At 47.9% G+C, this 288,358-nt stretch overlaps 2 protein-coding genes across 17 annotated transcripts; one reads left to right on the top strand and one right to left on the bottom strand.

Annotated features, from left to right (window-relative positions):
- Window positions 1-77,837: 77,837 nt before the first annotated feature.
- LOC139361333 (disco-interacting protein 2 homolog C-like) lies at window positions 77,838-283,181 on the bottom strand. Of its 10 annotated transcripts, XM_071089963.1 has the most exons (4): window positions 268,435-270,588; window positions 118,742-118,867; window positions 118,125-118,275; window positions 113,988-114,492 (listed from the first exon to the last, which is right to left on the bottom strand). In XM_071089963.1, exons 1-3 carry the CDS (start codon window positions 268,463-268,465, stop codon window positions 118,127-118,129), a joined length of 306 nt encoding a protein of 101 aa, XP_070946064.1. In that variant the 5' UTR covers window positions 268,466-270,588; the 3' UTR covers window positions 113,988-114,492; window positions 118,125-118,126. The 10 variants fall into 10 exon arrangements, 2 of the variants coding, with proteins under 2 accessions (XP_070946064.1, XP_070946063.1); XR_011618874.1 differs by lacking the exons at window positions 113,988-114,492; window positions 118,125-118,275; window positions 118,742-118,867; window positions 268,435-270,588 and adding exons at window positions 77,838-78,235; window positions 80,515-80,683; window positions 282,944-283,166; XR_011618878.1 differs by lacking the exons at window positions 113,988-114,492; window positions 118,125-118,275; window positions 118,742-118,867; window positions 268,435-270,588 and adding exons at window positions 77,838-78,235; window positions 80,515-80,683; window positions 205,527-205,688.
- LOC139361332 (disco-interacting protein 2 homolog C-like) lies at window positions 78,028-165,854 on the top strand. 7 transcript variants are annotated; one of them, XM_071089957.1, is made up of 5 exons: window positions 78,028-78,151; window positions 92,378-92,587; window positions 95,080-95,214; window positions 156,369-156,551; window positions 165,531-165,854. In XM_071089957.1, the coding sequence occupies exons 1-4, from the start codon at window positions 78,130-78,132 to the stop codon at window positions 156,548-156,550; spliced, it is 549 nt and encodes a 182-aa protein (XP_070946058.1). In that variant the 5' UTR covers window positions 78,028-78,129; the 3' UTR covers window position 156,551; window positions 165,531-165,854. The 7 variants fall into 7 exon arrangements, with proteins under 7 accessions (XP_070946058.1, XP_070946056.1, XP_070946057.1 ...); XM_071089955.1 differs by having other exon boundaries at window positions 164,822-165,854; XM_071089956.1 differs by lacking the exon at window positions 165,531-165,854 and adding an exon at window positions 158,924-160,246.
- Window positions 283,182-288,358: the final 5,177 nt, after the last annotated feature.

The following is a 288,358-nucleotide window of genomic DNA, read 5'->3' as shown; positions in this document are numbered from 1 at the left end:
GGATTAATGACCTTTATAGGGCTGTAGGTTTGGAGTATATATATATGTGTGTGTATATATACACATATTTAAACGAGGTGGACACGGTTATCACTGCATTTTTCTGACATGAAACTTGGAGAGCAGAGGGTTTAGGAAACTCCTGAAGCCACACTGTCAGCGGGACTCGGGCGGTCTGGCCTTAGACCCTGCACTGTTTGCCCCTCACCACGCTGTCAGCAGACCCGGGTGGTCTGGCCTTAGAACTCACGCTGGTCGCCCCTCCCTGCCACGTTGTGGGGTTTTTCCTGCTTCTGGGCAGCATTTGATAGCTTGTGAAACAAGACCAAGACTTACTATGAGTGGATTTGCCATTATCTGAGATCCAGAACGTTTCCTGGACCTGGCGTTGCCGATGTCACATAAGGAAAGGTAAAAACATTTTCATTGTGGTCACTGGGGCTCCTGAAATGGTATTTTTCCCAGTGAAAGTTTACTCATAAAAATCTTTTAACTCAATACTATGTGAACAGGAAGAAATGTGTTGGGCTCTAGTTAAATGTCTCAGAGCCACAGAAGTAAATGAGGGCACCTTCCGAGCACAGCCTCCCGGAAGAGGCCAAGGACGTTTGTCTGGAGGGTTTGCCATGAAGCAGGACTTGGGCAGGGCTGGTCTGCCTAGGGAGGCCTCTGCCATGATGTAGGTTAGTTGAAGTAGTTGACGGGTGGTGGCTTGAGGTCGGTGGTCCCCGAGGAAGCCCCTAGCAAGGCCGGTTTCCGTGGGATGGAAAACTGCCGTTCAGTGGCTGTAATCTTGGCTTCACGGGTCTGACATACAATCCTGCCCTCGGATACTTGGATCCCAGCCAGGTCAGATGGCCCTGAAAGGACATTCGGACTGTGATGGCTGCACCCATTCTCAGCATCTGTAGGGTCTCCTATGTATGTCTGTGTTTCCATTTTCTTTTAGCACAATTTCTCCCAGTGAAGTCGTGAGAAATAGAAGGAAAGGTGGAATGAAGATGTGATTGAGGAAAGTGTGGTGTGGTCTTCGACCTTATTTTGCCTTGGTTGGTGCTCAAGAACTCCACCTGACCTCAGAGCTGAGCGTTTCTGCCAGGAAGTCCTGCCTTTTATCCTACCTCGAGGCCTGTTGAGACACTCCAAGAAGCTTCGTTAACAAATTGCCTTTTCCTTTTACAGCAGTTGGATATATTTGCAGCAAAACAAAGGAATAACCCCCCAATATGGTGATGAAATGCATTTAAGTATAGATAGCATTCAGTCTTGAAGGGCCTGGGATTTTAATCATCTTTGGGTCATGTAACAAGTGGTGTTGGTGATTAAAATCTCCTGACAGCTTTGTTCTGCCACGTTCCTCAGTTTTGAATGATGATCTTCCTGGTGTTGTACCTTGGGAGGGGCGTTTGTGTCAGTAGAGAGCAGAGTGGTGGTTCCCAGAGGCTGCGAAAGGACAGAGGTGAGGCCCCTGAAGGACACTGGTCTTCCTGGTTTAGGGGTTTGGGGCTCAGCCACCTTCCTGTGTCCGTGTAAATTATACCCAGGATCATTTTCACTCGCCCCACTTTAGTTGAGTATTGGAGCTTCAGGATATGTGTGCCCACGTCACCTGGGCTGTGATCCTGGAGTTGGGTGAGACTGATTCCCGGGTTTATAGAATTACTCTGGGATTATTGAAAACAGAAGCACTTGAGGCATTCATAATGCTATTTCCTGAACGTAATTTATGTTCAGTTCTTCAGAAACATTTATCTGAGGAAGCATCTATCATTTTTGTTTTCTGCCACTCAGTGCTAGAAAGAATTGTGCAACACTCAAGTGAGTGGCATTATTCCTCTCCCTCCACCATGCAAGCAAGATTAAAGGTACCTCTGGCTCCCCTCAATCTTCTCATCTGCAGGGTGCCTGGCATGGCAGTGTGCTGCCTTCCGTCTTCTTTTTGGGGAGAATTAGTTGTGTTTGTGTGTACTGCTCAGCTCAGCCTCGTGCAGTTGTGTGGATGAGGAGCTTGGATGCTAGGTGACCCTCCCAGGCCTGCCTCCCACCTCCCTAGGCCTTGTTCTAAACTGACAGATAAACAGTGTGTTTTGGAAGAGGACAGCAGCAGGGCAGGAGAGAGTTTGTTCAGACTTTCTCCTTGCACTGACGTTTGAGCCTTCATCCAGCCTGGGCACTTTTACAGAACTGCGTTTGTGTGTTGCAAACCATTCCCTCCCAGTAACCGTGCTTTCAGAGGTTTGGAAATGTGACTTAACTCATCTTCAATTTAAAGCATACTATCAAATTTTAGTGTTGAAACTGATGTATTTTATGGCCTTTATTTGATTTCTCTTGATTTTTTTTCCCATATGAGACAGGGCATCTTAAGGGACACAGCCTGGTGTTGGCCCCCTTTCCTAAGGATGGAAGTGAATTCTGAAAGCCCTTTATGTAGGCAGCGAAGGCCTCTTTTATTTTGGCCTAGTCAGGTATATAATTCTTTTTCTCTTTGGTTTTTTTGAGACAGGCAAAAAAACCTTTTTGTTGCCCAGGCAGTGGTGTGAGCACAGCTTACTACAGCCTCAACCTCCCAGGCTCAAGTGATCTTCCTGCCTCAGTCTCCTGAGTAGCCAGGACCCACAGGCACATGTTCCATGTGTCCCCATGCCTGACTTAGTTTTGTATTTTTTGTAGAGATGGAGTTTTGCAATGTTGCCCAGGCTGGACTTGAACTCCTGGACTTAAGCAGTCCAGCTGTCTCAGCCACCCAAAGTACTGAGATCACAGGCATGAGCCACCGTGCCTGGCCAAGTGTGTTTCTAATTTCAAAATTAAGAGGACACCCATCCAGTTAATTACATCTCTATTGGAACATGCTGCTTATAGTGCATTAGGAAAAATCATCCAGAACTTGGAAAAGGAGCTGGACAGACACAGCCCTTCGAGGTTGTCCGATGAACCCCTGGGGTCTTTAACTATCTGGAGGGATGTACCATGTCAGACTCACTGTTGACCGGCTGAAGCCTAGGTTTCATGAGGTTATGTGTCAGCTTGTAGTACTTTCTCTGGCAGAGATGCGAGTGACTTCTGCTCAGTGACAGGCTCATCTCAGGGACTTCATGGCCTGAGGGACGGCAGCCTGTTTGAGCTGATCGAGCAATCTCGCACTACCCTTATTTTCTGAAACGCCTATGAGTGACTTCTCACACGGTCTTTGAAGCGGCTTCATGCCCGCGCTCCTTGGTAATGATCGAATGCTTTTTTTGACCCCTCATCCCTTTCTTTGGGGTGTTCCAGTCTCAGTTCTCATGATGTGTTCTGCTTCTGCAGGAATTTCTGAAGCTGCTGAGTGTAGAAAGCACTGAGGAGGCTGTGCTCCCACCCCTGTGAGCCTTCCAGGCATCATCCTCTCCCCTTGGTGAGGCAGCGTCCATGACACACCGAGGAGGCTGTGCTCCCGTCCCCCGTGAGCTTTCCAGGCATCCTCGTCTCCCCTCCAGAAGGACAGGAGGAACCTTTCAAACCCTTCTTAAACTTGTTTTCATGTCTTTGTTTTAACAGTTTTCTTTGCATCGTCTCCCTTATCCAGAAGTGAGGGTGAACGCTGAGTTATTCACGGGAGTCAAGAAACCACACGCAGCCCAAAGTGACGTTTGTTTCCCTGAAATGATTTGTGTGTGTTCACCTTAAAATGCAACTCAGTAAAACAGGTGTGTTTTGAGGAATGACTTTAAATTACCTAGGTAAAAATGTGACAGTTAAATTTCATCATCTGTGTGGGTGTCCACAACCCCCTTCTGTGATTGCGTGTGAGTTTGTGACTTGTGGTTATTTTTGAAGAAAGAAAATCTGTTGTTGAGGACTTCAGATGGTGTGCTGGGATTCTGTAGGGTGGACATCGGGGGCTTCAGTGTGTGGCTTCCTTGAAGAGGTTCAAATTAAGGCTGAGAGTCCCTACTCCAAAATGCTCCAAAACCTGAAACATTCTGAGCTTCCTCGTGACACTCGAAGGAAATGCTCTTTAGAGCACTTTGGATTTCAGGCTGGGGATGGTCAACTGGAAAGTGAAATATTGCAAGACCCTTCTGGCCCCAGGAGCTTGGATAAGGACATGGAGGGGGCCTGTGCCAGGTATCCCTGGAGTGCAAGGCAGCCTGGGCTCTCTGACTGGTTTTTTGTAGGAGCCACAGAAGGGAAAAGAGGGTCAAAGTGGCCACGCCTGGCTCCTGAGAAGGCTGGACCAGAAGGAGGTGGATGCGGAGGACAGCAGTTGAGTCCCCAGCGTCCGGGACTCCTGTCCCTGGTGGAGTTGAGAGCCTCCTCTAGTTGTGGCCTCTCCGCTGTCAGCAGCCACTGAGGCCTGAAGGGAGAGGGGGCTGAGGAGAGGAGGAAGGATAGGCCAGCTTCTGGAGAGGGCCAGCATCGGCCTGTGCTAGCCTCGTTTGTTACTGCTGCGTCCAGTGTGCACGGCCGTGCCTCGTGGTGTAGCGGTTCCCGGGATGCACAGCGCTCTTGTCTGCAGTAACGTCTTTGTCTCCGACCCTTGGAGGCAAGTTACCTTTTTCTCCAGTGAAAAGAGGTAGAAAATCTTACAGAAATACATTTGCTCTAATGTCTGTTTTCCAATAAGACATGGTCGCTTAGGCTAAATCTTTGTGAGGTCAAGACAGGAGGATCACTTGAGGCCAAGGGGTTGAAGACCAGCCTGGACATCATAGCAAGACCCCATCTGTATAACAGAAGTTAGCTGAGTGTGGTGGTGCGTGCCTGCGGTCCCTGGTACTCTGGAGGCTGAGGTGGGAAGATCACTTAAGGCTACAGTGAGCTGCTATTGCTCCACTGTACTCCAATCTTGGCGACAGAGCCAAGACCCTGTCTCAGAAAGAAAAGTTAAAAAAAATCCAGAAATGTCATTTTCTTTTAAAATCATCCCAAAAGAAAAATCGTTTTTTTCTAAGAATGTAAAGGGTAACTGATACGATTCTTTCCTTGCATTGTTTCTCCTTTTCGAATATTTACAGTAGTCCGTCCACATCGTCTCTCATCTCATTACAAAGCAGCAGGTGTCTTTGAGGTTAGTGGTGTTTCTCTGTGTCGCACCTTGGAGAACAGCCAGCATGAAACCTCTTACCACGATCGTGCACATCGTTTGTAGTCCCAATTAAAATCCTCTCCAGAGACGCCTGTGCTGCTTATTATAGCAGAACTTTGGTTGTGCTGAAATGTGCATTCAGCTAATGGTTTTAAGTTCATATCTGAGATGATGCTGTATAATTCCTGAAGCATATGGGATCAGTAATGATTGAAGATAATTCTGGCTGATGTCATTTGGAGGATATTTTTCACTTCAAGTTAAAACTTCCTTCGCGATAGTCATTTTGGGATTCATTTAACTATGTGCTTTATTTCATAGCTCAAATTTTCATTAGTCATTTCATACCATAGGATTTTGAAAGCAGATTTGGCAAAACCTTTCTAACAAAATGTTTGCTTATGATGTCCCAAGGAACAGCACTCAGAATTGCTGGTAACTGTGGTACATTTTAAGGCTGATGATAGAAGTCACTTGAATGGTAAGGGCTGCTTTGAGAGGCAGATGGGGTTTGAATCCCGACCCTCCTGATATGCAAGCCCTGACCGTGGCCTTCTCTCCTCTCCCCTGGGAGATGGGAAGGTGCCAGCATCTACCTCACAGGCCGTCCTGAGAACCTGGGACTAAGGGCTTGTGTTCCTCTTGCAGGTGGCACAGACGTGGGGGCTTGACGATACACACACTGCAGGCTGCCAGTGTCAGGGTAATCCAGTTTTAGTCATAAAGGTGGGATTTGCTTTGCTCCCCTGCAGACCAGGTGCGGTGCTGCTGTTGTAGCAGGTGTGTGGATCCTCTTGGGTGGTCCTCAGGTGGACAAGGAGTCACCGATTCGGATTCCCAGTGTTAGATGTGAGGGGACCATGGACCTCATGTGTTCAGAGGGGAGGAGTAAAAAGCTTCCCTTGTATTTCCAGAACTGTCTATCCCAGGAATGCCAAACCACTGGCTTTCACCTGACGCTGTCGTAGGTGACACTGTCTGGAAATGAGGACTCATGTTCCGCATACTTGAGCCAGTACCCGTCTCCCTCCAGGGCCGTGGCCCAGCCCTCCTCATTTCGCTGGGTTGCCAGCCTGGGGATCTGTAAGCCCAGAGACGTCTCCGGTCTCGGCCCCCGCTCCCCCTGGGGACAGGAGGTGGCTTCAGGAGGCTGGTGATGAATGCCTGAATGAAGCCGACTTGTGACTGCAGTTCTGTCTAAGGGCCTCCCCGGGTGTTAGATGTCAGTAAATGACACCTGTGTGTGGATCTCATGTGATGAGAGAAACAGTGGGGGAAACCAAAGCTTGTGGAGTCTACAGGTTCTGAACTTGGAGGTGTGTGCACCTGTGTACTTGGTGAGGGGTGTGACGTCCGGAATGAGTGTGCACGTGTGTCACGTTTGTGCATGTGTGGTTGAGTGTATTTAGCAGGTGTGGGTGGAGTGCGCATGTTCATGTGTGTCGTATGTATTTGAGGGTGTGTGTGGAGTGTGTACACGCATCATATTTGGTGAGTGTATTTGAGGGTGTGTATGGAGTACATACATGCGTTTGCGTGTATACTATTGGGTGAAGCGGTGGCATGTGTGGAGTAAGCATGCACACGTGTATGCTGTGTGTGGGGTTTCTAAGTGGTCCTCCCCTGAGCCTGCTCCTGGGCCCTGCTGTCCTGGCAGCTTCACAGTTTGGTGCGTCTTTGATTCCGGAAGATTCTGGAACCAAATTCTGAAGCTGTGATCACAAACTTGCAGCCCTGGAGGACGCTGGCCCGTGGAGCCGGCACGAGGGTCTCTCTGCTGGCCTCTCCCTGGGCTCTGTCCACAGAAGAGCATGTCCGATGATTGAGCTGTGCGGGTCTGTGGCTCCCCAGCCTCGAGTCAGCCCTCGGTTCTGTCCCACCTCTGTTTTTCTTGCTGAGGGGCTCCGGGAAGTGGTGCCTGGGATGGCGTTTTCACCCTGGGGTTGCTTGGCCAGCTGCCCAGGTGCTGGCTGCCTGAGACCTGCTGCCGTCCTGGGTGGACGGGGCTGTCGCGGGGACATCCCTGAGCACCCGCGGGAAGGCAGGTTTAGGAAGTGCCAGAGGTGAGTGGCTTCCTCTCACACTTGATTTTCTGGAAAGTTCTGGGTCTCCTGTTTTTCCCTAAGGGAAGTTAGAAACTGAGTTTCTCTTTAGGGGAACGTCTTTGCAGAGTCTGCTGTTTGAATGTTCCCCAGGTGTGGAATACTCAGGGCCATATGTGTTTGGGAACATCCGTGTCCTGAGCGAATTCAGTAAGGAATGGAGAGAGGCCTCCTATCAGCTTGGCCTCTGTTTCCAGCTTGTTGAGGGTTGACGGCTGCTGGTATCCCAGGGAGAGTTAAACACTGGGCGGTGTGGGATGGGAATGTTTGCTCTGACAAGGACAGTGGGAAAGCATCTAAACAAACGTCGCTGTTCTCCGGGCTCCTCGGGGTCGAGCTTGTTTTGTGGTGTTGAGGGAAAGCTACCCTTGTTCCTGTTCCTCACCATTTGAAAGGTGTCCAGGACACGTTCCTCTGGAGAGGTGATGTGCGTGAGTGGGGGTCAGGTCGCAGGCTCCGAGGTTATTTGGGACCTGTCAACTGATTTCCTGAACACACAAGTGCTTGGTAAAGATGTTCCTGATTAGCTAAAACATTTCAAGAGGACGTGATAGCTGGTGGTTGTTTAAAGACTATCACAATTTTCCTGTTACTTTTTAAATGCCTGTTGAATAAGGGAGGATTCACGTATTTTTATTTTCCTGTCTGCATACTTGATATTTTGTTTTTTGTTTTTCATGTGGGTGTGCAGTTAACAGGATTTAGAAGCAGTCTCAGCCCTGGGGAGACTTCAGGGCCGCCTCAGTCAGTGCTGAAGGGAGGCAGGGATTTGGGGGCTGCTACCTCCACAGGAAGGGACACCAAGGGCCAGAGGTCAGCAATCTCAGTGAGGTCACAAAGACGGGCACACCCAGCACCCTGGCCCATGTGCCTCTCCTTCACCTTTGTCTCTGCTCAAAGCTGCTCTCCTGGGTCATCACTGGTGATCTCTAGGTGCGTGCTTGCTTCTTGCAGAAGTGGTGTCTGGCTGTGGTCAGTGTGGGCCCTCAGGACTTCCCTGTTTTTGGCTCACATCAATATTGGGCAGTGGTGTATGTTTGCTTTGGAGTGGTAGATCCGGTGGATTTTTGGCTTTGCCAACTCATTTAATGCCTGTTCTCCTAGGTGCTGGGACCCTCTCCTAAGTCGCCTGTTCTCCTAGGTGCTGGAGCCCTATCATAAGCCGCATGTTCTCCTAGGTGTTGTGACCCTATCATTAGCTGTGTGTTCTGCTAGGCGCTGGGACCCTATCGTAAACTGCTTGTGAGAGATCTCGGAGGTGCTGCTTATGAGGATCCGCTGCCTGACCTGAGGTGGAACAGTTGCAATTCAAAACCACCCCCCAGAAAAATTGTCTTCCATGAAACCCATCCCTGGTGCCAAAAAGGCTGGGGGACAGCTGGCCTACCGCGGGCTAAGATGTCAGTAGATTTTTGGACTTGGGCCTCAGTTGAAGAGGATTAGATTTTGAAAGGTGGGGTTTGAAGGCTTCTAAAGGGCAGGTTTTCATCTCCAGTGGGGCCTGGCCAGAACTGGGTAGAACTGACCCAGAAGCTGACAACTAGTCAGGCTGGCTCACTGCCTGTGTCCTGTGTGTGCAGCCTTGCTGTTTATTCAATTGTCTGGTGGTGGTGTGGATTCCATCCACAGCCTCAGAGTAGTGGAAGCCATTACTTCAAGGCTGACCTTATTTAACTTTATCAAAAAGACATGAAAATCATTTAGTATAAATCTTCCAGATACCTGTATCCTTTCTTTTCCCAGAGGCTTTTAAGTATTGCAACTTAAAAATCTTCAAAAATAACTTGAAAGGAAAACCTCTAAATATATTTTTGATGAGCACCCTTGACACCTTTAATATGTGAAGTAAATTCCCTTGACTTTTGTATTCCTAGAAACTCGTTCATGTTTGCAGATGACTTTGTATTTTGTCAACAGTGGCCACTGGTTGGTGACCATCGACACCTGCCGTGTATCATTTAGAAAGTTGGATGTGGATGTATTCACTTTTCAGACACACAAACACATGGGCTGTTTTTGGTTTTGATTTTTTTGGTTTTTTTTCTCCCCCCAGCTGAATTCAAGAAAGGGAAACAAGCAGACAGAGTAAGTACCAGAAAGCGTCTAAGTGGCTGGGTGGGGGATCCTACTATGGTGTTGGATTGTGTTCTGCCAGACATCGCTCCTCGAAAAGCTGACCCTGAAACGGCTGGCATTGCCCTCACCCTGGGACATTCGTCTGTCTCACCAGAAAATGAAGAATCTGCCAGAGTACTGTGAGTCAAATTCAGTCAGAACTCGATTAACTAAGAGGCTTTGTCTCAAAGGCCAAAACATGAGGACACATTTTTAATTTTTAAGGAGTGCTTCATTGTGAGTCAGTTCTGATGTGTACTGCATTAGGAAACCTCTGAACTTCCACGGTCAGGCCCAGAACTCTGAGAGAAAGTGGTTGTGCCCTTCCCACTGTTTTTGTCACTAGCTGTATTGATTTCCTTAAAAACCCTTTTTATATGAGTTCTATTATAGTTTGAAAAAAATTCACTTAGGTAGAACTGGAAGCGTTTGCGCCGTGTTAATACTCATGACCCGTTCTGGGTCTCGGTGTATGTGTACTGTATAAATGTACATGTGTGTATGTGGTGTACACATACTACGTGTATTTCCACTGCATGTATTTACAGTGTATAGGTATGTACACTACATTTGTGTCGTACACACGTGCATGCTGTAGGCATGCATGTACATGTGTATATGTGTGTATCTACGGGGATGATTATATGCACACTAGTTGGACACCTATCTGTTCTACATGTGTACATACATGCATGTATTTAATGCCATATACATACCTGTGTACGTGCACCATGTGGGTATGTGCACATTATTTCTGCAGATGTATATATACATATGTGCACACAAGCATGCATGTACACTATGCACACTGAATAAACTTCTGGATATGTACACAATAATACGTATACATGCTGCATATGTACGTACACTATTGCATATGTGTATACGTTTTATACGTTAGTGTACTGATGTACATTGTATACATGTGCATATGTGTACACTGCACATGTGTATGCATGCTGTAGTGCACCTACGTACATTGGATAAGAATGTATGTTATATGCATGTGTATACATATAGCAAATAGCATACCTGTGTACATACGGATGTGCATGTGTATGCCATATACATGTACATACAGGTTATAGTATACCTGTGTACACTGTATGCATATAGACGTGTGTACATGCTCTGCATGTACATACATGTTAGCATACCTATGTACATTTGCTATATGGATGTGTGTATGCTCTATGCTTGTACACACGTAGTGAACTTGTTTGTACACTATATATATTTGGATGTGTGTACACTCTATGCATGTACCCTACATGGATCTGGATGTGTGTGCACTCTGTACGCACGTAGTGCACTTATGTACACTCCACGTATTCGGATGTGTGTACGCTCTATGCAGGTACACGTGTTACAGTGTGCCATATACGTACGTTATGTGGATGTAAATGTGTGTGTGCGCTCTATGGCACCAGGAATAGGGCTCCCGCAGGGATCCAAGAACGCACCATCTCGCTGGCACCGGAGAGTGTAGGATGAAAACAGTTGTTTGTTACAACCTAGTTGAAATTTGGCAGGTTACTCTACCCTTTGCAACGATCTAGGAACAGTCACTTCATTGATGTGTGTGTTCCTGAAATCATAAACAGCTCTGTGAGGTGTGTCTCATCCCCAGACGAGAGAGGGAACCGAAACAACAATGACTCGGTCACTTAAGTGAGGTAGAACTAACACAGCAGCTGTCTAGCTTTCTGTATTATAACTTTGTCAGCAGCTCAATGAGAAATCGGCACTCATCAGGAAATGTGTCCACTTTCTACTGTTCTTTATTGGTGGCGTATTAACTGCCTCGTGTTATTCCTCACGATGTAGCAAAATCCCTCCTAGAGTTGTGAATATAAACAGTTCATGACAAATGTAGTATCTTCTTTGTAACATTGAAAACGATATGTAAGTTCATCTTCAGATATTGTTTGGAAGGATGAGAAGGAAGGTGTTTAGGACAAAAGAATAGAGAGCTTTCAAGTAAACAGGGAAAAGAAGGACTTTGTGCAAAATATTTCCAAATTTGGAATTTGAGAATACTAAATCTCACATCTAAGATCATAGGTAGTTTTTTTTTTTGGGGGGGGGGTTAAAATTAGTACTTGGTTTTCCATGCCTTTGGGAATTTCAGTCCTGATGGAGGATTGCAAGAATAATCTGATTTTTCAGAACAGAAGGGCAGTCTGTCTCAAAGGTAAATTCCAGGTTGTACCATAGAGAAATAGAAATTGCTGTCAACTTTCTGTAAGGTTCTTCAGTTCTTTCCTCTTCTGTGGTTAAAAAACCATCTCTGGGTTTAGTCTCAGCCAAGTTCCTCTTATGAGGTTGCCTTACATTTCGCACAGCTGTTGAGAGTCTTCATCATTCGTAGTTAACTTGTTAAAAGCAAAACCTTGTACTAGTTAGATCTGGGCACCTTGAAGGCAGGGCTCTGTTTTATATTTTTAATAAGCAGCAGGGTGATGGCAGGGCTAGGGCCCTTCATCCCATCATGCATTCCTCTGAGCTTTCAGAGCTCTCACTGCATGCTGAGTGGTGTTGGCTGTTTAGGGTTTAAATAGGAAGACGAGGCTCTGCGACTTGGGACGCTCTTACTACCTTCATAGAGAGCTTGGTGACAGTTCAGCATGACAGTTTGTGCCCCTGCTGTGTATACTTTGTTACGGCCTCACAGAAAGGGTATTGATTTAAACGTGACTAATTTCTTCATGTTTATTTTTGCCTTTATTCCTAGTTACAGTCCTGATAATTTTTCTTCCTTTAAAATCTTGCTAATGGTTAGTGAATTAGTGATAAACTATATTTACGTGTTCTCTAAATCTAGCGATTTAATTGGAGGTCATTCTTCTTGCACCATGTGTCAGTGCTATGTCAGGATGGCTCAGTTTTACATTGTCAAAGGATTAACTAGAGCAGGATGCAGCCTTACTGGAAATTGCTCGTTTGTGAAATACAGGCACTTTATTTTTTGTTATACTCGAGGTGTGTTCAAATGTAAACATTTTGAGCCGTGTTAGAAGGATATACAAGATTGTAATGAAGAAAGCAGCAACTTGATCAAGTACTAGCTAATGAATTTTATGTTTTAAGTATATGGACTGTGGACCTTGGCAATCAGTTCTCATCTTGACCTTTTATTGTTTTATTAGAATCTTGCTCTGTCACCCAGACTGGAAGGGTAGAGCCCAGGAGTACAATCTCCATTCACTGCAACCTCTACGTCACAGGTTCAAGCGATTCTTATGCCTCAGCCTCCCTAGTAGCTGGGGTTACAGGGTGTGTGCCACCATGTCTGGATAAATTATTTTTAGTAGAGATGGGGTTTTGCCATGTTGGCCAAGCTGGTCTGCAACTCCTGACCTCAAGTGATCCACCCACCTCAGCTTCCCAAAGTGCTGGGATTACAGGTCTGAGCCACCATCGCTGGCCTGACCTTCTGTTCTAATATTGGTTATTCAGTCTCGATGATAGCACCTGGTTGTATTAACTTGGGGTAGAAAGCACAATTGCAATGAATCTGGTTGTGTATATACGTGCTGACTTAGCGTTCATGGCAGCACTGTGAGGTGGGCATTGTTCCTGAAGGAAGGCCGATGGGCAAGTCGGGGCTTAGATACGGGACTTGTGGGCAATCACTGCTGTCCCATGGCTGAGATCAGGCCTGTCTGTCGCCTGTACCCTGAACTCTGAACACACAAACGAGCAACTGTCAAGAGTCGGTGCTCGAGTGTGATGTGGCCTGTGGTGTTTGCCTCGCAGCGCTGCTTTGGCTCGGGGCAACAGGGCAACAGCTCCCTCCCTCGTTCGGCTGCCTGGGAGTCCCAGGAGAACCCACTGATACCGTTTATAAATGCCGGACATCGAGCGTTCTCCTTGGTACCAGCACATCTGGAATTGGACAGCTCGGTTAGATTCTCGGCCAGCAAACCTGTACAAGAGTGTGTGAACTCTGCGTTTGCTTCGCCCGGACAAAGGTGAATTCGTGGTCACTACTGGATGGCAACAGGTGTGGCCTCAGGAGCAGCACGGAGACAGGCACCCGGGTGCAGGAAGAGCATCTGCAAGAGGGGGTGGGGAAGGTGACAGACACAGGCGCGAGTTTAGCTGTTACCGTGGGTGGGGGGTGGTTGGGTAAGACCAGATTTTCTCATTGTTGCCCCTTTCTGAAAAAGACCCTGAATTGACTTCTCTGTGGCTCCTCGCGCCTCCTTGTCAGGTTGGAGGAGACTGCTCTCCTGGCTCAGGCCCTGCTTGCGGCATCACGGAAGCTGCTGTTGCTTGCCCTGCCCTCCCTGTGACGTCCTCTGTGCTGTTGTCCGGGAACAGTTCTGCCGAGCAAGCTTGGACTCTGCTCCCTTCTGCTCTTGGATTTCCTGTCTGGAAAGCTTGTGTTCTTTCCTGATTTTTGATGATGCTGAGCTATGTTTTTGCAAGGATCACGCGTGCCTATAGCAGGGAGAAGCCCCTTTGCAATTTTAACATCTTGACGCTCTCAAGCAGAGCTTGCTATCGAAGTTGACAGCCTCCTGTGTTTTTGTTTTGGCAGAAACTGAATTTCAGTCCTAGGACAGCTTCAGCACACTTGATCCTAGCTCTTCTCTCTCACTGCTCCCCTCGTGTGTGGCAGAAATCATATGCCCTGAAGTTTACCAGTCCCTTCATTTGAAAATCAGTTAGTGTATGTGATCCTCATGAGAATTTTACTTTTTATAAAAGCAATCGCAAAGACTGGGTTTTGCGAAACCAGTGTTTTATGTGTATATTAATTGCACTCACAATAAGCTTTGTCTTCTAAATATTTCATGTTTCAGATTAGCCCTGGAATCATGCCCTGGAGTAGTTTTGCTATTCCGCTTTTATTTTTGGCTAAGGTAAAGTTGAGAACATTGTGATATTAGATGTAGTGAGTCCTTTTAGTTTCTTCTATGTCTGTTTTCCTTTAAGCCAGAACCAGCAGACTGATACCAGTTTGTGAGCACCTGGCATCTCCCAGGCCTTTCCTGGGTCTTCCCTCCGCTGTCTTGTGGACAGGGCAGTCATTGGTGGAAGATGAACTTGAGAATCTGTGTGTGGAATTAAGTAAATGTCATAGCTCTCTTCTGTGACAAACTGAATGACATTAAGCCCAGTAAATTGTAACAGCAGACTTTGCACATACAAAGCATTGAACACCAGGAAGGTAACCAGGCTGCGATGCTTCTGGTCCTGCACAAGACCTCCGGTATCACAGCGCATTTAACATACTGGCAGCATTGAGTGTTTGAAAATGTTGTGTATGTACCATGTCCGTGATTTTCGAGGGCCTGGATAAACACCTCTGGTTATCGCAATCTTTATCAATGGGAGCTTAAGGTTAGTACTGGGGCAGACTGTGTTTTAAAGAATTAAGGTGTCTCGAGTATGTTTCAGTTTTCCCATGAAGAAGAAACATGTCAGCTGTTCTTTCCTAGACTGTGGCTATCACAGTGCCCCACCACGGTCGGTCACATGTTTACTTCCCCTCCATTTAACCGGGCTGGGCTTGGGCCAGAGTACTTCGGTTGTCAAATGTCATATGAGGCTGAGGAACTGTCTTCTGCTTCATCATTAGCTTATGGAAACACTGTTTTCCAAAGCATACTCTCCTTTATCATTTGTGTTTATATAAAATAATGGAATGGTTATTTTAACTGTGCAGTTTCCTATGTTTGGTTATTTAATTGCAGAAAGATAATGGTTTTATTTTGCTAAAATCTGTGCTAGGAATTGTGCAAAATCTTTGTGAAATGCCCAGTTTACTAGCTTAAGTTATAGATCTTTGTATAGAAAAGAAAAAGCCTATTGCTACAAGGAGCATTGTCTTTATCGATGCAAAAAGCTTGAAACTTATTGGCCGTGTAGTAGGTAAAAATGCATCAGAATGTGACGAAAATTGAGAAAAGCATTGAAGTTTTAAAATCTGCTCTGCAGTTTTCTTCAACTCCCTTGCAAGATACTTAATTTGAATAAAAGACAGAATAAAGTGTTCCCACTGAGGAAAGTGGCAGGAGGACTGTTTAGACTGTGTTCTGAATCTAAGCAGTCCTGCCACACTCGTCTGTGATGTGGTGGTGTCCATGGTGTCACTTTTACAGAACTTTAAGAATGCCTCTGTGAATAAAATACATTTTATTCTTAGTATTTCTGTTTTGAGTTTTGAGGTGTGTAAAACATGTTAATGGTTTCTTTCCCTTACAGAATTTGCTTGTTCTTTTTTTTTTTTTTTTTAAATGCCTACAAGACTCTGAAGCACATTAATCGCTTAAAAAGGAAAGAAAAAAAAAAGGGCCAGGCGTGATGGCTCACGCCTGTAATCCCAGCGCTTTGGGAGGCCGAGGCGGGCGGATTGCTTGAGGCTCGGAACTCGAGACCCAGGGAACCAGCCTGGGCAACCTGGTGAAATCCCATCTCTACGGAAAACACACAAATTAGCTGGGCATGATGGCTGCACACCTGTAGTCCCGGCTACTCCAGAGGCTGAAGAGAATCGCTTGAGCCTGGGAGGCGGACCTTGCAGTGAGTGGAGATCACGCCCCTGATGTCAAGCCTTGACAGAGTTGGGACCCTGTCTGAAAAACAGCAACGTTCATAACGTATGGGTGAACTGCCCGGCTGCTCTGTCTAGAGTAGAATAAATCTAATTATGTTTTTGCCTTTTATTAGCATTGAAATTTTCTTAATTATCCCTTTGTTTTCATTACATTGTAGCAATATATTGCCGCTTAGAGTCTGGAACAAGTAGGCTTCTCTGGATCAGGTTCTTACTGGATGGCTAAAACTTAGAATGATTTTTCCCTTCCTTGGATGTGACTTATAGAACTTTGCCTTTTGAGGTGATGTGCTGCATTTGATAGCGGACACAGGAATGCCCGAAGAATTCACTTACAGGGCTAAAATATACGTGCTTTGTAGTGTTTCCCTCCTAGAATGAAAACGGTACCTCTCATTTGTGGGTCGATGATGCTATTTGCTGAAAACTTTTAAAATTTTATTTATTTTATTTTATTTTTTTCAGACGGAGTCTTGCTCTGTCGCCGAGGCTGGAGTGCAGTGGTGTGATCTTAGCTCTCTGCAAACTCCGCCTCCTGGCTTCACGCCATTCTCCTGCCTCAGCCTCCCGAGTACGTGGGACTACAGGTGCCCGCCAGCACGCCTGGCTAATCTTTTGTATTTTTGGTAGAGACGGGGGTTTCATCGTGTTAGCCAGGATGGTCTCGATCGCCTGACCTTGTGATCTGCCTGCCTCCTTCTTCCAAAGTTCTGGGATTACAAGCATAAACCGCCGCCCCCGGCCAAATACATGTTTGTTTACTGCCTCAGTCCTCCGTTGGGTAGCCCTGTTCTTCGTCGAATATTCAGGGAGCGGGGGCATCTTGAGTCTTGAAAGGTGTGCTCTGCGAGATGGGAATCTTCCGGCTGCTTATTTAGGGAATCCTGCCGGCTGTCATTTACTGGAGAGCGCAGTTTCCTGGCTGCCCTGGTCTTTGAGGGGAGGGAGACTGAGGGGTCATTTTCCCACCTGGACCAATGTGTTTATTAAACCTGGTTTGTGTATCATTTGGATCTTTTTATGAAGGAAAAGCTACATCTGTGACTTTCAGATGAGTGGAAGTCATGTTAAAATATATATATATATATATATAAATATATATATATATATAAATATATATATATATATAAATATATATATATATATATATATTGGCTACTATGGAGAAGTTTTGTTCTTGTGACCTGTGAATACAGTCACAGGAGAGCAGAATGTTCACGGTGTGGGTGCTTACAGTGTACATGCAGAGTCACATTCTTCACTAGTATTACGTTAAAAAGTGACAAATAAGAGAAAAATATTTTGCTCATTACAACGTCGGTAAGAAGCTGGCAGCACTCTTGTTTTTGGAGGGGTGTGAAGGGAATATTGAGAAAGTGTCATCAACATTAGACTCGCCCACTCTGCAAATCCTGTGCCAGCTGGAGTGAGGATCCCGTGATGGAAAGATGCACCCCTGTTCCCGGAAGGAGTTGAATCTTTGTAGCGCTCAGGACGCATGGTTCATCTCTATATAAAGGCAGAGTGTGAAACGCCGTGGAGGCTGAGAGAAGCGATGTGGTTAGCAAGTATGAGTGAGACGTTTGGGGCTTGTTAGCACCTGGCGTGTGTGCAGCAAGCTTTGCTATCTGCACATGTGTGATCCTTAGAACACTGGCGTCTGGAGCCATGGGGGCTGTCGAGGGCCCCAGCTCCCGGCGGGCTGAGGAGTTCCCTGTTACCACCAGGATAACCGTGATTTTTGAAGGCTGTCACTCAATCCCAAGTCCTGGAAGGGGGCTCCTTTCAGAGAGGAAAACACCCCTAGAGCCTCAGGCAGAATTCAGTGATTTTTCTTATAATGTTGCTTAGATTTCGCAAACATGAAACCAAGAACATATTTCAGAATGCTTATGGTTCTTTTGTAACCATGGAAACAAAGTAAGTTGCAGTCGATGGACAGTTTGCGGAAGCTGAACTGCCTACATCGTGAGCACGGCGCTCTCCCTACCGCCCTGGGCCTTGCTCCGGTTTTCTGGGGAGGCTTTGCAGGGCCTCTTGGCTGGGATACCTCTCTCATGTCCAATGTTGCTACCCCTGGTCACAGCCATACTGCTGGGCACCTGCGACGTGAGGTCACTGAGTGGACACGGAGCCGCGGGGCAGCAGTTGGTCAGGAGGTGGCATCCACATGGTCCGAAACAGGTTTCTGTTCATTAAGAATGATCATTGCAATAAAAACAGAGTGAAAGAAAACTCTACTGACCTGAGAATGCGTCCGCTGAGTTGCATAGGGAAGTGCAGTGAGGAAGGTGAGGGCTGAAAGGAAATGAGGGAGGGAGAGGAAAGGAGAGAAGGGAAGCGAAAGGGGGAGGGCGGATGGGAGTGAAGAGGGAGATGGAGGAGGAAGAAGAGAGAGGGCGGTGGGCAGGAGCCTGGGAAATGTGTCCCAGAGCCGGTTCCTGACCGTCGTGGGTGCGTCAGAGCTGATCTTCCAGGAGAGGTGGCCTGGGAGGGCTGACCCTTAGGAAGTGAGGGCCAGGGGGAGCTGATTTTTTGGCCCTCAGCGGGGCTGTTGTTGACCTGAGATACAGTCGATAGTTTTCCTGAAGAGATCGTCTGCACAGCCACCGTTTGCTGCCAGGTTGGAGACAGAAGTGCTCCTCCCCATGGATTCTTTCTAGTTTGTGGATTTTTCCCAGTTTACCTGAGCAGCCTGTCAGTGGAAATGTCGGGGATTACTAACGTGTCTCCATTCTACAGAGCAGTCGACCAGCTTCCAATCCTGTAGTTGTTGGGGGCACCATTCCGGTCCTGTCAGTGCCGGCCCAGCGTGGAAGCCGCAGCCCGAGGCGCTGGGAAACCTGCGGGGCTCTCACTGCCAGGGTTCTGATGGGAATCGAGCGCTGGAAGAAAGTGTCCTTAGGGCAGAGCCTGGCGAGGAGGGGGTGCTGCTGTTGCAGCAGTACATGGAATTTCAAATGACAAATGAAACAAGCTTTTAATTATGACCAGAGCCCTATGCTCTGCGTTTCTTCAAATGGAAATGTTGTGCTGAAATGAAATTGCTGTTAATCGGTTGCCTCATGCAAGACGCAAGACGGAGGGCTGGGAGCAAAGTAGAACGTGGACTTATCTACAAAGCTTCCTCCTCTCAGACTATCATCAGCTGGATGGTGCTACACAGGAATATGTGAGAATTCGTGTGAGAAAGGTGATGGGTGCAGACCTGTGTGACCGGCAGGTGTGGGGGAGGTTTGAGAGAAGCTTTTGGCTGAAGTGATGTCAGATGCAGGAGCTGAAGTGTGATGTCTGTCTGGATGGAAGAGCACACACGCCTCTGGGCTGCGGGAAACAGATAAAGGAGGAGGTGGACAGACGTGAGTCGTGTCTTAGGAATGGTAGCAATTCAGGCAGACCCAGGATCAGGCTCCCACGGGGGAGGAGTGGATATCAGGACCCAGGGAGCGTGGGGCGGGGGTCATGCCCAGGCCTCTGCGGGTCTTGCTCTTGTGTCAGCAGGGCCCTGTGCTTGCCCTCCTTAAAACTTTCCTGATCCATAAAACGGGCACGACAAAATCCACCTTGTGACACTGAAGCTTAAATGAGATGATGTACATGGTGTCTTCCTTCCCTTCCTGACACATCCTAGACTCACAGCTATGGTAGCAGCGACAGACTGGATGGAATGCTGGAGCCCCCTTGCGCCTGGTGAAGCCACATGGATTTGTGCAGTGCTGGCGACTGTCTCTGAAAGCCTTTGGTCATGGCAGTGGCAGCCTGGAGTGGCTCCTGGCATACTTGAGTCTGTGGAGTGCAAGGTTGACTGGAGCTCCGGGGCCATTGATACTGTCCAGGGGTGAGCTGATGAGGCCCTAAAACATGGGGGGAAGGCCGAGAGGACTTGGCTGCCAGAAGCATTGTAGATTTCTGGCTTCGAGAACTTGCTGACTTATGGACATAGGAAGGTAAACCCAGATGGCTCCAAAATTGTAAGTCCAGAAGAAAGGTGGGAGGGTACAATTGCTGACTAGGTCATGGTTGCCCTGTCCCTTTGTTTCTGGCCATCGTTTCTCCTCCCTCCCCCTGCCTTTGTGGGCTGGAGGGCCTGAGCCTGCACAGCGGTCTATTTCATGATGACAATGGCCGATTATTACCCTGCAGTAAGAAGTCTCTCCATTTTATTTGGCAGCAGTAGTTAAATAAATTTAAGGAGTGATGGTGTAGTAGTATTTGTTTTGTTTGTGCTTTTTTTTTTTTTTTTTTTTTTTTTTTTTTTTAGTGTCATTTAACTGAATGTTATTTCCAATTTCACTGATCACTTTGAGAGGCCAAAACATGCTTTGATTTGTTATTTTGTGTTTGAGCTAGTTTATTGCCTCACAGGAATGCCAAGTATTCTGTTGTCACACATCATTAAGTATCTCAAATTGTGTTACTATAATACTTAGCTGAATTACCTCCCTTATTTTGGCTTTTAAAAATCTAAAATCTGTGTGAAACACAGGATGGTGCATCTCCATTGAGGGTTGTTGAGAAGTGTGACTTTTGCTGGCATGCTTGAGAATCAGTGACATTATTTTATAGAAACACTTTGTAACTGACAGCAAAGCTAGAAGCTCCTGTAAAGGGCAGAGTAGGCAACGTGTGATGCTTTGAGGGCCATAGAAGTCTCTGCATATATTTCTTTTGTGAAAACGTCAAAGTGTAAAAATCACTTCTGGTTCCCTGGCCAAGGCTCGGTCGGGGATCGTGGTTTGCAGACCCTTGACAGCAGCTTAGCTGAAAGCTGGTCTCCCATGCGGTGAGCAGGAGCCTACCTCATTGCTTCAGCCAGAAAGATGCTGCCCTCATGCTGAAATTTACTTCAAACAAACTTGAAAGCTCTGGCACCGCTGCTCATTTCCATACTGTTGCAGGCTATCTAAAATACGGAGGATGCCGTGGCGTTTTGATTTTGTTACTCCTCTTGAAGGGCTCTGAGATGGCTCATCGCGAGTTAGACATTTGCAGAAATGATCAAGCAGAGCTGCAGTCATCTTGCAGATCAAGTGACGTTTTTTCTGAAAGCTTGTTACAGGCTTAAATTTCTGATCCCGTTCCATCCACTGATCTTGTATGATTGGTTTTGTTTTGCACCCATTTGGGTCTGTGAAGCGTCTCCCCACCGTGGTAGAACTTTAGCTCTGATTTCATGCATGATTCGATATCCTTACTCCTCTTCTGTGAGGAGAAAGCGCTGTAGCTCCTGCGTGGTTTCCGGCCCCTCCCTGCACGCGGATGGATTGGGAGGTATTTGTGGTGTGTGAACTTGCTACCCCCAAAGGCTCCTTGTTGACTCCCCTGGACCAGACTCTTCCCTACTCCCATGGACTGCACTCCTCCCTCCTGGTTCATTCCCCGGACCACATTCCTCCCTCCTCCTCCCTGGCTCACTCCCCTGGACCACACACGTCCCTCCTGGTTCACTCCTTGGACCACACTCCTCCCTCCTGGTTCACTCCCTGGATCACACTCCTCCCTCCTGGTTCACTCCCTGGGTCGAACTCCTGCCTCCTGTTTCACTCGCTGGGCCGAACTCCACCCTCCTCCCTCCTGGTTCACTCTCCTGTGTCCCCACGCCTCTCTCCTGGTTCACTGCCCTGGGCCCCCACGCCTCCCTGTTGGTTCACTGTCCTGGGCCCCCATGCCTCCCTTCTTCTTCACTCCCCTGAGCCCCCACTCCTCCCTACTCCCCTGGGCCACTTTCCTCCCTCCTGGTTCACTCCCCTGGGTCCCCACTCCTCCCTCTTGGGGTCGTGTTAGTTTCTGCTGTGCTTGTGCCAGCACGATAAGGCTGAGTGGCAGCTCCAGGGCTATGGCTGCGCGCGCAGCTGTGGTGTTAGTGCAGAGAACTGTGGGGATGCAGCTGCCCTTGCTGTGATGCTTCGAGTGTCACAGTCGGTATGGGAAACTGGGTGGGATGTGGATGTCCCAGGAAGGGACAGGAGCCTCCCCTCAGCCTCTGTCAAACAGTTCTCAGCCAGGCATGGTGGCTCATGCCTGTAATCCCAGCCCTTTGGGAGGCCGGGGTGGGTGGATCACCTGAGGTCAGGAGTTGGAGACCAGCTTGACCAATGTGGTAATTTTTGACACGTTAAGGATTAAGGAAAATGACTCTCACTCGTTTGCCTTGCTTTTTAATTGATGATTGGTGTAGCCCAGTAGTCTGAACTTGTTAAGCAACCATTCTTACTGAAAGACTAATGTTTAAAAGTCTCTTCCTCTGGACACGTCTTTGGCTGCTGTAATCAAATGCAATGTAATCAAATGCAATGTAATCAGCACTGGTTAATGGCTTTCCTTGTTTGGCTAACAAATGCTCCTCAGAAACTTTGGTTTCTTGTTATTTTCATTTATAATTATGTTTTAAGCCTTCTAATTTTTCTAGCTTTCCTGCGAGTTGGGAATAACTGTGATGGGTGCTTAGTTTGGGATGTTGACGTATACTCTATGCCCAGCTACTATGCCATTGTGTGAACACTGATTTCTCACTTTCTCATGAAGACTGATTTCACCTAGTTTGGTAAATTCTATTAATTTTAAGGAAGGGAGTGGAATGCAACTGCTGTTAGGAGGCTTTTTTAAGGATCGGGGAAATGTTGCCATGATTATTACCGTTACAGAAGGAACATAAAAATACGTGCTGCCTTCAGTCATGATGAATATGTAAGTCCGCGTCTGGGACTGCAGAAAACGGCAGCCCCAAATCTTAAAATCGTGTGGATGTACCAAGCCCATCTGCAGGGCACTGTGGAGCAGCCTGCATTAGCCGAAGTTGGCCCACAAGCCCTGAGGGATGGTGTCTGAGTTATGATAAGGCTCTGACTTGGGATTTAACAGATCTCCTAATACTGTGATATTCTAAACAAAGACACGATAATGCCCAGGGAGCCCAGTGGGCACCTGTAGGCAGTGCAGGTGAGAAAAGGTTCCAAAGAAGCTTCCTGCAGCTCAGCTAGGAGGATTCTGTAAGGCAGTAGACACATCAATGTTCACATAGGAGTGTTGAGCTATATTCATTCCTTTTAAGCAGCCAGGCTTGTGTGTGTTTTTAGGGGCACTCACATAGCGCCCCTTCCACCCTCACTGCCGGTTGTGCCTGTTTGATGTTGCGGATTTCTGTGTTAAGTGTGTCCACTCTCCAAATGTATCTCTGTCTCTAGAATATTTTAGAGTAGATCATTTATTGTTTAAACGCTTGCTTTTAGTGAGGAAGAAATCTTTAAAACGGGCCATACAGACCCTGCTATAAATGTTGAACAATGGAATGTGTAATGTTTAACACGTCGTGTTTAAAGTAGAAGACAGTTTAATTTAGAAATCCTGTTGGAATGCCAACTTAAATTACCACCATCCGTATGCATATGGAAAAGAATGAGAGAGAATGTGTACAGAATTGGAATTTTGTCTATTTTGTCGAGATTCTGTAATGTATCAGGTACAAGCCTCACTTCATGATTTAAATGCATGAAGCTGAAATTACAAAACTTGACAAAAACATGCCTTTGAATAGTGAGCCTTTATCCTCCTTGAAATAGTGATTTATTCACTAAAATGTCCACCTGCAACTTTGTCAAACACATTTGTTGCATTAGTTCTCAAGTGAGCTCAGTTTTCCAGACAGGGAGATTATTATTGCTTAGTGTTTGTCCTGATGATGTTGGTGAACAGGGAAAATCCTATGATGTGGATCCTCTGTGTGTGTTACACAGCAGACGCGGCCTGCCCAACCCTCTGCCTGTAACTGGGAAGCTTGACTGTCGGGATCATTGTAGAGAACCTTGAGGAAAGCAAAACAAAAAGCCTCTGGAGTAGCCAAAGATGTAGCTGATTTCATGCAGTAAAACTTACACATTTTTCTTTAAAATGCATCCTTCGGAACCTCAGTTTGCTGATTATTTTAGAATTACTGTAGTCTGCTGACAGCAGTCGTGGGAACAGGTGCATGGCCCGGCTGGTGCAGGGGGTCTCAGAGCGGAGTCACACTGCTGACACCGAAGGAGGGGCTGGAGCCATCACGCTCGTGACTCGTGCAGATGGCCTTGGCTGACCTCCAGAAGAGAAAACGTCAGTATCCAAGGAGGAAAAAGTCTATTAATTTCATGAGTGTTTGCCTTCGCAGTGGCTACAACCCTGAGTTTGTGGCACCTGCTGTCTCTGGAATGAGGAGTCTTCCCTTCCTGGCAGACAAGCTCTAGATGGGCACAGGAGCTGTGGTTGCTGGATTGAAGAGGTTTCCTTCTTGGGGAGGTGGTCTTCGAGCCTGACATGAAGGAAGCTGTGACTGGCGGGAAAGGGCCTTGGAGACAGTGTATTTACCAGGAGGGTCAGTGACTGAGAACCATCCTGTTCCGAGTGTTGCCATTCTGGTTCTAGAGTAAACTTGGGGAGAAACAACAGCCAAAAGCCTCGAGGAATATTCTGTGATGTTGATCACGTTTGGTAGATTTGTTGCTGAGACTCTGAAATGAGAAGCCCGGGAGGTGCAGGTCTATCAGGCCGTGGGATGTGGGAGAGCTGCTGCTTCAGGGGTTGGAGTCCCCGTGCCAGAGGCTCAGTCCTGCAGAGACTTTTGCACAGTGGGCAACTGCTGCCTCTGGTTGATTGTGAGTCCCCCAGATGAATACCCATGAAAGGTACCATGTCAGTAAAGAGTCAAACTCTGTGAAGCATTTGGAGATTTATTCTGAGCCAAATGAGTTACCATGGCCCTTGATATTACCCTCAGGAGATCCTACGAACGTATTCCCGAGGTGGTCAGAGCCCAGCCTGGTTTTATAGCTTTTAGGGAGACATGAGACAATCGATCAAATAAATGTAAGATGTACATGGGTTTGGTCTGGAAAGGTGGGACAACTGGAAGCAGGGGTGTCCAGGTCATAGGTAGATTTGAAAATTTCCTGATTGACAGTTGGTTAAGAGAGTTGTCAGATAAGGGGTTGTGGAGACCAAGGCTGTGTCATGTGGAGGAAATCCTCCAGGTAGCTTCGGAGAGAATAGATTGTAAATGTTTCCCATCAGACTAAACGTCTAAGTTCTGTCTAATTCCAGAAGGGAGGTAGGGTGATGAGGCAAGTCCGACCCCCCAGCGATCATGGCCTGGACTAGTTTTTCAGATTAGCTTTGGAATGCCCTTGTCAAAAGCCGGTGCTGTTCAGATGGCCAAAGTGGCTTCGAATTCTAATGTTTTTACAACCAGAAGGTGATTGTGTTTTTTTCTGTGGATGACAGCCAGTGTGGTAATTAATATTTTGTTAGCAGATTAAGTTGGAAGTCAATGTGTTTTCATGTATGTTAATTATTAAATCATCAACAAACAGAGAAGGGCTTACTTTGAAACCAGCCTGAGACTCAAGAGACTCATCAAAGAAAACGATGGACTTGGGAGAACTGATTCACGTGTTTACTGCGCCAAGTTTCAGGCATTATGAGAAGTCTGTGCTGATACATTGTGACTTGAGAACTTAAATCTTGATGGACTCTTAAGAGTGAGGCTTTTTTCTTTTTCTTTTTCTTTTAAACGGTCAGCGTTTCTGTCTCCTGTGTTTTGTCTTCCAGCTGTGGAGCACTTTAGGTTTGTGTTCACGTGGCGTTGTTCCCTGAACCACCAGGTTTGTGGCTCCGCGGTCCTGCCCGCCTTGATCGCGTCTTCCCCGCCCCGTGGGTTTTATCCTGAGGACGGTTCTCCGCTGTGTGGAGTGGAGGATCAGTGGACAATGGCTTTACCGACTCATTTTCTATGTAGCTCCCAGTTTCTCAAAATCATAATTGTCTTGGATTCCCTGTGAACTGGGAGTCAGGCCTTGGGCACAGTGCTGGGTGGCCTTGGGTGCAGTACTGGGGAAGGAGGGAGAGATGAGAATAGGAAGGATGGGTTTGTCAGGGGAAGGACCCCTTTGCCGCATTCCTGTGTCTGTTTTAGGTTAAAGATGAATGGCCGGGTGGTGGATGTCTCCCCTGCTGTGGCTGGACCTCGCTGTGCTGAACCCTGAGCAGGGGCCCCAGCAGCTGCCTCCTGCCAGGCCGGGGCCACAGGGCTGGGCTGCTGCCTCTAGGGTGGGTTGCGAGGGCTCGTGCCAAGTTGCAAGGGTCTGCACCGCTCCTGTGTGACCTGAGGGACATGGGGGAAGCTGGTCTGTGCTCCTTACCTGGGAGAAGTTGAGCTCACCTGGGCCAGAGCCTCTGGGGAGGTATTAAGGCAGAGGCCTGGAATTCCTGCTTTCCCCAGACAGCAAGAAAGCTCAGTGTTGCACCTGCTCTGAGATGCCCTCAGCAGCCATATATAGTTGACTTGAACATGAGGGAAGGTGCCAATTAACCCGGCTCTGTGGAGAGCTTTGAGGAGTCCAGGCCCTGGGCCCCGGGCTTTTTAATATGTTCCTTCCTGAACAAAAAAGAACAAAAGATCCCTGTGGCTGATGCCGACTGCATGGGGTAGGACATGCCGAGCTTGCGTGGGGCTTGCCCCTGAGTTTTCCTGGTGCTCCTCCCAGCTCCCACGGACACCAGCCTCTCCAGGCCGAGGCTTGTCCTGTTTAGACCCTTGTTGGTGGGGTCTGTGGTCCTGGATCGAGGGCCCAAGCACTTCTTTCATGATTATAAATGATTCACCAGAGACGCACGGCTGCCCCCAAACATCTCACGAGCATGAGATACAGCCAGTGTCGCCGCCGCAAGCTCATAATTCTAGTGGAAAGAGGAAATTTTACTTTTAATGTGCTCGTGTGACTCAGATGCAAATATTTAATTCCCGTTCAACTTTCAAGACCTTGAGAACCTCTGAGATTCCTTGGAAAGCCGTTCCTTGGCCCCACGACTAACTCTCCTGTGGAAGGAGGCTGGGGTGGTCCGCGGCGTCTGGGGTCCTGCTGCGTTCTCCAGGATTCCTTAGGTTTCATCATTACTCCCAGCTCTTCAGCAGGTGGAGCTGATTGACTCTGACATTTCCATTATATTGTTCTTGTGTTGCCTCAGTTAACTTAGAATAATCAGTATTTACCAGAAATAATTGATGGCGAGATGGGAATTATTGGTGATTCCCTGACATAGGCAGCCTGTATAGATAAGCGTGTTACACGGTGTCTGATTTCTGAGATGTTGGTCCAAACCTTCTCAGCAACACACTTTGAAGGGTAGATTCCTGTGCAGGGGAAGCTGCTTTTCCCCGAGACGCGGTGGCGGCCCCTGCACTGGCATGGCAGGGTGGGCGTGTGACTGGGCAGGGCTGGACCTGCTCCTGTCCGCCCCTGTGCTGGGCGCGTACCTCCGCACCACATGTGTGTCGAGGGTGCCTGCCTTTGTTCCCCCAGCTCGAACTCATAGAATTGTATACCTTCCTGACACATTCCTGCATAAAGATGATTAGATCTGGGGGCTGAATCTCAATCTCACATGCATGTAGGTAAATTATTCACGTAAATGACTTGGGTCCTCCACGTTCAGGGTCAGGAGGCGCGGGGTGGGTTTGGAGACAACTGCCTGGCCTCAGGAAGTTTCTCTCAGAGCCTGTTTCTTTCTCTAGCAAAGTAAATGATGCCTACCTCACGGGGCTTGACACACGCTCAGTACTCAGATGCTGTCTGGTCTTTATTATAGTTAGTATTTGGGGAACAGCATGGCTGGTAAGAAAATGCGTTATCTTTACAATTTATAGAATGTCACACAAGGCAAGCGTGAAACCGGGACTCTACCCTAATCTGAAGGTGCTGGTGCTTAGTCTTCTGAAGCATTTTGTTGTAATTCTGGCGTGTGTCAGCCAAGTCATATGATGGCACCGCATGCGTGATGCCAGCTCAGTTACCTTGGAACGGGGAGCCTGAGGCTGCCAGGGAGCAACCCTCCTACCTCCAGCCTTCGGCGGTTTCTCTCTCTCCTTCCCTCTGTCCCTCCCTATCCCCCACTCCTCCTTTCCACTCCTGCTCCCCTCCCTACCCCCCTCACTTACTCTACAACAGAGGTCCAGACTTTGACAAATCCCAGCTGGGCCTATTTATCACTGGGCTGGGAAAGCAGAGGGAAAGGGGCCCAGTTACTACAAAAATAGAGAATTGAAATAGAATGTGAACTACTTTTGCGTATTTTTTATTTTAATCTGAATATGAAAGGCAAGTATCAGCATAAAAAGGGTGCTAACTGCGCCACACAGCTCCAAGTCTGCCTTGTCGGGGCTCCGTGGGTTCCCACGCCCTGGCCTTCTCTATGAGTGTCTGGACACGCCGTGGCTGCGAAAGGAGCATTCAGTTATGGTCCTTTGAATGTTGCAGAGTCATGTTTAATAAAAATCTTCACGTTTACCCACAGCCAAGTCTTGATTTAATAACAGGTACTGCAGGTCTCTGGGTGGGCCTGAGCCTCTGTTTTAGAAGCAGCCGCACCATCCGAGGGGCAGGTCCGTGTGGGCTGGCAGGCGGCCTGGTCCTTGGAGCACAGGGTGGACCTGACCCAGTCCTGGCAGTGGGGGGCCTTGCAGTTCTAGAATGTAGTGATGCAACCTGTGGCATAAATAAAAAGCCTCATGTGCCCCCATGAGAAGCTGGGGCTTCCCCTCAGTAGTGTGGTGTGCTGTGTTTGTGATCGTGCAGATGTAAAAGGGTGAGGGAGATGTCTAAAAACTAGGCTCCCAAAGACAGCCCTTCATGTCGGGTGCTTTCATGTGTGTATGTACACCTGTTTGACGAGTGTACACCTTCACGCGTGCACCTGTTTCACGCATGTACACCTGTTTGTGCATGTGCCTGTTTCACACTTGTGCCTGTTTCGCGTGTGTGTGTGCCTGGGCATTCCCCTTGTATTGCGTCATACGTTGTATTTTACAGATTGTTTTTTTTCAGTTTGTATCGTGAGCTTGTAACGACGTCGTGAAGAAAAGAGGGGATCCTGGCAGCCTTTGGCTCTGAGAAACGTGATGTCACGGGAACAGATGAGACAGCCCGGGTGAGGCCGGCAGAGGCCATCGTGGCCTGGGAGTCCGTGCACATCCACTGTCTGTCGCTGTGTGACAAGTGACCACAAAACTAGGGGCTTAAGGCAAAGTACACGTACGACTGTACAGCTTCTTCAGGTTGCAAATTCAGGGCAGCCTTGCTGAGCGGCTCTGGCCCAGTCCCCCGGGTCACCGTGAAGATGCTGTCCAGGGCTGCAGCCATCTGTAGGCTCAGCTGGGCTGGAGGTTCTGCTCCAGGATGCTGTGCTGACGTGTCTGCGGGCAGAGGCCTGGTCCTCCACACCTGGTCCCTCCCTGGGGCTGCCAAGTGCATTCCTGCCCAGGGCCGCTCCTTTCCCCAGAGACGTAGCAGTGCTGGTCTTATGCCCAGCGTCAAGGTGGCCGGGTCAGGAGCAAAGACTTGTTTCCCCTACTCGGCGACTACTCCTGCAGGGCTGGGAGACAGTGGAGGTCGCGCAGGAAGGTGTTCGCTGAAGACCGTGCTCTGTGACTTGACGGGTGTTCCTCCCAGGAGGGTGAAATGGAGACTGGACGCTGGGAGCGGCATCCTGCGTGACCCCACGTGTAGTGGGCTCACAGCAGAGCTAAGTCCTTCCTTTACAGATACTTTTCAGAGTTTGCCCGTCTTTAGATTCTCTGATTAACATGTCTGAGGAGGGTCCCAGGAGTCTGCCACCTGCCAGGCCAAGGAGGTTCCCTACATGTAGCTGGTACCCTGACACCCTGAGAAATGTGACTCGAGAGGATCACCTGAGTTTCCTAAATGAGTCACCTGCCTTCTCTTCCCTTTGCTTTTATGCCTCCCCCAGGGTGGGTCAGTCCTGTCAGCCGCAGCGATACCTGCATGCTGGGGTTCCAAGGAGATTGGGGGTGTGTCGGGTCCCCCAGGGAGATTCGGTGACTGAGGATGCTGTCATAGCAGCCAACATGTCCCTATCGTTTTCACTTTTAATGAAGTTCAGTTACTAGGTTTTCTGAGGCACAATGATGTCCTTGTGAAAAATTGGTGATCAGGGAAGCAAGCAAGTGTGGGAAAATGATCCTGCCCTTAAATCTAAAAAATGATGAAACAGCAAAGAGCCCTGAAGAGCCCATGAACCTCCTCATGGGGCAGTGAGGAGACACCTCAGTAATGGCTTAAAAAAAAAATGAGATCATACTGAAGAAAAAGTACACTAAATTTTGGGTCTCCTATGGGTAAAGAGATTGTGGTTTACATTTTGGAGGCATGCATTTATATACTTATTTTTCTTTGCTGGATTTAGAATTAGTTGAAATAATTGTGTTTTTTAAATTTAAAAAAATGGGGTATACGAAGTCTAATCCCTTTGTGACATTTCTGTACTGTGAGACTCCACATACAAAAGTGAAGCCCAGACTGTCTGTCTCTAATGAACCAGAGAGAGGTGGTCATCTCCTGCAGGCCGGTCTGGTCTCCAGGCATCTGGCCATCCTCCCAGTCTTGGGCACACCTGCATCACTGGTGCTTCCTGCCAGACTGTGACTCTGCCCAGGTTTCAGGAGCACCCGGAACAGTTTTCCTAGGGGCTCCTGCTTTGTCCTGGCTCCTGGAAGCACAGGCTTTTGATGAAGGACTCTCCCCACTGCTAGGTAAATTGGTGATTGCCCCACAGTCTGTGTTTCTTGCATGGGGCGCAGAGAGTCTGGGCGTGGTGTCGTGGCCCTGGAGCCAGCTCTAGGACTGCCCGGCGGCCTTGCCTCCGCCCCTCATCTGGGAACAGGGCGGTGGGGAGGAGAAGGGAAGCAGAGTCTTGCCCCTTCTGCGTCTCGAGAACACGGGAACACATCGTCCCATTGCCTCGCACCATTCACAGCCCAAGCTTGTGTGAAGTATTATTTTATAACCTCCCCTGACAATGATGTATTTTATATAAGCAGCACATAAAGTGGTAATTTAATACCCTATCGAGGAGGATTAAACAATAAGGAGCAGATATCACTGTAGAAAAGTTACTTTATCCGGGAAACATTTATCTACTGCAGGTGGATGCGAATCATGGCTTCCTCCTCGGTGGCTCCTGACGAGCCTATGAGATTCTGTCCTGTTCACCACTGTTAGTTATAAGCTACACCTTTCCTTCTATGACGTTAGTTACAAGCTCTACCTTTCCTTCTATGATGTTTATTTCTTGCCTGTTCACCACTGTTGCAGTTATAAGCTATACTTTTCCTTCTGCGATGTGTATTTCTTGCCTATTCACCACTGTTAGTTACAAGCTATACCTTTTCTTCTGTGCTGTATATTTCTTGAAGGCATGGACTAAATCCTAATTCCACAGTATTTGATGAACACGCTCAAGAGATACTTGTTTGAATGAATGGATTAATGGAAAATAGAAGTGGTGACTTCACTTTTAATTCATTATGTCAAACTTTGTTTACATGGAAAATTTTATGGTCCTTTGGATAAACAGGGCCTCTGTGCAGGGTTGTTAGAGATTGTGAGAGTGCCTCAAATGGCTCTGTGGCTCTAGGCCCACAAAGGTCTTCAGGGACTTGGTGGCGGCACCTGTGTTGAAAACTGAGTTCTGCAAATCCTTTCCAGTGACCTGCCAGCACACACAATCCTACTTCCCAATTGATTTCTGCACAGGGGCTTCTCCTGAATGCCCCAGGTGAACGTGGGTTTAGCCAGCACTGCTGGGCTTCCACAGCAAGCCAGGGTGTTGCAGGGATGAGAGAGAAGAGGGGTAGGACCAGGATCTTCCTGGGACCCAGTCCCCGTGTGGGGACGCTGCCTGGCCTGGCTCTTCTGTGGGAGGTCAGGGAAATGATGGCATGGAGGGACTGTTGGCATGAGCTGCTTGCTCAAACATAGATCCCAGTTCTGTGTGAGAGGCAAAATAGAAATTTATGTGGATATCATCAGTAACATAGCAAATATGGGCTTCTTCCCTAGGGTGGCTGACTCTCTTGCTCATCTGCTGAGCAAAGGCCAGGCCCGGCCTTCTGGGCCTCCACAGTGAGCTTTTCCCAAGCTCTGTCCACTCCGTGGAGATGGCCGCAGCCAGGGCAGACAATGGGGTGTTTGCCACTTTTTGTTTTCTTTTTCGAGACGGAGTCTTGCTCTGTTGCCCAGGCTGGAGTACAGTGGTGTGATCTCGGCTCAGTGCAAGCTCCGCCTCCCAGGTCACGCCATTCTCCTGCCTCACCCTCTCGAGTAGCTGGGACCACAGGTGTCTGCCACCACACCAGGCTAGGTTTTTGCGTTTTTAGTAGAGACGAGGCTTCACCGTTTTAGCCAGGATAGTCTCGATCTTCTGACCTTGTGATCCACCCGCCTCGGCCTGCCAAAGTGCTGGGATTACAGGCATGAGCCACCACACCCGGCCAGGTGTTTGTCGGTTTTTGAAAGCTTCATTTAAAGAATGAAATAGACTGAACAGAATTACTTCCTTTTGAATGTTTAATACTTAATCTACCAGAACACTTAAATACAGTTAATGTATTCAAATAATAAGAAAGAACTTTCCCTCCGTTTCCAAAGCAAAAGTATAAACAATCTTTTACTTGGCAGGGATTTCACTATGTTTCTAAAAAGCCAGCAAGCACTTTTCCTGAAATAGACCCGTCTCTTCCTCTGCATAGATCCTATGAACATTTTAGCTACATTTCTGCTATATCTTGATGTGTGATAGATTATAGAAAATTCCTTGCTACTGGAACTTCACGATGCTTTCCTTTGAAACATCAAATAGAAAGTATGGATAGTAAATCTCAGATTAGTTGCCATTCTTGGTCTTGGTAGAGCTGCCACCAACAGCCTCTGTCAATTACAACAGTGTCTCTCCCCAGCAACTAGGTTTAGATTGCAGACCAAGCCACGATCACCCAGGATTCAGTGCAACGTCTTCCAAAGCTGTAGCCACTGCTCCTGGAAAAGATTTGAGAAGCCCTCCCTTTGATGCCTGTGCATGGCTGTTCTCAGATCACAGCAGCTGCAGCAGCATCTCGGAGGATGCCGGCAGGGGTGTCCTGGGTACTGACTCCACGGCAGGGGCCTGCAGTATCTGAATGAAATGGCCGTGACACTGTGCACCCTAGAGGAGTCCACAGTCACGTTTCAAAGGTGCAGTGGCCCGAGGTGAACCCCAGAGCACTGAGGAGCCTGGAGTTGACCTGTCACAACTCCATTGAGAGAACTGACTGAATTCCGTACCTATGTGGGCAAAAGATGGCTATTTGCGCTTGGCTCCTTCCCAGGACAGGGCAAGGGAGGTTGTCTGTACAGCTAGTGGGAGCTTGACTCTGTTCACACTCGGGGCTGAGTCACTCTTCTTTCTGTGAGCCCAGGGAAGATAGACATGCCTAGCTTTCATGGAAGAGAGACCTGATGAGTCGAAGCTGAGCTTCAAGATGGTCGGTGTTGTGGTGTGCGTGGCGGGTTCCGAGTCGGTGTGTGCTGAGTGGGGACCCGGCTGCTGCTGTCGCTATTGGGCTCAGCAGACGCTGCGGGGGACGTGGCTCCTGTGGTACTTGGTTTTCTCCTCACAGAGGTGGGTTTCCCTGCGGTGAAGGTGTTGGTGCTGTGACAGGCAGCCTGGCAGGAGGAAAGGTGTCGTGGGGTTGTGCCCCGAGGCCCCCTTCCTCTTGAGGAGCATGAAGTGGGTTTGGGACCCAGCTTCCCGCTGCGCTCCCTTGCTAGGTTCTTGGCCTCGGGGGCCAGGAGAAGCTGAGTGCAGGGCTGAAACCTGGACCCCTTCCACAGCCTCCGCGGCACTTGTGGTGGTATGCGGGACATGGCCCTTGGAACTCCAAGCCCTACCCTGGCATGCCCGCCCGTTGGGGCGTCTCGGGCACCTGCTGTGTGCTAGGCTCCCTGGTGGGGTGGGCGGTAGCAAGGGCTGTGGGGTAGAGGGGACACGGTACGCAGATGATGATGAGAAGCATCAGGGAGGCAGTCAAAGCACAGCTGACACTTGCAAGGAGGGGACTGGCTGTGGGTGTTGGGGCTCAGGGAGCTGCCTCTACCCAGAGCCACAGTGGCCAGTGAGGGCAGAGCAGGGGACCGAGGCCCAGGGAAGTCGTGTGTATGGTTCGCATCAGGTGTGCGGGTCTGCCGGGCTGTGCGGCCCTTCTCAGTCCTGGCTGGGCCTGGGGTCCCAGAGGGAACGGAGGGTCTTTGCATCTCCCTCCTCTTGCTTCCCTGCTGCTTCCTGGTCAAGGGATGCTTCTTTATTGCAACTCTGGCAGTTATTGTGCATATTAAGAGGAGTTTCACAAAATCATAGGGGGAGAGGCGGACTAGGGATTCATTTTTTTTTCTCCCCCTGATTTTATACGGAGGCTTCTACTATCCCTTAGTGTGGAGGCAGAGTGCAGATGCTCTACAGTTCTCTGTCCAGGAAGAGAAGAGCTGCTGGGAAGCCACAGAGCTGATCATTGCAATAGCTCTGATATTTTAAAGTGGGAAAATGCTGATGTCTATAATAATCAGAGTAAAACTTCAGTAGCTTCAACATAAAGATTCTGAGATGATCTTAGAGCCGTTTCGTCCCTAGATCCTTCTACAGTGTGGAGTGTGACATCTCTACCAGCCGCTGGTCAGTGGCCGCCTGGGGGTAACTGAATGCTTGAAGTGTAAATGAGAACTTCTAATTTTATTTAATTTTAGTCAAATTTAAATAGCTCTATGGGCCGGGCACCGTGGCTCATGCCTGTGTTCCCAGCAGTTTGGGAGGTCGAGGAGGGTGGATCATGTGAAGTCAGGTGTTCAAGACCAGCCTGACCAACAAGGTGAAATCCCATCTGTACTTAAATATATAAAAAATTAGTTGGGCGTGGTGACAGGCGCCTGTAATCCCAGCTACTCGGGAGGCCGAGGCAGCTGAATCACTTGAACTCGAGAGGCAGAGGTTACAGCAAGCCGAGATCGAGCCACTGCACTCCAGCCTGGGTGACAGAGGGAGACTCTGTCTTAAGAAAAAAAAAGATTTTAAAAAACCCTACATGCCCCTAGTTGCTTCTATAGGAGACGGCATGGTTCCAGAAGGTAGACTTTGTGTTGAGGACTCTGCAGCGTCAGGCTGGAGACAGTCTCCCTTCCTAGCAGCGTGGGCCGCTGGGCTGCTCTTCTACCAGAAGGGATGGTGGCGTCTCTGGGAGGTATGTGTAGACTCAGATCTGTGTGGATTAGTGACTTGCGTTACTCACAGATACTTAATTTTATGGGTAAATGAATACCTGGACTGGCTGCAACTTCAGGGCGAGATTCGGGAGTAGGGAGTGAAAAGTGACGACGGAACCCTGGGCTTGTCCTGCCATCCCCAGGAACCGGTCGGGGCGCCTTCTCGCCTGAAGTCCCAGCACGTGGTCAGGGTACCCCTCCCCTCTGAACCCCCCCGGAAGTGATCGGGGCACCAATCCCCTCTGAAGCCCCAGTACCTGGTCGGGGCACCCCTCCCTTCTGAATCCCCCAGCACATGGTCGGGGAGCCCCTCCCTTCTGAATCCCCCAGTACCTGGTCGGGGCGCCCCTCCCTTCTAAAGCCCCCAGACCTTCCTGGACTGCGGTGCTGCTTCTCCAAATTCTGCCCTTGGCTGTTTTCTAGGAATCACCTGTACCCGAACAGGCTGCGTGTGTCACTTCTTGTCGGATCTGGGGTGACGGTGAAGCTCATTTATCCTGTCTTCCTCCTGATGTGCCATATCTCACCTGTTGTCTGTCTGAGTTTGTGTGAGTGCGTGTTGTGCGTTCTCAGGCTGTGCTTGGTGCTTAGGTGACAAGAACGTCTTAGAGCAAGGGACTGCCTGCTCCAAAGGACGCTGTGAATGAATCGAGACACGGTTTACTTGTGGGGTTTAAATTTCCTGGGTGTTGGAGGCAATTAGGGGGAAACAAGGTCTAAAAAAGCCCCTGGGAATGAGGAAGGCAATAATGAAAGAAACTACTCTATACACACTTAGCAGTTGGTTTAATTTGTAGGTGAATTTTGCATTTTGGGAACTACTAAAGCTATTGTTTGTAGGGATTCCTTGATGAGCTTCTTGTTTTCTGTCAAGTAGAAAGTAAAGTGGATCGGTTTTGCCTTTAATTCTGACTGACTAGAATCTACTTCCTTTTTCCCCCCATTCACGTTAGGGTGGGGATTGGACTAGAAGAGCTGTAGGATCTCTTTATTTCTGATCTTAAATGAATTTTTTCTTTAATTAGTTTTTTTGTTTGTTTTGTTTTGTTTTGTTTTGTTTTTGGTGAGCTATTACTTTTTCCTTCAATGCACTGTTCTTTGGTTTGGAAAACGGGCTCTATTTGTACCGTGCTTTAAATGTACACAATGGTTCTAAATTGCTACTTTTCGTTAAAGTTAGATACAACATCTTAATTGAAATGTCATCCATAATTGAGGCACAGTCTGAGGCCTGGAGACCCCTCTTGTCACTTCCTTCCAGCCGTGTCTCCTTCTCTGGCCACGTTGCCCCTGGCCACATCTCCTCCCCCCACCACGCCGTGTCATCCCCCCACCACGTCACCTCTGGTCACATCAACTCCCTCCCGGCCACATCACCTCTGGCCTCACTGCCTGCCTCCCTCTCTCCCTGGTAGCCTCTGTGACTCCTGCTGTCTACCCTCCCGTGGGTCTGTTCAAGGCTCCTTCCCCGTTTTCCACTCCTGAGTGGGTCTCAGGGCCTGGATGTTTCACAGGATGCAAGTTTCTTCCCTTCCAGCCGTGGGTCTCTGAGCGACAAGTCCAGAGAGGGCACTAAGCTCTCCTTACCCACCTCGAGGTCCCGAGCCCTGACCGCCGACCACCAGGGCTTTTCTGCAGGGTGTGGGGCAGACTCATGCGTGAATTGGACTAAAAAGGTGCTTCCAGGAATCCTTGTTTTAAGTGCACTGGAGCAGAGATGGGGAGAGGGGACCACCGGGTTTGCTCAGAATTGGGCCCTGCTCACAGCCAATGAGGCAACATAAGCACCTCCTAAACGAAGCATTCCACACACTGATTTTACACATGACGGTTGTGATGGCTGGAAAAGGCTTCACACAACGAGTGAGTTTGAGCTGCATTTGAAGGAAGAACAGGTCCCTGTAGGTGGAGATGAAAGATAAGGGTGACCCAAGCCATCAGCAGCAGCGGGGGTGGGGTGGCGCCGACTCCCCATGGATGGTGGGCATGGCTGAAATGCAGGAGAGGGCAGGGGTGCGAAGGAACGGCAGGGCGGCAGTAAAATTCCCCGGAAGAGAGGGGACGTGACTGAGATATTATCACATGTATACAACTGAGAGACGATCTGAGGATGATTTCTGGGAGCCTATGGGAAGAGCACGTGGTCATCATCAGTTCTCGGGATCTCTTTTTATGAAGTGAAAACAGTCATGCCTCTGCCTATCTTGTGAGCTGTTAAGATCAAATCGGATAATCTTCAGCGAGCCTTGTAAATGCTAAAGCTTATGACAGACTGTTCCAGCCCCCTTGTCTCTATCCTCCTTTCCTCCTCGGTAACGTGAACCCTGCTGGGTACCTCACTATCTGCCTGGCTTCCTCCTCCATAACGTGAGCCTTGAGTACTTGCTGGGTATCTCGCTGTCCACCTTCCTTCCTCAGTAACGTGAGCCCTGAGTATTTGCTGGGTACCTCGCTGCCTGCCGTACAGCTGGCTGTAGAATTGTCAAACGCACTTGGCTGGCACATAAACAAAAGTGCTCGCCAGGCCTTGGGAGGGCTTTCTGACATGTGGGTGCCTTCTGTTCCCTGTTAGGCTGGAGCTGCAGGAGCCCTCCTAGACCAGACAGAGGACCAAGGCTGTGGCCTCGGGGTGGGGACTGGGGGAGCTCCCTGGGTTTATTGTGTGGGTGAGAGCAAACTTCAGTCCCGCTGTGGCATTGGGATTCAGGGTTCCTTCTGGAATGTTCTGAGTGAGAAACAGGAAGTGTGCACAGGTGCGTCTTCTGCGGATTTTATGGTTATCTCTTGGGAGAGCACTGGTGCCTCTGAGCTATGAACCTGCGGAACCACTTCTTCCACTAACGGCCGCCTTTATATAAAGAATGACTTACAAAAGATGCCACTTCAGATGGAGGTATTTGCAGGTGTGGCCTGAAAAATGAACAAAATGACTTTCATCTCAAGGAAAGTACCTTACCTTATTCCCAATGATAGACATTTGAGCTTTCCAGTGAATATTAAAACATAAAAATCTTGTGTCTACCACTTTCTCATGTGATTAATGATGATATTGTTGCGGTTTTTGTTTTGTTTTGTTTTGTTTTTTTACCTATAACGAAATGTGGAAGCTGCTCATAACTCTGAATCAGTGTTATCTAACCAATGTGTGATTACAAAATCGTGTGCTGGTAAAAACCATTCAAGTGCAAGATGGACCAGTCGACTTAGAAGGAATTGGGACAGAAAGGTCCAACGACCAGAGCACAGACTGTGTTGCCGATAGCCTGTACGGAAGTGCCACTTGTTATATTTGGCAGCAGAGAATACCTAAAGTGATCTGAAAACACAGTGAAAATACTGCTTCCTAATTGTATATCAGCACGGGGTCGGACTTTCTTCATAAACTTCAGTCACGGTTCTGCAGCCCACTGAACGCAGATGCAGGCATGAAAATCCTGCTGTCTGAGGTGTAGAGATGTTAGGTGTTTTCACAGCAGCACAAACTGTTGCCACGCTGCTGCTTATTTTGGAAAATGGTTTCTTCTTTAAGACTGTGTTAAGATGTAATGACTTTATCCTTGTAAAAGAAACTAAATTATGTTCTTTTTTTTTTTTTTTTTTTTTTTGAGACGGAGTCTTGCTCTGCCACGCAGGCCGGAGTACGGTGGTGTGACCTCAGCTCACTTCAACCTCTGCCTCCTGAGTTCAAGCGATTCTCCCGCCTCAGCCTCCCTAGTAGCTGGTACTACAGGTGTTCGGCACCATGCCAGGCTAATTTTTGTATTTTAGTAGAGACGGGGTTTCACCATGTTGGCCAGGCCGGTCTCGAACTCCTGACCTCAAGTGATCCACCTGCCTCTGCCTCCCAAAGTGCTGGGATTACAGGCATGAGCAGCCACCACTCCCGGCCTGATGAGAAAGCTTTTTTGTGCTCTTTAATAAAGTGCATAAGGGTTCCTGAGACCAAAAAGTTTGAAAACCACTGGCTTAAACCGACAAAATTGTCCACGATTCTTCAGTGTATCTTCTAATCTGTTGATGGAGAAAGGACGGTAAGGGTTGCTTTACTTTTTGCCTTTCACAACTCAATGGTGCCGGGACAACTGGGGTATCCACATGGAAAAGGATGGGCTGGACCCTTCCTCACCGTACAAGAAAAGCTCAACATGGATCCAACGTAAGGAGCTGACTGTGAGACCCATTCTGTCAGTCTGCTGGGTACCATAACGGACACCACAGACCGTGCGACTTAGACAATAGCATCTTGTTTCCTTTTTCCTGGAGACTGGAAGCCTGGGATCAAGGTGCGGGCAGGGTTGGATTCTCTGGGGCCTCACCCCATGCTGTGTAGATGGCGTCTTCTCTGTGTCTTCACAGGTTTCTCTTATGTGCATGGAGCACTAAGGACTGTGTCTAAATTATCTTAAAAGAACACCAGTAATACTGGATCAGGGCCTACTCTTAAGATCTTATGGGACCTAAATTGCCAAGCTAAGGCCCTGTATCTAAATACAGTGACATTTTAAGTTTCTGGGGTTGTGACTTTAACATGGGAATCTTGGCGGGGGGTGGGGGGATGGGACAGTTCAGCCCATGACACCTTTAGGGGAGAATCCTCGAGAAACTGTTAGCTTGGATTAGGCAATGTTTCCTTGGCTGAGACGTCTAAAGCTATAACAAGCAACTGAAGGGGAAAAGATGGTATCAAAATTAAAAATGTTCATTTCAGAGGATACTATTAAAGTGAAAAGACAACCCACAGAACAGGATACATTATCAGGATAAGGACCTGATATCAAGAATATATTTTAAAACTCTTAATAAAAATCCAATTTAAAAATGGACAAAGGATTTGAATAGACATTCTCCAAAGAAAGACATGTAAATGCCTTAAAAAGCACAGGAGATGTTTAGCTGAATTCGTCATCTTAGAAATGGAAATCAAAACCACTGTGAGATACCACTTCACAACCACTGGGATGGGTAAAATCCCAGTATTGGACAGTGACTTGGTGGTGAATTTGGGAAAACTGAAATCTTGATATATTGCTAGTGGGAAGGGAAGTAAAATGGTACAGTTGATTTAGAAAAGTCTGGCAGTTCCTCAGAAAAGTTAAGCATGAAATCACCATACGACCCAGGAATTTCACTCCTAGGCATATGCCCAAGAAAATTGAAAACATTTTTACAAAAAAAAAATCTTATGCAAGAATCTTCATAGCAGCATTATTTGTAGTAGTAGAAACAGTCCAGGTGTCTGTCAAGAGGTCACTCACTGTGAGATTCCACTCACCTTGGACGTGAAAGATGTCAGCACCGAAGGTCATGCCAAAGGTCATGCACTGTACGATTCTCCTCACAGCAGATGTCCAGAATGGGCAAATCCAGAAAAACGGAAGTCGGCTGGCGATTGCCAGGTGCTGGCGCAAGGAAGGAGCAGGTGCTGACTCTTAATGGGTTCAAAGTTTCTTTGGCCCGTGGTGAAAAAGTCCCAGAATTACATACTAGTGGTTGATGTGCAGCTTTGAGAATGTGCTTAAAAAGACTGAATTGTATCCTTTAATATTGGGGCTTTTATGGTTTTTAAATTCCCTTCAATTTAAAAAGGAACTCAAGAACTTCTTTGGTGTTGATATTTAGATGGTGAAAGAGACAGTATCCAAAACAAGTTACTATGTAACTCATGTCGCCAGAGTTAAACTTCATTTTCTGAGGATCTTAAAGGAAGTGTGTGAGCCTAGGAGACACAACGATCCTACACTAGATGTTACACCCCATCTTACTGATTTCTATCTCACATAACCATATTCAGGGAAAACCGACATGTAAACGTGAGCTGAATGCTATGCAGAGGCACACTCCTCTTACCCGGATGATCTTTAGTGGTACAGTAAGAGATGAGGTCATAGCAACGTTAGTTTAGTTAAATTTCTATGGCAACAGAAATTTGGCACATCTGATGAGTTAGATCTCTCTGCACAGCTCCTAATGGGGTTGCCCATTTCTGTCTGGTGTCTGTGTATATTCTCGCTGTGGAAATAAGTGATAGCACCTGCACAAACACTTGCCCGGAAACGTGCACAAGGCTGGTGAAGACAGAGGACAGGCAACAGGGAAGCATGGCTCAGCCCTGGCAAAGAAGACCGTTATTCCGAACGCAGAAGATTCAGGAACACAATCGTTGGGAAGACTGGTGATGTCCGTGGATCTCACCGCTGTTGTGTTGTATCTGTGCAGCCAGTTATCGGAGCTGTCAGAACCGCACGTGTTGGTATTGGTGTCATCACTCAACGCTTCTGACTTTTCCTGGTGCTGAGGATGACTGCATGTGGTGGAAGCAAAGTACTGACCTAACACAGATCATCAGATCCCAGTTCTTTTTTTTTGAAGGGGGGCAGGATTAGAACCACCCCCCCACACTCCCCAATCCTATAAGAACTGGGATCTGATAATCTGTGCTGTCGAGAGAGGCAGGGTTAGAACACCCCACTCCCCAATCCCATTGTTGAAAATAATAGTTGGCTTGGGAGGGTTTTTTCTCCTAAGGTTGAAGCTGTGCATTTCTGGAGCCTGGGCTGTCAGTCATGGTGGCTGGGGAATGCTGGGGCTGTGGTCGTCCGGCCGCTGGCAGCCATGCTGGTGGGTCCTGCCTCTTTGACATCGTTCATTTCTGAAGCTTGCTTTCCCCGGTGTTGGAAGTAGCAGCACTGGAGGAATGGCCGCCTTCCTATAGCGAAGCTTCTGCCAGGAGAGGAGAAGACACGGAGCGTCTGTTCAAGGACGTGACTTTCTGGACACCGCACCATGCGTTCTGCTTCTCAGCGGTGCCTCTTGGTTGATGTTACCATCACCTGGCATTTCCCAGGAGGTAACTCGCAGATGTCACACTGATGGAAAGCCGCAGCAGCGCGGTTCGAGTCCAGGGCCAGCTGGAGCACATCAGCAAGGTCAGGCTGGACACATGTGCTTGCTGACAGGAAAATGACAGGAAATATGTCATTTCAGGGAAATGACAGGAAATGTGCTTGCTGACAGGAAAATGACAGGAAGACGACAGGAAAGAGGCCCATGAGGACAGGAACCAGTGGATTCAAGGCAGGGAACCGAAGGAGTGAGTCATCACAGGGTGGGAGGCTCAGGAGCCAGCAGGCAAGTGGGATGTGGCCTCAGGGTGCTGCTGGGTTGGTGAGGGGCCTTCTGTGACTTTTCTAAGAGTGCAGTCAATTATAGGGGTAGGTGCCGGCTCCCGCAGATAAGAGCCAAGCGTCTTGCAGGAGACCAACATGTGCACTGGGAGTTCCTAGTTGCGTGTCCCAGCATGCGGCCCAGAGGCCCCTGACAAGGCTCAGTGCACCAGGGACACAGTGGACTTTTGGTTCCTGACCCAATGAGGAAGTGAGGGAGTGAGTGAGGGCCGAGACACAGATGCAAGGATGCACAGGATGGGGTGCAGTCAGGTGGAGAGTCATGCTGTGGGGTCCGGGAGAGATGGGTTCGAGAATAAATGGGACCGGGTTGCAGTCAGGTGGAGAGTCATGCTGCTGGGGTCTGGGAAATGTGTTGTGTTTGCTTCTATGTGAACAGCGGGACCTGAGCATGTCTGTGCTTTGACATTTAATCTGTACACTATCCTTGGCAGGGTGTGTATCTCTTTGGCAGAGGACACCGCGGCCACAGTGGATGTCAGTGGCGGTGGCTGGACTCACGGTCCGTGAATGTTACATGATCGAACGTGTTTGGTACATTCTCAGCTCCTGCCCAGGTGCCTCCCGAGTATCCGGTGCTGTGGCTCCCCACACCCTTCCCATCTGTGTGTAGCATGACCACCATCTTCCTACCATGTGTTTGTGCTACCACAGCTGCCATGTCTAACGGGCACTTTGCTTTCCAGCTACTTTCCCATAACCAAACCCTTGAACGACTTTGCCTGCGTTTCAGAGATGATTAGGGTATTAGTCTTTCAAGATTGCTCTGAGGATTTCCAAAAGCAAATGCAACTTACAGGGTGCAAGATATTGGAAATGACAGTAATTATAGATGAGTTTTCTCAGTGTGTTGATTGCGGTAAAATTACATAGCACTCTATTTTTAAGTGTATGGTTTGGAGGCATTAAGTGTGTTCACACTGTGGTGCCACGATCACCGCCATCCATCTCCAGAACTTCCTGGTCTCCCCACGCTTGAAACTCAGTCTACCCAACACCAGCTCTCCTTCCGCCCCAGCTCTGGGAAGCACTACAGGTTGCTTACAAAACAGGCTTTTTCAGTAAGAGAAGGGGCAAGGAAAAGAGCTCTAAAGACTGTCTTGAGATTTGAGGAAGTGTTTTAGGTTTTGCTGTCTGGTTCCCGGTGTAAAGGAACTATTGCGGATGTGGGAAGGTGAAGGTCTGTGATCTCAGGAAGTGCTGGGCTGGGCAGCTTTCCCACTGTGACGGGGGAACTTGCCCTCAAACCCGCCTGAGATAATCGCGTGAGGATGGTGCTGCATTGTGACAGCTCTGAACTTGATCTCCTTGAACGTTGCCAAGTACATAAGCTTTGGCGGTTACCGTCTAATGTCTGCGGGAGACCTAGAATTCGTACATTGTTGACTTTAGAACACTCTCATTTTTATAACACTCTACCTGTTCTCAACAATAGGAAATATGCTGTGTCCTTTTTTTTAATGCCTTAATATTCTGTCTTGTGGTGGCAGTAGTTGCAGCGGACGCTACTTCTGGTTCATGGTCATCGCCAAACACAAGCTTCTGGAAACCGTGTGAAAAATGAAGGGGAAAGTGCTTTTCTGCAAAGGGCTTTTTTGAACATCCTGTTTTTTTCTGGAATATCTGTTGTGGTGTAAAACGTTTTCATATCTAGGGGTTTGTAACGTGTTTTATACTGGTTAGCTTTGAAACCCCATGTTTTTGCATGTCATGGGGCTGCTTTATCCTATTCTATGATATAGCTGGTTTGCAACACTATTGGTTATTTCACTTTAAAAACCAAAGCAGCTTACAGATTGAGTGTGATTCCTGTAAGAATTTAATTGTAAAATTGATTTGTGTTCAATAAGCTTACTGGAATGGCTAGATCCGTGGACAAAAAGATAAGAACATGTCAAGTCTCTGGGCCAGGAAAGACTTCCAAATAATACAAGTGATACACGGTAATTTCTTAACAAACAATTAGATTTAGTATATAACTGGTTAAAACCTCTATATTTTCTATTATAGCCATTCCACAGTGCCCATGGGGGTGAGCTGCAGGACTGCCTATGGAATCCAAGGTCTGTGGGCACTCAGGTCCCTGCAATAAAATGGCATCGTGTTTGCATATGACATATGCACATCCTCCTGCAGACAGTCATGTCAGGGTTGCTCGTAACAGCTATACCATGCACATGCCATGCGAGTAGTTGTTTAATGAATAATAAAGTCTGAATGCTTAGTACAAACACATTAAAAAAAAGTCTTGATCTATGGTTGGTTGAATCCACAGGCCTGGAACCCCGGGAGAGAGTACAAACTCTAGAAGCAAAACGAACAAAGCACTTGAGGTCAGCAGTGACGGGTGTGGGATCACACTGAATCTCATGTGTTTTGCTGTCTGTGTCACTGTGTCCCGTGTAAACGGGAATCATTTGTAGCTTAAGGTAAAATAGGTAACAGGAAACACTACAGAATGGGCACGAAGGCGCGCCCCTCATTACCCCGTGTTACAGCCAAGCATCTGCCTCCTGGGGAAGGATCTGTTCTGTGGGGAGACTAGATGTTGATGATTTCCGGATGTGTGAAGGGAAACTCCCTCCGAGAAGCGTGGCTTTGGCCGGAGCACATCAGACGAGAGTTAGCGTGGCATGGAGTTTCCACAGTGGCCCTCAGGCCTGCTGCTTCTCTCCTCTCCCCACCCCTGGCCCTGACTCTTACCAAGGGAGGAAAGTTCAGCTCCAGCTGAGCCCCGCACAGGGCTGTGGGTCTCTAGGGCAGGTGCCACCTTCGTCTGAACAGGCTGTGTCAGAGGAGGGTCTGGCTGTACTTGAGCTGTGAGAGATGCTCTCAGAGATCCAGCATCCTACAAATCCAGGTGCTGAAGGTTCCTCCTCTTCCACCATCCTGCGGGAAGGGGGTCTTATCCTGCTTCCCCTCAACCCAAGCTGACTTCTTGTCTGTTCTGTACACCTAGGATTTCAGAGCAGTTATTGTTAATCATCTAGCAGACAAACAACCATAAGGTGACAGCCTGGGAGGGTAGACGGCGCTGGAAGGTAGTTTTCTGAATAACAGCGTTCAGTTTCCTGTTTTGCCGTCATTTGACCCAAGGCCCCAAGATAATTGAAATACCGTCAGCCAAACACCGATTTTTTACCTGAGGTTTTTTTTTTTTCTTTTTAAGTTATGGGTGCAAACTTATAACCAGGGACCTGACAAAAGAGAAGGATTTATTTGCAAAGTGAATGTCGGGGATGGTTGGCATTGGCCAACTCTGACTAGCAGGGACCCAGGCTGCTTCCGTTCTGCCGCCCGACTCCTGACCCTCCAGCTCCTGCCCCTGTTCCCACCAGCAGGAAGAGGAGCGGGGAAGGTGCCTTTTCCCCTTTAAGGGGATGAGGTGAGAGTTGCACCTGCCAGTTTGCTAGTCCCTGGGGTGATTCTCCAGCATGGGTGGGAGTTGGGTTTGGAGGCCTGAGCCCCGTGAAGCTGGGGTTGCTGTTCCCTGAGCAGCAGGAAACTGGACTCTGGGAAGTGGGGTCAGAGGGTAGCATCCGCAGGAGGGGCCTCTCGTCCCGTTTGACATCTTCACTGCAAAAGGGGGTGTGGGCTTCATGGTCCATTGACAAATAGAACGTTATTTTTGTGTTGTTTTTTAAGCACATCGAATCCTAATTCCTTTGGCCTTTACTAAAGTGGCATTTTGTAATTCCACATGATTTCATTGATATACTCGCAGGAGAGAATGCTTCCTGTAAACCAGAAGGATCTCTGAGACGGTTCTCGGCCCATAGAGAGTTCATTTTCCCAAGGTGAAAGACACAGCCTCAGGCGGGGTTGAGGACACACTGCAACAGCCTCAGGAAGTCCTGGACATGTGTCCAAGGTGTTTGGGACACAACTTGGTCTTACACATTTTAGGGAGACGTGAGACATCAATATATATGAGATGTACGTTGGTTCGGTCCAGGAAGGGAGGCACGGCTCCAAGCGGGGATGGGTTTCCAGGTCACAGGTAGATCAGACAAATGTGTTTCTGGTGTACCTTTCCAGAGGAAGCAGCCAGATCCGCATTTATCTCCGTGTGCAGATGGGGACTTTGAATTCTCTCCTCTGTCCATGAGGAATTTCCTTGTGGATCGGTTGTGAGGGAGTTACGTGGCTTTTTTTCCTCCTCCCCCCAGTAGCTGTCTCTGTTCGGAAGAGCATGGGAGGCAGGTTTGCTCTAAGCTCTTCCTCACTTTGACGTCCCTTTATCGTAGTGATTTTGGGGTCCTGAGATGTAGTTTCAACTTCATGTTTCTGAACACACTGGCACTGGAAACAGTATTGTAGGAGGCATCTAACTTACTTAGAAGAAGAATCTATTTGGAAGGACTTGAGCACATTCCTCCTTGAGAGAACCAAGCCTTTGTTTAGTTTGCTTTGCCCCGAGGCTGTTACGCTGCCCCAGGCTGTGCGGCCTTAGAAAGCTGTGCCCCTCTGAGCTACTGCCTGTGGAATCTGGTGACTTTGAAGTTAATCCAGCAGCTACATGTTTTGGAAAGCAGATTGCCTCTTAAAGTGTTGGTGATTATGATTCTAGCACTAGAATTTCAGTGTGTATTTTCCACCTTCTTGCTTTGTCTCCTCATACACTGAGATACTGCTGCATTTGCCCTTAGGCTTCACAGAGGGAGGGTCAGTTCTGACCCTTTCTTAGATATTGACCTTGAACGGACAGAATCGAGATTCAGAAAAACTCTCGAGCTGTGAGAGTGTGCTGATATCTATGTAAGTGGGGTTCATGTGTCAAACTCAGGTTTAAGAAAAACCAATTCTAGGCTGGGCATAGTGACTCACACCTGTCATCCCAGCACCTTGGGAGACTGAGGTGGGCAGTTCACTTTTGAGCCCAGGAATTCGAGACCAGCCTGGGGAACATAGCAAGACCCTGACTCTACAAAAAATTAAATAGGAGTGGTGATGTATACCTGTGGGCCCAGCTACTCGGAAGCTGAGGCTGGAGGTTCACCCAAGCCTGGCAGGTTGAGGCTGCAGTGAACCATGATAGCACCACTGTACTTATGGTGCACTGTGCCTGAGTGACAGAAGAACAACCACCCCCCCACACACAAAGTATCAATTCATGCAGTGGCCAGTTCTGCTGGGACCACCTGTTAAGGCTACTCTGGGCCTCACGGTGTGAGAAGGGTCTGTCCAGCGGTGAGAAGGAGTGGCTTGAAGGCCTAAAAGCCAGTTGCTGTGGTTCAGCATGACTGCGTGTGTGGAGTTGGGGGAACGGCTCTCCATGGCATGAGTGGGTAAACGGATGGGCTTCCAGAACGAGCCCCTGTGACTTTGCCTGGTTTGCATCCGTCCAATACAAATCCACAGGCTCTTACTCTAGCAGCTTCTGCCGGGGCTGATGGACTGGCCTGGGGACAGAGGGTGCCCTCAGAGCCTCAGGGTGCTGTCTGGTTTAGGAAGAGCACTTAGTCACCTAGATCTAGGATTTATGACACTACAAGGGGACTTGTCACACTCGGAGCAGCAGCCATCTGCATTCTAGACTTGGTTCTAGGTGAAGTATTTTGGAGCCTGTTGTTACCCTGTGTTCTGTTTATGTGTAAAACAAGTTAGAGTTATAACTAGTTAAAACCTATTTTTAAAATTTTGCCACAGAATATGGCAATTGTGGTGGAGCCTGGCCAGAGACCCCCACACTTGGACGCTGCCGTGTGCTGGGGCTGCAGGCGTTGACTGCATCGGCTGTCCCTCCCGGCGTGTCTGTGTTCTTGACACGGGCGCCCATCGAGGCTCGGCCTGTGAGAATCATGCCACCATTTGTCTCCGTGTTCCTCTGAGGTTCCGCAGACTTCACGGTCCCATGGCAGAGCGTAAGGTATCTGTTTGCATCCTGATTTCCCCAAACCCCAGGACAGGCCAATAGTTCGTTACACACAACTGCAGTGGGCCCCGTGGTGTGGATTTGCGGTGACACAGCCTTTCACCAGCTTGGCCTTCGTCTCCAGAGTTGGCTTTAGGGCGATAGAAGCTTCCTTCAGACTGGGGGGCCCTGAAGCTTTGGTGCTAGGAATTCGGTGACCAGCACGGATGATACCCCATTTCTCTGCATTTGTAGCAATAGTTGTTAACATGACCACGAGATGTACAGAGGAAGGAAAAAGGAGGTTTTATTTTCAGAGTAACACTCTGTGCTTTGGGAAATGTGGTCTTGGGGGAGCTGTAAGCACACGCCCCTCAGGAGGAGAGGAGGCCGCGGCGTTACACGTTCCGGGGTTTGTTGGCTGTGTGTGTTCATCGGGCTCAAGGAATGTCTGAACGTTTACAGGGAAAGTGGGGTTTGTTCATCCGGTTCGTGCAATGTCTGAACACTTACAGGGAAAGTCTAGCACACATGCAGTGAGTTAACCTGTAACATCCATGTTCGCCTTGGGGCGAGCGTAACATTTGAAATGAAGTGGACTGGGCGTGTCATATACAAAGGTGAGCTGTTGGGTGCAGATGTTTATGCGCAGCCTCAGTCACAGCCAGGACTGGCTCAAGGTCTGCAGCTTGTGGCGGGAAAGGACACTCACGAGGTCATTCTGTCCAGTTGGGGCTGCCGGCAGGGTCCCGGGGGGGGTTGTCTGGTCAGCCAGCGTCTGGAGTCCACCCAGGTCCCGTGGACAGCGTTCCTCTAAACCAGGCTTCTGATTGTGGAGGAGACTTCATGCTGGTTAACACACTTTACAGGAGTACTGCCGTGGGGCTTTGGGGTTGACCTTCCCTATGATGCCAGTTACATTTCTCTCCAGATCTCATCATAGCCACAGAGATTGTACCTCCTCTGACAGCTGGGGGTGCCATGTTGATATAGTAATTTATTGTATTAAACTTTTTATTACTATTTTAATAACCTTTTTTTTTTCTTTTTAAAGAGATAGGGTATTGCTGTGTTACTCAAGCCAGTCTTGAACTCCTGGCCTCAAGCAATCCTCCCACCTCGGCCTCCCAAAGTGCTGGGCTTATAGACGTGAGCCAGTGCGCCCAGCCTACAGCCATGTTTTTAAAACTCAGCAGTTTAAAAATCCTACTCCTTTCACCCCCTCAAGCAGGCTGGTTGGCCTTGTGCAAACTGGGGTGTCACGATCTTAGCCTCCCCCTTTTATTTTTCTCTTTGGCCTCAAGTTCTGATGAGAACAGCAGTTACAAAATGGGCATTAGGTGATTCTTCCGTTACTAAAGCCAGAATTCTCACCAGTTGGAGATGTTTGTCCCCAGGATCCCAGAAAGCTGTTTTGAATCAAGCCCGTAGTAAATAAGTAAGGAACTAAACTCTTGGTCCTCTACTTAGTACCAGGGGAATGGGTTAGTTGCTGATGCCCTTTGATCTGTGCTCACATGCTGCATCTCATCACGGGAAGCAGAGTTGCCCTGTGGAATAAAGCCCGGCTCATGGTGGCAGGTCGAGAGGCTCGGGGCTGTCAGTCCCTTATACAGCGGCAGACTTGGAGACTCAGCATCGCGTGCAGAGCCCGGGCAACCGGAGTGCATCCACTTTAGAGACCACACGGACGGTCGGTAAGGTGGACGTCCGGGCATATGGCCTTGATAGGCCCACTGCGAGATGAATTAGGAATTCGTTAGCAAAGAAATCAAACTCGCCTATGGGTCCCAGCTGCTTGGAAGGCTGAGGCGGGAGGATTGCTTGAGCCAGAAAGTCAAGGCCGCAATGAGCCATGATTGTAATACTGTACTCCGGCCTGGGTGACATAGCGAGACTCCAAGTCAAAAAAAACAAAAACACAAAAAAACCCCTCAAACCTTACTCTTCATAGCAGGAGGGAGAATTTGTCAAAGTAACTGCAACAAAATCTTAGATGATATAATTTCAGTGGCTAAGTGAGCTGTCCATCCCACGTGGCTGGCTCACAACGCAACAGAGCCAGGTGCTGCTGCAACTGCCCCCCTCCCCACCCGATTGCTTGTGGACATTTTCTGTTTCCCCATATCTCCCTTTTGGATACATAGCTCGCTACTTTATAGCTAAGCATCAGTAAAACAGGTTGTCTATTTTGAAAAGTAACTATTATGTCTTTTAAGGACAGAAAATGAAGCAGGTGACAATAGCATGGCGATCTGGTGAATAGATTTAGAGGAATATTTAATACTTGGCACCACTCTGAACCCTTCTTCTCTCATGCTAAGTTACAGCTACCGCCTTCTAGGACAAAACACTTTCAGCTCTGTGAGTAGGAATTAAACATGTTCTAAATCAGAAGTTTTAGTTAAGCAGTATTTTACGTGAATGCCCAGATCCTAAGTGTTTACTGTACTGGGGTGTGGTGTTGAAGAAGGAACGAGGGCTTGGGGCTGTGTTTATGGTGCAGCGTCCGGGTTCCCATATGTGAGATGAGGGCCATGAGACACGGCCTGGAAGGTTCAGACTGTGGGATTGAATGGATCTACCCACTCCTGGAAAGCCTCAAGTCTAACTTGACTTGGGCTGGTTTTAGGGAGTTGCTGGCAGTGCTGTCCTCACAGGTTACCGGGAGGGGCTCTGGCACCGTCCCCGTCAGGTGTCTCATGATCAGTCCAGCTTGCTCTTCTCAGAAGCTGCTGGTCGTGTTCTCGTTCCTGTTGTTTGTTGCGTGTTATTTAGGGTTCTGTTCATGTGGGGACCTAGGAATTTTTCACAGTGAGAGGAGAGCCGCTGAGCCGCCTTCCTGCCTGGACGCCAGCCCCACGGAGGACCGTAACTGCTTGAGGTTGGCTTCTGCCCCCGGCCTCACCTGTGGAGGCATTGATGCAGTGGTACTTTCTAAGCTCCTGGGGCACACAGTGCTGTTGTGTGGATCCACAGGCCACTGTGGCGTCCAAGCACGTGCTCCCGGAGGAGAGGACTCTGCGGGCACTGATAGTGGGAGCTGGCTGAGAGTCCAGCAAGTGAGACTCCCTGTGACGTGCACAGCTGCCATCTGCACAGCCCCTCCTGACGCCAAGATGGTCGTGCGATAAATGTACAAAGCGCGTCTCCAGCAAAAAGCCGCCAAGTGTCCACATCCAGGATATCCACCAAGGTGGCCTTTTGGTGTTAATCCGATGAATGTGAGCGGCAGGTGGTCTGCATTGAGTGTGACTGTGCCACTGCAGTTTTGTTCTCATGTCTTGATGAGCATGAACGGTTCCTGACGAGGGTAGGTAAGGATGCTGTGACCTGAGACTCTGCAGTATTGTAGCTTGAGGAACCAAGGAGTTCTTCTCTCTTGCAAAGCCGTCAGGGAGGATGTTCCAGGCTGGTGACTGCTCCATGAGGTATTCAGAGATCCAGGTTTCTTCCCGACCCCTGCTCTGCATTCCCAGGGACACGGCTGTCCTTGCTGTGGTTGGGACTGGGTGATTGCCATGCTGGCAGGGGAGGCTTAAGGTGAGAGTGGCCGTGATTTACCTAAGTTACATAATGGCAGGGAGCCTGGGAGTAAAGTGTAGCCGTAGCCTGGAGGATGGATGATGGATGTTGGTGAACAACTGGCTGCACTCACCGCACCTGGCCCAGGAATGGGGAAGGATGGCTGAGTATGCCATTCAACGGTACCTGGTTCTTTCAGATTTGACTTCCTTATGGATTTTCTGCTGTAAAGAGGAGAGAGCCTGTGGTTCTAGGCCAAGCATCTCACTCATCTCATAACATCTTGTATCCCTCAGCCAACATTTATGTCAAGTTTTAGAAGTCCTATCAAACTGGCAAGCATTTCTCAATTTGGTTTAACCATTGGATTTTATATCTGTGTCTGCATCTCTATTTTACATCTATGTGGTTATTTGACACTCTGTAGTACCTTTGTAATAGGTTCTCTTTGGTGGAAGTTACTTTCAACAAACCCTTGCTGCTACTTGAATTTTCAAGGTTGCAAGTAGAAAGGAGAGAATAAAAACCACATCTTCTCTAATTTTAAAATGTGTTGTTTCTCAAATCACACCAGAAGTACAGATATTACAAATTACAAAAGCAACCAGAATCAAGGTTAAGAGATTTCTGGGCGATTCTGGCTAATCAGCAGTATTTGCTGAGGTGTGTGCAGCAGACCAACATGCCAAAAAGCCCGGGACGGGGGAGAGATGGGAGGCCAGGCTGTGACTTCGGAGGTGCTGTTGCCTCAGGGAGAGGAGCTAGATGTAGAGAGGATAAATGGACACAGGTGTGACCACCGCCATCCTTGCCGTGGCACGGAGGTCTTTGTACAGGGACCTTTGTGAGCTGAGTTAAAAATTGAAACAGAGAGTGCAATGCATTCTTAGTTTTTAAAATAAAATGCTAATAGAGAACATTTTGTTTGTAAGAATGTAAAATGTTACATCTTTGTTAAAGAATAATAATTTGCTTCTGAGATCTTTGTGACTGAGATTTGAAATCTTAAGTATGGTTTTTTCTTCCATGTTTTATACATATGCACGTATACACATACATGTAAGGTATATAAAAGGAAAATAAGCCTATCTGTATTCACATTTATATACACTTCCATAATGTGTATACTTCTAGTCACACATAAGTCTAAGAGACTATGACTTGACTTGATAACCATGAGAGGGTAATTAAATAATTTATCTGCTCTTAGCCTTGCTTTTGTATGTGAGCAGGGACCCTGCGAAACGCGCCTCCCGCGTTCCAGGCCTCACACAGCCCGTGCCAGGTTTTGGAAGCAGGAGTTAGTCTGCAGCCACTTCGGGAAACATGTGGTTGCCAGGATTGCCTAGAGCTCCAGGCTGTCTCCAGTCCCAGCCTCCCTGGGGTAGAAGCTGCCCTACCAGGGGCCTGGACATGGACGTTAGGGCCTGGAGCCAGGGAGCGCTCCTGAAGCGGGGGGCTCCCCTCACGGTTGGGCATGAGAACCGAGGATAGGAGGCGGAACCAGCCTCGGGCCAGTGCACGGCCTCCCTGAAGTGCTTGCGGGAAGCCCCAGCTGTACTTTGCTGACCCCATAGACAGCACCACACTCTGTGAGATCCCCCTGGCCCACCCCTCAGGTTCCTAAAATGATGAAGGTTTCCTGAGCTCTGAATTTTTAGGTCTAGGCTAAAAAGTCCTGGGACAGGCTCACAGGGTTCTTTATGTAGAAATGATGAGTGTGCTGGTGACTCAGAGCAGGCACTGTACCCTCACTCCAGGGTCCTTTGTGCCAGGTGGAAACGAGCGTGTGGGTCACCCAGAGTCCCTGCATCCTCACTCCAGTCACTGCTCTTTGGTTTCTTAATTAAAAGCCTAAAAGCCTTGATAATGAAAATGCATTCTCCCCAGAGAGTCGAGTTTCCGGTTATGGAGGCTCACCTGTAAATGCCGTGCCAGGTCAAATATGCTGAGATCTTGGCCAGGTCCTGCTTCCTGCTCACGGCCAAAGCAGGTACTTCATTTGGGAGGTGACCCAGGGGGATATCTGAGAGGCCTGCCGGTCCCCGAGGGATGAATCCGCTGGCATTCACATTCTGCTCCGGCCTCCATCAGCTCCTTCCTACCTGCAAACTGCCAGCTTTGACGTTGCCATCATTGGAGATATGTTAGGGACTTGGTATGGGTTGATGCCCATAGGACCAGCAGATCGTGAAAAGGTGGGAACCAGGGCTGGGAGGGTGGTGACCACGGCCAAACTGAGAACCGTGGTGGGCTGGGAGGTCCATCTTCTGTCTGAAGTGTTTTTTAAAATAAAAAACATTGTCTCAGGAGCATGAGAGGGGAGGCCACAGACGGGGAGAACGCATCTGTAAAAGACTCATCTGATAAAGGCTGTTATCCAAACCGTGCAAGGAACTCTCAAAACTCAACAAGAAAATGAACAACCTGATTAAAAATGGACCAAAGACCTGGACAGATACCCCAACAAAGAAGATACACAGATGGCAAATCTACACGTGGAAAGATGGCCCGCGTCTTATGTCATAGGGCGAGGCGTCACTGTGCACCCATCGGCCTGGCCAAAACCTGAACTCCGACACCACCACGTGCTGGTGGGTGTGTGGGCATCAGGACCCTCACTCATGGCTGGGGGAAGTGGGGCAGCTCCTGTGGGAGGCAGCATGGCGGTGTTCCGTGGAACTAAGCTCTCCGACCACAGGAGCAATCACAGTCCTGGCCGTTTACTCGGAGGAGCTGAAAGTTACTTCCATGCGGAAATGTGCACACAGACGTTGACAGCAGCTTTATAATTGCCAAAACTAGAAAGCAACCAAGATGCCCTTCAGCAGGTGAATGGATAAACTGTGGTATGTCAGATACTGGGATATTATTCAGCACTAAAAAGAACTGGACCCCTAAGCCATGAAAAGACACAGAAGGATCATAAACACATGTTGCTAAGTGAGACTCCAATCTGGAAAGGCTGCCTGCTGTCTGAGTCCAACCACAGCACAGTCTGGAAAAGGCAAAGCTGTGGAAACAGTAAAACAATCAGCGGCTGTCAGGGGTTGGGGAGGGGAGAGATGAATGGGAGGAGCATAGGGGGTGTGTAGGGTGGGGCAGCAACTCCAGGTGGGGCTTTCATGGGGGATCCATGCCGTTCCACGTCTGTGAAACCCACAGAGTGAGCAGCAGCAGGCCGAGTCCTCGTGTGAGCTGTGGACTGTGGGTGGTGGTGCCGTGTTGATGCGGGTCTGTCGGTCGTAGAGACATGCTGGTCTGGTGAGGGCAGGAGAATGATGGAGGCTGTGCCTGTGCTGGGAAAGGAGATAGGTGAGGACTCTCTGTACTTTCCTCTTGATTTTGCTATGAACCGAAAACTGCTTTTAAAAACGTCATTGAAAAGGCAAACAAAAAAGTGCTGGCCAGACAACATCAGTGTGAGGGTGTGGCCTGTGTTCTACGTTCAGAATTTCCCTTTTAGAATACACGTATCTAAATTTTTCAAAGTTAAACCTTTGCATTAGGTAACTCACTACCAAGTTACAGTATCAGCTTGAGCACTGCCAGGATGGCCAGGATCCTGTATCCTGACCAGTTTCTCTCCTTACAGGTGCAGTTGACGTCCATGGCCACATCCCAGTAAGCGGCAGGGCTGGAATCAGGAGTCAGGCTTTGCGGGACAGAGAGGAAGTGAGATCTTGTAAGCACGTGGCTGAGGGCGGGCAGGGAGGAGCCCGTGGCGCAGGGAGCCGGCAGGGATGACTTTTTGACCAGTTTTCCTTATCGCTGAGGCCTTCTTAGACTTGGGGAGTTGGGAGTCCCCACTCTCGGGTGCCTCAGAAACCAAAGGCTGCTTGTAATGCTCAAGTTCCAGATGCCTCAGGGGGAGGTACCTGGGTTGTTGGGTACAGTTCCGTTATTTGCTGCTCGGTGGGATTTGCCCGCAACATTTCTGAGTGTTTTTAAGAGCTGATGTTTGAGCTGCTTAAAATCACATATGGATGTCGATTTATCTATAAAAGTTAAGAATGGAATTTGAGTGCAAAGAGTTGTGAAAATGCTCAAGGTTATGTACTAATGTATACATTACATTTGTGGAAATATTTGAAAGTGCAGGATTTACATTAAACACTTCTCTTGATTTTTGTAATATCTACCTGTCATTTTCCCATTTGATTAATAGATGTCAGAGGGCTTAAATTTTGAGTGCCTGAATTCACTGAAATTAAAACTTCTTATATCAAATGTAATTAAACTGAATGTAGCAACAGTGCATGCTTTTATAAGTACTGATTAAAAAATATATAAAAACACATATCCATGAACATGCAGATGGGGGCAACATATTAAACCATGGAAGTAGAATTAGTATTGTTTTCTGAGAAGACAAATTTTTAAAAAGCTAAGGGGTCTTATAACTTTCTAGTTTCCAACTTATTTACCCTAAAGTGGAAGATTGACAGCAGCAGAAGAGGAGATCCTGGGCCAGTGCAGGCTCTGGGAGCAGCGGGGTGAGTGCTGGAAGGAGCTGGCTGGAGGCAGAGCCAGGGAGGTGCTCAGGCAGGCCAGGACGGCCTCAGGGCACGCGGCTCAGTGAGTGAGAAAAGGTTCACATTTCTTGGAGAGCCCTTGACTCTGCCCACGGAAAACCCAAACTCCTTCCAACGGGGATGTGCATCTCATGTAAAAGTTGTTACTCCCAGAAAGAAAACCAGTGGATGTAGAAATTTTACGTATGCAGAAATTACTTCAAATTTGTTTCTAACCTTATCCTTTTCTTCCCCCATCTTAATGTGTGGTGACTTTCTGCAGGTGACGCACACATCTTAGGAGAGCGCTGTATTTCAGTTGCTGTTGGCTCTGATGTGACTTTGTGGTGTCCGATGTTCTTGTTCTGAGGTTCTGCCCAGAACGTGGCTCCTCCCTGCTGAGCGTTGCTTGTTGAAGGCCCGTGTGGAAACTTTCCCTGTAAGCTCGTTGACCGCAGCAGTCTTGGTTAAGAAACCTTTGGACCTCCTGAGACTTCACACAGCCTTCTAACCTTTCTAGTGTGTCCTTTTCATTTTACTGTTCCCCATTAACCCAGATGTTTTCTAGAATGTAAGTAATATGCTGAATGCACGGTGGGGGGTGCCCTCCGTTGGCTCTGGGGAGAAGCATCGCTGTTTCTCCGGGTGGAGCTTCCCGCCCACCATGGTGTGCTCCAAGACGCAGCAGGGTTCTTTGGCAGAAATAATCGTCGAAGGCCTGGGTCTCCGTGGCAGGGTGGCTGTGGGTATGGGACCTCGCGGCCATACCGGCCCCTCCCCATCAATGGCACCACGGAGAGGAGCAGGGGGAGGCCTGGGATCTGTCTCCAGAGTCACAGCTGTGCTTCCGAGACTGCGTCGTCCGTTTGTAACTAGACATGCAGAGAAAGTGTTGGAGATCAGCAGGAGACGGTGTCTGTCCCTAATGAGCTCAGGCGTGCCCTTGAGAGGGTCAGGTTTCTGTGCGGCTGATCTGGACTCAGCCTGGCTGTGGCAGTGCAGGTGACTGCTGGGCTTTGGCAAGGCTGCACCCACTATCCGTCTGAAATGGCCCCCTTCCCTGGCTCGCGGTGCCAACTGGGCCCCCAGGCCTGATTTCCCGCCAGGACGGAGGCCCTGTGTATGTGTCGGGGATGGGGGAGGTGGGGGTCCTACTTTATTGCCGTATCCAATGCCACGCGGGGTCAGCACTCAGGAAACATGTGCTGTGTGGGTCAGCGATTGAGTTCAGAAACCTGGAAAATTCAGCAGTGTAGGCTTTGGGCATGACCCGTCCAGCCTTGGGGCTCTTTCTTTCTCTGAATTTCCTTCCATGGCATCCTCCTCATCCCAGGGGCCCCTGTTCCCATATGGCTGTTGGCAACTTCACAGGTTCCTCTGCCTCCCCTCCCGGGCCCTGGTGTGGCTGGGGCAGCTAGTAGCTGTGCAGACCCCACAGCCAGTAGATCATTGGTGCCAACGCCTTGGGCCTGGTTTACTTGAGTCAAGGACGGCAGTACATGGCTGAGCCCACCCCGAATGCCTGCATCGGAAGGCCTTGGGTTGCAGAGGGGTGGGGGATGGATATTGAAGGACAACCTGCAAAGCAGAAGGGGAAATGGCTGTGCTGATGGGCAGCTAGAGGAGTCTGCGCAGAGCCTGGGACCCAGTGCAGACACAGAGCTGACATGGGCAATGCAGTGACACGGCCACCGTGGAAGTGGGCAAAGTTACAGGCTTCAGACCGATATGGAGGGGCTGGTCTAAAACGATCCTCATTTTCCTTTAATCCTAACAATTGCTGGCTTACAGGGTGGGGGAGTGAGATCTGTGGTGGCCGCGAGGAGAGACAGGGATTTTAATTAAACCCCTCTTTCTGGGAGAGGGGAGTAGCCGTTTCTGTAGGGCGGTGAGCATCGTCATCTCAGGCAGCTCAGGCTGCTGTAACGAAACACCATTGACTGAGCGGCTTATGAACAACAGGAATTTGTTTCTCACAGTTCTAGCGGCTGGAAGGCAGGATCAGGGTGCCGCACGGGTGAATTCTGGTGTGGGCTCTTTCCTGGTTGGCACACACCTTCTCTCTGGCCCTGACACAATGGGAGGGTGAGGGATTTGCTGGGCCCCTTTCTGAGGCACAAATCCCATTCAAGGGTCTCCAGCCTCGGGAACTCATTACCTCCCAAAGACCTCCTGACAGCATCACATTGAGGCTGAGGATTTCAACCTGTGTTTTGAGGGGCAGGCAGGCAGTTTGTAACCGTCACCCTCTTTGTGTATTTCTGACTCAACATTGAGTCTGCCTTTGGCTCTCCAGTGGACAGAGCCTGTGTGGACACTGAGCAAGGTCAGAGCTGCAAGCATGTACACATCGGGGGCAAGGGAGCTGCCAGGGGTGTGAGAACGGGGTTTCAGCATCAATCGGAGCTGCTTTCCTGGCAAATGTACTCATAAGCTATCCTGGCAACATTTGCTTTTCACGAAGAGTCGATGAGGCAGTGGGGGCAGCAGGCGGTGTTGCCAGAAGCTTGGAACTGATGAGCAGCAGAGAAGGGGCAGAGGCCACGACCTTGGGGTAGTCAGCAGTGCCAGGTGTCTGCCCTCCAGGCCTCACGTCTGTGAATGTGTAGAGACCGAGCCGACCGGGGCTTGCCGGCCAGTGTGGCTCTCATGCAGGTGATTATCGCGTTGTGCTTTCTATGTAATGTTCCCTCAACCCCATGCCCACCCCACCAATTTCTGTGCCTAGCAGAAATCATGCTGCGTTTCCTTGATGAAGCCTTGAGTTTCCCATGGAGATGTAGGAATAGCACGATTTGGCTCACGTCCAAATACTTTGCAGTGAAGCTGCACGGAAGAGGTTTCTAGGCTTCCATTTGACGTTTTCAACAATGCCTGAGTGTTACAGGACCGTCTTGCTTGTTAAAAAGCACCAGATGAAAAAGGCTACTGGTTAATAAAGGAGACTTTTTACATTAGCACAGAGAGGGTGGCTTGAGATAAATTCAGCGTAACGTAGGTGTGTTGGTAAGCCATCAAAAGGACCATCTCTCTGCTGGTGACACATGTTTTCCGGTATTGGTTTTGTTCTGTAAAAGGATGACTGGCATTCGGCAGAGTCATTCCAGAATTCACCTGGAAGGCGTCCACATGGTGCCTTGTTTTCTCCTGACATTCTGGGCACCACGAGGGATTATTCCTGTCTTCAGCACTAGCAGGAGACTTTTCCTGAACACCTGCTCCTCTTTGGCGTTGTGGGTGTGAAGGGGTCAGAGTGAGCCTGTCTTCATGGAGTTTTCAGACACCATGGGGATAGTGTGGCACGAGTGTCGGGCTCGGGTGGGAGGGAGACTTTCCCCAGAAAACAGCTGCCGTTTCCAGGACGGCCCTCGACCCCTCCTCCCTCTGTTCCTCTGCGTTATGTCTGAATTAAGGCTGTTCTATCGTAGCGGGGGTGTCATGTTAACTGGAAGTGTGCTTTTTTACTGGGCAGTAAGTAAATTAATGGTACATTTGCCAAGGACAGCGAGGTTTGATTTGATGAATCCAGTGGGGGAAAGGAGAAGGGGCTTGGCTGTGTGGGGATGTATGTGATGGGAGCAGAATGGAGTAGCCATGCAGGCTGTTGGGATGGAGGGGCCACGCCCACATTTCCATGGGATCCGTCGCTGTTTGTGCCACTAGACCTGAATCTCTGTCTCTACTTCTAACACCCGTATAGTGAGGAAGCCCCTGATGGGCCTGAGTTGTTACTTCCCATGGCCATCGCTGGGAAATGCCCCAGACGCCTCTCCAGGCTGGTGACGGCCCTGGGGCTGGACACTGGCTTTGTCCTGAGTTGTTTCTTCTTGTGGCCATCGCTGGGAAGTGCCCCGGACACCTCTCCTGGCTGGTGACGGCCCCAGGCCTGGACACTGGGTTTGTCCTGAGCTCTGAGAGGGGCTTTGGCTCCACGTGCAGCAGGCATCTGTGCATCCCTTTGGATGTGAGATGTTGGCGCTCGGCTTGGAGGCCAGCGCAATCTGGGTGTGGTCAGGATCCAGTTCATCCTTTGGAGAGAGAGCACCTGCCCAGGGACCCCTCTGAGGTACATAGTCATGCAGTGCCCTCACAGGATGCCCGGTCCCCCGAGAACTTCCCGCCATTCCCCTGGACCCTCAGGTATGGGAGTCAAGTGTGGTGTGTGTGTCACAGGCGGGGGTACTGAGGACACCACGTGCCTGCTCGTGCGAAGACCTGAAGTGCTGCGTGAGCTCGTTCCCAAGGGGCCGTTGGCATCTGGGGGCCTGTGGGTGTCTTTCCACTGGCAGGAAATAATGGGTGGCCCATGTTACCTTTTGTGTCTTTTTTTTTCTTTGCCGAAAAGCCCTAATGCCAACGTCGCTGTCCTGCTATTGGAACCGCCCACCTCAGGCTCACTGGCCCTCCTGTTTCTGGGCTGCTGCAGTGTTGTGTTGGGGTAACTGTGTTAACTTCGTTTGAATTTTCTTCCTGTTCTTTTGGAATAAGTGTTGATAGTTTGTGCTGCTTGTTCACCCCAGAGGCGAGGATGTCCTTTAGGCCTGGAGGAGCACAGCCCCTGGAGGGAGGTGCCGGGCCTCTACCTCTCATGTCATCAGCAGCCCTCTCCACACGTCTCCTCTTCACTCCTCGTGCCCACGGCTGGGGTCACGGGCCGCTCGCTCTGCTGTTTGAGATCCTCGGAAAAGATGTTTGCCCTGAAGGGAGATTGGGGGTGTGTGGCTGATTTTAAATAGGAGGAAATGATTGTAACAGAATGAGCAATGCCTAGCACTTAGTCTCAGGCTTGAGAAATTGTGTTTTAGAAGCAAGGTATCCCCAACTCCGGTTTCCTTCAAATTAAATCTTTTAAAGAGTCCACAAATATAAATAGTTAAAGCCTAAAACTATGCAACAGAGGGCCTAGAGCCCAAGCCACTGCCACCTCTGACTCCAAGACACCTCAAAAACTTGGCCCTCCTCCTCAGAGAACCCCCCTTCTGCTCCTCCTTCCACACTGCTCCCTCCACAGTGCTCCCTCCACACTCCTCCCTCCACACTCCTCCCTCCACACTCCTCCCTCCACACTCCTCTTCCGCCCCCTCCCCTTCTTCCTTCCCCTTCCCTTCTTCCTTCCTTCCTCTCCCCTTCTTCCTTCCTTCCTCCCCTTCTTCCTTCCTTCCTCCCCTTCTTCCTTCCTTCCTCTCCCCTTCTTCCTTCCTTCCTCCCCTTCTTCCTTCCTTCCTTCCTTTCCTCCTCCCTCCTCTACCTCCTCCCTCCTCTTCCTCCTCTTCCCCCTCTTCCCCCTCTTCCCCCTCTTCCCCCTCTTCCCCCTCCCTGTCCTTGGGCAACCTCCATGGAACTCTGGTTCAAAGTCACTGGTCTGTGGGGCCGCCCATTTGATAGACGACCCCGCTGGGGATCAGACACAAGTGACTGACTCAGACCAGCTCGCATGTCGTCTCCTGCCTCCCGTAACACCGGGTTGTCCCTAATGGAAGAGAATCAATGATGCTGCTTCACTGATCTCCAGGGAAAACAGGTTGATAACAGGTTATAAACATGGGAATGTTTTGGAAAAAGCGTCGTTCACTTGTCAGCTCCATCTCTCCTGCCCGGAAGATGTAGGGGAAACCTGCCTTCAGCCCACCCTCATCCCATAACAGGACAGAGGACAAAGGGGCAGAGACCCAGGTCCTGTCAGTGCCCTCAGGAAACCCCCCATTTCCTCCTCATGGTGGAAGTGGAAACCATCCCACTGGACTAGATTTTCCCGGGAAGCCCCTTCACCCCGAAAGCAAGGAATCTGGTTTGAGCACACACCATTCTCGGTGCCATGACTTTCTGCTGCTGAACCCTGCATACGTGGCCCATTGATCTTGCTAGTCCAGTGTTACTGGGTCCTGGGAGTTTCTGTGGGCTGATGGCAGGTGTTTACCATTGTGTTCAGAGGGGAGAACAGAACTTTATTTGTCGAAATCAGATGATAACCATTGCCATGTGATTCCTTGGGTTGGTTTGGGTGGGGGGTGCTCAATGCTTTTCCTGAGGGCTAAGTTCTAGTTTGAGACCGTCTCTCTTTGTCGCCCAAGCTGGAGTGCAGTGGTGCGATCTTGGCTCACTGCAACCTCTGCCTCCTGGTTTCAAGCAGTTCTCCCTGCCTCAGCCTCCCAAGTAGCTGGGATTATAGGTGTGTGCCACCACGCTTGGCTAATTACAAAAATATTTAATATAGGCTGGGTTTTGCCATATTGGTCAGGCTGGTCTCGAACTCCTTGCCTCAAATGATCGGCCCACCTTGCCCTCCTAAAATACTGGGATTACAGGCTTCAGCCACTGTGCCCGGCCTGATCCTGACATCTTTTAAAGCTGCCTTCATGTACCAAAAGCCAGTCTATGTTTGAAAATCAGTCTTGAAGAGCCTAGGAGGAGAGGGATAAGCTTCAACTAGGTGAATAACTATGCATATGTTAAAAATATGGGCCAAAATCTACCCCAAATGTTAACTCTTCTGCTTTGCGTATTATATCCATTTATAGTTATTTCAGCACTAAGATTTTTAAAGACTCTTTTGATAATTATGGACAAATTACTATTAAAACTCAGCTGCATTTGTAACACTTCAAAGAACTAATTGGATGACATCATTTTTCCCAGAGGCATTTTGGATTGTTACATAATTAATGTTTATCTCTTTGCCAGAAATCTTTTTTTTTTCTTTTCCAGAACAGATACCTGAAAAGAAACTTACCTTTGCATTAAGTGTTATTTCACTGTGTGACAATCAATTTTTGAACGTGAGAACAAGATCATCATGTATTTTTGGGATACTTCTTGCTTAATAGTGATAATGCTAAGTGTTAAAATTATGCAACAATTTGTTTCTTTGAAAATTACTATTTGCCTGCTCACCAGGTGGGAGCTGATGAGAACGTGGATGTAAAAATTAAATTGTATTTAGCTTGTATAAAAGAAGTTTTAAAAAAAAAAGCTTTTTTTTTTTTGTTTTGTTTTGTGCTACTACTGAAGTTGCTTCGTTGTGGAAATGAGGTTATTGCAGGCACCTAGAATTTTATCTCCTTCACTTGTACAATGGGAAGAAATTCTCCAACAAGCACAGGAATCTGACTTTCTGATACTGAGACTCCTAGGCATCAAGCCCCGTGGAAAGGTTGGTGATTACGTGAGCGTTGGCGTTGATGTGGGTACCCTCCAAGCCGGACGCAGGGAGCAGGGAAGGGCAGAACAGGCCCCTCAGGAGCCATGAGAAAATCAAGTGTTGGCAGCAGTGGTGAGGGTTGATGTCAGGGGCCAGGAGGAGGTGGTGAAGGGAGCATGTGCCTCAAGGCAGCCCTGGAACCCGTGGTCCCTGCAGTGAGGTCTGATCTGCAGGGGACGTGGACGGCCACGTGGCGAGGCCCACGGACAGCCTGGACTTGGCTGCCTCAGAACTCTGGTGGACGTTGCAAACGGCCCCACAGGGTTGCAGTGCACATTCCTCGGACAGAGAGAAGACGCTTGGAACTGTTCTCGGCACGAAGCCAGCGCCCTGTGAACAGTGGCCACTGCTGTTGTGACTGAGTGCCGTCCAACTGGAGGCATTTGCTCTGCTCAGTTCACTTAATTGGGCCAGGAATGGGGTTGCCCTGCCTTCAACAAGCTTGACGCATTGAACGAGGACTCAGTAAAGTACTCTGTAAATATGCTCTCCTGGCTAGAGTGAGCAAAGCCCAGGGAGAGAGTGGTTCCTCAGTATTAGACAGGTGTTTGGCGGGGCCAGCTGTGTGGCTGCCAGAGCGAATGTGACCAGGAAGCCTCTGTCCCCCCGGAGGTGGCCAGCGTAACTGTTACACGTGCCGTAGGTAGAAAGTGGGCACTGCTGGGAAACTTGCTCATGTTGCTGTTTTCTGATTGGAAATTCAAGGTTTCTGAGCATCCTACATCGAATTTGTACATTGCTGAGACTGTACACCTTTCAACACTTGTTTTTTCCTGCTTTTCGGATCCATACAACCTGGCATTTGGCCGTGGCTTCCAGGACAGGCTGGATGCAGAGTGAAGTCCTCTCCTCACTGTCAATCTTTGCAGATGTCTTTCTTGAGAGTCTCAGTTAGGTTTTTACTTAACTAGACTTTTAAAGTTGCCATGCACATAACTCTACCAGTTACAATCGTGAGCTAACGTGGGTTTTTGGTTTTACTTTGATGAATGTTTAACATTTGCATGCTGGATGTGGGGGTGGAGGTCATTTATCTGCTTTTCATTTCCTTCTTGGTTATACTTAGTGACTTTTCAGGTAAGGTGTGGAAAGCCTGGTACAGGGTGAATTGCAGGCTGCAGTGTGGTGCGGTGGACGAGAGGCGCGGGCTGCAGTGTGCACAGTGGATGAGAGTGAAGCTATTTCCATCCTGGAGGGAAACACACAGGAAACAATTTAAAAAACTGATCATCTAGCTTGAATGAGGTCCAACAAATTCAGTTTGCAAAGTTTAACTTCCAAGTTAACTTAGTAACTTTTCCCCTAAGTCATTAATTTAGTAGCTTATGTTTATTGCCTAAAGCATAATAGTCATAAATTCTAAAATGAATGACTAAACATGTAATAATTTAGGCATACAGCACCTGAAGGGAAAACTGCCAGTATGCTAAAATATTGGATACAGATGCTCAAAAAATATAATGTAGCATTCTTACAATGCATGTGCTTTTAGCATGTAACTTGGTGAGTAGTTTTGAGCTATATTTGTAGGAATGTGTATCTTGAATACTTTAGGACACCATTGGAGATGTGTGCTTGAGAGGTATAAATACTGAATGTTCTTCTCCCTTCCCTTAAATAAAAAACATTAGCTCCCTTCATTTTTATTTTTATTTTTTGAAGTGGACTCTCGCTCTTGTTGCCCAGGCTGGAGTGCAGTGACGCAGTCTCGGCCCACTGCAACTTCCGCCTCCGGGGTTGAAATGATTCTCCTGCCTCAGCCTCCCCAGTAGTTGGGATTACAGGTACCCACCACCATGCCCCGCTAATTTTTGTATTTTTATTAGAGATGGGGTTTTGCCATAGTGTCCAGGCTGGTCTCAAACTCCTGACCTCAGGTGATCTGCCCACCTCGACCTCCCAAATTGCTGGGATTACAGGCGTGAGCGACTGCGCCTGGCCAGCTCCCTTCTATAATGATTTATACAGTTGTTTTTGCTTTTCGTTTTTTCGAGACGGTGTCTCACTCTGTCGCCCAAGCTGGAGTGAAGTGATGCAAATCTGGGCTGACTGCAGCCTTCACCTCCTGGGCTCAGGTGATCGTCCCACCTCAGCTTCCTGAGTTGCTGTGACTAGACACACGTCACCATGCCCAGCTTTATTATTATTATTATTGGTATTTTTAGTAGAGACAGGGTTTTGCCATGTTTTCCAGGCTGGTCTCGAGCTCCTGGGCTCAAGCAATCTCCTGGCCTCAACCTCCGAAACTGCTGGGATTACAGGCGTGAGCACCACATTTGGCCCATTTTTTTTTTTCTTCCAGGATTAGGAGTCGACTTTCAGAAAATCCTTCAACCTTGCAAGCTTAATTTTCCATAAAAGTATTCCTCTAGGATAAAAACAAGACACAAAGAAGTACGTGTGGACTGCAGTTAAAAATTTTCAACACAACTTAGCTTAGGAAAGTTGACATTTACAAAGAGCAGGAGGCCCGTTCAGTGCCTTCTAGGCACTGGGAATGGCGGTCTGTGGGCGACCCTAACATGTGCGGCGTCCTGAGACGTGATCGTGGTGTTCACGCTTTTACCGAGGGCTTCCCGGGAGTACCAGAGGCTGTTCTTCTGCAGTCGGCCAGCCAGGCAGCAGCTGCTGGAGAAGGAACAAATAGCAAAAGACAGATGTACACGGTGTTATTGTGGCAGAGAGGTTAAAACCAGGGTCACTTTGTTCTTACAGTTTTAAAAAACTAATAATGAAGTCCTTAAATATGTTTAGGATTTCAAAGTAGTTGTGGGTGTGTCTGTGTCTCTAGCTCCCGTTCGGGTGCTTCCTGCGAAGAGAGCTCAGAGACGCCACCTTTCCTTGATGAGGTGACAGGGCCTGGAGAGGTGTGAACCCCGTGGTGGGGGGGATGACTGACCTGGGGTGAGGCTGGGTCAGCGTGGGGATCCACCCCCACTCCACATTCCTGTAGGGAATCCACAGTTCTAAGTCTTTATGATAGGGGTAAAATGAACCTGGAAGAGGTGTTATTTTTTAAGAAGTAAGTGCCATGCTCTTTTTTCCTCATACTTTTCCGTGTTTAAGCAGCATTGAAGGATAAGGCACTAGTAGCATGTTGTTTTGGAAACAATGTTGTTGGTTATTTTACGTTGAATATGGTACTAAGGTTGCCTGGTAACAGAAGTTTTCCTTAAACAACATAGAACTCTGTTGAATCTGTTGCCCCATTGGCTGAGCCGTCTGAAATCAGTGCAGTAGCAGCTGAAGAGGCCTCTTCCCCTTGGAGGAAGCCGCTGGATTGGCAGGAGGCACCGCGCTTGACTGAGGGAGTGAGGCGCCTTTGCAGGGACCCCACGTGGCCCCTGCAGCTCTCTCCTGCCCCCTGCTGGTTGGCCAAGCAGCCTTGCGACAGTGTGCTCAGTGTGAATGTTCACTGGGGCAGGCCAAGGCTTTTGTTCCAGAAACACTGACTTCAGAAATGGCCGGCTGTGTGTGTTGAGCATGGCAAGAAAGACTTACGTGTGGCTTAAACCTCTTGAACAAAGCAAGTTGATGTTTCAAATGCATCTCGAAGGCTAATGACTTTGCTATGGTCAATATTCAGGAGAAAAGAGGGTTTGATGAAACAGAAAGACAGGAGTGGCAAGGGACGTGCTTGTGCCCCGTATGACTAAGCGATGTCCTGGCCGTTCCACACCACGGCCTCTGAGCAGCCAGCCTGCAGATACTGGGTCAATTTAGATATCCCTGATCTCTGCAGAGGTTTGATCAGGTAGCCCAAGAGCAGATAAACACAAACGCTGACTGGAAACCCTGGCACACGGAGACACTGGAAACAGCAAGCTGCTATTAACATCATAGTAAGAGACAGTCGCCTGCTCTCAGGGGTGTCAGTTTCTTTTGCTTCTAGACGTTCATCTGCGTTACAATACAGTTTTGCTCAGTTTATCCCCATTACTCCACTGTCTTCGCTGTTAAAGTCTCAGCCAGCACTTAGCTCTGACACTGCAGGAGTTTCACTGTGCGGCTGACCAGGCCTACCTGGCTTGGCTGTAAAGCAGGTGAGATTTTCCGGAAGGCAGTGACGAGAACCCGAGGCAGGAAAGAGCATTGCTGGTCTACATAGGGCAGTGCACCTGCAGCAGAGCATGTACGTGCACGTTCAGGCTAAACAGGTGTAGGAGAGAAGAAAACCACCTACAATTAGTCACTTAAAATGCCACACACCCAACCCTTGAGACCCTAGCACATAGAGTAGTAGTGGTCTTGGAGATGGCAGGTGTGCTGAAGTCTGATTTTCTCACTTAGCTTTTCCAGCAGCGTTTTCCTCATCTCTAAGCTGGGGCTAACAACTGCCACGCGTAGATTTGTGCATGGAACCGTGCGTGTAAAGTGGGGTAGCCCCCAGGACCTAGGAAGGACTCGTGGTCAGTGTCGGGGGTCATGCGTGCTGTACGGGTCCCCCAGGAAGATGATTGCTACAGATAACTCCCTCCGTTCAATGTCACTGAATGTAAAAGGTGGGACATTGGCTTCTGATGTGTCTGGTTTGCTGTAGGCCACGCTGCACCCCGTGGTTCCTGAGCCCTGAGCTGAAGTACATCCTGCTGCATCGCCTGTGTCGCTTTTGCTGTGTCACTTAGAGCTCCTGCCCTGGGAAACTTCCTCGCGCCTGACGAGCACCACAGTTTGCAGCAAGACCTGTCCAAAGCGTGGACTGCGAGAGCCCCGCTGTGGTCCTCTCCTCTCCATGTTGGGAGCGACTTTGTGGGGTTTGTCGGCCCTTCTCTCAGGTGTCCTGTGTCTCATGGATCAGCCGACGAGCCCCGTCTGGAGGAGCACTCTGCAAAACGCTGCCGGCCACCCAGATCTCCTAGCGCAGAGTGAGGCCACATCTGCAGACTTGACCGCACAGAGTCCCGAGGCATTCGGCAAGAAGGGGAGTGGGACGTGTGTGAGATCCCGCTGCGGAAGCCGGCTCTGCTCCGTACTCTGCGTGCGGGGTGCCTGATGTTCAGACCTGCTGTGTCTATCGGGGGCCATGGCGGGGTGGTGGGAGTGGGGGCAGGGAGCAGCGTGGATGGATCCAGGAAAGGACTTAGTTGAATCCCAGCTGCCCACATACCTGTTGCTGGTCTTGGACAAGGTCCCTAGTTTCTCTGGGCTTTCGGTTTGATTGTAAGACTAGGACGCCGCCCTAGTCTGAAGATGTCAGTGTGTGCGAGAATGCCTGGCGCAGTCACCATGGGTTTTCCTTCAGCCTCCTCCGTGCCCCTCCCTGGGTCAATCAGTATCCATGCGTGCCACAAGTAAATTACAGTCCCTCCGAAAACCAGTTGACCCGAGTTTTATGGTCGAGCATGGTGAGTGTCCTTGCCAGGAAATGCCACTAGATGTCTTGGGCCTGCTCCTCTACCTCCACAGCAATCCCCGGAACAGGCTGGTTCAGGACGTGGGAGGTGGGAGTCGGTGTTGTACCTAGGACAGGCTGAAGTCAAAGGCTCATTTGCTCTGTGAGGGGTGATCAGGATGACACATCAAGTGGAGCCCCATGGCTGACCCTGGAGGTGGACGGTCGGGTCGGATTGGCTGCCCTCCAGCACGTGTTTCGAGTGATGCCTTCCCTGGGTTACGCAGCCCTGATCTGTAGGGCACAACTTCCCAGCTCCAGCCAATCTGGTCTTGCCGTCTCCTTCCAAGAAGGTAGGTGCGGCGCAGTTGCCTTTAAGCGGCTCCTTCTGGACACCGCAGGGCAGCAGCAAGCAAGCATGGGCGACTTTTTTCTTACGTTGACCACAATACGCGGGGCCAGCTTTGCACGATCCCATTCAGCATCACACGTGTGCATCGGCCACTCACCTGTCCATCTGCCACAGACAGGCTTGGACAGGACCATTGAGTGGCCTTTACGGCAAAGAGCCTAAAGGGCTCACAGGAAACCTGGACCCAGCGCAATGGTAACAGCGCAGCAATACCTGTCATTGATCAAGGGGTATTCTGGGCCCGACATGGTGTTAAGTGATCCAGTTCGGTTAGCACTCTTAGAATTAACCCCCTTTTGCCTATCAGGAAATCGAAGACGGAGGGCATTAACGCCAGGGAGCAGGGAGTAAGGGGACACACAGAGGGGCTGAGGGGCTGGGCATTCTGAGCCCACGGATCTGCCCACAGGCCCCGGCTGCACGGGCACCAGGGCTGCTGCTCTGGAGGGGATGAGGAGCTCTGGGGAAAAGATGGAGCCTGACGTGGGTAAGATTTGGATATTTTCAGAAGAGATTTTCAGCCTGGAATGAGGGTGTAAGTGACTAAATCGGAGTGATGAGCCAGATAGCCCGGCTGCGGGAGCTCCCCTGTGGGGTGAGGGAGGAAGGCCTTGGGGGCGTGTGGCTGAGCAGAGGCGCTGGGTCGCCAGGAGCCGCCGCGGGTTTGGAAAGGGGGAGAAACGCAGCGCCCTGCACTGCAAGGGCACCGAGACGTGGTTGTGGTTCTTCCTGACCGTGACAGGCACAAATGGTGCTGATGGTGGAATGCACGGAGTTTGCCTTCAGAGAACTCCTGCTGTCTTTTAAAACCTGGGCCTCTCATTTAAACTTGGTGGCCTCAGGTGAATGGTCAGAAACAGTTTCTGATGAGGTTGCAGAGACTGTGCATGGCCTCTGATTGTGCACATCCTGTGATTGTGTATAGTCTCTGATTGTGGCCTCTGGCCTCTTTGTGGCCTCTGATTGTGTGGGTCTCTGTGTGTGGTCTCTGATTGTGTGTGGTCTCTGATTGTGCTCAGTCTCGGATTGTGCGCGGCCTCTGATTGTGTGCGGCCTCTGATTGTGGGTTGTGTGAGTTTCCCGGGATTAAGTAGATGAGCCTCGTGCTGGAGCAGGTGTGCCTTGTGTTGGGCATGTGGATAAAGAAGTTTAACCCATCCCCTCTTTGAGAATGGCAGGGCAGTAACAAAGGCGGTTGATTTATACATGGCCATCCTCGTGAGGTGAGGACCTGAAAGGTTTACTGCTTTCCCGGAAAGCTGCTCTGGGCGTCACCATCACTGATCATGGACAGCAGCTCAGAAGCCCCCTTAAGGTGCAGGGAGGGACCGGCGCTGGTCCTGTCTGTGCCCAGGCTGCTGGTCACCCTGACGGCCAGGCGATGGCTGCCTGTGCACGAAGCTGGGGTTAGAGTGAATTTGGGCAGTGTCGGCTTTGATTTAGGTCAAGACTGATCAGTCTTCCTAAAATACTAGCCATGAAAGCTTTCATAGATTGTAGTTCTTTGGGAGATTTATATGTGGTTTTTAAAGCACAGGGCCCATGGCCAGTGTTGAATTACATTTTGTTCAGTGTAACTGACAGGACACTGGACCTGAGTCTCAGGCCTGCCACAGGGTTCAGGGAGCTTCAGAGAGGGAGATGTTTGTGCTCAAGTTTTCGCAGATGGGATGGGACATGGGCATGGGGCTGGAATGCTCTCAACTTCAATCTTCAGTCATCGGTATCACCTGTGCACACGCATATCGTTTTCAAAGATGGACAAGCTTTTGGGAAATATCTGAAGACTTTTCCAGTTTTGAAAGAAGCCGGGATGACACTGGAAACGTCAGGTGTCTTGGCTGCTGATCAGGTCCATCACCACGCACATGGTCCCTAACCTGGCCCACCTCTGATCATGCACAGCGGGTGACGAGGTCCATAACCTCACACTTCTGTGCACAGCAGGTGACCAGGTCCCTAACCTCAAAAGCTTCTGATTGGGTGCAGCTGGTGACCAGGTCTGTAACTTCGCATGGCTCTGATTGTGCAGAGCTGGTGACCAGGTCACTAACCACCCACACCTCTATTCATACCCAGCGGGTGACCGGGTCCATCACCTCACACCTCTGATTGTGCATAGCAGGTGACCAGGTCTGGAACCTTGCACACCTCTGATCGTGCACAACGGGCGACTAGGTCCATGACCTCACGCCTCTCTGCACAGTTGGTGACCAGGTCCGTAACCTCACACCTCTGATCGTGCACAGCTGGTGGGCGCAGGACCCACTTCAGTGAGGGGCTGACTTCCCAGGTGTGAAGGGGGAATGCTGTGTGGCTCGCTAAGCCCCTCCATGCTTTGGGGGCTCCAGGCTGTGGCCGGCAAGTAGGAGGTGGTCCCAGGAGGCTGCTGTGTGTTGGGGATGGGAGGCAGCTGCAGGGTGGAAGTAGGATGATGTTGTAGGGGGCCACTGTGGGGGGGTGGGACGGGAGGCAACTGCAAGTTGGAAGTAGGATGTTGTCCCAGGAGGCTGCTGTGTGGGGGGGAGGGAGGAGGCAACTGCAGGGTGGTGTGGTGGTCCCCGTGCCACTGATTTCAGGTTAAAATAGAATGTGGACCTCTTTTTACCATAGTTTTTAATTACTCCGCTAGTTTGTGTTGCTGTCTCTTGCTATGAAGTCCACAGTCTGATGTCTCTGTGGTCCCCATGTTTCCCTTCTGCTTGTGTTACCCGATCCTGTGGGTCAGCTGTGAGGAAACCACTCTCCACTCCTCATCTGGAGTGGTCTCGAGCTGGGTGTGCTGGTCTCCTTGTGGGCTAAAGTGTTCTTCTGTTACTGTTTTCTCTGTTTCTTGACCAAATTTAGCAGACTTGTGTATGATGCAAACACTTTAAAAAATGTCTTTTGCCTTTATAAAGAAAACACCTGCATTGCTTTAAAATGAACCTTTCCTGTGTCTCCATCCTTCCTCACAGATTGCTCTGTGTTAGAAACTCGGTGGTGTGTGCGCTTCATGGCCTCATTCCATCAAGCACTGTAACCTCTGATTGCAAAAGTGACTACACTCAAGGCAAAAAACTTCGCAAACGTTGGAAATAATGAACAAAAACAATATATTGTTCTCTTGTCACCCTGAAATGGCTACTCTTAATATTTTGATGTACTTCTTTGAATTCTTTTTAAGTAAAGTCGCTTCTAACACAAGCACTTTGATTATATTGATCAAATTATATTCAGGAAATAAGGAGAAAGTAAAAAGAATATCCAGTTTGGGGCAAAAAGGAAGACGACATAGAAAGAGGCTGTAAAACTCCCTGCAACTTGAAAAGCTGGGTTGTGGTGGATGTGGTTTTGTTTTTACTGTGAGAGACCACAGGATTCTTCTTGGCACTGAAGGGCAATAAGATAATACCCTGTGTGTGTTCTGGTGGCTGTATAAACCGAGCCGCATGTCCTCTTTCGAAGCAGAGAAAGCATGAGGTTTGAGGTAGTGGTTTGGTAACTTTTGGAAAGTCTGTTTGTAGGACTGCACTGCAGAGATTAGGTCAGTATGAATTAGAGTCGAATGATCTGTTCAGGCCTTGGGAGCTTTCTACACCGGGTGTACGCCTGTTCTGGATGTGGTGTAGAAGGAACAGGACTGGGAGGGTTTCTTGCTTCCCAGTCATAGAAATGCCTGCAATTATCACTGTTTGTTGTTTCTCGGGAAGCTATTTTGGGAAGGAAGTGTCCGTTCCAAGGCTGCTGGTTGGCCTTTCATCACCCTGGGGGTCTTGGTGTGGGTCACGGGAGCTGTGACTGCTCACGCGTGCAGCTCTGTCTCTCTCGCTGCCGCGCCGGTAGACAGCTGGTCACCAACACAGTGTGTGTCCCAGTGGCCTTTGAGAAGAATTCTCTATATCATTTTTATACAAGGTCCTTTTTCCTTTCAATGTCAACATCGTGCCTTCTAGCCAAGCGATATGTTCTTGCAGAAACAGGAAGTGTGGCCCAAGTGAGAAATGAGGGAATTGATCCATAACTGCTATCAGTTTTTATAGAGTTGAGCCATTGTAATTTATACACAAACATGTTAAATCTGTAGAAGTGAGTCACGGTGCCAGACCCTCACAAATGCCGAATGTCTACGTGGGACCTCTCTTCTATCGGGTCCACATCACAAGAAGAAAAGTCGCTCAAATGCAGGACGGAGTGGACGTGAATCTCCGAAAACTCCATGAATCAGAGTGACTGCTTTCCCAATTGCTGGTCTCCCCATTTGAGGTTGTGAGATTCCCGTTCTGAAGCTCCTTCAATTTCCCAGCATCCATTTAACTCCTTCATGGAGATAACAGACTCACACTGATACCTTGTTCTCAGATTTTCTAATTAGAAAAAGCACATATTTCACAAGAATTGTCCAGCTAACTCACTCCTTAGCCTGGGGTAAGCCACATACCTCTTTTCTCTTTAAAATACTCAACTTTCAGAACTCTTGGTAAATAAGAATAGGAAGGTACCATGACTTTGGCCACAAGCAGTATTATGTATAATGTGCAAGTGAGTGCCTTGAGAGCCATGGTTGCTAAAAACAAATTTTCTCAGAAGAGAAAAATGTAAGCAGTTCTTTACATGATCGTTAATTTTGTTTTGCCTAAATAACATCTTGTCGTTGTACAGGGATACAGGACGTTGCTGAGTATTGACCGGGGCGAGTGGGTCCTGCTGCCCCACTGTGTGATCCTGAATATCGACAGGGGTGAGTGGGTCCTGCTGCCCCACTGTGTGTGACAAGCCCTTTGTTTCTGGCCTGGAAATGTCCTGGCTCTTTCAGTGCATTGGGGTGGTGCTGGCCCCCTTTGTTAGTTTGCATGTGAGGCAAAATCTCACGCCTTTCACTCTTGTTGACATACAGATGCCAAAGCTTTGAACAAATTCTTACTAAATCAAACCCAGAAATATGTAAAAGGGATAAGAATACCATGAACACTTAGAGTTTGTTCTCATGATCTGTAGTTTTGCATTGCACATTTGGCTCATCATTCAAAAATCAATGTAATTCACCACATTAACAAAAAATAAAGCAGAAAACCCATTTTATCCTCCCGGTAGACACTGGAAAACATCTGTTGAAATTTAATAGTTCTTATACGAATTTCCTATCACATCAGGAACAGAAGGGAACTTTCTCCATTTGATAAAGGCCACTCCTGAAAAACAAGAGCTGACCCCCCTCCTCGGTGGTGGCAGCCGGGGAGCTCTGCCCACAGTCAGGGGTGTCGGGAGCATGGCCATTCTCCGTGCTTCAGGTTCGCATGGTGCACACTGGGGCCCTCGTCCGTGAAGTTAGTTAGGAGAACTAAAAGGCATAAAGACTTGGAAGCAGGGGGAGATGCTTGATGTACAGAAGATACAGGGCCTTATTTAGAACATTTTAGGAAATGTACAAACAACCAGAAATGGTGTGAATTTTGCAAGCATGCAAGATGGACTCTTCGCAACAGATGTATACAGATGCCCAGTGGCCCATGAGAGGTGCTCACCAGGGAGTCATTGGGTAAGTACAACTTAACCCCCGAGGTTCCCCTTCACAAGAGTGGAGAAGGGAGGACAGTAGCAGGTGCTGGTGAAGATATGACAGACTGGATCTCAGACTGATGGAGACTTAAAATGGCACAGCCACTTCAGCAAATGTGGCAGTTTCTTCAAAATGTGTACACTTACCATATGGCCCAGCAGGTATGCTGTAGACGTTCACCAAGGAGAGCAGAAAATGTGTGTCCTTGTAAAAGAATGCACATTATCTCCAGAGTAAATTGTCATAGCCAAGAACTGGAAACAACATAAATCTCTCTCATCTGGAGAAACATGAGCAAATTCTGATATATTCATACATTGTCCTAGTTCCCAGCAGGAAAAACGTACAAAATGCTGAAACCAAAACAGACAACGGGGATGAGTTCCAGGAGCCTTGAACTGAGCAGAGAGTGAACACCACGCCGTGGAGTCCATGTGACAATGGAGAATCTATGCGAGTCTCGGGTGACGGAAGAGCGCCAAGAACACTCCTCGAGAATGAACAGTGGCTGTCTCTTGAGGGCTGGGATTGACTGGGAGGGGACTTGTGGGAACTTTGATGCAAAAGATTTGATTAGGGTAATAGATTTCCATTTATCGAAATGCGCCAAGTGTACTCAAGATCTGAACATTTCACTGTGTATACTTTGTACTCCCTACCTTCCAAAAAAACAATAAAAAAATAATTACAAATGAGCACTGAACTCGATAGATTTTTCACCGTGGTATTAGATAGCAATTCTGAAAGCATTTCTGTATCTCCAGGCTTAAGCAAATAAGCTTAATAAATCAGTGAATATATTGAGTGCTGCAGGTGCCAGGTTTCTTTCTTGGTAAGAGGTAGAAATAAGAAAAGGCCAAAGCCTGGAATGGATCACGTGGGATTAGGTTGCAGCAGGAGGTACAAGTATCAGCTGGTGGCTCCTGACAGATGTAGACAGGGATAGAAGTGCCTGTGGATGGGTGTGGGTGCACATGCGTGTACATGCGTGTGTGTGTTCTACTTGCCGGCAATGCCCAGCAGCACCCGGTGCCCACTCTTAGCTTCCAAACTCCGTTCTTCACTAGAAGGAGCCCTGGTCTAAGGGCTGGGGAATCCGGTGTCAAATCTGGGACCAGTTGAGCAACAGAACAAACCATTGTAACTATGAATCATAACCCACGAAGCCAGACTCCGTGAGTATATATGGACATATGTAAATGAATGCTGAAAGATAAAATTATTTTTCAGTGAATATGGAAGATCTAATGATTTAGAAGGAATGACAGGAAATCAGTGGATGCTAAAACTAGTAGTGGAGAATTCATGGAAAACAGAATATGCACATAGTGTCAGGGTGTCTCCTCCCAAATCTTAATTTCAACGCGAGAAGTAGCATCTTTGCTTTGGAGGCACTTAAGCACCACCTTCACTGAGTTGCCGATGTTAACATTGTCACGTAAGACAGACTTCTGCGGTGTCCCTGCTAAAATGCATACTCCTGAGTCTAGTCCGGAAGATACCAAAATAAAGGACAAGCTGTGAAATAACTGACCTGTATTCTTTAACATTTCCAATTTCAGGAAACACAAAACCTGAGAAACTTGGATGCTGGACGGGTAAAAATCACATGACAAATCAATTCATCATCCTGGATTGGATCGTAGAAGAAGACAAAGTAAGAAAATTATGGAGACAGTTGACAGCATTTGAAAGTGAACTTTGTATATGACAGTTAAATTTCCGGATCTTGAGGAAAGTGAATGTGAGAGCATATCCTTGTGTTTAGGAAATACATTGAAACATTTAGGTATGGAAGGATATAGTATCTGATATTTATTTTCATTTGACTTAGAAAATTCATGGGGGAGGGGGGAAAGCGGTGATGTAAGATAGGAGCAGTTGGGCCTAAGTTGAGCCTGGTAAGTTATGTGGGAATTCACTACGCTGGTCTTGCAGATTTTCTGTGTCTTTGAAATTACATCCAAAAAGTTTAAAACGGAGAATATGCAAAACAAAAAGCGATTTGTGGAAGTGAGTGGACTGTCACCTCATTGATCCCTTCAGTTTTCGGCCATGAGCCAAGTCAGTCACATAGTGGTTTTTGACCTGGGAATTAGAAATAGTGGCCAGATGACCAGGCTCTTTATCTAGTTAGGGAGAGAAGTGTGCACAAAGGCTGACAAGACCAAGCAGTGTGATGAGCTGCTTGTGGGCGTGATGCTGAGGGTCTGGGTCCTGTCTCAGGTGGCAGCTTGGGGGTTTTAAGCCAGAAAGCCACGTCTGATTCTCTTTCAGTGGGATCATTCTCGCAGCTTCAGAGAAAACTGCCCCAACTCGTCTTCACTCACGCTGGCCATTTTTGGTGGTGGTGGTTTTATTCTGCTAACACCGTTCTCACTGACAGTTTAGGGCCTTTGAGCGGATTTTTGCCTGTGTCTCGAAGATTCTCGTCTTGACAGCCGGTATGTTTCATTCCTGTTGTTCTGATTCTGTGTTAAGAGGGTTCTTCCCTGGCTTCACAGTTTGGAGTTGCTGCTGCCTCTGTCTCTGCTTTAATTCTCTAGCCCATCTATCACTTGTCTCATCCCTTAAGAAGTGGCCTGCGTGAGATGCCATGAGACTGTCTGCCTTATCACCACTGCGACCCCAACCCGTAGGGACTTACAGAGAAGGCATTCAGTGAATGTGTGGAATTAATGTAATGGGTTAATAGCCACAAAATGTCTTAATGGTTGTTTTAGTCCATTTCCATGCTGCTGATAAAGACATACCCGAAACTGGGAAGAAAAAGATTTAGTTGGCGTTGCGGTTCCGCATGGCTGGGGAGGCCTCAGAATCATGGTGGGAGGCGAAAAGCACTTCTTACATGTCAGCAGCAAGAGAAAACGAGGTAGAAGCAAAAGCGGAAACCCCGATAAGCCATCAGATCTCATGAGACTTATTCACTATCACGAGAATAGCACAGGAAAGACGGGACCCAGTGATTCAGTTACCTCTCCCTAAGTCCCTCCCACGACACATGGGGATTCTGGGATGTAGAATTCAAGTTGAGATTTGGGTGGGGACACAGCCAAACCATATCCATAGCCAACACAGTCCTGGCCCATGGCCGGTGTTGAGCTGAGCTGCGACCGTGGCTGTGTGAGTTGGGGTGCGAGGCGTGCACACGCCTCTCAACGGTACAGTGAAAGGATTTGGAGGCTCAAACGTGTGACCTACAAAGAATCTCCAAAGATCAAGGTGCATTCACCCTAAAAAGAAAAATCTCAGTGCAGTTTACACCCAGTGTTTGCTTGCGGATATGGATTCTACAGTAATAAAATGAATAATTAAAAGTCTGTGAATAAATTTTAATGTCTTTATGGAACTGTAAACACTGATTTTCTTTCCTCACCCACCCATCTGTTGGTGAGTTTCAGAAGGTGGATGAACCGTGCTGCGGGGACAGAGAGGAGGGTGCAGCTTGGCCTCTGGGACCTAAGCTGAGAACTGAGTGACTGAGCTCTCTCCATTTCAGACGTCCACACGGAAGCTGTCCAGGCGGCTCTGGCCAGACACAAAGAGCAGAAGATGGCGGTGCCTATGCCTTCCAAACGCAGGTCCCTGGTCGTGTAGACCTCCATGGACGCCTACACCCCTCCAGGTAAGGGACACGCTCCCCGACGCTGCCTCCTGAACATGCTGGGCGCCTCAGAATTGACCGCTAGCCCAGAAGTTGGGTTTTTGCCTTCAAAATCATGGTGCAGAAATGCAGATTTTGTGAACCAGAAGTCCGAAAACAGTGCATGAAAAGTAACACTATGTATCTGTATAAATACACATTTTTAACTTTTCATCAAGATTGATACATATGATACATACCAGTAAAATCTCACACAGTTTTATTCATTTAATTCCTTGTAGGGAAAAGGGAAGAGTTTGTAACCCTATGGGTGGAATTGGACTTTTCTTCTGATTAGGCTGTTGCATGCATATTCTCAAATCTTCAGATAAGTGTGCTACATTGTTGGATTGTTTTAGAACAAGCGAATTGGACAGTTTAGGCAGCTACCCGAATCAGGTCATAAACTTTGCCTGCAAGTGCCAGCTAGTATTTTAGTTCCTGCAGGCCATAAGGTCTCTCACAACCACTCAACTCTGCCCTCAGCCATGGGTGACAGCAAGTGCGTATGACTGTGTACCAATAAAACTTTATTTACAAGAACAACGGACCAGATTTGGTGCAGGGACCTGCCAACCCCTGATCTAAATTACTGAAGGTAATAGCCAATTTATATTTCTGCTATATAATACTGCTTTTCTTTAATCTTGAATTTTACGTAACTACCCCAATTCTCTACTTTCTCTGCCCAAATAATTATAAACTAGATTTCATGATCTTCACACCCAAGTAAAGCAGAAAGTTTAGTTATCCAGATACTTGTTAGAGACACGGATTGAACCTGTGCTATTTGGTGTTTAGTTTCTGTGATTTTGATTCCAACATTATTCATGCCGTTGTTGCAAGCTTGTCTTCTCAAAGGACCTGAATCACCTTACATCCCACGTTGAAGCTACATATCACTTTAAATGACCCAGTATTTTTGCTCCAATATCAAAGAAACTTAAGGTACAATACGAATAGTTGAAAATGTACAACATTTTCGGGAGTATTTTTACTTCTGAAATTTAGCTTAGTCTTGGCAAGCAGTGAGACAGAAGGACGTGCTTCAGATCAGAGCTGAGGTCAAGCGTACGTCCACATTACTACAGGCAGCTCCTGAGTTTCACCTTTACATACCTTTACAAATGAAGGTACTGGAATTTAAAGGACAGAACTTAGAGTGCATCATTTTGGGTTTTCGTTGCTTTTTGTTTTGAGACAAGGTCTTGCTCTGTCACCAAGGTTGGAATTCAGCATCATGATGGCAGCTCTTGGCTCACTGCAGCTGTGACCACCTGGGCTCACGCGGTCCTCCCACTTCAACCTCAAGCAGCTGGGACCACAGGTGCTCGCCACCACACCCAGCTAATTTTTAAGTGTTTGTAGAGACAGGGTGTTCCTATGTTGTTTCTGTTTCTCATTGACACATAACGTGTTCTTCATCTAAAGAACGCAGTGCCAGCCAGGCAAGGGAGTGAATGCCGTGCTAGCAAGTTGTTGACAAGGGAGCCCTTTCTGCCAACGTGCTCCCTTGGGCTCCTCCCTTTCCTTATTTTAATATTAAGCCACAGCACATAATGAAGGACTGGGCACGATAGCTCATGCCTATAACTCCAGTAATTTGGGAACCCAGGGCAGGTGTATGGCTTGAGCCCAAGGGTTCAAGGTCAGCCTGGACAACATGGCAAAATGTACAGAAATGCCTTTTGTACATCTTGTCTTCACCAAAAGTACAAAAAATTAGCTGAGCCTGGTGGTGTGCACCTGTAGTCCCAGCTACTTGGGAGGCTGAGGTGGGAGAATCACTTGAGCCCGGGAGGCAGAGGTTGCTGTCAGCTGAGATGGCACCACTGCACTCCAGCCGGGGCAACAGAGCAAGACCCCCATCTCAATTAGAAAAAAATAACGATAATAAATGCAGACTCTTTAAAAATGATTAGGCCAGGCATGGTGGCTCATGCCTCTAACCTCAGCAGTTTGGGAAGCCAAGGCAGGCAGATTGCTTGAGTTCCCAGCATTTGAGACTAGCCTGGGCAACATTCCAAAGCCCATCCCTGCAAAACATACAGAAATCAGCCAGGAATGGTGGTGTGTGCCTGTGGTCCCAGCTGCTCGGGAGGCTGGAGTGGGAGGATCAGGGTGCAGTGAGCCATGATCGTGCCACTGCACTCCAGCCTGGGCAACAGAGCAAGACCCTATCTCAAAAATAACATGCTTACTCCTGTTTGTTTAGTTAATGGTTATAATTTGCCAAAACTTATGGCAAAATAATTGTATTTGTATGTGTTCTTTGTGTAACTAACAACATGGACGTAAAATATTTCAAGGGTTGAAATATTTTAAACCAAATTTTTGGCACTAACCAGTATGTAAGGCAACGGGCATTTTTCTTGACCACTTTGTATAAGAGAAAAGACTTTGAAATGGAAGAAACAGTGCGGTTACGGTTATTTGCTTATTTCTCGTATTGAATCCAACCGCTGACAAATGTTACTGGGTCATGTGTGATGAATAACCTCCTTGTACAGATGTCTGCAAAATATAAAAGAATATTATTTGAAATGTTATTTTTGTGAAATATTTGGATTTGACCAACAGTTTTACATCAGCCATAAAGCATCCCTTGTAAATTTTCATCAGGAGTCCTCTTGATATATCATATGGGGCAGTTTTGTAAAATCGTAAATGTCAATATCATAAAAATTTTTTACTCCCAGCCTATTTGTGCTTAGCGATAGTTTGCATGTTTATTACCGTACTTACTTGATCCAAATCTTAGCTGCATTTTCTTACCTATTTTTCTTGGTTGTTGGTAACAGTGGTTAGATCTTACTCAGTTTCATTGCCCTTCAGAGAATGTTCTTGAAGTTTATCTTCTATGAAATGACTGGCTGCTGACCTGGATCCTAGTTTCTGGAGAAACTCTCATTAGGATTGTCGCAACGCTAGTATTCTATGGGTGAAACTTTCCTTTAGTTTCCGAATGTAAAGATAAAAGAATAATTTGCCAAAACTACTTCTAGCCATGATGAGAGAACAGGGACCCAAATCACCCATCTGCCCTAAACAACTGTAAAACTGCACAAAACGAATGAGGTGGCTGTTTTTAGACTGTGACCACAGCTGTACCAGCCAGAACCTGAGGGCGAGGGCAGGAGAATGAATGAGATGCACCCACAGTACACTTGCCCTCTGGAGAACACCTGCAGACCGTGGTGCCGAGAGTTCAGGTGTGGGAGGAGTATGGCCATCCTACCACATCCAGAAGGCGGAGCTCGGAGAGAGCTCAGGGGTGGCGGAGCATGGCCACCCTACCACGTCCAGGAGGGGGAGATCAGAGAGAGCTCAGGTGTGGCGGAGCATGGCCATCCTACGATGTCCGGGAGGGGGAGATCAGAGAGAGCTCAGGTGTGGCGGAGCATGGCCGTCCTACCATGTCCGGGAGGGGGAGATCAGAGAGAGCTCAGGTGTGGGCGGAGCATGGCCATCTTACCACGTCCAGGAGGGGGAGACCCAAGTGGGTGCAGGATGGGAGCTCTCCACAGATTCACACCAACAGCGAATCCAACCAAGCCTGCCCATGTCACGATGACCCAGCCGTGCCTGTGCTAACTGCTAAAACAAGAGCTGGAAAGCTTCAGAGGGAGGTTAGGGATCCTGAGTGTGCTCAACAAGTTACCCACAATGTGTAATATTCAGCAAATAATCACCGCATACACAGAGAAACGGGGGGTAGAATCTGTGGTCAAGAAAAAGGCAGTAAAAAGTGCACACACATGCAGGATGGTCTCTGTCACTCACCACATGCGGCGGCTGAGCACATGACGTGTGCCTGGTCTGAACTGGATTTGCTGCGTGAAAGACATGCCAGTTAATATAAAAAATAGAAAATATTGTATTTGTTTTTTTTTTTAATTTGAGACGGAGTCTAGCTCTGTTGCCCAGGCTAGAGTGCAGTGGCGTGATCTCGGCTCACTGCAATCTCCGCTTCCCGGGTTCATGCCATTCTCCTGCCTCAGCCTCCCAAGTTGCTGCCCGCTGCCACGCCTGGCTAATTTTTTGTATTTTTAGTAGGCACGGGGTTTCACCGTGTTAGCCAGGATGGTCTCGATCTCCCGATCTCGTGATCCACCCGCCTCGGCCTCCCAAAGTGCTGGGATTACAGACTTGAGCCACCGCATCCGGCCTATTTGTATTTCTTATTGCAAGTATAGTATGAGCATTTTGAGTTAAAAATATACCAGTAAAATTAATTATACCTGTTTATATATTTATATGAGGCTACAAGGAAGGTTATGAGGCTACAAGGAAGGTTTCAAGTTCTATAACAGGACTCTCATAATTCTGTTGGAAAGTGCCAGTCTACATGTCTGATACAGCAGAAAACTGAGTTTTTAAATCTGCAATTATAAATATTTAGGGAATCAGAGTACAACGTGTCAGAGAATGAAAATATTTTAATTCTTGAGCCAGAGGAAGGGAAGACACTTTTCACTATAATGGAGTTGGGGAATTTCAGGTTCTGTACACGATAATCTTGAGAATTGTCACTCCCTCCTCACAGGTAAAAAGCTGAGCAAACTGAAAAATCAGCAGCTCTTCTTAAACCTGCAAGAGACGTGAGGTCACCGGCAAGCCACTGTCCCCAGATTGGCTGGACAGGTAAAGCAGATGAATCACCATACACTGGAGCACAATGCTCCAAGGAACCCACGCTGGGATTGGAAACCCTGAACTGGAATTGACAAATTGCTGCAGTGAGCTGTGGCCACGTCTGAGAGTTAAAACCTCCAGGAGGCCTGTGCATATGGGTCTCATGCTTTTGTGAGTTGTATCATCAGAAGCTCAATCAGGTTCTCGAAGTAAACATCAGAGAAAAATCCCCTCATACTTACTACAGGGGAAAGAGAATAGGAATCATTTTTCAATATGCAAGTGCACTCTTCACTAGGTCCACCTTCCTGAGAAGCTAGTTAAGTGGAGACTAACCTGGTGGGATTTTATCAGAGCCTTCTGACCTGGGAGAAAGGGAAATACCCAACTCCAACCTCCAGAGCTGAAAAGCAAAAAAGAACGGAGTATCCAAGCACTATGGGACTTCCACAGAGGCATAAAATATGCATAACGGTAATACAAGGGGGAAGAAAGAGGAACAGAAGAAATATTTGTAACAGTAATAGCTGAATTTCCTCAGATTAATGCCAGACACCAAACCATAGATCCAGGAAGCTCAAGAAACACCAAGAAGGATAAATGTAAAAACGATGACGACAAAAACAAAACAAAAATAAACTCTATTTGGGCATAAAATATTGAAACTATGGTGAATCAAAGATTAAAAAGCAAAGAAACCAGAGTAATCTCCTTCCCTATGGAGGATCAAAGATAAGAATTATTTTCAACTTCCCCTCAAAAACCATGAAAGCAAGAAGTGGAGTGAAGTATTTAAACTATTGAGAGGAAAAAAATTCCGTTAACCTAGAAGTCTATACTCTGTGAAATTATCTTTCAAAAGTGAAGAAAAAGAAAAGACCTTCTCCGACAAAAATTGAAAAATTTGTTGCCGGTAGACCTGCCTTGCAAAAAATGTTCAAAGTTCTCTAGAGAAAATAGTAGAGGTCAGTAACTCAGCTGTGCACAAAGAAAGGAAGAGCACAGTCTGTTTACAGGGCTCACAGCTGTCATCCTAACACTCTGGGAGGCAAAGATGGGAGTAGAGCTGGAGGCCGCTTAGTTGAGACCAGCCTGGGCAACGTTGTGAGACTCTGTCTCATTAAAAAAAAGCCAAACGTGGTGGCCAACACCTATAGTGCCAGCTACTTTGAGAGGCTGAGACGGGTCACTTCTTGAGCCCAGGATCCCGTTCAAGGCTGCGGTGAGCTATAATGATGCTGCTCCACTCCAGCCTGGGCAACAGAGAAAGACCTTGTCTGTTTAAAAAAATAAATAGAAAAAGAAAAAGCATTAAAGAAGAAATAGTGAAGGTAGAAGAAAATCTTTCATTTTTCTTAACAGATCTAACTTAACAGTTCATTCATAATAGCGACAGTAAATATACTGTATTATATGCTTATGTATATGTCATATACACACACTTAAATATAAGTGAAATGAATGAGAGCAGTGATACCCAAGGGATGGGACAGAGCAATTAGGAATTAGGGTTATTTTGTTATTATAGTGTGCTTGCATTATCAAGAAACCAGTGTAGTGTCATTTGAAAGTGGACTTGGGTTACTTGTAAATTTATATTGCAAATTCCAAGGCAGCCACTTAAAAAAAAAAAAAAAAAAGTAACTGATATGCTAAGAAAGGAAAGAAAATAAATCATAGAATATGCTCAATAAAGACCACAAGGAAAAAAAAGTGAAAGACAAAAACAAAGAACAAGGGCAACAAATAGAAAATAGTAACAAATATGGTAGATGTTAATTCAACTGTATATTATTACTTTCAATGTCAGTCCAAATGCACCGAACTATATATTATCTATAAGAAATCCACTTTAGATATAAAGACATACATATAGATCAACAGTAAAGGGATGGCAAAAGATATAAATGTTAACACTAATTTTTTGGTGTGCAATGGCCCGATATCTCACTGCAACCTCTGCCTTCCAGGTTCAAGTGATTCTCCCTCAGCCTCCCGAGTAGCTGGGATTACAGGCATTTGTCGTCATGCCTGGGTAATTTATTTATTTTTTCTATTTTTGTACAGATGGGATTTCACCGTGTTGGCCAGGCTGGTCTTGAACTCCTGACCTCAGGTGATCATTCTGCCTTGCCCTTCTAAAGTGCTGGGATTACAGGCATGAGCCACCGTGCCCGGCCAACACTCATTTTGAAAAATGGAAGTGGTGATATTAATTTTAGACAGAGTCGACTTTACATCAAGGAAAGTTACCAGAGATGACTATTACGTAATAAAGAGGTCAATACTCCAAGAAGATGTAACAATCCTTAAATGTACTTTTGCTAACAAAGTATCAGAATTCCAAAGTAAAAACTGATAAACTTCAAGGAGAAATAATTAACCCACTATTATAGTTGGAGACGTTAACACCCCTTTATCAGAAATGGACCAATTCAGTAGCCAGAAAAGCAGTAAGGACAAAATTGAAATCGGCATCCTCAGTCAACTGTATATAACTGAAGTTTATAGACTATTTCCTCCAACAGCAGCAGAATACACAACATTCACCAAGACATACCATGTTGTGTTCCATTAAACACACCTTAACACATTTAAAAGAATAGGAATCAAACAAGTGTGTTCTCAACCACAGTAAAGTAGAAATCAATAATGGACGACTGGAAAATATATTAGGATATTAAACAGTACACTTATACATAATATATTGTTCAAGGAAGAAACCTGAAGATTTCTTTGAATTTTTGAAGTAAATGAAAATGAAAACTTGTTAAAATTTGTGAGCTGCAGTGACAGTAATGTTTATAGGGAAATTTATAGATTTAAATGCATACGTTAAAAATAAGATCTAAAATCAATCAGCTTCCACCTTCGAAAACTAGAAAAAGAACATCCAATTAAATTCTAAGCAGGAGACAAATAATGAAAGAGCAGAAATCAATACATTGAAAACAGAATATCAGTAGAGAAAAATCAATGAAACCAAAAGCTGGTTCTTTGAGAGAAAATCTGTAAGCCTCTAACAAGAAAAAGAAATACAGCAGATAAATTACCAATATCAGAAATGAAATAAGGGACATAACTACAGATCCCATGGACATTAAAAGGATAATAAAAATTATGAATAACTCTATGGCCACAAATTTGATAACGTGGATGAAATGAACCAATTTCTTTAAAGACAGAATTTGCCAAAATTTGAACAGGAAGAAACGATCTGTATGGGCCTGTATCTGTTAAATTGAATCAGTGGTTAATAACCTTTCAAAACAGGAAGTGCCAGGCCCAGATGGGTTCACTGGTGAATTCTACCAAATATCTAAGAAGAAATTATACCAATTATCTACAATCTCTTTCAGAACATAGAAGCTGAGGAATACTTCTTAACTCATTCTATAGAGCCAGCATCATTTTAATATCAAATACCATTTTAATAACAAAATATTACAAGAAAACTACAGAACATCTCTCATGAACATAGATGCAGTAATCTTCAATAAAATATTAGCAAATCTAGCAAAAATTGTGCACTAAAACCACATGGAATTTCACGTATCCAAAGCCGGTTTAACATTGAAAAGCCAATTAACGTAATTCATCACATTAATGGGTCAAAGACTAACAGATGCCTCATCTAAGAAGATATAGAGATGGCAAATCGACGTATGAGATGATGCTTCACATCACGTGTCATAGAGAAATGCAGATGAAAGCAACAGTAAGATATCACTACACCAGAATCCAGAACACTATCAACACCAAAGCCTGTGAAGATGTGGAGCTGTGGGAATTCTCTCTCATTCATGGCGGGTCTTAATAAAAATAGAACAGCCTTTAGGAAGACAGATTGGTGGTTTCTTACAAAACTAACTATACTCTTACCATATGATAAAGCAATTACACTCCTTGGCATTTGCTCAAAGCAGTTGAAAACTTATGTCTACACACAAAAGCCTGCAAGTAGATATTTAGAGCAGCCTTATTCATAGTTGTCAAAACTTGGAAGCAACCAAAATGCCCCTCAGTAGGTGAATGTATAAGTGAGCTGTGGTACATCCAGACAATGGGATATTATTTGAGGCTGAAAATAAATGAGCTATCCATAAAAAGACACGGAGGAAACTTAAAGGGCATATTGCTAAGTGAAAGAAGCAATCTGAAAAGGTTGTTGTATGATTCCAGCTTTACAACATCCTGGAAAAGGCAAGACTATGGAGACTGTAAGAAGATCAGTTGTTGCCAGGGGGAGGCAGGGATGAATAGGCAGAGCAGGAGAGTTTTTAGTATCACGTGATCTCTGTATGATACTGTAATAGTGGATACATGTTATGCATTTGTCCAGAGCCATATATTGTACAACACCAAGAATGAACCCTGATGTGAATGATGGAGTTGGAGTGGTAATCATGTTTCACTGTAGAAGTATCAGTTGTGACAAATGTACCAGTCTGGTAGGCAATGTCCATGATAGGAGACGCTGTGCATATATAGGGTATACATGAGACATCACTATGAAGCTGGAAAATATGACACTGAGATGAAATGGCGCTGATGGGCTTAACAGGTTGGAGAAGGAAGATGAAGTCTGTGGGCTCGAAGGGAGATGAAAAGGAATTAACCAAAGTGAAGCCCAGAGAAACAAAATGGAAAGAAAAGCCAACAGAACCTCAAGCTCCTGTGATACGTCAATATACTTGTAATACAAGAAGGAAAAGAGAGAGAAGAGCAAGAACCTTTGAAAAAAGGAGTCAAAATTTTCTCAGATTGATGTCAAACACCTGTGTCCGGCCCCGAGAAGTTCAGTGAACTCCAAGCAGAACAAGTATAACAAGAAGCACATCCGAGTTCATGATAGCCAAAGTACTGAAATCCCAAGATTAAGAGGAGATCCTGAAAGGACTCAGAAGGAAAAGACACGTTACATACCAGAGAAGCATTTCAAAAACGCGTGACTTCTGTGAAGATACAGTGGAGACCAGAAGACCATGGAAAGACATTTTTTTAAAGCACTAAAAGCAGGAGAAAGGCCTGTCAACTCATATCCAGGGAAAATCTCCTTTATAAACAGGGGTGAAACAACACATTCCCAAATATGAAAGCTGAGAGAATGTGTTATCAGCAGAACTACACTATAAACGTGCTAAAGAATGTACCTGGCTGATTGCAAAGGATATCAGATGAAAGGTTAGCTCTACGGAAAAGAACCCTAGAAATCATAACAGTGCACTCTAAATTTTCTAGAATATAAAATCATAGAATATTTTACTCTGATTTTATGGTTTTTGGTTTTTTTATGATCTTATAATTTTATGATATAAAATCATACAATGTACACACTTCTCTATGCCTCCTTTACCTGTTTTGAAGTCCTTGCTGTACCATGCACCAGTAGTTTATTTCTTATTATTTATTTATATTCTATTTGATAGATATGACACATTCTGTTTATTCATTTACCAGTTGGTTATTCATTGTTTCCATATTCAGCTGCCATTGACATTAATGTACATATCTTTGTGTATGCATATAATTTCTTTTATCTTAAGTGGATGCCAAGTAGCATGATTGAGTCTTATTGTAAGTTTAGGTTTAGCTTTTTAAAAACTGCCAAATTATTTACAAAATAACTGCACCATTTCACATTTCCACCAGCAGCATATGCTCATCCCAGTTTCTCCACATCATCACCACCAATAGTTACTGTTATTTTTATTTTTGTCATTCTAATTGATGTGGAATGGTATATCATTGTGTATTTACTTTGCAACAATGAATGATGCTAAGCATTTTTAATGTGCTTATTAGCTTTTAATGTGCTAATTCCTATTCATAGCCATTTGTATATATTGGTAAAATGTTCAGATTTTTTGCTCATGTTGTAAATGGGTTGGTTGTCATCTTATGGGTTACAGGTGCCTTATGCAATCTGAATATAAGAGTTTTACAGATGTAACGTTTCTCAGTGAAAGAACAAACTACTATGTAGCAGACGGAACAAAGCCTTTCCCCCAAGATACCCAGGTCCTATTCCCCAGAACTTATGAACCTGTTGTCTGAAGTGGTTAAAAGGCATTTTGCAGCTGATTAATTTAAGATCTTGAGATGGGACCATTATCCTGGTTTAAGTAGGTAGACCCACTGTAATCAAGAAGGTCCTTAAAAGAGAAAAGAACTGGAGACTGGATTGATGCACTTTAAAAATGAAGAGGGGCCATGAGTCAGGGACACAGGTGGCCTCTAAAAGTTGGGAAAGGTAAAGAAATGGATTCTCCTTTGAAGCCTCCAGAAGGAACGTAGTTCTGCTGACACTTAGATTTTACACTTCTGACTTCTTCATCAATAGGATAATAGATTTGTCTTGTTATAAGCCACTAAGATCAAGGTAATTTGTTACATTAGTTATAGGGAGATAATCATCTTTTAAAACTTACTAGTTTTCTATTTTAATGAAGTCCATTTCACTAATTTTCATGGGTTGTGTCTTTGGGAGTTTTAGAAGTGTCATGGTCTTACTGTTCTTTCATTTAGGTCTGTGATCCATTTGGAGTTAATTTTTGTGTGTGCAGTAAAGATCTAAGTCGGATTTTTGTTTTCGTTTGGTTTGGGGGATTCTTTCCCCCACGGTTTTTCTTTTTGGTCTGTGGGTACCCAGTTGCCACTGCAACATTTGTTGAAAAAACAAACTACCTTTCTTTTACTGAATTGTCTTGAGACCTTTGTCAAAAATAAATTAATCATAAATATAAGGCTTTATTTCTGAGTTTAATTCTGTTCCTTTGATGTATACATCTATTTTTGTGCTAATACCACTGCCTTAATAACTATGACTTTATGTAAAGTTTTGAAATCAGATAGTGAAGTCTTCCAACATTGTTTCCCTTTTTCAAATTTATTTTGGCTATTGTAGGTCCTTTGTATTTCCAGATAAAATTGAGAATAAGCTTTCCATTTCACACACAGCCTTCTGGGATTTTATTAGGCAGTGCCTTGAATTAATGGAACAGTTTTGGAAGAATTGTCTTGATAATGCTGCGTTTTCGAATTCACGATCATGAATCTGCCTCCATTTATTTAGTTTCCATTTATTTGGATCTTTAATGTCTCTCCGTAATGTTTTATAGTTGTCATTGTACACATTTTGCACCTTTTTGTTAGAAGTTCAGCTGAATGTCTTCTGCTTTTGATGCTATTGTGAATGGAACGATTTTCTTAATTTTATTTTCAGGTTTTTTATCGCTAGTATATGTATATCTTTATCTTGTGTCCTATGATCCCATCAAACTTTGTTTTAGTAATTTTTGGTGTACTTCTTGCCATTTTCTACATGCCAAAGTCAGGTCATCTATGAATAAAGACACTTTTATTCCTTTCTAATCTGGATGTCTTTATTACTAAACTTGTTAATTTATTTCACCAGCTAGAACCTGCCAGATAATGTTGAATAAAAGTGGCAAGAGGGGACATCTTTGTCTTGTTCTCCATCTTAGGGAAAACGCATTCTATTGTTTACCATTAAATACAATGTTAGCTGTGGCTTTTCATGAATGTACTTTAACAGGTTGAGGAAATTGCCTTCTATTCATGGTTTGTTGAGTTTCGTTCTCTTGAATTTGTCAGTACTTTTCTATGTCTCCTAAGGTTAACACGCGGTTCTACTCCGTAATTCTTTACCGCGTATGACATTAATTCAGTTTTGAATGTTAAATCAACCTGACTTCCTGTCCCCATGGTGTGTAATTCTAGTCACCACTGGTCATGCTGTATCATCCATTTCATATGCTGCTTGCTTGGTTTGCTGCTATTCTGTCGAGTGTCTATATCACATTATTCTGCAGGTTTCTTGGAAAAGGTAGGTGGGAGTGAGGAATGAAAGATTGGAAAGGGTTTTGAGAAGACGTTCTGGGGAGATGGTTGTGCTCCAAATGGACACCTGGTTGTGTACCTTTCTCAAAAGTCTCAAGGCTGTGTCAGTTTTACTTTTACTTTTATATAAATTGTGTAAGTTTTCTTAAAAGGCAGGGTCGGCCAGGCGCAGTGGCTCATGCCTGTAATCCCAGCACTTTGGGAGGCCAAGGCAGGCAGATCATGAGGTCACGAGGTCAGGAGATCGAGACCAGCCTGGCCAATATGGTGAAACCCCGTTTCTGCTAAAAATACAAGAATGAGCCAGGCATGGTGGCACTTGCCTATAATCTCAGCTACTTGGGAGGCTGAGGCAAGAGAATCACTTGAGCCGGGGAGTGACAGGTTACTGTGAGCAGAGATCACACCACTGCACCCCACCCTGGGCAACAGAGCAAGACTCTGTCTCAAAAGAAAAAAAAGCAAGATGATAGAGAATTTTCAGGCTCCTAATATTATTGCTTGTCTAACAAGTAAACTTTTTAAAAAATTCCCAAACAGCGTAAGTCATGTGACAGTGGTAATAAGTGTGAATATTGTTTGCCCTTACTGTCTTTTAAGAAGCAAACCAGTGTCTTAAGATTATTTGCTGTGACTCCTTCTCTCACCCAATGATCTGGAGCTGCTCACCTGAGCCAGCGCCTCCCATCACTCACTTGTAGGTAGGATTCTGAGTGTCATTCTTACGTTGAAGTTTAACAAATACAGCAGCAATTTATTCCCAAAAACCTTGGTGCTGCATGAAAAGTTATTAAATGAAAAATGTTCTCGCGAATTATAGTGAAAAAAGGGATGTATTTTCTCATAATCCAAGATATCCAATTTGTACAGATAGAAAAATCAATAATGACAATGTATAAGAAACGAATAGTGTAAAGGTGAATAGATTTGAGTGCAAAATGTAACATGAGGGTTTGTTGTGTGCCCCAGAGGAAAACGGGGAGGTGGAGGGGCCGCTCTATGTGAGGCACATTCTGCTTTCCCTCCTGTTATCATCATCAGCGTCTTGATCCTTAGAGAGCTGCATGGGTATCGAACACACCGATGTAGAAATAAATCAGCTGCATGGGTATCTAACACACTGACATAGAAAGAAATCAGTTGTATGGGTAACTAACACACAGACGCAGAAATCACCTGCATGGGTATCTAACACACCGATGTAGAAATAAATCAGCTCTATGGGTAACTAACACACAGATGCAAAAATCACCTGCAAGGGTATCTAACACACACACCAACATAGAAATAAATCAGAGCCCAGAAGAGCATCTCAGGACTAACCGGGGCTAAACATAGTCACACTGAGACTCCTGAGAGCTGCACAGGCCCTCCGCCTCCCCTTGCCCTCTCACTTTCTGACTGACACAAGAAAACACTTGGTTTCTTCCCAAACTGCTGTGTAGAGGAAATGTGTCAGTGCATCTTTGAGATGACAGTATCAAACATCTTATAGCATGTTTGTATAAGGTGATTTGGAAGCAAAATTCATTATGCTAAAATAAATGGTTCATTATCTGAAAAGTGGTTTAAATTCTCAAGAGTGTCTGCGGCAAAAAGTCATTAAACAACTGTTCAGACTTGCGTGAAGTAAATCTGTGTTGCAGGGACTGAGATTGTAGTGCCTGTTTTTGCTGCAACATATAGCAAATTGCCTTTCTTCTTACACAGATACCTCTTATGGCTCAGAAGATGAAGGCTCAGTGCAGGTGGACTCCCAGGGCGCCCCGACCTCCAGCCAGGGCAGCATCAAAGTGGAGCACTGGATCAGTCAGGCCATCCACGGCTCCACCACGTCCACCACCTCCTCGTCCTCCACGCAGAGCGGGGGCAGCAGAGCTGCCCACAGGCTAGCGGATGTCATGGCCCAGACCCCCATGGGTGAGCACGCTTCACAGTGTCTTTCTGTGCCTGTTGTCTAAACCCCTTTGTGTGTGCACGTTTTCCTCTGTTTGTATCTTGGCTGTGGAATCCCTTAGTGGAAAGAGCGCAGAGCCCCTCTGGCCCCTGGGGTGCTTTGGTTGGATTGTTTCTGGAAGCTGCTGTACTGCTTTTCTCATGCCCAGGTTCCTCCCACAGCTGGAATTCCAGGGGCCTTGTTACTGGGGAATCCCGCAGCCATATCCGAATTCCAGGGGCCTTCTGTTTATAAGTCCTTTCGTGTTCCTGGGGAATCCTGCAGCCATATCCGCTTCTATCTTTTCTTCTCACTTATGCTCCTGCGTGAAACCTTAACAGTCCCAGTCAACAGGACAGGGTTTTAAAGTGTGCTCCTCCTGACCACGGGAGTCATTTAAGGAAACGAGGGCTTTAAGCACGGCCGCTTTACGCTGCTGTCTGCCACAGGTGTTCAGATTTCTTGGGCGTGGCGCACTGTTTTGTGTAGGTTCTATGACAAGGGAGATCCTCTGTATTAGAAAAAGAGCAAAGTTAGGATCACTGCCCTACAACGTTTGAAGATGCTGTGGAAAAGGAGTGAAGTGAGAATTACTAGAGCTAGAGTCGACACGTGGGGGAGCCACGATGAGCCTCGCGTCGCTCTGCCTTTGAATGGTTCAGGAGAAAATGTTTTCCATCAAGTATGGGACTTGGGTTGAATAGGTTTTGGTGTGTGTCTCTATTAAAGCAGTAACCGGAGATGACTGTGTACCACGTCGCCGATAACGGAGCACGAGCCGCAGGCTCAGACCCTCCCGGCACCAGCTACCACAGGAAAGCCTGATCTCTGCAAAACCGTCAGTGGGAAGCAGGTGGACGTCATGTGTGATCAGATAGCCGACAGACACCCCAGAACCCCAGAATGTTCACTTCTAGATCACTGACTCCTTCACACCCAGAGGTGTTTGGGATTGACTTGGGTCCCAGCCCCTTCGGTGCTCACTGACACTGAAAGCGTCAACTGTTTTCTGTCTGGAACAGGAGTTTGCTGTCAGGAGAGCTGGGTCTGTCTCACTTTTCCCAATAACTGCTGCTGGGATCTTGAAGTCCCTTCTCCTGCTTTAGGCTTGAGTGAGGGAAAAAAAATTGAAAACAATAATTTTTCTCTCTCAACTGTTGTGAGTATAAAGGAGAAAACAGAAATACTCTTTAAAAGTTTGCAAAGTAGTACTCAAATGCAAAGCAGTGTTAAACTTCAGTTTGACACAGTTTCAGGAACATGTACACTCGTTTATGTGAATTAATAACCCTACCTGAAATCACAGCAGGCTAAACATTGAACAGAAATGTGTGACTGCTACGTATTTTTCCATAATAAAATTCCATGTGTATATTGGATTGCAGGATAGTGGCCAAGGCTCTGCCAGACGTGAACGGGGAGGCCAGACACCGCCTCTGCCACTGGGTGGAAGCATTTGTATCCTCGGATTTTATTCAATTTTAAGAAAATGCACAGAATCTTACCAAGGAAAACACATATTTTTGAATAAATGGATCACTGCACTTGGGCCTCCCTTTGTGGGTTTACCCTTTCAATACTGGAGGAAGTTTTAGTACAAAGAATTAATTTATCCAAACTATGAGGGGCTCCTAACTCATGTACGTCAGGGCTCAGTGTGACCCAAATGTAACTCTCGGGTGATCGCGTTCCGGTAATTTCTAATTGGGCACAAAGATAATCCTCCTAGACTATCTGGAAATTTTCTATAAGTTTGGGAGTTTTTTGGAAAAGCGGTGACAAAATAATGAAACTTGAAGAGCAGAAATATTTTGTGTGGCAAAAGAAGAGAAGTAAAAAGTCAGATGTGCATTTGACCTTCTGAGATAATCAGAAGCCTGTGAATGAGAACTTAGCATCTGTGATCATGTGTGCGTGAGTGTTCTAAGGAGTCCAGGCACAACATAGTCACACTGGCCAACCCCCCCGCCCCGATCCTACATGGTCATAGCCATTACTGTTCCCATTTGATGAAGAAACTGAGGCACGGAGAGCTTTAGGGACATCCCCAAATCCCCAGAAGTTTTCAGAGCTGGGTTTCCATTTCCAGGCCCTGGGCTCCAAAGCGCGAGTAAAGCCCTGGGCTGTGTGGACGGTGGCCGACAGGAAACGGGACCCTTCCATGAACACACACACGCTTCCTGGCGCCCTGCCATTGCCGGTCTAACGTTATTCTAGTTAAAATGCCGCTGACGTGGCTCCTGTTAGGAAATTGAGGTTTCACCGAACTCTACTCCATTTTCGGCAACATGAGTTATGCTGGGGTCCCCCTTTGTGCCAGATGTTTGTGGCAGACGTGGCTGAGATCGGCTTTGGCTTCTCACGGCACCCCCAGGGTGAGCGTCTGCGCTCCCGTCTCTTCCTGAGCTATGGCTTGCTCAACCTGCAGAGCAAACGCCACAACCACCAGAAACACTCACGATGTGCTTCTTTACAGATAATCATTCTGCACCTCCTGACGTAACCACGTACACCTCAGAGCACTCCATACAGATGGAGCGACCACAGGGTTCCACGGGGTCCCGGACAGCGCCCAAGTACTGCAACGCCGAGCTCATGGAGACCGGGGATGGTATGTCCCAAAGCAGAGATGCGTTTTTTTCTGGGAAACGGTTTGTGCTGATGTCCCGTTCTGTGCCCGTGACTGGGTGTGTTTCTTCCTGGGGTGCAATCTGCTGCCATTTTATCTGCTGAATAACGAACAGTGGTTCAGCAACTGAGAAATTCTTGTTCAGGTGTTAAGACCGTGAACAGTCACTTAGAAGGGCAAGATGAAGTTAAATGTACAACAGAATTACTGTTAGATGGGCCGATATGTTGCTTTAGACTTCGGAGGAAAGAGGGTCTTTTTATCCATGTTGGACAGAGATGTCAGCGACTTGGTAACAGGCTGCGGCCCAGGGCTGCTTCTTCCTTCCTGTGGCCTGGTCTTGGTATGTTCTGATTACAGCGGCGGTTTGTATCACCTAGCCGCTGTTCTATTTAAGTCTTAGTCCTTCCCCGGGGTCATAAGAGTCAGTGTAGAACCTAGCAGTGAATGAAATACAATGCCCCCGTGTTGAAGCCTCATCGAGCAGCCTTGGAATGGCGTAATCTTGTAGTGCACGGGACTCGCAGGCGGACAAGGCGGCCTATCCGAGCCCCAACAGGTAGACACGGAGGACTATCGGAGCCGCAACAGGCACAGTGGACAGGCACAGTGGCCAGGGAGGACAGCGCGGTTTTGTGGATCCACAGGACACTGTGGCGTCCAAGCACGTGCTCCCAGAGGAGAGGACCCTGTGGGAGCTGATGCTGGGAGCTGGCTGAGATTCCAGCGAATAAGACTCCCTGTGACATGCACAGCTGCCATCTGCGCTGCAGCTCCTGATGCCAAGATGGTCGTGCGATAAATGCACAAAGCGCATCTCCAGCAAAAAGCCGCCAAGTGTCCACATCCAGGATATCCACCACGGTGACTTTTTGGTGTTAATACGATGAATGTGAGCAGCAGGTGGTCTGTGTTGAGTGTGACTGTGCCACTGCAGTTTTGTTCTCATGTCTTGATGAGCATGAACGGTTCCTGACGAGGGTAGATAAGGATGCTGTGACCTGAGACTCTGCAGTATTGTAGCTTGAGGAACCAAGGAGTTTTTCTGTCTTGCAAAGCCGTCAGGGAGGATGTTCCAGGCTGGTGACTGCTCCATGAGGTATTCAGAGATCCAGGTTCCTTTCAGACCGCTGCTCTGTGTTCCCACGGACACGGCTGTCCTTGCTGTGGTTGGGACTGGGTGATTGCCACGCTGGCAGGGGTAGGCTTAAGGTGAGAGTGGCTAGGATTTACCTAATCTACATAATGACAGGGAGCCTGGGAGTAAAGTGTAGCCATGGCCTGGAGGATGGATGATGGATGTTGGTGAACGACTGTCTGCACTCACCTCAGCTGGCCGAGGGATGGGAAGGACGACTGATGATGCCGTTCAATGGTACCTGGTTCTTTCAGATTTGACTTCCTTATGGATTTTCTGCTGTAAAGAGGAGAGAGCCTGTGGTTCTAGGCCAAGCATCTCACTCATCTCATAACATCTTGTATCCCTTAGCCAACATTTTTGTCAAGTTTCAGAAGTCCTATCAAACTGGCAAGCATTTCTCAGTTTGGTTTAACCATTGGATTTTATATCTGTGTCTGCATCTCTATTTTACATCTATGTGGTTATTTGACACTCTGTAGTACATTTGTAATAGGTTCTATTTGGTGGAAGTTACTCTCAACAAACCTTGCTGCTACTTGAATTTTCAAGGTTGCAAGTAGAAAGGAGAGAATAAAAACCACATCTTCTCTAATTTTAAAATTTGTTGTTCCTCAAATCACACCAGAAGTACAAATATTACAAATTATAAAAGCAGTCAGAATCAAGGTTAAGAGATTTCTGGGTGATTCTGGCTAATCAGCAGTATTTGCTGAGGTGTGTGCAGCAGAGCAACATGCCAAGAAGCCCGGGACGGGGAAGAGTTGGGAGGCCAGGCTGTGACTTCAGAGGTGCTGTTGCCTCAGGAAGGAGGAGCTAGATGCAGAGAGGATAAATGACCACAGGTGTGACCACCGCCGTCCTTGCCGCGGTACGGGGGCCTTTGTATGGGGCCCTTTGTGAGCTGAGTTATGAACCAGATGAAGGCTGTGCAGGCGTGTGAGAATCCAGGCCAGACTCGACGGGTGGAGGCTTGGCAGAGGTGAGGGGCCAGACAGCCTCGCTAAATGTGCAGTGGCTCACTGCAGACAGTGCCCATCAGTCGCCGGACAGACCGGCTTGAACTTCAGCCCCCATGGCAGCTGCCTTTACCTGTCTGCCTCCACCTTCTGAGGCCTATAGGCGTCGCAAATGTGTGGTTTTTAAACAGATTTGGATGAGTTGTTTTCTGCACAACACACTTTGACAGACGGAGGCTGGTTCTCCACAGTGGCCCCAGGGACTTGGCAGGGACTGGTGGGACAGAGCCTCAGAGCACAGCACCAGCTCCCTGGGAGAAGACGGTGCCCGTGGGACGGAAGAAAGAAGAGGCACACAGTGCTGAGGCGTGAACTCTAGTTTGCTCTTAGACATGACACACATGCCTTCTGGAAGTTTGCATGAAGCACTGCTAAAGCCACCAGTGCGGACAGGTCCTTAGATCAGGAGACCCAGAACACAGTTGTATTTGAAATCCTTCACATGCTGCAGTCTCTTCAAAGAGGACTACAAGTCATCTCTAATAATGTTGTAAAATTAATTTTTTATTAAGTGCCATGGCTTTTTTTTTTTTTTTTTGTGGGGTAGGGCCGGTGTGTGACAGTAAAACAACAGACGCAGTGACACAGCTGGTGGGTGTTGGCTCTGGGCCCCAGTTGGGCAGTTGTATGAAAAGAAACCGAAAAGTCTCTACAGTGGTATGAACCGAAACACCTGGATTATGTGTTTTCATGTATTTGACATAAATGCACACATTCGTACGCTAAACACACATTTTTCTATATGTAATAAAAAATCACACCTTTAAATAGTTAACATATATTTTATTTTAGGACCTCCCCCACGATGTGAGGACTAATAGCCACTCCCTCTCACCCCCGGATATTAAGAGCCACATCTCAGGGCGGTGAGGCACCCCTCGCGAGGTGGGGACTAATCGCCACCCCCTCTCCCCCTCTGGCTATTAGGAGTCACCTCGCAGGGGGGTGAGGCACCCCCACAAGGTGGGGACTAATAGCCACCCCTTCTCCTCCCGCTGGCTATTAGGGGCCATGGTGGACTCACAGCCTGTTTATGATATTGTGAGTAATATCATCTCCCTCTCTGGAAATTATGAACTCTTTCACAGATGGGTGTATACCCTCAGTGTGTACACCGTCAGAGGGTGTACACCCATCTGTATTGGGAGTAATATCCTCTTCCTCCCTGAATGTTAAGAAGAATATCCCAGGACTGTTTGTACTCCCTGCATTATTGGGTGTCATATCTTCCTCTCCCACGTGGAAATTAGAAACAATATCACTGGGGGCATGTACACCTTCTGTAATATTTAAAGTAATATCATCCCCTTCCCTCCAGGATCATGGGAACAATATCCCTGGGGAGTGTACACTTTCTGCCATATATGTCATAATATCATCCCTCCCGCCTTGAAACATTATGAAGGACCATCTCACACGGGGTGTACAACCCTTGGTGCGATATTGGGAATGCAATTATTCTCTTTTCCCCCGGCATATTTGGAAAAATATCAGAGTGAGTGTACCCCTCCTGCCATATGAGGATTACTATCCTCTTCTTCCTTTCTGGATATTAGAAAGAATATCACACGTGGGTTTGCACTTTCTTCGATATCTGGAGTCATGTCATCCTCTCTTGTTTTGAATGGCAAGAACAGTGCCTTGGGGGGGATGTACACACCCTGTCATATTGGGAGTAATATTACACTCTCCCCTCCTTGATAATTAGGAACAACATCCCATGCTCTCTGTCCCTGGATATTAAGAACAACATCACAGGTAGGTGTACACCCCCTGCGGTATTAGGAGTAATATGATTAATTATTAAACATCCATGATCGATATTAACAATTATCAATGATACTATTAATAGGATACTGTTATGGATAATTATTTTAAATATATGATTATGCATGCTTAAAATAATTGCTAATATTGTTATTTTATTACCAGCATCACTTAATATTGATTTAAGTAACAATTGCTGATATCATTATTTTATTAGTAGTGATATTACTACTGATTATTAATGCTAATCGTTAACATTTTTAACTATTTTACTATCTTTATTGTGATTATTAATGTCGATGATTACTCTTAATTTTTCTTATATTTATTAATATTAATAATTAATAGACTTGTTCCTGATATCCAGCGGGGAGAGGATGATATCACTCCCAATATCGAAGAAAGTGTACACCCCACTATGATGTTATTCCTAACAGCCAGGGGGTAGAGGATGACATTATTGAAACTATGGCAGTGGGTGTACATCCCTTCGGTCGTCTTGTTCCTTATATCCTGGGTGGGAGAGGATGATACAACTCCCAATATCGAAGGGGGCGTAGACCTCCCCCGTGATATTGTCCCTAACATCCAAAGGTGGAGAGGATGATATTTCTTCTGATTTTACAGGGGGTGTACACCACCCCTATGATATGGTTCCTAATATCCAGGGGGCGAGAGGATGATATTAGTCTCCATATTGCAGGAGGTGTACACTCCCTAGTGATATTGTTCCTAATATCCAGGGAGGGAGAGGACGATATCACTCCCAGTATCGCAGGGCGTGTACACCTCCTTGTGATATGGTTCCCTATATCCTGGGAGGGAGACGATGATACTAGTGGCAAAATCGCAGAGGGTGTACACACCCACTGTGATATTGTTCCAAATATCCAGAGGGAGAGAAAATGATATGACTCCCAATATCACAGGGGGTGTACATCCTCCTGTGATATTGTTTCTTATATTCAGGGGGAGAGGATGATATTACTCCCAATATCGCAGGGGTTGTACACACCTCCTGCGATATTGTTCCTAATATCCCGAAGGGGAGAGCATATTACTCTCAATATGGCAGTGGGTGGTACACCTCCATTGTAATATTGTTCTTAATATCCATGATGGGAGAGGATATGACTCCCAATATCGCAAGAAATGTACGGCCGCCTGTGATAGAGTTCCTAACATCTAGGTGGGGAGAGGATGATATTACTGCCCATATCGCAAGAGTTGTAAAACCCCTTCGATATTTTGCATACAGTCCTGAGGGGAGAGGATATTATTCCCGATAGCGAAGAAGGTATACACCCCCCTGTGACACTATGCTTAATATCCGCATTGGGAGATGATGACGTTACACCCAATATCACAGGGGATGTACACCCACCCTGGGATATTGTTCCTTATATTGAGAGGGGGAGAAGATGCTATTGCTCCCAGTGACGCAGGGGCTGTGGCTGTACACCCCTCCTGTGATATTGTTCTTAATATCCTAGGGAAGAGAGGATGGTACTACACCCAATATCTCATGGGCTGTACGGTGTCCGCTCAGAGATGTGTGGGGCTCTCTTACACAAGTAACTCCTTCTCTAACTTTAGCCACATGCTGGTCATCCAGGGGCCTCCTAAAATCCAGGAGTATAAAAACAAGTGGAATTTCTGAGAACAAAAGATGGCGCATGGCTCTGGTTGGGCTGCCACAGGCAGTTTTGTGAAAAGACAGAGATGTATTTCTCATAGTCCTGGAGTCTGGAGGTCCAAGGTCAAGGTGGGTTCAGGACTGGCTCCTCCTAAGGCATCTCTCCTTGACTGTCAGATGGCATCTTCTCTTGTGTCCTCGTGCGGTTGTCCCTCAATAGATGTCTGTGTCCTGATCTCTTCTTACAAGGGCATCAGTTCTAATGACTTCGTTACCTTAATCACCTCTTTAAAAGGCCTATCTCCACATACAGACACATTCTGAGGTCCTTGGTTAGGACTACAACCTGGGAATATTGGGGTATGCAATTAAACCTGAAGCAGATGGGGTCTTATAACCTGTGTCACCCAAGCTCATGCCAGAGCCCCATGAGGAAGCCCCAGGTCCCCCCTTTGATATGGTTTAGCTGTGTCCCCACCAAAATCCCGTCTTAAACTCTCATGTGTTGTGGGAGGATGGAAGTGATAATTTGACAGCAGAGAAGACAGTTGCTGCCAGGGAGGGGAGAGGGGACTCCAGACCTCCGAAGGTTGGAGGGTCCCAGGCCCTGGGCAGAGCAGGCAGCCCCACCCCTGTGACACCCCTGAGGATGGCTCAGGAGTCGGAAAAGGTGGAATCATATGTAGAGGCTGGTTGGGGAGATAGGAAGTTGTTGAATGAGTTTTTAAATATTTCCATCAAAATTCTTACTGCACCCTTGGTGTTGGTGGGGACCAGTGGCTTCTCCATGTGCCTGGCTTCTTCCTGGCTCTGACTCTGGGAGCCTGGCCTGGCCTAGGGCTGCTGGTTGGATTCATTGCTGGCAGCAGGTAGAAGGTGGAGGAGGGAGAGGAGCTGTCCTCAGTCCTCTCTTACTCATGCCTGTCCACGTTAGCAGCCCCTCCCCAGGCATCCCTTGCCCATAATCTGGGGAGTGCTATTCTCACTTCCCTTGGGCCCTGCCCACCGATCTCCAAAGAATCCCGTCAGTAACTCCTTTTAATCACCTCTTTGCCTGTGACAAAGTCTTCTGGGACCTCCTGACTGATACAAGGGGAAGCCTGGCTATCTGTGCAACTTGTAAAAGTGAAGTGAGTCATTCACACTGGCATGTATCTACAAGTCACACAGCTTTGCAACTGGAGTGACTTTAAGCTCATCTAACCAAACCTTCCATGACAGATGAGGACACCCAGAATCATAGGATAGAAGTGACTTGCTCCCATCTGGGTCCGCCACGCTGAGACTCAAGCGCAGAGTCTAGCAAAGCACACTTCGTCCTCCCTTAGAAGGAAGATCCTACCCGCACGGCTTACCTCCAGCTACCCTAGGTCCCCCCACTCTCCCTTAGAGGGAAGTTCCTGCCAGCATGGCTCACCTCTACCTACTCTAGGTCTCCCCCACCCTCCCTTAGAAGGAAGGTCCTGCCAGTATGGCTCACCTCCACGTACCCTAGGTCTCCCCACCCTCCCTTAGAAGGAAGGTCCTGCCAGCATGGCTCACCTCCACCTACTCTGGGTTTCTCCCACCCTCCCTTAGAAGGAAGGTCTTAGAGAAGGCAGCACGGTTCACCCTCTCCTAACCTAGGTCTCCCCCACCCTCAGAGGGGAGTCTTTGGGTCAGTCACAAGACTACTCCGGACATCTGTAAGAACAAATGGTTTCCAGCACAGTCCTTTCCTGGGGTCTGCATTTTCCCTCTGGGATGCTTGGAAGTTGAAGGGGTCAGGCAATTCAAGTTCTCCCTGGTATCTCAGGGGCCACTGACACACAGGAAAATGTGCTGCTCTGCTCGCTGTTTGACTTTGATGGATGCAAATTTGTTCTAAATGAGCCTGACATTCATTAGCATGTAAACATATGTTACTGGTGGCGGCTCGCAGGGCCACATGCTGATGGATTTTATGGGCTGCCCCCGCCGGACATCACCAGGCTGCCTGGGTCTGTGCTGCTTCTGGCTGGGTCTGTGCTGCTTCTGGCTAAGGCTCCAGATGTTTTGGTGCACTGTGAAGTAGACATTTTCGCTACAGGGTTATGTTTTTTTCCAAAAAAGAAACACAGACAAATCTGTGAAAAGAACTTGAGTTTATGCGCCGATCTACTGGAAGGAGACTCTTAGAATGTCAGCTGCTCAGTGTCTGCTTTGACTCCCGGGCAGTTCTCTCTGTCCTGTGGCTCAGATTCTATGGGGCTGAATTATACATTTGATTCCAGTTCTGCTCAATATTTCCCCACAAGTAGTGCTGTGGATGCGACTGATGCCTTTAGAGATATCTGCAGCAGGAACAGTGCAGAGAATACAACACGCCATGCTAAAATATTTTGAGCTGAAAGCAATTAAGAAGCGCTCTGGCCTTCCCTCTAGTTTCTGAAAAGCACACAACATAATCATATTATACAAAGACAAAAGTGCCCTTTCTCCCCTCTCTGCCAGAAAGGACGCAGGTCAATCTCTGTAGACAACTTCAGACCCTTATTCAGGAAACAGCACCAGAGGAATTTACACAAAAATCTATCATTTATTGGCCTTCCCACAATTTGTTGCCCCCAATGACCCAAAGTCCTTTTACTTTGTCTTGGCACTTCTAGAAACATTTATTATCCTTGTTGAAGATGTTACATAAAAGAAAGGTCTGAGCTGTCTCTTTGAGATTCCCTCATTCCCTGTGTATCTCCCATGTGTATATGAAATATACATGCTAATAAGCCTCCGCTTGCTTTTTTGGGGGTTCATCTGTCTTTTGTTATAGGAACCCCAACCAATGAAGCTAAGATGGGTGGAAGAAAAGATTACATTTTTCTCCGCTGTAGTAGCATTATTCTAGCAATAGCATTCTTTTTTTTTTTTTTGTAGATTTCTGTTGAATACACACACACACACACACACACACACACAGAGCAATGTAAAAAGAAAGAAGTGTGGGGAGTCCTGATGAAATTTTAAGTCCCAGAGATACCTAAATATGTTGAGAAGTTGTCTTTAAACATTGATTTTTTTCCCACATTTATTCTCATATTTTTGATATTTTTTTCTTCTGAGATACCATTTCTAGATTGTTTTCTCTACATTTCCTTGCAAGTCCGAGAGAGTATGCTGGTTAGTAGTGTGTCCAATGCACCACCTCTGTCCTTGTCAGTAAAGAAATGTAGTAATAGAGAGGGATGTGACAGTCACGCTACACAGAGATGGAAACACAGATATGAGGTAAATAAAAACACGTGAAAACCCAGCATTTCTGGAACTCTCACCTACTCCTGTGCCGATATTCATCCTTCAGCTCTGCCTCCATTCTTCCCTTCTTTTCTCATGCTATGGGGTCTGCTTTGGAAATGTTATCTACTTTCATTCTTCCAAAGTCAAGCTTCTAGCTTTGGTTGGAACTGCAGACCCATTTACTCATTCAGCAAATACTTTCTAAACACATGGATAGTCACTGAGAATACCGTGGTTCACCAACATGGCCGTGGCCCCTGCTCTCACGAACCTGCGGCCTGATGGGGAGAATGGGCACTAATATGACAATCACTCTAATGGGTTTCTGATGAAGAATTGAGGAAAGCGCACCAAAGAAAGGGAAGCGGGATTCTCTAAATTTATGCTGTAAAAGAATCTGGCGTATCTTGGGATGAGAGGTAGAAAACCGATGCATTCTGGAAAGTATGATCCCCTTGCAGTCTGGAGAGAAGTAGAGGTTGATTGTTGAGGGGGGTGGAGTGTAGGGACACCACGGTCTGAACAGAGATGGGGGTGCGTGCAGAATGCCTCTTGCAGCAGGAATCAGGCACGTTCAAGGAAGTAAACACGGGAGAAAGTGGCACAAGACAAGAATGAAGGCAGGCAGGCAGGGGCTGGGAGATGATGGTAGATGCTTTATTCTTTTAATAACAGCAATAGGATGCTGTTGAAAGCACTTGAGGGAGGTGGGGAAGTGGGTATGACATGTTTTGTGTTTGTAAAATTATCACATTGTCTTACCAAACTATACTCCCTATTTATTATTTTTAAATTTTACTTTAAGTTCTTGGATACATGTGCAGGTCTGTTACATAGGTATACATGTGCCATGGTGGTTTGCTGCACCTGTCAACCCATCTAAGTTTTAAGCCCTGCATGCATGAAGTATTTGTCCTAATGCTCTCCCTCCTCTTGCCCCCACCCCCCAAGAGGCCCCCGTGTGTGTCGTTCCCCTCCCTGTGTCCATGTGATCTCATTGTACAACTCCCACTTATGAGAACATGTGGTGGTTGGTTTTCTGTTCCTCTTTTAGTTTGCTGAGAATGATGGCTTCCAGCTTCATCCATGTCCCTGTAAAGGACAGGAACCCATTCTTTTTTATGGTTGCATAGTATTCCGTGGTATATACGTGCCACATTTTGTATATCCAGTGTATCATTGATGGGCACGAGATATCCTCTTAACATGTGATCCAGCAATTGCACTCTTCGGTATTTATCCAAAGGAGTTGAAAACTTGTGTTCACAGAAAAACCTGCACGTGGACATTTATAGAAGCTTTAATCATAATTGCTAATTTTATTCCAGCTTTATTCATAATTGCTCAAACTTGGAGGCAACGAAGAAACCAAAATGTTCTTCACTAGGTGAGTGGATAAATAACCTGTGATATATCCAAACAATGGAATATTCTTTAGCACTGAAAGGAAGTGAGCTGTCAAGCCATGAAAAGACACGTAGGAACTTTAAACATGCACGGCTACACAAAAGAGGCCCATCGGAAAAGACTAAATACCGTAAGCTTCCAACTAAAGGACATTCTGAAATACTGTAAGCTTCCAACTAAAGGACATTCCGAAAAAGGCCAGACTATGGAGTGAAAATATTCGTGGTTCTCAGGTGTTGGGAAGAGGGAGAGATGATAAGGTGAACACGGAGATTTTTAGGATTTTAGTGCAACTGCTCTGTACGATGCTATCACGGTGGACACATGTCATGACATATTTGTTCAAACCCATAGAACCAGCACCAAGACAGAGCCCTCATGTAACCTGTGGACTCTGGGTGACAATATGTCAATGTAGGTCCTTCCATTATTACAAATGCTCCTTCTGGGCAGGAGTGTTGTTAGTGGGGGAGGCTGTGCACGTGGGGGAAGGGAAGGCATATAGAAGGACTCTCTGCACCTTTCCCTCAATTTTTCTGTGAACGTGAAACTGCCTAAAAGATAAAGTGTGTTTTTAAAAAATAAAGGAAAAAAAGGAAACAAAAAGTCCTCAGAAAAATCAAAGGAGAAAATGATCACACTGGGTGCTTCAGGTCAAAATGGAAGAACAAGGGCTGTATTTACCATCCCACCTGATGACTTTTTTCTCACTGCTTTTCAGCATTATTTTTGGAGTCTAGTCAGTGCAATAAGGCAAGTTGAAATATATAAAATGCACCCTTATTAGAAAATAAGATTTAAAACTATCTGTATCTGCAGGTGACATGATCACCTGTGTGGAAAATCTGCTGAAATCACAAAAAGCCACTAAAACTAATAATAATAAATTACTTACTAATAAGTGAGTTTGGAAAGTTTGCAAGATACAAGCTAAACACATAAGCAATATTTATTTCTTCATACACTGGCAAAGAAATAATTGGAAATGGAAATTTACAAAGCAATCTTATTTATAGCACATCAAAACATGAAATCCTTCAGACTAAATCTGACAAAAGATGTGTAAGATCTATACACTGAAAAGCAGGCAGTGATGCTGAGATAAATTAAAGAACTAAATAAATGAAGTGATATACTCTGTTCATGGATCAGCAGGCTCAATATTGTTAAGATGTCAGTTCTGCGCTTGTGGATCAGAGGTTTAATGCAATTCCAATCAAAATCCCAGCATGATTTTATTTTTATTTTTATTTTCAGTAGAAATGAACTAGCGGATTCCAAAATATGTCCGGAAATTTAAAGAACCCAAAAGAGCTAAGGCAACTTGGAAAAAAACGGTGGAGGACTTACCTGAACTATAAAGATAGTGTGGTATTGCTATAATAAGAGAAAACTGGGTTAATGAAACCTCCTAGAGGGTCTAGTAATAATCTCACAAACACGTTACATATACATAGTGGATTTTTGAATAAAGGTTCAGAGACATTAAATTAGAGAAAGGACGATAATGATGATAGAAGGATTAAATACCGTAGGCCAAAAAGAGAAAAAAGAGCTCCTGTTAAATATCTTCACATTGTTGTCACTCATGCAATTCAATTCACATTTTGTGGGTCTAAAAGTTGAACAGACTTCTTCATTCTCTTTCCCCAATTCACTCCACAGAGATGCTGGTGTCTTTCAGTGGAACTTGGAAGTTTGCTATTCTTCTTAAAATGACTCTCTTAGATCCTGTTTATGCAAGAAGTTGTGGGACTGTAACTTACAAATACTGTTCTAAACCTTGGAATCACACGTTCCCCTTTTTCTCTACTTATCGTTTCTAATCAGTTTCCCATTTCCTCTTTCTTCTTCATATTTACACTGCATTCCTTTTAGTTCAGGCTCTTGTTACCCCACTTGATCTCTTGATGTGGTCACCTGAATGTCCTTCGTGTTCCAGCCTCCTGGAATCCTTCCTTCATGACCCTGCAGAACTGCCCTCCAGACCCGCAGGTGTGACCCGGAATCAAGGATCTCAAAGCCGAGTGGGATCTGAAAGGCTATCTAGACCAATCCTCCATTACAGACGTAAACCTTTTGATGACTTCACTTCAGAGCCCAAAATATTTGCACTGCAGGCAGAATCACCGAAATCACTTAATGTGATGTTCAGCTTTCCCGTGGTATTTTCCTCTCTGCATCTGCCTACTTTCGGTCAGCCATTTCTCACTCATGACACCGAACCCTTCGTTCACATCACATTATTGTTCTTCTCCACACACACTTATTTGTTTTCTGCCTGGGTTTTTTGTTACATTATTCCCTCTACTGGAAATACCATTTTGAAAGATCTGACTACAGAATTTTAACGTATTCCTCAGAATGACTCACATATCACATATTCGACCAAATGGCTGCAGATTCTGTCACCTCCTATCTTATCCTACGGCAACCTGGAGAACGTTCTTCTCTTAGCCAATAGGATTTATCATGGTCCTTCTTTATCTCAACAATAGTTTAGCAGGACTGAGAACTGGGAAGTAGATTTTTCTCCCAGGGGTGAGAACTGTCTTAGTTTAGCAGCTCTCCCTGGGTCTCCATTCTGGTTGTAGAAAAGCAGCCCATAGGGCACGGTGGGGAGGAGAAGGGGAATTAAGCTGTGTTACATGAAGATGGACAGTTGTGACCCGTACTCCGGGGTTGGGAGTTGAGGCCCCTAGGAAGGAGAAGCTGTAAGGATGAAGACGAGGCATAAAAAGTGATGGAGGCCGGGTGCGGTGACTCACGCCTGTAATCCCAGCACATTGGGAAGCCAACGTGGATGAATCACGAGGTCAAGAGTTCAAGACCAGTCTGACCAATATTGTGAACCCCTGTCTCTACCAAAAATACAAAAATTAGCTGGGTGTGGTGGCACATACCTGTAGTCCAGCTACTCGGGAGGCTGAGGCAGGAGAATCACTTGAACCTGGGAGATGGAGTTTGCAGTGAGCCAAGATCATGACACTGCACTCCAGCCTGAGTGACAGAGCGAGACTTCATCTCAAAAAAAAAAAAAAAAAAAAAAAAAAAAAAAAAAAAAAGATGCATAGTAACAAGACTGCCTGAGGAGAAGAGACAATCAGCAACCTTTTCCAGGGTGGGATGGCTGAAGACCCTTTAAGAACAAAGGTGTCTACTTTCCTTCTTTAGGATGCTCTATCGTGATTTAATGAACCCTCCCAATCTACTGTATTCAGTATTTGGCATGAGTCCATTTAGGGGAATTCTAGAAAACATAGCTGGCTGTTACCATCAGGTTAATGTAGATTGGGAGGTAGGGAAAAACCCCAGGAGACACGTAGGAAGGACAATACGTGAAAACAGAAGAAACTTGGAGTCAGTTCACCCTTCAAACAAAATCCAGTTTCCAGAAGACATTGTGAGGGCTGCTGGGTCTTCCTCGCCTGCAGATGGGGGATTCCAGATAATTATTATACTTGAATCTCACAGGATGGGGTGATCACCACCTGCTCTCAAATGGGATGAGTTACAATATCTTCTATCGGGAGGCGGTAAATAAGAGGTTAGGTACACGTCTGTAGTCATCACAATTTTGTCAAGATTGCTATTTTTACTTCCATGTCAGGAAAGATTCCAACATGTTTTAAAAGCTGCAAACTGAGCTGACTCCCATCCATGCTGTCATACCGACTTTGAGATTTCAATCCTCCTGAAGGCAGGAAACTTATTCCATTTGCTTTTATACCCTCCATAACACTAGTGAGCAAGTTTTGCTCAAAGGAACATGGAATATTTTGCTGACTCAAGGGGAAAAAGAAGAGACTTAAATGACACCATCACAAGTCAACTTTCAAGGAACAGAGACATATGTAGCATTAGCTGTCTCAGTCAAATCAACATAAACATGCACGTTTATCCTTTACATGGGGGTAAGACAGCAAACACAATTGAAAAAATGAGCCAAGTGTAAAAAATGTGTCACAAAGGGATGGATTTAGACAGGAGAGCAGTGAAGTAGGTTATAAAATGGTCAGCATAATCCATTTTAATGAATTATTAGCTGAAACATGCAAAGCATTTAGGATTTCTGGCAGAAGTGTACAAACACACCAAATGTTTGTCCGACATTTTCTTCACTGCCGCTGTCTTTCCACAGGGCTGGAGATGTTGTTGACCAACAGCCTTGGGAGGAGAGGTTGCAGCTGAGCCCACACCCTCTCAAACTCCTTCAGACTGTTTGTTTTTGTAGACTACTTTACCATTAACAAATCCTAAGATTTACTCAAGCAGTACAGCAGTCGTTGGCCAGAGTTCAAATTTCTGATTCGAAGGAATCTGCACTCTGCCTGCCAGGATCGACTATTAATGGCTTCGTCCGTAGAGGAGCTGTGTCTTTGCTCACTACGGAACAGTATTGAGGCTTCGAAAGGGGTATTTTGCTGGTCACCTCCTGGTCATCCTTCTGCTCACCAAGAACAGATACTGTTCTCAGCCCCTTACATTTACAAGGTCGTTTAATTCTCACAAAGCCCTTTCAGATAGATGCGACTATTACCCCCCTTTTACAGAGGAGGAAACCGAGAGGCAGAGGACATAGGTGAATTGTCCCAGATCACAGAGCTGGCCATGGAGCTGGGACTTGCACCCGGCCAGCCTGGCTCCAGAGTTCACTGCCCTCCTCCTGTACAGCACGTGTGACCTGCAGTAATCACCGCCCAAACAGGCAGGCACTGCGGATAGCCAAGCACACCTCTTCCGCCTTCAGCACGGAGGACGGTTCGTTTTCATTCTGGTGTTCAGCTCAGTTAGGACTGTGTTTATCACCACAAGGACACACAACCCAGAAAGCTCAGTTCACGTGCCATTGCCTTCTACGGTCATGGTTTTCTACTTGTTGGCCTCATTTTCCTGCGCACTTGGCCTGCTGGGACGTGAATGATGCGTTACTACTTCTACAGAATGCAGGTGAGCAGGTAGCATGGCAAGGTGGGTGATTAGATAAGATTTCCCGACAGCTGGAAGCTTGAGGGAGACCCACGGTGGCCCCTTGTTATTCGTGGACGAGCCGCCTCTGGGGTCGAGCGTGAGTCCCTCATCGCTGGTGCCAGGCGGTGTCACAGTTTTCAGCACCCAACAGCCAGGGCAGCTTCTCTCTGTCCAGCTCGCCCCGCCCCGCCCCCCCTGCCCTGCCCCGCCCTGCCCTGCCCCTTTCCTTTAGTGAGAGAAGTTCTCTGACTCTTGGGATTTTGCAGTCAGAAGAGTGATCATTACAATTTTCATTCTGAATATTGTGGCCCTGCTGGACTGCGGTGCAACAGGCTCTTTCATGAAGATTGGCAGAGATGCTGACGGCTAGGGCATCGGGACCGAGGGGAGCGAGCAGGACTCATGGGATACAGCTCATAGAGAGAGGGAGCCTTAGAAATGTGAGGCTGCTCTTCACATGGCCGCACTCTCTCCTGTGTCCTCCGTGGAACCTGTGGAGGGGGCGTTAGGCGCTGGCGCTCTCCGGGGCGTGAGCTCAGTCAGCAAGAGAACATCTGCCTTCCCACCCCCATCTCTGCAGCTGGTTCCTTTGCAGTTTTGATTTTTAGAATGAACGCAGCAACCTGCCCCATTCTGCTGATGCTGCAAAAAGGAGCTGGAAAAGAACGTGCACAGCTTCTCCAGTCTTAGCATTTGTTACCTTGTAGTTTGGGAAACTTTGCTGCCCCAGTACAAGAGTGTGCTGAGGATTCTATTATCCTGCTAGATTCTCCCAGGAGGTCAAGTTGAAAAGGAGCTAGGTGCGCTCTCTGTCTCTGTTTCTCTTGTCTGTCTCGTCTGCCTGTTTCTCTGTTCCCCTTTTCCTCTCTTTCTTTCTTCTCTCTCCCTCCCTTCCTCCCTGGCTATTGCTGCAAAGAATATTCTTGAATTTGTTTCTCCATATCTTCTGCCTTTCCTTAGAATACATTCCTAAGAGTCTAGTCATTGTGAAAAGCAAACGGCCTTTAGATGTTTTCCAAATCTAACAGATGGGGGTCCTTTCAGACAGAGCTTCATTTTACACTTTTATCAAGAAGCCCGGGGCTCCCTGCTCGCCATGCTGCAGTCGCCCTCAGGAGCTTCATGGAGAGCAGAGGACTTGGGGCTACATCAAGGGCTGTCTTTTTTCCAATGTCCGGAAGGTATACTTTGGGGGGGGCAGTTGAAGTACGAAAGTGACATCAGCACTTCATGTATGGGATGGGTCGATCAAGTACAGTGTGCACCAGACCCCCAGACTGGCGCTGGGTGGGGACAAAGGACTCCAGTTCTTACAGGGTGGGTTGGGCAGGCGGCTGCCCAGCTCTGGGGACAGATGCGTCGGCTCTCAAAGCCCAGGTATCACCTGTCTGAGACTGCACAGCCCTCCTCACCCCTTCAGTTCCTGAAGGGAAAGGCCCCAGGAGACTCTGAGGTGAAGAATGCTCTTCCATTTTCAACTCACCCACCGTTAGGGTTCTGCCCCCTCTACCCTCCAGCCCCCCAACTGTGAAGTTCCCGGGGTCCCTGGCCAGTGACTTGCTGAAGCCTCACTCTCCAGGACCTCTGGAGAGAGGCACCCTACTCGAATGCATGCTTCTCCAGGAATATTTGCTCTGGTAACAGCTAAGAAAAGCCCATCTCTAACAGTTTGATTGCAGGTGGGTGGCCCCGGGGCCAGTGATTTTGGGAAGGTGGGGCTGGCTGGCGCCCTGTGTCCTGACTTTTCTTCTGAGCCTTTGCAAAACCACTTTTGAGAAAAGTAATCGGGGTGGGTACTCCTGGGTGGCATTTTCTTCTAAGTGAAAATCTGTAGAATTCCTGCAGTTGCGGGAGCTGTGGTTTTCTGTCAAGACCCCGTGGGGACCGAGGCTGCCCTTCTGTGTCCTGGCAGTGTGGGGCCTGTTTCTTATCCAGAAGAGTCAGGTGCCTGGCCAGTGAACTGGCCAACTCCAATGTGTGTGTCATCGTATCGACCTAAAATGAAATACAAATAAAACGTCTCATTTCTGGCATGAAAGAGACCTAGGAAGGGCAGGCTTAGGGCCGGCTTCTTCACAATCCAACTGGAAGTAGGGTAGCCGGATCCCGGCATCCATGTCTCCTGCTGGGTGAGGGCCACAGGATCTCAGCACCCAGGGGAGGCAACGATGTTGAAAGAGGCTTCAGAAGAACTGGGCCAGAACAGCGGAATCAAACGGAAAAGACTGTAAATTCAGCCAGCTTGGGGAATGACCAGAAAGCGTCTGTTGCCCCAGCAAGGATTGAAAACAAAGATTCCCAGCAACAGGGCCACAGCAAAGCTCTCTCAGCACACCTGTCCCGGACCGTCAGCTGATGAGAGCTTGTGATTGTACCATCCAAGGAGACGTAGCTATTTGGTCTTCAGCTGGTTCTGGGCACAGAGGGTCTAAGACCCTTGGAATCTTCAGAGTGTCAGAGTGCCTTTGTTTACTCAGGACAGGCCTGCGAGCGGGGGACCCTTAGGCAGCCTCAGGGTGGGTCTGGGGTTCAGACTAGAGGGCTGGATCTGTCAGTCTCCAACCCAATCTCTCACCTGGAGGGAGAGGGCTGGAGCTGAGTCAATCCCCAATAGCCAAAGATGTCATCAACCATGTCTATAGTGACCCCTCTAGAAAACCCTAAATGGTGGGGGTTGGAGAGCTTGCAGGTTGGGGAAAACCTTGACATTCTGGGAGGGCAGTATTCCCACTCCCCAGGGACAGAAGCACTTGCACTTGCAACCCGCCCCCGCCCCCCAGGCCTGGAGCAATGCACCTCTTCATCTGGCTGTTCACAGGTCCTTCATAGTGAACTGGTGACAGTAGGTAAAGGTGTTGCCCTGGGTGCCATGAGCCAGTCTGGCAAGTTATTGACCTTAAGTAGGAGGACATGGCAAGCCTGATTTTTAGGTGGTCGGTCAGAAACCAGGGAGACCTGAAACTTGCCATTGGTGAAGTGGGGGCTGTCTCATGGGTCTGAGACCTTGACCTGTGCGGTCTGCCCTAATTTCAGACCTGAATTCAGTTGTAGAATACACAGTTGGTGTCCAGAGAGGGTGAGAGAAACCGCACACTTGGTGTTAGAAGAGGTGGAATAGGTCATAGGGCCTTCCGTGTCACAGAGGGCGGCCTCATTTGTATTTGTTTCGCCTGTCGTTTATTAATGTGAGAGTACTTTATTCTTTGAAAGGCTTAGAATTAAGAATAGAAGAAAAGAAATCAGCTTTATAGAATCCACACTTCTTGGTTTTTAGAAACAATTTGTTTCTAGTTTGCATTTTAAGTAATTGTAATATTTAATATCACAAATGTATTATTACATTGTAATTATAACTATTTTAAATATTACATATTACAATATTTAAGAGAATCTAGGTGTTTGAGCTTCCTGGATCTCTGGTTTGGTGTCTGGCATTAATCTGAGGAAATTCAGCTATTACTGTTACAAATAGTTCTTCTGTTCCTCTTTCTTCCCCCTTGTATTACCGTTATGCATATTTTATGCCTCTGTGGAAGTCCCATAGTGCCTTGGATACTCTGTTCTTTTTTGCTTTTCAGTTCTGGAGGTTGGAGTTGAGTATTTCCCTTTCCCCCAGGTCAGAAGGCTCTGATAAAATCCCACCAGGTGAGTCTCCACTTAACTAGCTTCTCTGGAAGGTAGACCTAGTGAAGAGTGCACCCACATATTGAAAAATGATTCTTATTCTCTTTCCCCTGTAGTATGTATGAGGGGATTTTTCTCTCATATTTACACTTCGAGAACCTGGTTGAGCTTCTGATGATACAATTCACAAAAAGCATGAGACCCATAGGCACAGGCCTCCTGGAGGTTTTAACTCTCAGACGTGGCCACAGCTCACTGCAGCAATTTGTCAATTCCAGTTCAGGCTTTCCAATCCCAGCTTTGGTTCCTTGGAGCATTGTGCTCCAGTGTATGGTGATTCATCTGCTTTACCTGTCCAGCCAATCTACAGACAGTGGCTTGCCGGTAACCTCACTTCTCTTGCAGGTTTAAGAACTGCTGATTTTTCAGGTTGCTCAGATTTTTACCTGTGAGGAAGGAGTGACAATTCTCAAGATTATCATGTACGGAACCTGAAATTCCCCAACTCCATTATAGTGAAAAGTGTTTGCCCTTCCTCTGGCTCAAGAATTAAAACGTTTTCATTCTCTGACACGTTGTACTTTGATTCCCTAAATATTTATAATTATAGATTTAAAAACTCAGTTTTCTGCTGTATCAGACATCTAGACTGGCACTTTCCAACAGAATTGAGAGTCCTGTTATAGAACTTGAAACCTTCCTTGTAGCCTCATATAAATATATAAACTAGTATATTTTTAACTCAAAATGCTCATACTATACTTTCAATAAGAAATACAAATAGGCCAGATGCGGTGGCTCAAGTCTGTAATCCCAGCACTTTGGGAGGCCGAGGCGGGTGGATCACGAGATCAGGAGATCGAGACCATCCTGGGTAACACGGTGAAACCCCATCTCTACTAAAAATACAAAAAGTTAGCCAGGCGTTGTGGCGGGTGCATGTAATCCCAGCTACTTGGGAAGCTGAGGCAGGAGAATAACATGAACGCGGGAGGCGGAGTTTGCAGTGAGCCAAGATCACGCCACTGCACTCCAGCCTGGGCGACAGAGCAAGACTCTGTCTCAAAAAAAAAAAAAAAATATATATATATATATATATATATATATATAAAATATACATATATACACAAATACAGTATTTTCTATAGTAACTAGCATGTCTTTCACGCAGCAAATCCACTTCAGACCGGGCGCACTTCATGTGCTCAGCTGCCGCATGTGGTGAGTGACAGAGACCACCCTGCATGTGTGTGCGCTATTTTACTGCCTTTTTCTTGACCACAGATTCTACCTCCTGTTTCTCTGTGTATGCAGTGATGATTTGCTGAATATTACACATTGTGGGTAACTTGTTGAGCACACTCAGGATCCCTAACCTTCCTCTGAAGCTTTGCAGCTCCTGTTTTAGCAGCTAGCACAGGCACTGCTGGGTCATCGTGACATGGGCAGGCTTGGTTGGATTCGCTGTTGGTGTGAATCTGTGGAGAGCTCCAATCCTGCACCCACTCCAATCTCCCCCTCCTGGACCTGGTAGGAGGGCCATGCTCCGCCCACACCTGAGCTCTCGGTGCCACGATCTGCAGGTGAACTCCAGAGGACAAGTGTACTGTGGGTGCGTCTCATTCATTCTCCTGCCCTTGCCCTCAGGTTCTGGCTGGCACAGCTGTGGTCACAGACTAAAAACAGCCACCTCATTCGTTTTGTGCAGCTTTACAGTTGTTTGTGGCAGATGTGTGACTTCAGTCCCTGTTCCCTCATCATGGCTAGAACAAGTTTTGGCAAATTATTCCTATATCTTTACATTTGAAAACTAAAGGAAAGTTTCAGCCATAGAATATTAGTGTTGCCACAATCCTAATGAGAGTTTCTCCAGAAACTACGAGCCAGGTCAGCAGCCAGTCATTTCATAGAAGATAAACTTCAAGAACATTCTCTGAAGGGCAATGAAACTGAGTAAGATCTAAACACTGTTACCAGCAACCAAGAAAACTAGGTAAGAAAATGCAGCTAAGATTTGGACCTAGTAACTACGGTAATAAACATGCAAACTATCGCTAAGCACAAAATAGGCTGGGAGTAAAAAAATTTTATGATATTGACATTTATGATTTTACAAAACTGCCCCATGTGATACCAAGAGGACTCCTGATGAAAATTTACAAAGGATGCTTTATGGTTTATATAAAAATGTTAGTCAAATAAATCCAAACATTTCACAATAATAACATTTCAAATATTCTTTTATATTTTGCAGACAATTAAGTTATCCATCATGCATGACCCAGTAACATTTCTCAGCGGTTAGATTCAATACGAGAAATAAGCAAATAACCGCAATGCTTCTTTCATTTCAAAGTCATTTCTCTTATAACAAGTGGTCAAGAAAAATGCCTGTTGCCTTACATACTGGTTAATGCCAAAAATTTGGTTTAAAATATTTCAAGTGGGTTATCCTTTTACGTCCATGTTGTTAGTTACACAAAGAACACATACAAATGCAATTTTTTTCCATAAGTTTTTGCAAATTATAAACTAAAGAAACAGGATTAAGCATTTTATTTTTTGAGATAGGGTCTAGCTCTGTTGCCCAGGCTGGAGTGCAGTGGCACGATCATGGCTCCCTGCAGCCTCAACCTCCCCCAGCCCAGGTGATTCTCCCATCCCAGCCTCCCAAGCAGCTGGGACCACAGGCACACACCACCATTCCTGGCTGATTTCTGTATGTTTTGTAGGGATGGGCTTTGGAATGTTGCCCAGGCTAGTCTCAAATGCTGGGAACTCAAGCAATCTGCCTGCCTTGGCTTCCCAAACTGCTGAGGTTAGAGGCATGAGCCACCATGCCTGGCCTAATCATTTCTAAAGAGTCTGTATTTATTATCGAGATGGGGGTCTTGTTCTGTTGCCCCAGCTGGAGTGCAGTGGTGCCATCTCAGCTGACAGCAACCTCTGTCTCCTGGGCTCAAGTGATTCTCCCACCTCAGCCTCCCAAGTAGCTGGGACTACAGGTGCACACCACCAGGCTCAGCTAATTTTTTGTACTTTTGGTGAAGACAAGATGTACAAAAGGCATTTCTGTACATTTTGCCATGTTGTCCAGGCTGACCTTGAACCCTTGGGCTCAAGCCATACACCTGCCCTGGGTTCCCAAATTACTGGAGTTATAGGCATGAGCTATCGTGCCCAGCCCTTCATTATGTGCTGTGGCTTAATATTAAAATAAGGAAAGGGAGGAGCCCAAGGGAGCACGTTGGCAGAAAGGGCTCCCTTGTCAACAACTTGCTAGCACGGCATTCACTCCCTTGCCTGGCTGGCACTGCGTTCTTTACATGAAGAACACGTCATGTGTCAATGAAAAACAAAAACAACATAGGAACACCCTGTCTCTACAAACACTTAAAAATTAGTTGGGTGTGGTGGCGAGCACCTGGGGTCCCAGCTGCCTGAGGTTGAAGTGGGAGGACCGCGTGAGCCCAGGTGGTCACAGCTGCAGTGAGCCAAGAGCTGCCATCATGATGCTGAATTCCAACCTTGGTGACAGAGCAAGACCTTGTCTCAAAACAAAAAGCAACGAAAACCCAAAGTGATGCACTCTAAGTTCTGTCCTTTAAATTCCAGTACTTTCGTTTGTAAAGGTATGTAAAGGTGAAACTCAGGAGCTGCTTGCAGTCATGTGGACGTACACTTGACCTCAGCTCCAATCTGAGGCACGTTCTTCTGTCTCACTGCTTGCCAAGACTAAGCTAAACTTCAGAAGTAAAAATACTCCCCCAAATGTTGTATATGTAGCTTCAACGTGGGATGTAAGGCGATTCAGGTCCTTTGAGAAGACAAGCTTGCAACAACGGCATGAATAATGTTGGAATCAAAATCATAGAAACTAAACACCAAATAGCATAGGTTCAATCCGTGTCTAACAAGTATCTGGATAACTAAACTTTCTGCTTTACTTGGGTGTGAAGATCATGTAATGTAGTTTATAATTATTTGGGCAGAGAAAATGGAGAATTAGGGTAGCTATGTAAAATTCAAGATTAAAGAAAAGCAGTATTATATAGCAGAAATATAAATTGGCTATTACCTTCAGTAATTTAGATCAGGGGTTGGCAGGTCCGTGCACCAAATCTGGTCCGTTGTTCTTGTAAATAAAGTTTTCTGGGTACACAGCCATACGCATTTGCTATCGCCCATGGCAGAGGGCAGAGTTGAGTGGTTGTGAGAGACCTTATGGCCTGCAGGAACTAAAATACTAGCTGGCACCTTGCAGGCAAAGTTTATGACCTGATTCGGGTAGCTGCCTAAACTGTCCAATTCGCTTGTTCTAAAACAATCCAACAATATAGCACACTTATCTGAAGATTTGAGAACACGCATGCACCAGCCTAATCAGAAGAAAAGTCCAATTCCACCCGGAGGGTTACGAACTCTTCCCTTTTCCCTACAAGGAATTAAATGAATAAAACTGTGTGAGATTTTACTGGTATGTATCGTATGTATGAATCTTGATGAAAACTTAAAAATGTGTATTTATACAGATACATAATGTTACTTTTCATACACTGTTTTCGGACTTCTGGTTCACAAAATCTGCATTTCTGCACCATGACTTTGAAGGCAGAAACCCGACTACTGGGCTAGTGGTCAATTCTGAGGTGCCCAGCATGTTCAGGAGGCAGCGTCGGGGAGCGTGTCCCTTACCTGGAGGGGTGTATGCGTCCATGGAGGTCTGCACGACCAGGGACCTGCGTTTGGAAGGCATAGGCACCGCCATCTTCTGCTCTTTGTGTCTGGCCAGAGCCGCCTGGACAGCTTCCGTGTGGACGTCTGAAACGCAGAGAGCTCAGTCAGTGCTCAGCTGAGGTCCCAGAGGCCAAGCTGCACCCTCCTCTCTGTCCCCGCAGCACGGTTCATCCACCTTCTGAAACTCACCAACAGATGGGTGGGTGAGGAAAGAAAATCAGTGTTTACAGTTCCAGTAAAGACATTAAAATTTATTCACAGACTTTTTTCATTTTAATACTTTAGAATCCATATCCGCAAGCAAACACTGGGTGTAAACTGCACTGAGATTTTTCTTTTTAGGGTGAATGAACCTTGATCTTTGGAGATTCTTTGTAGGTCACACGTTTGAGCCTCCAAATCTTTTCACTGTACCGCTGAGAGGCGTGTGCACGCCTCGCACCCCAACTCACACAGCCACGGTCGCAGCTCAGCTCAACACCGGCCATGGGCCAGGACTGTGTTGGCTATGGATATGGTTTGGCTGTGTCCCCACCCAAATCTCAACTTGAATTCTACATCCCAGAATCCCCATGTGTCGTGGGAGGGACTTAGGGAGAGGTAACTGAATCACTGGGTCCCGTCTTTCCTGTGCTATTCTCGTGATAGTGAATAAGTCTCATGAGATCTGATGGCTTATCGGGGTTTCCGCTTTTGCTTCTACCTCGTTTTCTCTTGCTGCTGACATGTAAGAAGTGCCTTTCGCCTCCCACCATGATTCTCAGGCCTCCCCAGCCATGCGGAACTGCAACGCCAACTAAATCTTTTTCTTCCCAGTTTCGGGTATGTCTTTATCAGCAGCATGGAAATGGACTAAAACAACCATTAAGACATTTTTGTGGCTATTAACCCATTACATTAATTCCACACATTCACTGAATGCCTTCTCTGTAAGTCCCTACGGGTTGGGGTCGCAGCGGTGATAAGGCAGACAGTCTCATGGCATCTCACGCAGGCCACTTGTTAAGGGATGAGACAAGTGGATAGATGGACTAGAGAATTAAAGCAGAGACAGATGCAGCAGCAACTCCAAACTGTGAAGCCAGGGAAGAACCCTCTTAACACAGAATCAGAACAACAGGAATGAAACATACCAGCTGTCAAGACGAGAATCTTCGAGACACAGGCAAAAATCCGCTCAAAGGCCCTAAACTGTCAGTGAGAACGGTGTTAGCAGAATAAAACCACCACCACCAAAAATGGCCAGCGTGAGTGAAGACGGGTTGGGGCAGTTTTCTCTGAAGCTGCGAGAATGATCCCACTGAAAGGGAATCGGACGTGGCTTTCTGGCTTAAACCCCCCAAGCTGCCACCTGAGACAGGACCCAGACCCTCAGCATCATGCCCACGAGCAACTCATCACACTGCTTGGTCTTGGTCAGCCTTTGTGCACACTTCTCTCCCTAACTAGATAAAGAGCCTGGTCATCTGGCCACTATTTCTAATTCCCAGGTCAAAAACCACTATGTGACTGACTTGGCTCATGGCCGAAAACTGAAGGGATCAGTGAGGTGACAGTCCACTCACTTGCACAAATCGCTTTTTGTTTTGCATATTCTCCGTTTTAAACTTTTTGGATGTAATTTTAAAGACACAGAAAATCTGCAAGACCAGCGTAGTGAATTCCCACATAACTTACCAGGCTCAACTTAGGCCCAACTGCTCCTATCTTACATCACTGCTTTCCCCCCTCCCCCATGAATTTTCTAAGTCAAATGAAAATAAATTTCAGATACTATGTCCCTGCATACCTAAATGTTTCAATGTATTTCCTAAACACAAGGATATGCTCTCACATTCACTTTCCTCAAGATCCGGAAATTTAACTGTCATATACAAAGTTCACTTTCAAATGCTGTCAACTGTCTCCATAATTTTCTTACTTTGTCTTCCTCTTTTACGATCCAATCCAGGATCATGAATTGATTTGTCATGTGATTTTTACCCGTCCAGCATCCAAGTTTCTCAGGTTTTGTGTTTCTTGAAATTGGAAATGTGAAAGAATACAGGTCAGTTATTTTACAGCTTGTCCTTTATTTTGGTATCTTCCGGACTAGACTCAGGAGTATGCATTTTAGCCGGGACACCGCAGAAGTCTGTCCTGTGTGACAATGTTAACATCGGCAACTCAGTGAAGGTGGTGCCTAAGTGCCTCCAAAGCAAAGATGCTACTTCTCGCGTTGAAATTAAGATTTGGGAGGAGACACCCTGACACTATGTGCATATTCTGTTTTCCATGAATTCTTCACTACTAGTTTTAGCAGCCACAGATTTCCTGTCATTCCTTCTAAATCATTAGATCTTCCATATTCACTGAAAAATAATTATTTTATCTTTCAGCATTGATTTACATATGTCCATATGTACTCATGGAGTCTGGCTTCGTGGGTTATGATTCATAGTTACAATGGTTTGTTCTGTTGCTCAACTGGTCCCAGATTTGACACCGGATTCCCCAGCCCTTAGGCCAGGACTCCTTCTAGTGAAGAACGGTGTTTAGAAGCTAAGAGTGGGCACCGGGTGCTGCTGGGCATTGCCGGCAAGTAGAACACACACACGCATGTACACGCATGTGCACCCACACCCATCCACAGGCACTTCTGTCCCTGTCTACATCTGTCGGGAGCCACCAGCTTATACTTGTACCCCCTGCTGCAACCTAATCCCACGTGATCCATTCCAGGCTTTGGCCTTTTCTTATTTCTACCTCTTACCAAGAAAGAAACCTGGCACCTGCAGCACTCAATATATTCACTGATTTATTAAGCTTATTTGCTTAAGCCTGGAGATAAAGAAATGCTTTCAGAATTGCTATCTAATACCACGGTGAAAAATCTATCGAGTTCAGTGCTCATTTGTAATTATTTTTTCATTGTTTTTTTGGAAGGTAGGGAGTACAAAGTATACACAGTGAAATGTTCAGATCTTGAGTACACTTGGCGCATTTCGATAAATGGAAATCTATTACCCTAATCAAATCTTTTGCATCAAAGTTCCCACAAGTCCCCTCCCAGTCAATCCCAGCCCTCAAGAGACAGCCACTGTTCATTCTCGAGGAGTGTTCTTGGCGCTCTTCCGTCACCCGAGACTCGCATAGATTCTCCATTGTCACATGGACTCCACGGCGTGGTGTTCACTCTCTGCTCAGTTCAAGGCTCCTGGAACTCATCCCCGTTGTCTGTTTTGGTTTCAGCATTTTGTACGTTTTTCCTGCTGGGAACTAGGACAATGTATGAATATATCAGAATTTGCTCATGTTTCTCCAGATGAGAGAGATTTATGTTGTTTCCAGTTCTTGGCTATGACAATTTACTCTGGAGATAATGTGCATTCTTTTACAAGGACACACATTTTCTGCTCTCCTTGGTGAACGTCTACAGCATACCTGCTGGGCCATATGGTAAGTGTACACATTTTAAAGAAACTGCCACAGTTTGCTGAAGTGGCTGTGCCGTTTTAAGTCTCCTTCTGTCTGAGATCCAGTCTGTCATATCTTCACCAACACCTGCTACTGTCCTCCCTTCTCCACTCTTGTGAAGGGGAACCTCGTGGGTTTAAGTTGTACTTACCCAATGACTCCCTGGGTGAGCACCTCTCATGGGCCACTGGGCATCTGTATACATCTGTTGCGAAGAGTCCATCTTGCATGCTTGCAAAATTCACATCATTTCTGGTTGGTTGTACATTTCCTAAAATGTTCTAAATAAGGCCCTGTATCTTCTGTACATCAAGCATCTCCCTGCTTCCAAGTCTTTATGCCTCTTAGTTCTCCTGACCACTTCACAGACGAGGGACCCCGTGCGCACCATGCGAACCTGAAGCACGGAGAATGGCCATGCTCCCGACACCCCTGACTGTGGGCAGAGCTTCCCGGCTGCCACCACCGAGGAGGGGGTTCAGCTCTTGTTTCTCAAGAGTGGCCTTTATCAAACGGAGAAAGTTCCCTTCTGTTCCTGATGTGAAAGGAAATTCGTATAAGGACTATTAAATTTCAACAGATGTTTTCCAGTGTCTACCGAGAGGATAAAATAAATGGGTTTTCTGCTTTATTTTTTGTTAATGTGGTGAATTACATTGATTTTTGAATGATGAGCCAAATGTGCAATGCAAAACTACAGATCATGAGAACAAACTCTAAGTGTTCATGGTATTCTTATCCCTTTTACATATTTCTGGGTTTGATTTAGTAAGAATTTGTTCAAAGCTTTGGCATCTGTATGTCAATAAGAGTGAAAGGTGTGAGATTTTGCCTCGCATGCAAACTAACAAAGGGAGCCAACACCAGCCCAATGCACTGACGGAGCCGGCACATTTCCGGGCCAGAAACAAAGGGCTTGTCACACACAGTGGGGCAGCAGGACCCACTCACCCCTGTCGATATTCAGGATCACACAATGGGGCAGCGGGACCCACTCGCCCCCGTCAATACTCAGCAACGTCCTGTATCCCTGTACAACGACAAGATGTTATTTAGGCAAAACAAAATTAACGATCATGTAAAGAACTGCTTACATTTTTCTCTTCTGAGAAAATTTGTTTTTAGCAACCATGGCTCTCAAGGCACTCACTTGCACATTATACATAATACTGCTTGTGGCCAAAGTCATGGTACCTTCCTATTCTTAAATAATTTACCAAGAGTTCTGAAACGTGAGTATTTTAAAGAGAAAAGAGGTATGTGGCTTACCCCAGGCTAAGGAGTGAGTTAGTTGGACAATTCTTGTGAAATATGTGCTTTTTCTAATTAGAAAATCTGAGAACAAGGTATCAGTGTGAGTCTGTTATCTCCATGAAGGCGTGAAATGGATGCTGGGAAATTGAAGGAGCTTCAGAACGGGAATCTCACAACCTCAAATGGGGAGACCAGCAATTGGGAAAGCAGTCACTCTGATTCATGGAGTTTTCAGAGATTCACGTCCACTCCGTCCTGCATTTGAGCGACTTTTCTTCTTGTGATGTGGACCCGATAGAAGAGAGGTCCCACGTAGACATTCGGCATTTGTGAGGGTCTGGCACCGTGACTCACTTCTACAGATTTAACATGTTTGTGTATAAATTACAATGGCTCAACTCTATAAAAACTGATAGCAGTTATGGATCAATTCCCTCATTTCTCACTTGGGCCACACTTCCTGTTTCTGCAAGAACATATCGCTTGGCTAGAAGACACGATGTTGACATTGAAAGGAAAAAGGACCTTGTATAAAAATGATGTAGAGAATTCTTCTCAAAGGCCACTGGGACACACACTGTGTTGGTGACTAGCTGTCTACCGGCGCGGCAGCGAGAGAGACAGAGCTGCACTCGTGAGCAGTCACGGCTCCAGTGACCCACACCAAGACCCCCAGGGTGATGAAAGGCCAACCAGCAGCCTTGGAACGGACACTTCCCTCCTGAAATAGCTTCCCGAAACACAACAAACAGTGATAATTGCAGGCATTTCTATGACTGAGAAGCAAGAAACCCTCCCAGTCCTGTTCCTTCTACACCACATCCAGAACAGGCGTACACCCTGTGCAGAAAGCTCCCAAGGCCTGAACAGATCATTCGAATCTAATTCAGACTGACCTAATCTCTGCAGTGCAGTCCTACAAACAGACTTTCCAAAAGTTACCAAACCACTACCTCAAACCTCATGCTTTCTCTGCTTCGAAAGAGGACATGTGGCTCGGTTTATACAGCCACCAGAACACACACAGGGTATTATCTTATTGCCCTTCAGTGCCAAGAAGAATCCTGTGGTCTCTCACAGTAAAAACAAAACCACATCCACCACAACCCAGCTTTTCAAGTTGCAGGGAGTTTTACAGCCTCTTTCCATGTCGTCTTCCTTTTTGCCCCAAACTGGATATTCTTTTTACTTTCTCCTTATTTCCTGAATATAATTTGATCAATATAATCAAAGTGCTTGTGTTAGAAGCAACTTTACTTAAAAAGAATGGAAAGAACTACATCAAAATATTAAGAGTAGCCATTTCAGGATGACAAGAGAACAATATATTGTTTTTGCTCATTCTTTTCAACATTTGCAAAGTTTTTTGCCTTGAGTGCAGTCACTTTTGCCATCAGAGGTTACAGTGCTTGATGGAATGAGGCCATGAAGCACACACACCACCGAGTTTCTAACACAGAGCAATCTGAGGAAGGATAGAGACACAGGAAAGGTTCATTTTAAAGCAATGCAGGCGTTTTTTCCATAAAGGCAAAAGACATTCTTAAAAATGTTTGCACCATACACAAGTCTGCTAAATTTAGTCAAAAAACAGAGAAAACAGTAACAGAAGAACACTTTAGCCCACAAGGAGACCAGCACACCCAGCACGAGGCCACTCCAGATGAGGAGTAGAGAGTGGTTTCCTCACATCTGACCCACAGGATTGGGTAACACGAGCAGGAGGGAAATATGGGGACCACAGAGACGTCAGACTGTGGACTGCACAGCAAGAGACAGCAACACAAACTAGCGGAGTAATTAACTATTGTAAAAAGAGGTCCACATTCTATTTTAACCTGAAATCAGTGGCACGGGGACCACCACACCACCCTGCAGTTGCCTCCTCCCTCCCCCACACACAGCAGCCTCCTGGGACAACATCCTACTTCCAACTTGCAGTTGCCTCCCGTGCCACCCCCCCACAGTGGCCCCCTACGACAACATCGTACTTCCACCCTGCAGCTGCCTCCCATCCCCAACACACAGCATCCTCCTGGGACAACCTCCTACTTGCTGCCCACAGCCTGGAGCCCCCAAAGCATGGAGGAGCTTAGCGAACCACACAGCATTCCCCCTTCACACCTGGGAAGTCAGCCCCTCACTGAAGTGGGTCCTGTGCCCACCAGCTGTGCACGATCAGAGGTGTGAGGTCATGGACCTGGTCACCCGTTGTGCACGATCAGAGGTGTGCAAGGTTCCAGACCTGGTCACCCACTATGCACAATCAGAGGTGTGAGGTGATGGACCCGGTCACCCGCTGTGTACGAATAGAGGTGTGTGTGGTTAGTGACCTGGTCACCAGCTCTGCACAATCAGAGCCACGTGAGGTTACAGACCTAGTCACCAGCTGCACCCAATCAGAAGCTTTTGAGATTAGGGACCTGTTCACCTGCTGTGCACAGAAGTGTGAGGTTATGGACCTCGTCACCCGCTGTGCATGATCAGAGGTGTGCGAGGGTTAGGGACCTGGTTACCTGCTGTGTCCAATCAGAGCCAGGCAAGGTTACAGACCTAGTCACCACCTGCGCCCAATCAGAAGCTTTTGAGGTTACGGACCTGGTCACCCACTGTGTGGGATCAGAGGTGTGCCAGGTTAGGGACCATGTGCGTAGTGATAGACCTGATCAGCAGCCAAGACACCTGACGTTTCCAGTGTCATCCCGGCTTCTTTCAAAACTGGAAAAGTCTTCAGATATTTCCCAAAAGCTCGTCCATCTTTGAAAACGATATGCGTGTGCACAGGTGATACCGATGACTGAAGATTGAAGGTTAGAGCATTCCAGCCCCATGCCCATGTCCCATCCCATCGGTGAAAACTTGAGCACAAACATCTCCCTCTCTGAAGCTCCCTGAACCCGGTGGCAGGCCTGGGACTCAAGGTCCAGTGTCCTGTCAGTTACACTGAACAAAATGTAATTCAACACTGGCTATGGGCCCTATGCTTTAAAAACCACATAGAAACCTCCCAAAGAACTACAATCTATGAAAGCTTTCATGGCTAGTATTTTAGGACGACTGACCAATCTTGACCTAAATCAAAGCCGACACTGCCCAAATTAACTCTGACCCCAGCTTCGTGCAAAGGCAGCCATCCCCTGGCCGTCGGTGTGACCAGCAGCCTGGGCACAGACAGGACCAGCGCCAGTCCCTCCCTGCACCTTAAACGGGCTTCTGAGCTGCTGTCCATGATCAGTGATGGTGATGCCCAGAGCAGTTTTCCAGGAAAGCAGTAAACCTTTCAGGTCCTCACCTCACGAGGATGGCCATGTATAAATCAACCACCTTTGTTACTGCCCTGCCATTCTCAAAGAGGGGATGGGTTAAACTTCTTCCTCCTCCACATGCCCAACACAAGGTACATCTGCCCCAGCACGAGGCTCATCTACTTAATCCCGGGAAACACACAACCCACAATCAGAGGCCGTTCACAATCAGAGGTCGCGCACAATCAGAGACCACATACAATAAGAGGCTGCACTGAGACCACACACAGAGACCCACACAATCAGAGGCCACAAAGAGGCCAGAGGCCACAATCAGAGACAATACACAGTCAGAGGCTGTGCACAAGCAGACGCCACGCACAATCTCTGCAACCTCAACAGAAACTGTTTCTGACCATTCACCTGAGGCCACCAAGTTTAAATGAGAGGCTCAGGTTTTAAAAGACAGCAGGAGTTCTCTGAAGGCAAACTCCGTGCATTCCACCATCAGCACCATTTGTGCCTGTCACAGTCAGGAAGAACCACAACCACGTCTCGGTGCCCTTGCAGTGCAGGGCGCTGCGTTTCTCCCCCTTTCCAAACCCGCGGCGGCTCCTGGCGACCCAGCGCCTCTGCTCAGCCAGGCGCCCCCAAGACCTTCCTCCCTCACCTCACAGGGGAGCTCCCGCAGCCGGGCTATCTGGCTCATCACTCTGATTCAGTCACTTACACCCTCATTCCAGGCTGAAAATCTCTTCTGAAAATATCCAAATCTTACCCACGTCAGGCTCCATCTTTTCCCCAGAGCTCCTCACCCCCTCCAGAGCAGCAGCCCTGGTGCCCGTGCAGCCGGGGCCTGGGGGCGGATCCGTGGGCTCAGAGCACCCAGCCCCTCAGCCCCTCTGTGTGTCCCCTTACTCCCTGCTCCCTGGCGTTAATGCCCTCCATCCTCTATTTCCTGATAGGCAAAAGAGGGTTAATTCTAAGAGTGCTAACCGAACTCGATCACTTAACACCGCGACCGGCCCAGAATACCCCTTGATCAATGACAGGTATTGCTGTGCTGTTACCATTGCGCTGGGTCCAGGTTTCCTGTGAGCCCTTTAGGCTCTTTGCCGTAAAGGCCACTCAATGGTCCTGTCCAAGCCTGTCTGTGGCAGATGGACAGCTGAGTGGCTGATGCACACGTGTGATGCTGAATGGGATCGTGCAAAGCTGGCCCCGCGTATTTTGGTCAACCTAATAAAAAAGGAGCCCATGCTTGCTTGCTGCCGCCCTGCGGCGTCCAGAAGGAGCCGCTTAAAGGCAACTGCGCCACACCTACCTTCTTGGAAGGAGACGGCAAGACCAGATTGGCTGGAGCTGGGAAGTTGTGCCCTACAGATCAGGGCTGCGTGACTCAGGGAAGGCATCACTCGAAATACCTGCTGGAAGGCGGCCAATCCGACCCGACCGTCCACCTCCAGGGTCAGCCATGGGGCTCCTCTTGATGTGTCATCCTGATCACCCCTCACAGAGGAAACGAGCCTCTGACTTCAGCCTGTCCTAGGTGCAACACCGACTCCCACCTCCCACGTCCTGAACCAGCCTGTTCCGGGGATTGCTGTGGAGGTAGAGGAGCAGGCCCGAGACATCTAGTGGCATTTCCTGGCAAGGACACTCACCATGCTTGACCATAAAACTCGGGTCAACTGGTTTTTCGGAGGGACTGTAAATTACTTGTGGCACGCATGGATACTGATTGACCCAGGGAGGGGCACGGAGGAGGCTGAAGGAAAACCCATGGTGACTGCGCCAGGCATTCCCGCAAACACCGACATCTTCAGACTCGGGCGGCGTCCTAGTCTCACAATCAAACAGAAGCCCAGAGAAACTATGGAGCTTGCCCAAGACCAGCAACAAATATGTGGACAGCTGGCATTCAACTAAGTCCTTTCCTGGATCCATCCGCGCTTCTCCCCGCCCCCACTCCCACCACCCTGCCATGGCGCCCGATAGACACAGCAGGTCTGAACATCTGGCACCCCAAAAGCAGAGTAGGGAGCAGAACCGGTTTCTCCAGTGAGAACTCACATGCAGCCCACTCCCCTTCTTGCCGAATGCCTTCGGACTCTGTGCGGTAAGGTCTGCAGATGTGGCCTCACTCTGCGCCAGGAGATCCGGGTGGCAGGCAGCGTTTTAGAGAGTGCGCCACCAGACAGGAGAGAGGCATCTGACAGGGCTCGCCAGCTAATCCATGAGATACAGGACACCTGAGAGAAGGGCCGACAAACCCCACAAAGTCGCTCCTAGCCTGGAGAGGACAGGGCCACGGCGGGCTCCTCCCAGCCCACGCTTCCGACAGGTCTTGCTGCAGCCTGTGGTGCTCGTCAGGCGCGAGGAAGTTTCCCAGGGCAGGAGCTCTCGTTGCACAGCAAAAGCGGCACAGGCGATGCAGCAGGGCGTACTTCAGCCCAGGGCTCAGAAACCACGGGATGCAGCGCGGCCTGCAGCAAACCAGACACATCAGAAGCCAAGCTCCCACCTTTTACATTCAGTGACATTGAACGGAGGGAGTTATCTGTAGCAATCATCTTCCTGGGGGACCCGTACAGCACGCATGACCACCGACACTGACCACGAGTCCTTCCTAGGTCCTGGGGGCTACCCCACTTTACACGCACGGTTCCATGCACAAATCTACGCGTGGCAGTTGTTAGCCCCAGCTTAGAGATGAGGAAAACGCTGCTGGAAAAGCTAAGTGAGAAAATCAGACTTCAGCACACCTGCCATCTCCAAGACCACTACTGCTCTATGTGCTAGGGTCTCAAGGGTTGGGTGTGTGGCATTTTAAGTGACTAATCATAGGTGGTTTTCTTCTCTCCTACACCGGTTTAGCCTGAACGTGCACGTACATGCTCTGCTGCAGGTGCACTGCCGTATGTGGACCAGCAATGCTCTTTCCTGCCTCGGGTTCTCGTCACTGCCTTCCGGAAAGCTCTCGCCTGCTTTACAGCCATGCCAGGTAGCCCTGGTCAGCCGCACAGTCAAATTCCTGGAGTGTCAGAGCTAAGTGCTGGCTGAGACTTTAACAGCGAAGACAGCGGAGTAATGGGGATAAACTGAGCAAAACTGTATTGTAACGCAGATGAACGTCTAGAAGCAAAAGAAGCTGAACCTCTAAGAGATCAGGCGATTGCCTCTCACTATGATGTTAATAGCAGCTTGCTGTTTCCAGTGCCTCCGTGTGCCAGGGTTTCCAGTCAGCGTTTGTGTCTATCTGCTCCTGGGCTACCTGACCAAAGCTCTGCAGAGATCAGGGATATCTAAATTGAGCCACTATCTGCAGGCTGGCTGCTCAGAGGCCGTGGTGTGGAACGGCCAGGACATCGCTTAGCCATACGGGGCACAAGCACGTCACTTGCCACTCCTGTCTTTCTATTTCATCAAACCCTCTTTTCTCCTGAATATTGACCATAGCAAAGTCATTAGCCTTCGAGATGCATTTGAAACATCAACTTGCTTTGTTCAAGAGGTTTAAGCCACACTTAAGTCTTTCTTGCCATACTCAACACACACGGCCGGCCATTTCTGAAGTCAGTGTTTCTGGAACAAAAGCCTTGGCCTGCCCCAGTAAACATTCACACTGAGCACACTGTCGCGAAGCTGCTTGGCCAGCCAGCAGGGGGCAGGAGAGAGCCGCAGGGGCCACGTGGGGTCCCTGCAAACCAGCCTCACTCCCTCAATCAAGGGCGGTGCCTCCTGCCAATCCAGCGGCTTCCTCCAAGGGGAAGAGGCCTCTTCAGCTGCTACTGCACTGATTTCAGACGGCTCAGCCAATGGGGCAACAGATTCAACAGAGTCCCATGTTGTTAAAGAAAAACTTCTGTTACCAAGCAACCTTAGTACCATATTCAATGTAAAATAACCAACAACATTGTTTCCAAAACAACATGCTACTAGTGCCTTATCCTTCAATGCTGCTTAAACACGGAAAAGTATGAGGAAAAAAGAGCATGGCACTTACTTCTTAAAAAATAACACCTCTTCCAGGTTCATTTTACCCCTATCATAAAGACTTAGAACTGTGGATTCCCTACAGGAACGTGGAGTGGAGGTGGATCCCCCGCTGACCCAGCCTCCCCCCAGGTCACTCACCCCCCCTACCACAGGGTTCACACCTCTCCAGACACTGTCACCTCATCAAGGAAAGGTGGCGTCTCTGAGCTCTCTTCTCAGGAAGCACCCGAACGGGAGCTAGAGACACAGACACACCAACAACTGCTTTGAAATCCTGAACATATTTAAGGACTTCATTATTAGTTTTTTAAAACTGTAAGAACAAAGTGACCCTGGTTTTAACCTCTCTGCCACAATAACACCGTGTACATCTGTCTTTTACTATTTGTTCCTTCTCCAGCAGCTGCTGCCTGGCTGGCCGACTGCAGAAGAACAGCCTCTGGTACTCCCGGGAAGCCCTCGGTAAAAGCGTGAACACCACGATCACGTCTCAGGACGCCGCACATGTTAGGGTCGCCCACAGACCGCCATTCCCAGTGCCCAGAAGGCACTGAACGGGCCTCCTGCTCTTTGTAAATGTCAACTTTCCTAAGCTAAGTTGTGTTGAAAATTTTTAACTGCAGTCCACACGTACTTCTTTGTGTCTTGTTTTTATCCTAGAGGAATACTTTTATGGAAAATTAAGCTTGCAAGGTTGAAGGATTTTCTGAAAGTCGACTCCTAATCCTGGAAGAAAAAAAAAAAATGGGCCAAATGTGGTGCTCACGCCTGTAATCCCAGCAGTTTCGGAGGTTGAGGCCAGGAGATTGCTTGAGCCCAGGAGCTCGAGACCAGCCTGGAAAACATGGCAAAACCCTGTCTCTACTAAAAATACCAAAAATAAAAATAATAATAATAATAATAATAAAGCTGGGCGTGGTGACGTGTGTCTAGTCACAGCAACTCAGGAAGCTGAGGTGGGAGGATCACCTGAGCCCAGGAGGTGAAGGCTGCAGTCAGCCAAGATTTGCATCACTGCACTCCAGCTTGGGCGACAGAGTGAGACACCGTCTCAAAAAAACGAAAAACAAAAACAACTGTATAAATCATTACAGAAGGGAGCTGGCCAGGCGCAGTGGCTCACGCCTGTAATCCCAGCAATTTGGGAGGTCGAGGTGGGCAGATCACCTGAGGTCAGGAGTTTGAGACCAGCCTGGACACTATGGCAAAACCCCATCTCTAATAAAAATACAAAAATTAGCGGGGCATGGTGGTGGGTACCTGTAATCCCAACTACTGGGGAGGCTGAGGCAGGAGAATCATTTCAACCCCGGAGGCGGAAGTTGCAGTGGGCCGAGACTGCGTCACTGCACTCCAGCCTGGGCAACAAGAGCGAGAGTCCACTTCAAAAAATAAAAATAAAAATGAAGGGAGCTAATGTTTTTTATTTAAGGGAAGGGAGAAGAACATTCAGTATTTATACCTCTCAAGCACACATCTCCAGTGGTGTCCTAAAGTATTCAAGATACACATTCCTACAAATATAGCTCAAAACTACTCACCAAGTTACATGCTAAAAGCACATGCATTGTAAGAATGCTACATTATATTTTTTGAGCATCTGTATCCAATATTTTAGCATACTGGCAGTTTTCCCTTCAGGTGCTGTATGCCTAAATTATTACATGTTTAGTCATTCATTTTAGAATTTATGACTATTATGCTTTAGGCAATAAACATAAGCTACTAAATTAATGACTTAGGGGAAAAGTTACTAAGTTAACTTGGAAGTTAAACTTTGCAAACTGAATTTGTTGGACCTCATTCAAGCTAGATGATCAGTTTTTTAAATTGTTTCTTGTGTGTTTCCCTCGATGATGGAAATAGCTTCACTCTCATCCACTGTGCACACTGCAGCCCGCGCCTCTCGTCCACCGCGCCACACTGCAGCCTGCAATTCACCCTGTACCAGGCTTTCCACACCTTACCTGAAAAGTCACTAAGTATAACCAAGAAGGAAATGAAAAGCAGATAAATGACCTCCACCCCCACATCCAGCATGCAAATGTTAAACATTCATCAAAGTAAAACCAAAAACCCACGTTAGCTCACGATTGTAACTGGTAGAGTTATGTGCATGGCAACTTTAAAAGCCTAGTTAAGTAAAAACCTAACTGAGACTCTCAAGAAAGACATCTGCAAAGATTGACAGTGAGGAGAGGACTTCACTCTGCATCCAGCCTGTCCTGGAAGCCACGGCCAAATGCCAGGTTGTATGGATCCGAAAAGCAGGAAAAAACAAGTGTTGAAAGGTGTACAGTCTCAGCAATGTACAAATTCGATGTAGGATGCTCAGAAACCTTGAATTTCCAATCAGAAAACAGCAACATGAGCAAGTTTCCCAGCAGTGCCCACTTTCTACCTACGGCACGTGTAACAGTTACGCTGGCCACCTCCGGGGGGACAGAGGCTTCCTAGTCACATTCGCTCTGGCAGCCGCACAGCTGGCCCCGCCACAAACACCTGTCTAATACTGAGGAACCACTCTCTCCCTGGGCTTTGCTCACTCTAGCCAGGAGAACGTATTTACAGAGTACTTTACTGACTGAGTCCTCGTTCAATGCATCAAGCTTGTTAAAGGCAGGGCAACCCCATTAAGTTCACTTAAGCCCAATTAAGTGAACTGAGCAGAGCAAATGCCTCCAGTTGGACGGCACTCAGTCACGACAGCAGTGGCCACTGTTCACAGGGCGCTGGCTTCGTGCCGAAAACAGTTCCAAGCGTCTTCTCTCTGTCCGAGGAATGTGCACTGCAACCCTGTGGGGCCGTTTGCAACGTCCACCAGAGTTCTGAGGCAGCCAAGTCCAGGCTGTCCGTGGGCCTCGCCACGTGGCCGTCCACGTCCCCTGCAGATCAGACCTCACTGCAGGGACCGCGGGTTCCAGGGCTGCCTTGAGGCACATGCTCCCTTCACCACCTCCTCCTGGCCCCTGACATCAACCCTCACCGCTGCTGCCAACACTTGATTTTCTCATGGCTTCTGAGGGGCCTGTTCTGCCCTTCCCTGCTCCCTGCACCCAACTTGGAGGGTGCCCACATCAACGCCAACGCTCACGTAACCACCAACCTTTCCACGGGGCTTGACGCCTAGGAGTCTCAATATCAGAAAGTCAGATTCCTGTGCTTGTTGGAGAATTTCTTCCCATTGTACAAGTGAAGGAGATAAAATTCTAGGTGCCTGCAATAACCTCATTTCCACAACGAAGCAACTTCAGTAGTAGCACAAAACAAAACAAAAAAAAAAAGCTTTTTTTTTAAACTTCTTTTATACAAGCTAAATACAATTTAATTTTTACATCCACGTTCTCATCAGCTCCCACCTGGGGAGAAGGCAAATAGTAATTTTCAAAGAAACAAATTGTTGCATAATTTTAACACTTAGCATTATCACTATTAAGCAAGATTTATCCCAAAAATACATGATGATCTTGTTCTCACGTTCAAAAATTGATTGTCACACAGTGAAATAACACTTAATGCAAAGGTAAGTTTCTTTTCAGGTATCTGTTCTGGAAAAGAAAAAAAAGATTTCTGGCAAAGAGATAAACATTAATTATGTAACAATCCAAAATGCCTCTGGGAAAAATGATGTCATCCAATTAGTTCTTTGAAGTGTTACAAATGCAGCTGAGTTTTAATAGTAATTTCTCCATAATTATCAAAAGAGTCTTTAAAAATCTTAGTACTGAAATAACTATAAATGGATATAATACGCAAAGCAGAAGAGTTAACATTTGGGGTAGATTTTGGCCCATATTTTTAACATATGCACAGTTATTTACCTAGTTGAAGCTTATCCCTCTCCTCCTAGGCTCTTCAAGACTGATTTTCAAACATAGACTGGCTTTTGGTACATGAAGGCAGCTTTAAAAGATGTCAGGATCAGGCCGGGCACAGTGGCTGAAGCCTGTAATCCCAGTATTTTAGGAGGGCAAGGTGGGCCGATCATTTAAGGCAAGGAGTTCGAGACCAGCCTGACCAATATGGCAAAACCCAGGCCATATTGAACATTTTTGTAATTAGCCAAGCGTGGTGGCACACACCTATAATCCCAGCTACTTGGGAGGCTGAGGCAGGGAGAACTGCTTGAAGCCAGGAGGCGGAGGTTGCAGTGAGCCAAGATCGCACCACTGCACTCCAGCTTGGGCGACAAAGAGAGACGGTCTCAAACTAGAACTTAGCCCTCAGGAAAAGCATTGAGCACCCCCCACCCAAACCAACCCAAGGAATCACATGGCAATGGTTATCATCTGATTTCGACAAATAAAGTTCTGTTCTCCCCTCTAAACACAATGGTAAACACCTGCCATCAGCCCACAGAAACTCCCAGGACCCAGTAACACTGGACTAGCAAGATCAATGGGCCACGTATGCAGGGTTCAGCAGCAGAAAGTCATGGCACCGAGAATGGTGTGTGCTCAAACCAGATTCCTTGCTTTCGGGGTGAAGGGGCTTCCCGGGAAAATCTAGTCCAGTGGGATGGTTTCCACTTCCACCATGAGGAGGAAATGGGGGGTTTCCTGAGGGCACCGACAGGACCTGGGTCTCTGCCCCTTTGTCCTCCGTCCTGTTATGGGATGAGGGTGGGCTGAAGGCAGGTTTCCCCTACATCTTCCGGGCAGGAGAGATGGAGCTGACAAGTGAACGACGCTTTTTCCAAAACGTTCCCATGTTTATAACCTGTTATCAACCTGTTTTCCCTGGAGACCAGTGAAGCAGCATCATTGATTCTCATCCATTAGGGACAACCCGGTGTTACAGGAGGCAGGAGACGACATGCGAGCTGGTCTGAGTCAGTCACTTGTGTCTGGTCCCCAGCGTACTCGTCTATCAAATGGGCGGCCCCACAGACCAGTGACTTTGAACCAGAGTTCCATGGAGGTTGCCCAAGGACAGGGAGGGGGAGGAGGTGGAGGACGGGGAAGAGGGGGAAGATGAGGAAGAGGGGGAAGATGAGGAAGAGGAGGGAGGAGGAAGAGGAGGGAGGAGGAAAGGGAGGAAGGAAGGAAGAAGGGGAGGAAGGAAGGAAGAAGGGGAGGAAGGAAGGAAGAAGGGGAGGGGCGGAAGAGGAATGTGGAGGGAGGAGTGTGGAGGGAGGAGTGTGGAGGGAGGAGTGTGGAGTGAGCAGTGTGGAGGGAGCAGTGTGGAGGGAGCAGTGTGGAGGGAGCAGTGTGGAGGGAGCAGTGTGGAAGGAGCAGTGTGGAAGGAGGAGCAGAAGGGGGGGTTCTCTGAGGAGGAGGAGGACCAAGTTTCTGAGGTGTCTTGGAGTCAGAGTTGGCAGTGGCTTCGGCTCTAGGCCCTCTGTTGCATAGTTTTAGGCTTTAACTATTTATATTTGTGGACTCTTTAAAAGATTTAATTTGAAGGAAACCGGAGTTGGGGATACCTTGCTTCTAAAACACAATTTCTCAAGCCTGAGACTAAGTGCTAGGCATTGCTCATTCTGTTACGATCATTTCCTCCTACTTAAAATCAGCCGCACACCCCCAATCTCCCTTCAGGGCAAACACCTTTTCCGAGGATCTCAAACAGCAGAGCGAGCGGCCCGTGACCCCAGCCATGGGCACGAGGAGGGAAGAGCAGACATGTGGAGAGGGCTGCGGATGACATGAGAGGTAGAGGTCCGGCACCTCCCTGCAGGGGCTGTGCTCCTCCAGGCCTAAAGGACATCCTCGCCTCTGGGGTGAACAAGCAGCACAAACTATCAACACTTATTCCAAAAGAACAGGAAGAAAATTCAAACGAAGTTAACACAGTTACCCCAACACAACACTGCAGCAGCCCAGAAACAGGAGGGCCACTGAGCCTGAGGTGGGCGGTTCCAATAGCAGGACAGCGACGTTGGCATTAGGGCTTTTCGGCAAAGAAAAAAAAAAAGACACAAAAGGTAACATGGGCCACCCATTATTTCCTGCCAGTGGAAAGACACCCACAGGCCCCCAGATGCCAACGGCCCCTTGGGAACGAGCTCACGCAGCACTTCAGGTCTTCGCACGAGCAGGCACGTGGTGTCCTCAGTACCCCCGCCTGTGACACACACACCAAACTTGACTCCCATACCTGAGAGTCCAGGGGAATGGCGGGAAGTTCTCGGAGGACCGGGCATCCTGTGAGGGCACTGCATGACTATGTACCTCGGAGGGGTCCCCGGGCAGGTGCTCTCTCTCCAAAGGATGAACTGGATCCTGACCACACCCAGATTGCGCTGGCCTCCAAGCCGAGCGCCAACATCTCACATCCAAAGGGATGCACAGATGCCTGCTGCACGTGGAGCCAAAGCCCCTCGCAGAGCTCAGGACGAACCCAGTGTCCAGGCCTGGGGCCATCACCAGCCAGGAGAGGTGTCCGGAGCACTTCCCAGCGATAGCCACAAGAAGAAACAACTCAGGACAAAGCCAGTGTCCAGGCCCAGGGCCGTCACCAGCCAGGAGAGGCGTCCGGGGCATTTCCCAGCAATGGCCATGGGAAGTAACAACCCAGGCCCATCAGGGGCTTCCTCACTATGCGGGTGTTAGAAGTAGAGACAGAGGTTCAGGTCTAGTGGCACAAACAGCGACGGATCCCATGGAAATGCGGGCGTGGCCCCTCCATCCCAACAGCCTGCATGGCTACTCCATTCTGCTCCCATCACATACATCCCCACACAGCCAAGCCCCTTCTCCTTTCCCCCACTGGATTCATCAAATCAAACCTCGCTGTCCTTGGCAAATGTACCATTAATTTACTTACTGCCCAGTAAAAAAGCACACTTCCAGTTAACATGAAACCCCCGCTACGATAGAACAGCCTTAATTCAGACATGACGCAGAGGAACAGAGGGAGGAGGGCTCGAGGGCCGTCCTGGAATCAGCAGCTGTTTTCTGGGGAAAGTCTCCCTCCCACCCGAGCCCGACACTCGAGCCACACTATCCCCATGGTGTCTGAAAACTCCATGAAGACAGGGTCACTCTGACCCCTTCACACCCACAACGCCAAAGAGGAGCAGGTGTTCAGGAAAAGTCTCCTGCTAGTGCTGAAGACAGGAATAATCCCTCGTGGTGCCCAGAATGTCAGGAGAAAACAAGGCACCACGTGGACGCCTTCCAGGTGACTTCTGGAATGACTCTACCGAATGCCAGTCATCCTTTTACAGAACAAAACCAATACCGGAAAACGTGTCGCCAGCAGAGAGATGGTCCTTTTGATGGCTTACAAACACACCTACGTTACGCTGAATTTATCTCAAGCCACCCTCTCTGTGCTAATGTAAAAAGTCTCCTTTATTAACCAGTAGCCTTTTTCATCTGGTGCTTTTTAACAAGCAAGACGGTCCTGTAACACTCAGGCATTGTTGAAAACGTCAAATGGAAGCCTAGAATCCTCTTCCGTGCAGCTTCACTGCAAAGTATTTTGACGTGAGCCAAATCATGCTATTCCTACATCTCCACAGGAAACTCAAGGCTTCATCAAGGAAACGCAGCATGATTTCTGCTAGGCACAGAAATTGGTGGGGTGGGCATAGGGTTGAGGAAACATTACATAGAAAGAACACCGCGATAATCACCTGCATGAGAGCCACACCGGCCGGCAAGCCCCGGTCGGCTCGGTCTCTGCACAGTCACAGACGTGAGGCCTGGAGGGCAGACACCTGGCACTGCTGACCACCCCAAGGTCATGGCCTCTGCCCCTTCTCTGCTGCTCATCAGTTCCAAGCTTCTGGCAACACCGCCTGCTGCCCCCACTACGTCATCGACTCTTCATGAAAAGCAAATGTTGCCAGGATAGCTTATGAGTACATTTGCCAGGAAAGCAGCTCCGATTGACGCTGAAACCCCGTTCTCACACCCCTGGCAGCTCCCTTGCCCCCGATGTGTACATGCTTGCAGCTCTGACCTTGCTCAGTGTCCACACAGGCTCTGTCCCCTGGAGAGCCGAACGCAGACTCAATGTTGAGTCAGAAATACACAAAGAGGGTGAAGGTTACGAACTGCCTGCCTGCCCCTCAAAACACAGGTTGAAATCCTCAGCCTCAATGTGATGCTGTCAGGTGGTCTTTGGGAGGTGATGAGTTCCCGAGGCTGGAGACCCTTGAATGGGATATGTGCCTCAGAAAGGGGCCCAGCAAATCCCTCACCCTCCCATTGTGTCAGGGCCAGAGAGAAGGTGTGTGCCAACCAGGAAGGAGCCCACACCAGAATCCACCCGTGCGGCACCCTGATCCTGCCTTCCAGCCGCTAGAACTGTGAGAAACAAATTCCTGTTTTTCATAAGCCACTCAGTCAATGGTGTTTCGTTACAGCAGCCTGAGCTGCCTGAGATGACGATGCTTACCGCCCTACAGAAACAGCTACTCCCCTCTCCCAGAAAGAGGGGTTTAATTAAAATCCCTGTCTCTCCTCGCGGCCACCACAGATCTCACTCCCCCACCCTGTAAGCCAGCAATTGCTAGGATTAAAGGAAAATAAGGATCGTTTTAGACCAGCCCCTCCATATCGGTCTGAAGCCTGTAACTTTGCCCACTTCCACGGTGGCCGTGTCACTGCATTGCCCATGTCAGCTCTGTGTCTGCAATGGGTCCCAGGCTCTGCACAGACTCCTCTAGCTGCCCATCCAGCACAGCCATTTCCCCTTCTGCTTTGCAGGTTGTCCTTCAATATCCAACCCCCACCCCTCTGCAACACAAGGCCTTCCGATCCAGGCATTTAGGGTGGGCTCAGCCATGTACCGCAGTCCTTGACTCAAGTAAACCAGGCCCAAGGCGTTGGCACCAACGGTCTACTGGCTGTGGGGTCTGCACAGCTACTAGCTGCCCCAGCCACACCAGGGCCCGGGAGGGGAGGCAGAGGAACCTGTGAAGCTGCCAACAGCCATATGGGAACAGGGGCCCCTGGGATGAGGAGGATGCCATGGAAGGAAATTCAGAGAAAGAAAGAGCCCCAAGGCTGGACGGGTCATGCCCAAAGCCTACACTGCTGAATTTTCCAGGTTTCTGAACTCAATCGCTGACCCACACAGCACGTGTTTCCTGAGTGCTGACCCCGCGTGGCATTGGATACGGCAATAAAGTAGGACCCCCACCTCTCCCCTCCCCCGACACATACACAGGGCCTCCGTCCTAGCGGGAAATCAGACCTGGGGGCCCAGTTGGCACCGCGAGCCAGGGAAGGGGGCCATTTCAGACGGACAGTGGGTGCAGCCTTGCCAAAGCCTAGCAGTCACCTGCACTGCCACAGCCAGGCTGAGTCCAGATCAGCCGCACAGAAATCTGACCCTCTCAAGGGCACGCCTGAGCTCATTAGGGACAGACACCGTCTCCTGCTTATCTCCAACATTTTCTCTGCATGTTTAGTTACACACCGACGACGCAGTCTCGGAAGCACAGCTGTGACTCTGGAGACAGATCCCAGGCCTCCCCCTGCGCCTCTCCGTGGTGCCATTGATGGGGAGGGGCCGGTATGGCCGCGAGGCCGCATACCCACAGCCACCCTGCCACGGAGACACGGGCCTTCGACGGTTACTTCTGCCAAAGAACCCTGCTGCGTCTTGGAGCACACCATGGTGGGCGGGAAGCTCCACCCGGAGAAACAGCCATGCTTCTCCCCAGAGCCAACGGAGGGCACTTCCCACCCTGCATTCAGCAGATTACTTACATTCTGGAAAACATCTGAGTTAATGGGGAACAGTAAAATGAAAAGGTCACGCTAGAAAGTTTAGAAGGTTGTGTGGAGTCTCAGGAGGTCCAAAGATTTCTGAACCAAGACTGCTGCGAGCAACGAGCTTACAGGGAAAGTTTCCACACGGGCCTTCAACAAGCAACGCTCAGCAGGGAGGAGCCCCGTTCTGGGCAGAACCTCAGAACCAGAACATCGGACACCACAAAGTCACAACAGAGCCAACAACAACTGAAATACAGCGCTCTCCTAAGATGTGTGCGTCACCTGCAGAAAGTCACCACACATTAAGATGGGGGAAGAGAAGGATAAGGTTAGAAACAAATTTGAAATAATTTCTGCATACGTAAAATTTCTACATCCACTGGCTTTCTTTCTGGGAGTAACAACTTTTACAGGAGATGCACATCCCCGTTGGAAGGAGTTTGGGTTTTCCGTGGGCAGAGTCAAGGGCTCTCCAAGAAATGTGAACCTTTTCTCACTCACTGAGCCGCGTGCCCTGAGGCCGTCCTGGCCTGTCTGAGCACCTCCCTGGCTCTGCCTCCAGCCAGCTCCTTCCAGCACTCACCCCGCTGCTCCCAGAGCCTGCACTGGCCCAGGATCTCCTCTTCTGCTGCTGTCAATCTTCCACTTTAGGGCAAATAAGTTGGAAACTAGAAAGTTATAAGACCCCTTGGCTTTTTAAAAATTTGTCTTCTCAGAAAACAAAGAATACTAATTCTACTTCCATGGTTTAATATGTTGCCCACACCTGCATGTTCATGGATATGTGTTTTTATATATATTTTAATCAGTACTTATAAAAGCATGCACTGTTGGCTACATTCAGTTCAATTACATTTGATGTAAGAAGTTTTAATTTCAGTGAATTCAGGCACTCAAAATTTAAGCCCTCTGACATCTATTAATCAAATGGAAAAATGACAGGTAGATATTACAAAAATCAAGAGAATTGTTTAATATAAATCCTGGACTTTTAGATATTTCCACAAATGTAATGTATACATTAGTACATGACCTTGAGCATTTTCACAACTCTTTGAACTAAAATTCTATTCTTAACTTTTATAGGTAAATCGACATCCATATGTGATTTTAAGCAGCTCAAACATCAGCTCTTAAAAACAACCAGAAATCCTGCGGGCAAATCCCACCAAGCAGCAAATAACGGAACTGTACCCAACAACCCAGGTACCTCCCCTGAGGCATCTGGAACTTGAGGATTACGAGCAGCCTTTGGTTTCTGAGGCACCCGAGAGTGGGGACTCCAACTCCCCAAGTCTAGGAAGGCCTCAGCGATAAGGAAAACTGATCAAAAAGTCATCCCTGCCGGCCCCCTGCCATGGGCTACCCCCTGCCGGCCCTCAGCCACGTGCTTGCAGATCTCACTTCCTCTCTGTCCCGCAAAGCCTGACTCCTGATTCCAGCCCTGCCGCTTACTGGGATGTGGCCATGGACGTCAACTGCACCTGTAAGGAGAGAAGCCTGTCAGGATACAGGATCCTGGCCATCCTGGCAGCTCTCAAGCTGATACTGTAACTTTGTAGTGAGTTACTTAATGCAAAGGTTTAACTTTGAAAAATTTAGATGTGTGTATTCTAACGGAAATTCTGAATGTAGAACACAGGCCACACCCTCACACAGATGTTGTCTGGCCAGCACTCTTTTGTCTTTTCAATAGACGTTTTTAAAAGCAGTTTTTGGTTCATAGCAAAATCAAGAGGAAAGTACAGAGAGTCCTCACCTATCTCCTTTCCCAGCACAGGCACAGCCTCCATCATTCTCCTGCCCTCATGAGACCAGCATGTCTGTATGACGACAGACCCGCATCAACACGGAACCACCACCCACAGTCCACAGCTCACACGAGGACTCGGCCTGCTGCTGCTCACTCTGTGGGTTTCACAGACGTGGAACGGCATGGATCCCCCATGAAAGCCCCACCTGGAGTTGTTTCCCACCTTCCATATCCCCTATGCTCCTACCATTCATTTCTCCCTTCCCCAACCCCTGGCAGCCACTGATTGTTTGACTGTCTCCACAGCTTTGCCTTTTCCAGACTGTGCTGTGGTTGGACTCAGACAGCAGGCAGCCTTTCCAGATTGGAGTTTCACTTAGCAACATGCGCTTAAGATCCTTCCTTGTCTTCATGGCTTAGGGGTCCAGTTCTTTTTAGCGCTGAATAATATCCCAGTATCTGACATACCACAGTTTATCCATTCACCTGCTGAAGGGCATCTTGGTTGCTTTCTAGTTTTGGCAATTATAAAGCTGCTGTCAACGTCTGTGTGCACATTTCCGCATGGAAGTAACTTTCAGCTCCTCCGAGTAAACGTCCAGGACTGTGATTGCTCCTGTGGTCGGAGAGCTTAGTTCCACGGAAAACCGCCACGCTGCCTCCTACAGCAGCTGCCCCACTTCCTCCAGTGATGAGTGAGGGTCCTGATGCCTACACACCCACCAGCACGCGGCGGTGTCGGAGTTCGGGTTTTGGCCAGGCCGATGGGTGCACAGTAACGCCTCGCCCTATGACATAAGACGCGGGCCATGTTTCCACGTGTAGATTTGCCATCTGTGTATCTTCTTTGTTGGGGTATCTGTCCAGGTCTTTGGTCCATTTTTAATCAGGTTGTTCATTTTCTTGTTGAGTTTTGAGAGTTCCTTGCACGGTTTGGATAACAGCCTTTCTCAGATGAGTCTTTTACAGATGCGTTCTCCCCGTCTGTGGCCTGCCCTCTCATGCTCCTGAGACACTATGTTTTTTAGTTTGAAAAACACTTTAGACAGAAGATGGACCTCCCAGCCCACCACTGTTCTCAGTTTGGCCGTGGTCACCACCCTCCCAGCCCTGGTTCCCACCTTTCCACCATCTGCTGGTCCTATGGGTGTCAACCCATACTGAGTCCCTAACATATCTCCAATGATGGCAACGTCAAAGCAGGCCGTTTGCAGGTAGAAAGGAGCTGATGGAGGCCGGAGCAGAGTGTGAAGGCCAGCGGATTCATCCCTCGGGGACCGGCAGGCCTCTCAGATATCCCCCTGGGTCACATCCCAAATGAAGTACCTGCTTTGGCCGTGGGCAGGAAGCAGGACCTGGCCCAGATCTCAGCATATTTGACCTGGCACGGCATTTACAGGTGAGCCTCCATAACCGGAAACTCGACTCTCTGGGGAGAATGCATTTTCATTATCAAGGCTTTTAGGCTTTTAATTAAGAAACCAAAGAGCAGTGACTGGAGTGAGGATGCAGGGACTCTGGGTGACCCACACGCTCGTTTCCACCTGGCACGAAGGACCCTGGAGTGAGGGTACAGTGCCTGCTCTGAGTCACCAGCACACTCATCATTTCTACATAAAGAACCCTGTGAGTCTGTCCCAGGACTTTTTAGCCTAGACCTAAAAATTCACAGCTTTGGAAACCTTCATCATTTTAGGAACCTGACAGGTGGGCCAGGGGGATCTCACAGAGTGAGGTGCTGTCTATGGGGTCAGCAAAATGCAGCTGGGGCTTCCCGCAAGCACTTCAGGGAGGCCGTGCACTGGCCCTAGGCTGGTTCCGCCTCCTATCCTCGGTTCTCATGCCCAGCCGTGAGGGGAGCCCCCCGCTTCAGGAGCGGTCCCTGGCTCCAGGCCCTAACGTCCATGTCCAGGCCCCTGGTAGGGCAGCTTCTACCCCAGGGAGGCTGGAACTGGAGACAGCCTGGAGCTCTAGGCAATCCTGGCAACCACATGCTTCCCGAAGTGGCTGCAGACAAACTCCTGCTTCCAAAACCTGGCACGGTCTGTGTGAGGCCTGGAACGCGGGAGGCGCGATTACCCTCTCATGGTTATCAAGTCAAGTCATAGTCTCTTAGACCTATGTGTGACTGGAAGTATACACATTATGGAAGTGTATATAAATGTGAATACAGACACGCTTATTTTCCTTTTATATACCTTACATATATGTGTATACGTGCATATGTATAAAACATGGAAGAAAAAACCATACTTAAGATTTCAAATCTCAGTCACAAAGATCTCAGAAGCAAATTATTATTCTTAAATTCTAAACAAAGATGTAACATTTTACATTCTTACAAACAAAACGTTCTCTATTAGCATTTTATTTTAAAAACTAAGAATGCATTGCACTCTCTCAATTTCGATTTTTAACTCAGCTCACAAAGGCCCCTGTACAAAGGCCTCTGTACCTCGGCAAGAATGGCGGTGGTCACACCTGTGGCCATTTATCCTCTCGACATCTAGCTCCTCTTCCTGAGGCAACAGCACCTCTGAAGTCACAGCCTGGCCTCCCAACTCTCCCCCGTCCCGGGCTTCTTGGCATTTTGCTCTGCTGCACACACCTCAGCAAATACTGCTGATTAGCCAGAATCACCCAGAAATCTCTTAACCTTGATTCTGGCTGCTTTTGTAATTTGTAATATCTGTACTTCTGGTGTGATTTGAGAAACAACAAATTTTAAAATTAGAGAAGATGTGGTTTTTATTCTCTCCTTTCTGCTTGCAACCTTGAAAATTCAAGTAGCAGCAAGGGTTTGTTGAAAGTAACTTCCACCAAATAGAACCTATTACAAAGGTACTACAGAGTGTCAAATAACCACATAGATGTAAAATAGAGATGCAGACACAGATATAAAATCCAATGGTTAAACCAAATTGAGAAATGCTTGCCAGTTTGATAGGACTTCTAAAACTTGACATAAATGTTGGCTGAGGGATACAAGATGTTATGAGATGAGTGAGATGCTTGGCCTAGAACCACAGGCTCTCTCCTCTTTACAGCAGAAAATCCATAAGGAAGTCAAATCTGAAAGAACCAGGTACCGTTGAATGGCATACTCAGCCATCCTTCCCCATTCCTGGGCCAGCTGCGGTGAGTGCAGCCAGTCGTTCACCAACATCCATCATCCATCCTCCAGGCCATGGCTACAATTTACTTCCAGGCTCCCTGTCATTATGTAGATTAGGTAAATCACTGCCACTCTCACCTTAAGCCTCCCCGCCAGCATGGTAATCATCCATTCCCAACCACGGCAAGGACAGCCGTGACCCTGGGAACGCAGAGCAGGGGTCGGGAAGAAACCTGGATCCCTGAATACCTCATGGAGCAGTCACCAGCCTGGAACATCCTCCTTGATGGGTTTGCAAGAGAGAACTCCTTGGTTCCTCAAGCTACAATACTGCAGTCTCAGGTCACAGCATCGTTACCTACCCTCGTCAGGAACCGTTCATGCTCATCAAGACATGAGAACAAAACTGCAGTGGCACAGTCACACTCGACGCAGACCACCTGCTGCTCACATTCATCGTATTAACACCTAAAAGCCACCGTGGTGGATATGCTGGATGTGGACACTCGGCGGCTTTTTGCTGGAGACACGCTTTGTGCATTTATCGCACGACCATCTTGGCGTCAGGAGGGGCTGTGCAGGTGGCAGCTGTGCACGTCACAGGGAGTCTCACTCGCTGGACTCTCAGCCAGCTCCCACTATCAGTGCCCGCAGAGTCCTCTCCTCCAGGAGCACGTGCTTGGACGCCACAGTGGCCTGTGGATCCACACAACAGCACTGTGTGCCCCAGGAGCTTAGAAAGTACCACTGCATCAATGCCTCCACAGGTGAGGCCGGGGGCAGAAGCCAACCTCAAGCAGTTACGGTCCTCCGTGGGGCTGGAGTCCAGGCAGGAAGGTGGCTCAGCGGCTCTCCTCTCACTGTGAAACTTCCTAGGTCCCCACATGAACAGAACCCTAAATAACACGCAACAAACAACAGGAACGAGAATACGACCAGCAGCTTCTGAGATGAGCAAGCTGGACTGATCATGAGACACCTGACGGTGATGGTGCCAGAGCCCCTCCCAGTAACCTGTGAGGACAGCGCTGCCAGCATCTCCCTAAAACCAGCCCAAGTCAAGTTAGACTTGAGGCTTTCCAGGAGTGGGTAGATCCATTCAATCCCACAGTCTGAACCTTCCAGGCCGTGTCTCATGGCCCTCATCTCACATATGGGAACCCGGACGCTGCACCATAAACGCAGCCCCAAGCCCTCGTTCCTTCTTCAACACCACACACCAGCACAGTGAACACTTAGGATCTGGGCATTCACATAAAATACTGCTTAACTAAAACTTCTGATTTAGAACATGTTTAATTCCTACTCACAGAGCTCAAAGTGTTCTGTCCTAGGAGGCGGTAGCTGTAACTAAGCATGAGAGAAGAAGGGATCAGAGTGGTGCCAAGTATTAAATATTCCTCTAAATCTATTCACCAGGTTGCCATGCTATTGTCACCTGCTTCATTTTCTGTCCTTAAAAGACAAAATAGTTACTTTTCAAAATAGACAACCTGTTTTACTGATGCTTAGCTATAAAGTAGCGAGCTACGTATCCAAAAGGGAGATATGGGAAAACAGAAAATGTTCACAAGCGATCGGGGTTGGGGGGCAGTTGCAGCAGCACCTGGCTCTGTTGCGCTGTGAGCCAGCCACGTGGGCTGGACAGCTCACTTAGCCACTGAAATTACATCATCTAAGATTTTGTTTCAGTTACTTGGATAAATTCTCCCTCTTGCTATGAAGAGTAAGGTTTGAGGGGTTTTTTTGTGTTTTTTTTTTTTTTTTGACTTGGAGTCTCGCTATGTCACCCAGGCCGGAGTGCAGTATTACAATCATGGCTCATCGCGGCCTTGACCTTCTGCCTCAAGCAATCCTCCCGCCTCAGCCTTCCAAGCAGCTGGGACCCAAAGGCGAGTTTGATTTCTTTGCTAACGAATTCCTAATTCACCTCGCAGTGGGCCCTGTCAAGGCCATATGCCCGGACATCCACCTTGCCGACCGTCCATGTGGTCTCTAAGGTGGATGCCCTCCGGTTGCCTGGGCTCTGCACGCGATACTGAGTCTCCAAGTCTGCCGCTGTATAAGGGACTGACAGCCCCAAGCGTCTCGACGCGCCACCTTGAGCCGGGCTTTATTCCACAGGGCGACTCTGCTTCCCGTGATGAGATGCAGCACGTGAGCACAGATCAAAGGGTATCAGCAACTAACCCATTCCCCTGGTACTAAGCAGAGGACCAAGAGTTTAGTTCCTTACTTATTTGCTACGGGCTTGATTCAAAACAGCTTTCTGGAATCCTGGGGACAGACACCTCTAACTGGTGAGAATTCTGGCTTTAGTAACGGAAGGATCACCTAAAGCCCATTTTGTAACTGCTGTTCTCATCAGAATTTGAAGCCAAAGGGAAAAATAAAAGGGGGGCTAAGATCGTGACACCCCAGTTTGCACAAGGCCAACCAGCCTGCTTGAGGGGGTAAAAGGAATAGGATTTTTAAACTGCTGAGTTTTAAAAACGTGGCTGTAGGCTGGGCGCACTGGCTCACGTCTATAAGCCCAGCACTTTGGGAGGCCGAGGTGGGAGGATTGCTTGAGGCCAGGAGTTCAAGACTGGCTTGAGTAACACAGCAATACCCTATCTCTTTAAAAAGAAAAAAAAAAGTTATTAAAATAGTAATAAAAAGGTTAATACAATAAATTACTATGTCAACATGGCACCCCCTGCTGTCAGACGAGGTGCAATCTCTGTGGCTGTGAGGTCCGGAGAGAAATGTAACCGGCATCATAGGGAAGGTGGACCCCAAAGCCCCACAACATTACTCCTGTACAGTGTGTTAACCAGCATGAAATCTCCTCCACAATCAGAAGCCTGGTTTAGAGGAACGCTGCCCACTGGACCTGGGTGGACTCCAGATGCCGGTCGACCAGACAGCCCCACCCTGGGACCCTGCCGGCAGCCCCGACTGGACAGAATGGCCTCATGAGTGTCCTTTCCTGCCACAGGCTGCAGACCCTGAGCCAGTCCTGGCTGTGACTGATGCTGCGCATAAACGTCTGCGCCCAACAGCTCACCTTTGTACATGACACGCCCAGTCCACCTCATTTCAAATGTTACACTTGCCCCAAGGCGAACATGGATGTTACAGGTTAACTCACTGCATGTGTGCTAGACTTTCCCTGTAAGTGTTCAGACATTGTACGAACCGGATGAACAAACCCCACTTTCCCTGTAAACGTTCAGACATTCCTTGAGCCCGATGAACACACACAGCCAACAAAGCCCGGAACGTGTAATGCCGCGGCCTCCTCCCCTCCTGAGGGGCGTGTGCTTACAGCTCCCCCAAGACCACATTTCCCAAAGCACAGAGTGTTACTCTGAAAATAAAACCTCCTTTTTCCTTCCTCTGTACATCTCGTGGTCGTGTTAACAACTATTGCTACAAATGCAGAGAAACGGGGTATCATCCGTGCTGGTCACCGAATTCCTAGCACCAAAGCTTCAAGGCCCCCCAGTCTGAAGGAAGCTTCTATCACCCTAAAGCCAACTCTGGAGACGAAGGCCAAGCTGGGGAAAGGCTGTGTCTCTGCAAATCCACGCCACGGGGCCCTCTGCAGTTGTGTGTAAGGAACTCTTGGTCTGTCCTGGGGTTTGGGGAAATCAGGATGCAAGCAGATACCGTACGCTCTTCCACGGGACCGTGAAGTCTGCGGAACCTCAGAGGAACACGGAGACAAACGGTGGCACGATTCTCACAGGCCGAGCCTCGATGGGCGCCCGTGTCAAGAACACAGACACGCCGGGAGGGGCAGCCGATGCAGGCAACGCCTGCAACTCCAGCAAGCAACAGCGTCTGAGTGTGGGGGTCTCTGGCCAGGCTCCACCACAACTGCCATATTCTGTGACAAAATTTTAAAAATAGGTTTTAACTAGTTATAACTCTAACTTGTTTTACACATAAACAGAACACAGGGTACCAACAGGCTCCAAAATACTTTGCCTAGAACCAAGTCTAGAATGCAGATGGATGCTGCTCCGAGTGTGACGAGTCCCCTTGTAGTGCCATAAATCCTAGATCTAGGTGACTAAGCGCTCTTCCTAAACCAGACGGCACCATGAGGCTCTGAGGGCACCCTCTGTCCCCAGGCCAGTCCATCAGGCCCTGCAGAAGCTTCTAGAGTAAGAGCCTGTGGATTTGTATTGGACGGATGTAAACCAGGCAAAGTCACAGGGGCTCGTCCTGGAAGCCTATCCATTTACCCACTCATGCCGTGGAGAGCCCTGCCCCCAACTCCACACCCGCAATCACGCTCAACCACAAGAACTGGCTTCTAGGCCCTCAAGCTACTCCCTCTCGACCCCGGACAGACGCTTCTCAAACCATGAGACCCAGAGTAGTCTTAACAGGTGGTCCCAGCAGAACTGGCCACTGCATTAATTGATATTTTGTGTGTGGGGGGGTGGTTGTTCTTCTGTCACTCAGGCACAGTGCACCATAAGTACAGTGGTGCTATCATGGTTCACTGCAGCCTCAACCTGCCAGGCTTGGGTCATCCTCCAGCCTTAGCTTCCCGAGTAGCTGGGACCACAGGTGTACATCACCTGTCCTATTTAATTTTTTGTAGAGTCAGGGTCTTGCTATGTTGCCCAGGCTGGTCTTGAATTCCTGGGCTCAAAAGTGAACTGCCCAACTCAGCCTCCCAAGGTGCTGGGATGACAGGTGTGAGCCACTATGCCCAGCCTAGAATTGGTTTTTCTTAAACCTGAGTTTGACACATGAACCCCACTTACATAGATATCAGCACACTCTCACAGCTCGAGAGTTTTCCTGAATCTCGATTCTGTCCGTTCAAGGTCAATATCTAAGAAAGGGTCAGAACTGACCCTCCCTCCGTGAAGCCTAAGGGCAAATGCAGCAGCATCTCAGTGTATGAGGAGACAAAGTAAGAAGGGTGGAAAATACACACTGAAATTCTAGTGCTAGAATCATAATCACCAACACTTTAAGAGGGAATCTGCTTTCCAAAATATGTAGCTGCTGGATTAACTTCAAAGTCACCAGATTCCACAGGCAGTAGCTCACAGGGGCACAGCTTTCTAAGGCCGCACAGCCCGGGACAGCGTAACAGCCTCAGGGCAAAGCAAACTAAACAAAGGCTTGGTTCTCTCAAGGACGAAGGTGCTCAAGTGTTTCCAAATATTCTTCTTCTTCTAAGTAAGTTAGATGCCTCCTACAACACTGTTTAGAGTGCCAGTGTGTTCAGAAACATGAAGTTGAAAATACATCTCAGGACCCCAAAATCACTACGCTAAAGGGACATCAAGGTGAGGAAGAGCTTAGAGCAAACCTGCCTCCCATGCTCTTCCTAACAGAGACAGCTACTGGGGGTGGAGGGAAAAGCCACGTACCTCCCTCACAACCGATCCACAAGGAAATTCCTCATGGACAGAGGACAGAACTCAAAGTCACCATCTGCACACGGAGATAAATGCGGATCTGACTGCTTCCTCTGGAAAGATGCACCAGAAATGCATTTGTCTGATCTACCTGTGACCTGGAAATCCCTCCCCGCTTCGAGCCGTCCATCCTTTCTAGACTGAACCAACGTACGTCTCACATGTATTGATGTCTCACGTCTCCCTAAAATGTGTAAGACCAAGTTGTGCCCCAAACACCTTGGACACATGTTCAGGACCTCCTGAAGCTGCCGCAGTGTGTCCTCAACCCCTCCTAAGGCTGTGTCTATAACCTTGGGAAAATGAACTCTCTATGGATCAAGGACTGTCGCAGAGATCCTTCTGGTTTACAGGAAGCATTCTCTCCTGCGAGTATATCAATGAAATCATGTGGAATTACAAAATGCCACTTTAGTAAAAGCCAAAGGAATTAGGGTTCTATGTGCTTCAAAAAAAAAAAAAAAGTAACGTTCTATTTGTCAATGGACCATGAAGCCCACACCCCCTTTTGCAGTGAAGATGTCAAATGGGACGAGAGGCCCCTCCTGCGGATGCTACCCTCTGACCCCACTTCCCAGAGTCCAGTTTCCTGCTGCTCAGGGAACAGCAACCCCAGCTTCACGGGGCTCAGGCCTCCAAACCCAACTCCCACCCATGCTGGAGAATCACCCCAGGGACTAGCTAAGTGGCAGGTGCAACTCTCACCTCACCCCCTTAAAGGGGAAAAGGCACCTTCCCGCTCCTCTTCCTGCTGGTGGGAACAGGGGCAGGAGCTGGAGGGTCAGGAGTCGGGCGGCAGAACCGAAGCAGCCTGGGTCCCTGCTAGTCAGAGTTGGCAAATGCCAACCATCCCCGACATTCACTTTGCAAATAAATCCTTCTCTTTTGTCAGGTCCCTGGTTATAAGTTTGCACCCATAACTTAAAAAGAAAAAAAAAAAAACTCAGATAAAAAATCGGTGTTTGGCTGACAATATTTCAATTATCTTGGGGCCTTGGGTCAAATGATGGCAAAACAGGAAACTGAACGCTGTTATTCAGGAAACTACCTTCCAGCGCCGTCTACCCTCCCAGGCTGTCACCTTATGGTTGTTTGTCTGCTAGATGATTAACAAAACTGTTCTGAAAACCTAGGTGTACAGAACAGACAAGAAGTCAGCTCGGGTTGAGGGGAAGCAGGATAAGACCCCCTTCCCCGCAGGATGGTGGAAGAGGAGGAACCTTCAGCACCTGGGTTTTCAGGATGCTGGATCTCTGAGAGCATCTCTCACAGCTCAAGTACAGCCAGACCCTCCTCTGACACAGCCTGTTCAGGCGAAGGTGGGCACCTGCCCTAGAGACCCACAGCCCTGTGCGGGGCTCAGCTGGAGCTGAACTTGCCTCCCTTGGTAAGAGTCAGGGCCAGGGGTGGGGAGAGGAGAGAAGCAGCAGGCCTGAGGGCCACTGTGGAAACTCCATGCCACGCTAACTCTCGTCTGATGTGCTCCGGCCAAAGCCACGCTTCTCGGAGGGAGTTTCCCTTCACACATCCGGAAATCATCAACATCTAGTCTCCCCACAGAACAGATCCTTCCCCAGGAGGCAGACGCTTGGCTGTAACACGGGGTAATGAGGGGCGCGCCTTCGTGCCCACTCTGTAGTGTTTCCTGTTACCTATTTTACCTTAAGCTACAAATGATTCCCGTTTACACGGGACACAGTGACACAGACAGCAAAACACATGAGATTCAGTGTGATCCCACACCCGTCACTGCTGACCTCAAGTGCTTTGTTCGTTTTGCTTCTAGAGTTTGTATTCTCTCCCCGGGTTCCAGGCCTGTGGATTCAACCAACCATAGATCAACATATTTTTTAATGTGTTTGTACTAAGCATTCAGACTTTATTATTCATTAAACAACTACTCGCATGGTATGTCCATGGTATAGCTGTTACGAGCAACCCTGACATGACTGTCTGCAGGAGGATGTGCATATGTCATATGCAAACACGATGCCATTTTATTGCAGGGACCTCAACGCCCAAAGACCTTGGATTCCATAGGCAGTCCTGCAGCCCACCCCCATGGGCACTGTGGAATGGCTATAATAGAAAATATGGAGGTTTTAAACAGTTATGTACTAAATCTAATCTTTTGTTAAGAAATTAATGTGTATCACTTGTATTATTTGGAAGTCCTTCCTGGCCCAGAGACTTGACATGTTCTTATCTTTTTGTCCACGGATCTACCCATTCCAGTAAGCTTGTTGAACACAAATCAATTTTACAATTAAATTCTTACAAGAATCACACTCAATCTGTAAGCTGCTTTGGTTTTTAAAGTGAAATAACCAATAGTTTTGCCAACCTGCTATATCATAGAATAACAGGATAAAGCAGCCCCATGGCATGCAAAAACATGGGGTTTCAAAGCTAACCAGTATAAAACACGTTACAAATCCCTAAATATGAAAACGTTTTACACCAAAACAGATATTCCAGAAAAAAACAGGATGTTCAAAAAAGCCCTTTGCAGAAAAGCACTTTCCCCTTCATTTTTCACACGGTTTCCTGAAGCTTGTGTTTGGTGATGACCATGAACCAGAAGTAGCGTCCGCTGCAACTACTGTTACAGCAACACAGAATATTAAGGCAAAAAAAAAAAAAAAAAAGGCCGCGCGCGGTGGCTCAAGCCTGTAATCCCAGCACTTTGGGGGGCCACGACGGGCGGATCACGAGGTCAGGAGATCGAGACCATCCTGGCTAACACGGTGAAACCCCATCTCTACTAAAAAAAAAAAAAAAAAAAAAAAAAAAAAAACCTAACCGGGCGAGGTGGCGGGCGCCTGTAGTCCCAGCTACTCGGGAGGCTGAGGCAGGAGAATGGCGTAAACCCAGGAGGCGGAGCTTGCAGTGAGCTGAGATCCGGCCACTGCACCCCAGCCTGGGCGACAGAGCGAGACTCCCTCTCAAAAAAAAAAAAAAAAAAAAAGGACACAGCATATTTCCTACTGATGAGAACAGGTAGAGTGTTATAAAATGAGTGTGTCCTAAAGTCAACAATGTTCAAATTCTAGGTCTCCCACAGACACTAGACGGTAACCGCCAAAGCTTATGTACCTGGCAACGTTCAAGGAGACCAAGTTCAGAGCTGTCACAATGCAGCACCATCCTCACGCGATTATCTCAGGCAGGTTTGAGGGCAAGTGCCCCCGTCACAGTGGGAAAGCTGCCCAGCCCAGCACTTCCTGAGATCACAGACCTTCGCCTTCCCACGTCTTCAATAGTTCCTTTACACCGGGAACCACACAACAAAACCTAAAACACTTCCTCAAATCTCAAGACAGTCTTTAGAGCTCTTTTCCTTGCCCCTTCTCTTACTGAAAAAGCTTATTTTGTAAGCAACCTGTAGTGCTTACCAGAGCTGGGGCGGGAGGAGAGCTAGTGTTTGGTAGACCGAGTTTCAAGCGTGGGGAGACCAGAAAGTTCTGGAGATGGATGGCGGTGATCGCAGCACGACAGTGTGAACACACTTAATGCCACAAAACCATACAGTTAAAAATAGAGTGCTGTGTAACTTTACCACAATCAAAAAACTGAGAAAAGTCATCTATAATTACTGTCTCCAATATCTTCCATCCTGTAAGTTACATTTGCTTTCGGAAATCCTCAGAGCAATCATGAAAAACTAATACCCTGTCGTCTCTGAAACGCAAAGTCGTTCAAGGGCTTTGGTTATAGGAAAGTAGCTGGAAAGCAAAGCATCCGTTAGGCACAGCAGCCGTGATAGGACAAACACACGGTAGGAAGGTGGTGGTCATGCTACACACAGATGGGAAGGGTGTGGGGAGCCACAACACCCGATGCTTGGGAGGCACCTGGGCAGGAGCTGAGAATGTACCAAACACATTCGATCATGCAACATTCACGGACCCCGAGTCCAGCCACCACCGCTGACATCCACTGTGGCTGGGGTGTCCTCCCAGCCTGTGATGGCTCGCTCCTTCGGTTAACTGCCTTGAATCTACTGGTTCCTCTCCTCATGGGCCTCTTTCCTGTCGTCTTCCTGTCATTTTTCTGTCAGCAAACACATTTCCTGTCATTTTCCTGAACTGACATGACATTTCCTGTCATTTTCCTGAACTGACATGACATTTCCTGTCATTTTCCTGAACTGACATGTCATTTCCTGTCATTTTCCTGTCAGCAAGCACATGCGTCCAGCCTGACCTTGCTGATGTGCTCCAGCGGCCCTGGACTCGAGCCGCACTGTTCCATCAGTGTGGCATTCGCGAGTTACCTCCTGGGAAATGCCAGGTGATGGTAACATCAACCAGGAGGCACAGCTGAGAAGCAGAACGCATGGTGCGGTGCCCAGAACGTCACGTCCTTGAACAGACGCTCCGTATCTTCTCCTCTCCTGCCAGAGCTTCACTGTAGGAAGGCGGCCATTCTTCCAGTGCTGCTACTTCCAACACCGGGGAAAGCAAGCTTCAGAAATGAACGGTGTCAAAGAGGGAGGACCCACCAGCAGGGCTACCGGCAGCCAGACAACCGCAGCCCCAGCATTCCCCAGCCACCATGACTGACAGCCCAGGCTCCAGAAATGCACGGCTTCAACCTTAGGAGTAAAAACCCTCCCAATCCAACTATTATTTTCAACAATGGGATTGAGGAATGAGGTGTTCTAACCCTGCCTCTCTCGACAGCACAGATCATCAGATCCCAGTTCTTATAGGATTGGGGAGTGGGGTGGGGTGGGGTGGTTCCTAACCCTGCCCGCCTTCATAGAAAAGAACTTGGATATGATGACCTGTGCTAGATTAGCACTTTGCTTCTGCCATATGCAGTCATCCTCAGCACCAGGAAAAGTCAGAATCGTTGAGTGATGACACCAATACCAACACACGCCGTTCTGCGGCTCTGGTAACTGGCTGCACAGATACAACCCGATAGTGGTGAGGTCTAAAGACATCACCAGTCTTCCCAAGGATTGTGTTCCTGAATATTTTGCGTTTGGAATAACGGTCTTCTTTGCCAGGGCTGAGCCATGCTTCCCTCTCGCCTGTCCTCTGCCTTCACCAGCTTCGTGTGCGCTTCCGGACAAGTGTTTGTGCAGGTGCTATCACTTATTTCCACAGCGAGAATATACACAGACACCACACAGAAATGGGCAACCCCGTTAGGAGCTGTGCAGGGAGATCTAACTCATCCCATGTGCCAAATTCCTGTTGCCATGGAAATTAAACTAACTAAACTAACGTTGCTATGATCTCATCTCTTACTGTACCACTAAAGATCATCCGGGTAAGAGGAATGTGCCTCTGCATAGCATTCAGCTCACATTTACATGTCGGTTTTTCCTGAATATGGTTATGTGAGATAGAAATCAGTAAGATGGGGTGTAACATACAGTATAGGATCGTTGTGTCTCCTAGCCTCAAACACTTCAAGATCCTCAGAAAATGAAGTTTAACGCTGGGGACGTGAGTTACATAGTAACTTGTTTTGGATACTATCATATCAACACCAAATAACTTCTTGAATTCCTTTTTAAATTGAAAAGCAATTTACAAAGCACAAAAGCCCCAATATTAAAGAATACAATTCAGTCTTTTTAGCGTATTCTAAAAGCTGCACATCAACCACTAGTATGTAATTCCGGGACTTTTTCACCACAGGCCAAAGAAACCTTGAACCCATTAAGAGTCAGCACCTGGCTCCTTCCTTCTACCAGCGCCTGGCAATCACCAGCCAACTTCCTTTTCTCTGGATTTGCACATTCTGGACACCTGTTGTGAGGAGAATCGTACAGTGCATGACCTTTGGTGTGACCTTCGGTGCTGACATCTTTCACGTCTAAGGTGAGTGGAATCTCAGTGAGTGACCGGTTGACAGACACCTGGACTGTTTCTACTACTATGAATAATGCTGCTGTGAAGATTCAGGCATGACATACTTTTTGGAAAAATGTTTTCAGTTTTCTTGAGCATATGGCTAGGAGTGAAATTGCTGGGTCGTACGGTGATTTCATGCTTTTCTGAGGAACTGTCGGACTTTTCCAAATCAACTGCACCATTTTACTTCCCCTCCCACTAGCAATATATCAAGATTTCAGTTTTCCCCAATTCACCAACATGTCACTGTCCAATACTGGGGTTTTACCCACCCATCACGGTGGTTGTGAAGTGTTATTTCACGGTGGTTTTGATTTCCATTTCTAAGATGACGAATTCTGCTAAACATCTCATGTGCTTTTTAAGGCATTTATATGTCTTTCTTTGGAGAGTGTCTATTCAAATCCTTTGTCCATTTTTAAATTGGATTTTTATTAAGAGTTTTTGAATATATTCTTGATATCAGGTCCTTATCGTGATAATGTATCCTGTTCTGTGGGTTGTCATTTTACTTTAATAGTATCCTCTGAATTGAACGTTTTTAATTTTGATACCGTCTTTTTCCCTTCAGTTGCTTGTTATAGCTTTAGACGTCTCAGCCAAGGAAACATTGCCTAATCCAACCTAACAGTTTCTCCAGGATTCTCCCCTAAAGGTGTTATGAGCTGAACTGTCCCCCTCCCCCAAGATTCCATGTTAAAGTCACAACCCCGGAAACCCAAAATGTCACTGTATTTACATACAGGGCCTTTAACTTGGCAATTTAGGTCCCATAAGATCTTAAAAGTAGGGCCTGATCCAGTATGACTGGTGTTCTTTTAAGAGAATTTAGACACAGTCCTCAGTGCTGCATACACGTAAGAGAAACCTGTGAGGACACAGAGAAGAAGCTGTCTACACAGCATGGGGTGAGGCCCCAGAGAATCCAACCCTGCCCGCACCTTGATCCCAGGCTTCCAGTCTCCAGAAAAAAGGAAATAAGATGCTATTGTCTAAGTCGCACGGTCTGTGGTGTCCGTTATGGTACCCAGCAGACTGACAGAATGGGTCTCAGTCAGCTCCTTACATTGGAACCATGTTGAGCTTTGCGTGTAGGGTGAGGAAGGGTCCAGTCCATCCTTTTCTATGTGGATACCCCAGTTGTCCCAGCACCATTGAGTTGTGAAAGGAAAAAAGTAAAGCAACCCTTGCTGTCCTCTCTCCATCAACAGATTAGAAGATACACTGAAGAATCATGGACAATTTTGTCGGTTTAAGCCAGTGGTTTTCAAACTTTTGGGTCTCAGGAACCCTTTGCACTTTATTAAAGAGCACAAAAAAGCTTTCTCATCAGGCCGGGAGTGGTGGCTGCTCATGCCTGTAATCCCAGCACTTTGGGAGGCAGAGACAGGTGGATCACTTGAGGTCAGGAGTTCGAGACCGGCCTGGCCAACATGGTGAAACCCCGTCTCTACTAAAATACAAAAATTAGCCTGGCATGGTGCTGAACACCTGTAGTACCAGCTACTAGGGAGGCTGAGGCAGGAGAATCGCTTGAACTCAGGAGGCAGAGGTTGAAGTGAGCTGAGGTCACACCACCGCACTCCGGCCTGCGTGGCAGAGCAAGACTCCGTCTCAAAAAAAAAAAAAAAAAAAAAAAAAAGAACATAATTTAGTTTCTTTTACAAGGATAAAGTCATTACATCTTAACACAGTCTTAAAGAAGAAACCATTTTCCAAAATAAGCAGCAGCGTGGCAACAGTTTGTGCTACTGTGAAAACACCTAACATCTCTGCACCTCAGACAGCAGGATTCTCATGCCTGCATCTGCGTTCAGTGGGCTGCAGAGCCATGGCTGAAGTTTATGAAGAAAGTCCGACCCCATACTGATATACAATTAGGAAGCAGTATTTTCATTGTGTTTTCAGATCATTTTAGGTATTCTCTGCTGCCAAATGTAACAAGTGGCACTTCCGTACAGGCTGTCTGCAACACAGAGTCTGTGCTCTGGTCGACGGGCCTTTCTGCCCCAATTCCTTCTAAGTCGACTGGTCCGTCTTGCACTTGAATGGCTTTTACCAGCACACGATTTTGTAATCACACATTGGTTAGAAAATACTGGTTCAGAGTTATGAGCGGCTTCCACATTTCATTATATGTCCAAAAAACAAAACAAAACAAAACAAAACAAAAAAAACAAAAAAAAAAACCCCACATCAGTATCACCATTGGTCACATGAGAAAGTGGTGGACACAAGATTTTTATGTTTTAATATTCACTGGAAAGCTCAAATGTCTATCATTGGGAAAAATGTAAGGTACTTTCCTTGAGATGAAAGTCATTTTGTTCATTTTTCAGGCCACACCTGCAAATACCTCCATCTGAAGTGGCATCTTTTGTAAGTCATTCTTTATATAAAGGCGGCCGTTAGTGGAAGAAGTGGTTCTGCAGGTTCATAGTTCAGAGGCACCAGTGCTCTCCCAAGAGATAACCATAAAATCCACAGAAGACGCACCTGTGCACACTTCCTGTTTCTCACTCAGAACATTCCAGAAGGAACCCTGAATCCCAATGCCACAGCGGGACTGAAGTTTGCTCTCACCCACACAATAAACCCAGGGAGCTCCCCCAGCCCCCACCCCGAGGCCACAGCCTTGGTCCTCTATCTGGTCTAGGGGGGCTCCTGCAGCTCCAGCCTAACAGGGAACAGAAGGCACCCACATGTCAGAAAGCCCTCCCAAGGCCCAGCGAGCACTTCTGCTTATGTGCCAGCCAAGTGCGTTTGACAATTCTACAGCCAGCTGTACGGCAGGTAGCGAGGTACCCAGCAAATACTCAGGGCTCACGTTACTAAGGAAGGTGCACAGCGAGGTACCCAGCAAGTACTCAAGGCTCACGTTATGGAGGAGGAAACCAGGCAGATAGTGAGGTACCCAGCAGGGTTCACGTTACTCAGGAGGAAAGGAGGATAGAGACAAGGGGGCTGGAACAGTCTGTCATAAGCTTTAGCATTTACAAGGCTCGCTGAAGATTATCTGATTTGATCGTCACAACAGCTCACAAGATAGGCAGAGGCAAGACTATTTTCACTTCATAAAAAGAGATCCCGAGAACTGATGATGACCACGTGCTCTTCCCACAGGCTCCCAGAAATCCTCCTCAAATCATCTCTCAGTTGTATACATGTGATAATATCTCAGTCACGTCCCCTCTCTGCAGGGGGATTTAACTGCCGCCCTGCCGTTCCTTCGCACCCCTGCCCTCTCCTGCATTTCAGCCATGCCCACCATCCATGGGGAGTCTGCACCACCCCACCCCCGCTGCTGCTGATGGCTTGGGTCACGCTTACCTTTCATTTCCACCTACAGGGACCTGTTCTTCCTTCAAATGCAGCTCAAACTCACTCATTGTGTGAAGCCTTTCCAGCCATCTCAACCGTCATGTGTAAAATCAGTGTGTGGAATGCTTCATTTAGGAGGTGCTTATGTTGGCTGTGATCAGGACCAAATTCTGAGCAAACCAGGTGGTCCCCTCTCCCCATCTCTGCTCCAGTGCACTTAAAACAAGGATTCCTGGAAGCATCTTTTTAGTCCAATTCATGCATGAGTCTGCCCCACACACTGCAGAAAAGCCCTGGTGGTCGGTGGTCAGGGCTCAGGGCCCCCCAGGTAGGTAAGGAGAGCTTAGTACCCTCTCTGGAGTTGTCGCTCAGAGACCCACAGCTGGAAGGGAAGAAAGTTGCATCCTGTGAAACATCTAGGCCCCGAGACCCACTCAGGAGTGGAAAACGGGGAAGGAGCCTTGAACAGACCCTCGGGAGGGCAGACAGTGGGAGCCACGGAGGCCACCAGGAAGGAGGGAGGCAGGCAGTGAGGCCACAGGTGATGTGGCCGGGAGGGAGGTGTTGTGACCAGAGGTGAGGTGGTGGGCGGATGACACGGCGTGGTTTGGGGAGGAGATGTGGCCAGGGGCAATGTGGCCAGGGAAGAAGACACAGCTGGAAGGAAGTGACAAGAGGGGTCTCCAGGCCCCAGACTGTGCCTGATTTATAGATGACATTTTACTTAAGATGTTATATCTAACTTTAAAGAAAAGTAGCAATTTCGACCATTGTGTACATTTAAAGCACGGTACAAATTGAGCACATTTCCCAAACCAAAGAACCGGGCATTGAAGAAAAAATTCATTTAAGATCAGAAATAAAGAGATCCTACAGCTCTTCCAGTCCAATCCCCACCCTAACGTGAATGGGGGGAAAAGGAAGTAGATTCTAGTCAGTCAGCATTAAAGGCAAAACCGATCCACTTTACTTTCTAGACAGAAAACAAGAAGCTCATCAAGGAATCCCTACAAACAGTAGCTTTAGTAGTTCCCGAAATGCAAAATTCACCTACAAAGTCAATCATCTGCTAAGTGTGTATAGAGTAATTTTTTTCATTATTGCCTTCCTCATCTGCAGGGGCTTTTTTAGACCTTGTTTCCCCTTAATTGCCTCCAACACCCAGGAAATTTAAACCCCACAAGTAAACTGTGTCTCGATTCATGCCCAGCGTCCTTTGGAGCAGACAGTCCGTTGCTCTAAGACGTTCTTGTCACCTAAGCACCGAGTACAGCCTGAGAACGCACAACACGCACTCACACAAACTCAGACAGTCAACAGGTGAGATACGGCACGTGAGGAGGAAGACAAGATAAATGAGCTTCACCGTCACCCCAGATCCGACAAGAAATGACACACGCAGCCTGCTCTGGTGCAGGTGACTCCTGGAAAACAGCCAAGGACAGCATTTGGAGAAGCAGCACCGCAGGCCAGGAGGGTCTGGGGGCTTAAGAAGGGAGGGGCGCCCCGACCAGGTACTGGGGGATTCAGAAGGGAGGGGCTCCCCGACCAGGTGGCTGGGGGATTCAGAAGGGAGGGGTGCCCCGACCAGGTGCTGGGGCTTCAGAGGGGATTGGTGCCCCGATCACTTCCTGGGGGCTTGAGGCAAGGGGTACCCTGACCACGTGCTGGGACTTCAGACGAGAAGGCACCCCGACCGGGTCCTGGGGGCAGCAGGACAAGCCCAGGGTTCCGTCGTCACTTTTCACTCCCTACTCCCGAATCTCGCCCTGAAGTTGCAGCCAGTCCAGGTATTTATTTACCCATAAAATTAAGTATCTGTGAGTAACACAAGTCACTAATCCACACAGATCTGAGTCTACAGATACCTCCCAGAGACGCCACCATCCCTTCTGGTAGAAGAACAGCCCAGGGGCCCACGCTGCTAGGAAGGGAGACTGTCTCCAGCCTGACGCTGCAGAGTCCTCAACACAAAGTCTACCTTCTGGAACCATGCCGTCTCCTACAGAGGCAACTAGGGGCATGTAGGGTTTTTTAAAATCTTTTTTTTTTCTTAAGACAGAGTCTCCCTCTGTCACCCAGGCTGGAGTGCAGTGGCTCGATCTCGGCTTGCTGCAACCTCTGCCTCTCGAGTTCAAGTGATTCTTCTGCCTCGGCCTCCCGAGTAGCTGGAATTACAGGCGCCTGTCACCGCGCCTGACTATTTTATTTATATTTTTAAGTACAGATGGGATTTCACCTTGTTGGCCAGGCTGGTCTTGAACACCTGACCTCACATGATCCACCCGCCTCGACCTCCCAAACTGCTGGGAATACACGCATGAGCCACGGTGCCCGGGCCATATAGCTATTTAAATTTGACTAAAATTAAATAAAATTAGAAGTTCTCATTTACACTTCAAGCATTCAGTTACCCCCAGGCGGCCACTGACCAGAGGCTGGTAGAGATGTCACACTCCACACTGCAGAAGGATCTAGGGACGAAATGGCTCTAAGATCATCTCAGAATCTTTATGTTGAAGCTACTGAAGTTTTACTCTGATTATTATAGACATCAGCATTCTCCCACTTAAAAATGTCAGTGCTATTGCAATGATCAGATCTGTGACTTCCCATCAGCTCTTCTCTTCCTGGACAGAGAACTGTAGAGCATCTGCACTCTGCCTCCACACTAAGGGGTAGTAGAAGGCTCCGTGTAAAATCAGGGGGAGAAAAAAAAATGAATCCCTAGTCCGCCTCTCCCCCTATGATTTTGTGAAACTCCTCTTAATATGCAGAATAACTGCCAGAGTTGCAATAAAGAAGCCGAGACGGGCGGATCATGAGGTCAGGAGATCGAGACCATCCTGGCTAACACGGTGAAACCCTGTCTCTACTAAAAAATACAAAAAAAAAACTAGCCGGGCGAAGTGGCGGGTGCCTGTAGTCCCAGCTACTTGGGAGGCTGAGGCAGGAGAATGGCGTGTACCCGGGAGGCGGAGCTTGCAGTGAGCTGAGATCCGGCCACTGCACTCCAGCCTGGGCGACAGAGCATGACTCCGTCTCAAAAAAAAAAAAAAACAAAACAAAACAAAAAAAAAAAAAAAAAAAAAAAAAAGAAGCATCCGTTGACCAGGAAGCAGCAGGGAAGCAAGAGAAGGGAGATGCAAAGACCCTCCGTTCCCTCTGGGACCCCAGGCCCAGCCAGGACTGAGAAGGGCCGCACAGCCCAGCAGACCTGCACACCTGATGCGAACCATACACACGGCTTCCCTGGGCCTCGGTCCCCTGCTCTGCCCTCACTGGCCACTGTGGCTCTGGGTAGAGGCAGCTCCCTGAGCCCCAACACCCACAGCCAGTCCCCTCCTTGCAGGTCTCAGCTGTGCTCTCACTGCCTCCCTGACGCTTCTCATCATCCGCGTACCGTGTCCACTCTACCCCACAGCCCTTGCTACCGCCCACCCCACCACGGAGCCTAGCACACAGCAGGTGCCCAAGACGCCCCAGTGGGCGGGCATGCCAGGGTAGGGCTTGGAGTTCCAAGGGCCTCGTCCTGCATAACACCACAAACGCCACGGAGGCTGTGGAAGGGGTCCAGGTTTCAGGCCTGTACTCAGCTTCTCCTGGCCCCCGAGGCCAAGAACCTAGCAAGGGAGCGCAGCCGGAAGCAGGGTCCCAAACCCCCTTCATGCTCCTCAAGAGGAAGGGGGCTTCGGGGCACAACCCCACGAGCGTCTTCCTCCTGCCAGGCTGCCTGTCACAGCCCCGACACCTTCACAGCAGGGAAACCCACTCCTGTGAGGAGAAAACCACCAAGTACAACAGGAGCCACGTCCCCCGCAGCGTCTGCTGAGCCCAATAGCGACAGCAGCAGCCGGGCCCCCACTCAGCACACACCGACTCCGAACCCGCCACGCACACCACAAGGCCGACCATCTTGAAGCTCAGCTTCCGCTCGTCAGGGCCCTCTTCCAGGAGAGCTCGGCATGTCTATCTTCCCTGGGCTCACAGAAAGGAGTGGGACCCAACCCCGAGTGTGCACAAAGTTAAGCTCCCACTAGCTGTGCAGACAACCTCCCTAGCCCTGGACTGAGAAGGGGCCAAGCGCAAACAGCCATATTTTGCCCGCACAGGTACGGAATTCAGTCAGCTCTCTCAATGAAGTCGTGACAGGTCAACTCCAGGCTCCTCAGTGCTCTGGGGTTCACCTCGGGCCACTGCACCTTTGAAACGTGGCTGTGGACTCCTCTAGGGTGCTCACTTTCACGGCCCATTTCATTCAGACACTGCAGGCCCCTACCGTGGTGTCACTACCCAGGACACCCCTGCTGGCATCCTCTGAGATGCTGCTGCAGCTGCTGTGATCTGAGAACAGCCATGCACAGGCATCAAAGGGAGGAATTCTCAAGTCTCCTCCAGGGGCAGTGACTACAGCTTTGAAAGACGTTGCACTGAATCCTGGGTGAGCCTGGCTTGGTCCGCAATCTAATCCGGGTTGCTGGGGAGACACACTCTGTTGTAATTGACAGAGGCTGTGGGTTGCAGCTCTACCAAGACTGATAATTGCAACTAGTCTGAGATTTACTATCCATACTTTCTATTTGATGTTTCAAAGGAAAGCATCGTGAAGTTCCAGTAGCAAGGAATTTTCTACAATCTATCACATTAAGATACAGCAGAAATGTAGCTAAAATGTTCATAGGGTCTATGCAGAGGAAGAGATGGGTCTATTTCAGGAAAAGTGCTTGCTGGCTTTTTAGAAACATAGTGAAATCCCTGACAAGTAAAAGGTTGTTTATACTTTTTCTTTGGAACAGAGGGAAAGTTCTTTCTTATTATTTGAATACATTAACTATATTTAAGTGTTCTGGTAGACTGAGTATTAAATATTCAAAAGGAAGTAATTCTGTTCGGTCTATTTCATTCTTTAAATGTAGCTTTCAAAAACTGACAAATACCTGGCCGGGTGCAGTGGCTCACGCCTGTAATCCCAGCACTTTGGGAGGCCGAGGCTGGTGGATCACGAGGTCAGGAGATTGAGACCATCCTGGCTAACACGGTGAAGCCCTGACTCTACTAAAAACGCAAAAAATTAGCCTGGTGTGTTGGCGGACACCTGTGGCCCCAGCTACTCGAGAGACTGAGGCAGGAGAATGGCGTGAACCTGGGAGGTGGAGCTTGCACTGAGCCGAGATCACACCACTGCACTCCAGCCTGGGCGACAGAGCAAGACTCCATCTCAAAAAAGAAAAAATAAATAAAAAGTGGAAAACACCCCATATCTGCCCTGGCTCCGGCCATCTCCATGGAGTGGACAGAGCTTGAGAAAAGCTCACTGTGGAGGCGTAGAAGGCCAGGCCGGGCCGGGCCGGGCCGGGCCTTTGCTCAGCAGATGAGCAAGAGGGTCAGCCACCCTAGTGAAGAAGCCCATGTTTGCTATGTTACTGATGATACCCACATAAATTTCTATTTGCCTCCCACACAGACCTGGGATCTATGTTTGAGCAAGCGACTCATACCAACAGTCCCTCCATGCCATCATTTCCCTGACCTCCCCCAGAAAAGCCAGGCCAGGCAGCGTCCCCACACGGGCACTGGGGCCCAGGAAGATCCTGGTCCTGCCCCTCTTCTCTCTCGTCCCTGCAGCACCCTGGCTTGCTGTGGAAGCCCAGCAGTGCTGGCTGAACCCACGTTCACCTGGGGCATTCAGAAGAAGCCTCTGTGCAGAAATCAACTGGGAAGGAGGGCTGTGTGTGCTGGTGCTGGCAGGTCACTCCAATGGATTTGCAGAACTCAGTTTTCAACACAGGTGCGCCACCAAGTCCCTCAAGCCCTTTGTGAGCCTAGAGCCACAGAGCCATTTGCGGCATTCTCACAATCTCTAACAACCCTGCACAGAGGCCCTGTTTTTCCAAAGGACCATAAAATTTTCCGTGTAGACAAAGTTTGACATAATGAAATAAAGTGAAGTCACCATTTCTATTTTCTATTAATCCATTCATTCAAACAAGTATCTCTTGAGTATGTGCATCGAATACTGTGGAATTAGGATTTAGTCCATGCCTTCAAGAAATATACATCACAGAAGAAAAGGTATAGCTTGTAACTAACAGTGCTGAACAGGCAAGAAATAAACATCATAGAAGGAAAGGTAGAGCTTGTAAGTAACGTCATAGAAGGAAAGGTGTAGCTTATAACTAACAGTGGTGAACAGGACAGAATTTCACAGGCTCATCAGGAGCCACCGAGGAGGAAGCCATGATTCACATCCACCTGCAGTAGATAAATGTTTCCCGGATAAAGTAACTTTTCTACAGTGATATCTGCTCCTTATTGTTTAATCCTGCTCGATAGGGTATTAAATTACCACTTTATGTGCTGCTTATATAAAATACATCATTGTCAGGGGAGGTTATAAAATAATACTTCACACAAGCTTGGGCTGTGAATGGTGTGAGGCAATGGGACGATGTGTTCCCGTGTTCTCGAGACGCAGAAGGGTCAAGACCCTGCTTCCCTTCTCCTCCCCACCGCCCTGTTCCCAGATGAGGGGTGGAGGCAATGCCGCCGGGCAGTCCTAGAGCTGGCTCCAGGGCCAGGACAGCACGCCCAGACTCTCTGTGCCCCATGTGACAAATACAGACTGTGGGGCAATCACCAATTTACCTGGCAGTGGGGAGAGTCCTTCGTCAAAAGCCTGTGCTTCCAGGAGCCAGGACAAAGCAGGAGCCCCTAGGAAAACAGTTCCGGGTGCTCCTGAAACCTGGGCAGAGTCACAGTCTGGCAGGAAGCACCAGTGATGCAGGTGTGCCCAAGACTGGGAGGATGGCCAGATGCCTGGAGACCAGACCGGCCTGTAGGAGATGACCACCTCTCTCTGGCTCATTAGAAACAGACAGTCTGGGCTTCACTTTTGTATGTGGAGTCTCACAGTACAGAAATATCACAAAGGGATTAGACTTCGTATACCCCAATTTTTTAAATTAAAAAAACACAATTATTTCAACTAATTCTAAATCCAACAAAGAAAAATAAATAAGTATATAAACGCATACATCCAAAATGTAAACCACAATCTCTTTACCCATAGGAGACCCAAAATTTAGTTTACCTTTTCTTCAGTATTATCACTTTTTTTTTTAAGCCATTACTGAGGTGTCTCCTCACCGCCCCATGAGGAGGTTCATGGGCTCTTCAGGGCTGTTTGCTGTTTCATCGTTTTTTAGATTTAAGGGCAGGATCATTTTCCCACACTTGCTTGCTTCCCTGATCACCAATTTTTCACAAGGACATCATTGTGCCTCAGAAAACCTAGTAACTGAACTTCATTAAAAGTGAAAACAATAAGGACATGTTGGCTGCTATGACAGCATCCTCAGTCACCGAATCTCCCTGGGGGACCCGACACACCCCCAATCTCCTTGGAACTCCAGCATGCAGGTATCGCTGTGGCGGACAGGACTGACCTACCCTGGGGGGGCATGAAAGCAAAGAGAAGAGAAAGCAGGTGACTCATTTAGGAAACTTCGGTGATTCTCTCGAGTCACGTTTCTCAAGGTGTCAGGGGAGAGCCACATGCAGGGAACCTCCTTGGCCTGGCAGGTGGCAGACTCCTGGGACCCTCCTCAGACACGTTAATCAGAGAATCTAAAGGCGGGTAGACTCTGAAAAGTATCTGTAAAGGAAGGACTTAGCTCTGCTGTGACCCCACTACACATGGGGTCACGCAGGATGCTGCTTCCGGCGTCCAGTCTCCATTTCACCCTCCTGGGAGGAACACCCGTCAAGTCACAGAGCACAGTCTTCAGCGAACACCTTCCTGCGCGACCTCCACTGTCTCCCAGCCCTGCAGGAGTAGCCGCCGAGTAGGGGAAACAAGTCTTTGCTCCTGACCTGGCCACCTTGACGCTGGGCATAAGACCAGCACTGCTACGTCTCTGGGGAAAGGAGCGGCCCTGGGCAGGAATGCACTTGGCAGCCCCGGGGAGTGGCCAGGTGTGGACGACCAGGCCTCTGCCCGCAGACACGTCAGCACGGCATCCTGGAGCAGAACTTCCAGCCCAGCTGAGCCTACAGATGGCTGCAGCCCTGGACAGCATCTTCACAGTGACCCGGGGGACTGGGCCAGAGCCGCTCAGCAGGGCTGCCCTGAATTTCCAACCTGAAAAAGCTGTACAGTCGTACGTGTATGTTGCCTTAAGCCCCTAGGTTTTGGGGTCACTTGTCACACAGCGACAGACAGTGGATGTGCACGGACTCCCAAGGCCACGATGGCCTCTGCCGGCCTCACCCGGGCTGTCTCATCTGTTCCCGTGACATCACGTTTCTCAGAGCCAAAGGCTGCCAGGGCCCCCTCTTTTCTTCACGACGTCGTTACAAGCTCACGATACAAACTGAAAATACCCAATATGTAAAATACAACGTATGACGCAATACAGGGTGAACGCGCAGGCACATACACAGGCGAAACAGGCGCATGCGCGAAACAGGTGTATGAACACAGGAACAGGTGTACATGCATGAAAGAGGTGAACGTGTGAAGGTGTACACGCGTCAAACACGTGTGCATATACACATGAAAGCACCAGACATGAAGGGCTGTCTTTGGGAGCCTGGTTTTTAGACATCTCCCTCACCCTTTTACATCTGCACGATCACAAACACAGCACACCACACTACTGAGGGGAAGCCCCAGCTTCTCATGGGGGCACATGAGGCTTTTTATTTATGCCACAGGTTGCATCACTACATCCTAGAACTGCAAGGCCCCCCACTGCCAGGACTGAGTCAGGTACACCCTGTGCTCCAAGGACCAGGCCGCCTGCCAGCCCATACGGACCTGCCCCTCAGATGGTGCAGCTGCTTCTAAAACAGAGGCTCAGCCCCACCCAGAGACCTGAAGTACCTGTTATTAAATCAAGACTTGGCTGTGGGTAAACGTGAAGATTTTTATTAAACATGACTCTGGAACATTCAAAGGACCATAACTGAATGCTCCTTTCACAGCCACGGCGTGTCCAGACGCTCATGGAGAAGGCCAGGGCGTGGGAACCCATGGAGCCCCGACAAAGCAGACTCGGAGCTGAGTGGTGCAGTTAGCACCGATTTTGTTTGACACTTGCCTTTTATATTCAGATTAAAATAAAAAACAAGACGCAAAAGTAGCTCACATTCTATTTCAATTCTCTATTTTTGTAGTAACTGGGCCCCTTTCCCTCTGCTTTCCCAGCCAAGCGATAAATAGGCCCAGCTGGGATTTGTCAAAGTCTGGACCTCTGTTGTAGAGTAAGTGAGGAGGGTAGGGAGGGGAGCAGGAGTGGTGAGGAGGATTGGGGGATAGGGAGGGACAGAGGGAAGGAGAGAGAGAGAGAAACCCCCGAGGACTGGAGGCAGGAGGGATGCTCCCTGGCAGCCTCAGGTTCCCCATTCCAAGGTAACTGAGCTGGCATCACGCACGCGGTACCGTCATATGACTTGGCTGACACACGCCAGAATGACAACAAAATGCTTGAGGAGAAGACTAAGCACCAGCATCTTCAGATTAAGGTAGTGTCCCCGTTTCACGCTTGCCTTGTATGACATTGTATAAATTGTAAAGATAACACATTTTCTTACCAGCCACGCTGTTCCCCAAATACTAACTATAACAAAGATCAGACAGTATCTGAGTACTGAGCATGTGTTAAGCCCGGTGAGGAAGGCATCATTTACTTTGCTAGAGAAAGAAACAGGCTCTGAGAGAAACTTCCTGAGGCCAGGCAGCTGTCTCCAAACCCACCTCGTGCCTCCTGACCCTGAAGGTGGAGGACCCAAGTCATTCACGTCAATAATTTACCTACATGCATGTCCGATTGAGATTCAGCCCCCAGATCTAATCATCTCTATGCAGGAATGTGTCAGGAAGGTATACAATTCTATGAGTTCGACCTGGGGGAACAAAGGCAGGCACCCTCGACACAGATGTAGGGCGGAGGTGGGCGCCCAGCGCAGGAGCATGTCCAGCCCTGCCCAGTCACACAGCCACCCTGCCATGCCAGTGCAGGAGCCGCCACCGCGTCTCGGGGAAAAGCAGCTTCTCCTGCACAGGAATCTACCCCTGAAAGTGTGTTCCTGAGAAGGTGTGGACCAACATCTCAGAAATTAGACACCGTGTAACACGCTTATCTATACAGGCTGCCTATGTCAGGGAATCACCAATAATTCCCATCTCGCCATCAATTATTTCTGGTAAATACTGGTTATTCTAAGTTAACTGAGGCAACACAAGAACAACATAATGGAAATGTCAGAGTCAATCAGCTCCACCTGCTGAAGAGCTGGGACTAATGATGAAACCTAAGGAATCCTGGAGAACGCAGCAGGATCCCAGACCCCGCGGACCACCCCAGCCTCCTTCCACAGGAGAGTTAGTCGTGGGGCCAAGGAACGGCTTTCCAAGGAATCTCAGAGGATCTCAAGGTCTTGAAAGTTTAATGGGAATTGAATATTTGCATCTGAGTCACACGAGCACATTAAAAGTAAAATTTCCTCTTTCCACTAGAATTATGAGCGTGCGGCGGCGACACTGGCTGTATCTCATGCTCGTGAGATGTTTGGGCACAGCCGTGCATCTCTGGTGAATCATTTATAATAATAGGAAAGAAGTGCTTGGGCCCTCGATCCAGGACCACAGACCCCACCAACGAGGGTCTAAACAGGACAAGCCTCGGCCTGGAGAGGCTGGTGTCCGTGGGGGCTGGGAGGAGCACCAAGGAAACTCAGGGGCAAGCCCCACCCAAGCTCGGCATGTCCTACCCCACGCAGTCGACATCAGCCACAGGGATCTTTTGTTGTTTTTTGTTCAGGAAGGAACATATTAAAAAGCCCGGGGCCCAGGGCCTGGACTCCTCAAAGCTCTCCACAGAGCCGGGTTAATTGGCACCTTCCGTCATGTTAAAATCAACTATATATGGCTGCTGAGGGCATCTCAGAGCAGGTGCAACGCTGAGCTTTCTTGCTGTCTGGGGAAAGCAGGAATTCCAGGCCTCTGCCTTCCTACCTCCCCAGAGGCTCTAGCCCAGATGAGCTCAACTTCTCCCAGGTGAGGAGCACAGAAAAGCTTCCCACATGCCCCTCAGGTCACACACGAGCGGTGCAGACCCTTGCACCTTGGCACGAGCCCTCCCAGAGGCAGAAGCCCAGCCCTGTGGCCCCGGCCTGGCAGGAGGCAGCTGCTGGGGCCCCTGCTCAGGGTTCAGCACAGCGAGGTCCAGCCACAGCAGGTGAGACATCCACCATCCGGCCATTCATCTTTAACCTAAAACAGACACAGGAATTTGGCAAGGGGTTCCTTCCCCTGACAAACCCATCCTTCCTGTTCTCATCTCTCCCTCCTGCCCCAGTACTGCGCCCAAGGCCACCCAGCACTGCGCCCAAGGCCTGACTCCCAGTTTCACAGGGAATCCAAGACAATTAAGATTTTGAGAAACTGGGAGCTACACAGAAAATGAGTCGGTAAAGCCAGTGTCCACTGATCCTCCCCCCTCCCCACAGCGGAGAACAGTCCTCGGGATAAAACCCACGGGGCAGGGAAGACGCGATCAAGGTGGGCAGGACAGAGGAGCCACAAAGCAGGTGGTTCGGAGAACAAGGCCACGTGAACACAAAGCTAAAGTGCTCAGCGGCTGGAAGACAAAACACAGGAGACAGAAACACTGACCATTTAAAAAGAAAAGAAAAGAAAAGCCTCACTCTTAAGAGTCCATCAAGATTTAAGTTCTCAAGTCACAATGTATCAGCACAGACTTCTCATAATGCCTGAAACTTGGCACAGTAAACACGTGAATCAGTTCTCCCAAGTCCATCGTTTTCTTTGATGAGCCTCTTGAGTCTCAGGCTGGTTTCAAAGTAAGCCCTTCTCTGTTTGTTGATGACTTAATAATTAACATACTTGAAAACACATTGACTTCCAAATTAATCTGCTAATAAAATATTAATTACTACACTGGCTGTCATCCACAGAAAAAAACACAATCACTTTCTGGTTTTAAAAACATTAGAATTCGAAGCCCCTTTGCCCATCTGAACAGCCCCTGCTTTTGACAAGGGCATTCCAAAGCTAATCTGAAAAACTAGTCCAGGCCATGATCGCTGGGGGGTCGGACTTGCCTCATCACCCCACCTCCCTTCTGGAATTAGACAGAACTTAGACGCTTAGTCTGATGGGAAACATTTACAATCTATTCTCTCCAAAGCTACCTGGAGGATTTCCTCCACATGACAAAGCCTTGGTCTCCACAACCCCTTATCTGACAACTCTCTTAACCAACTGTCAATCAGGAAATTTTCGAATCTACCTATGACCTGGACACCCCTGCTTCCAGTTGTCCCACCTTTCCAGACCAAACCCATGTACATCTTACATTTATTTGATTGATTGTCTTATGCCTCCCTAAAAGCTATAAAACCAGGCTGGGCTCTGACCACCTTGGGAATACGTTCTTAGGATCTCCTGAGGGCAGTATCAAGGGCCATGGTAACTCATTTGGCTCAGAATAAATCTCCAAATGCTTCACAGAGTTTGACTCTTTGCTGACACGGTACCTTTCATGGGTATTCATCTGGGGGACTCACAATCAACCGGAGGCATCAGTTGCCCACTGTGCAGAAGTCTCTGCAGGACTGAGCCTCTGGCACGGGGACTCCAACCCCTGAAGCAGCAGCTGTCTCACGTCGCATGGCCTGATAGACCTGCACCTCCCGGGCTTCTCATTTCAGAGCCTCAGCAACAAATCTACCAAACGTGATCAACATCACAGAATATTCCTCGGGGCTTTTGGCTGTTGTTTCTCCCCAAGTTTACTCTAGAACCAGAATGGCAACACTCGGAACAGGATGGTTCTCAGTCACCGACCCTCCTGGTAAATACACTGTCTCCAAGGCCCTTTCCCGCCAGTCACAGCTTCCTTCATGTCAGGCTCGAAGGCCACCTCCCCAAGAAGGAAATCTCTTCAATCCAGCAATCACAGCTCCTGTTCCCATCTAGAGCTTGTCTGCCAGGAAGGGAAGACTCCTCATTCCAGAGACAGCAGGTGCCACAAACTCAGGGTATTAGCCATTGCGAAGGCAAACACTCATGAAATTAATAGACTTTTTCCTCCTTGGATACTGACGTTTTCTCTTCTGGAGGTCAGCCAAGGCCATCTGCACGAGTCACGAGCGTGATGGCTCCAGCCCCTCCTTCAGTGTCAGGAGTGTGGCTCCACTCTGAGACCCTCCTGCATCAGCCAGGCCATGCACCTGTTCCCACGACTGCTGTCAGCGGACTACAGCGATTCTAAGATAGTCAGCAAGCTGACGTTCCGAAGGAAGCATTTTAAAGAAAAATGTGTAAGTTTTATTGCATGAAATCAGCTACATCTTTTGCTACTCCAGAGGCTTGTTTTGCTTTCCTCAAGGTTCTCTACAATGATCCTGACAGTCAAGGTTCCCAGTTACAGGCAGAGGGTTGGGCAGGCCGCGTCTGATGTGTAACACACACAGAGGATCCACGTCAAAGGATTTTCCCTGTTCACCAACATCATCAGGACAAACTTTAAACAGTAATAATCTGCCTGTCTGGAAAACTGAGCTCACTTGAGGACTAATGCAACAAATGTATTTGACAAAGTTGCAGGTGGACGTTTTAGTGAATGAGTCACTATTTCAAGGAGGATAAAGGCTCACTATTCAAAGGCATGTTTTTGTCAAGTTTTCTAATTTCAGCTTCATGCATTTAAATCATGAAGTGAGACTTGTACCTGATACATTACAGAATCTCTACAAAATAGACAAAATTCCAATTCTGTACCTTCACTCTCATTCTTTTCCATATGTGTACAGATGGTCGTAATTTAAGTTGGCATTCCAACAGGATTTCTAAATTAAACTGTCTTCTACTTTAAACACTACGTGTTAAACATTACACGTGCCATTGTTCAACATTTATAGCAGGGTCGGTATGGCCCATTTTAAAGATTTCTTCCTCACTAAAAACAAGCGTTTAAACAATAAATGGTCTACTCTAAAATATTCTAGAGACAGAGATACATTTGGAGAGTGGACACACTTAACACAGAAGTCCGCAACATCAAACAGGCACAACCAGCAGTGAGGGTGGAAAGGGCGCCATGTGAGTGCCCCTAAAAACACACACAAGCCTGGCTGCTTAAAAGGAATGAATATAGCTCAACACTCCTATGTGAACATTGATGTGTCTACTGCCTTACAGAATCCTCCTAGCTGAGCTGCAGGAATCTTCTTTGGAACCTTTTCTCACCTACACTGCCTACAGGTGCCCACTGGGCTCCCTGGGCAGTATCATGTTTTTGTTTAGAATATCACACTATTTGGAGGCCTGTTTAATCCCAAGTCAGAGCCTTATCATAACTCAGACACCATCCCTCAGGGCTTGTGGGCTAACTTCGGCTAATGCAGGCTGCTCCACAGTGCCCTGCAGATGGGCTTGGTGCATCCACACGATTTTAGGATTTGGGGCTGCCGTTTTCTGCAGTCACAGATGCGGACTTACATATTCATCATGACTGAAGGCAGCACGCATTTTTATGTGCCTTCTGTAATGGTAATAATCATGGCAACATTTCCTCGATCCTTAGAAAAGCCTCCTAACAGCAGTTGCATTCCACCCCCTTCCTTAAAATTAATAGAATTTACCAAACTAGGTGAAATCAGTCTTCATGAGAAAGTGAGAAATCAGTGTTCACACAATGGCATAGTAGCTGGGCATAGAGTGTACGTCAACATCCCAAACTAAGCACCCATCACAGTTATTCCCAACTCGCAGGAAAGCTAGAAAATTTAGAAGGCTTAAAACATAATTATAAATGAAAATAACAAGAAATCAAAGTTTTTGAGGAGCAATTGTTAGCCAAGCAAGGAAAGCCATTAACCAGTGCTGATTACATTGCATTTGATTACAGCAGCCAAAGACGTGTCAAGAGGAAGAGACTTTTAAAGATTAGTCTTTCGGTAAGAATGGTTGCTTAACAAGTTCAGACTACTGGGGTACACCAATTATCAATTAAAAAGCAAGGCAAACTAGTGTGAGTCATTTTCCTTAATCCTTAATGCGTCAAAAATTACCACATTGGCCAAGCTGGTCTCCAACTCCTGACCTCAGGGGATCTGCCCGCCCCGGCCTCCCAAAGTGCTGGGATTACAGGCGTGAGCCACCACGCCTGGCTGAGAACTGTTTGACAGAGGCTGAGGGGAGGCTCCTGTCCCTTCCTGGGACATCCACATCCCACCCAGTTTCCCATATCGACTATGACACTCGAAGCATCACAGCAAGGGCAGCTGCATCCCCGCAGTTCTCTGCACTCATGCCACAGCTGCGTGAGCAGCCGCAGCCCTGGAGCTGCCACTCAGCCTTATCGTGCTGGCACAAGCACATCAGAAACTACCAAGCCCCCAAGAGGGAGGATTCGGGACCCAGGGGAGTGAACCAGGAGGGAGGAATGTGGCCCAGGAGAGTAGAGAGGAGTGGGGGCTCTGGGGAGTGAACTATGAGGGAGGCGTGGGGGCTCAGGGGAGTGAACCAGGAGGGAGGAGGGTGGAGTTCGGCCCAGGGAGTGAACCAGGAGGGAGGTGGGTGGAGCTCGGCCCAGGGAGTGAACCAGGAGGGAGAAGTGTGGTCCAGGGGAGTGAGTCAGGAGGGAGGAGGGAGGAAAGCGGTCCAGGGAATGAAGCAGAAGGCTCTGGGGGTAGCAAGTTCACACACCACAAATACCTCCCAATCCATCCGCGTGCAGGGAGGGGATGGAAACCACACAGGACCTGCAGCGCTTTCTGCTCGCAGATGAAGAGTGAGGATACCGACTCATGCACAAAATCAGAGCTAAATTTCTACCACGGTGGGGAGACGCTTCATAGACCCAAATGGGTACAAAAAGAAACCAATCATACAAGATCAGTGGATGGAATGGGATCAGAAATTTAAGCCTGTAACGAGTTTTCAGAAAAAACTTCACTTGATCTGCAAGATGACTGCAGCTCTGCTTGATCATTTCTGCAAATGTCTAACTCGCGATGAGCCATCTCAGAGCCGTTCAAGAGGAGTAACAAAATCAAAACGCCACGGCATCCTCCGTATTTTAGATAGCCTGCAACAGTATGGAAATGAGCAGCGGTGCCAGAGCTTTCAAGTTTGTTTGAAGTAAATTCCAGCATCAGGGCAGCATCTTCCTGGCTGAAGCCATGAGGTAGGCTCCTGCTCACCGCATGGGAGACCAGCCTTCAGCTAAGCTGCTGTTAAGGGTCTGCAAACCATGATCCCCGACCGAGCCTTGGCCAGGGATTTTTACACGTTGAAGTTTTCACAAAAGAAATATATGCAGAGACTTCTGTGGCCCTCAAAGCATAACACGTTGCCTACTCTGCCCTTTACAGGAGCTTCTAGCTTTGCTGTCAGTTACAAAGTGTTTCTATAAAATAATGTCACTGATTCTCAAGCATGCCAGCAAAAGTCACACTTCTCAACAATCCTCAATGGAGATGCACCATCCTGTGTTTCACACAGATTTTAGATTTTTAAAAGCCAAAATAAGGGAGGTAATTCAGCTAAGTATTATAGTAACACAATTTGAGATACTTAATGATGTGTGACAACAGAATACTTGGCATTCCTGTGAGGCAATAAACTAGCTCAAACACAAAATAACAAATCAAAGCATGTTTTGGCCTCTCAATCAGTGAAATTGGAAATAACATTCAGTTAAATGACACTAAAAAAAAAAAAAAAAAAAAGCACAAACAAAACAAATACTACTACACCATCACTCCTTAAATTTATTTAACTACTGCTGCCAAATAAAATGGAGAGACTTCTTACTGCAGGGTAATAATCGGCCATTGTCATCATGAAATAGACCGCTGTGCAGGCTCAGGCCCTCCAGCCCACAAAGGCAGGGGGAGGGAGGAGAAACGATGGCCAGAAACAAAGGGACAGGGCAACCATGACCTAGTCAGCAATTGTATCCTCCCACCTTTCTTCTGGACTTACAATTTTGGAGCCATCTGGGTTTACCTTCCTATGTCCATAAGTCAGCCAGTTCTCGAAGCCAGAAATCTACAATGCTTCTGGCAGCCAAGTCCTCTCGGCCTTCCCCCCATGTTTTAGGGCCTCATCAGCTCACCCCTGGATAGTATCAATGGCCTCGGAGCTCCAGTCAACCTTGCACTCCACAGACTCAAGGATGCCAAGAGCCACTCCAGGCTGCCACCACCATGACCAAAGGCTTTCAGAGACAGTCGCCAGCACTGCACAAATCCATGTGGCTTCACCAGGCGCAAAGCGGCTCCAGCATTCCATCCAGTCTGTCGCTGCTACCATAGCTGTGAGTCTAGGATGTGTCAGGAAGGGAAGGAAGACACCATGTACATCATCTCATTTAAGCTTCAGTGTCACAAGGTGGATTTTGTCGTGCCCGTTTTATGGATCAGGAAAGTTTTAAGGAGGGCAAGCACAGGGCCCTGCTGACACAAGAGCAAGACCCGCAGAGGCCTGGGCATGACCCCCGTCCCACGCTCCCTGGGTCCTGATATCCACTCCTCCCCCGTGGGAGCCTGATCCTGGGTCTGCCTGAATTGCTACCATTCCTAAGACACGACTCACGTCTGTCCACCTCCTCCTTTATCTGTTTCCCGCAGCCCAGAGGCGTGTGTGCTCTTCCATCCAGACAGACATCACACTTCAGCACCTGCATCTGACATCACTTCAGCCAAAAGCTTCTCTCAAACCTCCCCCCACACCTGCCGGTCACACAGGTCTGCACCCATCACCTTTCTCACACGAATTCTCACATATTCCTGTGTAGCACCATCCAACTGATGATAGTCTGAGAGGAGGAAGCTTTGTAGATAAATCCACGTTCTACTTTGCTCCCAGCCCTCCGTCTTGCGTCTTGCATGAGGCAACCGATTAACAGCAACTTCATTTCAGCACAACATTTCCATTTGAAGAAACGCAGAGCATAGGGCTCTGGTCATAATTAAAAGCTTGTTTCATTTGTCACTTGAAATTCCATGTACTGCTGCAACAGCAGCACCCCCTCCTCGCCAGGCTCTGCCCTAAGGACATCTTTCCTGGCAGTGAGAGCCCCGCAGGTTTCCCAGCGCCTCGGGCTGCGGCTTCCACGCTGGGCCGGCACTGACAGGACCGGAATGGTGCCCCCAACAACTACAGGATTGGAAGCTGGTCGACTGCTCTGTAGGATGGAGACATGTTAGTAATCCCCGACATTTCCACTGACAAGTTGCTCAGGTAAACTGGGAAAAATCCACAAACTAGAAAGAATCCATGGGGAGGAGCACTTCTGTCTCCAACCTGGCAGCAAACGGTGGCTGTGCAGACGATCTCTTCAGGAAAACTATCGACTGTATCTCAGGTCAACAACAGCCCCGCTGAGGGCCAAAAAATCAGCTCCCCCTGGCCCTCACTTCCTAAGGGTCAGCCCTCCCAGGCCACCTCTCCTGGAAGATCAGCTCTGACGCACCCACGACGGTCAGGAACCGGCTCTGGGACACATTTCCCAGGCTCCTGCCCACCGCCCTCTCTCTTCTTCCTCCTCCATCTCCCTCTTCACTCCCATCCGCCCTCCCCCTTTCGCTTCCCTTCTCTCCTTTCCTCTCCCTCCCTCATGTCCTTTCAGCCCTCACCTTCCTCACTGCACTTCCCTATGCAACTCAGCGGACGCATTCTCAGGTCAGTAGAGTTTTCTTTCACTCTGTTTTTATTGCAATGATCATTCTTAATGAACAGAAACCTGTTTCGGACCATGTGGATGCCACCTCCTGACCAACTGCTGCCCCGCGGCTCCGTGTCCACTCAGTGACCTCACGGCGCAGGTGCCCAACAGTATGGCTGTGACCAGGGGTAGCAACATGGGACATGAGAGAGGTATCCCAGCCAAGAGGCCCTGCAAAGCCTCCCCGGCAAACCGGAGCAAGGCCCAGGGCGGTAGGGAGAGCGCCGTGCTCACGATGTAGGCAGTTCAGCTTCCGCAAACTGTCCATCGACTGCAACTTATTTTGTTTCCATGGTTACAAAAGAACCATAAGCATTCTGAAATATGTTCTTGGTTTCATGTGTTGCGAAATCTAAGCAACATTATAAGAAAAATCACTGAATTCTGCCCGAGGCTCTAGGGGTGTTTTCCTCTCTGAAAGGAGCCCCCTTCCAGGACTTGGGATTGAGTGACAGCCTTCAAAATCACGGTTATCCTGGTGGTAACAGGGAACTCCTCAGCCCGCCAGGAGCTGGGGCCCTCGACAGCCCCCATGGCTCCAGACGCCAGTGTTCTAAGGATCACACATGTGCAGATAGCAAAGCTTGCTGCACACACGCCAGGTGCTAACAAGCCCCAAACGTCTCACTCATACTTGCTAACCACATCGCTTCTCTCAGCCTCCACGGCGTTTCACACTCTGCCTTTATATAGAGATGAACCATGCGTCCTGAGCGCTACAAAGATTCAACTCCTTCCGGGAAGAGGGGTGCATCTTTCCATCACGGGGTCCTCACTCCAGCTGGCACAGGATTTGCAGAGTGGGCGAGTCTAATGTTGATGACACTTTCTCAATATTCCCTTCACACCCCTCCAAAAACAAGAGTGCTGCCAGCTTCTTACCGACGTTGTAATGAGCAAAATATTTCTCTCTTATTTGTCACTTTTTAACGTAATACTAGTGAAGAATGTGACTCTGCATGTACACTGTAAGCACCCACACCGTGAACATTCTGCTCTCCTGTGACTGTATTCACAGGTCACAAGGACAAAATTTCTCCATAGTAGCCAATATATATATATTTATATATATATATTTTTTTAACATGACTTCCACTCATCTGAAAGTCACAGATGTAGCTTTTCCTTCATAAAAAGATCCAAATGATACACAAACCAGGTTTAATAAACACATTGGTCCAGGTGGGAAAATGACCCCTCAGTCTCCCTCCCCTCAAAGACCAGGGCAGCCAGGAAACTGCGCTCTCCAGTAAATGACAGCCGGCAGGATTCCCTAAATAAGCAGCCGGAAGATTCCCATCTCGCAGAGCACACCTTTCAAGACTCAAGATGCCCCCGGCTCCCTGAATATCCGACGAAGAACAGGGCTACCCAACGGAGGACTGAGGCAGTAAACAAACATGTATTTGGCCGGGGGCGGCGGCTTATGCTTGTAATCCCAGAACTTTGGGAGAAGGAGGCAGGCAGATCACAAGGTCAGGCGATCGAGACCATCCTGGCTAACACGATGAAACCCCCGTCTTTACCAAAAATACAAAAAATTAGCCAGGCGTGCTGGCGGGCACCTGTAGTCCCACGTACTCGGCAGGCTGAGGCAGGAGAATGGCGTGAAGCCAGGAGGCGGAGTTTGCAGAGAGTAAGATCACACCACTGCACTCCAGCCTCGGCGACAGAGCAAGACTCCGTCTGAAAAAAATAAAATAAATAAAATTTTAAAAGTTTTCAGCAAATAGCATCATCGACCCACAAATGAGAGGTACCGTTTTCATTCTAGGAGGGAAACACTACAAAGCACGTATATTTTAGCCCTGTAAGTGAATTCTTCGGGCATTCCTGTGTCCGCTATCAAATGCAGCACATCACCTCAAAAGGCAAAGTTCTATAAGTCACATCCAAGGAAGGGAAAAATCATTCTAAGTTTTAGCCATCCAGTAAGAACCTGATCCAGAGAAGCCTACTTGTTCCAGACTCTAAGCGGCAATATATTGCTACAATGTAATGAAAACAAAGGGATAATTAAGAAAATTTCAATGCTAATAAAAGGCAAAAACATAATTAGATTTATTCTACTCTAGACAGAGCAGCCGGGCAGTTCACCCATACGTTATGAACGTTGCTGTTTTTCAGACAGGGTCCCAACTCTGTCAAGGCTTGACATCAGGGGCGTGATCTCCACTCACTGCAAGGTCCGCCTCCCAGGCTCAAGCGATTCTCTTCAGCCTCTGGAGTAGCCGGGACTACAGGTGTGCAGCCATCATGCCCAGCTAATTTGTGTGTTTTCCGTAGAGATGGGATTTCACCAGGTTGCCCAGGCTGGTTCCCTGGGTCTCGAGTTCCGAGCCTCAAGCAATCCGCCCGCCTCGGCCTCCCAAAGCGCTGGGATTACAGGCGTGAGCCATCACGCCTGGCCCTTTTTTTTTTCTTTCCTTTTTAAGCGATTAATGTGCTTCAGAGTCTTGTAGGCATTTAAAAAAAAAAAAAAAAAGAACAAGCAAATTCTGTAAGGGAAAGAAACCATTAACATGTTTTACACACCTCAAAACTCAAAACAGAAATACTAAGAATAAAATGTATTTTATTCACAGAGGCATTCTTAAAGTTCTGTAAAAGTGACACCATGGACACCACCACATCACAGACGAGTGTGGCAGGACTGCTTAGATTCAGAACACAGTCTAAACAGTCCTCCTGCCACTTTCCTCAGTGGGAACACTTTATTCTGTCTTTTATTCAAATTAAGTATCTTGCAAGGGAGTTGAAGAAAACTGCAGAGCAGATTTTAAAACTTCAATGCTTTTCTCAATTTTCGTCACATTCTGATGCATTTTTACCTACTACACGGCCAATAAGTTTCAAGCTTTTTGCATCGATAAAGACAATGCTCCTTGTAGCAATAGGCTTTTTCTTTTCTATACAAAGATCTATAACTTAAGCTAGTAAACTGGGCATTTCACAAAGATTTTGCACAATTCCTAGCACAGATTTTAGCAAAATAAAACCATTATCTTTCTGCAATTAAATAACCAAACATAGGAAACTGCACAGTTAAAATAACCATTCCATTATTTTATATAAACACAAATGATAAAGGAGAGTATGCTTTGGAAAACAGTGTTTCCATAAGCTAATGATGAAGCAGAAGACAGTTCCTCAGCCTCATATGACATTTGACAACCGAAGTACTCTGGCCCAAGCCCAGCCCGGTTAAATGGAGGGGAAGTAAACATGTGACCGACCGTGGTGGGGCACTGTGATAGCCACAGTCCAGGAAAGAACAGCTGACATGTTTCTTCTTCATGGGAAAACTGAAACATACTCGAGACACCTTAATTCTTTAAAACACAGTCTGCCCCAGTACTAACCTTAAGCTCCCATTGATAAAGATTGCGATAACCAGAGGTGTTTATCCAGGCCCTCGAAAATCACGGACATGGTACATACACAACATTTTCAAACGCTCAATGCTGCCAGTATGTTAAATGCGCTGTGATACCGGAGGTCTTGTGCAGGACCAGAAGCATCGCAGCCTGGTTACCTTCCTGGTGTTCAATGCTTTGTATGTGCAAAGTCTGCTGTTACAATTTACTGGGCTTAATGTCATTCAGTTTGTCACAGAAGAGAGCTATGACATTTACTTAATTCCACACACAGATTCTCAAGTTCATCTTCCACCAATGACTGCCCTGTCCACAAGACAGCGGAGGGAAGACCCAGGAAAGGCCTGGGAGATGCCAGGTGCTCACAAACTGGTATCAGTCTGCTGGTTCTGGCTTAAAGGAAAACAGACATAGAAGAAACTAAAAGGACTCACTACATCTAATATCACAATGTTCTCAACTTTACCTTAGCCAAAAATAAAAGCGGAATAGCAAAACTACTCCAGGGCATGATTCCAGGGCTAATCTGAAACATGAAATATTTAGAAGACAAAGCTTATTGTGAGTGCAATTAATATACACATAAAACGCTGGTTTCGCAAAACCTAGTCTTTGCGATTGCTTTTATAAAAAGTAAAATTCTCATGAGGATCACATACACTAACTGATTTTCAAATGAAGGGACTGGTAAACTTCAGGGCATATGATTTCTGCCACACACGAGGGGAGCAGTGAGAGAGAAGAGCTAGGATCAAGTGTGCTGAAGCTGTCCTAGGACTGAAATTCAGTTTCTGCCAAAACAAAAACACAGGAGGCTGTCAACTTCGATAGCAAGCTCTGCTTGAGAGCATCAAGATGTTAAAATTGCAAAGGGGCTTCTCCCTGCTATAGGCACGCGTGATCCTTGCAAAAACATAGCTCAGCATCATCAAAAATCAGGAAAGAACACAAGCTTTCCAGACAGGAAATCCAAGAGCAGAAGGGAGCAGAGTCCAAGCTTGCTCGGCAGAACTGTTCCCGGACAACAGCACAGAGGACGTCACAGGGAGGGCAGGGCAAGCAACAGCAGCTTCCGTGATGCCGCAAGCAGGGCCTGAGCCAGGAGAGCAGTCTCCTCCAACCTGACAAGGAGGCGCGAGGAGCCACAGAGAAGTCAATTCAGGGTCTTTTTCAGAAAGGGGCAACAATGAGAAAATCTGGTCTTACCCAACCACCCCCCATCCACGGTAACAGCTAAACTCGCACGTGCGTCTGTCACCTTCCCCACCCCCTCTTGCAGATGTTCTTCCTGCACCCGGGTGCCTGTCTCCGTGCGGCTCCTGAGGCCACACCTGTTGCCATCCAGTAGTGACCACGAATTCACCTTTGTCCGGGCGAAGCAAACGCAGAGTTCACACACTCTTGTACAGGTTTGCTGGCCGAGAATCTAACCGAGCTGTCCAATTCCAGATGTGCTGGTACCAAGGAGAACGCTCGATGTCCGGCATTTATAAACGGTATCAGTGGGTTCTCCTGGGACTCCCAGGCAGCCGAACGAGGGAGGGAGCTGTTGCCCTGTTGCCCCGAGCCAAAGCAGCGCTGCGAGGCAAACACCACAGGCCACATCACACTCGAGCACCGACTCTTGACAGTTGCTCGTTTGTGTGTTCAGAGTTCAGGGTACAGGCGACAGACAGGCCTGATCTCAGCCTTGGGACAGCAGTGATTGCCCACAAGTCCCGTATCTAAGCCCCGACTTGCCCATCGGCCTTCCTTCAGGAACAATGCCCACCTCACAGTGCTGCCATGAACGCTAAGTCAGCACGTATATACACAACCAGATTCATTGCAATTGTGCTTTCTACCCCAAGTTAATACAACCAGGTGCTATCATCGAGACTGAATAACCAATATTAGAACAGAAGGTCAGGCCAGCGATGGTGGCTCAGACCTGTAATCCCAGCACTTTGGGAAGCTGAGGTGGGTGGATCACTTGAGGTCAGGAGTTGCAGACCAGCTTGGCCAACATGGCAAAACCCCATCTCTACTAAAAATAATTTATCCAGACATGGTGGCACACACCCTGTAACCCCAGCTACTAGGGAGGCTGAGGCATAAGAATCGCTTGAACCTGTGACGTAGAGGTTGCAGTGAATGGAGATTGTACTCCTGGGCTCCACCCTTCCAGCCTGGGTGACAGAGCAAGATTCTAATAAAACAATAAAAGGTCAAGATGAGAACTGATTGCCAAGGTCCACAGTCCATATACTTAAAACATAAAATTCATTAGCTAGTACTTGATCAAGTTGCTGCTTTCTTCATTACAATCTTGTATATCCTTCTAACACGGCTCAAAATGTTTACATTTGAACACACCTCGAGTATAACAAAAAATAAAGTGCCTGTATTTCACAAACGAGCAATTTCCAGTAAGGCTGCATCCTGCTCTAGTTAATCCTTTGACAATGTAAAACTGAGCCATCCTGACATAGCACTGACACATGGTGCAAGAAGAATGACCTCCAATTAAATCGCTAGATTTAGAGAACACGTGAATATAGTTTATCACTAATTCACTAGCCATTAGCAAGATTTTAAAGGAAGAAAAATTATCAGGACTGTAACTAGGAATAAAGGCAAAAATAAACATGAAGAAATTAGTCACGTTTAAATCAATACCCTTTCTGTGAGGCCGTAACAAAATATACACAGCAGGGGCACAAACTGTCATGCTAAACTGTCACCAAGCTCTCTATGAAGGTAGTAAGAGCGTCCCAAGTCGCAGAGCCTCGTCTTCCTATTTAAACCCTAAACAGCCAACACCACTCAGCATGCAGTGAGAGCTCTGAAAGCTCAGAGGAACGCATGATGGGATGAAGGGCCCTAGCCCTGCCATCACCCTGCTGCTTATTAAAAATATAAAACAAACCCCTGCCTTCAAGGTGCCCAGATCTAACTAGTACAAAGTTTTGCTTTTAACAAGTTAACTACGAATGATGAAGACTCTCAACAGCTGTGCGAAATGTAAGGCAACCTCATAAGAGGAACTTGGCTGAGACTAAACCCAGAGATGGTTTTTTAACCACAGAAGAGGAAAGAACTGAAGAACCTTACAGAAAGTTGACAGCAATTTCTATTTCTCTATGGTACAACCTGGAATTTACCTTTGAGACAGACTGCCCTTCTGTTCTGAAAAATCAGATTATTCTTGCAATCCTCCATCAGGACTGAAATTCCCAAAGGCATGGAAAACCAAGTACTAATTTTAACCCCCCCCCCCAAAAAAAAAAAACTACCTATGATCTTAGATGTGAGATTTAATATTCTCAAATTCCAAATTTGGAAATATTTTGCACAAAGTCCTTATTTTCCCTGTTTACTTGAAAGCTCTCTATTCTTTTGTCCTAAACATCTTCCTTCTCATCCTTCCAAACAATATCTGAAGATGAACTTACATATCGTTTTCAATGTTACAAAGAAGATACTACATTTGTCATGAACTGTTTATATTCACAGCTCTAGGAGGGATTTTGCTACATCGTGAGGAATAACACGAGGCAGTTAATACGCCACGAATAAAGAACAGTAGAAAGTGGACACATTTCCTGATGAGTGCCGATTTCTCATTGAGCTGCTGACAAAGTTATAATACAGAAAGCTAGACAGCTGCTCTGTTAGTTCTACCTCACTTAAGTGACCGAGTCATTGTTGTTTCGGTTCCCTCTCTCGTCTGGGGATGAGACACACCTCACAGAGCTGTTTATGATTTCAGGAACACACACATCAATGAAGTGACTGTTCCTAAATCGTTGCAAAGGGTAGAGTAACCTGCCAAATTTCAACTAGGTTGTAACAAACAACTGTTTTCATCCTACACGCTCCGGTGCCAGCGAGATGGTGCGTTCTTGGATCCCTGCGGGAGCCCTATTCCTGGTGCCATAGAGCGCACACACACATTTACATCCACATAATGTACGTATATGGCACACTGTAACACGTGTACCTGCATAGAGCGTACACACATCCGAATACGTGGAGTGTACATAAGTGCACTACGTGCGTACAGAGTGCACACACATCCAGAGCCATGCAGGGTACATGCATAGAGTGTACACACATCCAAATATATATAGTGTACAAACAAGTTCACTACGTGTGTACAAGCATAGAGCATACACACATCCATATAGCAAATGTACATAGGTATGCTAACATGTATGTACATGCAGAGCATGCACACTCGTCTATATGCATACAGTGTACACAGGTATACTATAACCTGTATGTACATGCATATGGCATACACATGCACATCCGTATGTACACAGGTATGCTATTTGCTATATGTATACACATGCATATAACATACATTCTTATCCAATGTACGTAGGTGCACTACAGCATGCATACACATGTGCAGTGTACACATATGCACATGTATACAATGTACATCAGTACACTAACGTATAAAACGTATACACATATGCAATAGTGTACGTACATATGCAGCATGTATACGTATTATTGTGTACATATCCAGAAGTTCATTCAGTGTGCATAGTGTACATGCATGCTTGTGTGCACATATGTATATATACATCTGCAGAAATAATGTGCACATACCCACATGGTGCACGTACACAGGTATGTATGTGGCATTAAATACATGCATGTATGTGCACATGTAGAACAGATAGGTGTCCAACTAGTGTGCATATAATCATCCCCGTAGATACACACATATACACATGTACATGCATGCCTACAGCATGCACGTGTGTAGGACACAAATGTAGTGTACATAACTATACACTGTAAATACATGCAGTGGAAATACACGTAGTATGTGTACACCACATACACACATGTACATTTATACAGTACACATACACCGAGACCCAGAACGGGTCATGAGTATTAACACGGCGCAAACGCTTCCAGTTCTACCTAAGTGAATTTTTTTCAAACTATAATAGAACTCATATAAAAAGGGTTTTAAGGAAATCAATACAGCTAGTGACAAAAACAGTGGGAAGGGCACAACCACTTTCCCTCAGAGTTCTGGGCCTGACCGTGGAAGTTCAGAGGTTTCCTAATGCAGTACACATCAGAACTGACTCACAATGAAGCACTCCTTAAAAATTAAAAATGTGTCCTCATGTTTTGGCCTTTGAGACAAAGCCTCTTAGTTAATCGAGTTCTGACTGAATTTGACTCACAGTACTCTGGCAGATTCTTCATTTTCTGGTGAGACAGACGAATGTCCCAGGGTGAGGGCAATGCCAGCCGTTTCAGGGTCAGCTTTTCGAGGAGCGATGTCTGGCAGAACACAATCCAACACCATGGTAGGATCCCCCACCCAGCCACTTAGACGCTTTCTGGTACTTACTCTGTCTGCTTGTTTCTCTTTCTTGAATTCAGCTGGGGGGAGAAAAAAAACCAAAAAAATCAAAACCAAAAACAAACAGCCCATGTGTTTGTGTGTCTGAAAAGTGAATACATCCACATCCAACTTTCTAAATGATACAGGGCAGGTGTTGATGGTCACCAACCAGTGGCCACTGTTGACAAAATACAAAGTCATCTGCAAACATGAACGAGTGTCTAGGAATACAAAAGTCAAGGGAATTTACTTCACATATTAAAGCTCTCAAGGGTGCTCATCAAAAATATATTTAGAGGTTTTCCTTTCAAGTTATTTTTGAAGATTTTTAAGTTGCAATACTTAAAAGCCTCTGGGAAAAGAAAGGATACAGGTATCTGGAAGATTTATACTAAATGATTTTCATGTCTTTTCGATAAAGTTAAATAAGGTCAGCCTTGAAGTAATGGCTTCCACTACTCTGAGGCTGTGGATGGAATCCACACCACCACCAGACAATTGAATAAACAGCAAGGCTGCACACACAGGACACAGGCAGTGAGCCAGCCTGACTATTTGTCAGCTTCTGGGTCAGTTCTACCCAGTTCTGGCCAGGCCCCACTGGAGATGAAAACCTGCTCTTTAGAAGCCTTCAAACCCCACCTTTCAAAATCTAATCCTCTTCAACTGAGGCCCAAGTCCAAAAATCTACTGACATCTTAGCCCGCGTTAGGCCAGCTGTCCCCCAGCCTTTTTGGCACCAGGGATGGGTTTCATGGAAGACAATTTTTCTGGGGGGTGGTTTTGAATTGCAACTGTTCCACCTCAGGTCAGGCAGCGGATCCTCATAAGGAGCACCTCCGAGACCTCTCACAAGCAGTTTACGATAGGGTCCCAGCGCCTAGCAGAACACACAGCTAATGATAGGGTCACAACACCTAGGAGAACATGCGGCTTATGATAGGGCTCCAGCACCTAGGAGAACAGGCGGCTTAGGAGAGGGTCCCAGCACCTAGGAGAACAGGTATTAAAGGAGTTGGCAAAGCCAAAATCCACCGGATCTACCACTCCAAAGCAAACATACACCACTGCCCAATATTGATGTGAGCCAAAAACAGGGAAGTCCTGAGGGCCCACACTGACCACAGCCAGACACCACTTCTGCAAGAAGCAAGCACGCACCTAGAGATCACCAGTGATGACCCAGGAGAGCAGCTTTGAGCAGAGACAAAGGTGAAGGAGAGGCACATGGGCCAGGGTGCTGGGTGTGCCCGTCTTTGTGACCTCACTGAGATTGCTGACCTCTGGCCCTTGGTGTCCCTTCCTGTGGAGGTAGCAGCCCCCAAATCCCTGCCTCCCTTCAGCACTGACTGAGGCGGCCCTGAAGTCTCCCCAGGACTGAGACTGTTTCTAAATCCTGTTAACTGCACACCCACATGAAAAACAAAAAACAAAATATCAAGTATGCAGACAGGAAAATAAAAATACGTGAATCCTCCCTTATTCAACAGGCATTTAAAAAGTAACAGGAAAATTGTGATAGTCTTTAAACAACCACCAGCTATCACGTCCTCTTGAAATGTTTTAGCTAATCAGGAACATCTTTACCAAGCACTTGTGTGTTCAGGAAATCAGTTGACAGGTCCCAAATAACCTCGGAGCCTGCGACCTGACCCCCACTCACGCACATCGCCTCTCCAGAGGAACGTGTCCTGGACACCTTTCAAATGGTGAGGAACAGGAACAAGGGTAGCTTTCCCTCAACACCACAAAACAAGCTCGACCCCGAGGAGCCCGGAGAACAGCGACGTTTGTTTAGATGCTTTCCCACTGTCCTTGTCAGAGCAAACATTCCCATCCCACACCGCCCAGTGTTTAACTCTCCCTGGGATACCAGCAGCCGTCAACCCTCAACAAGCTGGAAACAGAGGCCAAGCTGATAGGAGGCCTCTCTCCATTCCTTACTGAATTCGCTCAGGACACGGATGTTCCCAAACACATATGGCCCCGAGTATTCCACACCTGGGGAACATTCAAACAGCAGACTCTGCAAAGACGTTCCCCTAAAGAGAAACTCAGTTTCTAACTTCCCTTAGGGAAAAACAGGAGACCCAGAACTTTCCAGAAAATCAAGTGTGAGAGGAAGCCACTCACCTCTGGCACTTCCTAAACCTGCCTTCCCGCGGGTGCTCAGGGATGTCCCCGCGACAGCCCCGTCCACCCAGGACGGCAGCAGGTCTCAGGCAGCCAGCACCTGGGCAGCTGGCGAAGCAACCCCAGGGTGAAAACGCCATCCCAGGCACCACTTCCCGGAGCCCCTCAGCAAGAAAAACAGAGGTGGGACAGAACCGAGGGCTGACTCGAGGCTGGGGAGCCACAGACCCGCACAGCTCAATCATCGGACATGCTCTTCTGTAGACAGAGCCCAGGGAGAGGCCAGCACAGAGACCCTCGTGCCGGCTCCACAGGCCAGCGTCCTCCAGGGCTGCAAGTTTGTGATCACAGCTTCAGAATTTGGTTCCAGGATCTTCCGGAATCAAAGACGCACCAAACTGTAAAGCTGCCAGGACAGCAGGACCCAGGAGCAGGCTCAGGGGAGGACCACTTAGAAACCCCACACACAGCATACACGTGTGCATGCTTACTCCACACATGCCACCGCTTCACCCAATAGTATACACGCAAACGCATGTACGTACTCCATACACACCCTCAAATACACTCACCAAATATGATGCGTGTACACACTCCACACACACCCTCAAATACATACGACACACATGAACATGCTCACTCCACCCAAACCTGCTAAATACACTCAACCACACATGCACAAACGTGACACACGTGCACACTCATTCCGGACGTCACACCCCTCACCAAGTACACAGGTGCACACACCTCCAAGTTCAGAACCTGTAGACTCCACAAGCTTTGGTTTCCCCCACTGTTTCTCTCATCACATGAGATCCACACACAGGTGTCATTTACTGACATCTAACACCCGGGGAGGCCCTTAGACAGAACTGCAGTCAGAAGTCGGTTTCATTCAGGCATTCATCACCAGCCTCCTGAAGCCACCTCCTGTCCCCAAGGGGAGCGGGGGCCGAGACCGGAGACGTCTCTGGGCTTACAGATCCCCAGGCTGGCAACCCAGCGAAATGAGGAGGGCTGGGCCACGGCCCTGGAGGGAGACGGGTACTGGCTCAAGTATGCGGAACATGAGTCCTCATTTCCAGACAGTGTCACCTACGACAGCGTCAGGTGAAAGCCAGTGGTTTGGCATTCCTGGGATAGACAGTTCTGGAAATACAAGGGAAGCTTTTTACTCCTCCCCTCTGAACACATGAGGTCCATGGTCCCCTCACATCTAACACTGGGAATCCGAATCGGTGACTCCTTGTCCACCTGAGGACCACCCAAGAGGATCCACACACCTGCTACAACAGCAGCACCGCACCTGGTCTGCAGGGGAGCAAAGCAAATCCCACCTTTATGACTAAAACTGGATTACCCTGACACTGGCAGCCTGCAGTGTGTGTATCGTCAAGCCCCCACGTCTGTGCCACCTGCAAGAGGAACACAAGCCCTCAGTCCCAGGTTCTCAGGACGGCCTGTGAGGTGGATGCTGGCACCTTCCCATCTCCCAGGGGAGAGGAGAGAAGGCCACGGTCAGGGCTTGCATATCAGGAGGGTCGGGATTCAAACCCCATCTGCCTCACAAAGCAGCCCTTACCATTCAAGTGACTTCTATCATCAGCCTTAAAATGTACCACAGTTACCAGCAATTCTGAGTGCTGTTCCTTGGGACATCATAAGCAAACATTTTGTTAGAAAGGTTTTGCCAAATCTGCTTTCAAAATCCTATGGTATGAAATGACTAATGAAAATTTGAGCTATGAAATAAAGCACATAGTTAAATGAATCCCAAAATGACTATCGCGAAGGAAGTTTTAACTTGAAGTGAAAAATATCCTCCAAATGACATCAGCCAGAATTATCTTCAATCATTACTGATCCCATACGCTTCAGGAATTATACAGCATCATCTCAGATATGAACTTAAAACCATTAGCTGAATGCACATTTCAGCACAACCAAAGTTCTGCTATAATAAGCAGCACAGGCGTCTCTGGAGAGGATTTTAATTGGGACTACAAACGATGTGCACGATCGTGGTAAGAGGTTTCATGCTGGCTGTTCTCCAAGGTGCGACACAGAGAAACACCACTAACCTCAAAGACACCTGCTGCTTTGTAATGAGATGAGAGACGATGTGGACGGACTACTGTAGATATTCGAAAAGGAGAAACAATGCAAGGAAAGAATCGTATCAGTTACCCTTTACATTCTTAGAAAAAAACGATTTTTCTTTTGGGATGATTTTAAAAGAAAATGACATTTCTGGATTTTTTTTAACTTTTCTTTCTGAGACAGGGTCTTGGCTCTGTCGCCAAGATTGGAGTACAGTGGAGCAATAGCAGCTCACTGTAGCCTTAAGTGATCTTCCCACCTCAGCCTCCAGAGTACCAGGGACCACAGGCACGCACCACCACACTCAGCTAACTTCTGTTACACAGATGGGGTCTTGCTATGATGTCCAGGCTGGTCTTCAACCCCTTGGCCTCAAGTGATCCTCCTGTCTTGACCTCACAAAGATTTAGCCTAAGCGACCATGTCTTATCGGAAAACAGACATTAGAGCAAATGCATTTCTGTAAGATTTTCTACCTCTTTTCACTGGGGATAAAGGTAACTTGCCTCCAAGGGTCGGAGACAAAGACGTTACTGCAGACAAGAGCGCTGTGCATCCCGGGAACCGCTACACCACGAGGCACGGCCGTGCACACTGGACGCAGGAGTAACAAACGAGGCTAGCACAGGCCGATGCTGGCCCTCTCCAGAAGCTGGCCTATCCTTCCTCCTCTCATCAGCCCCCTCTCCCTTCAGGCCTCAGTGGCTGCTGACAGCGGAGAGGCCACAACTAGAGGAGGCTCTCAACTCCACCAGGGACAGGAGTCCCGGACGCTGGGGACTCAACTGCTGTCCTCCGCATCCACCTCCTTCTGGTCCAGCCTTCTCAGGAGCCAGGCGTGGCCACTTTGACCCTCTTTTCCCTTCTGTGGCTCCTACAAAAAACCAGTTCAGAGAGCCCAGGCTGCCTCACACTCCAGGGACACCCGGCACAGGCCCCCTCCATGTCCTTATCCAAGCTCCTGGGGCCAGAAGGGTCTTGCAATATTTCACTTTCCAGTTGACCATCCCCAGCCTGAAATCCAAAGTGCTCTAAAGAGCATTTCCTTCGAGTGTCATGAGGAAGCTCAGAATGTTTCAGGTTTTGGAGCATTTTGGAGTAGGGACTCTCAGCCTTAATTTGAACCTCTTCAAGGAAGCCACACACTGAAGCCCCCGATGTCCACCCTACACAATCCCAGCACACCATCTGAAGTCCTCAGCAACAGATTTTCTTTCTTCAAAAATAACCACAAGTCACAAACTCACATGCAATCACAGAAGGGGGTTGTGGACACCCACACAGATGATGAAATTTAACTGTCACATTTTTACCTAGGTAATTTAAAGTCATTCCTCAAAACACACCTGTTTTACTGAGTTGCATTTTAAGGTGAACACACACAAATCATTTCAGGGAAACAAACGTCACTTTGGGCTGCGTGTGGTTTCTTGACTCCCGTGAATAACTCAGCGTTCACCCTCACTTCTGGATAAGGGAGATGATGCAAAGAAAACTGTTAAAACAAAGACATGAAAACAAGTTTAAGAAGGGTTTGAAAGGTTCCTCCTGTCCTCCTGGAGGGGAGACAAGGATGCCTGGAAAGCTCACGGGGGACAGGAGCACAGCCTCCTCGGTGTGTCATGGACGCTGCCTCACCAAGGGGAGAGGATGACGCCTGGAAGGCTCACAGGGGTGGGAGCACAGCCTCCTCAGTGCTTTCTACACTCAGCAGCTTCAGAAATTCCTGCAGAAGCAGAACACATCACGAGAACTGAGACTGGAACACCCCAAAGAAAGGGATGAGGGGTCAAAAAAAGCATTCGATCATTACCAAGGAGCGCGGGCATGAAGCCGCTTCAAAGACCGTGTGAGAAGTCACTCATAGGCGTTTCAGAAAATAAGGGTAGTGCGAGATTGCTCGATCAGCTCAAACAGGCTGCCGTCCCTCAGGCCATGAAGTCCCTGAGATGAGCCTCTCACTGAGCAGAAGTCACTCGCATCTCTGCCAGAGAAAGTACTACAAGCTGACACATAACCTCATGAAACCTAGCCTTCAGCCGGTCAACAGTGAGTCTGACATGGTACATCCCTCCAGATAGTTAAAGACCCCAGGGGTTCATCGGACAACCTCGAAGGGCTGTGTCTGTCCAGCTCCTTTTCCAAGTTCTGGATGATTTTTCCTAATGCACTATAAGCAGCATGTTCCAATAGAGATGTAATTAACTGGATGGGTGTCCTCTTAATTTTGAAATTAGAAACACACTTGGCCAGGCACGGTGGCTCATGCCTGTGATCTCAGTACTTTGGGTGGCTGAGACAGCTGGACTGCTTAAGTCCAGGAGTTCAAGTCCAGCCTGGGCAACATTGCAAAACTCCATCTCTACAAAAAATACAAAACTAAGTCAGGCATGGGGACACATGGAACATGTGCCTGTGGGTCCTGGCTACTCAGGAGACTGAGGCAGGAAGATCACTTGAGCCTGGGAGGTTGAGGCTGTAGTAAGCTGTGCTCACACCACTGCCTGGGCAACAAAAAGGTTTTTTTGCCTGTCTCAAAAAAACCAAAGAGAAAAAGAATTTTATACCTGACTAGGCCAAAATAAAAGAGGCCTTCGCTGCCTACATAAAGGGCTTTCAGAATTCACTTCCATCCTTAGGAAAGGCGGCCAACACCAGGCTGTGTCCCTTAAGATGCCCTGTCTCATATGGGAAAAAAAATCAAGAGAAATCAAATAAAGGCCATAAAATACATCAGTTTCAACACTAAAATTTAATAGTATGCTTTAAATTGAAGATGAGTTAAGTCACATTTCCAAACCTCTGAAAGCACGGTTACTGGGAGGGAATGGTTTGCAACACACAAACGCAGCTCTGTAAAAGTGCCCAGGCTGGATGAAGGCTCAAACGTCAGTGCAAGGAGAAAGTCTGAACAAACTCTCTCCTGCCCTGCTGCTGTCCTCTTCCAAAACACACTGTTTATCTGTCAGTTTAGAACAAGGCCTAGGGAGGTGGGAGGCAGGCCTGGGAGGGTCACCTAGCATCCAAGCTCCTCAGCCACACAACTGCACGAGGCTGAGCTGAGCAGTACACACAAACACAACTAATTCTCCCCAAAAAGAAGACGGAAGGCAGCACACTGCCATGCCAGGCACCCTGCAGATGAGAAGATTGAGGGGAGCCAGAGGTACCTTTAATCTTGCTTGCATGGTGGAGGGAGAGGAATAACGCCACTCACTTGAGTGTTGCACAATTCTTTCTAGCACTGAGTGGCAGAAAACAAAAATTATAGATGCTTCCTCAGATAAATGTTTCTGAAGAACTGAACATAAATTACGTTCAGGAAATAGCATTATGAATGCCTCAAGTGCTTCTGTTTTCAATAATCCCAGAGTAATTCTATAAACCCGGGAATCAGTCTCACCCAACTCCAGGATCACGGCCCAGGTGACGTGGGCACACATATCCTGAAGCTCCAATACTCAACTAAAGTGGCGCGAGTGAAAATGATCCTGGGTATAATTTACACGGACACAGGAAGGTGGCTGAGCCCCAAACCCCTAAACCAGGAAGACCAGTGTCCTTCAGGGGCCTCACCTCTGTCCTTTCGCAGCCTCTGGGAACCACCACTCTGCTCTCTACTGACACAAACGCCCCTCCCAAGGTACAACACCAGGAAGATCATCATTCAAAACTGAGGAACGTGGCAGAACAAAGCTGTCAGGAGATTTTAATCACCAACACCACTTGTTACATGACCCAAAGATGATTAAAATCCCAGGCCCTTCAAGACTGAATGCTATCTATACTTAAATGCATTTCATCACCATATTGGGGGGTTATTCCTTTGTTTTGCTGCAAATATATCCAACTGCTGTAAAAGGAAAAGGCAATTTGTTAACGAAGCTTCTTGGAGTGTCTCAACAGGCCTCGAGGTAGGATAAAAGGCAGGACTTCCTGGCAGAAACGCTCAGCTCTGAGGTCAGGTGGAGTTCTTGAGCACCAACCAAGGCAAAATAAGGTCGAAGACCACACCACACTTTCCTCAATCACATCTTCATTCCACCTTTCCTTCTATTTCTCACGACTTCACTGGGAGAAATTGTGCTGAAAGAAAATGGAAACACACACATACATAGGAGACCCTACAGATGCTGAGAATGGGTGCAGCCATCACAGTCCGAATGTCCTTTCAGGGCCATCTGACCTGGCTGGGATCCAAGTATCCGAGGGCAGGATTGTATGTCAGACCCGTGAAGCCAAGATTACAGCCACTGAACGGCAGTTTTCCATCCCACGGAAACCGGCCTTGGTAGGGGCTTCCTCGGGGACCACCGACCTCAAGCCACCACCCGTCAACTACTTCAACTAACCTACATCATGGCAGACGCCTCCCTAGGCAGACCAGCCCTGCCCAAGTCCTGCTTCATGGCAAACCCTCCAGACAAACCCTCCAGAGGTCCTTGGCCTCTTCCGGGAGGCTGTGCTCGGAAGGTGCCCTCATTTACTTCTGTGGCTCTGAGACATTTAACTAGAGCCCAACACATTTCTTCCTGTTCACATAGTATTGAGTTAAAAGACTTTTATGAGTAAACTTTCACTGGGAAAAATACCATTTCCGGAGCCCCAGTGACCACAATGAAAATGTTTTTACCTTCCCTTACATGACATCGGCAACGCCAGGTCCAGGAAACGTTCTGGATCTCAGATAATGGCAAATCCACTCATAGTAAGTCTTGGTCTTGTTTCACAAGCTATCAAATGCTGCCCAGAAGCAGGAAAATCCCCACAACGTGGCAGGGAGGGGCGACCAGCGTGAGTTCTAAGGCCAGACCACCCGGGTCTGCTGACAGCGTGGTGAGGGGCAAACAGTGCAGGGTCTAAGGCCAGACCGCCCGAGTCCCGCTGACAGTGTGGCTTCAGGAGTTTCCTAAACCCTCTGCTCTCCAAGTTTCATGTCAGAAAAATGCAGTGATAACCGTGTCCACCTCGTTTAAATATGTATATATATACACACACATATATATATACTCCAAACCTACAGCCCTATAAAGGTCATTAATCCTAGTTATCCTCAAGGCATTCAGCGATCAATAATGAGCCATCCCCCTGGCTGCTGACCTGCCACAGCCCCACCCTCCGGAAACCCCGCATCCACACCAGCCACACAGGATGAGGCCAGGGAAGGAGCAGGACTGTGTCTTGGGAACTTAAACTCTGGAAGCTGAGTTAAATCAGTGCCGCTCAAATCTTGTCACCAACTATCTTGTTAAATTGGGAGATTCCATCTCTGGGGATCTTGAAGGAACCTGAGGTTCTACATTGAGTGAGATGAGCACTCGTGCTGCAATGAGACGGCAGGGAAAGCAACCGAATCTGGGGTCGCAGCTGCCTGAGGCTTGGATCCCACCGGGAAAGTGGCACCAGGGCCCTCAGGACAGTGGCGGAGGTCCCAGGAGGCAAGTCCCGGTGCAGAGACTCATGGACCCAAAGATTGCTCCAGGGCCAGGAGGGGTTGCTGCGCTGACAGCCACGAGGCAGGCAGCCTTCGAGCTCCTCCAGCTGCCATCCTGCAGGCAGGGAGGACAGTGCCCAGACCACCCTGGGGCTCCCCCCAGCCTGCCAGGCTGGTACTCTTACTCCAGCCACTGACAAGAGTCCCCATGTTGCAAGCTAGGTTGAAACAGTGCCTCAGGCCTCGGGGCACATGCACCCCCCTGCAGGGCTGGGATGGCTATTCCCACACATCCCCAACTCACAGCAAAACTTAAAAATGAAAGTCGGAAGATACAGCCAGGAAACCAATGCTCAAGAAGCAACTCCAGGGTGACTCTTCCTAGAGCTATTGCTATTGAACATCTTTAAAAACATTTCCAGGGTGACTTCCTAGAGCAATTGCTGTTGAAAATCTTTAAAATTCTTCATTTCAAAATTAGCTTTTATTACACTGTCTTCCCTATTCTACCAAGACTCTAGAAAACAAAACCATTACAATTTCCAATTCTATCTTATAGCAAGTTAGAAATACACGTTTCCTCAAAGGATTCTACATGTTTCCTTGGCAATATCCTTTCCACGCCCCATACTACTGCCCACAACAGAGAAGGCTTTTCCAACTCAACCCAACCCAACCCAACCCAACCCAACCCAAGGGCCCTGAGATAGGCCCCTAACGAATCGTCTACAAACTCTTGAGACAGGCTTGCCCTGACAAATCATCTGCAAACTCCATCTTCCATTAAAAACAGTACCGAAAATGAGCATATTACCACTTTTTAAAAATTACTGTAAAGTGGACAGTGTTCAGTTCTGTGAATTTCGGCACAAATATTCCCATAATCATCATCACACAAGCAGAACAGTCCAACAGCCCCAAACCCACTCACGGGGCCTCATAAGCATACCCTCCCATTCTCAGCAACCACCCCCTCCGTGTCCTCCCATGACTCGGGTCTATCTTTTGCGAGCGTTGTGGCAAAACACTCGCAAAATCACAATTTCCTGGGCATCGTGCTTGGAGGTGCACCCAGGGTGTCCTGTGATCAACAGCCAGGCCTCGGGACTGCTGGGTATTTATTATTCCACATATGGCTGTGGCACATTGTAACCTGTTTTGGACAACTATAGACAGCGCTATTAACATCTGGGCACAGTTTTTCTTAAACATCAGATTCTGTTTCTCTAGGGTAAATACCCAGGATTGGGGTCACCGGGCCCCACGTTTGTGTGAGTTCAGTTTTGTAAGAAACCGCCAAGCTGTCTGCACCGTGCTGAACCCCAGCATCGCACAGGAGTCCCGACTGCCGGTCCTCACCAGCACCTGGGGCTGTCGGAAGACCTTAGTCAGGCGCTCCAGCAGGGGTGTGAACAAATTCACTGCGGCTTCGGTGCACATCTCGGTGCAACCAGTCACGCTGAAGGTCATTTCAGATGCTTTCGGGCCATCCTCCCGTCCTTCTCAGCGAAGCATCTGTTCAGGTCCCTTCCGCTTTTAAGTCAGGTGGTTTGTTCTCTGTCATGAGCCGTGGGAGTCCTGTGCATTCTGGATACGAGTCCTTTGCCGGCTGCATGGTTCGTAGACATCTTCTCCCCATCTATCGAAAATGTGTCTCTTCAATTCCCTAGGGGTGTCTTTTATATTAGAAGTTTAATTTTGATGAGTCTTACCTACTTGTTTTCTTCCTTGATTATGGATCATGGTATGGCTAAGAGCTCTCACCCTAGGTCTCCACAATTTCCCTTTCTTCTGCAGGTTTTGTAGTTTGGTATTTTACATTCAGGGCTATGATCCACCTTAATTTTCATACAGAAATTTCTCCCTGTTTTCACTCTTTTGCATATGGCTGTCCCATAATTCCAGCACCATTTGTTGAAAAGACTCAAATTCCACTGAACTGCTTTTGCATCTTTGGATCTGTTCTGGACTCCACTCTGTCAGCTGACCCGTGTGTGTGCATCCTCAGCATAATTTATGACTTTAGTGGCTGTCTCTGTGAAAAAAAGTAACTCTGTCTGGAAGCAAAAACTACATTAGAAGTGCTCTAAATAAGATTCTTCCTGTTGTCAGGAGAGCAAAGCCACTGCCCTAAAGCAGAGGTGAGGCCTCAACAGCTCCCAGGCACAACCTTAACACACAATGGGGAAGGGAATTCATTTCAAGGGCCACAACATGAGACCAGCATAGCCATGAAAACTGCAATAATTTCACAACAGAATGAAATTCATAAAGAATTGCTCAGAAGCGTGTGATAAGTTACATAAATCACTGTTCCTTAAATTCTGACGGTTGACTAGAACAGAAATAGCTTCACGGTACAGTTCAAACAGGAGAAAGGTAGGTAGGGGTGGTTTCCACACCACACAGGGCCTGCAGGAAAGGGACACTCTTCCTCTAAATGGGAGATCCCGGGAGTGATGTGATAAACCATGGTGAGAGTCACAGAACTGTGCAAGCCGGAGTCGCGGCCTTTGCCCCACCACGGAGCCTGTGTCCATGAACGACGAGGCTCAAATGTCAGGCCGGGGCAACCGAGGCAGTTATCAGGGGACAAGAAAACGAGCGCACGGTGGAGGCAAAGGTCTGAAATCGCGCGGCAACTTCGAGTCAAGTGGGACAAACTGACTCAAAATACAGGTTCCAAAAACCACCACAGAGAGCTGCTCCTCGGCTCTGGAAAGGCTAAGTGACTAATGCCCACACTGAGCATCTGCTCCCAGAGACGACCCTGGTGACCTAAGGCCCAGCTGCTCCGAACCCGCGCCGAACCTCAGTGAGGAACTTTGTTGGTATCTTAGAGCACATTGACATGTTCCCTTAAAATCTGGTATTTCATCAACAATGCAGGCGCCAGCTTGGACTCATACACATTTCGATTAAACAAGATAATTTACACCCTGACCGTGCCAGGTAAGAGGTTTACTACAATCTTTAAACAGAGCCAGAGGCTACAGTCTGCTCCTACACAACACCATGTCTCTACAAGTTCGATGGGTTTTTACTTTCCATGTCTTCACTTGCCTAGTGCTAGAAAGCAGATAAAAACAGAAGGAACCCAGAAACACTATTGAATGAGACTCAAATATCTTGCAGTCATCATCGAGATGAGATGTTTATTAAACAGAAATGTTCTCCCCTGTAGAAAGCAGCACACATCAACACGCACCGATAACTGTCGCCAGCATTCCAGATCATCTTCCCTTCCATGGCCACAGTGCAGGGCAATGGACCACGCACACCTGCAGACCCACGGAAAGCGGGGTGACACGGCCGATTCTTGTAGCGAGCAGGCCAGGGTGCACTCAAAGAGCATCTCTTTCCAGAGGTCTGCCATGGAAAGTTACACATTTATTCCACGAGTTAATGGCACTGCACCGAACATTTCTGTAAGAGTCTCTAAGCAAGTATTTCCTTCTGCCTACAATGGCCCGACACAAACTGAAAAAGCTCTTGGAGCTGCCAAAGACTTCAATATCCCCTTAACTATTGTCATGCACATCCATGTGAAGAGACCACCAAACAGGCTTTGTGAGCACAACATGGCTGTTTATTTAACCTGGGTGCAGGCGGGCTGAGTCCAAAGAGTCAGCGAAGGGAGCTAAGTGTGGGGCCGTTTTATAGGATTTGGTTAGGTAAAGGAATATTACAGTCAAATGGGGGTTGTTCTCTGGCGGGCAGGAGTGGGGGTCACAAGGTGCTCAGTGGGGGAGCTTTTTGAGCCAGGATGAGCCTGGAAAAAGAATTTCACACACACACAAAAAAACCATCGCTTAAGGCAAGGACTGGCCATTTTCACTTATTTCTGGTAGAATGTTATCAGTTAAGTCCAGGCAGGGCATTTGCACTTTTGTGATTCTTCAGTTACTTCAGGCCATCTGGGCGTATATACGTGCAAGTCACAGGGGACGCGATGGCTTGGCTTGGGCTCAGACGCCTGACAACTACAGTCTTTACTTTTAAGGTGTGGGGTAAGATCATATAATCCCCAACTAAGCTCCTGATGCTGTGTGTGGCATCCAGCAACAGCACGTTCCATTCCTGGATTACATTTGACTCAAGAGTCCACAGTGAGAACGATTTCTGGTGAATGAAACACCAGGCAGGAGGGTGATTCCGCTGGGCAGCTCTTCACACACAGGTGATTCCGCTGGGCAGCTCTTCACACACAGCCCAGGAGCTGAGGGGAGAGGAAGAGGCCCACACGCGTCCACCGTGCTCACGCCCCCTTGGAATGCGCCCCACTCCTAGAGACCCGGACCCAAGGGAAATCTGACCTGAAAATGGGCAAACCCTCACTTTGCAGAGGGACAGGGACTCGGGGCCACAACTTGACCTCAGAGCAACACAAGTGCAGACAGCACCCCAGGACACCCTCTCCACCCAAATTCAAGGAGGAAAACCAACGCCCCGCCCCCTTGCGGAAACCCCCGGCTGCTGGAGAAGACGCCTGCCGGCGTGTGCAGCCTCTCCCGTCCCACGTTCCGGGCTCAGCACCTGTGCTTCAGCCCTGGCACTGCTCGCCACACCCACAGGTGTGCCAGGAGGGGCAGGTCCTAAGGTCTCCACTGCACCAAAGCCTGCAAGGCAAAGGGGCAGCTCCCTCCAGCAGGAGTCCAGAAGCACACACTGCACCAGCGTCAAGGCATGAGAATTCTCCCCTCGGTCTCCGAGTCTCCAGTCTGTTGCCCGCCACGGTCTTCTGCCAACGGTGAGGCCCAAGCTGGGCGGCACATTTGGTTCTCACCATTTCCCTTGTCAAATCAATACTGCAAACATATCCAATTCATCCTGTCACTAAAAATGAAATAATCCGCCATCTCCATCACAGATGATGCAATCAGGTTTTCATTACTTGGGTTTTTGTTTTGTTTAGTTTTTTGGTTTTTTTCTATTTTGAGATGGTGTTTCTGCTCTGTCGCCCAGGGTGGAGTGCAGTGGTGCGATCTTGGCTCCCTGCAACCTCTGCCTCCCGGGTACAAGTGATTCTCCTGCCTCAGCCTCCCAAGTAGCTGGGATTACAGGTGCCTGCCACCATGCCCGGCTAATTTTCATCTTTTCAGTACAGACGGGGTTTCACCATGTTCACCAGTCTGGTCTCGAACTCCTAACCTCAGGGGATCCACCTGCCTCCTTCTCTCAAAGTGCTGGAATTACAGGCATAAGCCACCACTCCCGACCATTACTGGTGTAATTTCTAAGCCACTCTCTCACACCCACTCCCTTTTTTTTTTTTTTTTTTAAGAACCAGCTTTATGCCTATATTTTTTCCAAGAGAACCAGTTACCCCATTTCAAGTACAAATAAGACACGGTGTTTAAAAACCAAAAATGCCCATTTGCACAGAAGTCTCCAAATACCCAGTCGATTTAAGCCTTGAGAATAAGATCAAGCTGTTGGCTGAATACAACTTCCCTTTCCATCTGTCTGCCTGTGAGTTAGACACAAGGATGAAGCCACGAGCTAGGGACATAAAGGCAGGAACCAAGGTAGCGGAGATTCCAAATAAAAGCTGGAAGACCAACACAAATGCACCACACCCTGCACACCCTCCTCTCCTTCCTTTTCAGAATTTCCAGAGGATGAAACAGGGACCTTCTCAGACGTCCCACGATGCAGGCGGCCAGAGGGGAAGGCGGCGGCAGCCTGAATGAGGCGACCGGGAAATCACATTCCACAAACAGAAATTCTCCATGTGCTTTACATCCTCTGTCTCTGAAGAACTATGCCAGGCTAACAGTCGCTAGAAAACCGCATTCAAGTGTCATTTCCCATTTCAAGCAAAGAAAACAGTGGTGGGGCATGAGGGAAAAACATAGCCATGTGTTCTGGGCTATTAAATAAGGTTTTTTCTGTTATAAACGTATAATTTTACATTCTCAGATTTCTGTATAATTGATATGCTTCCTAATTAGCAGACATAGTAATAAAAAGTGAATTCCAAGTGTAAGATCGGAGGAACCGTTCACATGGCTTCAGGTTCTGCTACTGTGTTTCAACTTAAGAAAATGGTTCTGTGTGTTGGTAACAAGGCCTGAGAGTCTGTGTGAGAGTCTGTGTGGCTGTAATCAGGGTTTGTGTTGGCTCCCTAGCAGAGGATGTTACACTGTTACATTATCTTCTACAAAAAATCCTGAAAAAATGAAGGCTGAATAGACATACACACCCACCCAAAATAATCCAAATGTCCACCGATATGAAAAACAGATGAATTACGGCTTCCATCGTGGAATATTCTTCAGCAGTGAAAACAAACTATAGCCACAGGTGCCAACTAGGATAAAGACAACCTTTTAAACACGCTTAAAGTGAACTGACTAGGCCGAATTCCTTGATTACAGGCATCTGCTCCAAAAGGGTACTGTTATTAATCCTGTGATGTAGAATGATAGTTAGCAACCCTGTTTCGGGGCACATCTAGAAAAAAGCAAAATAATGACTACACAATTTTAAATTCTTTGTAAATTATAACTATTACTACGAAAATTCTAAAAATGTGAAAATCTTCCCAACTGTTATTGGACACGCTTCAAAATAAATACCCTGGCATTGCTTGCCACACCCACAGTTGTGCCAAAATAAATGAAAATATAGCCCAAGGTAGTAGAACTGAAACCTGAAGATGTACGAGCCGTCCCTGTCTCGCTATCTATACATCGGGTAGAAATTTAAGAGCAGGTAGTGACACTGCAATGCAAGGCTCAAACCAACTGGGTATTTGGAAACTTCTATGCAAAGTGGCATTTTCGGTTTTTAAACACGGTGTTATTTGTACTTCAAACAGGTAACTGTTTGGTTCCCTTGGAAAAAATATAGCCATAAACCTGGTTTTTTTAAAAAAATACGGGAGTGGGTATGAGAGAGAGTAGCTTAGAAATTTTAAAAGTATCAGCAGGGAGCAGTGGCTCATGCCTGTCATCCCAGCACTTTGAGAGGCAGGCCCAAGGGGCCTTTGAGGACACCGGTCTCCTCTGCTGCCTGCCTGCTGGACTGACCCCCCAGGACATTCACTGGGTTTCCACCCCTGTCTCATTCAACATCCCAAGGGTGGTCTTCATCCTCGTCTGGGGCTCAGCTCTGCCCCAATTTCCTAAATCTCTGCCTTCAGAGCCTGAAAACACCCACGCCCAGGGTCACCCTAAGTCCAAGTTTACCCCAGAGAGTCCCAATTTTATGTTTTCCAGGCATCGCCTTAGTGATAATTTATCCTGTAAATTCCCACTGCCTTCACAACTCACCCCTGCTGTCTCCCAGCAGAACCCACTCAGATGCACATGCCCCAGACCCACACCCAGGTCTGTACATGCTGCCCTGCTCTACCCATGTGGGGACCACCTCTCTTTCTTGAGGAATCAGCTGGCGATCATCTCCTTGTGGAGGGCTGCCCTGACTTTCAACTCTCTCCAGCAAAGGCAGAAGCCATCCTCGGTACTTCCCCAAAACTCAGGCCAAGTATGAAGATGGCGCAGATGCTAGCTGTGCCTGGGATGCCATGGGCAGGGTCCCCAGATGCTCTGCACATGGCCCGGGGCACCGCCTGAACACAACAAGTGCTGAAGAAACAAAACTGACGTGCACTGACCTCTGATAGGGCCTCCTTCACCATCCACATCTGTCTCCCCTCTGGACAGTAAAATCCACAAGACACAGAGGGCTTGTCTCACTCATCTTCAAACTCCCAGGGTCACCCTGGTAGGTAAAGGGGACTCAAATGTCTTCTGAAGGAAGCGACTGGTTAGCTGCCAAGTTAAAGGGCCTCTGAAATTCAGAGCTCTGCATAGCAGTCCAGCACACTTTATTATGAATGACTCCAACCACAGCAGAAGTGGCCGTGGAACCAGTGCTAACCAATTCAGGGTTTGTTCACTGTTTCTCAGTTCATTATCACAACGCATTCTCACAGAGCAGCTGCGCACAGATCCTCAGACATCTACACAGAGTGGGACGATGGCGCCAAGTCACGTCAACGTCCTGTTGCAGACTGGGAGACAGCAGTCAGACACGGACCCAGGTAGAGCACAGACCTCGCGTTAAATCGGCTCCGTGTAAACAGCACTCCCTGCCAGGCCCTTTCCTATCTGCACAGCTTCTACAAATTCAACTCTCGCACCTGACACCTAAGAATACTGCACACCCCCATGTGAATCCCCTACTCACCTCCCAAAATGACCCGGCATGGCCGAGTACAAAAAATTTCAACATAAGGGAACTGGAGGGCATGTGGGGCTTTCTCGAGTCCCTGCTGCCTCCTGATGGGAGGGCCCAATGCTTCACACCCCTAGTGAAGGGCGGGTCTCTTCGGCCCCCAGGCTTTGACCTGGAGCTTAAATCAGCATTAACTAATTTCACCTTCCAGGACCAACTTCAAAGGCCTGCAAAGCCAGAGAAGGGAGAGGAGATGGAACACGCCCTCACCTCAGATCTGCTGCAAGCACACACTTCTCAGATGCGTCCCAAGGTGCACAGCGTGTCCGATGCCTGTTTCACATCCACCGACCTGCAGGTCTTCTATGTGGCATCAGCCTCCTGGGCACTGGGAACAAGAGGTATAATGGCAAGTCCCTTCTGCAGCAAAGCTGAGGCAAAGGGACCCAACACATTGGAACTGACCTTTTTCTGACAGTATCAAAACAGAAGGAAAATACTGTACAGTCAACTCCCCCTCACGCAGGTTTATTTACCTATGACTCAGAGGCCATGACAGAGAACTTCAGGTTCTTACCGATTCCTATTTTCCCCATCCAGGAAGCCTTTGTTTTTAATATCGTACGAACTTGCCATTTTGTAGGCCAAAAACAGCAAATATTGGCAGTTTCCTACAGTTCAACTGAATAAAATATGATCATGGCCTTTTGTGAAACCATGAAGAAAAGGTGGATATCTCAATATGTGTTTGTGTTTCCAGACTGGCTTTGTTCCTGAAGCGGTAACTCTGTTCACTCAGGATATTAGACACTGAAGAATAAACATCAATATCCCACCAAGAAAACAAAAGGAATGAAATAATTTTGCATCCACCTTGGAACCTTTTTAGGACAAGGCAGGACACAAACTTCTAAAAAGCTGCAATTGTCCCTCTGTATACACAGGGACATGGATTCCAGAACACGCCCCGAGTTTACCCAAATCTACGTATCCACAGGAACCCACGGCCACCCTATGGAACCACATGTAGGAAACGTCGGCCCTCCACAAAGCCAGGTTTTTTCAGTAAGGGTTTGGTTGGAAAAAAAATTAACATAAGTGATCCTTCGAAGCTCAAAACCCATGTTGTTCAGGGTCAGCTGCATTTATTACTTGTGTCATATCTGAGGCCTGAAAGCCATCTTTCTCGATACCTTAATGTGACGGTTAACAAACTAACTGTTCCGATTAGAAAGAGGAAAAAGCTTATTTTTAAGCTGACAATGAGAGTGGATGCGGCTACGGTGAACGGAGAACAGACCTAAGCAAGCACCAAGGCTGGGGTGACTGCCTGTGCTCAGACCCACCAGGGCCTGTTCTTCCATCTCCCTCTGCTGAAAGGGATAACCTCCTTCTCCCCCACGACTAAAGGGCCTTTTTAAAATATTCACACGAGAAGTGCTATGAAAAGCTGAAAGGTCACAGATAACATTTTTAAAAATAAACATTAACGTAAGCATTTAATTTTCGTATAAGGAGTAAGGAAAGGATCCAGTTTCAGCTTTCTACTTATGGCTAGCCAATTTTCCCAGCACCATTTATTAAATAGGGAATCCTTTCCCCATTTCTTGTTTCTCTCAGGTTTGTCAAAGATCAGATGGCTGTAGATGTGTGGTATTATTTCTGAGGACTCTGTTCTGTTCCATTGGTCTATATCTCTGTTTTGGTACCAGTACCATGCTGTTTTGGTTACTGTAGCCTTGTAGTAGAGTTTGAAGTCAGGTAGCGTGATGCCTCCAGCTTTGTTCTTTTGACTTAGGATTGTCTTGGAGATGCGGGCTCTTTTTTGGTTCCATATGAACTTTAAAGCAGTTTTTTCATACGAAAATTAATTCAAGATGGATTAGAGACTTAAATGTTAGACCTAGTACCATAAAAATCCTAGAGGAAAACCTAGGTAGTACCATTCAGGACATAGGCATGGGCAAAGATTTCATGTCTAAAACACCAAAAGCAACGGCAGCAAAAGCCAAAATTGACAAATGGGATCTCATTAAACTAAAGAGCTTCTGCACAGCAAAAGAAACTACCATCAGAGTGAACAGGCAACCTACAGAATGGGAGAAAATTTTTGCAATCTACTCATCTGACAAAGGGCTAATATCCAGAACCTACAAAGAACTCAAATTTACAAGAAAAAAACAAACAACCCCATCAAAAAGTGGGCAAAGGATATGAACAGACATTTCTCAAAAGAAGACATTCATACAGCCAACAGACACATGAAAAAATGCTCATCATCACTGGCCATCAGAGAAATGCAAATCAAAACCACAATGAGATACCATCTCACACCAGTTAGAATGGCGATCATTAAAAAGTCAGGAAACAACAGGTGCTGGAGAGGATGTGGAGAAATAGGAACACTTTTATACTGTTGGTGGGATTGTAAACCAGTTCAACCATTATGGAAAACAGTATGGCGATTCCTCAAGGATCTAGAACTAGAAGTACCATATGACCCAGCCATCCCATTACTGGGTATATACCCAAAGGATTATAAATTATGCTGCTATAAAGACACATGCACACGTATGTTTATTGCGGCACTATTCACAATAGCAAAGACTTGGAATCAACCCAAATGTCCATCAGTGACAGACTGGATTAAGAAAATGTGGCACATATGCACCATGGAATACTATGCAGCCATCAAAAAGGATGAGTTTGTGTCCTTTGTAGGGACATGGATGCAGCTGGAAACCATCCTTCTTAGCAAACTATCACAAGAAGAGAAAACCAAACACCGCATGTTCTCACTCATAGGTGGGAACAGAACAATGAGATCACTTGGACTCGGGAAGGGGAACATCACACACCGGGGCCTATCGTGGGGAGGGGGGAGGGGGGAGGGATTGCATTGGGAGTTATACCCGATGTAAATGACGAGTTGATGGGTGCTGACGAGTTGATGGGTGCAGCACACCAACAAGGCACAAGTATACATATGTAACAAACCTGCACGTTATGCACATGTACCCTAGAACTTAAAGTATAATAATAAATTAAAAAAAAAAAAACAAAAAAAAACGTAAGCATTTAACAAGCCCATTACGATTTAAAAGAAAAAAAAAACGGTATTAAGTTCCTGGGTGCAGGGGCTCATGGCCGTAATCCCAGCACTTTGGGTGGCCGAGGTGGGCGCATCACCTGAGGTCAAGAGTTTAAGACCAGCCTGGCCAACATGGTGAAACCCCTTCTCTAACGAAAATACGAAAATTAGCCAGGCATGGTGGCGGAAGCCTGTAGCCCCAGTTACTTGGGAGGCTGAGGGAGGAGAATCACTTGAACCCGGGAGGGAGAGTTTGCAATGAGCCAAGATCGTGCCATTGCACGTCAGCCTGGGCGTTGAGTGTGAAACTCCATCCCAAAAAGAAAAAAAAATATAAAGTTTTCCTTCCAATGAACCTATCATTCAGCCACCGAGGTATCCTATAGCTACTTATTCAGCCATGAGATACACCACAGGCGATATAGGCGAACAGGACACAGTTCTTCCCTGAAAGAAGGCTGCACCCTCAACAGAAGGGAGGCACATACTCCGAATGGAATCGGCATAGGAAACAGATGCTGCTGCAGGTTGAACTGGCTGCACAGAGCACCCACTCAGGTGTCTGAGAAACAAGGAGCCGCTGGTGCCATCACCTTCCATACCTGAGCTGGGACAGTGGGGAGCCTCTCATCACCAGGGACAAAGAGCCCCAGAACCACACAACGAGCTTACAAACTCACCAAGGCGATGACTGAGCAATGTGTGTGGAGTGATGCGAACACGCAGATGTCAGGGCCACGCGCGGCATTGGTTTTGTGCATCAACCTGAGCATGCCCGGGGTGCCCAGATGGCTGGTTCTGCATTATTCCTGTGTGAGATGCATGTTTGCCTCTGGACTGAGTGGAGACCCATCCTCGCCGGTGTGGGGGGCACCACCCTATCCCCCCAGGGCCCGAGTAAAACAGCAAGGCGGGGAAAACTGGGTTCACTCCACCTCTCTGGCTGATGGGCCAGTGACATCTGTCTTCTGCAGCCCGTGCTCCTGGGTCTCAGCTCCTCAGACCCTGGTCGGATCTGCAACCTCCGCTTCTCAAGTCTTCAAGCCACACCCTCTCAGGACTATAGCTTGCAGGCTGTGGGTCCTGGGGCTTCTTGGACTCTGTAGCCCCTGCAGCAGGCCTCGCCCTGGAGACACACGCACACCCGGCTGGCTGTCTCTCTGGAAGCCCTGACTAAAAGTCGCCCCTAAAAGTGGTCTTCAGGGTTTCTTTCTAGCCCTAAGATCCCAGCGCCCCTCCTACAATTCTAGGCGGAAAGGTGAACGGAGACCAATGGACAGAGGTGTGTGCGAGGACACGCCAGGCAGCAGCACTGGGCAGGAGGGCACTAACGCTCACTAAGCAAAGAATCAATGCTGCTTGCCACAAAAATGAGAGCAGTAAAGATTTCTTCAAACAGAAATGAGTTTGTTTCATGATTTGCTCTTAATACATAAGAAAGCATAAAAGTAGGCCTATTAACAATTACGTAAGTCTTTACAGGCCCTTGAACTACTTCTGTCCCTTTGTGTTTTTATAGAAAATAAGCCTGAGGTTAAAGAGAATAACGTCACTGGCCACAGCTGGGGCCACGCGAGGACACAGCTTATACCCCTGAGGTCCCTGGGTGCCCCATATCCTTCCCTTGCTATTTATGGAAATATGGGAGAAACCAGGAGGTCTGAGCGTGGACATGGCCGTGCTCCCAGGGGCCGAGGAAAGCACCCATCTGTCCAGTCTTCCCTCCACCCCGCGGTTTCCTCTTACTCAGACTCTTGGGCTGACGTGGCTCATGCACTCAGCAGCGCCATCATTAAACGTTTAGCTTCGCATCACGAGGGCCTCCTCTGGCCTCCTCTGACCACTCCTGAACCTCCAGTCAGCACTAGTCTGCAGGACACGCGTGGACAAAGTTGATGGATCACGGCCCCCAACGAGGAAGGTGCCAGGCAAGGAGTCGGAGAGCCGGGGATGGAGCAGCCCTCACCCAGGGAGGCGAAGGCCAACAGCGGCCACCACCGAGGGCCTCCCTTCCCACCCTGAGGGCAGCTCACCCAGGGAAGCGAAGGCCGACACCGGCCACCACTGATGGCCTCGAGGGCTCTCCCCACCCAGAAGGCAGCTTCGATCACATTTCCCATAGCACCAAGAGACCTCTGTATTGAGCACAAACCTTTCCAACCTTCGAATCAATAAGGAATCACAACACAGACATTCCCTCAATCCAAATGGCCAGCCCACAAAACAGACACGCAATTATACACATTTCTTGTGGGAAAATCAGTCAGTCCCTGGGGCCTCGCGCCAGGGGTGGGGGAACATCATGGGGAGACGCCCCAGCCCCAGCCTGGTTCCTCCCTCTACAGCTCCTTTTCCCTCCTCTTCCCCCCAACCCCTTCCCACCCCCTCCTAGCCTCAGAGGCTCCTTCCTCAAATTCTTTCCCCTTGATGAAGTCATTCATGCCCAAAATACAAGGCAAAGTCATGGGGGCTCAAGAGAAAATCCATACCGTGGCTCGCGTTTTAGATTCTCTTAAGTTTGAGAATAACCAAGCAAGAATCTTTGGCATGTGAATGTGGTCTGAAGGCATCTGAGCACAATGCCCGGCACTGGCCCGGAGTGGATCATGGGTGTCTCGGACATCTTCGCAACTCTACACCAATTATTTTGAAACACACCAACAGAATAGAACCATGTGAATAGCTGCTTCTTAGTTAAAAGTAGGAAGAGACTCCAAAAGCTGCCCTCAAGGAACATCCTTCCCACCAGGAGTTTTCTGCATCGGGCCCTTCAGGCACAGGCAAGGCCCCCGGGCCCAACTCCCTCATCCCTGCGTCACAAAGCAGCAAAGACGGTGGGGAATAAAGCAAATGAAGGAGTCAGTCCCGCCCAAAACGGGCTCCAGAAGCCACAGCCACTCTCCCAGTGTGGGAGCCAAGTTCAGAGACCTGGAAACACCAGCGTTCCCAGGGAGGAGTGCAGAACAATGCCATTTCCCTCTAGTTTAGGGAGACACCACCCCACGTCCTCTAGCCTTGATAGAAGAGAGACTTCACATAAATGATTTCAATGACTCCACCACACACAGAAAGTGTGCTAGGGGCTAACACACCCATATAAATGCCTGGCAAAAACACACTAAATGAACACACAGATAAGCAAGGTTCTCCTGTTATCCACCAAATATTCAGAAACAAATCCAGTAAGCAATCTCTTTGCAATCAAAAGACCAATTCAGAGGTGCAGATTAAAAATAAACATACAACTGAACCCTTAATACACCAAGAACCAATTTCCACGGAAGTGTTATCACATCACCACCTCCCAGCTGAAGGAAGCAGCACTGGCCACTGACCAGCTGTTCACTCATGGGTCAGTGAACGAAAGGCAGTGCTGTCCAGGACAACGATGAGATGTTAACCTGAAAAGGGCAAAATTGCAGAGGCTGGAGGGACCTCCCAGGTAACCTGGCCCCCTCAGTGGACAGAGGACCCCCGTGGGGCCACAGAGCCCAGAGCTCCAGTGTGTTCGGGGAAAGCACTCAACTGCAAACCTGATGATGTCCGAATGCCTTCTGCCCTTCTGCGTCTCTGCCCCACTAACAGGGAATCCGTGAATGCTAAGGAAATGTAACTCATTTTACAATATATGTAGATTTTTAGCAAATTAAAGATAAACAGTGACAAACTTTGAGAATTAACCAAAATATAGTTCAGTGAATGCCCAAACTCATAGCTAGTCTCCAAGAGGTGATAAGCTGTGTGTGGTGGTTAACGCCTGTAAATCCCAGCAGTTGGGGAGGCTGAGGCAGGAGAATCACTTGAGCCTAGAAGGTTGGGGTTGCAGAGAGCTGTCATTGTACTACTGCACCCAGCCTGAGAAAGAGAGTGAGACTGTCAAAAACAAACAAACAAAAACAAATTAAAGGAGTTCAAATGAACTCGCCCATACCCTTTAAATTTTCATTTGGGTACATGGGGTGATCTAGTTCCTTTTTCCCTTGCAATACATGAATAATCTAATAATTAAATATAATCTAACAATTATATGGGAAAATTTAATTATTTTCCCATTTCATTATTCCCTATCTCAGGGAAAAAGTTAAAAGTATTCCCTATTTCAGGGAAAAAGCTAAAAATCATTTTAAACCTTCCTTCCACAAAACAGTATACTCAGTCATCTCTATCTGCTTTATCATGTGGAATTCAGCTTCACATGCTTACAATGCAGTTTTTGTTAAACAGCGTTTCTGTAGACAGGCAAGAGAAAGAAACACTTGGTCTATGTAGAAGCAGCAGAAGACACGTTTTAACAGAAAAGGGAGAAGATACCACCGTGTGAATCTGGAAATTCTGTCCTCATCTTGTCCACACACACAGAAAACACCCAAGCACGTGCCTAGTGTCCAACAAGAGCACAGAAAGGATAGGGATCCCTCCAGTTGTTTAATGACCAGCCCCACTTGTCACCGCCACATAACAAAATCCGCACGGCAACTTCAGCACGTTTCATTCACGATTCCACGGAAATCAGGCTGAAGAACATACAGATGTTTTGCCCACATTTAAAAATCCAAGTGTGGGACTCATAGAAATAAAACACATTATGGGTTCACTTCACTTTTCCAAATTTTTACTTGGAGAAATCTATAAAGTTCTTGTCAGTTACATCCTTAAGGTTTTCAATAATTTTTCAATGCAAAGATCGGGCAAGACTTGTAAAGAGGTACACACATACGGCCCAGCGCGGTGGCTCACACCTATGATCCCAGCACTTTGGGAGGCCGAAGTGGACAGATCAAGAGATCAGGAAACCGAGACCATCCTGGCTAACACGGTGAAACCCCGTCTCTACTAAAAATACAAACAATTAGCCAGGCGTGGTGGCGGGTGCCTGTAGTCCCAGCTACTTGGGAGGCTGAGGCTGGAGAATTGCATGAACCCGGGAGGCAGAGCTTGCAGTGAGCTGAGATTGCACCACCGCACTCCAGCCTGGGTGACAGAGGGAAACTGTCTCAAAAAAAACAAAGGAGGTACACACATTCATGCCACATTCTTCTCTCAAAGAGACAGGCCCTTTCTTAAGATTCCAGAAGTAAATGTGGTTGTCACCCTGCTTTTGAGAGGATGGGCTGTGTTTTTTTTTTCTTTTTTTTTTTTGAGACAGAGTCTCACTCTGTCGCCCAGGCTGGAGTGCAGTGGCCGGATCTCAGCTCACTGCAAGCTCCGCCTCCCGGGCTTACGCCATTCTCCTGCCTCAGCCTCCCGAGTAGCTGGGACTACAGGCGCCCGCCACCTCGCCCGGCTAAACAGACTTTCCTCCATGCACCAAGGATGCACCATGGGGGCAGTGCTGCCCCCGCCTCCCCAGTCTCTGCTCAGGGTGGGGCAAGGGGAGCTCCGTTGTCTCCCGTATACACCGTCAACAGGCCAGGTGCTCAGAAGGAGGCTTCCAGGACTCGCTGTAGGCATTCGTCAGCAGGGCAGGCAGTGCCTCGTGCTGGTGGGCATCCAGCAGTAAGGGAGTCTTGCACTTCACTCCCTGGGCCCAGCCCCTGAAAGAGGGGAAAGAGACACCTGTATCGTAACTCATGTGTATTTATAGACACACAGAGACTCTGCAGTGCAAGGTGCAGAACTAGAAGGAATCATGGAAATAAGAGGGAAGACATTTGGTGACGACTGGCAGAGCCACCTCAAGCCTCAGCACTTCCTGCCGGAGCCCTCACTGACCAGACTCCTCCAGGGTCACTGCCACTGCCTTGCCCAGCTCATGACAGGGCAGACAGTGACAGAGCCTCAGAACAACCTCCCACTCTTTCCTCACCAGCCCAGGGTACGAGCTGTTCATGAGTGTCCCAAAGCCTGAATGCGGGAACACAGAGGTGACTGAGCAGAAAGGGGGACAGCCACAATGGCCGCGGGTGTGCAGACATTGCGGGGCACCCCAGCAGCCCTTTCCGTCTTAAAGAGGACGGCCACTGGTGTGCGGATGCTCCCGCGTGACCCAGCCGTCCTTTCCATCTTATAGGGGAATGGCCACGGGTGTGCAGATATTCCCAGGTGCTCCAGAGACCTTTTCACCTTGAGGAGATTTTCACAGTCTCATATCAGTCTCCAAACTATTCAGTGAGGTTGGAGGAGTATCACTGTGGACCAACACTGATTGGCACCAAGTAAGGGCAATTTTATAACCATGTCTCAACCATGAAACAATCAGGTCTTTGGCCATCTGGTCTAAGCTTTTTCTGTAACAAAGTTGGATAATTAAGTTGAACTTTGGTTTTCCAAAGCTTGTTACAGAAACCACATCTTCCTAGGTGTGGCTCTGTGGTGTCACGAGGGCTCTGGCGTGCTCTGAAATGAATTTGCCACTTCAGCCTACACTCTACTCCCTTGTTTGATTAAAGAAACCCAAAAAGCAGAATTTGTTTTGGCCAATCGCGTGCTGACCCATCATTGCATCATAGAAAGCAAAGTCATATAGATCAATTCATTATTACCACTCCAAAGGTTTAGTAAATCTCCAGATAATCAGGCAAACATTTTAAGAAGCTACATTAAGGTTTACAATACTCAAAATTTAAAACTACATCCATGCTTCAAAAAACCACCATTCCCATTTTAGATGGCCAAATGCATATGAGAAAGAAAGAAACGTGCTGAGCGCATTTTTTGGGTAATCTTATGGAGAAACTGCCACTTTAAAAATGGCTCTAGTCCCTGGCTCCAGATGGGTGTGGTGGGTTGCCTCACTCAATTTCAACTCCACCTGAAGCTGGGACACTAGAAATCCATTCCCACACTCCAGGGCACCAGAATTCCCACTTCTGGAAACAGCCAGGAATGCAGACCTGTAGCAGAGAATTCTTTCCTGCCCACCCTAACTGTCCTCTGTGGAAGGCGACAGTCAAAGACAAGTCCATCCCCCTAGGCGCAAATGCACCACGAAGAACCATTTCAAGGTGGGAAGTGATTGATCAGTGGGAACAGGCAGTTTAGCTAATCACTTATAAGGCAGAGAAGGGGGGTTTGAAGGCCTGTACCTGGTCTTGTCCTCGGTAAATGGTCATCCCACCAGCCAGCCTAAGCCACATGGGAACGGGCTTCTTGAAGTAAAAGTGGGGGCGCAGTTGTGGGGAAGGGGAATGTCTTAACCATCACTGTTTTGAAGGATCACAGGGCTCAGGCAATGTTCAGTATTATCACACACCAAGGTTTTTACAGTCTGAAGAAAACTACAGTCCTAAGGTGTCAGTTCTCAAAGTCCTTAAGTTCCTCCTGCTAAGATTCCCAGAGGGTCTCCACTTCTTGCACGGAACCCCAACTTGCACAGGCACCTGCGTCCTTCTCCTGCAGCAAATGCAGATAAGAAGCTGTGGCTCTGCTGCAGTAATGATGCCATGCAGCCCTAACACCCCAGCAGAGCAATGGCTCTGGCCTGAATGTCCCCAAAACCTCATGCTGAAACCATCTCCGAAGGGATACATTAAGAGGTGTGGCCTTTGGGAGGTCCTGCTCTCAGGACTAGGGTTGGTGTCCTTCTTGGGAGGCCTAGAGGAGCCCTCCTGCTCCTCCACCACGTGAGTTCTGACGAGATGACCGCTGCCACGCAAGACCCGGCGAGATGCTGCCGTCTGTGAGCCACAGGCCCTGGGGCACCAGATGTGCAGGTGCCTTGACCTTGGACTGCCTTGACCTTGGACTTTCCAGCTTCCAGAGCTGTGAGCAGTAAATGTCTCTTTACAAATCACCCAATCGACAGCAGCCGGACAGAGACAGTAATGTCACAACATGAGTCACTTTCTCAGTGGGCCAGAGGACTCCCCATGAGCCACCACTGTAAAGCAAGAACTCCCTGGAGGATGGAAAGGGGTTCACAAGGAATTCTACCCAGCACCAGGGTGTCTGTCCTTTCTTGCAGGAAGACAGCTGAGCCATGGCAGGAAACTACAGGGTGGGTGGGGCTGGACAGTAATGTGTCACCTGCTCATCTAAGCCTCAGTCTCCTGCCTCTCATCACGACAGTGGGGGTAACACCCCCCTCACCTGAGCTGTTGGGGGAGGTAAGAGTGCTGGGTGATTAACAATTGTTAGTTCCACAGAAATAAGGCAAAGAATCTGCCCCATGTCTTATAAAACCAAATCAGCCCAGGAATTCCACATCACTACTAATTTGCATGGGAAAATACCAGATTCTCCTAAGTTCTGGCATGTCATTTGTATTAATACAGTTTGCAGAGTTTTCACATACTAAGTATATAAAACAGGAAAATAAATCATGCAATTTGGAGGCTGAAGCAGGAGACTCACTTGAGCACAGGCGGCGGAGTTTGCAGTGAGCCGAGGCCTCGCCACTGTACTCCAGTCTGGGTGATAGAACGAGACTCCATCTCAAAAAATAAAAATAAAAAAAAGATTTTGCTTCTTCATACTAGTAAAGTGGGCAGACTCTACATGCCAACTCTTATTCAAAGGTCGCCTAACACTGACTCAGGAACTCTGGCCCTGATGTGCTTGGAGTTTTAATCCTAGCAGTGTTAAAGACCACTCCCCCAGGAGCTCTGAACAAGTACTCCAGGTATACGCTGAACAAGACCACACACTCTGACCGAAATCTAACTTCCCAGACCCAAACTACAGAACCACAGAAGACACTGCTTCTGTCCAACTTTTTGTTCTGCCATCGTTTGTGTCCATTATTTCCTACAAACCATCTCATTAGAATTTAGGGCACACAAAAGGCCAATACAACAGGGTTACTTTTCAAAGGTTTGGAGGTGAAGAACAGATACAATGCATTAGCTTCCTATTGCTGCTGCAACAAATTACCACAAATGCAAACCTCCTCTCAGCCCTGGGAGTCAGGAGTCCCAGGGCTGAAGTCAAGGGCTCAGTAGCTTGTATTCCTGCCTGGAGTCTCCCAATTCATAGAAGCCACCATGCAGCTTGGCTCACAGCCCCACACCCCTCCTACCACTGCCCCGGCCTCAGCCCTGCACCCCTCCGGACCCTGCCCCTGCCCCACACTCGCCCTCACCCCCACAGCCCTCTGGCCTCTATCTCGTCCTCAGGTCTCCTCCTCTGAGGCAGACCCTCGTACTGCCTTCTCAAAAGGCACATGTGAAGACACTGGACCCGCCTGGACAACCCAGGGTCCTCCGCCATCTCACTGTCCATTACACTCACATCTGCAAAGCCTCTTTTGCCATGGAAACTTCATTATACTAACAATCATTTAACAAGTCCATTATAATGATGTGAAAATTGGCATTGTTTTCCTCCTAATGAACAGATCAGTCACCCATGTAACCTATAAATATTTGACTATTAAATATACAATACTGTAGGAGACAGAGATGAGGAAGACGGTTCCTCCCTGAAAGACGACTGGACCCTAGACGGAGGGATAAACATTCTGAACAGAATCAACATAACTCAACATTTGAGTCGGAGAGGTCAAGCAATAAGACGTTCAAAAAAGCAACCAGAAAGTATGTACTGTGCCTGTAGTTCACATCTGCGCCTGGCGTCATGAGCACGAGCATGCGGACACGCACACAGGGCCCAAGTGTAAGATCAAATATAAGGAGCTTTCCACTGTAGTATTTAACTAGATCTTATGACAAAATAGCCTCCTGATTTTTATCCAAAAAGTTCTCTGTAATTAAGGAAATTAATTTTCCCCTAAAAGGCATTTCTCTAGCTATCATTCCATATAAACTAAATGGGCATATTAAAGAAAAAAGACAAATGTTTGACTTCGGGGGTTTGCCTACGACTTGAATAAGCATGATTTTCTTCTGGCCAAGCAGGGAGCAGCTGGACCAGACTGGAGGGAAGGAAGAACAAATTTCCACTCTGACCTCAGTTGGGCACCAGAGTCTTCCCTGTCAGAATGTGGGTGTGGTGCTTCCCACACACCAGCCTCTGAGGAAACTCAGCCCAAGGGTGTGGGAAAAGGCTGTCTACTTCTGAAAAATCTACAAAGTGCAGACACATCAAAAGCTTCAGAAGACTGTAAAGGGCCAAGGAGACCACTACACCCTTGGAGTTTACAGAAAATGGTCAGCATCACACGTGCCTGAGGTCCAGGGTCAGCTCCCGGCTGCCGCGACGCCGTGAACGCAGCCCTGGCTTCCCCTCTGATGCAGAGAGCTGGTCACTCTGCCGGCAGCACTCAGAGCTCAGAACATTCTAGAGGAAAGCAACGTGTCCCTTTTAAAATGGGGAACCGGGGCAGCACGACTGAAGCTCTACGACTGTCTCAACTACTGGGTTTCGGGGTAGCATTAGGAAATCGTGAGAATCCAAATCTCAATTTCATACAGATTCCAGATTCACTGCAGGTTCCAGAATTTCCTGAGACATTCTTCCAATTTATCACTCAGGATTCCCTTGCCAAAGCTAATAAAGTCTACATTCCTTACGGAAAACCCACCATAAGCACCACCACAAATAAGATCAACTGACTGACGCCCGCCCTTCGCACCAAACATAGAAACTGTTACTCACACAAGACTGTGCTGGAGGCAGCTCTCAGCTGAAGCCGAATCTGTGAGACTTCATTATCCCCCATTTTGGATCGAGTGTGAAGACTGTCAGCAAACCAGGGCCCCAGTGTAAAGCAGAGAACAGATCCTCTGATGCCTGCCTGAACATTTCCTTCCCACCTCTGTCTTGGATATTGAACACCCTCAGAGCTACTGAGTCACCCACATTTGCAGGTCATTTATCCAGTCACCAGGATAACACAATTATGCGATAAAAATGCCTTCTCAGGGCTTTGTCATACTCAACAAAGCAGCTCAGAAGGCTAGGTAAGCGCAAGAAAGGGGGAAGCATCCTCCAAACAGACAAAAACCAAGGAAAACCGTGCAGAGACTCGAGAGAGAGAGCAGAAACACAGCCCGCTGTAGCCTTTCAGGTCCTGCTGGCCGCAGCCCTGCGTTAGGTGGCACGATTTCCACAGATGCATCCTGCTGGGCCCACTTGAAAGGTCCCGCTTGCGAGACACTCACCCCCACTTCCAGCTCCTGCAAGACCCGCTGCAGCCCCACTCCATCCTGGGGGCCGACTGTGCAAGTCTTCCCGGCGAGACCCCTCAGAGCCTACTCAGTGTCTGAGACTGGGAAGCACCAAGGATCCAGAAAGGCACAATCCCGTTCTCCTCGTGCTGCTTTCTGGGTTCCACGTTGTCTAACGAGTCCTGCATAAACCCCGGGCTGGGGAGCCAGCCAGGGCCCAGCAGCACCCAGCTCATGCGCTCCACTCACCCCACAGAGGACCACGGAGGCCCCAGCACGCTCTGTCCGCGGGGCAAGACACCAGAAACAGCCACAGTTCAGGGTTCTGACACCCGCCCCGCTGCCGTCATTACCTCCTGGGATCTGAATTCTCATTGGTTGCAAAGGTGATCCCACAGCTCCGCTGCCTTAATTACCTGCTGGGATCTGAAATTGTATTGGTTGGAAAGGGGATCTCATTGCTCAAGCACTCCCTGCTGCCTCCTTGCAAACAACATAAAAATTCCAAAACCCCTCGTAAAGAACGTTTACTATAACCTCAAAACAAGACACATCCCGAGACCAAGGAAGATACACACGCACATCTGACACCCGGTGGACGTCAGTGACCGACGCCACGGCTTCCGTGTGGCGTGTGAAGCAGGAGGCCTGTCACGGTGACTCAGGCTGGGGTCTGAATGGGGGTCTTCCAAGCAACTAGGCAACCAGGACGCACACCCCAAAACCCAAGTCCCCGCACTCATGTACCTGGCAGAAATGCTGCGTGGCCATCGACACCAGTTGTGAACCAAGACCGATCTGTGTCCTGTGGCCCTCACAACGTCCGTACATGCCTGGGCCCAGCAGAGGCCCGCACGGCACCCTGCTCGCCTCCAGTGGGGCTCTCTCCTGCCAAAGGGGATGGCCCTGAAGTCCGTTGAGATTTCCAAAGCTCTACAAAGTCGTGCTTCCTCCTGCTTGTTCAGAAGGCCTAAAGCCGTGAAGACACCAGTGAGAATTGACCTAGCCTCTTAAGGCGGCTCAAATACCTAAACACAGGAACGCTGGACCTCTCTGCCCTCGAGAGCAGCCGATAACACACTGGGCTAAGCAGAAGGTACAGATGTCACATCCAGAAGCCAGTGGCGCTCAAGTTTGCATTCCAGGAGCCGCCCATGTGAGTCCCTCCAAGGCTTCCAAGTCCCACTTGATTGTTTTCATCGTATCTCTATAACATCAGAGACATTATATCTCACGGTATCTATGAGATCGTCTCCACTTTTATGAGCACATATGCTCCCTGACTTACCATGGGATGAAACTGTTCCAATAAACCCAGCGTAAGCTGAAAATATCCTAAATAGAAAGTGCATTTGACACCATAGTTTCAACTTACAACGGGTTCATCCAGAGGTAGCCCATCTTGGGCCAAACAATGCACTGAGTGTGACTAGTTCACACCATCACAAGGTTGAAAAAAAAAATCAGATATGTAACAATTGGGAGCCAGGGACCCTCTGTATTGGGTCTCCTGTCTTCAGAGACAACAGAAACCTCTTCTTAGACAAGAATCACAATTTATAATCCTCAAAATGTTAAACTTAGTTTAACAATCTAGACGTTCAAACAAAGCCAAAGTAGGCCCACAAGGCCGTTTGTGCCCTTCACTAAGACGCACGACTCTGTAATAACCCTCACCACAGCCCCTCAGGGTGGGTCCCAGAGGCAGTTGAGGCTTGTGGCTACGGACACTAACGAAACCAAAATCAGAGTACGCAGGTGCAGTCAAGTCATATGACTTCTCCACTAGCATATGCACAAATGTTCATCAGCAAATCTCATCTTCGCTTTACCTCCCTCCCATGACCTAAAAAGGAGTCCACCACACACACCCATACACACACACACCACTTCAAAAACATAATTAGTACTTGCATTCAATTCTGGGCATTCGGAATAGACCTAATGGGTGATTAAATCTCTCCTCCAACCCATTGCTTAGTCTTCTTAGAGGATGAAGGATTTTGCATAACACAAGTCAACATATAAAACATCTGCTATAGAAACAGACTTTCAAGTGGTCCTCATTAGAGTGATTCAACTAATATACAAAGGACCCAACACACAGCACAGTGTATATTAGAAGAATGATTAATTTGTTCCCCTAAAAATCCTAATATCTACACAGAAAAAATACCCAATACACATTTTATCATTCTTTACCAGTATAGTCATACAAAGGAGTATCACAAAAGCAAAAGAACAGATTTGGTTTGACTCACAGTTCTAAGTTTAATATAAAATTGCTAAAACCACCAAGACAAACATGACTATGAAATATTTAACGATCTTCACCTAAATTCAAGTCACCATTCAACCACCAATACCTCTGCTCTCCTTACGGGAACTTTCCAAAAGTAAATTCTGGAATTAACAGGACAAAATTTTCTGGTGATAGAAATTAGGAAGAAATTGGTTGAAGGCCGTTCCTTGGCTGTCAAACTTTTTCTCAATAATATTTTGTAAAAGAAAAGCGTCAAACAGATCTTTACATTAACTTACAATCTATCAAGCAATACTGGAGCAAGCTTTAAATATTAGCCACATTCTGTCAGGGCTGACTAACATTAAATCAGTATCAGTCTCATGTCTTGTAGGATCCACAGCTCATCTTCTTAAAACCACTTAAGATTTCATAATTAACTCAATTAAACAATGTAAGTCATCTCCTTGATCTTTGACATGAAGGGGTCATTTTCCCCCAAAATAGTACCTCTTTCCTTGACATGATTTAATCTGTGGTTAGAGTATTTAACAGGATTTCTTTCCTTCTTAGAAAATAAAATATACACCTTTCCAATATGAAAAACTCTAACTGATGATGCCATAGCTTACCCAGGTCAAAAGCATTTTTTTTTTTTTTTTGAGACGGAGTCTCGCTCTGTCGCCCAGCTCAGGCTGGAGTGCAGTGGCGCGATCTCGGCTCACTGCAAGCTCCGCCTCCCGGGTTCACGCCATTCTACTGCCTCAGCCTCCCGAGTAGCAGGGACTACAGGCGCCCACAACCGCGCCCGGCTAATTTTTTGTATTTTTAGTAGAGACAGGGTTTCACCGTGGTCTCGATCTCCTGACCTTGTGATCCGCCCGCCTCGGCCTCCCAAAGTGCTGGGATTACAGGCGTGAGCCACCGCGCGTTAAAAAAAGAACCTAACTGCATCTTTGGACCTTATGTGACGTAGTGTCCAGGGTCACTGGGACCCCTACTTGGCCAGTGTAGCTGGGTACCAATTAAAGACAGAAACCCTAGCATTCACTCAAAGCCCCTTCCCAGCTGTTCATCCTAGTGGAAGAAGCCATGAGTACAAACGAATGCGGCATTCTACGGAGGGCTTTGGGGATAGGCTGCTTGAGAACATCAAAGTGGCTCACGTCCCCCGAGTATAAAGCCAGTGACTGCTCTCAGCTTCCATCCACAGTAGCCAAGGTCTGGAATCACCTGAGTGCCCGTCAACAGGGGATGAAGGGAACGTGGCCCGAACACACACAGGAGCAATACTCCACCACACAGCGGAGAGCCCTGTCATCCGCGGCAGCATGGATGGAGTTGGAGGACATTACGTTAAGCAAACGAGTCAAGCAAGGAAACGGCGCATGTTCTCACTCATAAGCAGGAGCTGAGAGCAGATCTCATGGAGGCCAAAAGTAGGTGGTCAACAGGGCCCAGCAGAGCCCACTCATAAGTAGGATGGGCAGAGGCTGGTAATGTGCACAAACACACAGCCTAATGGGAACACGAGACCTACTATTGATAAATCAGCAGGGGGATGGCAGTGGGTCATCTACTGTGTATTTCAAAACAGCTAGGAGAGAATAACTTAACATAACCAGCACAAGGAAAAGAAACTAAAGTGAAAGACATCCCAAGTACACAGATTTCGTCAATATAGGGGTGAATCAAGGTATCACATGCACTCTGAAAATATGTACGTATATTATGTATCAACAGAAACAAAAACCAATGACAGAACCATTTGCGAAGCACGTGCAGAAGAAGAATGGGAAGCCTGACATGGTGTGGCTGTGTGTCCCCACCCAAATCTCATGCTGAACTCTAACCCTATGTTGGAGGTGAGCCCTGGTGGGAGGTGATTGACTCATGGGGGTGGTTTCTAATGGTTTAGCATAATCCCCCAAGTGCTGTCCTCATGATCGTTCTCCTGAGATCTGGTTGTTTGGAGGTGCATGGCACCTTCCCCTTCACTCTCTCTCCCCTTCCAGCCATGTGAAGACATGCCGGCCTCCCCTTCACCTTCCACTCTGATTGTAAGTTTCCCCAGATGTAGAAGCCTGTACAACCCACAGAACTGTATGCCGATTAAACATTTTTTTCCTTATTACCCAGCCTCAGATAGTTCTTTATAGCAGTGGAACAACAGTACAGCCCTGAGGACCAGCAATGTTTTCCTTCTACCCAGCGGCCAACAAGGTCCTACACCGTAGCTGGTTTTCCAAAGCTTTGCCAGAATGCTGAAGCTGTTTTGGGGATACTAACTTTCCCCATCTCTGGCAAACGAGATGGGGCATCCTATTTGCCTCTTACCACCTTTCTCAGAGAAACCCCACCTCTGAAACAGCCTCCACCAGGGGCCTCCTTCAGCAGCAACAAAGCTGAGTGTTCCTTGCACTTCCCTTCTTCTGAACAAGTAAACATCTTAAGCTTGTTTTTCCATCTTCCCAGCTCATTGAAAAAAAATCTTATGCTTTCTATTTTCCTGACACACACACATGGAAGAGAAGTGCCGTGAGGGCAGGGGCTCTTGTTTTCCCGGATCTGAGCCTGGCCCTCAAACACTAGCCGAATACTAACACGATATCCAGAGGCAGAAATGCAAATATCCATATGACTTCAAATACCCTAAGGACCTAACAGGCCGAGTGGCCCATGTAACTATGGTGTGCTGGGCCATTCAACTGGTGTCCAAATCCCTGTCCAATTGAGCTCTTTAATTTCGAGACTTTTCAGACAGCTGTTTTGTTGTTGTTGTTGTTCTGTTTTGTTTTTATTAAAGGGATATGTTACAATTATAATCAAGAATATCCCAGGCCGAGTGTGGTGGCTCTTGCCTGTAATCCCAGCACTTTGGGAGGCCAAGGTGAGCGAATCACCTGAGGTCAGGAGTTCAAGACCAGCCTGGCCAACATGTTGAAACCCCGTCTCTACTAATACAAAAATGAACCAGCCATGGTGGCAGGCACTTATAATCCCAGCTACTCAGGAGGCTGAGGCAGGAGAATGGCGTGAACCAAGAGGTGAGGCTGCAGTGAGCCAAGATCGTGCCACTGCATTCCAGCCTGGGCAACACAGCAAGACTGTCTCAAAAAAATAAAAATAAACCAATACTCCCAGTTAGTTCTTCACCAATGTCAGATACATCAGTTTCAAGAAAAATATGAAAGCATGTTTTTATATTTCAGTGTTGAATTTAACCATATCTTTTAACCATACCTTTTAAGAAGATATGAAGATAGAACTTCCTCAAGGATTGGGGGAGAGAAAAGCAGTTAAGAAAATCTTAAAACCTCAGGAGAAAAACAAGTATGGGTTAAGACCTCAAGGCAAAACTTTTTCTTTGCACTTTGATTTCAAAAGAACAGAGATGCCCAAATTATGAACTCTCCCATCTGCATTTTATATTCGTCTGTGTCCTTTGAAAGGCTGGAGATGGGATCCCAGGTATTTACTTGGGATGCCAGAAGAGATGCAGCTTCACACCCCCGACCTCCATGGTTTGCTTAGCCCCTTCACCAGTGGATCTCACCAACAGATGACACATCCACGCCTCATCCATGGCAGCACAGAAAACCACTTGGAAGACAGCCACTCCCACCAAGCTTCCTGACTTTGGTGTTTAAAATCTGCATCATTTAAAATCTGCATCTCATACGTGAGATTACACTCCTCCGAACAACGGCATTGCCACTGTCATTTCACCCAAAAGGGCTTTAGGAAGTGACACGCGGTCCAGACGCCAGAGGTCGCCGGCCGCCTTACTCTAGCCTAATTCCTTTGTGCCTGTATGGAGGCTTCACAGATACAGCCCATTAATGACTGTATGAGAAGCTCAGGGCATAGACGAACTCAGTGCTGAATTTTTTCCATTTATCACCCTTTGTTTTGTCCAGAAGACAGCTGAGAAAGGCGGGGGCAGATCATCTCCTCGAGTGTAATGACTCTAGCCACTTCTCTTCACCCCAGGTCACCACTCAGTCAACACCCTTTTGAGAAACCAAAGCAATTCTGTTCCCTTCACTCTGGGTTCCAAGCACTAAATTCCTCCGTTTTATCAATTAGATTATCAAGCAGCCGTTTGTAATCTGGACTGCAATCTGATACGAAATTTAAAGCTAATTTAAGTTGCGGTAATAGCTCCTATTCACATTATAGATAAGGCATGAATGAAAACTTTAATCTGTTCATAGGACCAACTTTGTAAACAAACCAATTATTCAAGCAATGATTGTCTTCAGTTAGATGCAAATTACTTTGCTCATAAAAGATTTTCCAGTAGGAATTTTTAAATCCATGGTCTGTCTTTTCTGAGCCTGTCTCTGCACCTTCCCCTGAGTGCACAGCAGGACTTCTCAGGGCATCCCATCAGCAGACCCACTGAAGAGAATAAGCCCGCAGCCCCCAGCCCAGGAATCAAGTCCGAGCCCCAGCAGTCCCTCGTCCAGCCGGGGCTTCCTCACCAGCACAGCACCCAGAGGTCTTCCAGGTTTAATGCCACGTGTGCGTGGAAAGTAGAGTGCTGGAAGGAACACAATAGACATTCAACAATGCAAATTCCCCCCTGGAACAGCCCAGCAATCCTCTACCTTCCCCAAAGTACCCATGCTAGGCAGGCGTAGAGTCCAATGGGGGTGCCTAGGAATCGGCATTTAACACTATTCTGATGAATAAAAGTTTGAGAGGTCGGCCAGCGAGAGGCTGTCGTGGCCTCCACTCATTTGCAGGCTCTGAAGAGACACAGATTGAGGTAACAGGCCAGACAGGACAGGACAAGGATGAGGAGGTGGAGGGCAAATTCCATGGACCACCATCCGCCCCGCCATCCCCACTGAGACTCCGTGATTTAAAGAGAGGCAAAGCCAGGGAGAAAAGATGCCCGCACCACACGAGCGACTGAGATTTCACCTAAAGCACGCAGCATGTGGCTGAGGGCCAAGGTTGGGCAAGCCAGGAGCACAGAACGGGGTTCACTGGCCCAGAGGTGTCTCCCACACCCACACCCCGTGCAGACCTCCCAAGCACTGCCTGTGTCTCCTGCCTGGTTTAGTTCCTCCCCGCCTTCTACTGTGTTGGTTTCTCAGCCGCCACCCACCACCACACAACCCTCTCTACAAGCGTGGTGGACTGAAAAGAGCGGGGGCGGGTAAGATCTGGGCTCTGGGGCCAACGTCCTGCCTGAGACATTAGTTCCAACCCACCTAGCTGTGATGTGAGCCCCCGAGATTTCTCAAATGTGAGATGGGAAGGTAACTGAACCCACTCACCAGGACGGCTGTGCAGACTGAGATTACATATAGCCACACCTCGGCAACCACCACACGTGGGACCCCAGTCGTGTTGCCCCTGATGGGAATCCCTCTATCTATGCCCCTTCTGCTACCAGAGCCAACTCCCAGCAGTAGCTGTGGAGGGTGCATCCTCTATTCCCACTCCACTCCCCTCCCATCGCTCCACGCCGTGACCTGCCACGCAGCGGCCACCAGCAAATCCGGCCCCACTGGATAACCGACCACCAGCCCCCCCCTCACTTTGGGGCGTCTTCCACTTGCAGTTCCGAAGCAGGCCGAGAAACCGCCCTCAAGGGCAGTCACCTGTTCCTTATTGCATGTAATGACCTGCCACGCAGGACCACCAGCAAACCCAGCTCCACCATCCAGGCTCCTGTGGATTAACCGAACCCCCACCCCCCACCTTGGAGCGTCTTCCACTTGCGGTTCTGAAGGGGGCCGAGAAACCGCTCTCAAGGGCACTCACCTGTTTCTTATTGCATGTAATGACCTGCCAAGCAGGGCCACCAGCAAACCCAGCTTCACCGTCCAGGTTCTGGTGGGTAACTGCCCCCGTCCCCCGCTTCCTCCTGGGGTGTCTGGGAGGCTCAGAAACTGCCCTCCACGGGCACTCACCTGTTCCTTATTGCACTAATACCTCAGTTACAGAAATCCACTTTGACTTTCCAGCACTGCAGTTGTGACAATTTAGCAATCCTGCTTGCAAGCTACAAGAGCTTGAGGTCACGTCCACCTCACCAGTATCCCAGAGACCCAGCACTATCCCACTGTGTTTAAAATTCCAAAATACTCCTTCAAAATGCTACTGGCATTTGCTTTGCACATAAAATGCTAACAACCTTCAAGTGAAACAAATATCTTCAACAGTTTGGTACAACGACATGTGAGTTACACATCTGCCAAGTTGTAAAGCCTCATGCATTTATAACATTTTAGGTACGGTCAAATGGTTCATTAATATAAATTATGAGAATCTCTAAGAAACAGGTTTTTTCTGGCATTAGATGACCAAAGGAAAACTGGGTTCTGGCTGGTTTTCGGGCCTGTAGAGGCAGACATATCTGCTGACACAACTAAGCTCCTTCCCACTGATGTGGCCTCATCCCAGGCCCCTCACCCGGATGCCTGCAGGCCCCTGGAGGAGCAAGCTGACCTGTCCACATTTCTCAAATGCACAGCTGTTGCTCACACTGCAGATAGAGTTCAAGGCACGAGCAGGCCACCATGCTAAAAATACCACGCAGCGTCCACGCCAGGTGACGGTGGTTTTCACTCCATCCCAAAGCCCCAGGTATGAGTTTACAGCCATGATTACCACATGGATTTTTAGACCCTCAAGACATACTTTGTTTCCTTTTATGCAACAAAGTTAAAAGACTATCACTCAGATATAGGCTCTGAAACTGTGGAATAATTATTTGGGAACAGAGCCTCTGCCAGATCAGGATTAGCACTTGGGACAACACCCCGTGACCTCGGTCCACACAAACCCATCCAGACCAGAAGCCTCCCGCACTGTAATTTCTGTGGATTTCTGTAAACGAGGTATTACTGCAATAAGGAATAGATGAGTGCCCTTGGAGGGCAGTTTCTGAGCCTCCCAACCACACGGCCACGTTCAGGCTGAAGCCGCACCACCTCCAGAAACACTGTCCCTCGCCGAGGTGTGCCTGGCTTCTCCCTTTTTCCAAAACTTAACAAAACCTGAAAAGGACAGGTCTGTGTAGAAAAACACAAACTACTTGCGATTCCTCTTCCCAGTTCAGGCTGTAGGAAGCTCGTCTCGGCCCTCACCGTGTTCTGACTGTGGCTTGGTTCCCATAAGAAATAAAGTCAGAATTCTAGTCCCTGTCTCGTGGGCAGTGTGGCAGGCATACATACCTTCAGTTATATGAGGAAAGGCGTGGCGAGCCCCCTTCCTTCAGTAAAACTGCACAGTTCCCAGAACCCTGATGCCATCTCCCTCACACCACTGTGAACACCTGGACAGAGCACATTTCAATGCGTGCACATTTGTGGGCTAGTTTTCTATTTCTCCACTAAATCACCCCAAATTTAGCGCCCTGAACTCTGACTTATTTTCTCACATTTCTGGAAGCTGGAGTCCAAAACATGTCCCACCATCTAACGTCGAAGTGGCAGCAGGGCTGGCTCTGGGGAAGCCACCGTCTCCTTGCCTCCCGCAGCCTCTAGAGGCTTCTGCATCCCCTGGTCCATATGGCACCCACTGTCTTCAGGACCCACAGCGGCTCTGACGGCCCCTCAACTGGAAGACGCAGAAACGTCAGGAGCCCGGGAATCTAGTGCTAAGGCCAAGCCTCCCCACCCTCCCAGCTCCTCACACACTCCCGTGTGAGCTAATATAGATTCCACTTTAACTAGTGTCACCTGTGTAAGGGGTAAGTGCCCAGCTGTGAACTGGTTAACCTCGCCCACACAAACCCCGAGAATAAACTCACAGGCCATGGACCACTCCACAAGCAATAAGTGACCACCTGCTCAGGGACCTCCATGCCCCAGCAGAGCCCTCCGGTACCTCCTTGTGAGCTCAGACTGGCAGCAGGGTTCTGCAGCGCCAGAGGGCCCTGGATAAAAAAGACAGCTCCCATATCGGGAGGCACCGCCCGCGGTTGGGTTCCCAGTACTTTAATAGCCCAGGTGGACAAGCCGTGGCGCATGCAACCCCATCACCAGAATAACGGCTGCACGTGGCGAGTGCACGGGTGGCCACCACTCAGCCCAGCTGGCCGCGCTAAGCACATCACCACCGTGACGCCCAATCAGATTGAACTGCTGGAACAGTCCCAGCATCGGCCCCCAAGAACATTCTGGATCACAATTCAGAGTAGTGATTGCGATCAGGGCCACATGTGGCTGAATGTTTTTACAGGACGACACGACAGCTGGACTGACGCCACAGCTGGATCTGGCTGGACTGAGAGCATTTCCCACTGGACATTCTTACAACACCATTTTATTTGCGCTTTATTAAACTTCTATGGCTTTTTTCTGCTTATCTACTTTATGGGAGTGTTTCTTGTTCTTATGACTGCGGTGATACTTCAAGCTACAACTATCAATGTGTAAATTAGTTTGGAAGTCGCCTTATCATTAAACATTTCACAAGCAAGCAGTCAGAGGCACCTAACCCGGAGGCCTCTTTTCTTCTCTGAGCCAAAGCTACCTTGGACTCAAACAAAATGGCACATGGAGGGGGGCTGGATCTCCAGCGCCCATTCCTAGGGAGCCTCCTGGGGAGCAGATATGGAGGGAGAAGCCCTGGGTTATGGCACTGTCGTACTAAAGAAAAGTCTATTTGGGTAATGTAAGCACCAGACTTAAGAGATTAAGCAAACCATGAAAAGAAACTACTAACCACAGCTTCTCCAAAACAGAGCTAAACTCCCTTTAGTTTGAATTGGAAAAGCAGAAGTGATGATCAGGATACAAAAAAAAGAAAAAAAAAAAAAAGAAAAAAAAAAAAGAAATGACACAGTATCTGAACACAGGAGAATAATCAAGGGCCACTGTCTCTTCCTGTGTCAGTGGGAGCCTCGCATCTAAGCTGGATTTAGAAGGTTGCTACTTTGGACTGAAAGGTATCCCCAACTCTAGTTTGTAAGCAAGTGGAGCAGAATGCTTCAATTATTTCAAGGTTTAGCGGTAAAGCTCTGCAACTCTTACAACCATTTTAATTGGTGTGAATTTTAAAGTGACTCAATCTGTTGGCTGGAGTATCTAACGGCTTAACCACGGGGTCACGTTGGAAAATTTTTCCAATTGCTTTTGTTTTTCCTACTGAAGATGCATTTGAACGTTCTTGTAGTTTGCAGTTGGCTGGTTCTGATGTTTGGTCCTGAGGAAGCCCAAGTATCCGTAGAGGAAGAATCTGAAACCTCAAGCCACTCGAGTGCTGTCTGGGCAGATGGAGACCCCAACCCGAGGGCCACTGACGGGCTCAGCATGGGCGCAGGGCCGCCCGATGCAACAGGCCACGTATTTGCCGGTTACAAAACATCATAAGCACACACCCCCAGGTGTGCACACACGCTCTGTACACATCTGTCCCTATCAACACCAGCACACACCACCAGGTGTGCACACACGCTCTGTACACGCTCACGTCTGTCCATGCCAACGACAGCATACACCCCGAGGTGTGCACACACGCTCTGTACACATCTGTCCCTGCCAATGCCAGCACACATCCCCAAGGTGTGCACACACATTCCATACGCGCTCACATCTGTCCCTGCCAATGCCGGCATACACCGCCAAGGTGTGCACACACGCTCTGTACACACTCACATCCCTCCCTGCCAATATGAGCACACATTCCCAGGGGTGCACACAGGCTCTGCACATACTCATGTCTGTCCCTGCAGCCTGAGTCAAACAGTCACAGAGAGGCAGAGGAGGAGGAAGAAGGATGCGATGGGCACTAAGGTCCTGGGCCAGTTCCCCTCCCTACCTCGGGAGAGACCCCTCATGTGATCCTGCCATCACTCACCCTTCCGCCTCCATCCTCCATCCTCCCACAGGGATCAGGAGGATGCCCACTGCACAGAGCTGTGATGAGCATGAACAGAAGATGGCAGGAGCTCACGCCAAGGTGCTAAGCACGGGGCCTACGGAGTGCTTCTTTCTGCTGTGGCTGACATCATCAAACAGAGACTGACACAGCTTCTGCAGAGAATGCCACTTGCTAAGAAACTGAAACGTGTGACCTAGGAGCCTGTGAAGGTCTAAGAACAAACCAACAAACCAAACGGTTTTGTTTGTTTTTCAAACACCATAGCCTGTTTTTTCTTTTTTTTCATGCTCTACCTTGGGTATCATTTAGTTTAATTTCAAAGTAAGTCCAATAATTACACAAAATCACAGGACTGAGCATGGAGCATTGTTTCACTTCATGTCCTCCAGCCTTTAGGACACATTAAGGAAAGACATGATTCCAGGATTCCCATTAGAAAGGCTGCCCTGAGGCACCTGCTGGGGCAGCCAAATTGCAGCTGTTGATGCTGCCCCCAAGCTGCTTGGATGAAGCAGAAGATTCCGGAGGTCTCCTTTCTTCTGCCCCTTGTCCAGGAGAGAAGGTGGGGGGAGAAAGGTGAGAGAAGATAGGAAGAAGGAGAGGGGAAGGAGGGAGAGAGGAGGGGAGAGGGAGGGAGAGAGGAGGGGGGAGGGAGGGATAGGGAGAGGGAGGGAGGAGGGGCATGTTCCATCCACCAAGGCAGCTACACTGCAGAGAGAATGGAGGGTGTGTTGCCTCTCAGGACAGCAAGTTCAAGCTGTTTATAATTGTTAGCATAAACAGTGACCAGCTGAGGACAGGGCTGTCATTGGAGTTGACGTTTTATTTTCATAGTTGATATTGGGGACCTGGACCTAAAGCAGCGTGCCTTGCCCTTTTGCCAGATGGGCCTATGCTTCTCTATACTTGAGTCTATTTGACTAAATACCCGATATTGACTAGGAATTATGACGTGTAGGATACCCCTTACCACAGTAACATCAAACTCATATTCTAAATGCAATTTATTCAGGGACTGGCTTCTAACTCTGGGTGGGAATGTTAAGCTCAGTCCAGTTCAATTCAGTAAGCATTTATCAAGAAACTCCTAGACCAAGAGCTGTGTTAGACACTGGGTATGGGGTGATGGGGATACGAAGATGTGGAATTAGAACTCGAGAAGCTCAAATGTTTCCATTTAATTCCCTAATGCAATTACTAAGCTTCAACCTGATGGCTGTAATGTCTAAATTCACTTTTTCTTTATTCCAGTTCTACATAACAAAGCACAAATAATCACAGAGGAATGATTCTGTGTTGGACTATTCAGTGGACAGAGAAGAGCATTCTGACCGGCGTGAGACACTGTCTTCCTTCCCAGGGAGCCCGTGAGGTGGCTGCACAGAGCACAGGCGTGAAGATTCAGGAACACGAGCATCAGGTGATGGGAGGGGCACGGAGGCAGCACCAGAAAGATGCCTGCCGAGGGGCCGCTGCAGCCAGGCCGGCCGGGAAGGTCACGGGAGTGGGCGCAGGCATCTCCCTCCAGCCGCACTTGGTTTTCATGAGGACGCGTGCACGGAAGGGGATGACACCGAAATGCTGTGGCGCTGAGGGGAGGAAGGGAGGGACACAGGGCCGACGGCTGGCCCCCACCCCTTCCGTCCCTGCCCCTATGAGCGCTGCCAAAATCAGCCCCAACGGGGAGAAATGAGGTGGGTGAAAGGTGGACAGACTTGGCTTCCATGGAATTCACAGATTCCAGTCATTAAAAATCCCTTCTGAGTTTTCACCTGGAAAAGTTTGCCAATGTACTTAGGGACAAGAGGCGGAAGATGAAGCCAACACAATTGGGCTCAAACTGCCACCCTTCTCCTTCTCTCTTCATCCACCACCCTCCCTGGGCCCCTGAGTGTGAGAACCAGGAGCTGCACAGCCCAAGGGTGCAGCCCTTGACCAGAGGAGGGAGCCGCACGGCGGGGCCCCCAGCACGTGGATGGCAGGATCTGTGCTATGTCAGTCCCAGGGCCCCAAGCAGAGAAGGCCTGGGGCTCCCAGCTGAAGTTTTGCTGTCTACTCTCTCACCAAAGTCGAGAAGGACTGAGTGGGACCAACGCTGCACCTGGCGGCTCCTCAGTGGCTGCCGATGTGGTCCTCACGCTGCAGGTGAGACCCTCTAGGGAAGCCCAGACAGTGGCGAGAATGACAGCCACGAGTGCTCCAGTTGCCCCAAAACTCCAGCATAGCCTGAGGAAGGCAGCGCCCGCTCAGATCCCCGTGCAGGCTTGTGTGGCACACTGGTGAGGCACACAGCACCAGAACATGGCACTTTAAGTGGCTTTGTGGGGTGTAGGAACACAAAGTGTGGTCTGGAGTGGCTCAGAAGTCACTCCCACCAGCCTGTGGGACCCGGACGGCCCCTTTGGACGTGGCTGGAGTCTCTCCAGGGCGGGCTCCAAAGTCCCAAGGATGAGGTGAGCGTCGGTCTTGCTCTGAGGAAGGCCCCTGACAAGTATCCTGAACATGCAGGTACACAGCTGGCTGACTCATCTGAAGGGACCTGCTGAGCTACGAGCTAGGGACAGCTAGAGAAAACTGCGTGAACCTTTGTGACTACTCACAGGTAGGTAGTACTGCCTGAGACACAAAGGTAAAGAATTAACCTGAAACTGCATATTATAAAACTTATTTTTAAATGATGGCGCTTAATTGAAAAGACTCCCAAAGAATACTGCATTAGAAAGTGACAGAGTGAAACCGTGAGGCTGACCACAGGAGTCCCTGGAAATTTCACCAAATGTTGTGTCAAAACTGGGAAACAGAAGAACTGCACCTGATGAAACATTCCATTAATCACTCGAGTCCTCCCCACATACGAAGCTATGTAAAAAGTGTTCCCAGAAGGTAAAGTGAGCAGGAGGGCTGTGAACACACAAAGAGAGAGCCACTTCGTCCACGGACCACAACAAAAGAAACGCTAATGAGTGCCGACGACACGCTGGAGTCCAGGGCTCTGGGCGCAGCTGGGACGGGGACACTCAGGGTCCCACTGTCCAGATGGGAAACCAGGGTGGAAACACCAGGGAGCCTGTCCCAGGGTGCAGAGCTAGTGAACAGTGGTTCATACTGCGACAATCCCAGCTGCCAGGCTCTGGGGCTCCTCGGGACAGAATCCTGTTGACTTCACTCTGGGGTGCGAGAGGCGGCAGCATCCCCCAAAGGCACCTGGAGAAGTGGTGTTACCTTCCATCCCCTGTCCCCGGCGTTACCCTCCATGCCCCTGTCCCCGGCCTTACCCTCCGTCCCCCTGTCCCTGGTGTTACCCTACTTCCTCTGTCCCCAGTGTTGCTCACCATCCTCCTCACCTCCAGGCCCCTCTCCCTGTCCTCCCTCGTTTTCCTGTTCAGCCAGAGCACATCACATGTCTCTTCCCTTTTCAAGAGGCTCAGCTGCACCCAGAGGCATTCCAGCCTATTCGGGATGGGGCATACACCCTGGGATGGGGCACAGCACAGGGCCGGAAGGGCCTGAGACCCTCTCACTGTCGCCCAGGAAGAATGGGACAGCCCACGGTCATGCTCATTGTCAGGCAGGATGGAAACTTCTGTGTCCGAAATGTTATTTTCACTGGAACTGTTCGGACCATTCGTGAACGAATCAGTTAAATACCAGCAAGTGCCACTCCCACTTCTTCTCTGGCTAGTTTTCCACCCACCAGCAACCACACTCCTAGGAATTATCCCTAACGCAGAATCAGCGCCTTGTGCCTTTAGGAAAACCTCTTTCTCTCCAGCTTTGTCCTCCTTCCACAAAAGGTGCCTCTGACTGCCTCACTCGCTGTACCAGGATTTCACTCGGCTATGGAGGAAAATCTGCGTGGGGCTCAGAGGTGGGTGGTCCCTGCATGGGCAGCAGGTCTGTGACATCCTCCGAGGAGCCTGGCCCAGGCCTGCCTGACACGCCAGGACTCTGCCTTCTGGCCCTCGGGCCCCCGAAGCTGCTTTCCCTCCAGGTGTCATGCCCCGGGCAAGAAGGCCGGACAAGGGCCCAGGGCTGCTGTGGGTCAGGAAAGCCTCCTGACACCTCCCACTCCAGGACCCCCCATCAGCATCCCAGCATCTGGACCTGTGTCACCAGCCGCTCCACCGTACAAGAGAATTGGATTTTCAGCTGGGTGTGCTGCTTCCCTAAACAAAGTAGGGTGTTGTTACTCAGGAAAAAGAAAAAATTGGCATCTTCTTGGCAACCCCGCGACATCCAGCCACCGGTTCTCACCATCCCAGAGATGTCCATCCAGGGCAGATAGTGTCTTCAACCAAGCGCCACTGACCCAGAAGTGCAGTAATTAGTACACTTTCACCAGAATCACCCACTCCTTCACCTTTACACCCAAGAAAAACATGTTTGCCAGGCAAATTAGATGTCCAGGAGGTGTAAGGAAACCCCAAACCTGCTTTAAGCCTCAGACTTTTGAGACCGTTGAGGGCTGTGCGCACAAGAGCAAGGCTGCACCCGAAAGCTCTGCTCCTGCCGGACGTCATGGACAGACCACACGGCTCAGCCACATGGACCCTTCCAGGACTTCACGAGAGGGACTTCCGTGGTACATGCAATGATGTGCACTTCGTTCAGCCTCGAACAGACCACGCCCTCGTTACAGGGTCGGTGGTCCACCTCCTGCCATCAGCCCCCCACCTCACCGAGGGTCTGTGTCTGCATCTGAAAGAACTTTGCTGTTTTACCTGGGTACCAAAATGCGGCATCGCAATGTTTAAAGGTCTTTAAATATCAACACTCCGGGTGCAGTCCTTGTCACTTTAATGCGGTCACTCGATGCAGGCCTCACTCACAACTCTGAGGTAGCTCATACCTTCCCTACCTAACCAAGGAAGAAACGAAGGCATGGAAGGTGCAGCTCCTAAGGAGCAGATTAGGATTCAAACCAGTGAACTTCGTCACATGCTGACCTACCTCTCAGTCTGAGATAACGTTGAAAATTAACCAGGTAGAACAGCGTTCCATAAATCAGCTGAAAATGGTCCTTGTGGATGGGCCTGTGGTTACTCCCTGAAGAACAAGACCATTAGCCCAAAAATCCACCTGTGTCACACTCAAATGTTTACATATACAACTATTTTTAAAATAACCCAATCAAGCATGTTCACAGCCATTTAGAGCCATATAGATTGTCTGCTTCGCTGACAATCAACCCAAAGCAGACACAAGCAGGAACCTTTCCATCCCTGGGAGCCTCGCTCTGATCGGTCCGTGAGGACACGGTACAGACCGTGGGGCACAGGCAGACGGCAGGCCAGGAGAAGGGGCTGCATTGCCGGGAGGCAGTGCTTTGAGCTCTAATGGATGGAACACTGCTAACCAGTGAAGGTGGAGAGAGGGCACACGTCTGAGAGCATGTAGAGGCAGCAAAGCACAGCCAGCCTCGGGGAACCAGAAGCCACAGGGACATCAGGTTGGGTGCTGCTGTCTGCCGGCCACTGGCTGGGGGACTGTACTGGGCCTGGAGGGACATCCCTGACACTCCCCACCAGATGCCAGGGGCACCCCCAGCCCCAGGTGAGAACCACAGATCCCATGGTGAATGAGGCCAGCCTGTGGGAAGTGGGGCTGGGACAGCTCTGTACAGCTTAATAGGAAAGTTGGGTTCTATTTTGTGGGGTTTTGGTCACGCCGATGGCTACTCATGGCTGTCCGTCAGGAAGTGATTTGAGGATAGACTAGAGAAGGGGCTGCCAAGACCAGTGGAGCATTCGCTGTCTGGGTCCAAGGAAAAGGAAATAAAGGCTGGCGATGTGACAGTGGGGGGGAGCACAGAGCAAAGGAACTGGTGGAGACACAGGCCTGGCCCCGCACAGGGCTTTGAGCAGCTACCCGGGGGTCGTCCTATTAATTCTCCTCATGGCCCCAAGAGGCGGCTGTGAGGATCCATCTCCTGAGGACAGAACTGCTCCAGAGCCACACAGCGAGGATCCACAGAACCAAGATCCGGGCCAGCTCCAAAGCGGGTGAACTAGACCCCTCAGCCATGGTCCTAAGACAGGGATCGGAGCCCCCTGGACACACAGACACAGGAACTGCAGGAAGGGGAAACGGATGCCCCGGACCAGTGGCGGGACCCAGGGTTTCAGCCCTCCAGGGCCACTGGGACCAGCCACTGCACAGGTGGACACATGATGCTTTAACTCGCGCTGGGGGAAGGAGCCCTCACTCTCAGGGTGGAGACCGCAGCTCGATCGGGCCGGCCTCCCTGCTGGGCACAGCCTGAGCCACACAGGATGCTGAGGTGCCCCAACGTTGGGGTGCTCAGAGCCACTCAGCTGAGATCGTGGTGCTTTCTGTAACCACCCTCGTTTCTTCACGGTATAGATCTGGACTCCATCCTTTGCAATGTGTGAGGTTCTAGGAAGAGGCTGGCCAGCTGGGGAAGTGTCCTGGGCTCTGTCCCAGTGATGACGAACTTGGCTCCCCACAAGGGCGGCCTGTTCACCACAGTGACCCCCGGGGACCACGCCTGCACCCACCTTGCTGAAGATAATTCACTTCTCATCCGTGAAAGAATAAAGCTAGACTAACTCAATTTCACACTCACTTCCAACTTTAACAACTTGTGTTAGGAAATCAAAGACAAGGACTCTGACCACGTCACAAACCCAGGAAGCAAAATCCGAGACTAACGGAATGATGCCACCTTCGCAGTTCCGAGCTTTACTAGTTGTTTTTCTTTTCTGGTCTGTTTTTCTCTTTTGGTTTAAATAATTAAAGACCCTCGTTGACAAGAAAAAAAATTCTCTATGAAACTAAAAAAAGTGGTTCTAATTAAACATTTAAACATTCTTCCATATGCTTTATAAACAGTTGAAATTACAGCTCTACTTAGTGTTAAGTACTTTAACCAAATGAAAGGTTAATTATACAGACTGGCAATTATAAAAAATAAGGCTACATATTCGTGGCATCATGAATAATTAATAAGAACCGTTTGATTTCATTCAGACCAGGGATTCTGTGCTAATAGGCTCTTAGCTGTCTTGAAATAATGGTGAAATTTTAAAATTACTTTTGTACTTAAACACGTCCCCAAAGTGAAGCACAGCGGTTAACATCCATCATGGTGCCCAGCAGAGCGACCCGCCCTACTATGGCCGACACCCTGATTCCTGAGGGCTGCATCCCGGGGCTGTACTCGTGCAGAGAACGTTCAGGAAACAGACCAGGTGGCAGGAGGGGGTCTTGTCCTCAAGGAACCTCATGAGTCTTGCTAGGGGGACAAACAGCGAGAGAATGAAACCGGCAGCCACGGAATCTGGACAGCGATGCCCAGGCCCCGCCATGCATAACCCCTGGCTGGCACCTCCCTGAGACCCGTCTGGCACAGGCAGCGGCAGGGTCCGGCCCTTGGAGCGCAGGGATGGCAGAGCAGGGCCATCAAAGCGGGTGGCATGCCGACAGCGGCTTCTCCGCAAGAGCTCCTGGCTCTCAGGGAGCTGAGGGCTCCTCAATGGGAAATTCTGGCTGAGCTCCAGGGGAAAGCGGGTGGGAGGCCTGTCTCCTCTGCCCCCATCTCCTCTGCCCCAACCCTGGAAGAGGGTCAGATATCAATGCTAACTCTTGTGCTGACTCAATTAAATCAAACAATTCAGAAAACAAACTTGCTTTAAGTATTAATTTCCTAAAAAGAACTAACATGAATTCAAATAATTCACATAATTAAAATGATTTTAATTGTTAATTTAATTAAAACATCTCCGTTTTCACAGCATCATGTACCTTGGTACTTTCTCCTTATTGCATTTCCCATCTTCCAGGGCAGGTTTCCTTCCACCCAGGGCAGCAGCGACTCTGGTGTCTCGGGTATTCCCAGGCTTCCGTCAGCCCCTGGGGGGCTTACAGTTCTGCAGCGGTCTCCATCCTCATTAATCTGCATAAGAACATCCGTCCGCAGGGATGTCCTGTGGCCCCGTGGCCACATCTGACGTGCAGCTAAACGCTGGGCGTGTCGCCTGGTGACAGCAGATGACACAACTGTGGGCAAGGTAGCACCTCTGGGCGCCGACACTCTCGATGAGTTTTTTACAAGACCATTCTTTAATGGGTGAACCCTGACAGGAAACACTAAAGATTGTTTTTAACTATTTTTATATCGAGACAAATCTTTGTCAAACGTTCACTCAATGCTAAATGTCACTTCTCCAGCCAACCCCTTTAAGAATACCTAAAACTTAAGACTGGAATGACGCTTCCAAACACATACTCTACTCATGCATTCCCGGGAGCAGAGAGCAGCTTAATGTTTTCACGCTACACAGGCATGAAGTTTGGCGAAGGCATTTTAATATTTTTACCTGAATATTTTAATAAAATCAAAAGATCATTTTCACTCTAATACTCTACTTAGAATCTAATTTTCCATTAAATAAACAGTCAATGTTCAGTAACCCACATGCTGATAAACTTTTGAAAACTTTAGAAAGTATTAAGTATAATCAAAGATTACTTTTAATTTTCGAGCTGGTAAGAGCCTGTGTCAGGGAACAGAGTTGACATTGAAGAGATAAAAGCACGATGATTTTCTTAAAGAAAAGCGAAATTCGTAAAAGAGACCAGGTGATTATATAAAGAAACACAGAATCCGTTTTCAGAAATGGCAAACATTGACCACAGAACACCAGTGTTGCCCGTGATGAGAGAAACAGTTAAAAGGAAGAATTCACGGTGGCCCAGCATAGATCAGGTGTGGGAGGACAGAGACGTGATGAAATGATCCTCCTTCTAACTTCCCAGAAAGGCACAAATGGCCAGCACTCTAACTGAAGACCACGCAGGCACCAGTGTGAACTCAGACTCCATGGCCAGCACCGTAACTGGAGACCACATGGGCAATGGTGTGAACTCAGACCCCACGGCCCGCACCGTAACTGGAGACCACACGGGCACCAGTGTGAACTTAGACCCGACGGCACCTGCCTGGGCTGCTCCAGCCACCACCAGAACCTGTTCTGCAGCTGAACTGGAAGCTGATTCTGGAAGGAACTGAGGAGCATGAGGACGAGATCCTTCTACCTCAACAGGGATCAATTTTTTAATGATTTCTTTCTTTTAGAAAACTGTTAATAAAATACTTTGTTCTAAAATGACCAGGATTTCAGCAGCCTCTACATTCCTTCATGTCAATCAAAGCTTAGGCACGTGGGTTACTTCACTGTTCGTGACACCCTTTTGAAATAAAACCCGGGGCCGCCTGTGTACCCAAGAGCCTGGGCACTGAACATTCAGACAAAACGTCCAGGGCGAGAATGTTCACATCCCAGCGGTGCGGTAGAGTGGATGGGGGGAGTTCGAGCCACAGGTGGCCACGCCTCCCCTGCCTCCGGCCAGTGCCCACTGCTCACGCACTCCTTCCTCGGCCCATCCTGAGCCACGGGGCCTTCGCGTAACCAAGGCCACTACGGTACCTCCAGGAACAAACTGGTTACAGGTGGACTGCTCTCTATGCAACGTACAAAGATTGTTTTTAAAACTGCTCGTCTCTGGAACTTATCCCAGTAACAGGCTAGATTAAGAAAACTGACTAAAAACAGTAGGAAGAAAAACTCACTCTACCCGTTGAGGCAAGAGAAATGCACACAGCCTCTGAAATAACTGCAGAGGAGTTTTCCTGGGTTAGGTACGCGGTGGGGTGACCCTACCCCATAGCGGGGCGATGGCACATGGTGGGAACCAAGGAACATCTCCGAGTAAATGTAGGAAAATGCACTCAACTCCCAAACAGAGAGAGAAACTGCTTTTTTCCTTAAAAGCTTCTCTCTTTTATTCTCAGAAAGACTCTCTTTGGTGTCTTGACTGCTGAAGGGACAAGCCTGTCATCCCCAGAAAGCAGCCCTGGACAGTCTCCAGATCCTATGGCCCTCAGGCCCACCTTGCCTACTGATGATCCCACATTACGAAACCTAATCATCAGAAAGAGCCTCCCAGTCCGCAGCTCACCAGTGACATTTTATTCAGGGAAATGCTCATAAAAACCTGGGGCTCTGTGTAAACGCTGTCCCCTAGGTACAGAGGCTCCACACAGATGGCACACAGGGAGACAGGCCTCACCCCTTCCTGGTGCCCCAGGTCTCTCCTCACATTTTATTAGCTGAGTTTTGTGGCGGTTTGTTACTTTTAACCTGACTGTCCAAGGCAGCTGCACTAAACTAATTGTCCAGGGCAGATCCACTCATAATGACCATCAGCTCAGAGTTGGAAGTAGCACTGGAGAATTAGGTGGTATCAGGGCACTATGCTTCCCTGCCCTCTTTTCCAGGGATGCCAAGTAAGTTTCTGCCATGGCTGATGATGTCAGCACTACACTAACATTAGTTCAACGGCAGGCCACCAATTAATACTTAACGAACAATGCCCTTAAGAGCAAAACCCCATCTCTGCCAAAAATACAAAAAATTAGCTGGACGTGGTGGTGAGCGCCTATAATCTCAGCTACTGGGGGACTGAGGCAGGAGAATTGTTTGAACCCAGGAGGCAGAGTTTGCAGTGAGCCGAGATTGCACCATTGCACTCCAGCCTGGGCAACAAGAGTGAGACTCCATCTCCAAAAAAAAAAAAAAGAAAAGAAAAGAAAGAAAGAAAGAAAGAAAGAAACGATTCTCATGACCCTGTCAACATCTTCAGTTTTTCCCAAGGATAGTGTAAAATTATCGCACACAACGTAAACCCAATTAGATCAACGTTCTCTCCTCACCAATCCATACCTAAATCCATATTTCAAAATGGTCCCCAATTTTTCACAATTTAAGAAGACTGAGAGGAATAACCATGAACAAGCAAGGTTTACACAGACGTCAGTCTTCCCAACTCTCGCTCAGGAGCTCACCCCAAACTCCTCCTGTGGAATCAGCCCGGATAACAGTTCCTGGTGGCCGCACAAGAACAGAGGGTCCCACGAACCCACGACAGACCCCACCATTCAGCCCCAGGCAGAGGAGGGAGGTGGACGGTCACGAAAGACAGAAAAGCAGGGAACTGTGACTCTTCTGAGTTAATGCAGGTGATTGGGCCAAAAAACAAGGCACATCCACCTGTGAATGGGGTGAGCTCCCAGCTGGCTGTGCAGAGTCTGTAGATATGAAGGAACTCACTTCCCCGCACACTGAAGTGCATGAGCATCTCCACATCGACCGCACCTGGGCTCTGCTCGCCCCTCACAAACTAAGATGACAGTGGCTGCTTCTGGACAGAATGTCAAGGACAGATGGACAGACATCCTGGACAGACACTGTACAGAGACCAGGGGCTGGGAAGGGGGAAGCGGCACAGCCTTGGAGCCAGCAGGGGCGAGGCCAGGAAGCCTCAGTGAAGGCCTGCATCTCCTCATCCAACAGAAGCAGGAGGGGCCACCCAGTGAGGGCTGCAGCTGCGGTGAAGTGGCCAGTGGGACATAGCAGGAGGCCGTGGCCAGCCTTACCCCCAGCCCAGGAGGAGGGGCCCAGCTGCGGGCACTGCCCCGGGAGCCAGAATCCTGAGCCCCCAGGGAAGGTGGGAAATTGCCCCTGGGCACTGGGTGCTCAGGCTGGAGGTGGTGAGACCTCGAGGCCCTGCAGTCGGGGAGGTGAGGGCAGAGATGGCCAAACTGCAGCTCAGTGAAGGGCTTTGTCAGGAAAGGCCCTCAGAGGCTGCCTCACCAGCCAGGGGGAGGTTACTTCCAGCCCAGAGGCTCCACAGGGCCCTCGGTGGTGATGCTTAACCTTGTCCTCTGACAGAGGACCATCGAGACAGAGTCACTCAAACCTCTGCCAAGCTCTGCACCCAAATGAAGCTGTTACCACAGACGCTGAGGCAGGTAGTGCTCATCTCAACTCTGTACAAGTGGTTTATTTAGCCAGTTCTCCAAATTCTTAATGACAAACCACACTAAACGTGTGTTTTCAGTATCACCTATGCTCATAGCTATGTATAAAATAACTATCACAAGGAAAACTAGGTGGTGAACCCAGGAGGAGGAAATCCCCACGACGAGTCGAGAGAACACCAACGGACCGTTGGCTCTTCCCGGCTGAACCCAAGAGCACTTGGCTGGGCTCACTTCCGTTCTAATTTCCAGATTTATTTTTACTTTCCCACATTTTCATTATGAAAATGTTCAAACATATTTAAAAAGTGGAAGAACAGTACAACGAGTGGTCAAGTTTTCTCCACGTGGAGCTCCAACAACTGCTAACATTTCGTTAGATTTGCTTTCTCACTCTCTCTGTAGATCAGACAGAGAGACAGATTTGTTTCTTCTCTGGAGCCACTTGAAGGTGAGAGGCTCCTGCTGCCTCACCGAGTCCTCAGGCACACGTTCCCTAGGAATAAAGGCCCCTCTGCAGCCGCAGTACCATCATCGGCAGACAAGAATGATTTCAGAGCATCGTTGTCCAGGTTATGTTCAGGTAGCACAATCGTTCCGAAAACGTCTTTTCTATCCGGGCCACACACTGTGCTGAGTGACTCTCCTTCCCCGTCTTAGTCAGGGACAGCCTCGCACCCCTTTTATCTGTGATCTTCACTTTTCGAGAAGATCATTGCATTGTCCTGCAGAATATCCCCTACCCCAGAGGCATCTGTTTCTAGGGCCATCATTAAATTCCCTACTATGCACCTCTATTCCCTGTAAACAGGAAGTTTCAGTCTCGAGGCGCGATCACCTTCTGTCAAATGCTTCTCGGCAGCTTCCGGGTGAGGCTGCTGCTTCACGAGGGGCGCGAGCTCCTACTCCTGGTCACTGACGGCACGGCCGCGACCAGCACCACACCCCGAATCAGAAACGTCTGGAGGGGCCGCGGGCAGCCGAGACACCTGGAGGTGTGAATGGCACAGGCGTGGGGCAAGAACAAGGTCAAATCATAACGGAACGTCTGATTCCAGACACTTCCACCTGGGTAAGATGGTGACATCTCCCTAGCAAGTATCTGAAGCCAGAAAGCATGACAGAAAATTCACGACCTGCCTTCGTTCACCCAGGCTGCTCTAACAACACACCACAGGCTGGGCAGGGGCTGGCAAATGACACAAGTTCATTTCTCACAGCTCTCAGTCTCAGTCTCAGGCTGGGAAGTCCATAGTCAAGGCCTGACAGGTTTGCCTGGTGAGGGCTTCCTGGTTCATAGACGGCGCTTCTCACTGGGTCCGCACACCATGGAAGGAGCGAGGGAGCTCTCTGTAGTCCCTTTTTTGAGGGCACAAATCCCATTTATGAGACCCTCACGACCTCCTCACCGCCCAAAGCTCCCCCTCCTAGCACTATCTCCTCGCGGGTGAGGATTCCAACTTGTGAATCTTGGGGAGACACAAACATTACAAAAGCCCATCATTTAATTTTTTTTAAAGGCATTTTTGCTTCTGCAAAGTCTCAAGATAAAATCAAAAGAAAGAGGTCTGAGTCAATCCACACAGTTCTCCCAAAAAGGGAAGTGATCAATTGCCACCACTTTTTATCCGAGACCTGCTGGGTGCCCCGGTCTGCATGACTGATTTTAAAACGCCATCCTCTCCTCTGCCATTCAGAGGTCAGAGTCAGTCCAGAGCTTAACACCAAGGCAGAGCTGACTGAATGACACCAGCTAATCCAGTAAGACAAGCCAAGACTCCTGCCCAAGGCCTAATCCTTCCCCCAGGGAAACATGGAAGGGCCAGACACCTGGCAGCCCTTCCTTCCTGCTCTAAAGCCCCAGAGACACAGCGCCGGCCAGGTGTGTGCCTGGGGCAATGCACAGTAACGTCAGCTGGGCACCGAGTCTGAGAACATGTTATCAAGTAAAAATGAAAACAAGACTGCTGAGAAAAGTTCATGCTTAATCACCTCTGGGCTAAATTCTAAATACAATGTTATTTCAGAGCTAGGTGGAAGTAATTCCTTAAAAATATATATGAACAGTGACTAGCAACCAGGGTGATAAGTACTCAATATGTGTTTGATGAATAGATGAATTTTTAAAATTTATGAAAAGAGCACGCTCTATTTAGGAGAATTCTATTTAATTGGATGTCCTAACTATACAGTGGTTCCTTCGTGCTGACAGCAGAGTTTGTTTCAGTTAACTCAAAAAATGGTAAGTCACTCTAACAGAAAACCAAAAGGCTTTACAGAGAGTCAAATTATGGTGCCAATTCAACCGTGCATGGCAATTTCACCTTAATATTTAAATTCTCGAAGCACCATACTCAGAAAACGAGACATAACATACATAAATGCATCGACTAAAGCACCATCATCTAGAATTTGACAAAGTTTGACTGTGAGTTTCAAGAAAAGGGCTGATGAGGCCAAGAAGTTCCTTCCCCTCTCCCCTTACCTCCCATTTTGGTGACCAACTTAATGCAGAGAAATTCCTGTTTCAGGTTTGCACACATTGGAACAATCCTGGTATCTATTCCCCCAAGACACCAACAGGCTGAAGTCTGCAGGGTGCACATATTGAAAAATCACAGGAGCACTAGAGTGGCGGAAAGAGGTGCCCGTGAAGACGTCATCCTTTCTAAGACAGGGTCTGATTCCGCCTCCGGGCCCTTTTGCAAAAAGCCATTGGTACAAATTCATAGCCACCAGGAGGAAACACGCAAAAGACCCCACTGCCCTCCTGGCTTCCCAGAAGGCCTCAGAAGGATGAGACATGCAGCCTGCGTGCAATCCTGGACCCTCTTCCCTGCATTCAGTTTGACATGTGTCACTTGTTTGACTGACGGAGGTCCCACAATGGGCACAAGGAGACCCGTCAGGTCAAGAGGGTGCTGCCCGGCTCATGGTCCACACATGCGGACCTGTCAGGTCAGGATGCCCGGCTCATGGCCCACACGTGGGGATGCGTCAGGTCGGGAGGGTGCTGCGCAGCTCTCAGTATCAGCCACATATGCACATTCTCCACTGAAGCCACTGCATGAAACCACTGCATGAAGCCACGCTGGAAGCACTTTCTGGCAGGTTGAGGAGGCTCGTGTCCAAGGTCATTAAACACATGGCAAGCTCGCCTTGGAGGCATTTTACTTTGCTTATGACAATGAAGCATTCTCATTGCACTGAATAGAGCACGCTTTCTTGTTCAGTGCCTCGTTGAAATAGGCATTTTGTACCTGTCTTACAGATTACATCAAGGCCCTAATACATTTAGACCCTTGTCTCAGGTACACACAAAGCAGCGGCATCTCTAGAACATGTTTTGGACCACGGGAGGAAACCAAATCGCAGCATTATCCATTGATGTTGCTTAAAGTGTATTTCCAAATGTGTCTCCCGAGCCCGGCCTGTGTTCACGGCTTCCGCTGACCACACGCCATCTGCTGGGCACTCTGTGCACTTTCTCTCACACCCGCCACGCCTGTGGTCCTGTGCCTATCCCGCCACACGTCCCCACGTGGCTAAATCTCCCACACTCACCACGCCTGTGGGCCTGTGCCTATCCCTCCAGGCGTCCGCACCTACCACGTGGCTAACGCACACTTCCTACAGGCGGCAAGTGCCTGAACATCCCCACGGCTGGAGGGGCTTTGGGTAGGTTCTACAGAACCCACAGACAGGCATGGCCACCCCGCCCACGGCCACCAGAGGCTTTGCTTTGTCTCTAGAGGTGCCGTTCGATGAGGCGACATGGCAGATGACCCAGTGTTAGGTAATTAAGACTCAGGAAATCACGGCCGTCTTACCTTTAGAACTCACCTCTCTCCCCAGCACTATATCGCGAAGGGTGGGTCGCCAGAGTTGGGGAAGAGATGCCCAAGGCTCCCTCCTGCCCTGACAAGCTGGGACACTGCTCCCCTCTGTTGGTTTCTCACCGCACCTCAATAAACTGAGCTCACAGCAAGAGGCAGGCATGGGCTGAGTAGAAACACACAGCAGACCCCGGGTGGGCAGGACGGAGGACGAGGGTGCTCGCGGAGACGAGGGTGTGCCCCAGGAAGAAGGTGCACGCGGGGTAGAGGGTGCGCGCGGGGAAGAGGGTGCACAGGCCCCGAGAACCTGGTGGCAGCAAGGCTGGTCAAGGCTGAACTCCAACAGAGGCAGCAGCAAAGGTGTTGGGAAGTCACAGAGAAAGCACCACCCAGAGGGGCTGCATGAACCAGCAGCGACCCCAACCCAACCTGCTCATCGGACTGGGCACACGCACACGCTGTGGACACGTGTGAATATGTTCCACTTAACGTGATGTTACATAATAATCAACAATGTTAACCCCACGACTTCATTACATGGCATCTGGCACATTGAGACTTTTTATTCTGTCTCTCTTCCTATACAAAGAAGTGGAAAATAGGTCCAAGATCATTCACAACAAATTATTGCTAATTGAAAAAAAAAAAAAATTCCTACCCTCACCTTGGAGGATCTCAAGGCAACACCTCGTTCTTTGAGGTCATGGTTGGGACCCTCTCCGGACCCCTAGATGGGTCTGAAACTGCAAGGAATCCCCAAATGGGCAGTTTTGGGGCCAGCACAGATGCCAGCCACACATCCAGGCAGGTCTTGGCAGGTTGCTCCGTGACTTCGGCTGGGTCACTAACCTTTTCTTGCACTCAGAACCTGCCAGGAACGAGGGCACTGGCCCGCACGTCTCTGCTCCCAAGGCTACATCCCCTATGTTCCGCTGCACTCTGGGTTCCATGCCTTAGATCCCAGGCACCTTAAAGTTGACGTTTCCCCACCAGCCCTCATGAAGTTGATACTCAGATAACGTCCTTCCTCTCCCACCTGGTCAGTACCCGGGGAGAAAGGAACCCGGGTCTCAGTTTGATTTTCTGCCAGTCCATCGAAAAAACAGCTGGCCAGCAGCACTGGTGCACAGCACTGCCAGGTTACCTGTGACGAAAACAAAGCAAAACGAGATATACTCAAGTCAGCTGCGGCAAGTGCTTCTACATCCCTGCTCCAACAAGGAAAGACAGGAGGCCAGGAGTGTGGCTCACGCCTCTTGTCCTTCCTTGTTGGGTCAGGGGTACAGAAGCATTTTGGGAGACTGAGGCAGGACAAATGCTTGAATTTGAGACCACCCTGGGCAACATAGCAAGACTCGTCTCTACAAAAAAAAAAAAAAAAAAAATAGCCAGGTATGGTATCGTGCCTGTGGTCCCAGATACTCAGGGGGCTGAGGTGAGACGATCACCTGAGTCCAGGAGGCAGAGGTTGCAGGGAGCCAAGATTGCACCACTGCACTCCAGCCTGGGCATCAGGATGAGACCCTGTATCAAAATAAAGAAAAAAGAAAAAACAAAAAAAAGGATAAGAAATACAGGAGACCACTAATAATTCCAAATAGTGCCTGCTAATTTGAAATCTTTTCCAGATATGGTGAAGGAAATCATTTTTCTTCCTACGCCCATTCTAAGGAAACGTTTCTATTTTTCTGCTATACAATTTGGTAACCTGCCATTTCAGATCCTGGCCTCTTTAAGCAGGACTTGCTGGAGTGCCAACAAAGCAGCGCTCTGAAACCTCAGCATCCTCAGCATCACCCTGGAGGGCAGGTGAAGGATGCTGGGCCTCCACCTCCAAAAGTCACACTGGGGTGGGGCAGATCTGGGGTGAGGCAGGGTTTGCATTTCTAGTCTAGGGCCACACCACCCTAAACACGCCCATCTCATCTAACGCATACCAGAGGGAGAAGCCACGTAGGGCAAGTCACAGAGCAAGCGTCCAGGCACCAGGTCACCAGTTGTCTATTTAAATGCAAACCCGTCAAACAGCTTAAGTCAAACAGGTTCACCCTCCTAACACATTGGCCAACACAGCTAGTGATAAATATCACTGCTGTTAGACCTTCTGCTCACTGATGACCAGAGCAATGGCCTGAAACATCAAAGCTGAAGGGTGTGTGCCACGGTCAGGGCTCTGAACACCCCCATCCCAGGCCATCTCACACGGGTGCCTTCACTGGCACCGGGGTCTCACAGACCAGCTCCACGCTCACACTTACTGGGACGCAACCACCCTTTCAACCCTTCATGCATCTGTACCCTATAGCAGTGTTCAAGGGAGGCTAATTTAAGTAAGAAATGTAATACGGACATCTGTGAACTCTTCCTCCATATCCACTGAGTGGCCGTCCAGAAACAGAAATATTAAAAAGAAAAAGAAGATTTAAGAGTCAAACACAGGGCCGGGTGCAGTGGCCCATGCCTGTAATCTCAGCACTTTGGGAGGCCAAGGCGGGTGGATCACATGGGGCCAACAGTTTAAGACCAGCCGACCAACATGGCAAAATCCTGTCTCTACTAAAAATACAAAAATCAGCCAGGCATGGTGGCACATGCCTGTAATCCCAGCTACTAGGGGGGCTGAGGCAAGAGAATTGCTCGAACTGAAAGGCAGAGGTTGCAGTGAGTGGAGGTTGCGGTGAGCCTAGATCATGACACTGCACTTCAATCTGGATGACAGAGCAAGACTCCGTCTCAAAAAAACAAAAACAGGCCAGGCACGGTGGCTCACGCCTGCAATCCCAGCACTTCAGGAGGCCAAGGCGGGTGGATCACAATGTCAGGAGATCGAGACCATCCTGGTTAACACTGTGAAACCTCGTCTCTACTAAAAATACAAAAAATTTAGCAGGGCGTGGTGTGGGCACCTGTAGTCCCAGCTACTCGGGAGGCTGAGGCAGGAGAATGGTGTGAACACGGGAGGTGGAGCTTTCAGTGAGCCTGGATCGCGCCACTGCACTCCAGCCTGAGTGACAGAGAGAGACTCCATCTCAAAAAAAATAACAACAACAACAACAACAACAAAAACACAGAAACTCGTGGAACAAGCCCTTGCCCCACTCCATGTCAGCTGTGCTGTGCCACCCAGGAGCATGCCAAGCTCAAAGAGTCATCCACCTGCCTTGCGTAAACGATGTCACTACTCGAATCACAGAGACTCAGATTCCCTAGCCCTCGCCATGTGCATGTCACTCACAAGCAGGCATGAGGACCCCCGCAATTCACAGGGAATCCCTCTGGCCATCTGATGACCATCCATTCATAAATAAAAAGCATTAATTCCAGCGGGGTTGCAGAGGTGTATACATCAATACTTGTTACTGTTCACAAATGTTCCACTTGCGGATGGAGTGACGTTACAGAATTGGGAAGAACTTCACAGACATACGAGGGGTGCATTTAAGGAAAAAGTGTAAGGAAAAGGTGAGAAAATGGAATATGCTAACCTCTGTCTTTTCATCACCCTCTAAATCTTATGATTCCAGTTCTGTTCATTCTGCAGTGAAAAATAACAAGTGATTCACACTCAGACACAAGGTGGCTTAGGAAACTATGGCTGTTTTACAAAGATGAAACAATTTCGAAGATCAGGATTCCATGAACGTACTTACTTAAAGAGAGAAGAGACTGGGAGTTACACATCAACTTACCAAGGCTGTCCCGAAGTCCAGGAGCCCCTTAGGAGAACAGAGAATGTGCAGTCTCCACAGACCAATGCAGGTGGCTGGGCCCAAGAGTGGGGACGGGTAGGCTGCAGGAGGCTTGCAGAGGGAGCTGTACCACCAGCCTCTCGCAGAAATTCCTAATTAAACCCTGACAGCAACTCTGTTTAGTGAATTGTCTCCTGGTAACTAAGAAGAGTGAAGCTGTTGAAAGCCTACAGCCAACCCTCTGGATAACTGTTGAGATGTATTTTAGAGAAGGAAATGATCCTGTCACAATCCCAGTCCTGCCCACAGCTGCAAGCACGTCCTGGGAGTGCGGCTTCTTGCTCTGTCAGCACCAGAGCCCACTGTAGTGCCACACGGGTTCTGCCCGACGTTCCCACTTCAGGGAGTCTGGGCAGGTGCAGCTGAAACACCCAGGGGGCAACCCCCACACTCACTTCTCAAAAGTACATGCAGAGGCAGACAGAATGAAACACGGCCCCCAAACCTCAGACGTACGGTTCAGCGGCACGGCCCACCATAGAGCCACATGGGATTTGCCCGACGTCCCCAATTCACAGAGTCTGGGCAGGCCCAGCTGAAACAGCACCTGGGGGGCAACCTCCAACCCCACTTCTCAAAAGTACATGCAGAGGCAGACAGAATAAAACACGGCCCTCGAGCCCCAGACATAAAGTTTGGCACGGGCATCTGTGAAACAAGAACAAAAGTCGCATGGGAAAGTGAGCACAAAAATGAAAAAAATAACAGAATTACAGTGAAGATGGATGAGATGGGGAGGATTGCGAGGAAGTTGAGAAAGGGACTGAGGGCCTGAAGGGGGACATAAGGGCTGGACATTCCCGACAAGGTAACAAACACACCTCTGGATGAGGTGGGACATCATCTTCATTATGGAAATAAAGGGGAAAAGCCTGAAAACATCAGTTTCCTACCAAGAAGCAAAAATCAAACTGGCTTCAGATTTCTCCTCTACAACACTGGGTTCCAAAAGATGAGGATGTGGCATCCGTGGGGTCTTGAGGGAGAGCTGGCACAAACGTCCCAGAGCTGCCGTCTCCAGAAGCAGCTGAAACAGCCTCAGATCCAGCAAACTCTTGTCTTGAAAAATCTATCAGAGTACACCCCCTTATCAAAGGGACGCGTGGCTGCAGGGGTTGTGGTGTAAGGCAATTTAGAAATCTTACTCCGTGCAGACCCTAAACTTGGGAGGCTGCTGGTCACACCCTGGGAGGACCTCAGCCAGCGGGAAGCCCTGTGCCTCCTCTCTGCTCCATCTCTAATGCCAAGAAACATTTTATGCATAATATTACGTTATTTCCAATTTGTTAAATTGTATCTATTAAGTCCATAAAGAGACCAAGAAAATGTATAAAAACATTGATGACTTCACGGTGGTATTATAATTAATTTTTAAACAAAACATGTTGTCTAAATTTTCCAGACTGAAAAAATACTCTTTTTAGCAAGAAAGGTGCTTTTAAAGTCACCATAAACAATTATATATCCATCCTACGAACGTGGTCTTAAAACAAAAAGTGAAGAGCAAAAACAGCAGAAGGAAGTGCATGAATATGTTGATAACGTTTATCTCTGAATGGGGGCGCTGTTTTGCCTTCCATTTCCCTATGCTTGAAGTGTCACCTCTGTAATGTAATAATAGAGCAAACACCACAGTTGAGGAAACACTGCTGCCCACTAGGACATAAACCAAGTCTCCTCCAAAATGCTGCGACCCCAACCTCTGATTTTATCTTTTAAATCAGCTCGGTTTTCTCCCCAAAAAAGAAGCATATTGTATCATTACTCTTTAAAGTTAGGTGACTTAACAGGCATACAGACTTAAACACCTTCTGGAAAGGTGATGTGTCAAGTTTAACTAAGATTTGTTTTGTTCTGAAAAGAGCAGGGGCACGTTCCCAGGTGAGGGGACTCCAGGAAACACTGGCTGTGTCCGATGGGCCCTCACCTGGAGAAACAAGCGCTCGACGCCTCCACCCTCCACCCGGACTCAGCAGGAAAGGGATGCAGAGCTGAAGACAGACTCATCTATAAAAACCCCAACGGCTGTTTCCAGGAGCTACTCACTGTCCCGTGCCGCTGCACCCTGCCCCCCTGTGCAGGTACCGGAGCTGCTGTCCAGGCTTCCCCAGGCTCTCCACGCCTCCTTCCACCCCACGCCAACCTGCACCACCCAACTCCCCACCGTCTCTTACTGACCACCGGCCTCAATTCCCGCATAGCCTGGAAACTGCAAAGCTGCCTGGCAGCAAGAGGGGACGGGCAGCGAACGCACCAGCCAGGTGGCACCTGCTTCCACCAGACTGCAGGGTCACAGCCCCTGCCTCATGGAGCCGTTGTTATGCACAACTACACTGGGAAATCAATGCAGCTTTAGCTTTACTTTGGTGCTAAATTAACTTTATAACACTTGGTTATAACATACATTAATTTTTACAGCAATTACTAAAATAACAACTCATAATGCATTCATTTACCATATTCAGAAAAGCAACTGAAAAACCAAACACACAGCAGAATTTTATAGGACTGTAGTAGTTTTTGTTAGGTTGTCAAATTATTTTAAGCTCAAAATTAAAGTAATTAAATCTGTGACTCTCAACTGGGGGAGGTGGGCACACACAGAGAGGGGAAGTTAAAATCCTTTTTTTCTTCCAAACCTCACACAGACCCACTCGGCTGGTCATTCCCATTGCTGGAATTATGTCCTGTTCCTTAGGTTAAAAACAACTGCCTTCATGCCTATTAAAAATAATGTTTCTTCCTTTCCTGAGTGATTGTGAAATGAGCCATGGTGGCAAGGTAGGCACGAACCGAGGGAAACTGAGTCCATGCCCACATTTGATGGTGGGCAAGAACAGAAGGAAATTGGGTCCATACCCACATTTGATGGTGGGTGAGAACAGAAGGTAACTAGGTCCACATCTATATTTGATGGTGGGCAAGAACAGAGGGAAACTGAATCCGTGTCCACATTTGATGGTGGGCAAGAACAGAGGGAAAGTGTGTCCAAGTCCACATTTGATGGTTAGCAAGAACAGGGGGAAGCTGGGTCCACGTCCACATTTGATGGTGGGAAAGAACGGGGGAAACTGGGTCCACGTCCACGTTTGATGATGGGCGAGAACACGGGGAAACTGGGTCAAAGTCCACATTTGATGATGGGCGAGACCAGGGGGAAACTGAGTCCACATCCACATTTGATGGTGGGAGAGAACAGGGGAAAACTCGGTCCACGTCCACATTTGATGGTGGCTTTTAATGCACTGCAGCCTGTGTCCCCTTGACCTTCACGAATTTTCAGGTAGTAAGAAAGCAATTTTTCTTACTGGAAAGGAGAAAACTAAGTGGCTGCAAAGTAATATAATTTCCTTAAAGCAAAACAACAGAGAACCAACTTTGACTTTTTCCACATTACCCAGTAATTCTAAGACCAAAGGTTTTGTCATGTTACAGCAAATGCCGTTCATTAGGGGGAAATTGGAAGTCAGAACAATGTGTGCTATTCAAATTCTCAATGAATAATTAACTCAAATGGGTTCAGAGTGCTACAAAATGAAATTAATTTGTTTTTAGTTTAACCCCAAATCCCCAATCCCTGGCCAAATGATCCTCTATGTATCCTACATAAAGGACAGGGTCTTTCTGGCAGAAAACCATTAAAAGTTTTTATTTGCAGTAAGAGAAGCATGCCTTCTTATCAAACAGGTGCATGGCCCCCTTGCGGGGGGGTCACCCATCACCTGCATCCCCGTGTGTCACGGTGTTGCCGCACACCATTAACGCATCAAAATGGAAAAGGAAATGTAAGCAGTGTTTGCTGTCCAAAGTTCACGTCAACAACTCCTTATTATGAAGGCACTTCTGAGCCTTTCCTCCTGCATCTGGGAGCTGCCAGCAACCCAGTTCCAGGAGAGAAAATAGCTCGACACCTCCTGCAGCCCATGGAGTCCTCTTGTTGGGACAAGGTCCCCCCAGGAGAGAGGAGCCCCCAGCAGGGTCAACACTGGAGGTCCTGGGGGTGGGTGGTGCTGGGGAGGCCATGCGGGGAGGGCTGTTCCCTGTTCCCTTCCCCTCAGGAGACAGCTGGCCCAAGGTGACACAGGACCGGATGGGATTTCAGGGTCAGGGACCACGGAGCCCGGGGCTGTGGACCACACCAGCCCAAAGCCACTGCATGCCCCAGACCGGGGCTGTGGACCACACCAGCCCACGGCCACTGTATGCCCCAGACCAACACGAGAAGAGTGCAGACCAACAACATCTTCGTCTACGGTAGGTGTCACGGTTATCGTTCCTAAGAGAGTCCACGGCCACTTCTACCAGGTGCCCTCCACTCTTCCCCTGCCCCAGCTGGTCCCCCTGTGACAGCCGTGTCTTTGAGAACGGGGTGTGGAGCCAGGGGGAAAACACAAAATAAACCACCTGCTACTAGAAACAGCCTCGCTGTCCTCAGGGAGCCGGTCCCGGGGCCAGCCTCGCTGTCCTCAAGGAGTCGATCCCGGGGCCAGCCTCACTGGACTCAGGGAGTCGGTTCCAGGACCCCATGGACACCAAATCCAGGCACATTCAAGCCCCACAGGTGGACCTGCCGAACCTGCGTGTACAAAGAGTCGGCCCTCCGACACGCGTTTCACATGGCAGGAACACTGTATTTTCTGCGTGTACAAAGAATCAGCCCTCCGACATGCGTTTCACGTGGCAGAACACTGTATTTTCTCCCTGAGTTTGGTTGAAAAAATCCACCTATAAGTTGACCCGCAAAGCTCAAGCTTGTGTTGGACAAGAGTCAACTGTACGCAATTGACACTGATTCCTACCAACAATATCCAAATCTTACCATGACCAGCACGATAAAGAGAATGAGCAAAATTTAAAAACTAAAGCAGAGTTTTTTCCTGCTAGTTGGGGCACTGCGAATCCCCTGTGGGAAAGACCACACTGGCTGCTGACCAAACTCCATCGGCCTCTTCCTCCGTCCTGAGGGCATCTTCCTCCATCCTGACAGCAGCCTGGGCTTACCTCAGTCCCAGGGCGGGGGAGGAGGACGCACTGTGCACCCTCCCAGCTCTCCTCCGCCCCTTCCCTCAGGCTGGCCCAAGAGCAGCCTGGACAGTCAGGTGCTGGGGACACCGAGCTGCCCCTCCTCGGCCCACAACCTCAGGCCACTTGTCTCATTTGTGACTGAGAAACAGAGCTGCAGCTGCAGGCGGGAGGCGGGACACGCTGGGATCTACCCATGGCCAGGCCGAGCTGCTCTGATCACTCAAGCTTCACTTTCATCACTTGCTCTACCAAATAAACTAGAATAAAATATGCCACTTCCTCCTTTGCACACACTCCCAAGCCTCCCATCCCACTTCCCGGCGCTGACCCCATAAGAACACTTTCTGTGCCTTTCCAGGTATTTTCTATCCTCCTCAAGCACAGAACCACATTCAGAGTGAATTTTTTTTTTTTTTTTTTTTTTTTTTTTTTTTTTTTTTTTTTTTTTTTTTTACAGAAATGGCACCAGGGCAGATGATGTTTTTTTGTACCATTTCTTTGGTTTCTTGGGCATTTTCCGCACCAGGACAGATGGGCTCTGCTCTCCTTCCTCCCCACCGAAGGCTGCCTCACAGCAGCCACACACAGAGCCGTAAGCCCTCGCAAGACTGTGGGTGTCTCGGGGTGCCCCACGTCCCCAAAGACCAAGGGGTCACAGATCCACACTGTCCAACAACACTTCAGACATGGCCTCGAGCCTGGGAACCCTACTGGCCAGCCCAGGCCAGCAACAGAATAGAGGTGTGAGAGGTAACATTTGCACTTCTTAAAAAAAAAAAAAAAAAAAGGCAGATATTGAGTGCCACATTTAAAATGATCATGGTGGCCAGGCACAGTGGCTCATGTGTGTAATGTAAGCACTTTGGGAGGCCAAGGTTGGCAGATCCCTTGAGGTCAGGAGTTCAAGACCAGCCTGGCCAACACGGTGAGACCCCTGTCTCTACTAAAAATACAAAAATTAGCTGGGCATGGTGGCAGGCACATGTAATCCCAGCTACTTGGGAGGCTGAGACACAAGATTCTCTTGAACCCTGGAAGCAGAGGTTACAGTGAGCTGAGATTATGCCACTGCAATCCAGCCTGGGTGACAGAGCAAGACTCTGTCTCAAAAATAAAAACAATAAATAATAACAAAAGAAAAAATATATATGCATTCCTAGTCCCTTGGAGCTGCAGCAACAAAGCTGGTGATATATTTTGGGTGTTTCTAATCAATGTTTTCCATGAGCTACACTGCAAGTCTCAACCTTGACCCTGCTACAGTAATCATCTATTACAAATTAAAACAAGAGCCATAACTCTGTCTCCTACTAAAATATTCTAACTGAGACATGTTAACAGAATACATTTCTTTGGGTGAGAAAGTATCCACCAGGGTGGGGAACAGACGGCCCACCGATTGTGCTGTGGCCCTAACCACCAAAGACTCATGAATCATCCACAGCAAGGCTGGTGACTCAAAAAGAACACTAAATTGCTCTTTGACATCAATTCTTAAACCTTGAGAAACCAAAGTTCTCTTTGTAACAGACTTGAAAAAGGATGAAGTCAGAAGTAGCTCAGCAGAGATGCACCAACTCTTACCTGGGAGAGACACTCCTTGCTAATCACGTCTGGATTAACGGATGTGCTAAAAGCATCTCTTCCAACAGAGACACAGACTGCAAACAGGAATGCCATGAACACCTTCCCCAGATAACCCAGTCCTCACCCATCCACCCCTCAGGAGGTCCCCAGACAAGTCCAATAAGGAAATCACCCCACAGCAGATTCAGGTGCAGGCAGTGAGGGTAGTGGCGTCAGGGAATTCCGCCGTAAACCTTGGCAGCACGCAGGGAGGTGTACCCAGCTGGACAGGTGAAGTCAGAAGTGCAGGATGATCTGGCCATTCCAAATGAGCAGGGCATAACAATTTTGTTAAAATGAAACCCAGCCTTTGAAAAGGCCTGGACTTCCCACAATGTGTGGTATTTATAGCGTGGACGGCACTGTAGAGAAGTTATCAGAGGGTTCACGACGGCAAGATCCACGGAGGCTCTGCCATGTGCCAGGCATGAGACAACAATTCACACAAAACACCTCATTTCACCCTACACAGAGTCCACAGACTGCTCCACAGTCTCCCAGGTAAGAGTTGGTGCATCTCTGCTGAGCTACTTCTGACTTCATCCTTTCTCAACTGCTTCATGTTTCACCCTACACAGAGTCCACAGACTGCCCCACATTTCACCCTACACAGAGTCCACAGACTGCCCCACATTTCACCCTACACAGAGTACAGAGACTGCTTCACAGAATACTACCAAAGGGGACCATCAAATGATCCCCAAGAAGTAATGAGCGCCTTAAAAGTAAGAAAGCCAACCTCCTCCCCCTCTATTAACTTCCTCTCCTCATTTCCGCAGAACCAAAGAAATATGAAGGGCCAGTGACGCCCCACTGAAGAACGCTCTCCTGGTGGTTACACTCTGTACATAGGGAGCACAACCCTGCTCCGTGCTGCCTGAGGCTACTATTCTATACTACACTAGTACGATCTGTTTGTTCTATTCTATACTATTCCATTCTCTATGATAGAATACTACAGCTTCACTCCATACTATAAAATGCTGTACTATCTGTTCTATTCTATTCTATTTTCTTCTATACAGAAAGGAGTTAGCCAGCTTGCTTTAGGCAGACAGTAAGGGAAGGGTCCCAGAGAGCCTCCAGCCCATGTTTTGTGCAGATAGGGGGACTTGCACGGGGGGGCCCTCCTAAACATGCTCACAGCAGACTAAAGGTCCCCACGCACACGAGGGAATGGGGTGGAACCACCAGATATTTGCTCCTTAGACAGCGAGACCAGCCCCATCAGCTTCTATATAAAAGCCCTTGTAGTCAACTGGGAAGGGGGCGACCAGCAATCTGCTCTCAGGACCCCTCTTTTCGCTGAGAGCTTAACTTTTAGCTTAACGAGTTCCACTGCACTCACTCTTCGATGTCCCCGTGCCTGTTTCTTCCTGGTCATGAGACAAGAACCTGGACCTAGCTGAGCTAAACAGCAAAACTCCTGCATCAGTGCTACAGAACACTATCCTCTCTGTTCTGTGCCATGCGACTCTACTATTCCACACCACACTACGTAATATTAATACTATGCTGTGTGTTCTAATCTAGATTGTATTATGCTATGCAATACTACGTCATTAGTTCAACTGAATACTCTACAATACTATCCCACTTGTTCTATTCTAGACCATGTAATACGATTTTTCCTATTGTATACTACACTACATAATGTTACACTGTTTCTTCTATTCTATGCTACCCTATATAACATTATGCTATTTGTTCTATTCTGCGCTACTCTATATAATTATATTCTGTTTGTTCCATTCTATACAATACCTTGCATCATTTTACCATGTTCTACGATACAAGAGTAGAGTCAGTTATACTTTCATAATCTTTTCCAAGCTCTTACCCAGTAAGAAATGTGATGTTTTACTATGCCTCACATAAATGCACATTTCATGATAATCAATGCCATTTCCTATGGTTGTAGAATTCTGTCTCTATGATTCTACTGATACGGCTTCTTTGGGCTTTTCTTTAAGTCCTTTGCAGTGTCTGGTTTCCTAGTGAAAAGATGACTAAGGTCCCGATAAGATCCTACAAAACCAGCATTCACACAGGCTCACCTGTGTGCACACTGCTGGACTCCATGTTGAAGGAGTGACAGGAAGACAGACGGCTGTCGGTGGATGGAAGGCAACAAGCACAGAGTAGATTCCAGAACTGAGACATGTACCAAGGCTCTGGCACAGCTGAGGGTCGACCCCAATTCTAGCCTCTCACAGAAAGGCAGAGGGGACTTAGCACAAAGAGCACGGAACTTTGCTTTAATAAAGCAAATGCTTACCATCCACTGTGAGGAGCTCAAGGAGAAATGGCAGTAGGCTCTACTAATGATACTGCTTTAAAAAATGGAAGGGAGAGGGTACATTTTCACATGGGCCATGTGGAAAGTTGGCTGGACCTGCCGCTGGACCTGACACTGGACCTGCTGCTGGACCTGCCCCTGGACCTGTCGCTGGACCTGCTGCTGGACCTGTTCCTGGACCTGATGCTGGACCTGCCGCTGGACCTGATGCTGGACCTGACGCTGGACCTGCCCCTGGACCTGCCACTCGGTCTGCTACTGGACTGCTAACAAATGCTGCAGATTTTTATGTAGAAGAAAGTACAATGCGTCTGAGAGCAGCTGTCCCAGCTCTGGATGAAGCCGGCAGAAAAAGGAAGCAGCAGAGACGCTGGTATCATTCAGTGGGCAGAGTCAATGACCCTCCTCTAAGTCCAGCAAAGCTCAACCTGCATGTCTGCAACTAGAAATACCAATCATAAGCCAGACCTCCTGGCAAATACCATTGACCCGCTGTAATTCTGGGTGGTGTATTATGTCCCATGTACAGGAAATCATTCACAAAGCCTTTAACCAGGAAGTACTAACATGACTTTTAATGCAATATAACAGCTTTGCACCCATTTAACATATATTTAACCCCAGTGGTATATTTAAATATATATTTTATAGAACATCAGGCATGTTTACCTAATGGCTCGAACTTTCACAATGTCTCTCTCCCTGAGAGGACAGCGGAGGATCCCATGCACTGTCTCCAGGAACATGCCCCTCCCAGAGAGGATTCACAAATCAAATGTGCACATGCATGCATGCACAGACACATATCACACACACACACACACATGGACACGCACACCTATATGCAATACATACATTCACACATGCACACACGTTCACATAATCACATAATACCACCACATAACAGATGCGTACACATACACACAACACTCAAACACACGCACACAAACATACAACACTCAAACACACACGCACAAGCATACACACAACACTCAAACACACATGCATATACATACACATTCTGACACACATACATACGTAAGTGCGTAGACATAACATGCACAAATATACATGTATAACTATATACACATGAGCATCCATGCATGCCTACTTGCACATATGTGCAGTCGTGCCTAAACATGTAACACATGCACACACATACATGCAACACAAATACACATGCACACATATACACATGCATGCACATGTACATTACACACAAAGGCACACATACATGCACAACACATATACATGCAATACACACTTTCATACACATAAATGCAAACACACATACATATATACATCCCTCAAAGACCCCATTATTCAATTCTAAACAAAGTGGTTTATCCCCCAAATGTACCTTCCCGTAATTAAGAAGCTCTACTGCACATTTCTTGTTTCAAATAATGAGGTCTCACACACAGCACACACACATTTATACTCCAATACGTGTGAACATATAAATAGAAATAGGCACACGTGCACGAAGACCCTCTTCTGTAAAGGTATTCTCAAACTTGAACTGAACGAATTCTGCTAATTATAGTCAGAGTCAGCAAAGATATATATTTGACCTTGGAATGAATATACTCGTTCTTTTCGTTACCCCTGGCAACAGCAAGAATGTAAAACAGTTGTGCGATATCATGTCACTTATTCAATCCCACTTCCTGGGATCTGACCCATTTGGAATAGCGTTTCTGTCTGAGTGATTTCCTTCTGACTAAAATCATGAGACAATTCCTTCTCTTCCTGCTTTCTCTTTCCCAGGCCTTTTCACTGCCCTTTCATCATCTCAGAAATAAATCATAATTGTCAAAATGGAACGCAAAGAAACAGCCTTAGGAGAGAATCCCACAATGGAATGGACCCAAGAGAGGAAAAAGTATTCTTTTTGAAAATGTACAAAAGGAAAAGTCAAGAGGCCTGGGTTCCCTCTCATGACAGAAACAGACGTCAGCATAGCAGGTCGCTCAGCACAGTTCAGCTCTGTGTATGAAACAGAGATTCTAGTCCTTGTCCCTGTTTCAAGCTCTGTGTATGAAATAGATTATAGCCCTTGTCCCTGTTTCATGATGTTGCAGTGAAGGTAACAAAACAGACAAAGGGCACAGGCTGCAGAAAAGGATTTTAAAAGGATGACTTTTAAAATGTGAGCCTGCTTTTCAAGGGCACAATGAGGACATTTTCAAGTATATTAAAGCTGATTTATAAGAGATAGGTATAAAGACTCTACAAGGTCGTTAGACTTTAGACTTACAAAGAAAACAAATCACATTCTCCTAGCATCACCAGTCAGGTGTTCCACAAATACTAAGAATAGCCACTGCAACGGGGTCCACTATGAGGGGTCAAAACATAACCCATGGAGCATGGCCGAGAGCTCCTATAACCTGATTTCTAGGAATCTAATTTTAAACATCCTCACAGCTAGCACATCACAAAAATACAGAGCTCCAAATGCTGTAACACAAGTGCTAACAACACCTAGCCAAAAATATACGAGGCATTTCAGGCAAAAATCCCAGAATCAGAAGAACACAAGTTTTCTAAGTCCTTCAAAAGCCGGCGCTGGTTGAGGCTCTTCTGCAGACTTCAACAAAAGACACGCTAGAATTAGCCATTGACGGTAACCCTGAGTCAACACGCACAGTGTTCGGAAAAGCACAAGGCCTGCTCCGGCTTGAGACCCTGGGAACTTTCTCTGGACCGCACCGAGTGGACGACTTTGAGAACTCAAAATAACCAACAACCAGTCCATGAACAGGGAAAGAAGACTGCAGCCTCCCTGGGGACCTGGCTCCATGCCTGCCCCCTTTCTTCCAGATACCTTTGCCCTTCCTGGCTCCCTCCTCCACCTGGAGATGCTCCGGGTTCAGGTCCCTCTCCAGTTGTGTCTCGGTCCACAGCTGGCTACCTGTGTGAAGCACCAGGCCTTGAAGGACCATCTCCACCTGCTTCCTGCACTTCCCACCCACTTCCACCATGACACCCAGGCTCTGGCTGCTCTCAGGGATCAGGGCCGCCAGGCTCCCCTCACAGGCTCCAACTGGAGTCCTGCCCCCTGGTTTTCAGCAACACTTGGGACTTTCTCCTGGAAACTCTCGGCTCTGGGCTTTAGTGAACTGCGCCATCCAGCTCTTCTCTGCACTCTAAGCAGGGCCTTCTCTGGGTCTTCCAACCCTTCCTCCATTTCCAAATGTGGGCTTTCCTTTGGCCTCCTCTCTCCAGACATGCACGCCTCACACTCTGGCTACTTGACCTGCACTTCTACCTAAGAGGCTCCCAAATGCTCCCTGCTCCAGATTTTCCCCAAGCCTCCTCCTGTATTTCCAAACTTGCAGCTTGCAGTGGTGTCTCTAAGTATCTCTGAGTCAGGTCCACACTTGCTTCTCCTGATTTCCGGCAAAGCGCAACGGCGACCTCGGGGTGCAGACTCGCAGCTTCATCCGCCTTCCTGTACTCCCTCTTCCCCTCCTGACCCAGGCACCGAATTGCTCAGCTCACTGGCTGCCTTCTCTCCTCCTCCGGCCACGGCGAGTGCCCTGCATGAGCCTGCCCTGTCACCCCCCGGCTCCACGGCATGCCGCACATCAGAGACACGATTCTCTCCGAAACCCTCAGTGGTTCCCTAGTATCCCACAGGTAAGGACTTCCACATTCTGGCCCCAATCTAACTTTCTGGCCTCAGATATGCACATGCATATTTTATCTATGCAAAGAGAGTACAGGCCTCACACCCGCTCTCATTCCTGGGCTCCTAGTTCCTTTTAAAGGTGCTGTATGAGGTACCTATGCACTTTCCAAACACTAACTGAATATGCGCTTGGAGAACACTTACTTGATAATTTTGTGGCATTGCCGGATAACGTGGACAAAGTGAGAACTACGCAGGTGTGTGGATGCTGCCTTGCCCAGACCTCACTTACCCAGACACTCCCAGATGCTCAAGGTGACCAGCCCTATTGGCGCACAGGCAGGCGCAGGCTGCACCCCCACAGCCGGGCCCCGCGAGCTGAACTATAATTACGAAGCAGTTGTTTGCTCCTAAATCTGTTTATGCTGGTGCATTTGTTACACATTACTGAAACCAATAAAGTATGACTCCAAAGAGAGAATAATTGTATGAAAACTAAGTTGGATGCCTTTCAAAGACTTAATATAGGGGAATTTTTTTTTTCATTTTAATCTTTTTAAAATTGCTATCAAATTAGGTATGGGCAAAAAATATATACAATGTTTGAGGAAATAATTTTTAACGGTTTCATATCTAACATACCTTGCTTCTCTTGTGTTGCCTATTCTCTTCTAGAAGAATAAAAACTGTGGCAGGCCTGCGATGGCTGTGGTTGAGGAAAGAGGCCACAGCCACAGCCAGCAGAACCATGCTCAGCAGCAGCCTAGCCCCGCGTGGAAGAGGCGTGAACACTCTCGGGAGAGGTGGATGTGCACTAACGGTTCCCAGCTCTGACCTCTTTATCTGAATGTGGTGATTGGTTTTATCTGAATGTCAGACAAAAGGGTGTCTACGTCCAGGAAAGACTCTAAACACTCTGGACGCTGCTGCAGCAGATGGTGACCGTGACCCAGTGATACCACTCTCCAGTGGGCAGCCAACCCAGTCTCCTAATCGTAAAGGACATTCATAGCAACACTACGAAAAAGAAACACTACTGTTCTGACCCAGAAAAGTGAAATGTAAAACATAAAATACACAGGTTCTAACTAAGAGGCAGACAGACTGGGCACGGTGGCTCACGCCTGTAATCCCAACCCCTTGGAAGGCCAAGGCGGGTGGATCACTTGAGGTCACGAGTTTGAGACCAGCCTGGTCAACATGGTGAAACCCCATCTCTACTAAAAATGCAAAAATTACCCGGATGTGGTGGCGGGCACCTGTAATCCCAGCTACTTAGGAGGCTGAAGCAGGAGAATTGCTTGAACCTGGGAGGTGGAGGTTGCAGTGAGCCGAGATCACGCCACTGCACTCTAGCCTGGGCAACTCCTTCTCAAATAAAATAAAATAAAATAAAATAAAATAAAATAAAATAAAAGGCAGACAAACAAAGGAGATTTCCTCTGATCTTAAAAACAGAAGTATTTGTTTCACAGCGTGGATAATTGAAGATCTGCATAGAAATCACCTAGGGTCCCGCCCTCCCTCACAACAGACTGGGATAGAGGGAAGGAGGGCAGGAGGTGGGCCCCTTGTCCACGAGAGCCTCCTCCCACCCCATCCCCTTCCTCAGGAGGGCGGCCTGCCCAGTGCAGGCTCCTTTCTCCCCAGGTAAGACCCTGGCGTCTCTACAGGAACACCCACCTCCCTTCCCTGCAATCCACTCCAGCTGCTCACGGCCAGTCAAGGGGGGCGCTCTTCAGAGAGGAGCAAACGGTTTGGAGGACAGCCTGAACTCCAACGTCCCAGGTGTGGCTTTCCAGGAAGCACAGAGGAAGGATGCAGGTCCCGAGAAGGAGGAGGCGCAGGAGGACGATGAGAGAGAAGAGAGAGAGACAAGAGAGGCAGACTGCCCAGCCGGGGGCTGAGCACAGGATCTGGCTGAGGCCCCCTGGGGAGGGGCAGAGGCAAACAGGCTGCTGCTTCTAGGCTGCTCGGGAAGATACAAGCTTGAAGGGGCTGCAAGGCAGGACTCACTGAGGAGCAGTCATGTGGATGCCACGCCTCTCACATGGCACACACTGACATGCAACTCACATGCAACACAACACAACACGCATGTACAATGGGCTTATACAACACTGACAACACACAATGCACACAATCACACACAACCTATACAACACATACCCAATACATGTGACTCACAACACAATGTGCATTTATAACACACTCATACGACACATAACCAATACATGCAACTCACAACACAACATGTGCGTACAACACACTCATACACACATACAGCACACGTAACTTACATACAACACAACACGCACGTACAATGCACTCATACAGCACACACAACACACAACTCACATACAACACGCACATGCAACACACTCATACAACACACAACACTCATACAACACACAACACACGTAACTCACAACACAACATGCACACACAACACTCATACAACATACATACAATACATGCAACTCACAACATACACACACAACACACTCATACAGCTCACGTACAACACATGCAACTCACGTTCAACACAACATGCACGTACAACACACACAACACACGCAACTCAACACAACATTCACGTACAACACACTCATACAACACAACACTCATACAACGTACACACGATATGTGCAACTCACAACACAACATACACATACAATACACTCATACAACAATACAACACATGCAACTCACGCATAACACAGCATGCACGTACAACACACTCATACAACATATAACACATACAACATGCACACAACACACGCAACTCAACACAAATACATGTACAATTCACTCACAACACACAACATTCATACAACACACAACACATGCAACCCATAAACACATGTACAACACACTGATACAACACACAACACTCATACATCACACACAATACATGCAACTCATATACGACATACACATACACACATACAACACACAACACTCGTACAACATACAAAGCATGCAACTCACAAATACACGCACAACACACTCATACAACACACAACACTCAAACGTACAATAAGTGCAACTCAACACAATATGCACATACAACACACATACAACCCATGCAACTCACATACAACACAACACACTCATACAACACATTCATACAACACACACTATACAGATTCTAAGTATGAAATAGAAAACAGCACACGCACAGTTTCTAAATTTGATGAAAACTTTTTTCAAGAAAGTCGTCCAACATCCAAACTGGTACCATGTCCTCATTTTCAGTTGCTGTTCAGATTCAAGCATTTTTATCATCTACTCTATGAATTATAATAATACAGCATAAACCCATTTTTCATTTTACACCCACTTTAGTGTGGGGTACTCCAAAACAGGGGCCAGGAGCCTCAGAGTCGTCCCTCGGAACAAAACACAACCGACACTCAGAGGCCAGGAAGAGAACTCGGGTGGTGACACACACTCTCTCATCTGCAGAGCTCTGCTTCAAATACTTTACACGTAACCAGGCTGGAACGGGTTGGTGAGGGTACAGACATGGCAAACTGAGAAGAAACTGGCAGGTGGAGAAAGATCAATCAAAATCCAAGGAAAAATGCTGAACATTTTCCACAAATAGTTCACACAACAGATGATACTCAGGCTACTGAAAGTTTATTGAGAGGGGTCTTGCTCCAAAGAAAAAGTTCTCTCCCAAAGTTATCAAAGATTCACAGCAGGCACCTGCCCCCAACACACCATCTTCCGAGGGCCTAGGAGTCAAAAAGAAGGTAAGACAGTAGTAAGGGTACAGGGAGAGGAGAGCGGGAGGGGACCGAGAACTCGGAACCAAGAGATGGGCGGACACTGAATGCCTGACTCCAAGGTTATCACCTCAGAAAACAAGTCTGTTTAAGTCCGTAGTAACAGTGTTAGTACTTTCACTGAACCTGCACTCAACACTGGAGAACCTCCCTGTGTTATAAAGACGATCTGAAAAATAACATTAATTCACAATGTAGAGTGATGATTCAGCCACAGAAAATAAAACTGACATAATCCACTACAACTCACACTATGTCTTTCTTTAAGACTGGTTTATGATGCAGAAAAGAGGCAGTTTGAGATCTAAAATACTTAAACTGGCAAACACCTTGTTTCCCTGAATTCTCACAACCGTGGCACCAGCTAGAGTAAGACAGAGTGGTTTTCAGAGCTTCCAGAACAGCAGAACAGATCAATCATAAATATGCAAAAGTGATCTGAAAACAGAATTAATTAATATTCCACGTTTTGGCTTAAACTAGTCATGTGATTTCCAATAAGTGGGAAACATTCACACCAATTTTTATAAGAAAGTTCAATGTGAACACATAGTACAGAACATTGCCTTTGTTTTGGAATTTATTTATTTAATATGACAATTTCATTTGTATTTAGTTATTCTTGATGTTGAATGCTCATCTTTATTAATGATGAGCTACCCATTTTCTGACTGAGGAAACAGAAAGTTGTCACTGCCTAACAGCAATACTCAAAACAGCCTGTATGAAAGGAAAAGGTATATCTGTGTGCACACAGATGCATACACATGCATACACGTACCTATACATGTACACACGCGTGTACATATGTGCATACACATACACACATACACGTGTGTGCATGAGCACACATGCATGCACACATATACACATACATGCATACACACGCATATGCACATACACGTACACTCATATACACACGTACACATGCACACACATACATGCATATACACGTGCACATGGACATGTGGACACGCACATACACACGCATACACACATGCACACACATGCATGCGTACATGCATACGTAAGTATCATCTCAGGTACGTGGATTCAAGATTCTGATGCAAACAAGAATAATTACAAAACAAGGTAGGGTGTCAACAAGTGAGAATTGAGATGAAAGTTCTGATATGTTCCAGAGACAATACGGGAGGTCGTCACATCACATAAATATCTTACCCATTTGAAACGTGACAATTCCTGCCAACATCGGCCTGGATTAAGATGATTTCATTGACATAAGGAACAGAAAATATAGTATTTATTCTAATGAGATTCTGTAATCATTACATTATTTTCACAATTATAAGTAATCACTAAATAACTTCCTCCCAAGGGTCTAAAAATAAAAATAAGATAACAAAAGAAAGTCACAGTCCTGACAGCTTTATGATGCAAATCACAACTGTGAAAATCAAGCATGTTTTTGAGACTATGCCCTCCTCAAATATCCTTCATGGAATTTTGTACCAGTAATGGCTGGTAATTAATTGTTATACCAGCTGGAAAGTATATCATTGGGGGTACGTGAAGTAAACATGTAAAGAGTAATGAACACACACACTTGAACCCAGGCCTCATTTCACAACTGTTTCCTACTTTCGATTTGCTTAGTTTACCTCATGAGGTACCTCGAGGAGAGAAAGCAGAGCTGGGATCTGCCCCGAGGCTGCTTCGGGAAGAGCTGGGTGGGTACCAAGACCCTCAGACCGAGGGCTGAGCTGCGTGGCTATGACCCCATCACTGCAGCTCCCCAAGCGTGTGTCCCTGTGTGTCACGCAAACCCCTGCCACACAGGTGACACACGCCACACGCCTGACACAGGCTCAGCACACAGGGAGCGATCAGTAAGTGGTGACTAGAGAGAAGTGACGGCCTTCAGCGTGGATGGAGAAAACAGGCCACAGACTCACAGAGGAAACGCCACAGATCCACAGACGGAGAAAACACCACAGACGCACGGACGGAGGAAACACCACAGACGCATGGAGGGAAGAAAAGTGCCACAGACGCACGGAGGGAGGAAAAGTGCCACAGACGCAGGGACGAAAGAAACGTCACTGACGCACGGATGGAAGAAACGCCACAGACGCATGGACGGAGAAAACGTGCCACAGAGGCACACACGGAGAAAACAGTCCACAGATGCACGAACAGAGGAAACGCCACAGACGCACGGACGGAGGAAACAGGGCAGAGACGCCCATACACCAGTGTGGAACGTCGGACAGGAACGTCCCGGCCATGCACTGTCCACTCCCCCTAGAGACTTCCCACCCCAGAGCACTCAGGATGGCTGTGGAGCTCCTGCCACGCACCCCAGAGGCGAAGCTGGGGAGCCAGAGATGAGCAGGTTCACGTCCATCAAATGCAGCTGCAATCCCTGTAATAACTGGAGGTCACTATTAAACAGAAGGGCACTTCACTTGGAATAAAAGCACTCTGCATAAAAGAACTAAAGATTGGCTGGAGACAGCTTAGAAACCGTCACCATTATTCTTGTTAGTGACAGCGAAGCTTCAAGAGTGGTCACTTTTCCTGTAGAAATCCCACAGAGGTGATTCCTGGAACTCATTTAGAATATTTCTTTCCCAGAAACCACACAACCAAGAACTTAATAGTGCCGTCTCTTGACCAGAAAGATTCAGATTTCTGATGAAACTAAACCCTGTCCAGCCTCCTGATTCTAGAAGATGCTGTACAGAAAAGCTAACTCAAAGGGGTCTCATTTCTTTTGTCATCCACGACACATAAAAAAATTTTTTAAATATACAAAAAATGTAGGAATTGTACAGTGAATACCCATGTGTCTACCCCCTGGATCACAGACTAGATTTAAATGTAAAGTTCTAAAGGTTCCCAGCTAAGGAAATGTGCAGTGTAAGCCTCTACCTGGTTAGAACCAAGGGGAATGGAATGAGCTTTCCCCAGCCTTGCTGCTCAGCTGGGAGGGGCTGCCACAGCTCAGCCACCCCACCCCAGAGCACCCAGGATGGCTGTGGAGTTCCTGCCACCCACCCCAGACGTGAGGCTGGATCCCCATTCGCGGTGTTAAGAATGAGCCAGCCTTTAGAGGCCATGTGGTCTATACTTGAATAGAAAATGTTCCAGGAAACTAAAGATTCCAATGCGTGCACTGAATTCCTAACCATTTGAAACCCAGGCTCCTCATCTATACACGAAGAACAACGCTCTCTCCTGGGAAACCATTTCAGAAGGACGAAAAAGGATCCACATGAGAGCAGCTGAAAACTACAAGGCATCATGCAATTATAAGCCTTTTTCTATATCTTTGTTTCAAGGAATGTCAGCATTCTAAATATTGCAGTTCATCCCACATCACCTTTCAGGAGCAAATCATAACGATCAAAACTATCAGCAGAATCACTGCCAGCTCAGTCGCCATGTGCTTCTTCTTCCTGCATGACAATTCCTGCAGAACGATGGGACCATCCAAGAATGGCTCCCTGCCATCATGTGCCCATTCTCCTTCCCCAGGGGGCTATTCCTGTACTCACGGGGCATGGGAAACCTGTATAACGCCACCAGAAAGTCCTTGTTTGACTTACACACTTCCCAGAAGGGCTGATTTTATCCAGAATCCTAACTGTGTCAAACACTAAACCTAAGAAATCATCAAGAAACCAAGGAAATGTAAGGCCATGTCCTGCCCCGGGTGCATGGCTACTAGGGGAGAAATAGAAAATGAGACATGAAAGGAAACTTTTAAGATATTCAGACCATCACTGGATGATTCCAGGAACCCATTACAGATCATTGCTGTTCCTTATAACAGGAAAGAAATTCTAAAATCCCAACAGGCATGGTGAGTCCCTCACTTGCATGAAGTCAAAATAATAATCCATCACTCTCTTCAAAAGGACAAAAGAAAAACTCTACTTCCTCTTCATATTAATTTGTGTACAAGCGACTTAAGTGAGAAAATCTTAATGTCTGGACTGTGATATCAATAGCAAAATAATCCCAAGATTCCCAATTAAAAGATAGAGACGGCCTGAATGAATTTAAAACAAGAAAAACCGACTATATGCTGCCTACAAAAAACTCAGTTCAGCTGCAAAGACACACATAGACTAAATGTGAAGGGATGGAAAAACACATTCCACATTAATGGAAATCAAAAGTAAGCAAGAGTAGCCATATTTATTTCAGATCAATTACAATTTAAGTCAAAAACTGTAAAAAGGAGACAAAAAGGTAATTATATAATAAAGAGATCAAAATAGCAAAAGGATATAACAATTACGAGTATATGTGCACCCAACAACAAAGCACTCAGATATATAAAGCAAATATTAGTAGATCTAAATAGAGAGAGAGGTCGGGCGTGGTGCCTCACGCCCATAATCCCAGCATTTTGGGAGGGATGTGGAGGCAGGTGGATCACCTGAGGTCAGGAGTTTAAGACCAGCCTGGCCAATATGGTGAAACCCTGTCTCTACTAATACAAAAAATTAGCCCAGCATGGTGGCACATGCCTGTAATCCCAGCTACTTGGGAGGCTGAGGCAGGAGAATCACTTGAACTCAGGAGGTGGAGGTTGCAATGAGTTGAGATTGCACCTCTGCCCTCCAGCCTAGGCAACAAGAGCAAAACTCTGTCTCAAATAAATTTATATATACATACATATGTATAGAGAGAGACAGGGAGACACCAACACAACAATAGTAGGAGCTTCAAAATCCCACTGTCAGTACTGGAGGTCATCTAGACAAAAAATAACAACAAAACATCAAATTTAAAGTCCAGTGTAGACCAAATGGACCTAACAGACATTTACAGAACATTTCATCCAACAGATACAAAACGCACATTCTTCTCAGCACATGGAACATTCTCTAGAATCCACCACATGCTAGGCTACAAAAGAATTCTCAATACATTTTTTCTAAAATTGAAATAACATCTAGGATATTCTCAGACTCTAACAGAATAAAGCTATAAATCAACAACAAGGAACAGACCCTTCTCAAAAGAAGACATTTATGCAGCCAATAGAGACATGAAAAAATGCTCATAATATAGAATGAGACCACCACTTCTCCTGTTGTCTTTCCCAGCTTTTCCCCGTCTCCCCTTTTCCCTAGTTTATAAGACAGGAGAAGGGGGAGAAAACAAAAAGTTAGAAAGAAACAGAAGTAAGATAAATAGCTAGACGACCTTGGCACCACCACCTGGCCCTGGTGGTTAAAATAATAATAATAATATTAACCCCTGACCAAAACTACTAGTGTTATCTGTAAATTCCAGACATTGTTTGAGAAAGCAGTGTAAAACGTTTTGTTCTGTTAGCTGATACATGTAGCCTCCCATCATGTTTTGTCTGAGGCTAGTCCTGCTACAATAATCACTCGCCATCAGAGAAATGCAAATCAAAACCACAATGAGATACCATCTCACACCAGTTAGAATGGTGATCATTAAAAAGTCAGGAAACAACAGGTGCTGGAGAGGATGTGGAGAAATAGGAACACTTTTACACTGTTGGTGGGACGGTAAACTAGTTCAACCATTGTGGAAGACAGTGTGGTCATTCCTCAAGGATCTAGTACTAGAAATACCATTTGACCCAGCCATCCCAATACTGGGTGTATACCCAAAGGATTATAAATCATGCTGCTATAAAGACACATGCACACGTATGTTTATTGCGGCACTATTCACAACAGCAAAGACTTGGAACTAACCCAAATGTCCATCAATGACAGACTGGATTAAGAAAATGTGGCACATATACACCATGGTATACTATGCAGCCATAAAAAAGGATGAGTTCATGTCCTTTGTAGGGACATGGATGGAGCTGGAAACCATCATTCTCAGCAAACTATCGCAAGGACAGAAAACTAAACACCGCATGTTCTCACTCATAGGTGGGAAATGAACAGTGAGATCACTTGGACACAGGAAAGGAAACATCACACACTGGGGCCTGTTGTGGGGAGGGGGGAGGAGGGAGGGGGGAGGGATAGCATTAGGAGATATACCTAATGTAAATGATGAGTTAATGGGTGCAGCATACCAACTTGGCACGTGAATACATATGTAATAAACCCGCACATTGTGAACATGTACCCTAGAACACAAAGTTTAATTTTAAAAAAAATCAACAACAAGGAGAACTTTCAAAACTGTATAAATACATAGAAATTAAACAATATGCCCTTGAATAGCCGATGGGTCAATGAAGAAATTAAGAAGGAAATTTAAAAATTTCTTGAAATAAATGAAAACAGAAACACAACATATCAAAGTTTATGGTATACAGCAAAAGCAGTATTAAGAGGAAAGTTTATAACAATAAACTCCTACATTTAAAAAACAGATTTAAAATAAACAACCTAACAACGAACTGCAATGAGCTAGAAGAGCAAGAACAAATCAAATCCAAAAGTGGTAGAAGAAAAGAAATAACAAAGATCAAAGAGGAACTAAATAAACTTGAAACTAACAAATATAAAAATGAAGAAAAAAATGTTGGTTTTTTGAAAAGATAAATAAAATAGACAAACCATTAGCTACACTAAGCAAACAAAAAGAAATCCGAAAGAAATAAAATTAGAAACAGAAAAGGAGAATGACAGTTGATACCACAGAAATACAAGGGATCATTACAGACTATTTTGAACAGCTATATGTCAACAGATTGGAAAACCTAGAAGAAATGGATAAATTCCCGGACACGTACAACCTACCAAGATGGAACCAAGAAGAAACGGAAATCCTAAAACAGACCAATAATGAGTAACATGTATGACTAAGTAATAATAAAAAGTCTCCCAACAAAGAAAAGCCCAGAACTAGGTGACTTCGCAGCTGAATTCTACAGATTTTTGTTTCAATTCTTCTCAAACTATTCCAAAAGTATTGAAGAGGAGGGAATCCTGCCAAGTTCATTCTTCAAGACCAGCATTACCCTGATACCAAAATAAGACAAGGACACAATAAAAAGAGAAAACTGTAGGTCAATATCCCTGATGAACACAGATGCAAAAATCCTCAACAAAATACTAACAAACTGAATCCAACAGCAAATCTAAAAGATTATACACCATGATCAAGTGGGATTCATCCCACGATGCAAGGATTGCTCATCAAACACAAATCAATAATCATGCTACATCACATCAACAGAATTAAGGACAAAAACCATAATATCATTTCGATAGATACAGAAAAAGCATTTGATAAAATTCAACGCTGCTTCATGATAGAAAGTCTCAACAAAAGAGGCACTGAAGGAAAAATACCTCAACACAATAAAGGCCATATGTGACAAACCCACAGCTAACATAATGGGGAATGGGGAAACACTAAGAGCTTTTTCTCTGAGATCTGTAACAAGACAAGGACGCCCACTTGTGCCACTCCTATTCAACACAGCACTGAACGTCCTAGTCAAGAGCAGTCAGGCAAGAGAAAGAAATCAAGGGCACCCAAAGTGGAAAGGAGGCACTCTAATTGTCTGTTTTCAGACAATGTGCTCTTTTATATTTAAAAAAAAAAAAAAGACTCCAGCAAAAATCTCTTTGAACTGATAAACAAATTCAGTAAAGTTACAGAATGCAAAATCAACATATAAAAATCAGTAGCATTTCTATAGACCAACAATGAGCCAGTGAAAAAAGAAATCAAGAAAGCAATCCCATTTAACTACAAAAATATAAAATAAAAATAAAAATACCTCAGAAGAAATCTAACCAAGAAGGTTAAAGATCTCTATGAGGAAAATGATATTCTACACTCGGAAGGTAGAACAGTGGCTTCTAGAGACAGGAAAGGGCGGCGGGAAGGCAGAAAGGGAGAGGTTGTCTAATGGATACAAAATTACATCTAGATAGTAAAAATAAGGGTTAGTGTGCTATAGCCTTGTAGGGTGACTATAGTTTACAATTTATTGTATATTTTCAAGCAGCTAGAAGAGAGGATTTTAAATATTCCCAGCATTAAGAAATGACAAATGTTTGAGATGATGGACATGCTAATTACCCTGAGTTGCTAATTACACACGAAAAACATGTATTGAAATATCATACTGTATCCCATGGATATGTACTATAATGTGTCCATTAAAAATAATAATTGTTAAAAACCCAAGGGTCATTTCTCATGTGTCCTATGTCAGTGTTGTGGTCCATTGGTGGACACCTAGCCATTTGCAAGTAAGACTATAGTCACTTGAGCTGAAAGCAAATGAATCGTCACAAAAATTACCACTGGCACCAAGTCTTCTTTCCAGAATTTCCTGCCCACAGCACTGCCACAGTCACTGTGGGCAGGAAAGACACACTAGCACCCAAGTTTCAACCCCAGTACAGTTGATGCTTTTATTTCTCTGGTTTGGAATAGGTGTGTGTTCATAATTTACGTTTACTCCAACTGTCCCCTTGCTTAAATAGCTTCTTAAGGATAACTTCCTCTTACTAAATCCCAACAGCTTCTGAGCATCCATTATATTCTCCAAAGTAAATAAAAAGAGAAAACGTGTTGAAAGCCTGATAATGTTCACTTAAGAATCCAGCATGATGTACAGCTTGAAATGGCTACTCCACCTTGTTCCTTTACATGACTTTTAAAGTAGCCCCAGTTATTATACATAATTGAAGTCATAATTTCTGCAATACCATTAGGTCCACGAACGGTGGGGCCAGGGGACTTCAAAGTCTGTCTCCGATTTTTTTTTTTTAAAAAAAGGAAAGCTCATGAGAGTAGGTAATGAAAATAAATATTCACACAACTCGGAACAGGGGATGGTGAAACATAAAACTCCAGCCTGGCACAGGTGTCCAGCCAGTGAGGGTGGGGACACAGACTCATACGGTCCCCACAATCCCTCAAAAATGCCACAGACAGGTGGGTGGCCTGAGACAGAGCCAGGCTCCAAATTCCGGGAGCTGTCTGGCTCATGTGCACCTCATGTGGTCCACAGTGCACGAGGATGCCCAACGTCACCAGTCCCGGTGCAGAACACAAGAATGCCCCATGGCATGAGCCCCCACTGCACAGCATAGCCCGAAGGTGCCAGCTCAGACTCCTACACACGCTGGTCACCAAGGCACTGCCCTCCAGGAAGGAGGACCCCAGAGGTCGTGGCAGGGTGAGGTTCTGCTCTTCATCATCCGCGAGCAGAGGGGAAAGTCCCAGCAGACATTTGGGGAGCCTCTACACGTGGTTCTGGGACTCTGAGTGGAGGTTCAAAGATGTCCCCAGGTACGCCAGACTCAAACCTAAAAAAGACCCATTCTTCCAGATATGCCCAGACTGGAACCTATATAGGCCATCCTTCCTAGCTTTTCTCTGGAAAAGCAGGCTTAAAAGAGTATCGACTAAAAGGGGCCACCAGGAAGACAGAAGTCCTATCTTTAAAAAAAGATTTTTTTTTTTTTTTTTAAAAAGAGGCACTGAGGCTCTGACCCATCTGAGCACAGAGTACATGCTCGGCAGCCTCTGTCAGAGCAGAGCAAGTACACACATGCTCTCCATGCCCTGTGCTCCCAGCACCCGTGCTCCCCGCACCCATGCTTCACACGCCCGTGCTCCCCACACCCGTTCTCCCCGCACTGTGCTCCCTGCGCCCATGCTCCCTACACCTATCTGTGCTCCCCATGCCTATGCTCCCTGCAGCCGTGCTCCCCGCACTGTGCTCCCTGCGCCCATGTCTGCTCCTCGAGCTCTCTTCCACTGGTTTCCTCTGTACATCCCTCTTGATAGTCACTGTCACCTCGAATCACCTGGCTAAATGGAGGTAAAGAAAAAGTCTAGAGTAGCACATTGGAGGACAGAGTGGAAGTGGCTATTTACCAAGCAGGGCTATGAGATGAGCGCATCTGATCCCCATTAATCCTGACGGTCAGTTGATTAGCCCTGTTCAACAGCTGGGGACACTGAGGTGTGGAAGGACGGGCTTGCTTACCCCAGACGATGCTGACAGTGTGGGCCCAGCCCAGTCCCACAGCCACCAGGAGGAGGCTCCTCACTGGGCAGGCGCGGAGGTTCAGCCCAGAGAACGCTTGGGACCCCGGCACAGACTCCTCAGGAAGGAAACAGAAAGGCCCACAGAGACTCAAGCAGCACAGAAGAAGGTCACCCACAAGTTAAAAATAGATGTTTGTGCTTTACCGTCCCAGAGTGCTAAAAATCCAACCCACTCACACGCACAGCCTGACGTGAGCCTGGCCTCCTGCAGCACTGGGCTAAGCGAGAGACGTACCTGCCTCTCTCCCGACAATAGCAGACTTGGCAGCTATTCTTCAATGTACTTGACACGCTTCCGTGAGGGATTAAGCGACACTCTGTCGACACTGGCTAAGTTTAATCCTGACACAGCCAACCATCTAGATCTGCAGTGAACAAACAACTTACTTTGGATGATTCTGCCACTAACAAAGACCCTGAATCTCCCACCAAAGCTTAGTGACACGACTTACCTTTCTGTTTTCATTTCAGGTACACTGGCCCACATGATCTAATTTACCTGCTGATAATGCCTTGGAAAGACCACCAGGGGGCCCCACACCATTTTCAGCTTTAGAGGGATGTGAATTTCCCTTTGATGAGAAAGGTGATGGGGAAATAAAACGAGGATCCAAAACAGATGCCTGTGTGTTTCCTGGGAGTGATAAAGTCAGGAACTGCCTCTGTGTGTCAGGCGAGGGAGTAACAGAGACAATGGCACCAACTCCTGAGACAGAGGACCTGATGCATGGTGCAGCCACTGCCTGTGGCCAAGGAAATTCCAGGGAATGTAGACCCCAGTTGTATGGCACAGCCACCATGTGCGACCACAGAAATTCCAGGAATGCAGACCCTCAGTCACATGGTACAGCCACTATCTGCAGCCACAGAAATTCCAGAGAACGCAGACCCTCAGACACATGGTACAGCCACTATCTATGGCCATGGAAATTCCAAGGAATGCAGACCCTCAGTCACATGGTACAGCCACCATATATGGCCACGGAAATTCCGAGGAATGCATACCCCAGTCGCATGGTGCAGCCACAGCCGGCAGCCACAGAAATTCTGGAGAACGCAGACCCCAGTCGCATGGTACAGCCACTACCTATGGCCATGGAAATTCCAGAGAACAGAGACCCTCATTCCCATGGTACAGCCACCACCTATGGCCACGGAAATTCAGGGGAACGCAGACCCTCAGTCACATGGTACAGCTACCACCTGTGGTCACAGAAATCCTGGGGAACACAGACTCCAGTCGCATGGTGCAGCTACCACCTGTGGTCACAGAAATCCTGGGGAACACAGACTCCAGTCGCATGGTGCAGCCACCACCTGCAGTCACGGAAATTCCAGGGAATGCAGACCCCAGTCACATGGTACAGCCACCATCTATGGCCACGGAAATTCCAGGGAACATAGACACCAGTCGCATGGTGCGGCCACCACCTGTGGCCATGGAAATTCTGGGGAAGGCAGGCCTCCGTCTCTAAAGTATGAACTTCACTGCAGTGAATGTGGAAGAGTTTCTCTCTGTGCAGAGCTCAGTATCCAGAAGGGGAGATGGCCCCAGGAATGCCTTCCTCCTCTTCAGAGCTCAGGGCCTAGGGCTGACACCCTTGGGAGGGGTCCTTGTTCAGCAATTGTGCCTGTGGAGGGTCCCCCAACACTCACCGTGCACCTCCTAGGAGCAGAGGCTACAACAGGGAGCCAGAGACCAAGCTCTGCTCAGACAACAGTGAGCTGATGGCCTTCCACTCTAAGTTCAACAGGGACCCAGGGACCAAGCTCTGCTCAGACAACAGTGAGTTGATGGCCTTCCACTCTAAGTTCAACAGGGACCCAGGGACCAAGCTCTGCTCAGACAATAGTGAGCAGATGGCCTTCCACTCTAAGTTCAACAGGGACCCAGGGACAAAGTTCTGCTGAGACAACAGTGAACTGATGGCCTTCCACTCTAAGTTCCAACTGCATGGAATGTGTATTCCATGAATGCTTGTTAAATGAATGATTCATATAAGGTCATCTGTGCTGACCTTTGCTGGTCTGCTGACTGTGAGCTTCAGAGCATAGGCCTCATTCCTGGAGCAGCCAGCTCTTCCCAGAGCGACGGCCGCTGCAGGGCAAAGCCCAGAGCTTGTCCTGCAGCAACACACTCAGGACCCTGCGCTGGGCACGCTGGGGGCCTCTCCAGCAGAAGATCCCCAGCCCTGACCTTGCAATACCAGTGAACCCCAGGGGAGTCCCAAGTGCTCAAAATCATGTAAATGTCCATTGTGATTTAACATATCAATTTTAGAAGAAAGGGCATATTGCCACCTCCCTCCTCAAACTAGGGACTATAAATCGATCCATCACCCTAACTGAGACTCTGCCTTAAATTCTGCTAAAACTACCATCCAAACACTCAAATTTACATTAGCGTTAAGGGAAAAAAAAAAACTAAAACAAACACCTGTAAGAAACGGTCAAGTAACCTGTGATACATCAACCCAAAGATTAAACATGAAAACAATGAAGTAGCAAGATATTAAAAGAATATAAACTCTATGTACATCATGGCCCAAGGTTCTAAAATTACACAGAGACAAAGACTGGAATGGAAGGGGGATATGTTTACAGATACATTTTTTATTTTTTAATTTTTAATATTACTTCTCTAATGTATGATTTGACTAACCAGATAATTCAGCAAAAAATAAAAAAATTAATTATGCCTATAGATAAATATGTAAAGAATCCTTTTCTTTGATGCCAATGGAATTAGTTTGGGTCTGACCCACAGTCTTCAATCTTTTAATTAAGACACAAAAATCATCTTTCAAGCTGTTAGGAAAAAAAGAAGAAAAAGATTGAAAACCAGGAGCCCAGAAGAAAAGGACTCGCTATGTATCACAGCGTCTCTCCACGCCTCTCCACCCCGGACAGTGCTCCCTCTTTCCCCATTTTCATACCTACTGCACAAAACACTTAGTAAAGAACTATCTCAATTCATGAGTCACACAGCACAAAGGGCCAGTGTCGCTGCCAAACATACCCTGCAGCCCCAAAACGAAGAGGCAACTGGTTCCTTCCTTCCTCAGTGAAGGAAGAATGAGAGGCTGCTGGTTGTCATTTTAAATCTCACACCTCAATGTCTTAGCACTTTCCTGCTTTGTTGGTTTCCAGGGCTTATTAAAATTAACCACCACCCCCCCCCCCCCCGCGGATATTGAAGAAAGAAAGCAGGACGGTTGTGCAGGCTTCCAAGAGGCAGAGCCCTGCTTCCGCGGCCACCTCTGTCTTTCTACCCACAGCAGCCGGGTTTACCAATTAGTCTCCCTTAAAGAGCAGTTTATGCTCATCGTGAACAAATGGATGCAATTGCTTCTTTTGAGATGCAGCAAGTTTTGGGCCCTCAGCAAAAAGAAGAAAGAAGAAAGAAAGAAAGAAAGAAAGAAAGAAAGAAAGAAAGAAAGAAAGAAAGAAAGAAAGAAAGAAAGAAAGAAAGAAAGAAAGAAAGAAAGAAAGAAAGAAAGAAAGAAAGAAAGAAAGAAAGAAAGAAAGAAAGAAAGAAAGAGAAAGAAAGAGAGAGAGAAAGAAAGAGAGAGAGAAAGAAAGAGAAAGAAAGAAAGAAAGAAAAAAGAAAAGAAAAGAAAGAAAGAAAGAAAGAAAGAAAGAAAGAAAGAAAGAAAGAAAGAAAGAAAGAAAGAGAAAGAAAGAAAGAAAGAAAGAAAAAACAGGGCACTGGCACAACAGTCATAACCTCTGCTTTGCACACACAGAAGGAAAGTTAAAGCCCTGGAGGCGGAGGCGTTCGGAAAGGGAAGGTGGAAGTAGGAAGGACGCCCACGGGATAGAGTGGTCAGAAACAGACCACCTCACCAAAGGGCGCCTTAGACGTTCCAGAGGACAAAATGCCCCTCTTTCCAGGGTAAACACCCATTTGCCAAACTCAGCCAGTGACGGCAAGCAGGAGTTTGCTTTTTTTTTTAAGGCGTCTGAGTAACGATGACAAGAGCAAGAAATGAGCTTAATAATGGGACTGACAGGGCCCTGGGCTGGTGACTCTGCTGATGTGCACAGCATCAAAACCCAGGTTCCTCAGTGCGCTCCCTCTGCAGTTCAGGACAGCACTACAACTCACCCCATCAATCACTGCTTAAAAAATCAGTTCTAAAAAAAGACGACCCATTTGAAAGCAGCCGGAGGAGGAAGACAGAGAGTGTCTCACAGAATCCAACCGCTTGTAGCCTCGGAACCATAACAAGAATATGAAACTAGCGGGTCCAGTGTGAGGCAGAACAGAGACGCCGTCACGGCTCTCAGGAGGCTGAGCAGGAAGCGCATGGCTCAGGCCCTGCAACGCCCTAAGGGCGCCTGGAGCAGCCCACAGGCCTGTGTCCTTCGTGTGGGTTCACCTTCCTAGTTTCCTGGGTAAATTCAATGTACAGCATTTATTCGCCAAGAAAAGAACATTCAAATCAAACTACTGTCATAACTCTGAAGGGCTCTTAACACTCCAGTCCACACGTTCAAAAGCCCACAAATATCAGTGCTGCCACTGTGTAGGTAACAATGTTTTGGATGCATCATGCACGTAACCAGTAACGATGTTTTCATGTTTTCCGTAGCCATCTCATTCAGGATACTAAAATGATCTGTGACGACTTGATACTTAGTTATCTGTGATTTTCAGATAGATTTAACAAGGCTACCTGGCCAAGAAGGCCTCACCCTCCTGAACCTGGGCACCGGTGCCCCTACGTGCACCCGGGGCCTGGGGAGCGCAGTCTCCACCACCTCTCGCTCTTCAATGTTAAATGTCCTCCCGGAGCGCCTGCGTCGTGGGCCCAGGCTCGGCCCCTCCTGGAGAGCCCTTTCCACATTACAGGACAGGGGAAGCCCAGAGCCCGCTTCCTGGTCCTTCCCGTCCGCGGAGGCTGGCGGGGAGGGCCTGGGACCCATTTTAGTTTTCGGTTTTGTCACGAGCCGGAAGGCGACAGCACATGCGAGCGCAGGAAACCCTTTTTTAAAATCTTCCAACGGAAACGCGAGGGGCTGCCGGACTGCCTCGGAGACGCTAGGCGGGAACCCAGAGCACCCCTGCCGTTTCCCGCATTGCAGCAGTGCAGCAGCCGGGACCCCGCCCACGCCGCGGAGGGCCCGAGGCGACAGGAGGCCCGCCGGATCCCGGCCGTTTCTTCCTCGACAAGCTGGGGGGTGGCGTGGGGCGGAGTTGGGGGGCGGGGGCAACTTAAGAAGTGATCGCGCTGTACCCAGGATTCGGAGGGGAAGCCCGGCCCCATCCTACAGCTCAGAGGCAGAACGACCCCGGAAGGTGCTCCAGGCGACCCCCTCTACCAGGCTCAATTTAAAACATAAACCGGAGAGGGTGGAAAGCTCACTATTTTCCGAATGGAGGTTCCTATCGCCATGTTCCTTCCTCCTCCGCCCCACCCGGCAAGGACCCCGGGGCTGCCTTGCCGGCTCCCGCCGCCCCGCAGGTATCCCTGCCGCTCCCGGGCACGGGCTTCTCCCCAGTTCTTCCCATCGCTTCCCCGCTCTTCTCCCCAGTTCTTCCCATCGCTTCCCCACCTTTCCCCGGGTCCTCCCATCGCTTCCCCCTCTTCTGCCCGGTTCCCCCATCCCCTTTGCCCTGTTCTCCCCTTCTCCCTCTTCTCCCCTTCTCCGTCCGTCCCTCCCTCGCCGCCCGGAGGGGGGCGCGCACCTTGAGCATGTCCCCCGCTGGTCAGCACGCCGATGGCCTTGCCGGCCCCGGAGAGGTGCTCCAGGAACTTCCGCAAGGAGCCCTTGGGGGCCCGGGAGTCGTCCGCGTCCAAGGCGAGGAGGCCGAGGGCAGCCGCTAGTCCGGGTGCGCAGCAGGCAATGGATACCCTGCCGGCGCGCGCCCGACTCGGAAAAGCTGCCCCGCCCGCGCCCCCGCCCGGCCCTAGCGTCAAAGGGTCTTGACGGGCGGGGCCCAAGCGCACAAGAGGGGCTGCGGGGGTGGGGCGCGGCTAGGGGCAGGGGCAGGGGCAGGGAAAGGGGCAGAGAAAGGGGCAGGGGCTGGCCGGGGCCGGGTGTGGGCAGGAGGACTTACGCAGGGGTCGTCGTAGGTGGCTGCCGCGCTAGCGGTGGGTGAGGTCGCGGAGGCGGGGGTAGCACCACAAGTGGGCGGAGTCCCTGGGGGTGGGGCCGCGTTGCCGGTGCGCTAGCCTCGCGGGTGGGTTGGAGGACTCTGGTTGGGGCCTTTAGAGATGCCCGGAGCGCCACAGGTGGGGGCAGGGGCAGCGACCGGGGGAGGGGAGACCGCAGGGGGGCGGGGTCACATCGTTCGCTGGGCGGGCCAAGGCAGGGCGGAATAGAACGCCGGGAGCATCTCCCGGGGCGGGGGGCGGGGGGGGGCAAGGGAGACCGTGAGTGGGCGCGAACGCCGGGGCCGGTGGAAACCCCGCACTTGCGGGGAGCGCCGATGGCGGGGCGGGGTGGAATTGGGGCGTGGAGACCTCACCTGGACGCGGAGGCTCGCGGCAGGCCCGGTAGATCCGGCTGTTGTCAGCGCCGAGCCCGGCCGCGCGCACAGCTTCTTGTTGGCGGCAGGATTCCTCCTGGGGCTGCGCTAGGAGCCTCTGCGCGCGGCTTCCTCGATCCCCGCCACCACGTTTTCTCTGCAGCCTGAGGTCGGGAAGGACGCACGGAGAGTGGATCCTCCAGGTGGTGGGAAAAGCTGAGCGCGGCGAGCTTAGCTATGACGAAGCTGCGATTTCCCGGGTCCACGGGGTCTGTGGCGCTCCCGGGCCCCCAGCTCGTCCCGTGGGGAGAAGAATCCTTGGGGTGGGGGAGAGTATCGGGGCGCTACACTCAGAGACGCATGGGCGCGCGAAAGTCAGAGTGGGATAGGAGGAAGCGCAACGGGACTGACCTGGCGGGGAGGCGGGACGACCCTTCCTCCCTACGGACAGGCGCGCTGCTGTACGCTGTGCCGACCTCGGCTGACTTCACCGGCCAACTCCACGTGCTGAAATACGCACATCCAAAGCGCTGTGCCAGTTGCCCATCCACAGCTTAACAGCCTGGTGCCAGTTACCTGCGATGGGACAGGGAGCAGCCCCTACAAAAGCACGGGCTTATGGGATCCCGGTTCCTTCAGTGCTCACCCCACGAAGAAGGGCTCCCAAACGGCCCCACTCGAGGGCTTTCCGGAGGATGGTCCTGCGCAGTGGGTGTTTGTTGAACAGATAGGAAACAACAAAAGAGACTAAGAAGAGGTTTGTTCTATGAACCCGGGAAAGTGAAGCAATCGCAAAGGAGAGTCTCACCAAAGGGCAATCCTGGGGAAAAGATGGAGAGGCATGGATTTTTCTTGGATGTGTGCCTCATCCTGGGGCTCATCCCGCTGAGCATCAAATATTCATTGCAAAAGAGGAAAAAAATATATATGCTGCAGACAATGCTGGATGGTCTAATCTCTCCCTTGGCCAGAATTAACGGCGAAATTCCTAACCCCTCGTGGTCCTCAGAATCACCTGTCCTATGCACACCCCCATTAAACCACTGAAGTCCAGTTTCTGGGAGCTCAGCCAGGAAATGTGTATTTTTAAACAAACCACCTAGGTTATCCTGATGAATGCAAAGTCAGAGAGCGCTGCTCTCAGGCAGTGAACCTCAGCATTATTCTATTAATTAAAAGGGAGAGGCGAATCCTGGCTGTCTTAATTAAGGTGACAGTTGAGTGGCCTTTGCCTTCTGGCGGGCAGAAGAGCAGACCGAGGCTCTAAGCACCTGCACCCACAGTTGGGCTCAGGATCTGTGCTGGAGAATAGAAGGGCTAATTTAATTATTCATGCCTTTTTAGAGCATGTTACATGTGGAGAAGGTGGGCCACACTGAATTTTATTTTAGCCAAATACCCGTTATCTCCTTATACAATTGATATTTTTATATTGAACATTAGGGGATTGGTCATTTGTCATCAAATTGTCTGTAATACAGAAAATGATAGATACAACCTAACAGTTCAAACATGATGAGTTAAATAAATGATGGTAAAAATATGCGCTGCAATAATATTTAGTTGCTGTTACCGCTACAAAGATATGTGTCTACTGACATGGAAATATGTTCAGGACATACAAATAAGTGAAAAGGCAGGCCTAGACGCAGTGCGAGCCTGTGTGTGAGTGCGTGCGTGTGTGTGTGTGTGTGTGTGTGTGTGTGTGTGTCTGCATACATATGTAAATGTTTCTGAGCATTTTATTTCCTTTCTTTTGCTTAGTATAGGCAATGCCATTTTTCTCTGCGATGAACAGGTATTGTTTAGGGAATAGAAATAGCTAATGAAAAACAATAAAATTTAGAGTGTCAAGACCCCCAAGGTTACGGATTATGTTCAAAAGTTTGTCTGTGTATAAGGGCTGGGGTCAGGGTGGTCACTGACGGTCCTCACACATCTGTTCTTATGAGTTTGGCCCATTGCTCAGTCAGTCAGGGAATTAACATATATTAATATATACCTGTAGCAAAGATGGAAAAGAATAGCTATGGCTTTTTTTTTTTTTTGAAAGTCATGTATTTCAATGTTGCTACAACTAGAGTTTTTTGTTTGTTTTTTTTTTTTAACTTTGGCCTTAGCAATGAATCTTCTAATTTAAGAGGAAGATATTACATGCTGTGCTGACCGTACAGCTTCCACCCAGTAGGACCTGAGGTGTGTGCTTGTTCTTTATTGTCCCTTGACAGATTACTCCAAAGGCCCACACCAGCACACACTTATACCCCAGGAATGATTACTCCTTGGGCCAGGAGTTCAGGCAGGCTTCACTGGGCCCTCTGCCCCAGGGGCTCTCCAGGGCTGCAGCAGGTGTCTGCCTAGGGCTGCTGTGTCTTCTGAAGGCTCAGGCTCATCAGGGGAGGAGCTGCTTCCATGCTCACTTCTGTGTTGCTGGCAGGATTCTGTTGCTTGCAGGCTGTTGGACTGAAGGCCCCAGTCTCTCTGTGGCATCAGCTTCAGGTTGCCCTCTGCCCTGGGCGGGTGACTGGCTTTGCCAGAACTAGCACCTACCAAGAGCCAGGGGGAGAGTTCCAGTGGACAGAACCTCAGCTCCTCCCAATCCAATCTCAGGAGAGACCACCATCTCTTTTGCCTGGTTCTATTCATCAGAAGTGAGCCGCTGAGTCCAGCCCTCTTCTAGGGTCTGGCTGTGAACACTAGAGACAGCGGCCAATGGGAGCCACTTGGGAGGGTGGTGCTGCCTGGGACCTGCCTAGGACAAGGTGAAGGAGAACATGCATAGGGACAGCTGCCCTTCCCACTTCCCCTCAGTGGTGAGCGCAGGAGTTCCCGATGTGCCCTAAAGGAGTTCTGGCATCCCAGGAGGGAAGCAGCTACCAGCCATGAGGACACCATGACCCAGTGCCCCAGCATGTGGGGCTGCACATCCCAGGGCTACCTGAGCTGCAGCCTCTTCCCCTTCTCTGCTGTCTCGGCCTGTGCATGGAGTGGGCATCTCAAATCTGCAGGGGCCAAACTGAGCTCAGGCCTCTGCACCCCCCACACAACCCCCCATCGCTCAATCTTCCTTACCTCAGCTCCTGGTGACTCCATCCTCCCAGGGGCTCAGGCTGAAGCCTTGCAGTGCTCTTCCACCCTGGCATCTAAGTCCCTCAGGAAAGTCCCCATTGGCTCTTCATTTCATCTGGAGCCACTAGGGCCAGGCCACCACCTTTGACCTGGACCGGAACAGGCTCCCTCCTCATCCCCTGCTCTGCCCCAACCTCCACCCCACCTCCATGTCTCGGGTGTCCTCAGCTTCAAAGTCAGGGTGCACCTATCAGGATGTAATTCAGGCATCTTCTCTGCTGACTCGGAGTCACAGACCCCACACAAGCCACACTGGCCTGTCCTCTGGTCCCTTCAGATCCTGGTGCTGCCCAGAGGCCCATGCAGGCACCCGACAACCTCAGGCCTAGCCTGCTCTTTCCTCAACCCAGGCCCTCCTCTCCCTACCGACTCTGCCCACTTTCCACAGGTCTGTCCTGCAAGGTCTCCTGCACGGTGAGGCCTCCCCAGATCACCCTCTTAGAAATTTTGGGCTCCATGCACACTCCTGTTCCCTCCCTGCTGCTCTTAAAACATCCTCGTCAGTGTCACATATGGGGCATTTCACCTATCTGCTGGGCTTCTCGAAAGGTCCCCTGGCTGAACTGTGAATGCCGTGGATTCAGAGATCTTTCACTATTCCCTGCTGCAGTCCCAGGGCAACAGCAGAGCCCAGGACAGAGTGAACCTGTCATGGGTGCTGCTGAATGAATGAATGAAGGAGGGAGTGAGTGAGTGAGTGAAGGAGTAAATGAGTGAGTAAATGAGTGAATGGGTGAGTGAGTGAGTCAGTCAGTGAATGAGTGAGTGAGTGGATGAGGGAAGGAGAAATGAGTGAGTGAGTGGGTAAATGACTGAATGAGTGACCGTGAGTGAGTGAATGAATTGCCAAGGGAGTCAATGAGTGAATGAGTGAGTGAGTGAATGGGTGAGTGAATAAGTGAGTAAGTGAATGAATGAGCGTCTTAGTGAATGAGTGAGTGAATAAGCAAGTGAATAAGTGAGTGAATGAGTGAGTGACCGAGGGAATAAATGAGTGATGAGTGAGTGAGTGAGTGAATGAATGAGTGAGTGAGTGAATGAATGAGTGACTTAGTGAATGGGTGAGTGGGTGAATGAGTGAGTGAACAGATGAGTGGGTGAGTGAGTGAATGGGTGAGGGAAAGAGTGAGTGAATGAGTCAGTGAGCGAACAAGTGAATGAGGGAGTGAAGAATTGAGTGAGTGAATGAACAAGTGAGTGAGTGAATGAGTCAATAAATGAGTGAGTGTGTGAGTAAAGGATGAGTGAATGAGTGAGTGAAGAGGTGAATGAGTGAGTGAATGAGTGAATGATTTGAGTGAGTGAATGATTGAGTGAATGAATGAGGAAATGAGTGAGTGAGTGAATAAGTGAGTGAATGAGTGAGTGAATGAGTGAGTGAATGAGTGAATGGGTGAGTGAGTGAAAGGGTGAGTTAGGGAATGACTGAGTGAGTGAATGAGGGAATGAATGAGTGAATGAATGGGTGAGTGAATGAGTGAGTGAGTGAGTGAGTGAATGGGT

The sequence above is a fragment of the Macaca nemestrina genome, unplaced genomic scaffold (assembly GCF_043159975.1).
Source record: "Macaca nemestrina isolate mMacNem1 unplaced genomic scaffold, mMacNem.hap1 Scaffold_43, whole genome shotgun sequence".
In the NCBI taxonomy this organism is placed as follows: domain Eukaryota; kingdom Metazoa; phylum Chordata; class Mammalia; order Primates; family Cercopithecidae; genus Macaca; species Macaca nemestrina.
The sequence above is the reverse complement of the archived record's forward strand: the minus strand, read 5'-3'. Positions and strand labels throughout refer to the sequence as shown.

Excerpts from the sequence above, each read along its gene's own strand:
- LOC139361332 (XM_071089957.1), top strand. The coding sequence starts at position 78,130 with ATGGACGCCTACACCCCTCCAG. Across the intron at positions 78,152-92,377 it reads GGACGCCTACACCCCTCCAG|ATACCTCTTATGGCTCAGAA; the intron begins GTAAGGGACACG and ends CTTCTTACACAG. Across the intron at positions 95,215-156,368 it reads GCTCATGGAGACCGGGGATG|GCCAAAGAAACCTTGAACCC; the intron begins GTATGTCCCAAA and ends TTTTCACCACAG.
- LOC139361333 (XM_071089963.1), bottom strand. The coding sequence starts at position 268,465 with ATGTTGGCAGGAATTGTCACGTTTCAAATGG. Across the intron at positions 118,868-268,434 it reads AATTGTCACGTTTCAAATGG|ACGTCCACACGGAAGCTGTC; the intron begins GTAAGATATTTA and ends TCTGCGTTTCAG. Across the intron at positions 118,276-118,741 it reads GGACGCATACACCCCTCCAG|GCCATAAGGTCTCTCACAAC; the intron begins GTAAGGGACACG and ends TAGTTCCTGCAG.